This window comes from Patella vulgata, chromosome 4 (assembly GCF_932274485.2).
Source record: "Patella vulgata chromosome 4, xgPatVulg1.2, whole genome shotgun sequence".
Lineage (NCBI taxonomy): Eukaryota > Metazoa > Mollusca > Gastropoda > Patellidae > Patella > Patella vulgata.
The window spans coordinates 55247094-55498597 of NC_065882.2; the positions used below are offsets into that span (position 1 = coordinate 55247094).

The following is a 251504-nucleotide window of genomic DNA, read 5'->3' on the forward strand; positions in this document are numbered from 1 at the left end:
TCGCCATTTTCCTGTGCGACACCCCCCCCCACCCCTAGTCGGTGGTGTAGGAAGGGCGTGGGTGGCTTGGTCGGGGCACGGGTGTCGAATAGTAGAGACTTTTGGCAAGTGGAATTTTTCCCATCCGTATAACGTATCCGTATCGGGGGGATCACGTGGCTAAGTGGGTAAGACGCTGGCTCGCTAGCCTGGAGGTCGGGTGTTCGATCCCTGCATTGGCCGAGAAAGTTCATCCAGATTTTCCGGCGTGGTTCCCCCTTGTCAGTGATGCAGGACGGAGGGCCTCACAAGGACAGTTGTCTAGTCCTTCGGATGAGACGAAAAACCGAGGTCCCGTGTATACATTGGAATGCACGTAAAAGATCCCTTGGCGGTTGGAATTCGATATAAGAGTAGGCTGTATGGCGTATGCCCGTCTTCATTAGCCCAGCATAGGAGCAGAACAGTAGGACGTTAAACTCCATTTCATTTCATTTCATTTCGTATCCGTATCGTCACGTGATACGTTGCGCTAATTTAGTTTTAGAGTTTTGGCAAATTTTCGCGCCGTCTACGTATAGGTAGCTGAGCTGAGCGTAGTTCTATTACAGCATGATGACAGTTATCTACCAAGATCAACATCAGTACTGATCAAGTGCCTAGTCTACAAATTCCCGAAGGGAGTGAAGTCGTTCGACTTATTTAAAAAAAAAAAATTGTGTCGAATCTTATTAAAAATATACCCCTTTTACAGATTTGCAAGGTCACGCCTCCCTAAATTTAGCACGTAGATCAACAAGCGTGCAGACAGACAGGAAAAATATGAAAATTCCGCGAAAAGCTCATCGAAAGTAATGATTAAATTCCAGGCGTTGCCATGGTTAAAATCACATCAAATATACACCTTCGTGTTCTAGGAAACACATAGATTCATTAAAACGCTACGGTATAACAAAATACGATAAAAAAAAACGACGATGTTATACGGGCCTTTTCCGTATGAAAGCTGTTCGATACATGCTGCCGTGTCCGTGTGCCGTATCACGTATGAGAAATACACACGCATTGATGACGTCACACGCAAAATCGTTACGGATACGCAATACGGACTAGGAATTTACGCTTGCCAAAAGTCTCTTTTGGCGTGTACGTAAAATAAACCTGCACGACTGTTGGAATTCGATGAAGAAAAGGCGGAAGTGCAGCTATCTGGGCACAGTGTTACTAATACCACGCTGCATGGGCGTATGCCCGTCCTCATTAGCATGGAACGTTAAAGATACATTATGGGAGATTCGATAACAGGTTGGCAGTTCTCACTATAATAGTTCAAAACTAGATAATGTAAAGGCAATTTGCTGAAAATTTCATTCAAATTGATCCACTATGAACCGAGAACAAGGCGGTTGAATTTCCGCCTAGCCTTGATCTTCATTACTAAAGTCAGTACGATAAACAGCATAGTCTCGATTGTCCATTTAATCGTTAAATCATGAAGGAAAGTTATGGAGTAAATCGGCTCACAATCCACTAAAGATCGCAGACTAGCGATGCCATATTGAGTTGATTATGGTCTGGATAGGTTAATTAATGTCTAATTAATAATTTAGATAACATTTCAGGCATAAAGAAAGACCTGCACTAGACAGATTTAGCTCTTGCATAATGTATGTTTAAACCTTATTTCGTGTCATTTCTTGTAGAAAAAAAAATCGATAATACGACTTTTCCAAAACAACCACATATGTTTACGTTCTGTTTACAACAAACAAACGCTCCTGTCGGTGATTAGCAGGACCGCTGTATACTTGATTGCATATTTAGGATTTAATTTATATATTTCCTTTGATAATTTCAAGCAAACCATGTGCAAAAAAAAAACAAATATATAGTGTCTCTATTTAAAGACTTTGTTTTCTCAATCAGTAAGTACGAGTGTTTATGCAAGTAATTTATGACGAGTGTTTAATAATGTCTTAATTGATAGAATGAAGCCCATATGTACACAGATTAGGCTGATTGACTTTAATGGCTTGGACTCAAGTCATATAATATAGGACTCTAATCATATCAAAGACAATGACGCCCGTGACCCCTATTCCTACGTCATTATAATACGCTGTCAACTTAATGACAAGTTGTCAAGATTTACATCTATAATAGATACATACATGTATATATTCAAAGATACTTGCCGTCAACCAACTTCACTATACTGTGTAGGGGTGGTTGAGAGCTATATATAGTACTTTATAAACTGATATAGTTACATATTTACAATGCGGTAAGTATCATTAAATAGAAATCTTCTCTTTTTTAGGGCGAGTTCAAATTCATACATAGACGTTTCTGTGAGATTTTAAGACACCATTGTATTAAAAAAGGCAACTAATTACCTTATTTGAATTTAAACATTCATCAGAAATTGAAGATCAAATCGAAATAAACGACCGAAAAATAACGTTATGATTCATGTACCTTCAGATCGGTTTTGTGTAACGTGGCCTAGTTTTTGGCATTTTGAGTGCTGAAGAAGATCAGGGAGAGGGGTTGAATAAAAATATTGCTGAAGAAGACAGAATCAAAAAGTTGCTTTAATGCTTTACATAATGCGCTCTCACTGTCTTCATGTACATTTTATTTTCTTCTTTGACTTCTTTTATATGTATTTGAAACAATTTTAGAACACCTTGCGTTATTTTATTTGGCTTGTTTTAATATGTTTGTATTTTTCTGTAGCAGTTACAGGGCGGAAGAGCAAAGAATGACTATATCCAAAATAGAAGAAAGGTTATTTGGTGGGCATTCAGCTGTCAAACAAGAAGAAAAGGATTTAAGACGACAAAAGGGGTTCCTGGCGGTTTTTAATAAACTCTTTCGGCGTAATCGAAAAGAAACTTTAAGAAAGGAAATGTGTGGTTCAGTAGATACTGGGCTATGTTCCAACAAAGATTGCGGCAATATAGAAATACGTCAGAGATCTTTATCCGTGAATAATATTGATGTTATGAATATAACTAAACCTAAAAGTACTTGGTTATATGTTTCTGATGTCATTTTAACAAATGCTGATCGAACGGAGATTTTAGATGGAAAATGTCTCAATGATGATATCATACATGCCGCTCAACTCTTGCTTAAAAAACAGTTTCCAGGTATACATGGTCTACAGGATCCAAATCATGCTCCAGTAAAAACAGGAATGAATTTGACTAGTCCATTAAAATTCAACCCGGTGAAAGAGCCGTGTGCTCAGATACACCATAATGGTAGAAATCATTGGGTAACGTCCATTAAAGACTCTCCGTATTCTGATATTCTTCTTTTAGACAGTGCTCATTACAAAGACCCAATAACAGCGTCTTTGGAAATCCAATTCACACAAATATATAGAACAAGCATGCCCAAACTATCAGTTACAATTCCGCGGGTACCTAAACAATTGAATAAATATGATTGTGGTGTTTATGCTATTGCATTTTTAACTGAATATTGTTTTAGAACTTACCTTGGTGAATATAAAATCAATTTCAAAACAAAGCAGATGAGGCCCCATCTAGTCAAGTGCTTATCAAGAGGAAAAATGTCACCGTTTCCCAGACAATAGTGACATCCAGTGCAATTCCCGTGTCTTATTGTCTGCAGTAGATGTTACTCGTCATATTTCAGAAAAAGTGTCTTTCCATTTAAAGAGGGAAATATACAAATGAATAGACCTACGATACTGTTTTAAATTGTATATAGAAACCCCAACATTGTACAGTATATTGAATAATTGTTTATAATAAATGGTATTTATTGAATTAATATTATCATCATGTTGTTATTCTGTTAATATTGCCTGGAACTAATACTAACAAACCTACACTCTTACCCACAACCTGAAAAGTAATTCCAATAATATATGAAGGTTATTATACGTTATACATCCAGGAAAATGTATACCGCTAATAACCAGAGATTTATAATTAACTGTATTATTATTGCCGCTTGTCCCTGTAGTAATGAACTGTTTATTAAAATAAAAATTATCTGAAATCACTATTTTTTCCTATAAAAAGTCCGGTTTAGAGAACGGGACTAAATTTAATAAGTTTGAATTTAATTGAAATGGAATTGAAAAAAAACACTCACGAACAGTTTACCTGCAGCGCTGAAGGAAGTTAGATCATACATTGTCATTCATTGTCGTTCCATATTAAAATGTAATGAAGAATTTAATGGCACATGATGAAATATTAATTTGTGTGATAAACAACGGTAAATTATTCAATATTCAAGTATAATAAGGATATATAGGAGACAGCTTTCTCTCCCTCACCTCTCTCTTCTTCCACCCCCCCCCCCTCTCTCTCTCTCCCTCTATCTCTCTCTCATAGCAATTATATTCAATGGAATAATTTTTGGCGGTCTGTCTCCTATAACCAATCTATCAAAATTACCTCCCTTGATTAATGCTCTTATGTTGAAGGTATCAACAGACAGATTCCCAGAATGCCATTTTCGGAGATACTACCGAAGGTGATGTCATCTTCGTAATGTGTATGTGCCTGCGTTTTCATAGATTGTCAACAAAATACACAATTTTCAGACCCTGTCTCTGTTTATTCTTCAATTCCATACAAAAGTAGGCCACATTAAGATACAAGATACCGTTAATTTCGGTTTTGCCACCGCCTGGAGAGAAACCCCGAAAGTGACGTCACAGTCATGAATTCTGTGTAGTCTGCCAGTTTGGGAGACTATGAAAGCAAGCCAAGAACTGGTGTGCTGCTGTTAATTTACGTCTTAAAAAGAAGTTATTTAATAAATACCTTGCCATGGATAGCGACGAGGATTATTTGCCCGACGAATCTGAATCAGAGCCCTCTGATAATGACGATGAATTAACCATAGAAATGGGAAACGCAGAGCAATCTTCTGCAAATGAACGACAAGAGGACGAAGAATTTCAGCATAGAGTCCTGTCAGCAGATGAGATTGTCAAATTTATGGTAGATACCATCAAAGAAGTGAATGCAGTTGTACAGGTATCTTACCTAAGATTTGTATATTTAAAGAAAATGTAGCCTGGCAAGCAGGATATTGTCATTGATTGACAGTTTCGATGAGTTGTGGGTCACAACAGAAACTAAAAAAAGTTAACCATTTCCATTTGTTGCTTATTCGTTTTATCTTTTGTGCATGTCTAGATGAGCTACCGTGCAGAGATTTCATCAAATATGATGTCCAATTTTTTATTATAATGCAAGTTTGTGTACATACACTGGGCTGATCGTTATTTCACTATTTCAGTGACTAACTATTTGGTTGATACTCTTGTGTGATACTAAAAATAGATACACAGGCATACACACAGACATCCGACAGTGATTATTGAAATTTATAGTAGACCCACACTATAACCCTACAGTGGCTACAGTTATATTATTAAACAAACACAGAGCCGTTGCACCCTATACACTTAATTAAAGCATAATTACATATTCAGATTAATGGTCACTCATGGACTATGGAATAATGAACATTAAAGTAGACCACAATCAAGTACCATAACAATTGATAATAACAATTGTTTTAATTTACAAATTGATGACTTGCATTGTATATGTACTTTGTGAATAAACTTTCAATAATGTGCTTACAATGCGTTTTAGATTCCAGCTACAATAACAAGAATTCTACTAAACCATTTTAAATGGGACAAGGAAAAGTTAATGGAGAGGTATTTATATATATATATATATTATGACCTTAATTTATTGGCTAACTTAATGCCCTGCAAACTGTGACCATGGTTGATGCTGACTGGCTGCTGTTCAGTTTAGCAGTTTATCTTTACTTCGATGAGATAAAACACAAAGATTATCCTCTGGTTTGCGAGTGCACGTATATGAGCAATAATGAATCCTAAAAATGAAATGCCCAACATGTAGATAAACTTTGGGAGCAATTTAATCTCAGGAGAAATCCTCTTATTATTGATTCTTATACAAAGAAGGAAAGTACCGTACCGGATGCAGAAATGCAACAGTCTGGGCAAATTGATTCACATGTTCAACCTGATGTTGTATTGCCCATTGTCATTTAATAAAGAGAGAGAGAGAAATGGGGTTTAACGTCCACTCGACACAGACTAGGTCATTTCGGGACTAACATATGGTTCAATTTTATTTCAACAATTCTCTTGCGCTTAGGGGTCTTTAGCAGTGGAAGGAAACCGAAGGACCCGGAGAAAACCCACAAGGTTGGACAGGCGACCCTACTCCTTGCCACGTACAATGAAGGATTCGAAACCACGCCAGATGACTCAATGACAGACGTAATGATACAGCGCGCACGTGCTAACCATTCGGCCATCCAACAGTCATTTAATAAACAGCACTGGTAATGTAAACTAACCATATGTTAGTTTCAAAATGACCTTTATGGATATTCACTGTAACGTTGATATCGTTGACTAAGCAATAACAAATAACTGTTATAAATGAAAATATACAACACTAATAGATCAAAGTCATCAGTTTATATACATAATGTGTATTAGTTAGTTAAAATTGTTAGTAATCATTAAGTAGGTGTTTTGTCACGGTGTTAACTCCGTGACTATTGAATTATATACACCACTATTGGTTAGGTTTGTGTATTCAATAGTGATTGGTGTTATAAATAGTCACATTTTTTACAGCTAGATAATCTTGTCTACGATATCACCTTAGGTGGAAGTGGACGTAAAACCCCAGAAACGAACGAACAGCTAGTTACACACTTGCTAATTAATGACAACTGTACAATTTCTAACCACTTTCTATACATACTAAACATTAGTTTAGAATACTGACCACTTATATGATTTAATGACAAAAATTGTCATTACTAAAAGGCCTAGCTTCATTAGTCAACGGTATCAGCTTACATGTGATTCCTGTTCTTTTTTTGTTATTGTCCAGTTTTTGGCTGGACCTGAAAATAAGGAACTACATTTGGCTTAACATAACATAACCAACTATGTAAAGCTTGTGTTTTGAAAATATTAATAAAGACACCAGTGGAATTATGCCTGACGTTGTGGGTGATGCATGGCTTATTTCCATACTTGATGAACCACCCATCACTCTACATGTATTTCCTAATATTCAATATTTGTTTTATTTATAGATATTACGATGGTGATCAAGACAGATTGTTTAATGAAGCTCATGTTGTAAATCCACATAGAAGAGAACCTGCTAAATCCAGAGTAAGAATCCAGCAAATTTGAGATGTCTGATTAAATGTTCCTACATTGTACTTCAATTTCCATGTAACATTTTTGTTCCATTTTGTAGTCAGCATTGTTCTTCAATTTCCATACATGTATAACATTTTTGTTCAATTTTGTAGTCAGCATTTAAAACCTTACTACAGTAAACCCAAGGAGAGCTACAAAAAGCTCACTTGAACTTGGATCGGAATCAAGTAAAACACAAAATGCCCAGTCCAATATTCCTGAAGGAAAGAAAGCAAGTAACACCCTTAGTTCCGGTAGTAGAGTGGTAACCAGAGCGAATCAGTTGAATAATACTTTATTCACATATTTATTTTTGTATTCCAGCAAAGAGTAACTCGCTCAACTGCTGGTAGCGAGGAAATGGTCTGTGAAATTTGCTGCTTAGGAAAAACGATGGGAGTAAGTTCATTGAATGTTTTGAAGCATTTTCCCAGAACCTATCAGTGATTGAACCTCTTCTACATATAACTAACTTAAAGAGCCATATGCAATTGAAAATCTTGAATGCAAGAAAATAATTCTACATGTACTTGACATTTCTGTTTCTCCCTTGTGATTAATAATTTTGGACAAGGAATTACAATACTTAACCTGTCACTCATAAGGACTTACAGTGGTTATTGTTAATTGGGAAATACTATGCATAATGAATCTTTAGTATTTTCTGTAATAGCTTATTTATGATTTAGATCATTTAAAAAAAAAACTATACTATTAAACTGTATAAGCCTGTACAATTGGTATTTCTTTCATAGGCAATGACTGGGTTAGAGTGTGGTCATAGGTTTTGTGCAGAGTGTTGGACAGACTACCTCACAGCAAAAATAATGGATGAAGGCATGGGTCAGACAATATCATGTGCTGCCTTTAACTGTGATATACTAGTGGATGATGCTACTGTCATGTAAGTTACTCGGAAATCAATTATAATCATTTGCGTTGTTGACCATGAAAGAGTTAGAAATATTGATTATATTAGTATTAGGTTTAATAAAACAGTTTTGCAAAGATTGTTCAGCATTTTTAGTTTTTAGTCCATTACAGAATTGGACCTAAATTTTAGTTACTTTTTTTTTAGTATTATACAGTACTTAGCTGAATTAATCCAGAAGAGGTTTGATGTAAAAACTTGATAAAAGATATTGTTGTCTTTCTTCCATTACTTTACATGTATGCCTGCTGTAAACCTTTTTACTGCTAATGATAAATTTAAAATAGGAGTCCTACATGTTGGTGTCAAATTATTAGGACAGCAAATATACATTAGAAAAATTGCCTGTCTGCAAATTTCCTAGCCCATTCCTTAAATATTTATTATTTTTCAGGTCCCTTTTAAAAGATCCTAAAGTTAAATTGAAATATCAACAGATTATAACTAACAGTTTTGTAGAGGTCAGTATTTGGATGAAATTAAGTCTTTCTATCCCTCTGTCAAGCGCTTTGAAAGCAGTAAAGGTACTCAAACATGTACGCTATTCATGCACATTAAAAAGCCTACTGCATTTGATAGGTTGATCCTATTATATACTCGGTGAATGACTTTTGATAAGGCAGTGGTTAATTAATTGTCTGTTTCTCATGACCTGCCCGCATGTCTGTTTTCGTCCGTAATAATCACGCACTTCTCTAATTATTCGGTCAAATTTAGTAAGGAGAAAATTTGTTGATAATATTTGTAAAACCACATTTTTTTTTTGCCTCAGCGATGAACAATCTATTTATTTTATCCATAAATATGTAACTGAATATGGAACATATTACACTGTTCTATTAAACTGTTCTATTTATAACTCTACACGCGTCTACGGTGTATAATTAAATCGGCAAAAATACGAAGTCCTTCCGTAAAACCGGATGTTCTAATATGAAGCCAGCGCGATTACCCAGACACACTTTTAGTCAGTGATTTTGACATGACTGTTGTCTTGGAAGAAATTTTAATACATGGTGTCGTATATTATCGAATAAATTCCATAAACTCGGCTTTTAAACATTTTCCTTTAAGGATTTATGTTAATTTCTCATTTATCGCTGAGACGTATTTAAAAAGGAATGACAACAGTAATACAATGTAGATCCATAGAACTAGAATACTATGGCGTTTGTAGCGCCATCTAATTTCATAACACTCTATTAACCAGTCACGTTTTTCCATTGATTTACCCTTACTGGATAATCACATCTTTTGTAACTGTAAAGCAGACGGCATAAATTGATAAATTTCGTCTGCTCTGCGCAACAAAATGCTTGTTTGCATGTGTACTGTTGTCCTGACAAAAAATTCATTTATACTGTTAAAACCAACAGCAAAGATTTTCCCAGAGAATGAGTTGATAACAACCGTATGTGCCTCAGTCATAGAGAAATTCGAGACACTGACTCGCACATGTCGATAATGAAACTGAAAGTAGAAACAACGGTACGGGTGCCAATAATTTCGACTTCCTGCCGCCTCAAGATTCGCTCGAAGTTGACGAAGTTTTGGTCAGAAATGGACACCACTATTGACCAGACATCTTTTGATATAATTACTCTTAAATTGTTGGAAACTTTAAAATACTGTATTGATATTAATTGTGTTCAAAAATTAAAAAAAAATATAGACTATCGGTATCAACTCTGAAATTAATGTACTTTGAGAGAGAAAAATGACTTAATAAAAAGAATTATACTAACCCGGAGCCCTTTATAATATTAATAGCCAGTGTACATGTAGATGATAGATGTTCCCAGAGTTTTCTTTAAAAAGATCTCTTCCTGTGTACTCATCAATGGACTGAAGAGCTTTATATTATAAACCACAGCATGCCCATAGCTATAAGAGTTTATGTTGCTTTAGTTTTTTCGACAAGTTTTGGATTTCATCTCTGCATCTCAATAATTAATAATTAATAATTACCTCATGTAGCATGTTGTTTTCAAAAACTCAGGTTATGAGAAACATACAATTAATTAACCGCGGCCTAAATATACATTTATTATCAGTCAGTAGCCTAAGTTCGAACATCAAAGCATATTTAATTGACCTACAGATTCTGATTGGTTGATTGTTTGGATCACAATAACTTGAATTTGAACATCCAGGCAAATACTACTAATTCAAAGGAAGATATCCTATAGATTTTATAGTTTTGGTTCTTTGTTATAAACTCTACATCCTTTTGTCACATGTTTTGTTGGTCAACTTGGGGCTTCTGTTAGAAAATTTATACTGGGGTCTTTAGATCTTCCTCAAATTTTGTATACTGAGTGGATGAAAAAGCTACAAGTATGTTTAGTTGTCTCGTAACGTATGTTTTCTATTTTTAGTGTAATAGATTATTACGTTGGTGTCCAGCACCAGATTGTGGTCATGTTGTTAAAGTAAAATATTTTGATTGTAAACCTGTTCAGTGTTCCTGTAGCCATATATTCTGGTAAGTAAAGTACACATGTTTTTCAGCTGTAGTGACTCTGTGAGTAAGGCATTGGCTCACTAAGCTGGAGATCCCAGGTTCCATCTCAGTGTTGGACCTGAAAGTTCCCCAGGGTTTTCCAGTGTGGTATCCCCTTGTTAGTGGTGCAGGATGGAGGATAGTAGGGATGGAACAAAAAAAACGTGGCCTTGTGTACACCTTGCTATCCACAGAAAAAGAACCCTTGACGGTTGTAATTCAATGGTTGTAATTAAATGGTTGTCAGAGCCCACTGCTTGTCTTCATTAGCCCGGTTGGAGTAGAAAAGTAGAATGTTCAAGCCCATTTCCTTCATTCATTAGTTTTCTGTAAAATCTTCTTTTTGCAAAAATAAAAAATCGTATGAAAGGGTGTCGCTGCCAGTATTAAATGCTCTGCTAAAATGTCTTGTGGATTGATTATAATTATGTAAAAAGTACAAAGTCCTAATATCGCTAATGATAAAGTCAAAATACCCCGAAGGCCAAAGTTAAATACCAGTAATGATAAAGTCAAAATACCCCGAAGGCCAATGTAAAACTTAAAAAGTAATGTGCCAAATGACAAATTAATGTCTTATTGGAAACTGACGTGTCAACATCTTAACATTTATTTGCGCTCTGTTACATCTCATTTGTCCTTTACACTTCTCCATAGCATTCTTACGCACAGCGCTATCTTTGATATTATGCAAATCTAGGATATCACGTGACTTATTAACATGTACGGAAACGACTCAGAAATCAACCTGGCACACTATAAGTCAAGCTCTTATTTATTTCTGACAGGCCTGGTTGAACAGATTATGCATTGCAAAACTGGAAACAGTCTGAAAATAGTATTGATGAAAAGTCGTATCTCAATGAAATGACATAAAATAGGGTGTCAAATAGTCTTGTCTTGCTCAAATTGTCGTATCTTGAGATGACTGCGGAGACAAAATGTATCTCGGTACGCATTTCTCTCCTCCACTTCAATGCCATTGAATTTTTTTCATAAACTCATAGTAATTTCTCTTGTTTATACCTACAAGATGATTTCCCTAGACAAAATATTACTAAAATTATTTAGTTTTTGTGTCTACTCAAAACCTTAAAAATCTGAGATACAAGGTTTTAATTATTGGACTAGGTGGCGCCATCGGGCTCTGTGTGAAAATTATGTTGTCTGTCAGTTATGGATACAAAACTAAGATGTAAGACTTGCAACTTTGGAAAGGTAATTAATAAAGTAGATCAGGAATTAATAATATTAATAAAGCTGTATATAGAGAAATAAATGGCAGCCATTTTGTTTAACACAATGGTGACACAGTAATTGGACCACCATGTTCCTTACATGATTCTAAAACCTCAAGCATTTTTGATCATTTCTTTTTTTTTTCAGGTCTTCCTTTCTTTTTAGTGACAATTGCCTTCTGACTTTTGCTGTGGCAACAAAATCTTCTCTAGCTTTTTAACAGTCTTCACTGCATCTGAACATCTAGCCCACTTCCACTTATGTTGTTTCTCCTCGATTTCTAGATTCAAAAGCTCATTTGAAGAGACAATCATTTTTTTTTAATGAGTTTCTACACTAGTCATTCCACCCGACACTTTTATTTTAATTATCCAGACGTGCGAAATTAGACTCGCAGCCCAGATTTGTCTGTGCTGCTCACTCCAGTTTTACTATATCAATGTCAAAAGTACTTTCATCGTCAGATACAAATAACTCAATTTCGGATAATTGTCCCTTGATAATGTCCTTCACAGCGCCGATCAATTTTCCTTTTCCTGTAGTGATGTCCTTGAACTTTTCAGAAAGTTTTTTCAACTCGGGTATGGTTGTTGGATGGCTGAATGGTTAGCAGCTGCGCTGTATCATACGGTCTGTCATTGAGTCAACTGGCAGAGTTTGAATCCCCGGTTGTACGTGACAAGGAGTAGGGTCGCCTGTCCAACCTTGTGGGTTTTCTCCGGGTCCTTCGATGCCGAAAAAACATTGCACATTTTAATTTGTCAAAATACTTTGTTATTGTAACATCCCTATTAATACTATGTATATGAGTAGAATTGAACAGAGCTGCTGTATATTAAGATAAATTGAATATTGTCAGTATAGCAATGTCTGTTTTTAGTTTATATTTCAGGCTATTATTTGACAGTTACAGAATTGTCAAATAGATAGAATTATGTATGAGTATCTAAAAGTTTAATTGGTCTCTAGTAATTTGTAGTACTGATAACGGTGATATTTTTTTGATAGTAGCACTCCATTTTGCCAAACGCACAGAATATAGTCTGCTTTTCTTGTATTATTACAGTTTTGCATGTGGTGAAAACTGGCATGATCCTGTGCGCTGTTTCTGGTTAAGGAAATGGATTAAGAAATGTGATGATGATAGTGAAACTTCCAATTGGATTGCTGCAAATACAAAGGTAATATTTAATTATCTGTCCATATATTATGAAAAATTGAAATACTGTGCTATAGTTTTACCACTATTAAACCTACTATACCTATCTTTAGATGCATTGACGTAACTAACAAACCTCATAATTTGTTTAATAATAATGGTACACCACATGAATAATGAATTTTCAATCTATATACCTGGAAATAGTGAATTTTCAGATTATGTTTATTAAAACATGTACACATACATATAATTACAGTTTTACTTTATGTGCTTTCAGGAATGCCCAAAATGTAATGTAACCATTGAAAAAGATGGTGGTTGTAATCATATTGTATGTAAAAATCACAACTGTAAAGCTGATTTCTGCTGGGTTTGTTTGGGGCCTTGGGAACCACATGGTTCATCTTGGTAAGGTTTATTCTGCATATTTAGCTTAATGTCTTTGGAAATTGATCTTTTGGAAAATTTATAGGAAAAAATCTAGAAGACTGGTATTTAGTTCCACTAAACCATCCTACAAACTTCCAGTATAGATGTCTGATATGTGATTGTTAATCTAGGTGCAAGTTCAAACCATACAGATGACATAATTTCTGTGACACTATGAACAAATTCAAATCCTGTACATTCTGTTAATTCTAGAAATTGACCCATGCAGTAACCCCTCACCCTGACCATTTCATTTTCTATGGCTATAGTGTTTAAAAAATTGTGAGTTTGATATTAAATTGAATTACCACGTATATGATTTGTGATTTATTGTAGGCTACATGTATATAATTGTAGTCACATGTTGGGGTTTTGAGGTGGGGGTAAATTTTTTTGTTTATCTGGGTTTTTTTGTAAGAGGAATTAAGAAATGACTAAAATCATTTATATTTAGGTATAACTGTAATAGATATAATGAAGATGAAGCTAAAAAGGCTCGCGATAACCAAGAGGTAAATGAGTTATGAAATTTGATATCTATGGTGTTAGACCCGTCAGTAATTCAAGTGTATTATACACATAATTGCTTTAATATTTTAAATATATTAGAAGTATATAGTGATGAATTTATCATTGATTAAACTTTTTGATATCAACCTATAGGTTTGCACATTAAAAACCTTTACGGTTGAATTTCAAATTAAGAGAAGTCTTTTGTGCCATTGTCCTGGCAATATCTTCATTAGTCAGGATGGAGCTGAAAAGTAGGATGTTTAATCTCAGGTCAACACAAGATATTAAATGATTATTATTGGAAGCTTTATGTAATGGATAGAGTACGAAAAACGTCTATTAAGCCAGAGAATGGATTTTATTTTTTATTCAATAAATAAACAGCTATGAATGAAGGAGAGATAGTTACATCAGTTGAAAGTGATAAAAATGTCAGTAATTGTACCTGTTATTATGATGTACCTAATATTGCACATAACTATCCAGTTGAAATTAAAATAATCTTAATGAGAATTGGTTATTTTTGTTCAATTTAAAAAAAGAAACGCGTTTTACTTTTATTTCACCTTGTACCCAAGCATCATGGTAACAAACATAATCAATGTCTTGAAATTTATCGGTTATTTTTTTTTTTTTGTTTTTTTTTTTCAGAAATCCCGGTCTGCTCTGCAGCGATATCTGTTTTACTGCAATAGATATATGAATCATATGCAGAGTTTAAAATTTGAAAGTAAAGTAAGTAAAAATCAAAGTTTTGAGATTTTTCATGTGGACGCCCTTCCTGAAACACCTAATGAACTATTATCAAAAGCTTAATTATTAGCCTTTTCTAGGATGTGTCCCAGGAATTTCTATGACTTGTATGTTGGAAGTTGTGTCCAAAACAATAGCAACAATTGATATTGAAAGTCAGTGTAAAATTTAGAAATATCAATACGTTGTAGGTCTTGATTTGTTAACAGTTTTAGGTAAATATAACAATTAGTCGGAGAAAAGTTGGAGACAAATCATTGGAAAGGTAAATAATTCTACTTTTGATTGTATAGATATGTAACGGACAGAATAAGAATGACAAACTCAAAAACCTTCAGAAACTGACAGGGAAAAACCATCTTTTCTATCTGATTATCTACTGGACATAAACTCACAATAGCCATCAAAAGGACAGAAAAGACTCGGGCAGCTCTGACTACAGTAATGTGAAAATAATGGCATTGATGCCTGAATTTTAACAGTTCAGTTTACTCTTCTTTTTTTTACAGCTCTATGCATCTGTTCGTACCAAAATGGAAGAAATGCAACAGCACAACATGTCATGGATTGAAGTTCAATTTTTACGAAAAGCTGTAGATGTATTATGTCAATGTAGACAAACTTTAATGTACACATATGTATTTGCTTACTTTCTTAGAAAAAATAACCAATCAATTATTTTTGAGGTAATTACAATGTACAATATAATTATGTTGCAATTAAAAACTGATCACTCAGTTATGATTTGTAATAAAATTGCTGGTGATAAGTGAGTTTTTAATTTTATGATGCAAATTCTTTTATGGTAAGAAATAAGTCAAATAACATTAACAAGTCATTTTCTGTTGGTTCCAGTTGATCTGTTATATGTGTAACATTTCAATAACCTTTGACAAGAATTTCAAATCCAGGGTTGAATGACCTTGTTAATCCTTGAATTTTGTATGTAAAATGAAGTAGAGAAATATAAATTTACTCTATCATACTGTAATAATTTTTTAGAATGTTTCCTCAACTGTTCTGTCAAATATTTAGAAATTGCACTATCATGGTTTGTTTTTGTTACTTTTTAGGATAACCAAAAAGACTTAGAAATTGCCACTGAACAGTTATCAGAATATCTAGAAAGAGATATATCTTCTGAAATGCTGCATGACATCAAACAAAAAGTACAAGATAAATATAGGTAATTAAAGATTTAATGGTGTATTTTTTTTTATTTATTTATTTTTTGTCTACTTTTCATGATCTCACTTTTAATGTTGTCTTTTTTTTTTATCTATTATTACTGCTCGCTATTAATTCTAATTAATTTTGATTATTCCTGATAAGTACATCATGGGTTGTTGTTATTGATCAGTTTTTAGCTTCTTGTAAATGTTCCCAATTAAATAAATTTGTGACAACCTAGCTTTCCAAAATGTAGTTATCTCCCTTGCAAGATTATATTTTTTTTTTGGAGAAAAAAAAAATGGAGCCTACTGCAGTATTTTGGTGGGCATTCTTCTTCTTCTATTAGTGTTTAATGTCCACTTCCACCGAGGGTGATATTGCAGACAAATTGTCTTAGTGTTATGTTATTTACTTTTATACACCTGCATTTTATTGTATGTTGCCATCACCACTGTGTTTGTTAGTCTGCCTACAATGGTCCATTTATCTTTTTGAAATTGATATTAAATGATGATAAGGCTTATCTGTGTCAGTGAAACAAAGCCTGTTGATTTTCGTCTTTTCCATTTAACACTGCAAAGTTATGCCCCCATTTATGAAATCTTAGAACTTTGTAGGTAGCATTTATTAACCATCCTCTGCGAAATTTGTTATCCATCCTATTGAAACAAAGAACCAAATTGATTTTCAATGATTGTCAATAATAAATGCCTATGTTACATGTATTTCTCTTTGTTATGAAATCTTGTTGGCACATGGGCTTTAATTATTATTCAATCTTTTTAGCTCATAATTGCTTGGATGACAGATTCGGGTTGGAGTAGGTTTGATTGCCGTGCAACCTATATTCAGAGTAGTGCAACAAATATTAACTATGCAATCTTTTAAAATAAATGAGAAACGTATTGTGTTTTAGAGAGCATATCTGTGAAACCATCTTGAACTGCTATTCTATTTTATTTCAGGTATTGTGAAAGTCGCCGTAAAGTTCTGTTAGATCATGTTCATGAAGGATATGAAAAAGATCTTTGGGATCATTTTGAAACATAAAATGATCTTAAACTTATAGATATATTTTCACAAACTTTACAATTTATTCAATACAAAGACAGTTAAAAAAAATCAATACAATCTTATCAAAAGATTTTATTTATGGTACATTTATATCTTTAGAATTTTTTTGTTGAATTTATAAGGGGTAAATATTCTTTGTATTAACTCCTTTTGAAAGGACTAGCATCACATCATAACAATATTAAAAGGAGCTGCATAGAATGACTTTGACCCAGATAAATATCTCACTCCCTTCTCATTCCATACTTATTACCTGCAAAGGATTTGTTGATGTTCATTCAATAAATTATAAATTATACAGCATATTTATTATTGTAAAGCTTCACAAACTTCATTTAGATTTGATTATGATTATAAAAGTAAGTGCATTTAAAATGCAGTTTATTATATGGTATATACATGTTTTGAATTTATATTTAAAAACAAAAAAAATTACTGTATATATTATATTATTAAAACTTTTTAATTATTGTATAGATTATTGAAGTGTTTATCATATTTAAAGAATTCTGGAATTCACTACAACAAAGTATAATTCATGTGTATGAATGAAAACTATTATACACTTCTGTCTTTTTGGAAATGAGATGGAGTAAAGAAATCGGATTTTCATATTTATTATGTTAGTAGAGATATAATTTATTATAAGTACCGTAAATAGTTGAGTATTTCAATATGTTGAAAACCTTATGGCTTAGATTTTTTGACATTTCTAATGTCAAGCGTTACTAAACTGCCTTAATTAAACTTTACTTTGTTGTTAGATCGAAATTCACAGCCTTGCTTGTGTGTAATTTTATTTAATTAATGTTGTGAAATGGCTTTCTATAAGTATTTTGGAAAAATGGATAAAATGGTGTCAAATGCTCTTTTTTATGTACAGAAGTATCAAAATACATACCGGTAGTTAAAATATTTTGTTTGAATTTTATTAATTTATTATTAATATATGGGTATTTCACCAAAGAATTTACTTCAAAGGAAAGAAGTTACATGTTTTTACTTAATCTGGACATAATGGGTTATCTTTTAAGTGTTACTAGTATCTTTGTTTTAGGCTGCTGCTTGTCACTACTACTTTTACTTTCTGAATAAGAGTGAAGACAATGCAAAAAATCATAGATGTTTATTATGACATATTCAATTACATATTTGAACATATCATTAAGAATTTCATAAGTTGTATGATATGTTGGCAATTAAATAATCTTTGTAAATCAGTGTAATTTGTTACCATTACAATTCTAACAAACTTATTGATCTCTGTGTACAGTTTTTAAACCAATGAAATTATTATATGTCCTGAATAATTTACAAACCATATTCATTAAAGGCCTACTTCTCAACACTTTTAGAATAATATAGGAAATTAAGACAGACCTTTGATTATCTGGTGATTAATTTCATTTACAATTTCCTTACAATGAAATTTATATTTGTCTTGATAAAGCCCCATGTATTTTTTACTTTTACTGTTCATGTCAGAACAGAATTATGAATCGGGTAACATCCAAAAATTCACTTTCCTGCTAAATATAGCACAGAAGGTTTATTCAAGTCCAAAACTTTTTCACACAACACCTGTCTGATTTTTTATGGGAATTGTTGGTCTGGCAAAGGGAATGACACCATTTTATTGCTAAAAATTTGTTTATAGTTATAGCAAGAAATATAATATGCAATTATGACTAATGAGTACAACATGTTTGTCAGCCCAGTCAAAAAGTTTGTATAGTATAGGTTGAGTGAATAAGAACTCTTTTAAGGACATGGAAGTTGTTACCAATTTAGTATTTTCTATTCCATCAGTGTAATCATTACTAAAAATGAAAATGGTAAATGGCTGCTGCTTTTGTATGATAATAATAATAATAGTGAAAGTTTGTTACTTTGAATATACAGGTATCATGGTTATATCACATTATATAGGTAGTATCAGGCCTTGTGAAATTCTCTTATTTTAAGCTTGTTTTCTTTTATACCGATCCATAGATATTTTAAACCATCTTTCTTGAGTAAATATTGAGTTGTGAATACCATGTACATATATGTTCAAATAAAAATTTAAAAAATAAGAAGCCAATTTTTGCATACTTTTTTTTAGAAAAGTTCAACAATGGTACATAAAATTATTGTAAATTTATTTCCCCCACAGTTAAATTACAGCAATTTATGACATCAACAAGCAATCACATTGTGTACCTGATACCATTGATCAGTCGAGGAGCCACACTGGCTCACTAAACAGGAAGTCTGGGGTTCGATCCTGAAGTTGTCTGTGGTCCAGGGCAGTGCAAGTTACAGGGTCTAGTATTTTGGATGGAATGGAAAACCGGATAATTGAAAACTATCTTGAAAACGTTTGTACTTATGTAGACTCTTCTGGTTGTCTATCCTGGTTGTACAGAATAACAACCAGCTAGCCAAAGAGATATACTGTTATGTACATTTGTTTTTAGCTATGATTGGGTGCCTTTATTGGACGACTTTACATGATACAATGGGTCTAACTTCTATTCATTGTATGGCAACCTTTATTCCTTTTTAGTAACTCAATAATATGGCAGTAAGACCATACTTCTCATCCCCATCTCTGCGTAGTTTTGATGCCACTGGTTCCACAAAGTCCATTCTAATTCAGTCGCAGATAGATTAAGAACCAATTTTATAGGACATCAAAATACTCGAAGTGACAGAAGAAAGCATCTTTATTCAGGTTGCCAAGTCAGATATGACGTCATACACCATATGACGTCTAATACAACGCAATTTGATTGGCTATTGCATCAGTTGGTCGGATGAGAATAGAACTGATCCTATCCATGCAACAAGCTGTGCATCCGACCATTTGTCTGATGATTTGGTCGATGCGACCGTTGCATCCGACAGTAACTGTTGTATGGATTATCGTGTAAACGCCGCTTAAGTGTAGTTGGGTGTGGCAGACATGTAATAATCGTTGTTTTGGAGAAAAAATTGACAGTTTTGCTAATTGAAGAACTATCTGATTCGCGTCGTACTTTGCAAGGTGAAACTATATACCATCTCTTATCTCGAGACCCGCGGGGCCGAGAGATGCGGTTTCTTATCTAGTTGCAGCTGTCTTGGATCGTATACCCACTAAACCCAATAAGATATTTATTTGCAAAATTAAAGTTATAAAATATACTCTTAGAATCTAACAAACATTTAATAATAATATTGGTTATAACATATATACATTTATTATCAAATCTTCTTAAATTACATCACTCAGAGAATTGTCTGAAATGTTTTGGTTTCTCTTTCGGAAATGGGGTGAAGTGATGGTCATTAAGGCATTGGATTAGATGTGTCCTCATTAACGTTGTTTTAAACATCACGAAACAGCCACCACGATATCTGTTAATACAATATTCGACCAAAAACGCTAGAGTAAGGAGTCCACTGTCCTGGACCGTGGTCAGTTGTTGGGCGCTTGGTAGACTGACGTGTTGTCTTGTTCTTCCAAGATCGTAAAGTTGGTGAAGTTGAGATTTTAGAATGGATGGCACATCCCCACCTTCATCGCAACTGTCAAGTACCAAAACATCTTCTGAATAACTATCAACGATTGACAAAACCCAGTGATATCTTCTAATGCGGTGAATCTGGACAGCTGGTTCTGTGTAACGCTTAAATTGGGCTATTTCGTGGGATCTAAAATCCTGAAAACCATTTAATTTCGGGAATTGACTTTTTAAGATGAGTTGGGCGCAATGAATAATCTGATCATTTAGACAAAGACCCAGTCGGATGATTTCATGGTCATTCTTGCTCAAAATTAAGTCCGATACCTCAATCCATCTTTCACCTAAATTGACCTTGAAAACCTTAGATCTCACCCTAGATTTTGAACTAGAACAAGAAAGTGATTTACTTCTTTTAACTCTCTTTTCCGGTGTTACATTCTCTTCGCTGGAAGCATTTTGCAGAACTTCGCCATTCACAGCCTTCTCTAAATTGTATTCAGACTGACATCGTCTATGACCACCAAGAATACTAGAGACTCCTTTAATAAGGCTGGAAGAACGCCTTCTGAGTTTAGATTTTGTGTACATGTTATGATCCCGGGCCACAAAATCGTCCTCAAAGTTTAAATTATCTTCCAATAGTTTCTTATACTGACTCATTGTTTCATTTGACAATGAAGTGGAGACAGAATATAGTTTTTGTTCTGAAATTTAAAAATACAAATTATTTGGGTTTTATATTTAACTTTGATTCTTTTTATTTCAGAGTTCATATAATATTCGTGATGACAAATGTGACAGCTCCTGGTCTTCGAATTCTATTTGGTCTGGTCTGTTTAAAGTTTACCAAGAATGATAAATTAAGTACTTGCCATATCGCGGAAAATGAAATTAAAATGAACGTGTAAACACAAACCTTTAGTTCTGTCCGTCGTCGTTGGTGTGATCTCTGGGTTGGAAATGGGGACAGTTTTCAGAAATTCGCAATGTTCGTCATATGATCATTGATTACTGACCTCGGTTTTTTCAGTAACCATGATGTGAACACCAACTCTCTTTTGTTGTTTTACTGCTCACATGAACACGGATCTATGTGAGTTCTAGTAAGATTTACATAAAATTGTAAAACGAATCTAAATAACTTTTATGTCGGCAATGATTTGGCTGATTTCCCTCAGATTTTGCTAACACCCCAACCCCCACATTTCCGATGTAACTGTATCATAATAGTCAAATCGAGTTAAATCGAAAATTAGTTTTTACCCAATCGTTGAATATCCCAAAGATGCGCTTAGGGAATCTATGAATTGAACTTAAAAATAATGTTCTACTTGTAGTGATTTACTTGGCTATATACTTGTATACAATTATTTTGAACCAGTCTGAATTGCCCTTTTAAGACTTTTTAGTGACTATTGGATAGGTGCCGCCCCTCAAATTAACCATGAAAGAGGCTGAGGTTCGAAAGAGTCTTTTCGGGCTGATTTGGAACATGGATACAATAAATTTTTTATATTTATTTTCTGGTAGAAAGTGATTACATCGACTTTGCTGTTCTTGTGAAAATAATAGGGTCCGAATACATTCTTCATTACATATTAAAAAGCCCCCTTTATGCATTATGCAAGAGCTAATTTGCGGGTCTTTCTTTAGGCCTGTAATGCTATATAGATTATTAATTAGACATTAATTAACTTACCAAGACCATAATCAACCCTTGAGGCATCGAATGGTTCCGATATATTGTGAATTTTTTTTTTTGTAGTTGATGAAATAACTATAAAAATAGATAATCGAGACTGTGTCTATTATCTAACAACATAGTAATGCCAAAAATTGTATCGCAATTGGGGGTTGGCGGTCGAATGGTCTAACGGGTGTGCTTTAGCCAATAAGGTCTGCCATTGGGTCAAGGGGTGTGGTTTCCATCCCAAGTGTGTATGTGTCATGGATCAGCATAGCCTTCCCAACCGACGTGGGTCCCCCCCCCCCCCACACACACACACAGACACAACTACTAAATACCTGGCCTATGCACAATCGCAGTATTCATAGTTGTTAGGGCTATCAAATCATGGGCAAAATAAAGTGCCCGAAATGCGATGACTTTTGGGTTTTGAGCTACTATGCCTTGTGCGACATCTTTCGCGCATCTGTTATTGTTTATTTTATTAATTCTTCGTGAATTGACGTTTCTGTGTTAAATTGCCAATGAATGAAAAAAATAAAACATTTAAAATCAGTGTAATACCAAGCACCACTCTGAATCAGCACCCCTGCTCAATGGTACTCTCTCAATGTGCGGCATTCGTTTTCTTTTTGGGCTTAATCCATTATTTATTTCATCGACTTTTAGGGAAGATTAATTGTTTGATTGGAATTCAAGTGGACAAAACCATATAAATAAGGCTACATTGGACCAATTCCAAGTTGTAATAGAAGGAAAACCCGTTAGCGGCCATCTATAATATTCATAAAAAAGACCAAAATGAACTCTGGGCATAGTAGGATTTAGATTGTCAAGCCAAATAAAAGCAGGGCTGTCTGTGAGCCTCTCTTTCCTTTTCTAGGTTTTCCATATTATAATTTTTGGCGATGCCAGCTTTCCATACGAGGTTTGAAGCAATTTGGGAGTAATCATTATATCATACTTTACTTATTGTTTTGTGAATAGGCCGCTGAGTTATAGATCAATGGTGATGACTACTATATAGGTGTGCTATATTTAACAGATATTTGATATTCATGATTACTTATATTTACGCATTCATAGAGAATAAAGAATAAAGAATAATCAATTATGAATAGCAAAAGAACGCCCCTTTCAATAACAAGAGAAAATGGCGTCAAAAAATAAAAACGTGGTTTCAGATAAATTAGAAAATGAATCTGTTCTTCCCGAAAGAAGTTTATCGGATATTAAAAACAAAGATATAAGAAAACAGCTATATGCAAAAATGAGGAAGCAAAAGAAAAAGGTATTAAAGTTTTATTATTGTCTTCAACAGCCAATCTATAGTTTGCTCATGGAGTAGGCCTACTGATGGATAGATAGCATCATAGTTCCTTTAAAGGAACTGTCTCTGATCGAACGATGTCCGCTGACAGTTCCTATCGCTTTCTATATAGCTTCAATATGAAAATACGGTAAAATACCGCTCTTCCGCCACCCCTACCTTCTATTTTTCACCGTGAATGTTTATTTTTCGCAAAAGGAATCATATCTCGCCAAGGCAAGTTTGAACATTCTAGTTCAATTAGAAAGAGAGTTATTGTGTCCCAAAAAGTGTATTATTAAATACAGTAATAATTTGTTATTAAGCAATCTTAAATCATATGGTTATAGGTAAATTAGAATCAAAATTCACAATAAAATACACAAACGAAATAGTACAAATGAAATTACTGATTTCGATGAAACTTCATTGAGCATTGGTTGATCCCGAATGAAAAGGTTGGTGCCATGCTGAAGAACAGGAAACTACAAGAACATTGCCAAAAATGTTGTGTTAAATCTGTAATAGTATTTGTTTTTAATAGCTCCGAACGATTGGAGTCTTTAATTCCACCTTGCGAATTCTCTTACCTTAATTATTAAAGTGACATCTAAAAAAGGGATTACCAGAATAGTATTAGCTAACTAACCATGACTGCCTTCTTATACATCTGGGAGGGGGGCAGTGGTCTAGTGGCTTAACATGTACGCTTGAAATTATAATAAGGTCTGTCATTGAGTCCAATGGTGTGGTTTCGATTCCCCGCATGTACGTGACCAAGTTTGTGTTGAGTGGACGTTGAACCCCATCTCTCTCTATCAATACACCAGCTTATAGAAAGGTAATAACATTCGATGAATCATACAGTTCTATTGCACCTTTAAAATGTTTATTTACAGGATAAAATTGCCCTAAAAAAGAGAAAGAAGACAGAAGCAAAAATGTTAGGTGACAAGGTAAGTGCATTGTAAATTGTAAGTAGTTTGTACATAGAGCACCATATAAATCGAATGAAAATGTGAAATGATTTAATGTGTTTCATCACTGGTTGGATTATTCTAATTTTCATAACTATGACCAATAGACAATGAGTGGTAACTACACAATAAAAAACAGATATGACATAAAAACTACAAGAACATATGACAATTAGAATGACATTTCAAGACATGTATGTATATGTTACATGTACATGTATCTAGTAGAAACAGATGACCAAATTCGCAAATGAGGATGCAAATTTTGAAATTTTAAGAAATGGAACATTATAAAATCAGTAAATCAAAATTCCTGGGTTTGGTATACATGTATTGTTATTATTATGTCATTTGTCTAATGTTTGAAATACAAATAGTTTATGGTTACAGTAGAATCTGTATGAGCAGCCACTCCTATTCAGCAACATCTCCTTGTAAGCGGTCACGATAAATTCCCCCCGTAAAAATTCTGTTGTTTCATCTCTTTATTCAACGGTCACTCCTCTAACGCGGCCAGCGGTCACTATTTTACTAATAAATTCAACAAAAATGATACCCTCTTGTCGGTTTTCGTTCTTTGTAACACCCCGCTAATCTTGTGAGTAGTAGTTAATTAACTGGACCCCCACTGATCAGGTAAAAAGAAATGTAAAAAATAACAATCAACCCGGGATTATCTGTTAATTAATCTTTTGTTTTATTAAACGACTAACCTGATCATTGTTTTCATGCGTAACGACATATTATTTGATACTGATTGAATAAAATAAAAGTAACGAGTTTTGTCACGATCATCTAGTATCTCTTTTCCATTGCCACTTTGTTGTTAAACAGACGTTTTAGCGCCTCGTATAATATTACATACAGAGTTACACCCCCTGTAAATAGGTGATAAAATCAGCGATGGTTTTTTGTTCATGTGCTTTTTTGTTAAAATAAAATTAATTCATCAATTTTCTTCACAAAAATGGATAAATATTATCGAATGCATCACAATGGTAGACAGTAGCATCGAAGGTTGGTACAAAATGACAAGTTTACAGAAGTTATGTCCGAGATTTGAGTACAGAATTTTCGTTCGGCGCAAGATTCAGCGACGGTCAAATTTACCGATGCAAGTATTGATGTTCACTTCCAATGCATCCAAGCGTAATATTTAATTTATGTCAGCACAAAAAGCACCGAGATTTTATTAAGAGGCCACTCCCGTGTTAAGCGGTCAGTTGTGAAAATTCCCTTGGGTGGCTGCTTAATGCAGATTCTACTGTATGTGTTTTTTTCATCAGTTCTATGTGTTTTAAATGTTTGTGGTGTTTGTTTTTAACACAGGCCCCTCCAAAACAAGTTCCTAAGACTCTTGAGAACATGAGAATTAAAGATGAGACAATGGTTATCCCAGATGATGAAGAGGTAAGCTTACATCTATATATGTATACTTGATAAAATGTTAATATGAAATTATTTTCTGATTACTATACATGTAGGCCTTTAACCATACATGTAGTTCTGAAAATGGTTATGGATAACGAATTGATTATCTAACGTACATGTATTTGTTCAAGGAATTAGCAATGATGAAAATACTTTGGCAGTTTGGCATTCATGTATTTACCAAGCAAAATCTTGAATTTATTATTTTATTAGGTGATTAGAGATGAATCTCAAGATGAAATGGCTTCCTACTTCAACAGAGAATCAACGCCAAAAATACTTGTAACATCTGACGATAGAATTAATTCAGTAAGTACATGTACATGTATAAATGTAGCAGATCATGTGATGAGTTAGTATTGATCGTTACAGCCTAATCTGCTTTGACTGCAATGAAAATAGCTTGGAATTGTGTTGGTTGGCAATTTATCAGTTAAAGCGATAATTTCATATTTTTAAGTTATATTTTTAAAATGTATTAAAATAAAGCCTTAAAATAGATGGTATCTATAAACAGTCCTACCTCGTTTAAGAATAATCCTATTAATCCTATAATTCACTATTGTCAGTTGAGAAATTAGCAAAAATATCATTTTTAACTTCAAATTCAAACGTTTGAAGATAGCTATTCCATGTGGGGAATAGAAAAACAAGGGAGGTAATTGTGTTATTATTTCCGGGGTGAAGTTTTAGATGTAAATTTATGAAAACACTAGCAGAGGACCTGGCGCTGCATGGGTTGAAAGTAGTAAACTCTGAAACTGGAAGGCCAATGCCACCTAGCCTGTGTTACTCCCTGGTCTGCGGCTTCCCCTATACACCAAATTTCAGCCTCGCGACAGCCCTAGTGTAGCCGCCAACCCTGAACTGACAGGCAAACAGCATTCACAAATATTAGTATAGATACATGTATAGCAGAACAGTGTTCTTTTCTTATGGGATTTGTTTGTACATATATGTATATTGCAGAATATCTTTCCTTTCAGAAAACTAGAAAATTTTGCAAAGAGCTGGCAAGGATTATACCAAATGCCATGACAATGAAAAGGAGAGGTTTTGACTTAAAGAAAATAATACCACAAGCAATTGAAAAAGAATTTACAGATCTTATTGTTATCAATGAAGACAGAAAGATCCCAAGTATCCTTTCACATCAATATCAAATTAATTAAAACATACTGAAGGAATATTATCCATCCCTTTACTGGGAATTTATAGTTGTTTTGTTCAGCATACTCTTGGAAAACTATACTAAGCAGCAAAAGAAACGTCCGATTTGTATGTTACTCTGAATAGACGCATTGCATAAAACTTGCCAAATGTTTTTATTGTATATTTGTGACTACATCTCCAAATTTACCTGAGCAATAAGACTCCTTCCCAAACACAGAATTGAACCCAGGAAATGTTCTCAAAAATGCAACCTGACTTCTGAGATGGTAATGTGTTCTCCATGATTTTCATGTAACTCATGCTGCACATGCTGTTCACCGGGACCAGCCCTGTAAAATGCACCCCCATATTTGGTTGAATCATTTACACTACAACATCAGCAGCATGCCACGACTCACGGCAGCTCAGAGGAACCAGGCACTTGGAAGACTCGATGCTGGCCACACTGCCCAAAACGTTGCCAATCACTTCCAAGTCAATGTTCGGACCATCTACAGGCTTCAGCAACGCTTTCGAGCCACCAACAGCACGAATGATTGCCCCCGAACTGGTAGACCAAGGGTTACATGGCGACAAGACCGCCATGTTGTGCGACAGCATGTGCAGAATCCCTTCACACAGGCATCTGGGACAGCAGGTCAGACAGTGGGAATACACGGAAGACACATCAGTACCGATACAGTGCGCCGACGTCTCACCAGAGAGAATATACATTGCCGTAGACCTTACCGTGGACCGATCCTCACACCTCACCATCGAAGTGAACGTCTACAGTTTGCACAACAGCACCAGAACTGGCAATACAGGCAATGGAGAACTGTTCTGTTCACAGATGAGAGTCAGTATTGCGCATAACTGCAGATAGCTGGACTAGAATATGGCGTCGACATGGCCAGCGTTATTCTGACCAACGTGTCATGGAATGGGATTTATGGGGAAGTCCAATCTTAATTGTTGGGGGTGGAATCAGCCTGAACCAGAGAGTGGGTCCTGTGATGTTCCAAAATCTTGGTCCAGGGAGAGGAGGCGGCATCACAGCAGTGCGCTACATCGATCAAGCTTTCAGACCCCACGTCGTACCACATTTCGCACGTCATCGAAACAACGTTTTCCAGCATGACAACACCCGTGCCCACACCGCCAGAGTTACTCGGGACTTTCTACAGCAGAACGGTCCTAACATTATGTACTGGCTAGCCCTTAGTCTTTACTTAAACCCGATTGAACATCTTTGATATGAGGATCAGAGGAGACTTAATAGCGTCGTACCCAGACCAAACACAGCTGATGGATTGCGCAGGCGTTCATCAATCGTCTGGTCTACTCCATGTACAGACGCTGTGCTGCTGTTATTGACACTTGCAGTGGACACACCAGATACTGATGTATAGACTGTGTACAGACTCTAAACCTTCTCATAATGTCTTGGAATTGTGATGAATTAATCAATAATGTGTCTACAAACTGTTCACTGCTTTGATCCATTTCTTAAGTCGTTTTCTAGAATGATTTGATTAAAGTGCCTTTCTGATTTTGAAATCGTTCTGACATTTTTTTTAATGTTTAGTATATATTCAATAAAGATTACATCCATTGTACTGTCTGGTGGAATGTGGGTCAAATTTCGTTACAGACACAAATTTACATAATTATCTGAAATTAATTACATACATGTAGACATGTTCTTACTTTAAATACTTAAATTTTGTATTGATCATCTATACTCCTCCATGTTTCCCTTTGTTATCTTAACATTAAAACAGATGGTATGGTAATATGTCATTTACCAAATGGTCCAACAGCTCATTTCAAACTTTCTTCAGTGCAGTTATCAAAGGAAATTAAGGTAACCATTTACATTTTAGTACTACCAACTTGGAAAAAAGAAATGTGCCTGAAAGTCTTGTTGTATATTGTTTCAATGTAAATGTCAATTGAATCATAAATTAATAATAGTAAAATTGAACTTGTATATTGCCAAAATTCAGTTTGTTAATCTGCTCTGTGGTCATTTTAAAGACAGTATCAAAAATATAAAATATACATGTACATTAAAAGCAGCAAAATGCAGACAAAAGTATAAAAATATATTCAAATATATTTCAAAAATCAAAGACTTAAGGGAATCTGATGTGCAGTTAGATTCATTGCAATTGTTGTATTAGTAATGGTACGGTTGCTACTTTTTTTCTCTGATAATACATAATTTTTGTTTTATTATAGGGTGTAGGAGAATGGACTAGTCATAAACCAGAAGTAATCCTAAACAATTTCAACACAAGGTTGGGTCATTCTGTTGGTCGTATGTTTGCCTCTCTTTTCCCCTATGATCCAAATTTTCAGGGCAGGAGAGTGATGACCTTTCATAATCAGAGAGATTTTATTTTCTTCCGTCAACACAGGTATAGTAGTTGCTAGTCTTTATCATATTTCATAATCTGATAGTTTAATGTCTTTGCATATTGGCACAAATACTGGGTAATTTTCTGAAGGATCACACCAGGTCAATAGTACTCGGTAGTCATATCAACACAGTCATTACAACATTGATCTCATAGGCATAGTCACATGTAATAACTAGTTTTTCAGTAGTACTTCACAATACAGCCCCACATGCAGTCAGTACCCGACAGGTTATTAGGTTAATATTTTTATACGTCCATATTTTGCATATGGACGTATATTGTCGTCGCCTCTGTCACAATTTTTATTCGATTTTGACGAAACTTAAAATATAGCTCTACATGTATCTCCCAAAGATCTCGGTTCCTTTCAATATTGGCATATGTATCAGACCATAACTCCATGTATTATGTTTTTAGCTTGTGGGCACTCTAGAGGTTTATCTGGTTTTGATGAAACTTGAAGTGCATGTTTATAACCCAAAGATCTTGGTTCCTTTCGATATTTGCGCACATCAGATCATAACTTCCTGAATCATGGCCCTTGATTGTAGGAAAAATCGCGTTTTTAGCTTATGGTCCCTCTAGAGGTTTTTTAAAAAAAATGTTTGAATATATCAACTTACACCCTAATGACAGTAGAGTTTGACAAATATTGTATATATGGTATATCAAGGATGTGGACACTCTAGAGGCCACAATTTTGATCCGATTTTGATGGAACTTGAAATACATGTTTATAACCCAAAGATCTTGCTTCCTTTTGATATCGGATCTCATCTTCCTGAATTATGGCCCTTGATTGTTTTTAGCTTGTGGTCCCTCTAGAGGTCACAATTTTTATCTGATTCAAAAAAACGTTTGAATATATCACAGTTACACCCTAATGACAGCTGAGTTTGAATTCCATGAAAATCGGACCAAAACAAAATGTCCGCCCCTCATATGCAAATAGTGTAAATATAAGGTATATCAAGGTTGTGGACCTTCTAGAAGTCACAATTTTGATCTGATTTTGATGAAACTTGAAATATATCTTTATAACCCGAAGATCTTGGTTCCTGTCGATATTCACGCATATCAGATTGAAACTGCCTGAATTATGGCCCTTGATTGTAGAAAAAATGGCTTTTCGTTTAGCTTGTTCTCTATCCATCTCTTGCAAAATGTAGGTGTATCCTGTCTGGCAGCTGTTGCTTGATATTAGACACAAACTTTTAAAATAAAAGTATGGGTGTAGTAGAAGTCATTCTGGAACTTTCTGTGTATTTATGACTGTATGTGTCAACATGAAAATGTCAAGCACCATGGGGAGATCGTTGGTTTGAGTAAGAAATATAAATGTTGATGTAAATGGGTTTGTTGTGTTCATTTATATTTACATAGTTTCACAAATAGAGCCAATATTAAAATACATGTATGTCTGATTGTTTTCTACTTCTACTGTCAACAGTTCAAACCAAACACAAAAGTAAAATTATTTATATAGATAAAAAAAATTATTTCGAACAATTATTTTATTGATTTTGTCCATAATCGAAATAACACATTAGAGCAACCCACTTTATTTTGATTTAACGACTTTTTACATTTTAAAAGAGTTGTGAAACAAGTTATACATATTACTCTTCATTTTACAGATACATTTTTCGAAATTCAAAGCGTGTTGGTTTACATGAATTGGGTCCAAGATTTACACTGAAATTAAGATCATTACAAAAAGGAACATTCAATTCAAAATATGGAGAATATGAATGGGTTCATAAGGTAACATATTTCAGTAATTATTTTGATCATACTTAAATACATAGCATATACTTGATTTATAAGGCTTTTCGGTAATAATTATATTGTAACATATAGATTTCCTCCACCCATGCAAGAACTCTTCTAGATATTTTGGAAATCATTTTGAAGAGTTAATTTAATTCAAATCCAGTGGCAATCCATAAACTTTTGAGTAGAAATCAGAAAACTGGTTTAATCCTAGTTATTGGATTATGAATCATGCCTTGTGTTTGAATATTTTATAGATTAATATATCCAATTTAACAATCATAAGACATTTTGATATAAATCACAGATGAACATCAACAGTGTTTTTCTATATGTGATGATTCTAAAATTTTTTATTTTTTTTACAGCGTCATGAAATGGAAGCAAGCAGAAGAAAGTTTCACCTATAATTGTTATGAATAGTTAGTGGTTGTAACTTTGAAATAGTAAAACATATTACCCTATTCAGTGACTATTTATGTGATATCGAAAAGTGATTATTAAAGATAGACTAACACTTCTTTGGGAAGTGTTCACAGTGCTGAAGGAATTTATATTTCAAGGAACTACAGATATAGACTACTTGTATTAAATGTACATAACTTTGTTTGTAAATATATAAGATATCTAGTCTGAATAACTGTTTTGTGTTGTTCAGACATGCGTTTGCTATTCAGTGGTTAATATCTGGTTGTCTGAACACGTATGTATGGTGATCATAAAGTTGTCCTTCTTACCTTGTGTGTTAGTTTTGTAGAACAAACTGATACACTGGTTTTAGTTTTGGTGACCTGGCTTAACATTCCCTTTTCATTACTATTTGTCTTTCACCTGTCTGTCAAAGAGTCAAAACTGCAGTAATAATTCTAGGCAAAATAATTATACCACCCCAGTGCTAATTAAAGACATTCTGATTGGATCTTGAGCTGCTATTAGCTAGGGATGGAAATATTTTAAAGACATCTTTAAAGGGGTTATACATATTTCATTTGCACAAATGTAAAATATGTGGTTCACAAACACATAGAATATGATACTACATTTTTGCCCCCTGTCTTTCGAAGATAGTAGGAGACTATATGGGTTTGTCCATGTCACACTATTGGGGAGGGAGCCACGATGGCTCAGTGAGTAAGACACTAGCTCGCAAACCAGGAGGTGTGAGGTTCACTCTCTGTGTTAGCCTAGAAAATTCCTCTGGATTTTTCAGTGTAGATCCTTCTTGTCATAGCCTGACAAGGACAGCTGTCAAGTCATTCGGATGGGACAAAATACCAAGGTCCCAAGTCCACACTGGAGAGTTTGAATATGATAGGCCTATAAGAGTAGATCATACTGCATGCATATGCCTGTCTTGATTAAACCTCATTTTATTTTATTGGGGATACAATAACTCTGCTTCTAACAATGTAGAATGTACAGACTTGGTGTATATGTTCATTAGGTGAATTTCGGAGATAAGCAATCTGATTGGCCAAGACTTTGGGAAACACAATGTATGTTTGTTGGGTAAAGCAGCTATCCGACAATGTTTGGAACACAGCAACTCTGGTTCTAATAGAGGTAAAATGTTCAAACTTGGTGTAGATGCTTATGTAGATGCATAGGCTAAGCAGAGATCAGCAATTTTATTTATCGGTGCTTTGGAACATATCTTTAATTCTAATTAAGTGAGAATGATGTATAAGTTTCATTACATCATTCCCTTGAAAATAAAAATCATTTGAACAAATTTTATTCTGTAAACATTTAAATAATTAACATTGTAACAACTCTCACATGTATGGAAATTGAAAACAGTCAAAAACCATTTAAAAATGCCTGATTTAACAAGGACACCATGAATCTAACATACCGGTAATAAATACTGGTTTATAAATGAAATAAGATATTTCCAAGCATTAGATTAATCACAACATATGGAAATGATGACAATAAAATTATAAGATCTTTAAACTATTCGGTGTTGGAAAATATAAAATAAGTGAAATATTGAGGTGCATACCTCATTTGTATATTTTGTGTAAAAGAAAAGTCCCTTATTTCGGTACAAACAATTTCGTGCCATTCTTGAAATAAGATCATATGCCAAAAGTTTATGTTGACAATTAGATGGTCATATGCATCAGTTCATGTTGGCAAGATGGTCATTTTGAACTTTTCTTTTTTATGAGGAAACATCCTACTGGGCTAATGAAGACGGCCATATGCCATGCAGTGTGCTACAATGAGGTAAATGTTGCCTGGACAGTGGTACTCTTATTTCTCACACAGGACTTGGTTTTTTGTCCCATCTCAATGACTCGACATGGTTCCTTTCACCCACCCCCTTGTCTTGCACCACTGATTAGGAGAAACCATGCCAGAAAACCCAGATGAACTTTTTCTATTTTCTGGTTGGTGAGCAACGTCTTACTGAGCCACTGCAGCTCCCTTCATAATGAGAAGAATGGCTTAGGTTTCCTCATAGTTTACCCATCATATACTTATTACAGTAGTAATCAATAAGGTTTTTATCTAACATAATGATAACAAATGAATTAGTTAAATGATAAAACAGTCTGTCCACCCTTTCTGCCTGGTATAGGTTTGTATGATAGTTTACTGCGTTTTATATTAGACATACTGTTCTCTCCTGATACATGGTGTACTCTAGTCTCATCAACTGTAATATTAATAAACACAGTCTAGTCAAATAATAAAGAAATATTAAAGCTAGCAACATTTCCTGGGTAGTGTAGTTTAATGGTTGAGTGCGAGACATTAAGTAATATATTGATATTGCACGAGTGCATTTAGCACGAGGGTTATATCTATATATTACGCAATGTCTTGCATAATACTATTCAGCACGTGCATTTCAATGAAATACGTCACACTGCTCCAATATTTCAAGTAGTATAAATAACGTCCGCTTCGATATCACCTCGGTGGAAGCGGACGTAAAATACAACTAACACATAGCCCGTACGATTATGTGAAAAAATGGTATACGAACATCAAAGGATGACTTCACATCGTCTGTATTTTAATAATAATTAATACTTTTTATTCATGACGGAGTTACTGTATTGTGTGCATTAAAAATGTGCCAGTGATCAGGGGTTGTGTCTTTGCTTTGTGACTACACCTACCTGCATTAATTTCATAACTATTTTCATAATATATCCATTGAAAAGACTCAAACTTACCAGTGGGGATATTTGTCCTGGATCTGTGACTGTAATTCTGTTCTGAAAACATTCTTGACTGTAATAGAATAATTGAAAACTTTTTTATTAATCTAATACTTCTTGGAAATTCCTATTTTAATATTAACATTCTGGCAATAGATATTCATAGATAATAGATTAAATTTAATATTTTGCATAATATGGTGCCAATTTTTGTTTTGTATTTGAGCAGTGAAGACCATTTCACTCAATGTTTATCTTGATGCAAAATTTTGTTAGCACTATTGATATTTGTTGTTTATTTCTTGCAATGTCTGTGTAGTTTGTCTTTTCAGCATGTTTGTCTTATCGGATTGTTTTGCGTGTAGTGCACTTACTACTTGAGACAGCAATCATCATAAAACTATCAAGGGATAAACTACAAGCTAACAGTTCTCTTTCAGAACACTCAAGTCTTACCATTTGATCTTCTGTTGTTGGAGAAAAGCAGGCTAAGTCCATTGGCGGAGAGTAATCAGTTACATAACTTTTATTTGAAATATTTCTTTGGTGAATTGCAGAATACAGATCGTCTTTATCATTTGGTCCTTGCATGTCTCTGTTATACGGTAAATGTATATCTGTCCTGTTACTTGAAAACAAAGACATATTTCCATGGTTATTTGGTTTGTCCATAATTGTATCTTTTCTATTATTTAAAAATGGCACATCTGTTCTTTTTCGTTGGTTACTGTTTATTGTATCATTTTGTTTTCCATTTAATAATAAATTTTTGGTATCATTACTGGTCTCTGAAAAATATATTCCTATACATATAAATCCACAAATTTTTCTCCCAATTCAAAAGTAAACCAGCTTCTGCCAGGCAGGATACTCTCACATTTTGCAAGAGATGGATAAAGAACAGGCTAAAAACAAACACGATTTTTTGTACAATCAAGGCCAATAATACAGAAAGTTATGGTCTGAAATGCGCAAATATCAAAAGGGACCGAGATCTTTGGGATATAAAGATAGATTTAAAGTTGCATCAAAATCGGATAAAAATTGTGACCTCTAGAGGATCCACAACCTTCGTATTACATACTTTTACACAATTTTGTCGGGCAGTTTCATTTCAATTTTCCTGAAATTCAAATCCAACCTTCATTATGGTGGAATGGTGATATATTTAAACGTTTTTTAAAATCGGAAAAAAAATTGTTGTCTCTAGAGAATTCGCAAGCTAAAAATGTGATTTTTCGAACAATCAGGGGCCATAATCCAGGAACCAAGATCTTAGTGTGTAACGGTGATATATTCACATGGTTTTTTTTTAATTGGATAAAAATTGTGACCTACAGGGACCACAAGCTAAAAATTTATTTGTTGTACAATCAAGGGCCATAATTCAGGAAGTTATGATCCGATATGCACAAATTACGATATGCACAAATTACGAAAGGAACCAAGATCTTTGGGTTATAAACATGTATTTCAAGTTTCATCAAAATTGTGACCTCTAGATGGTCCACAACCTTGATATACCAGATGTTTACACTATTTGCGTATGAGGGGCAGCCATTTTGTCCGGCAGTTTGGGTTCAATTTTCACGATATTCAAACTCAACCAAAATTACGGTGATATATTCGAACGTTTGTTTAAATCAGATAATTGTGACCTCTAGGGACCACAAGCTAAAAACATGATTTTTCGTACAATCAGGGGCCATAATTCTGATATGCGGGAATATCGAAAGGAACCAAGATCTTTTGGTTTTAAAAATGCATTTCAAGTTTCATCAAAATCGGATCAAAATTGTGACCTGTAGAGTGTCCACAAACAAATTGTGGACGGACGGACGGACAGGGGCGACCGCATAATATGTCAACATGAAAATGTGGGTGTATAAAAACTTTAGTACACATGTATACTAACTCAAATATCTTACAATCCAATGTTACCACTATTTTAAATATTGTAAATTTTAAAATTACAATTCATTAAAAACACTGATGTTCATAAATTTATTATTACCTTGATTTTCAGTGACACGCCTGAGTGGTTGAGCTAGACCAACACTTACTCTCTGTACAGATGGATGAAGTAAATTATTTTGCAGTGTCTCATGTAAAACTGGCCGGCGTAGTAAATTACGAGTTGTTGATGTTAGGTCAGCACTAAATCTTGCAATCTTTCTTGAAGATGAAGCATTTGGGCTAAAGCAACAGGATTGTCGAGCACTATTTCTTTGGGATTTCAGTGATGGAGACACGCTATCATCAAATTGCCTATTGTCATTGTTTTCATAAACCTGTATTTTATCACGAATTGAGATGCCTGATATATCAATAGCATTTCTCTCTTGTAGTCTTTTTACAGTTTGATTTGATTCTATCGGTATACATGTTTTAGAGGGAAATGCCTTTTCTGGGCTTCTTTGACTTGTTTGTCTGTAGGTATTGATGGCTGAATGATAGTCTGATAAATTTGACCAGGCTTGAGATAAGTGTGGAAAATAAGGCTGTTTCCGTGAAGATATTTGTCTTTCCTGAAAACTGTGTGGTATCTTTGTGTAACTTGATGATTCCTCACTTTGATATTTATTAAAACCAATATCATGAGTATGAATGTTTTTATCCAGTTCTCTATCCAAATTTCTTAATTCTGGTTCTGAATAACTAGCATACGTTGTAGCATATTTGGATTGTGTATCATTTTTTAGGTAGTGGAATTTTTTTAATTTACAATTTTTCTCTGAAATTGGTATGTTACATTGAACAGTATACATATCACTTTTAGTGTTCAGCCATTCACTTGACTTTGAATTATTATCTGCTAGCTTATTATAAAATTCTCTTCCTTCTAGTTCAGCAACAACATATTGGTTTGGATTATCAGACATGTCCTGTGAGTCACTAACACTACTATTTTGAGATTCACTTGTTAAATCCACTAAAAAGTCTTCACTAAATGACCGTTTACTAATTAACTGACCACTGTAAACATTCTCACGATAATTTAGTTTAGGGGGCGAGTCACAATTATTTATCCGTTTTTGAGTGTTGTCAGTATTATGCATGGAGGTGAATCTACTTCCATTTTGTTCATCTCTGTTTTTTAATTGTGGTTCACTATACATATCAGGACTTTCTAGACCGTTGTGTATTATATGATATTCATCACTTTCTGAAAGTTGCTGTGATGAAGGAGTAGGTTGGAGTTGTAGACCATTATCATTGTTAAATACTTTATAAAAAGCCTAAAATAAGGTTTTAAAAATCAGTAATACATACATACATACATTCAAATCCTAAAAATACAGCCTTTATTATATATTACATGTAGAGCATCCCTTAACTTGAACGGAAAGTAAATGTACTGTAGCTCATGTTGTTTTACATAATCATCATATAATTTGCTTGATTTTTATATGCCCACATTGAAATGTGGTCATATATAGTCGTCTCCCCCGTCTGTCGGTCGGTCCGTCGCCCCCGTCTGTCTGTCGGTCAGTCCGGCACCACAATTGCTTGTGGATGCTCTAGAGGCTAAAGTTAATATCCGCATACACAGTGTTTAAGGTCATGAGATGAAGAAGCCTATTGATTTTTAGCAATTTCCGAAAATTACCGCCAGTGTTATGGCCCTTGATCACTTTCAAAAATCTTGTGGACGTTCTACAGGCCAAAGTTAACATCCGATTAACTTTAAATTCATACATAGTGTTTAAGGTCATCAGACAAAGAAGCCTATGATTTTCAGCGATTTCCGATAATTATGACCAGAGTTATGGCCCTTGATCACTTTGAAAAATATTGTGGAAGCTCTACAGGCTAAAGTTAACATCCAATTAACTTTAAATTTTACACAGTGTTTAAGGTCATCAGACAAAGAAGCCTATGATTTTCAGCGATTTTCCGATAACTACCGCCAGAGTTATGGCCCTTGATCACTTTGAAAAATCTTGTAGACGCTCTACAGGCTAAAGTTAACATCCAATTAACTTTAAATTTATACACTGTGTTTAAGGTCATCAGACAAAGAAGCCTATTGATTTTCAACAATTTCCAATAATTACTGCCAGAGTTATGACCCTTGATCACTTTGAAATAGCTTGTTGACTCTCTAGAGACTTAAAGTTAATATCCGATTGACTTTAATATAATTACTGCCAGAGGTATGGTCCTTGATCACTTTGAAATATCTTGTGGATGCTCTAGATGCTAAAGTTAATATTGACCCATACCCGCCAAGTACATAAAAAGTCTTAATTATTACAATATATTATTTTAGTACCTCAAGAACTTTATATGGAATTTCTGGAAACAAATGATGTAAATCTTCCAGTGACATGGTTATAATTTCTTTCAAACTGGCTTTTTTCAGTAATAGCTGGGAACTAAAGGAGTTTAAACAAGGTATACACAATAGCATCTTCTCTTCCTGTAAAGAAAATAGATGTTTTAAAAATATTAGATTTGAGAATTTTACTGATTTAACATCTATGTTTTCTGAAAGACTAACCAGGACATCCCAAGATCGATCCTGTGTGGTGGGTGAGAAAGTTCTGTAGAATTTTCAAGACTGGCTTCCCCATGTCTCAGTGGTACAGAACGGACAGTCTGGCCAGGAAGAGTGTTTAGTCTTTCGAATGGGAAGAAAGAGTGGCTGGAAACACCACTCCCTAGATAGATTTTTGATTCATTAGCCTTGTTGATCAAGAAAAGTAGGACTTTAAAACGAAGTCTGTCTAAATTTCACTTAAAAAGGTTAAGAATTAAAATAGGCCTGAATAATAAAGTAAATTTTGATCTTTTTTAAGATTCTTTTTAGATTAAATATCTCACCTTACTCATTGTTTGTGCTAACCATGGTCTTTCTAAATTTTCATGAAGAGTACTTTGACAAACCATATCACATATTTCTCTAACTATACAACATATATCTTCTTTCTGATGACACAGTAGTACCTTGTAATGTATACGTTATGATTAAGGTATGAAGTACAAAGGTGACACAAATTTACTGTCTTTCTGTCCATTTTATCTTGTAGAAATGATATAATCTATTGAAAGGATCATTTTGGTACTTCACTATCTACATGTTCTACTATATTGTCAATAAACATACTTTGAAAATATAAATCCTCTACCATAGATTTATAAACTCCCACATAATACTGTTTTGATGTATCATGTACAACTTGGACTGTCATTTCATATATTCAGAATACTGCACCTGAACCATAAATACTTTATTGCCCTCATCTAAATTTGATATGTACTGGTTAGATTCGCAAGATGAAGAATCCTATCAAACTTAAAAAATATCAGATAATTATGTGCCCCTTGCTTGTAGCCTATGGAATTTCAAATGTATCCAGATGTTTAAGGAGGCACAGTACAAAATTATGTTCGGCTTTCAATCAGGATTTATGGGTTTTTTTAATTTGTTTTACCTTGAATGCTACATCTTGCTGTCCTTTACGTGACATATTGGCTAATGCAGCTTCTAGCTTGAACAGGTTAGACAAAACTTGTGATGACAGGGGATAACTGGAAAGTAGAATATATGTAATAGTATGTAAAGAAACAAGTTTTTAATTTCGAAGCTCAAATATATCTATACAAATAATGGTATAATGTCTAGATTCTTGTGGTCCACTTTTTTAATTTAAAACTCACTTAGATTAATTTGCTAAAATTAGTACAGAATGTTTGTTGAAAGATATAATAAAATATGTAGGATTTTCCTAAAGACAGAGAAGAACATACCCTTTTGTATTATCAAACATAAAAAGTATGATCCAACATTTTTTGTATTTGAGAGCAAATGAAGCCAGTTGTCTTGTGACCAGTTCTATATTACTCTCCTCTGTTAAATGTAGTAAATCTTTAAGTAATATAGCTTGATTTTGATCTAAAACAATATCAGCAAATGATGTGCTCTTTAATTCTTGAATGACACTGTAATCTCGTTCTATCACTGATATATTATACCTGTATATAAAATAATATACAATGTCATTTACTATCATTTGTGACTAACATTAAAGTCTTAACAATTTTTTAATGTGACTATGAATACATTCTTTTCACTTACATGTGAGATATTAATTATAATACAGATATACGTGCTTTACAGAAAACTTGATTAACAAATGAGAATATACAATAATTTGTACAATTGTTTTAAAACAATATCATGAAAAGCTTCATGTAAGCTATATGTATATTTTTCATGTTATCATAAAAAGCTACATGTAAGCTATATGTATATTTTTCATATTATCAAGTGTCAAGATGTAACTTACTTTGATTCTAATATATGTAGAATATCTTCATGTTGTGTGAGACTTGTGGAACCAATAACAGTTATTGGTTGGAAGTGTTTGTAAACATCTCTAATATTATCTGGATCTTGTTTAGTTTTGGTCATATCATCTGAAATCAATGCTACAAGTGACAAAATTTGTAATTGTTGTTCTGAATGAAATACTTGGTAGAGAACCCCCAATGATATTTTATTTAATTAATATTATATCAAACCGATATTTAATTCTTTTGGCATCGTGTTAAAAAAAAAATTAGGAAGGAATGACTGTTATTTTGTCCTTAATATAAAAAAAAAACTTTTGGAAAAGTAATATTTTATTCAGAGCTGAAGACATGGCTGGTTGATACTGGATGTACCGGTAGTAAGCTTAAATATGTATCATATTACAAGCTTTTAAAGTGAAAATGTGAACAGAAAAATAACTCTGTGGCAAAAATTTTGAAATTCAGTAGGGTTCCTACATATTCCGAATGAACAATCTCACCAAGAGAACTTTATTTAAACTGCATCACTCATCACAAGATTTTATGAATTTGAAAGTAAATGAGGGAATAATTCTGAAATTTACCATCAAATTATTCTGAACTTAAATAGGGGTCCTTTTTACATCCCTATTAGTTATAGATATCCCACAAAGCTTTCCAAAAAAGCATTGAGAACTTTTTCCTGTATATAGTATTTACAGGCTTAAAATTCTTCCAAGAAATTAAATGAAATGAAACAGACTTTAGCGTCCTATTGTTCTGCTCCAACTGGGCTAATGAAGATAGGCATACACTGTACAGTGTGCCATGAGGAAAATTTTTGCCTGGACAGTGGCACTATGGCTTACTTTCAGATCGAATTCTAACTGCCAAGGCAAGGGATCTTTTACGTGCATGCCAATGTGTACATGGGACCTTGGTTTTTCATCCCATCCGAACGACTATACATTGTCCCTTGTCAGGCCCCCAGTCCTGCACCACTGATAAGTGGGAACCACGCCGGAAAGTCCTGATGAACTTTCTCAGCCAATGCAGGGATTGCACACGAGACCTCCCTCCAGGTTAGCGAGCCAACTTCTTACTCACTGAAGATTGTCCGGTATTGCGTTCCATAGGTATCTTTCTTAAGCCACAATGAGCAATCTCAATGAGTTTTCAATAATTCTTTGTGCATTGTGTTCAAAAGATTTCATGAATTTAAATGTAAATAGTCAAAAATAACTCCACAATTTGCAATTGAAAAATTCTAAATTTTGATAGGGTTTCTCTTAGGTCCAAATAAATAATACCAATTTTAAAGCATTCAACCAAGTACTTAGTCCACAACTTTGTCCTGTATCGGAATCACCAGCTTGAAAAGGCCATATCTGACGAGAAATATAAATTGGCAAAACTTTTTAGAAATTTACATTTTATACCCTAATAGTAATAGTAATTTAATTATAAATAATCCCACCAAGATTTGAAAAATTCTATACAGAACCTTGCATGTCCTGTATTGCTTTTAAAAGATTATAAGTATTGTAAATTGTGAATTTCAATCGTCCTACTTCCCTGCTCCAACCGGATTAATAAAGACATGTTACCAGGGAAATTTTGCTCAAACAGCAATTGAATTCCAACTGTCATGGTTTTTTTTAAGTGCATAATAGTTTTTCTCCCATCCGAACTTCTGGACGCTTTTCCTTGCCACTGGAATCCCCAAATCGACTAATGCTGTTAATTTGAAAAAAATCTAACAAGAACTGTAGTGTGTAGTACATTTACAAAAAAAAGATGGATGGACCAGCGATCATGTGCACAATAAAGGTGTGCATATAAAAATACTGACCTGTAGTGTTTACCAGATTTTAATGACAAAGAAAATATCCCTGTGAAAAATCAATATGCAAGCGAGGAAGTTATAACAAGTAGAACGTCTTTCTAGATAAAGCCCCCTAACCCTTACTCCTGTTGAGTGGTTAAAAGGTTTTGAAAGAAACAATAAGTCTATAAAAATAAATACAAAACTATGAATTTCGACATGCTTCTTTGTTAATACTAGTCCAACAATCCCAGCAAGTTTGAAATATTTGTTTCCATAACTCAGATCATATGAATATTTACAAGGCTTTGATGACAGGCAAAAAATGATTGCCAACTCTGCATTTCTTTACTGAAACTCTTCATAACAAGCCTAAAATCACTGCAGTATTTTGTCCAACATGAATCTTGAAGGACAATTATTCAACAAATTCCCCAGTGCATAATAGGGTTCCTGAGTCATGAAACTTCATACAGATGATAAAAATATGGGCATGTAAAAATGTAAATAAGATATAACTTACTAATTGGAGGAATATTATGGAAATTTTGAATAGTAAATCCTATAAAGTTGGTTTCTTGATTTTCACATATTGCTTTTAATATAGATTCATTTGAACTTTCATATTCAAATAAACATTCTACATCAGATAAATCTATATCTTGTAATTTCTTCTGGGAAGTTATCAAACAGTTATTAGTGCTGTTCCTAAAATAAAAACATCAACGCAAACATGAATTATATACACCTATACCTATAATGAAGTTTAAAATCAGTAAACAGAAACCTCACTAACATGTTGTCAGATCATATCTTGTAAAGTTGTGATCAGAAATATTAGCAATAATAATAATACCAAATGGTTTGCCAACAAAATATTCTAGAAATGTGCATTACATATGTGGTTCAACTCATACCATCCTAAATGAATTTTATTTATGTATTACATTTTCAAATGACAGCTCAAATCAACATATGAATTGTAAAATGTAAAATTTACATCTGTATGTTTTTGTAAAGAGGGAAGAAAAATAGAAATCCAGCTTACCGTAGACAGGTCCAATCATCATTGTCTGTAACTATATATGGTCTTATTGTACCATTAGCTGCTAAATTATCCTTCAATAATGTCATTAAACTTAATACTGGCCTTTTAACAATAACTAGTAGTACCTGAAAATATTGTTTTTATTATTAACGTGGTGGATTATCATTTGATTTTATCAGATAACTAAATTTTCACAGCTTAATCCTTCTTAAAATGTACACAAACTGATTATTTAACATCTAAATAAGAAAACAAAACCAAAATGGTAGATAATCTCAATTGGATTAAAAGATTTTAATCAATATCGATTGCAGAGGATGCGAAATGTTGTGAAATTTTCGATTCAACTTTCACAATATTTTAATATGCAAGGGATTCAGAATCAGATTGATTCAACATTCCTCAAATGATGATCAGTAACTTTAAAGATGTATATCTCTACCCTTACCTTATCATCTGTTTTAGTTTGTATTATACCATTAGCTTCACGACACACTGCCAATATCTTTGGATGGACTGTATTATTGTTTTGAAATCTGTATTGCTGATGAAACAATCTTTGTCTCAGGTCATTAAGACATGCTTGGAAATAAAAGGTAAGAAAAAAAAAAAACGATTTAAGTAAATAAATCCAATACAAAGCACTATGCACATAATATTTGAAATTTCAATTTATATTATTTTATAATTTATACATAAATAAATTTATGTGTCAAAAGTCAAGTAATATCTTAAATAATTACAGATTAAACTCAGAATTTAAGACTTCTAAATGTTTTCTTTAAAATGTCCATAAAATTAAAACCTCCATGTTTTACTTTAGTCAGTTTAAAATAATTTGTAATCTATTTCTCAGGTCACATTTGCTAATGAAACATTTGCACTGACTTCACAAAAAATATCAGTGCATGTTCAAGTAAGCCACTGTGTCATGTGACTTGAATTTTTACAATTGAATACATCATTGTTGTCTGCTGATTCAAGAGTTGTCATGTCAACAGACATTTTATATTCAAGTGTACAAGATTAAAAGATTTATAAGGAATTAGGAACAAAGTCGATGTGTCTGAAACATGTGATTTGATACAAGATAACTCTCCTTTTTTTTTACAAAACAATGTCCTTAAAGTTTAAAGTTTTCATTAGTAGCCCCCCAAAATCAATAGCCAGGGTAATATGACCTAAACAAAGATTTCTGATATTCGTCCAACAATAGCTATTTTCTTTCAATGCTCTCTTTGAAATATAGTTGCTGTTTAAGGGCAAATGAAATACAAAAATTGCTAAAATATTTTTACTTTACACTGGAAGAAGAATAAAATATAAAATATAATACCATTACAATACCATCAACAATAGGGTCTATTAAAAACTGACAAAAAATCATATTTTTGAGAAATGTTTGTTAATATAAATTAGCTCAAAATGATATGAAACAGGGTTTAAGACTATTTTTTTGGCATCAACTGGACTAATGAAGATGGGCATATGATATGCAGTGTGCTACGATTGAAGAACGTTTTGTTGCTATGGCCTACTTATATTTCAATTTTCAACTGTCAGCGGATCTTTAATGTTTTATTTCTTTTGTATCATCTGAAAAACTGGGCCATCTGTTCTGGGGGAAACCAGGCTGAAAAATCCCAAGAAACTTTTTTATCCAACACAGGGTTGAACTCGGGACCTCCTGCTTGGTGAGCCAGCACCTAATTAGTTCAAAGTCTATTCACCAGTAACTAACTTTAAGAACAGTAGCCCAAATTTACTGGTATGGTATAAAATGCAACTTCAAAGTACGATTTAAGAGTAAGGAACAAGTAAGGATGGTATTTAAAAATCAATGGATTTTAACTGCTCATTCTTCTAAGATGTTAATGTTTGATAGCTGATGAGAGAGAGAGAGAGAAATGGGGTTTAACGTCCACTCAACGCAAACTAGGTCATTTCGGGACTAACATGTGGGTTAATTTTATTTACATAATTCGCTTGCGCGTAGGGGTCTTTAGCAGTGGGAGGAAACCGGAGGACCCGGAGAAAACCCATGAGGTTGGACAGGCGACCCTACTCCTTGTCACGTACAACCGGGGATTTGAAACCACGCCAGTTGACTCACTGACAGACTTTATGATACAGCGCGCGCACGCTAACCATTCAGCCATCCAACCCCCCCCTTGATAGCTGATGATGCATAAATATATATATAACATGGAAGTTATTAATAAACAAACAATTAATTACACTTACATCCCAATATGATATTATTTTTATCTTGTATGAAACTAAGATGAGATATAGCTGATTCTAAACAAGCATGAAGAACATTATCACTTGCAATTTTAATGCAGTGAACAACTAACAGAGCTTTGTAGCTCTCATCTTCTGCAAAATACATTGATCAAAAATATAATTGTAAAAAATCAAGCAATGCAAGTATATATATATAATTATATATCTTCAATAAAATAAAAAGAAAAAACTCAGCTGGTGTCAGTAACCTCAAGCATGTGGCCAACACATTTTTTATTTGTCTCCAAGAATGACATGTAAACCTCCATGTAGTGACATGAGTAAGGAACTGATCAGTAAAAACTTATTGACGGCTTTGTCATTCTGCGTGGATAATGCAAATACGGTTACACCAAATACATACACATAAAGTGCATTCCATGAAACCTTTTGTCTCGTGTTCACTCACCGACTCTTGGTGCCTCATAGTGAAAAGGTTTATTCTTTGATATCTTGCTTGCTGAACATTCAAAATCATTGCTTTGTTCCATATTGAAAGTGTTAAATATAACTGCTTGTTCAACTTCTTTCTACATGCATATCAAAGCATTTATATTTCATTATATATACTTTAGGCTCAAGTGCAATTCGTCATCATATATATTGGAATTGAATAGACTAATAGACCTACTAATGTAACCGACAATGCAGGAGAACTGCACAACAGGATATAAACAAAACAAATCACACAAGAAAAAAATATACCAGTAATTTGATACAGAAAAATAATAACAAAAACATTGCTTTTTTGAGGGAAGCCTATGTGATAGCCACAATGCATACATTCAAACTGATTGGAAGATAGCACCTCTGGATTAACTATGGGGAACAGTGGGGCCCAGGCCCAAGAGTCCACCACAACAGGGGCCTCCTCTTTAGCAGCAATATTTTGGTGACAACTTGTTGTGGTACAGGGAGGTGGAATCAAGGTAACTTTACCCCATATATATTCGAGTTTTGAACACAGAATTGGTCAAAAATGTCATTGGTAATCTCTGAACATACTTGTAGCCAGATCATCCCAGCCTAATCTAGTGATGAGTGAAAAAGACCGACACATGTCTCGTGGTGCCCAGAAGTAACAGAGTGGCGCTCTGAAATGGAAGGCTTCTCTTGAAAAAGGAAAACGCCACCTAGCAATTGTAGGTAAAACATCAAAAATCTCATCGTTCTTTACGCAGGCCAAACATGATATCGCTGAAAAGCATGATTCTGAATCACATGGAGGAAGCAAAGAACCTGCAGGTGAGGAAGTATCGCCATTGGTCGAAGAAATTGACAGCCAGTATGCCATTGGTGAAGCAGTCCAGGCATCTTCTCTTGTACACAGGGTCCAGAAGATAATGGCACCATCCCTACCTACATACAATAAAAATCATGAAAATACCAGTGACCATTCTACAAATGACAACCACCATTTCATAGATGATGTAAAAGAAATGAGATGTTGGCCAGAGCTAATTTCGGGCTCAATGATTGATACATTCATAGTAAGTGACTTCGATTCAACTCTGGACATCAGCCATGTAGATCAATTTAAAGTGATTCTCCGATACATGGAGGGCAATTCTCCCATCGAGCGATTCATGACTTTTCTACTGAACACTGGCCACACATGGCAAGTGCAAGCTGACGGATTACTCCACCTGTTAGATAATCGTAGGATAATGCTAGCAATATGTCAAGCAAATATAATGGCATACAAGCCATCATCAAGTGGATGAATCCTCTCGCATTTATTGTGCCATGTGCCACACATTCCTTGAGTTTAGTTAGGCAGTCAGCCTTGCACCCATCAAATTCAGCTGCAGTGCTCAAACCAAAAAATCTGCGACTAAGCGATATCTAGGACTTGATACAAACTCATCCAATATATATGGATACCAGGACAAAAGGACAACTGTTTTTTTAAGCTTGTTTCTTGGTCATTACCATCACAAAAAGAGCTTGAATACAGCTTTGGTACTACTATACCATTTCCTCATTGACTATGTTCATTGAACATTGTTCAATCACTTTGGGAGGATTTTGATTCATTCTTGGAGGAGTCAATTGATTTTCAGGGTCTGATGTCTTTATGAACAGTCATAAGCGGCTACAGTCACTCGATTATGAACATTGCCTGGAGGCTGAGCTTGACTCAAAACAGGCTTTTCGTGTCGATGGTTTCTTGGTGGTGTTGGATAGTCTGTATTTAGAGTTACAGAGACGAGCGGCTGCTTACAATGAAATGGCTGGATTATTTGGTTTCATCTGCAAAATCGATACCATGGATCCGAGCGAAATTTCCATCTCATGTGACAGACTTGCACAGACATATGTTGATGATATTACTCCTGACATTAGCGACGAGATGATACAGTTTGATACAGTTTCGTCATATCTTGATGAACACTGATATGGATCAGCAGAAATCCAATTATGCATTCTACAAACTATTATTGAAAATGGGCATTCAAGATACATTATCAAACGTTGAAGTCATCTTAAAAATACATCTATCCATTCATTATATACTGGGAGAGAGAGAGAGAAATGGGGTTTAACGTGCACTCGATACAAACTAGGTCATTTCGGGACTAACATATGGTTTAATTTTATTTCAATAAATCGCTTAAAAATACATCTATCCATTCATTATATACTGGGAGAGAGAGAGAGAAATGGGGTTTAACGTACACTCGATACAAACTAGGTCATTTCGGGACTAACATATGTTTTAATTTTATTTCAATAAATCGCTTGCGCATAGGGGTCATTAGCAGTGGGAGGAAACCGGAGGACCCGGAGAAAACCCACAAGGTTGGACAGGCGACCCTACTCCTTGTCACGTACAACCAGGGATTCGAAGATTCGAAACCATTATCTTTACGATGGGTCAGGATAGGCTCATGTATTTGGTGTGGCTCTCCTCACCATATTTACTGCGCACCATACATGTCGAAGACACCATTGAAAATTTTGCCAGAGACAAGAAAAAAAGAGTATTTTTCAACTGATCATTGAAGTTTTATAGGGAACTATCGACGCTATAATATCAATGCTGAAAGACGGAGTGCTAGAGCGAATTTTGGCTTAGATTGACATACGTAATAGTTATAATACTTTGCTGTATAATTTTTCCATGCATACATATCATGATCATATGAAAAAATATGATTTCTCGATTGAATCTCGTATTATCGTAGCGTTACGGCCTTCACGGATATGACTCTCATATCAAGTTCTCCCTGTTATTTATCACTGACTGACTTCAAAATTAGGTCTGATGTAGTTACATTCATATGTGTGGAATAATATTGCCTAAGTTCTGTTCACCTGCGTTAGGTTGAGGGTCCCCCACTAGCTTACGGCCCCAGGGCCCCCATCATGGTTAATCCAGTGCTGTTGGAAGATAAAATGAATCAACATAAATCTAAAAAGTGATCAACTCCTATACCTCTGGAAGAAAATTCAATATAGTCTCCTTCTTTTTGGTCACTGGTCCTGTTATAATCAACAAATACAAAAGATAGAATAACTTGTCACTTGTCGAGAAAGCTTACACAGGATTCTACAAATTGATTATAGGTAATTTTATTTCTATTTTCTAAATGTATGTGTCTTAAGAGCATCAACAGGATTGTACCAACTTGTACAGAGTGCTCATGGGCAAAAACTTAAGAAGTAATTATTAGCAATCTCTTTTCTTTCTCACTAAGTTAAACAAGATCTCCATTTTATACAACAGAGAGTGAGAGTGATATCTGACCATCCACAATTCAAACATGAGTTATATCCCCTGAATGGCCTGTTTTCAAAACCTTCGAAACATTTAACAGGATTTAAGTAACAACGAAGAACCCCATTGATACGGGTAGACTGCTTAATTATCTTGTCAACATTTTAAAGCAAGGAGTCCAACAGCAATGAATGCTTAAATCCTTACTTTCAGAACTTGTGTCAAGAAGCTGTTTTTCCTTTTGTTTGAGTAAAAATCTTGTTGAATCCGATGTTGTTGTCTTCAATTCAAAGGATCTTGGCAAATCGCGTCGAAGTTTCAAAAGACTGATATAAGGTTTTGCAAATGTTTCCATCTCTTTGTAAATTTCCTCAAAAGGACCTGAAAATGGTAAAGAAACACACATTTTTTTAAAAAAAGAAATATAATCACTATTCCCAAGAGCCTATATAGCCATTTCTTCTACATACCGGGAATCCTCGTATTTAAGCCCTGCCGTTATTAAGCCAATGGGCTAAATAACGAGTTTAAATTTCGAATTTAAGCCCATGGGCTTAAATCTAAAATTTATTTTAGAGTGGTCTCAGTTTTAAATTTTAAAACCACATGTGAACTACAGGCTACAAGATATTCTCCAGTCACACTTCGGTCTTGTACTGCCAGGAGAGGACCAACTCAGTGACGACCCGTTTGAGGATTCCAGTTCAGACGAGGTCATTGATGGGTAACGGATGCTCAGCATACAAGTAAGGGCTAGCCGTGAGATCTGATTTGTTCAAAGAACTTTGAAATTTAAAGTTTATGGACAGTTTCTTTTTGTATTTCAGAACATTTATGTGACGGTGTATCACAGTTGTGTTTTAAAAGCCATTTTTGTTGATGAATTTGATTCTTCAATTTAAAATTATAAAAAGAACCCAAATGTTTGTCGCTTTTTCCTCTTTTCGAATTTAAGCCCTGCGCTTAATTTCAGAAGAAATGTTTCATCACTGACATGGTCAAATTTGAAATTAAGCCAAGGGCTTAAATACGAGAATTCCCAGTACTTACCAGAGATATCATAGTGCATTCATGGTAGTACTGATAGTAATACAAATAAGCAACATAATTCATTCAGTGTGTTATATATGTAACTCTTTTAAAGTGGCATTGGATAAGATTAGATAAAGAGCTGACAGTTCTCGCTATAACTATAATAGTTAACAAGTGGTTGCCATACAAATACGCCCACATTTTGCAAGAAATGGACAGAGAACAAGTTAAAAAAAAAAGATTTTTCAGGGGCCATAATCTAGAAAGTTATGATGCGCGAATATCGAAAGAAACCCCCCCAGATCTTTGGGATATTAACACAAATTTTAAGTTTCATCAAAATCAGATAGATATTGTGACCTCTAGCGTGCCCACAACCTTGGTATTACATACTTTTACACTATTTGCGTACAAAAAGTGTCCACAACCTTGGTATTACATACTTTACACTATTTGTGTAGCAGTGATATATTAAAACGGTTTTGAAAATCGGATAAAAATTGTGACCTTTTTAAAATACAGATTAATCTACATTTCATTTCATTTTTTTTTATACTTTCGATGGCCTACACTACATGAAGATCTGACCAGTTGTTTTGGCAGGTCGCGTCAGAGGTCATACAAGCAGCTTTGACCCTATGACATCAGGCATTTGATTAACCAATCAGCATTGATGTTTCTAGTGGAATATCCACAATTCCGTACACCTCATGCCAAAAGCTTGCCGTAACAGACCGTTTCATTGGCTAAATCCTCACATCATCCAGAACAACAAGTCAATGATAACAACTCTTTCAGATCCTAGTGTAGTAAAGAGAAGTAAAACGAAATTTTGAACTATAAAAAAAGAAACGAAACATGATCAGATTGCGGTTCAATACATGCCAATTTAATATCAAAAGGAACCAAAATCTTTTGGATATAAACCTATATTTCAAGTTTCATCAAAATCGGATAAAGATTGTGACCTGTAGAGACTCTCCAGAAACAAATTGTGAACAGACAGGGGTGACAACAATATATGTCCATATGAAAATGCGAGCGTATAAAAATGCAATTTTCGTACAATCATGGGCCATAATCAAGGAAGTTACGGTCCGATATGCACGAATGTCGAAATGAAACAATATCTTTGGGTTGTAAACATACATTTCAAGTTTCATCAAAATGGGATAAAAATTGTGACCTCTGGAGTGTCCACAAGCTAAAAACGTGATTTTTCGTACAATCAGGGGCCAGAATCCATGAAGTTATGGTCCGATACATGCCAATATCCACTAACACAAACTAGGTCATTTCGGGGCTAACATTGTTCAATTTTTATTTTAATAATTCAATTGCGCGTAGGGTTTCTTTAGCAGTGGGAGGAAACCAGAGGACCCAGAGAAAACCCACGAGGTTGGACAGGCAACCCTACTCCTTGTCATGTACACGTACAACCGAGGAATCAAAACCAGCCAGCAATAGGTAGATTTAGCTCTTGCATAATGCCTTTTTAAGAAATTAGCTAACACTTCTGAAAGGCTAAATATTTAATTTCAATGGAAATTTCCAGCAAAACTATTTGAGCTTTCTCATTACAATTTTACTTTAATCAACAGATAAATCTAGGACTATATACTCCCTTAACTGGGCAAAACAATGGATTGAACCTATTAAACCTACACTGTCTCATATTGGTGCATACTGTGATTTTGACCAAGTCGCTGTGTGCCCAATCTTCACCGCTGCCCACCCCCTGTGACTACACTGACTTTACTATAGGCGGTGTGAATACTGCATGATCCACTCACATTAATATCTTATCATACATGTACTTTGAATTGAAACAACAGTAATTTGAGATGACATCACAGAAAGATGTAGTGGAATATTAAAGACTGACCTGATAATTGTACAGATACCAATCTATTTTGTTTAACGGTAGTCATTTTATTACAGGTAGGTTGTTTTGGTTGTTCTAATGTTGGTCTACAGGATACCTGCTTCATTTTTTCTTCTTTAACAGACTTACTAAATACTACAATACAATATAAAACATAATCATTTGGTATCAGTTAATTGCCAGTTACTGAGATACAATCCAAATAATACAACACAGATTCTTGTTTCTTAAAATTCAATGCATGTAAAATCCCAAAATTGTCACCACAAACTCCTGTCAGAAATAAACTGTATAAATAATTTTACAACCTAATTCTAAAATTTTATATAATCAATATAGAACCATTAATAAGGGAGTACCTACCATTAACTTGATTTGCTGGTTCAGTAACACCTGAGGACAGCATTGCTAGAAACATATCTAATGAATCATTTGTTTCCATGGTAATGCTTTCTATATCAATGGAAATTATATAAACTGCTCATTAGAATCTTGGATTCAAATTCAGTGCTCATATGTATAGTCTATACAGACACAAGATACCAAATAGAATAAGATATCAAATGCAATATGTCAAATTGTTAATGGAAGATCTCATCTAATTAGCAGTGGTATTTATGACATTATGGATATTTAATAACTTATTTTAGTCCATGCACATTCAATTAACATGGTCTCTATGAAGATGAACATATAATTAATGATCTTTAAATTAGTTAGTAGGTACTGTATGCTTATTGTTCTGGAGTAAGTGACATTTTATGTGATAAAATGAATCATCAGGGACAGCATAGAATCAACCTCCTGTTATACACTTTAAGTAGTATCTTTATCTAGATTTAGTATTAGTATAATGCCACCTACCATAGAAAATAATTTATAAACCATATGAATATCAACCTATCAATTTTAAAAATATTCATGACAGTTTGGCAGAAACACAAAGTATAACAGTTGTTGCCAGCCAGCAAATATATGCCCATCAACAGCTTTGTTAAGACCGCCACTGTAATTCTGACTAGAAATAATTTCAAAAAACTTTGATTTTTAGATTGTTTACAAGGTTTCAGTTTCAAGGGCAGAAACTCTGGATTTCTATGGTGTTCCCCCTTAAGATCAGCCAAAGAATTTCAGACAGTTTAAAAAGTAAAGTCTCAAAAACTCTGAACTGCAGAGCTTAAAATTGATCCATGGCTCTGAAATTCGATAGGATTCCTAGTTCATTTTTAAAGCTAGGCCAAGTTTGATAAACAATGTAAAAAAATCTCTATCATGTACCGGTAGATTGTTTACATCTCTGAATTACAATAAAGCTCCTCCTTATGTTTTGCCAAACATTCCAAGATAGTTTGAACAAAATTCTGACCTGTAGAGAGTTTACAAAAACAGTCATTTTAGGAGAAACCTATGGTAATTATATTTTCTGTGGTTATGTGTGCAATGCAATGTAGGTTTCTTTCACACGCACGCCAGTCGCGTAAGCACGATCTCTGAGAGGTTAAAGTCAGACTTGAAAACTCCTGGAGGTTCTCCTCTGCATATGCCAGGATACAAACTCATGACAGTCTTGTTGTGAATCTAGTTCCGTTACCATTCAGGCTACTACAGCCCACTGTGATGAACAACCAAGGGACAAGGATGACGGTAAAACACTGTAGTTGCATAAAAAATGATTTCTGTTAAAATTTAGACAGTACCTGGAATAAACGATGGGTTAAACATTTCTGGCAGGACTGGTAGTGTGTTACTATTTTTTACAGGAAGTGTTCCAGAAATGGACTTTGAAACTGTGTTGCCTATTGACTTTGTGTTACCATTTTCATTTATAGCCAATGGTTTGATATTATTTTCTAATGTATTAATAGTAAATGATGTTGGTATGGTATACAATGTACATGTAGATACAGATGGTGAGTTGTTTGTTGGTACTTCAATGGGAGATAAAAGCTGTGATGTGGAGGTTATTGGATCTCCCAGCTGTACAATTGTATTGATGGGTTCTAATGCTGGTGTGGATATCAATGGTGTTCTTGCAACCTTTAATGATGCAGAGTGTGTGTTGATTAAAGATGAAGTTGTTGATGCTGATGATGATGATGACGTGTGTCTGACTAATGATGACAGTTTTTGACTGGATGAATTAGGAATTAAAGGTGGAATCGTAACAGGTGCTATGCTATTTCTAACTGTAGTCAATACTTTCTCTACTGTACAAGTATTTTTCAATGATGAGTATTGTACTTGAGGTGATGTTCCAGAATATAAGGGTTGTATCTGTGTGACCAATGGCTGTAAAATTGTAGAACAAACATTTGATTCTGCTACTGGGTGATGCACACCAACTGATGTTACTTTTGTATTAAGTGCTTCTTTCGAAGTTGAATCAAAGTTCTCAGAATACTGTCCTTGACAGAAAATAGGTGAAGTCAATAACTGCATTGTGTTCAAGTAGTCTTCATCTGTAGTGTCTTGTCTTACATTGTTTTTTTCTGAAATTATAAAGGATATATTTTAAGCTTAGAAAACACTAACAAACTTATTTAGCTTTAGATGGGTTTATGAACCATTTATAGTTTTTTTTTATCTGGCTAAGAAATAGCCAAATGCAACAAGATATAGATTCAGTGTAATTTTATCAGATAAAAAAAGCAAAAGTCACTTGATCCTTTCTAAAATACCTTTATAATCTTCCATGGACTTCACTGGAATCATGCTTGTTTTTCTTGGATTTAATGTCAGCTTGTCCCCATCAAATGTACTGGTGCAACATACATTTTTGGGAAAAGGATCCCATGACAATTTTAATTCAGCTGCTCCTAAGTTTGTTTCTTTGGTTATTTGTATGCTCGTCTTCATTTCCATCATCGCATTATAGACATTCAACTTGCCATTTGATACATCTGGAACTAGATAAGAAATATAACAAAGCTATTATAAAAACTTAGTAAATCTTTGTTTGGGGTACAAATATCTTATAAACATGAAGTGTGTAGGTAATATCTTGCTTGTGTAAGCCATTGATTAGCTATATCAAAATCGTTATGTTAATAAAAGTTGTTGATGTAGATGGATGTTATCTGATTGAAAGCTCTAGCAAAGTTACTAGGATGACCAAGAAAGACTTTTGTAATACAAACTTAAAAATTAACTAATTGTACAGTATAACACTACTGTAACATCAATGATTACCCTGAAGTCGAATACATGCATCTTCATCATGGTATTTCTCTTGCTGCCAAAATTTCTTTAATAAGAACTTTTCCTCTGTATCTCTCAAAAGTAACCTGAGGAAAAACAAATATTGATACATTACTGAACTAGAAGAGTAACAGCTTATCTTTTATGGCTATTCAGGCAAGTTGGGTAAGTGGGTAAGACACTGGCTCGCTAGCCTAGGGGTCGGGTTTTTGGCTGTTCCATCCTTGCACTGGCCGACAAAGTTCATCCAGATTTTCCGACGTGGCCCCCCCTTGTCAGTGATACAGGACGGAGGACCTGACAAGGACAGCTGTCTAGTCATTCAGATGGGACAAAAAAACAAGGTCCCATGTACACAGTGGCGTGCACGTAAAAGATCCCTTGACAGTTGGAATTCGATATAAGAGTAGGTAGTAGTGCCGTTTCCGAGCAAAATTTCCCTCATAGCACACTGTATGGCGTATGCCCGTCTTCATTAGCCCAGTTTGGAGCAGAACAGTAGGACGTTAGCCCATTTCATTTCATTTCACTTCTGTTCAGGCAAGCAGTAGGTATAAGTTCACATAACAGTACCTACTTTATAGTTTTAAGTGATGGCATTGCAAAAGAGTGAATATGGTCAAAATTACACAGTTGTGTTTTTGTGTAACTTTGTATATCCATGCTTTCTGTGACAAATAATGGTGATTCTATCAGGGCATCCTCTAAACAGATAGACTGAACTTTACCTGAAATATTAATAATTAATATAAACTGAGATATATATATTATCAGTTCAGATGATTAGCATTAATCTAGTATACATTTGGAGATTAAGTTCACCACTAATTCATTTTTCTATTGGGGTCAAACATAAGATGTTCATCTTAAACATTAGGCGGCATGTTCCTAACGGTAACAAAATCTGTCTTTTTCCAAACTTTTCTTGATATATTGTGATTAAATGAAGAAAAGGGACAAATAAAAATATTTCAAATTAATCAATTGTATAATGACTACTGAAAATCAACAACTTTACATTACAGTGAAATGTAGACATTGTTTCATGCAAGCAAAAAACAAACACCTTCTTCATTAATTTCCCTAAATTCTTTTTCTTGGATAATTTCTTTGGAACCCCCAAAACCATTTTCTATACATTCTGTAGCTGTTACCAATTTTTCTTTCATTTCTTCTGCAAAAGCAAATATATATTCAATTTAAATGGGTGGATTAAAACTCATTTTCTACATAATGTAAAGTCCTAGCCACACCTTTCCGGTATTTGGCCCCAGGGGAGCCACTGTGAGTAAACCGGAGCCAACCATGGGGATCCGTAGTGGAAACTGTAGTGAAACAGGTGTGAACCGTGTTGAACCATAATCAGTGGTTTTAAAATATTTACATCTAGTGGGACAAACCATGACAAAGAAGCAATCCATCATGGCATCTTATCATCACCGGGGATCACCTTAACATTTCTGGAGCCAGTGTCTGTCACGGCAGCCCTCCTGTAACTCACAGCAATACATATCACTATACGGTCACCAAGGACTGTTTACGACAGGGACAATTTACCATAGTAAGTGTACAATGTGACGCTTTGTCTTGACAGGGACAAGTTTGTTCATGTTTTTTCACGGTTTGCTGTCCAGGAGATATGATATAGGACCAAGTCAGTACTACAGTCTTAGGAGTCACATCATATAGTTATCAACTACCACAGCTAATAAACTGGCAACTTCAACTGCAAACAACATGGTGATGCACCAAGTTATTCAGTCTAAAGAAGAAAGGAGAGAGGACCAAATGACAGATAACTCTGTGGGTTTGGCCTTGGTTTGAAAGGCGACTTGCTCTACTGCAGTACACAAGTCTGGTGGGGGAATTGTGTGTATGTGTGATCCTTCGAGAATGCTTTAGGTATGGATTCAAAGATGCTTCAAGAACTTCTCCTGAGGTTGGAGTACAGACTCACAAAGCAAGATATATTCTATTGCAAGTCTCTACAAGCTGGGTTGAAGTAGGCCATAACACTGAAGTACCTAGCCTTGAATGATAACTACCACTCACTCATGCCCCCGTCAGATCAGGGTGGAGTTCTTACTGCGCTGCTGCGACAGTACAGCGACCAGAGAATGCACAATTAGGTCACCAGCAAACATTAACAAAAGGCGAGAAAATGTCAAAAAAAATTACAAACTTGAAAAAAAGTCACGTTCTCGCAGCTTTCCAGGTCAAATCACAGAATCTTGGCGTCTGTTTTGAACCTACTCAAGACAAAAAGCAATGACTCGGCGATCATTTGTGACCATGGAGACCACAGCAGGATATCTGGCGTTTCCACTACGCTTTTACAAGGCTTATAACGATCTTGACGCGTTCTGAGCCCATTTTCCGCCGTCTTAGCAGCGCAGTAAGGTTGCCGCCGCTGTCTGATGGGGGTATCATGTATGGTTTATAGGTAGCAGCTCACAACATCATCTCACTTGGCTAATTATCTGCACTTTGATTGTGTTAATGTTCACTAGGAATAAAGCTATTGTATTTCAATCAGATTTCAGTACAGTAATTAAATATGCCTGGATAGCATTTTCAAATTTAGGCAAGTGACCCTGTGATAATGATACGCCCACATTTTGCAAAAGATAGATAGAGAGCAAGCTAAAAAAAAAAAGCCGCAATTTTTCGTACAATCAGGGACAATAATCCAGGAAGTTATGGTCTGAAATGTGCGAATATCAAAATGGACGGAGATATTTGGGATATAAAGATATTCGAACTCAAACGTCAGTTCGGTGTAACGGTGATACATTTAAATGTTTTATTAAAAATCAGATGGAAATTGTGACCTCTAGAGTGTCCACAAGCTAAAAACGTGATTTTTTGTACAATCAGAGGCAATAATCCATGCCAATATCGAAAGAAACCAAGATCTTTTGGAGATAAACCTTTATTTCAAGTTTCGTCAAAATCCAATAAGAATTGTGACCTGTAAACTCTAGACAGTGTAGAGTGTCCACAAACAAACTGTGGACAGACCAACAGACGGACAGGGGCCACGATACGTCCACATGAAAATGTGGGCGTATAAAAACATATATAGTTAGTGATGTTAGCAATGTGTATAATGTATACCACATATTTGGAGATTAGACTTTATTGGACTCCGTGAATCTGATTGACTGTTCTCTAATAAAACCTGTATACTGGAATTCATATAATTGTCTTCTTTACAACTTATCCGAGAAATAAGTTCTTCTAAATCATTCTAAAAAGAAAATGTTTAAAGATTTAAAGCTTTCATAGGCTTAAACATTATGTTTGTTCTAAAGACAATATTCTGATTTCAATGTTGGCTAATCCTACATACTTACATGAGTGTTTCTACTACTCATCAAAAACAGGAACATCTGAGAAGAGAATGCCCAATTTTGACAAATTTTACCAAATATGCTAACAATTCCTCCATGTGATGTGTTGGCAAGAACTTCTAAAAGAACTAATACAAGTCACACAATATAAGACTCCCATTAAATGTGGGCATAGCAAATTAAATGACCAGTGTAAAAGTGTATGTAGCCAAATTTAATTTATACTCATCTATTATTACCTCTCCATCTTCTAGTTTTAGTTTATTAAATGTTTCCTTATGTTCACAGATATCTGCTTTGATGGACAGATTTTCAGCATAGTTATTTAGCTTGAGCTCATACCTAAAAATACACAAATGCTTCAGTTTTTTATAACTGATTGATATAGAACTGGCAGAACACTGTTTTGATAGAAAGTTGGTTAGATTACAATACTTCAATATAGAATGTAAAAAATGAAAAAATAATAACAGAACTGTATTGTAGGCTAATTTAATTTATATTAGATGGCAGCTTAATTGAGATCTTCTAGTGGAAGAAAATCCCCATGGTTTATCTGCAGTATTTCTCTTAGGAACTGTTTTGAATGATAAATGGCCACCATTCCACTGCAGTTTTCTCATAAAAATTTTAATGTAAAAATTATATGACAGATAAAGAGAAATTAATACCAACTCAAATATCATTTGTTCTATATACTGCTGGCCTTGGCTATTACATAGTGGATCTTTAATACTCTTTGGTTGAAGTCTACCAGCAAGCTGATGTAAATGGGGTAATTTAACTTTATAATTACTTTCGATACATAACACCTCTTCAAGAATATCTTTATCTGGAAAAAATATGATTTCAAATTTTCATTAGTAATTAATTCCATATAAAACCATTTCTTATCTTATCATGGTCCCAGCATTTTCTTTCATGGTTTTTTGCTGATTCAGTGATGTAAAATTAGAAAAAAAGAATCTTTCTTAGAGAAAATGTCAGTATGGTGTGCTGTCACTTAGCTTAATCTGTCATATTATCAGGTTCCCTGAAAAATAATCTGACAAATTACCTTTAAACATCGCATCAAATATTTCTAAGTCCTCTCTTTGAAATGTTTCATGTTCTTTATCAATTTCTTTATTTTCTAAAGCATCTTTATAGGAATCCCATTGTGTAGATTTCTGTGATTCTGGGTTGGAACTAGGAATAATTTCGATTTCGTCTTCATCATAAATGCAGTTTGTTCTTTAACAAAAAACACCAAAAATATGCTTCATGATCAAGTATATTACAAGTATCTGTCTGGCCATTTATATGTTATGAAAAAAAAGAAGGTCCTCTTTGGGCATGATTCATTTTACAAGGAAATAGCTAAGTCTCTAAATGACCTAGACAAGATTAAAAATCAATTCCATTCTATAAGTTTTGAAATACAAGAAATATTTCGGAAGTTAAATTTTTCAAAAGAAACAATACATGTAACTCTATATTATAGCCTAACCCTGTGTCCTTGAAAGATTCAATTTTGTCATATTTTTCAGAACATGGGATCTTCACAAAACTTCTAAACTTATCATCATCATCATAATCTTCAAAAATGTTCAAACCTTTTATACCTGGAGGAAAATTACAAATCTAATGTTATGTTATGGAAAAGAACTGTTAATGCTTGTGATTGCTAATGACAAAATTCCCAATGTAATGCTGATTTAAAATTTGGGGAGGTAGTTCAATGGAGCAAAAAAAGCAACACTAACGGGTGCCGAGTTAAAAAAGATAGTGTCACATTTAAGAATTTTCGGATGGTAAACCACAGTGTTATCTCCATGATTATGTTTTGAAGGTGATACTGGACAGAGTGATTATTGGAAAAATTATTAAAACCTAGTTAGAATTTTTAAAAACTTGCTCACTTGTTGACTACTTTTCTGTAGGGGGGTGTATTAGCGGGCCTGATAAGCCCATGTCTATGTTCAGATTTGAATTCAATTCTAAATTTATTATAGGCCTATAATATACTTAATAAGAAAAGGCTAATTTTATAAGCTGACTTGACTTGAAATCTGGGGTGATATCGCAGACAAGTATTTTATAAACCTGTTATTCCTTGTGTTTTTATAAGGTAATTTCTTTGAAGTTAGAAAAGATACTAACTTTGATTATCATAAAAACCATTCAGGGTGCCCTGATGAACGTACAAATCAATTTGTTCCAAATAGTGAGGAATGGTCAATAACGATCGGTTGTAGAATTCTCTTCTTTGATCAATTGCCTTAAAGTTAAAGTAGTAAAATAAATAAAAAGTATTATTAGTCAGTATTACACAGCACCTGGAACATGTAAATATTGACTACCGTACCCCGTTTCTAAAAGAAATAGAGAAAAGTGTATGGTCTTTTGTACTTTGAGTTTGTAGCTCATTTTCGAAACCGTCCGATACTACGGTTCCCAATTCCGCATCAAACCACCGGAGTTGCTAGAGTGAGCAGTAGTTTCAGCTGTTACTGTGCTGTGAATGTGATAAGTGTCATACTGTTACTCATCACCTACTGGTACAATCAAGTTACAAGAGCTGCATCTTGAAATAGTACAGTTATTTATGAAGTGCGGGGAGGTTTGTAGGGTTTATATAATAAATAGTTCTAGTAATATACATCTTTCTTTAAGTTTTAACAGTGTATTATTAATTATTTGTAATGCACAAAACTATTTTGCATGCAAATTTTCTCCAACATTTATTAATTTGTAAGTTTATTCATCCCTTATTTTTTTAATGATACTGATAGAGTAAGACATGGTAATGCCCGAAAAAAGGGAGGGCTATATGTATATAGAGATCTGTCATCTGTGAACGTTTTTTGCCCTTACCCAAACAGACACACAGTTCTAAATCACAGATTACATCAGCTCCAAACAGTCTAGTGCTTATACAACAACTTCATGAAATATAAGTAAATATATTCTAATTAATATATCATGGGGGCTCAGTGAGTATGGTGCTGGCTCACTAACCGGTAGGTGGTAGGTCCCCGTGGGTTCGATCCCAGTGTTGACCGAGAAAGTTCCTCAGGATTCTCCAGCCTAGTTTCCCCTTGTAAGTGGTGCAGGGTGGAGGGACCTGGTAAAGAAAAGTGTCTAGTTATTCAGATGACACAGAAACATGCACATAAAAGAACCCTTGGCAGATTGAATCTGAAGAAGGTGGAAATGTTTCTGCCCAGGCAAAATACATGGTATATATATGCCCATCTCCATTTGCATGTTGGTGCAGAAAAGTAGGACACTAAACTTGGTTTCATTTTATTTCAATTATTACCTGTTGCCAATAATTGATTCCCAGGTAACGTGGCATTTTCTGTTCAGCGAGTAGAGTATAATAATACCAATACCATAATATTTTTTTACAACCATACTATATTAAAATATGGAACTCCAGGCTGTAGTCTGGTGCATTAATTGAACTTCTGTCAGAAGTTAGTCATCACTTCCTCTTACCTATGAAGAAATGGCAAAGTAGGAAAATACATATCTTTTCACTTCAGAAGTAACAGGGAATGGATATCAAAGCAATGTCATTGTGTTTTAGCAATGTAACAAGATCTTCAGAGTAGTCCAGAAATAATTTGGCTCATTTAAATATTACCAGAGACCATGGTGTTGATGTGAGATCTAACACAATGGGATAACAATCACTGGTTTATAAATAATAAACCAGTAATTGTTATCCCATATATAAGTTAACTGTTTTAGTTCTGTAATGTTTCCAATCACTAAATGCCACTAAAAGTAAAGGATTATGTCTTGATGTGAGTTTTGCCGCGTACACCTTGTTAAAAAATTCACCGGATGTCTATGTAAGGTAAGTGTAATTTGGACTCATGCAGGGTGGGCAGTAATTTATAAGCAACCAAATGTTATGTTTGTTTTCAGATTATTAGGCGAAAAAAATAGCAATAAAATTGTTTTAATAATTTTATCAGAATATTGGTGCTTTTTCGCAACTGAATCTGAACTGAAGCCATTCAACCTAAAAAGTAAACCGTGTTGCAACATCGAATTGCCTTGATTGAAGTGCATGCTTACATTACTTATTATTATTGAAATGAATTGAAGATATATAATTCAATTCATGCAATGTGCCATATTTCAATATTATATTACATAATTTTAATTTAGGCCAAGAATAGGTCCCCTTAACCATAGATAATACAAATTGGTCTAACTAAGCTTGGGAAAATACAAGATTTTTCGCAATGATTGGCATGATCTAGACTAGAAATATAAATTTTGTCTTTCTTTGAATTTAAAAAAAGAAAAATGTTCGCACTGAAGAATCAGTGAATGTCATAATAATATTGTCATTCCTTAATTAATTTCTGGTGAGAATGTTTCTTCAATTACCAGTAAAAGTTTGAAAGGTTCGTCCCTTATAATTTCAAGTATCGATATATCATCTGTTCATTTTATTATGTATATATCAATCATAGGCATTAACAGGCACAACATATAACAGAATCATCACCAAAATGGAAAATTTCGTCTGCTACTGAAATACCTTATTGACCTTCTTATCCAAAGAGCTGTTTTAAACGGAGTTGTCCCCCTGTAATTGTTAACACCTTGATGCCATACAAGAAGTTGCTTTCTCTAATTCATTACCGTATGGAAAAGACTAACTTCTGATGAATTCTCTGTATTATGATTATTTTCCAGTCCTATTATTCTTTTACGATTTTTATTTTAAAATTGTCTGAGTTACTGGATTTTCTGCAAACCTGATTTCTGTCTAGGAGAGAAAGTGGTTCAACTATTATCACCCTTAAGTGACCAAAATCTTCAAATTTGTTTGCAAGAAGTTGTTAAAATTGCTTTATATGTAAGAGCTAAATCTACCTAATGCAGATCTTTCGTTTGGTTTCAAATATTATATAAATCATTAATCAGACATTTATTCACACCAAAGCCACAATAATAAACAATCTACATTACATTTTGTCAAAACTTGTCACTTCGCATAGAATAAAGTGAGAGAGAGAGAAATGGGGTTTAAGGTTTAAGTCCACTCTACACAAACTAGGTCATTTCGGGACTAACATATGGTTAATTTTATTTCATTAATTCACTTGCGCCTAGGGGCCTTTAGCAGTGGGAGGAAACCGGAAGACCCGGAGAAAACCCACGAGGTTGGACAGGCGACCCTACTCCTTGTCACGTACAACCGGGGATTCAAAACCACGCCAGTTGACTCAATGACAGGCCGTATGATGCAGCACGCATGTGCTAAACATTCGGCCATCCAACCCCCCTATAGAATAAAGTAATCTGACTGAAATTTTCAATAATATATTCATTTTTCATTACCTAATTTTGAACTGTTTTTAACAAGAACGACCAGCACTTTATCTACTTCTTACATAATGCATCTTTAATCAACTTTTAGAAAGAGTACTTCCAATGTATAGGGAAAACATAACGCTAACGCTACAATATACGTCCACATTCCAATTCTGCCGAAAAGTGCAAACTGCGAATGATGTACAATAAGGAAAGTGTCATTTGATGACTGAGATTCCTTGGTTTCACGCACGTTTTGTATTCCGCTTAAAATTAGAAGTATCGGGTACCGGACGTTTCGCCGAAACGAAATGAATAGACTTAACCTTGCCAAAGTCATGAAAAAATAGTTGGAGTCTACACATGTCAAATGCATTTGCATTTCTCAAAATACTGTAAACTGTGGTAATTTGATCTAGTCTAAACTTTTCAATTTCTACTGTCCGTTGGGGTTTGCTATTTTTATTATTAATCAATTATTAATAATAAATTTGGGACTAAATTTTAATGACGAATGACACCCAAACAAATAACCGGTATAAATGCTTGTAACACTTTTATTAATTTTCTCTGGTTACAAAGCGTTCTGAAACGTCAACAAATAACCGGCATAAATGCTTCTAACACTTATTAATTTTCTCTGGTTACAAAGCGTTCTGAAAAATAAGTTTAACAAAGGCTATCAGAAAACACTCACAAAAACCCGAATTTTACATGGGAGACAACTCTTTAAAGCATATCACGCCGAATTTTACATGGGAGACAACTCTTTAAAGCATATCACGCCAGTTTGACATTGTTAGACGGAGTTATCTCCTCCGAACCAAGTGAAACCGAAGTCTGAAATTAAATCCCAATCTGACAAAAGTACTTAATATTCTTAAAAGACAAATTATTAATAATAAATTTGGTACTAAATTATAATAACGAATGACACCCAAACATAAGACTTTTTAAAAATGTACATCCTGAAAACGCACATGTACTTGCAGTTACATGAATTTATAATTTATTTAGTGTGAGAGAGAGAGAGAGAGAGAGAGAGACATTGTCATTGCAGTACCAAAAGGTCTTTAGCAGTGGGAGGAAAGGGGGAGAAAACGGTGGTTTGAAACGTCAACAAATAACCGGTATAAATACTTCTAACACTTACAAAGCGTTCTGAAAAATAAGTTGAACAAAGGCTCTCAGAAACCACTCACAAAAACCCGAATGTTACATGGGTGACAACTATTTAAAGCATATCACGTCAGTTTGACATTGTTAAATGGAGTTTGACATTGTTAAATGGAGTTATCTCCCCAAAATCGGGCATGCACCCAAAAGAAAAGGGACCAACCTCAGGGTATAAGGAATATGTATTTTAAGTTTCAAGATGATCGATTTAGAATTGTGGCCTGTAGGCGACACACAAAAAGAAAATTGGCATGGCTCTGCCCCTGGGGGTTGGGCATGTAGGGCCTACTCCAAATGATAAGGATGTTCCAAATGATAGGAATGTTCCTTAGGGTACAAAGAATAAGTATATAAAGTGTGGCTCTGCCCCTGGGGGTTGGGCATGTACCCCAAACGATAGGGATGTTCCTTAGGGTACAAAGAATGTGTATGCAAGATTATAAGTTAAGAAATGTGGCCTGTAGACGACAAACAAACAAATACTAGAAATGGGCGTGGCTCTGCCCCTGGGGGTCGGGCATGCACCAAAAACAATAGGGATCTTCCTTGGGGTATAAGGAATAAGTATACCAAGTTTGAAGAAAATCCAGTAAGAATTGCGCCCTGTAGGCGACACAAAGACACACGAAAAGAAAATGGGAAATGGGCGTGGCTCTGCCCCTGGGGGTTGGGCATGTACCCCAAACGATAGGGATGTTCCTTAGGGTACAAAGAATGTGTATGCAAGATTATAAGTTAAGAAATGTGGCCTGTAGACGACAAACAAACAAATACTAGAAATGGGCGTGGCTCTGCCCCTGGGGGTCGGGCATGCACCAAAAACAATAGGGATCTTCCTTGGGGTATAAGGAATAAGTATACCAAGTTTGAAGAAAATCCAGTAAGAATTGCGCCCTGTAGGCGACACAAAGACACACGAAAAGAAAATGGGAAATGGGCGTGGCTCTGCCCCTGGGGGTTGGGCATGTACCCCAAACGATAGGGATGTTCCTTAGGGTACAAAGAATGTGTATGCAAGATTATAAGTTAAGAAATGTGGCCTGTAGACGACAAACAAACAAATACTAGAAATGGGCGTGGCTCTGCCCCTGGGGGTCGGGCATGCACCAAAAACAATAGGGATCTTCCTTGGGGTATAAGGAATAAGTATACCAAGTTTGAAGAAAATCCAGTAAGAATTGCGCCCTGTAGGCGACACAAAGACACACGAAAAGAAAATGGGCGTGGCTCTGCCCCTGGGGGTTGGGCATGCACCCCAAACGATAGGGATGTTCCTTAGGGTACAAAGAATGTGTATGCAAAGTTTCAAGATTATTAGTTAAGAAATGTGGCCTGTAGACGACAAACAAACAAATACTAGAAATGGGCGTGGCTCTGCCCCGGGGGGTCGGGCATGCACCAAAAACAATAGGGATCTTCCTTGGGGTATAAGGAATAAGTATACCAAGTTTGAAGAAAATCCATGAAGAATTGCGCCCTGTAGGCGAACCACAGACACACACACACACACACACACACACACACATACATACATACATACACACACACACACACACAGACAGGGGCGACGGCATAATACGTTCACATTATGAATGTGGACGTATAAAAAAGCAATATGAAGAAAATTATTTTTTATTAATTCCATAATATACTGTAGACAACATTTTAACATTTTTAATCTTTTACAAATTTTAGCGTAAAATATATACAACTATCACAGTTGAATAAATGATTAAAATACCTTTCACAGAGTTTAATGGCAACAAATATTTAATAAGAGATACAAACAATAACGAAAGATAAACATGATACTAGTAATATATATCAATCTACATGTAGTAGTTCAGTAATTTATACACACACTTAATAAATAAATGGACAGAATAGTATGAGTAACGATTTCTGTATCACAGACATATCTTTGAAACTATAATATAAAGTTTAAATCTTTAAAAGTAAAATTATATAAGAGAAAGTTTATAACTACAAGCTAGAAATATAAATATATCTAATGGTAAATGAAAACATATATCATAAAAAGTAAAAATAAAATAACAAATACATTTCATTTGGAAGACAATAAGCAAATAATGCTGTCAACCTTATGCTATAAAGCACAACAGATTTAATACATGTTATACTAAAACTTTGTCTTTCATTTTCCCAGAAAAAGATTCTAGAATTAGTTGAGCAAGGGAATCACATGAATTTTAGAATCTGTGTAAAAAGTTATCGACACTTACTCAGAAGGAAAAAAATAATAATACATGTATAGATTTAAACTAAAGATTAACTAAAGTACACTTGTTTATCAGTACTGACTAGGATATACAACTCTACAATATTTATAGCTTAAATTCATACAATTGAACAATAATTATAAGAATAATTCAACTGAATTTCTGGCAATGTTGATTTTAACAAATTAAAAATTTTGTGTGGCGATTTAACAATGTCAACCATATAATAAATCAAACAGTATGCTTAATTAAATAATATTCATAAGGAGAAAATTACAATCTACAATGATAACAAAATATGATATAGTAATGAAAACAAAATTTTGGAAAGCTTAGTTTAAATTAAATTTAATTTCAAACACCATCTTTACATATATTTTACCAGTCTCGGTTTCCGAGTTTGGTCAAGAAATAATGAATATTGACTTTTCCACTTTGCGATGCTTCACCCAAAGCCTTGGATATCACATAGTCTGGTATATTTAAGTTACAAGCTTCATTATGTAAACGGGTCCAATTCCAAACATCATCATATGGCAGTAAACCTGTATAATATAACAAAAATTAAAATTCAGGTATTACGAATAAATCAATTATATTCACATTTCGACACTTTTTCAGTACTACTGTTTAATTCTTAAATGACATAAACTATCTTCTGCATTATCACCGACTTTAGTTGCGCTTGAAACTTTGTTCACATTATCATTAGTGCTTGAATGAGTGGTTGCTCTTTGAAAAAAAAATCTGACTAGGATTGTAGTACAGTAAACCTCGCATAAGTCGGATTCGTATAAGTCGGATCTTCACTCAACTCGAATAAGATCGTTTGGACCCTTTGATACTGCACGTTTTTCTTATTAAATTTCTGCGCATAAGTCAGATTTCCTAAGTCATATCTTCGCTCTACTCAGATCAAAATGTTTGGTCCATTTGATCTAATTCCGGCTTTTTTCCTTCGTCTAAGTCAGAACGGCAGCAATCCTAGTATGTTCAGAATTTCACTCTCAGTTTCGTTCCAATGGTCTAAAACGTGGTAAGGTATTTCATGCACAGAGCCCCAAAATACTTTCCTCTATCATATCGACTCAAATCAGCATATTTGACGCGACGCAATAATATAATTTTCCTGGAAAATTTGAAATTTGCTGTCTGCTGTATGAGATACTTTCCAGGAAATTTTAGGACATTTTTCAAAGATGGCTACAAAACGGAAGTTATCTACTCGCACCAAAACAGAAGCCATCTACTTGCACATATGAATAAAGCTTGAAATGTGCCTTTGAATCAATTATTATCCGGCTCTTGCAGTTTATTTCTAATCTTGCTGAGATTGAATTTCGGTCTTCGTCTAACTCGGATAAAATTGGTCAGTCCACTTCGACCCGACTTATGCGAAGTTTACTGTATGTAGAACGTTCACAAGGGACTGACAGATGCAGGTGCCAAAAACCTACGTCCACATTAAATATAGGCCTTTTATAAGCAGACATATATATCAATTAACAAAAGTACAAACCAGAATTAGAGACATCTTGTCCATACAAAGCATTTGCTAACTCCATAAATCTTTTAAACCACGGTGAGGAATCATCTGCCTTCAAATTTCTTTTCATAACCTATTATTATAAAATATTCTAATTTATAATATATGTCAGGCTTAAATATATACTAAAAAATATAACTTGTATAATGATTTTGAAATATCATACCTCATAATTTTTCTCTAGTTCTTTAAGTTCTCTATCCATTCTATCTATGTCCATTCTGCTACCTTGTACTTCACCTCTATCTGATTGAGGACCGTGTAGTTGTATTCTTTCTGGTGTTTTACTTTTAACTACCTGAAGATTTTAAAAAAAACTGCTTATACTTGCATAAGTTGCATAACATCTTATATCCTTCCTCCCAAAAACAAATATGGTACTATATAACAACAAATTATGTGCCAGCAGAAGTTAAGAGACATTATAAATATGTATTGAAATTAATGTTACCTACTGCATTGCCTTTTCTAAACTTAGGACTGAATAGCAGCTTTTAAGTTAAACAAAGAAGTAACAGATCAATTTAAATAGCAGATAATTGTAACAGTATTCTGTCATCAATAACAATGATTAGTCTGTCAACTAATTAATCATCTTTAAAATTAGTTTATTGTTTGACAAAATATATTAATTTGTTATGTTAAATAATTGAAAATAATGTTGAAATTAATACGACTGGTCACTAGTGGTAGGTATACAGATTCTTGTTCACTCTGTGTTTCAATCCAGGTAACACATGTAAGAATCCGGATACAAATTAAAATGTTCCATGTGCCTACACTTATTTCTGATTTATAATGTCTTGACTTACCTCTTCTCTTCTCCACAATGGAGGTTGTAAACCAGGGCTTTTAGGTTTTGGCCATTCTGTAGTTGGTTGAGGAACATGTTTAGCATAATCTAATGGTCTCTTACCACGGGGAATATATAAACCAGTTTTGGAAGGCTGTACTCTCTCAAGGAAATATACAAACTTGATCCAACTAAAAGTGATAAAAACAGTTGGCCTAAATAGGAATATTCTCAGGGTTGATTAATCTGAATCAAGCTTTCATTGCATTGCACAAAACCAAAAGCACCCACACCTATACTTTTTTCAACGATATTATACTCAAAATATATTTTGTCAATATGGTTCAACATGAACAAGCCAACAGTGAGGCTGATGTCGCCCGCCGCAATCCCAAAATAAATAGATGACACATAGGCTATTAACTGATTGCACATTTATCATTTTGAAAAGTATTGTGCAATCAAACTGATTATCATACCTAGTTCATGATCGAACTTAGTCAAGGTTTTGAAGTAATTGTTTTAGTAGTGAAAATATACACTAAGTTTTATCACTCTCCATCAGAATCAATATCTTGTTCCAAAGTATCGAACAATCATGAAATTGCTTAGCTCTGCTTAGCGGAAAATGTTAATCATTGAACTCATTTAAAGTTACAATTTCATATTTTCTAAGAAAGTCAAAACATAATTATTTCTGTGTCTTTCGCTCAATAGGTTGTCAACTCACTATTATACGATCATAGGTGTCATTCTCACACTTAAAACTCATTTACACCGGAAATAATAACAGAATTACCTGTTTTATATTCTCCACCAAGGAGTAGCGATTTTCAAACGTTTGAATTTGAAGAGGAAAATGATATTTTTGCCAATTTCTCAACTGGCAATAGTGAATTATAGGATTAATAGGATTATTCTTGAACAAGGTAGGACTGTTTATAGATACCATCTATTTTAAGGCTTTATTTTAATAAATGTTAAAAATATAACGTAAAAATATGAAATTGCAACTTTAAAACATTCACCTAATGTATATCAACACCAAGTTTAAACAGTCTTACCTCAATAAAAGCAGAGCTGTTATGTTCTAATGTCTGGACCAATCAAATTGCTTATCGCAATTTAGACTAGACAGAAAGTTCTCACCATCGAACTTAGTCAACATATTGATGTAATGAATCTATACTCTTGAGTTTCATCGCTGCACCCAATTAGAAACAATGTCATCGTTCCAAAGTCTCAATCAATCAAATTGCTTGTTTCTGCTGAGCCTTAGTGGAAAATGTGGATGATCGAACACTGTCAAGACATTCAGCTAATAAACACCTACACCAAGTTTGAACATTCTACCTCAATTAGAAGGAGAGCTATCGTGTCACAAAAAGACAGACAAAAGGACAGACGGAAGTACGGACAGGCCCATTTTAATAGACCCCTGCATTCTTCGTAAGTAAGAGGGACAACAAATTTAATTTTCAAATTAAACAATTTTGCTCTGAATTGTTAAGGAAATATCATTAATGGACAAAAATGATATATACATCTGTAGTTAGAGTTGTTATTTGAAAATGCTCACTTACTTATATTGTCCATCCTTGTTAAGATCTTGACATCTATGTAATATATGTTTCATTAAAGATTCTGTAAGGGGAAGATGACATGCATAGCATATTTCTTTGATCTGAAACAGATATTAAAGCAAGTCTGAATATGAAAAGGGTTTTTAATTATTTGACTACTTATATAGGCTACATATTTATATTATTATGTTCTCTTTTATTATTGTCATAATCATGAAATAAATTGGTATAAAATATCAAATCAGAATCTTGTAATGTGCAATTACCTGATGCTCTGATAAAGTTTCTCTGAATTCTCTGTCGGCTAATTGGAAATCTGCTATTAATTTCTCAAAATCAATTCTGAATCCTTGGTTATTTAATTGCATTTCTGTCATTCGTAGCAGTTTTGTAACTTCTCTATCATTAAAGATATGTTCCATACTTTGTGCCCGGCTGAAATAAAAAAGGAAACTATCACATTGTGAAGGGTTTGCCACTCACTTGTCTGTGCTGGACAGTTATGCTGCACTGTCTTATACAAAGGATCGTAGACAGCTAAAGAAGACAGAGGCAGTGGGGGTGGGAGCGGTTGCACAGATTTAGGAATGTAATATTGCCCAGGTACATGTAATTGCAAATTGTAAGTCATGAGAAAGGGTGGCTTGGGGTCTTATAAATAAGAGTTCAGGTGGCTAACTCCCCTCAAATTTTTTTTTTCTTCACAAATGTAATGCTAAAGCAGCTTAAAATTGGATCGAATACAGATTACAGGCAAGTACAAGCTCCCCACCCCCTCCTCCATACACACACTGTCTATAGGCCAGCTTATATACATCAGAAAATTTTATTACACGGCTAAAGTACATAAATTTTTAACAGTTCATTAAATGAGAAAAATTACAAATACAATACCCTGCTCAGTTAACTATTTTTATGTTTTGCCAGTCCCACAAAATTGAAAATTCTAGATACCGTTATTGTCAAAATTATTATTCTTAAATGTTAAATGTTTTCTGGGGTTCTTAAAATATGATGTCTTAATTATTAGTTACATATATACATTTAGATTAGTTTAAAATTGTGAATTCAAATAGAATTTAATCATATTTGATTCAAATAAAAAAAATAAAATAAAATAAAACTTACGGTGATATGCTCTTTACATCAAAATACTCGGGTCTGTCATCTTCTATCAAAGTAAAATCATTTGGACTATATCTTCCTGCTCTCGGACTTGGAAATAAAAAATACATGGAGGCTTACTCAGTGGCAAAGGCTGGTTCCATATATATATTCCCTAATCCCCATATTAAAAAAAAACAACTAAAAACACTGATTAACCCTAAACAGAATATGACCCTCCTCATGGGCTGTATTAGTTTGAAGGGAAAGCTAATAGAAACATTTTGTTACGATTGCAAAAGCCAGAGAATTGAGGAGAAGAAATAACAATTTGTAGATCAGGGTTCATATACCACAATCTGATCTTCAACAATATATTTATAATACATCTACATATACCATAATCTGATCATCTACAATATATTTATAATACATCTACATAAAGCTTACTATTAACAATTCTCGTTACCTTTTGCCAAAATTTTTTAATGCTGCTCCAACAAATGAGAGAAATTTTTCATAGTTGACATTTTGTGGTTCTCTATCCGGATCTATAAATAAACCAGCTGTTATTCTTAAAATATCAGATGATATATTCACCTGAAATATAAAATACTCTGAATAAACTGGTTGTTCCATCTTTATTTCACAATTTTAAGAAAATATAAGAAATGAGACTACAGTCTGACATTAAAGCAGCCAATACTGGGAGCATAGGTTTTATGTTTCCACATCATAGAGCCATAAAATCCTTACATAAATTAAAGATAGATTATCGGAGATTAGATAAAGAGCTGGCAGTTCTCACTACAGAAGCGGATCCAAGGGGAGCACGAGGGGTGTGCCCCCCAAAAAAAATTTTCGACAGTGCCCTTTTTTACTGCTGAAAGTGCCTTTTCTCAGACCCAAATATGTCCGTTCCCAACCCGTTGCAGGGATCCCAAATAACTCAAGCCATCGACTCAAACACACCAGCCTGGTGTAATTAATGCTTCCACTTTCAAACGAATTCTTGTTGTTTAGCTGACGGTGCCCTAATACTATAGAGTGACTATAGACAGACATCAATGATAGCATCTTGTGAAATCGGCGGCGTATACTACTATACACTCATGCCCATCACAGACGTGCATTAGTGCAACTTGATGAAGCATTGTTTCATGTGTGAACAGTACAAGTTAAAGGCTTAAATAGTGAAGTGGCTAGGGAATAGATTCGTCTTTTTTCCCATCATAATGCCTCACTCGCCTTGACCATTTTCGAGTAGCGTGTTCAACTGGCTTTTTTGCTCGATTTTAAGGCTCTTTTTCAACGATTTCTGAACGAAAATATCAGCCAAATAGCTCTTAGAATGGCTACAGATGCAGGAAATGACAGATAATTTTCTTGGGGCCCCCCCCCCCTCCCAGCGGCGTGCCACGTCTCCTCGGTCAGTGCCCTTATTTTGTGGCGCCCCCCCCCCCCTTTTCAAAATTCTTAGATCCACCTCTGCACTATAATGGTTAAAAATTAGATAATGTAAAGGGTATTTGCTGAAAATTTCAGTCAAATTGATCCACTCTGAACCGAGAATTTAGCAGTTGGATTTTCGACCTAGACTCGATCATCATTACTAAAGTCGGGACAATAAAAAGCACAGTCTCGATTATCCATTTCATGATTTAATTATGGATGAAAGTTGAGCAGCAAACCAGATCCTAATCCAGTAAATTTCACAGGCTACCGATGACATCAAGAGTTGATTATGGTCTGGATAAGTCAGTTAATGTCTAATTAATAATTTTGATAACATTTCAGGCCTAAAGAAAGAACTGCAATAGGCAGATTTAGCTCTTGCATAATGTATGTTTAAGGAGGCAGTAAGTCTATGCAAGGCTATATGATTCATCAATATTTATCAGTCTTTAATCATACTAAATTTTAAATATGCATGAAATTTTCATGAAAAATGCTAACTGGTAATTAACATGAGCTGTTCAATCAGAAAGTCTGTCATTGAGTCAAGTGGGGTGGTTTTGATTTCCGTGCTTGTATATGACAAGAAGTAGGGTCACCTGTACAACCTCGTGGGATTTCTCCGGTTTCCCCTCACGGGTAAAGACCCCAGCGTGCAAGAGAATTATTGAAATAATATTGAACCATGTTGGTCCAAAAATGACCTAGTTTGTGTCCAGTGGATGTTAAACTCTCTCTCTCTTCCTCTCATCTCTCTCTCTCTATCATATAAAGTAATAACAATATCGCTACTTTAAAGAAAGCCCTTCAAAATCATGTATGCTTTAATGATAGTATACACAATTTTAGCTTAGTTTATTTACCTTATAGTCCTGTAATGCATAAACTAGGGATTTATAGGAACACCAGCCACATAACTGCTTATCTCCATTTTTAGTAATGCTAATATATACATGTCGTAATTTGAGTGGATCTTCACCCTCCAGTTCTTGTCCTAAAATTTTTAATAACTCCCATTCATCATCATCGTTCAATCGAATTGTTTTTTCTGGCAGAAACTCATTTCTCGGTAAATATTTCAATAATTCCTCTCTAATATTTCTATGTACAGTGGCAGGTGCAGGGGGTGGGGATGGTGAATGGTGCTCGAGACTTTTGCGTTGATCAGATCTGATTTCGTAAGCATTACGAGGTGATATTAAACTAGGAGCCTGTTGAAGACTGGCTTTATTTCTAGGGTCATAAAATAGAGGTTTATCTTCTTTTTGATCCACTTCATCCATCTTAGAGTTTGTATTTTTTTCACTGCCTTTGGATGACAATAATCCATCGTTATATTTATATTTTTTTGTCCAGGGTTCGGGCTCAAAAACTGTGGACATGTCCATGTTGCGGACTCGGTTGGCATTGATGGGAGGTAGTGTTGGATATTTGCGGTTGATATCTTTTGAATCTGGCCTCTTGGAATAAGTGGTTGGTAAGCCAAAGAAACTTTGTTCTGGATACTGAAAGAAAAATAGATATTATATATAATAAAGATAGGGAACAAAATCCCTAATACTTGTGGTACAAGTCTTGAACGTATGAACTTGAATTTTTGCATAATCTAATCCATTCGAATTTGGTTTCTGATTTACCGATTTCCTTCTATAATTAATGGACACGCTATTATAAACTATAATGACATCACAACAGGGGACTAATAATTACCTTTATTCCAACATTTCTGTTTGGGAATCAGAAAATTTGACATTCCAAGATTAAAATCACTTTCTTAAAATATCACTGAAAAAATTATACTCACTGCTCTATTGGTTGGAAATTTTTTTGAATATTCTCTTAACACTTTAGGATCAATATAGTTTGGTTTTTCTGCCAGTGGATACAGTGGCTCTGTATGAGATGAACGATTTATATCACCAGCACTAAAAAATTAGTTTGAAAGTAAGTTTTAATAGCAATTCTGGTTCAGAAAATCATGTTATTACGTACAAGCTATATGCATAAATGCTTTTATTAAAGGGAGAGTATGATTAGAAAATTCTGCTCTCTAGTTGTATTTTGGATATCTGAACGAACATTACAAAGAAAGATGACCAAGAAAAAATCATTTTCATTCTCTCTTGCAGTGTTTCACAGCTCATTATGTTTCAGATTCACGATTGACAAATGTTTTGTTTGTGTGTTTAAAATTTCATGATGAAAACATTGCAAATTGTTCAATGCTTATAGATCTTCATTAATTAATTAGAGAATAAAATTAAATATTTTTGTTAATAGTGATCGTCATTAGAAAATGGAGAGCAACAGTGGTTCAGTGAGTAAGATTCTGGCTCGCTTACTATTAAGAGGTCTAGGGTTTGATTCCAGTGTTGGCAGAGAAGTTCCTCTTGATTTTCTATAGCAGTTTCCCCTTGTCAGTGGTGCAGAACAGTACAAAAAAAGAGGTGTGGTGTACACATTGGTGCGCAAGTAAAAGGACCCTTTACAGCTGGAATTTGAAAAAAAGAGTAGTGTCCAGGCAACATTTCCCAGTTATAGCTACAGACAGACAGAAATAGAAATATGTTTAAAATCCACTCAACACAAACTGGTCATTTCGGGAATAACATATGGTTCAATTTTATTTCAATAATTCGCTTGTACATAGGGGTCTTTAGAAGTGGGAGGAAACCAAAGGACCCGGAGAAAACCCACAAGGTTGGACAGGTCATCCTGATCCTTGTCACATACAAGCAGGGAATTGAAACCAAGTCACTTGACTCAGTAACAGACCATATGATCCAATGCCCACACGCTAACCATTTGGCAACCTAAGTAGAAAGTTAAACCCAATTTCATTAAAAAAAATATTTTCCATCACCTGAACGAAACAGTTTTACTCATACTAACTCCTTAAATTTTAGTGCTGTTATCAAACAATGTTATGGCATATGACTGGGTTTAAAAGTTTTGCTGTCTATAAATATAGGTGAAAAATGTAGAAAGGGTATTAACCAATTTGAAAGCAGTTATATGTAATAAGATTATCAATGTAATGTATTTAGTCATAATATACTTTAAGCATTACGATTAACAAACTAGCCTTGTTCATGTTTCAGCTTGTCCTTACTGAGATTATTTATTACGTCCTACTTGTCTTAATTACCAATATATAATGATTGATAATATATAATAATTCACCCACATATTTTACCAAAGCACCGTTCAACAGTTTATGCGTGTAACTGCACCTTCATAATTTGTATAATCAATACAACTTTACTAGTTATACCAAAAATTATAGTCCATCATATTTCTGATAATATAAACACCTTATTTTCCATTAAATGAAAGTAAATATTAGGGAAACATAGACTGTAGATAAGAAGCTTTATCTCTTGAACCTGCTGTATCTTGTTCACACAGTACTTCAATAAAATAAGCGTACTTCAATAAGCAAAACTGTCATATTTTTTTTTCAAAATAATGATTGATTACATTTCTGCCATGTCCAACAACAATTAAGCATATAATCCTACGGGACACAGGTACAAATCACCTCATTTAAATCGAAGCGTTAAAATATGGCTTTGCCCGATATTTTGAAACAGAATAGGTTTGACGTTCGTTGGTCAAGAAACCGGAGTTAAATATATTCAAGAATGAATGTATGGAGTTTGTGCTATAGCAGTCGTTGTTGTTCGTATTTTAGAGGAGAGCCAAAAAAAGCTCCCCTGAATCAGCGAATTGAAAACATTGCTCCCCTCAAAAAACTCTCCCAGTTTTGATAAGAAGAGTGATTTAGAAATTAAGGAGAGTGATCTGTTATTAAGGAGAGTGGTTAGTTACGGTATGTGCATAGGAAATGGTTCTAAGATCAATAACTGCATGTAATGGGGTCATTCCTGGTTTCATAAATGATGATGAACCCCCTATGACTATGTAAAGGAGAGCGATTTTCAGTTTTAAGAGGATGGGAAAAAAAACTCACCTTGGTCGACATTCAGGTGAGCGGTGGGTGCTCGAGAGCGATCGCTCGGCTTAAAAAACAATGACTGCTATAATACTAATAATTTAGACCTGTGTCACAAAGTCATACTGTATAAAAATTGATCAAATGCGAATAAATTTGTTAATGAAATTTGTTAACATAACCGATATACCAATTTGTGTAACCAGGAAATCGGTTGCATGTTTTTGAGCTGGCGTGACTGCACGTAACCGATTGGTATCGTTCGCGTGAAATTTCGTGGCCTGTATATGTTGTGTACAACAATTTCCAATCAAAATACACGAAAGTAGAGAACGTTTATGGGTTGCGCATGACAAATGTACAATCCGTAATTAGGGACTGCTAGTCCAATTTTCTTAACAACACTGCTTGATTAACTTTACTGACAATATTTGCAGATAAACGAAAGTTGTTTCATTACATTAAACCGGCAGTGGCGGCGCCAGCTGCCTGTGGTAGGAGGGCCAAAGCTGGGGTAAAGTCCAAGGTTAAGGGGGCAAAGGTGCAAGCTTGAACTAGGGGTATGGCGGGCCTTCCCCAGAAATTTATGAAAAATTGACTGCCGGAAATGCAGTCTGGTAGTATTTCAGGCACTGATCGTCAAGATAAATTCCACCTGTCGCCTGACCACTAGTTTATCCGACCAGAGTGGAAAGTGTCAAATGAACGGACTTGCAACCTCGACGAAGCCCCGTCATGAGCGCTAAAGTATGGGGGAGGGTATGGGGGACCTCTCCCAGAATTTTTTAAAAATAGACAGCCGGAAATGCAGTCTGACAGTATTCAGGCAGTATTCAATTAGTCCTAATAGTATAAAATTAACTTATTAAACTAAGTATGCCAGGTGAAACTAAAGGCATCCAATCATAGCTGAAAACAAACACATCACGTCATCAGTATATCGCAACGTATTTAGCTATGTTCTTGTAGCTAGCCTAGATATTAAAGCTCTTTTGCATTGAAAAGGATATGTAGTAATTTTAACAATGATGTACGATAATAAAGTTACAAATTAAAGGAGCTAAACCTCTTTGATTTAGATCAAAATAAAGTACAGAATTGAGTTGATCTTTATTACTGTAGTGGTGGGATAAACTGCATGATTAAATATTTTTTTTCAGTAAGTCAACATCTTTACTAATGTATTACTATTAGTTTCAAGATTGGCTTGCTAGCAGTGTCTACATTGAATTTAGCTATAAAAGTAACACTGTTATCCTACATAACAAACCAACACGTAAAATCCAATCCAATCAAACATTTTATTTTGGGCTCAATCAAAAAGGTCTGGTCACTTTAATTATTAACATTAAGTTGTCTTACACTTTATACGGTTTTTCCAATACCGGTACATGTACCCCTCCAACAATACGGGAAGCAAATACAGGTGTATAATCTGTACCAAACGGTCCATCTTGTGGCGGCAAAGATAAAGGAACTTGGATTAATTCAAATCCCGAACGTTCACTCTGAAAATATAAATAAAAGAAAGTTAATCAACGGAGCTTGTATAATCAGTTAATCATTGATTCATCCATTCCATGGTAAAAACTGACCAATTCATTAACCCCTTTTCTAAGTCTCCTATGAGGAGGTTGTGGAGAGCTGGGCCAGACCCACGCCATTTGCTTAATGTTGTCTTTATAATAACACCATGGAGAGGTGTGAGACTCTAACAGGGAGGTAATTCTATCCTAAAACCACTCAGTAATCCCTGACATTAGTACTTAAGTATTGCTGGGAAATGAATAATTATTGTATGGTAGGGGTCTACCTTATCTGTTCTATATTTACACAGTAATTTGATATGATGTTTTTAACACTGGCTAATCCCTATTGTATATATAACTTATAAGCATACAATTATTAAACACAGATCATAATTTATATAACAATTGGAAGATTAAGGGTGTAGAAGGTAGTAGCTCTATGTTATAATTTAGTTTGTAGTCTATTATTAATATTACACTTTAGTTTATTCAAATAAATCACACATTAAAATAATTCAGAAATAAGTGTCAATGACAAAATTTTCAAGATTTTTTTGTTCAAAACAGCTGACAAGCTGATTTCCAATCAAAGTATCACTATATCTATACGCAAAATTGGATTTAAAAAACTCTCAGTTTCCTGTCAGAGAGTAGGCGAATTCAAACAAAATTTGTTGAATTTTCAGAATTAATGCTCATATATAATCCAAAGTTTGATGCCAAGGAATTTTGGTTACATCTCAAAATAATTTCTCGTCAATGTTACATCCAAATTTAATATCAAAAATCTCAAGTTTAGATATGAGATAAATATTGAATTGTATTGTGTAATGTTCTGTTTAAGATTGTGTTATTAATAACGTTTTTTTTTGTCTGATTTCTAGTTTTTGGGTACAAAATTTTTTTTTGAGATGTAACCAAATTTCCTTGACATCAAATTTTGGATAATATTAATATACATAGTCAAATCTGTTTTTAAACAAATAAAGAGGACACGCCACTGAAAAGCAAAATTCAATGTGTTGTCTTAGTAATAATAGTTTATGCTGATCTAAAGAAAAATTAAGGGGCTTGTAGAAGTGATATGAGCAAGAGGGTTATAAACTGGGTGAGGATCCCCACTAATTTCTTGATTGTAATGCAAAATGGTTCAATCTCAGAAGCTTTAGATTTATTTATTTTTTAGATTTTTTTTCTGAATATTTAGTAGTACAGATTGGAGAAGAGGTACGAACTATCTGAACTCACATCCCAATTCTTTTGATTAATTTTATGTGCTAATAATAATACTTCTTGAACTATATTGATAAGACCAGATTTTGAAATTAGCATTACTAGTCGGAGGCCAAAAACATTTTTGACTGTGTTTAGCAGCAGACTGACAGCCTAATACTTTTTAAGTATTTTCCAATAACTTATAACATAAGTATCATATCCCAACATCGTAGATCTTTTCCAAGACTTTGTAACTTTTGAATATTGATGTTAAATACAGACATAGATCACTTAAATTGTTTTTTGATTGCCTGCACTTATAAAGCTATAACGGTAAATCTCTTTGATCTTTGGGGTATATTCTATGCCCGGAATAATTTGCAGCCTGAAAGTCAGGGCGGCTTTGAATATACACAGGGGAATTTGGGGTTATTCTTCTGAAAGTTGTTCTTTAAACCTGTAGCGGGTTATACTTCCAGGGCTGGGGGGGGTGGGGTTCCATAAGAAATCATGATATAAGGTTTTTCTTACCGGAATTCTGGGATATTCTCATTTTAAGTACATTTAAACATAGAGGGTTTATAAGCAAGGTAAAGTCTTCGACTTTGGTTATGCTGGGGAAGAAAGACTTCAGAATAAACCTCGGTTTTTCTTTTTCCCAAGTTATTTTCTTCAGTCTTTTTTTCCCCAGCATAACCTTAGTCTTGTGCTTTATCCCACACATAATTTCAAAGTAATGTTTTCTGTTGTGGACCCATGAAAATATTACTTTTTTACTATTAGTCTGCAGGACTTACTCTAAAAAATATTAATTTTGAACTCTGTATAAGAACAATTATAGATTTTATGAATACCATTTGTGGTTACCATAGTATTGTGATCATAAAGTGAGTATTTTGAAATGAATATGGCAGGATAATTTATTGATTTACCAATCTTGATGCTACTTATAATCAGATTGATCTTTATTCAATGATTGATAGGTTATTTTTCTAAACAATAAAATTTTCAGACCCTTATTACAAATTTCTTACTCTTAGAATAGTTGTTCTGTTCCCTTAAACCCGGTGAAATGTTGATCTAAAACAGATCCATCTAATTTGATCTAGGAATTAATTTTGATCCTACTTTTTCATAGACCATTCAAATCTTTGAAAGACTGAATAACTGCCAAAAATATCAGGGGCAGACTAAAAAGGAGCATGCCAGATAGTTTGGGCGTTTATTTTAGTCTTGAATTTACATGTTTTTGATGAATTGATAAGCTTACCTCTTGAATTTACATCATTTTTGAGGAATGGATAAGTTATAAGCTAAAAGATAAGGATACACTCTAGAAAGCACTATTGAGAAATATAAAGTATACCACTTTGTTGAATTCTATGTCAAAAGGTGGAAAATCTTTATGCTATTTGATATCTTAACACCCCCCATCCATAGAAACCTACAACCCAAATATATCTGTTACTACTCTTATGGTATTTGGTTCAAATAAACTATTAAAACTGTACAGATAAAATTATGTGTTACATTTAATCCAACCATGAACCAATGTAACAGTACAGTAGATAAGTAAATATACGTTTTTCCCCTAGCAATTAAGTAGTCTTGACAATAACCTAAACAAAAGGAATCTCGAACAATCATACAAACAATTAGTTTTACACTCCTTAAAGATAAATGTTTTCAAATAGTATACAATAAAACTCTATCTAAAACAAACAAAAATGTTACAAAATACTAACACACTGAATTTAATTAGCTATGATAAAGTACTTCTGAATTGTTTGTCTAGATAATACATTCACTAGGCAACTGTAAGTGGTACCTAGGCTAATAATACTATGGTTAATAAGGGGACAAAACTATTGTTGATATGTTATTGAAAGCCAAGCGTAAACCTTTTTATATTGAATACAATAGACAAAATAGATAATAAAAACCAACACTCTGCTTTATTGAAAAATGTTTGATTTATCGTTGAAAGAAATGATTAGGGCAAGAATGGAGCCATTGAATGAATGTGAAAGAGAAACATGTAATAACGTGAAGAACTAAGTGAGGTTTACTATGGAAGTTCACCTTTAATATTATTCTACTTTCATATGATTAACTTTTAAGTTATGATTAAAGGCAGGATTATCTAATAAACCTGTAAACATTTCTCTGGTTATTTATCAAAACATGTAGTTCACTCCTTTTAATTGACTTTAACTCCCTTTAATCTAGATAAATCAGTACTTTTTTGCACTCAGCATTTGTATTTGAGTTGGGGTTTTTTTTTCAACTGTACCAGAGCTAATGCCTGAAACTGTCAATCATATATTAAATTACATCCACTATTTCATACTGAAGTTACATATATTTAGACAGTTGAGTAGTTCTTACTTCAGGGGAACATCAGCACAGTACGAAGCTGTCTGAAATTTTTTCACTTGATTCCATTATATTATCATGCTTCCACTTCTGATCTGTGGTCTTACTCTCTCATCACTATCGTATTCATGGTTGGAGAGAATCGCCCACTTAGTTAGTAGTAGCACTAGTCAGTGGGCCGTGGGGCGACAGACTGTACAAATGTTCTGTCAACTTTCACAAAACAGGCGGAATTAACATGCAGGCCTCGAGATTCTCTCCCAGCTCTTATCCTCTCGTTCACAAGAATTTGCTTCCACCAATGAACTCAAATACCAGGAAATTTAGGCCCAGCCCCCAAAAATGAAATGCTTTTATTATACATTGCTATCTGAAGGTTGTTCGCGTGTACAGCGCTCTATTCCATTATAGCATCATTCTTCCTCCACTCCTCTGTGGTCTTATACTATCTCATCACTATCTTATTCATAGTTATAGCTAACCACCCAGTTAGTAATACCACTGTGGGGTGACAGGCTGTACACATTTTCTGTTAACTCTTACAAAACAGTCTGACAGGCAGATCTCAAGATTTTGTCCCATTGACTCCCATTTCTGATCCTCTCGTTCACAAGAATTTGCTCCCAGTAATGACCTCAAAAGCCAAGATATTGACTTAGATTTTCCAATCTTATGGCACAAACTTTATGTCATCGTGAATAAAACTGCTTTTTGGCAAGATAAGATTGGTAACTATAAAGGCAATACAATCTATGTTCTACCAGGGCACTCAGACAGTGTTCAAGTCAGTATTTTGTTGACATTCATTGTTGAGTGGGGTTGTGGATGGTGCCCTTGATTTGGACCCCCCCCCCCCCCAACTCCAACCCTATTCACAGCTTCTTTTTTCGCTACTGTGCACCTATTTTGGGGTCTTTCTGGTATAAATTCAAATGAATAGTATGTTTGTGGGTTTCCTATGAAAATTATTTCATATTTCTTAGTGTTCAAAAGACTAAAAAGTGATACATCAATATATTTCATGACAAAGTTTTACAAAAAAAGCATACCATATTTGCTATCTGATGAGTTTCAACGAGGGGAAACTTGCAACACCGCTGTTCTTTATTTATTGGAATATTATAGCATTTTAACACCACAGTGCTTTTGGAGATAAAATGTGTCATATACCTGCTCATTAATCTAGCCTACTGTTGAGATAAAATGACCTGGCAGTTTTTTCATCGATTTCAGCCCCCTCAAATAATATTTTTCCTGGTGTTCTCACCAACTTACTATATTCTCTACTTTATATTGTCTGTATCAATTTAAAAAAAACAACATAGATATGCACCTGATGATTGATGCGAGGTGTTTTGGGAGGGAAAAACCTCTGAAATGTCTGAAAACTAATTAAAAAAACATCTATCTGACTTTACCATGGCCATCAGACCTTATAAAAGCCATACAACAAAGACCAGGGTAAGACTCCTGCATTTTGGACTATGCAATGAAATCATTTATATTTTCATTTTTTTTAATCCCAACATTGTTATGATAATGCTCCCCTTTTGGCAGATTTGGAATTAATTGTGGAATTACCTTTCTGGAAATACCCATTTCAGCTATTTTGACCAATTGGTTACTGAGCTCTAGTCATTAGAATATTACCGACCAAGTTTGTTTTGGCTGAAAGTGCCAACATTCAATGGCTATGGATCATATCGCGGTGAACCATTAGTTTAATCGAGCTAAAATTCAGAATATCAGCTTTTTCAGCCCAAATAATCATAAAATAGGTTGCAAGGCAACGAAACATACGCCAACAGCAGCTAAATCATCTGAGTGATTAACAAGGGTTGTCGCATATTTAATCTTTTCAAGGTAACGGGGGGAATTTACAAGACAATTTCATACAGATCAGATTATAATTTTCTTCCTTTGAGGGATCACAATCACAAGGTGTTACAAACTGAAACAAGGGCCATAACTCTGTAAGTAATATACAAAAATTGTTGAAATTCGACAGCCTTTTTTCATTTTACTAATTTAAATAATGCACACAATGTATAAATTTCATACAAATCGGCAGATACAAGAAAGTGTGGACAACTGACCGACCATCGAACGGACAAAGGCGACAGCAATATACGACCACATTTCCATGTGGGAATATAAAAACAATAAATGGAGATACAGTTTACTTTTTTCATTATTGAAGGGTGACTTGACACTGCAATCCAATGATGTTATAAATTCCTACTATAGTGCTGAACAACAATTGTGTCTTGTAGAAAGTGGCCAAGGCAATAAGTTGACAACGCTTTGCTGCAACAACAATTACAGCGGTAGTAGAAGGCATGTTTAATTTGACATATTTTCTCCCTAATACTGCTGTGATGTCTTGTTGTCCAGGAAGATTTTACATTGCCACTCTCAGTCAACCAATAATTCAGTCCCAGTTATTAAATTTCCACTTTAGAAACTAAAACTGGTTTAATCACTAAAGTGGCATAATTTCACTGTTTGTCAAAATTGTCCCCGAATATTGGGGAGTTTTGTTTAGGATACTATAGCATAGGCTGGAGCAAAGGTACCGTGTATGCTGTGATGGCTAGTTGCAGTGGGGGCAGGTGAACATCCTGCAAGCTATACACTAATATAAGTTTCATCACTCTCCATCAGTTAGAATCAAAGTTATCTTGTCCCAAAGTATCGACCAATGAAATTGCTTAGCTCTGCTTAGCTTGAGTGGGAAATGTTAATCATTGAACTCAGTCAATGCTCATTATCGAACTTAGTCCAGGTATTGATGTAATGAAACTATACACCAAAATTCATCACTCTCACTTTAACTGAGCTAAACTTATTGTGTCCCAAAGCACCAACCAATCAAATTGCTTATCTCTGCTTACCTTAAGCAGAAAATGTTCATCCTCGAACTTGATTAAGACATTTACCTAATGAACGCCTACACTAAAATTATCGTGTCCCAAAGCACCAACCAATCAAATTGCTTATCCCTGCTTACCCTAAGCAGAAAATGCTCATCCTCGAACTCCATTACGGCATTCACCTAATGAACGCCTACACAAAGTTTGAACATTCTACATGTATCTCAACTAGAAGGAGAGTTATTGTGTTCCAAAGTCTTGACCAATCAAATTGCTTGTCGCCCTGCTTACCCTCAGTAGAAAATGCTCATTATCGAACTTAGTCAAGGTACTGATGTAATGAATCTATACACCAAAGTTCATCACTCTCTCTTAATTAGAACTAAAGTTATCATGTCCCAAAGCATCAACCAATCAAATTCCTTATCTCTGCTTTCCCTTAGCAGAAAATGCTCATCTAATAAACACCTACACCAAGTTTGAACATTCTAGCTTAATTAGAAGGAGAGTTATTGTGTCCCAAAAAGTGTGACAGACGGATTTAAAAATCTGTCTGTCGACATAAATTAATTATTGATTCGATGAACTGGGGATAGTCAAAATTAAACTTAAACATACATTATGCAAGAGCAAAATCTGCCTATTGCAGGTCTTTCTTTAGGCCTGAAATGTTATATAAACTATTATAATTAGATATAATATTAACAAAACAAAACCATAACCAACTCTCAATGGCATTGGATACTCGAGATTTGAACTAGATTAGAAAAGTTCGCCATTTAAAAATTTAATTTAAAAATGGGAAAGCGAGGCTAAGTCTCGAATATACCAGTGCCCTTGTTACCACTATGCACACATCTTGTCAAACCTACAAACAGTGATAATTTGGCTCAGAATGAAGTAATCTGAATGAAATTTTCAATATTCTCTTTTAATTTTTATCATCTATTTTTGAATTATTCAATTATTATAGCAAGAATGACCAACTCTTTATTAAAATATTAACTAATTTATCTTTAAATAAATAGTCTACCTATTATTGACTGGATCTTGACTAGTCCTAACAGGGCCTGTGAGAGAGGAGATGTGGGCGGGGACAACTTGGACCCTTGTCCGGGAGCCTAGAGGGGCCAAGTAATATTTTTTAAAAAATTTGTTGGTATAAATTAACAAAAAGAATACACTGTTACCTGATCATAATGTAGAAAAAAAATGGTGACTTTTTTGAATGTGGGTAGGCTACCAGTGCCGTGGGAAGGATTATATTTGGATTCTGTCTGTCCAATTTTTTCAGAGAAATTGGTCAATTAAAAACTATAATAAGCCACCTGCTCATCCTCGTTCCGTTTCAGGCTCTCGTCACCGTCAATTAAGGTATCTGGACTACGGCAGGTAATTTGGGCCTATAAGTCCGGGTAGGTCACTATAACAGTAGGCCTACATGTGAGCACACCAGAATCGTTGCTCTGCTGCCAGTGATCATGCATGCGTTTTCGCTCTCTTGATATTTTGAATAGATTATGTGATGGCTTTTATTTTTCCAAATGTTGCTTCCTTGCTTAAAATTTCCTGTCAAAATCGTGTACATAATCTGATTATTATATAATTAAATCAGTAAAACTAAAATGTACATCTAGGCTTACATTAATTTGGCAGTTTCTGTGATCTCCAGTTACCGAAGATATACGTCAAAATGACGCTAGAGTCCATGTTTATGTCGCGGGCCCTGAGCCCTAAACCAAAAAGAATAAATATAAATAAAATAATGATCGGTTTCATCTTACCCGTCTCCCAAGTTTCGGCATGACTGCACTAAAACTTTAATCTATATCAGCCATAGTTATATCAATATCCTGAAATACTATCTAGGAACTAAAGCTATGAATGTGTTGCTAACACGCTATCAAGTAGTTCTGAATATAGAGATAATTTACATTTGAAAGATCGCGTACTTAATATATTATTCTCATGCTTTATCTATTTGACAGCTCGTTGCTGTAGTAGTGTTTACAACAGAAATGTTTTGTCCAGAAATATAGCCGCACTTTCGTAGGCTTCGCGTGAGCCACTTTATTCATCAATGCAGCAAACTATCCAAAACGATTTTTCAAAGGAAAGTTAATTTTTACAATATATTTTTAAAAAATCTAATCCATACATTTTGTTCATAAAAATCAAACAGCTTGACAAAAAAAGACAAAATGAAAATAAATATATAAATTTTATTTTCGTATATTAGCAGACGAAATGTCTAAGGCCAAGGTGCAAAGAAGTGTTACAGTTGGTGTTACTAACACTGTTACTGTTAGCTTTAACATTACGAAAATTTATGCGTAGGCTTCAGTGCCTACAGATCTTAAAATTAATCAAACTAAAGTAAGACTAAGAGAAGTGCCCAGACAAAGAATGGTGTGCTCTAGACTAGAGTCAGAACCCACAATGAAGTGTGCATATATAATAGATCACTAATAGATGACCAATTTATAAATGCCGATGTAAGCTTATAAAAAAACCAAAAACAAACACTCATTGATTGTGTAACTATTTTAACTATGCCATTAAATTGTGATCAAATAATACAGACATAATATACTATTATGCTACTATGGTAATGGTAGCTTTATATAATGAGTAGACTAGGGTAAGTACACTAGGCCTACATTAAATATGAATTATATTTCAATAATTTCATACAAAATTCCTGTAATAATGAAGATGCCAATTGCATTCATGTATAATGAAGACACCAACTGCATATCAACATTTCCTGTGTATTTTAATTTAAATATGAAAAGACTTAAAGTTAATGTCATATCCATCATAATATACTATACCTATATTAATGACGAAGTCAATCTATATAAGGAATAACATCATTAAATATCAAAATGGTTCAATCATGCATTGATAATTGATTTGTAAAACCAAAGTAATTTCCATACTAAAATAATCAAAACTTGATTTGTAAGGAATCAATTAAATAGATTTATTATATATATATATATATATATATATATATATATATATATATATATATATATATATATAGGCCTATATATATATATATATATATATATATATATATATAGGCCTATAATAATACTGTAACAAAAAATACATTATAAATGCCTAAATTTATTCTGAAGAAAATAGTTCATCAATAGTAAATTCTTCAATACCAATAATAAAAGAAAGGCACACTTTGTAGAGGCATTTAATTAAATTTCATAGGATCATACATTCATAATTATATTTATTAAATTTTGGGCAAAATTATTGAGGTTCGGAGGGACAATTTTTAAAGAGACACTTTTTATGAAGATAGACTGCCAGACAACCAACATGCCCACAGCAGCCAAGTCCAAGCAGTCCATAAAGGTTGTCACTTTTGATAAAATCTTTATACTTTAAATATCACTGGAGCGCTGACAAGATTCTATGCAATCTGATTAAAATACAGATTTATATTTCGTTTTGTTTTTTCATACTTTCGATGGCCTACACTACATGAAGATCGGACTGGTTTTAGTGGAATGTCGCGCCAGGGGTCGTACAAGCAGTTTTTTACCCTATGACGTCAGACATTGATTAATCAATCAGTGTTGACGTTTCTAGTGGTTTACCCACAGTTCCGTGCATTGCACGCCAAGAAGTCACCGTAACAGATGGTTTCATTGGCTAATCCCTCACTTCAACCAGAACGTGGGTTATATAGCAACTCTTCCAGATCCTAGTGTTGTGAAAAAAAGTAAAACGAAATTTTGAACTATAAAAAAAGAAACGAAATAGGATCTGTGTTTTATTCAGATTGGATTCTATGATGTTATCAATATAACTCTTGAAGCAATTATCAGAAATAGTAGTAAATTGAAACATTTTTTATCCCAATAAAGAAAACAAAAAAATGTGATAAACTTTGTTGAACTAAAGCATATACAAGATTCTATAACAGGTTTATCATTCCAGAATTATAATATTATCAGAAATTGCTGAGATTTGATATGCTACTTTGTTTTAGTAATTTAAATAACGCATAAATTTTAGAGCAGACGGTTTTAGTTCTAAGAGCATTCCCAACATTCTACAGTGTGATCAAGCATTATTCATCTGGAAGTTATTACTAGAGATCACTGAAATTTCATGGGCTTTTTCATCTCACTAATGTAAACAACATATATTTTAAATGGATTGAATGACAAAATTTGCTGTAGTCTTATATATAGTGTTCACTGTGGGCATATAAAAAAATGTCCCTGAGAGTTTTTGGGAAAAAACACAAAATGCACATTAATTTATAGCTTTAATTACACAATCACCATTGAATAGACAAGATCATTTACAATATAACAATTTATAAGATAATGAAATGTAAGTAACCAATGCTAAAAATTGTAAGTGTATGCCAATAACAAAAATAAAACTATGATTGATTTTTACATCAATATAAATTAAACCATAACCAACAAAATGAATGAATATTTTGGAGGGATGAGTTAACTGGTGTACCCTTGAGAATTCTTTGATTATCAATGTATTATTACTTTATATTCGTAAACACGTCTTTAAAGCATACACATCTTTACTATAACCCACAATAATGAAAGATTTAAATGTTTCTATATTTATCTTCATACCACCTAACAAGTTATATTTAAATGGTGATGCTGTCATAGTTTATGAATAATTAAAATACTAATCAACAAATCAGAAAAACAAAATCAACATTTTAAGAAATAGACAAGACAACATACCGTATACAAAAAGATGATCATATATCAATTAATCAAACTAAATAATTAAATGTTTTATCCCCATCTCAATGGTACTATTCAAAAATTTGACAAGATTGATTTGTATCATACTTCACATACCATTTCATAAAATACAATGTTAACTTTGAATTTTTTTGTTAATTTGTATTAAGAACAATAGCAGCTGTAGATGAGACTCCACTGGTATTAAGAGGAATTCCTCTTTTAGGTACATACTCAACTTCTCTTTTAACCATGGTTATGCAATCAATGATTGGACATACAGACACACAAAGTGTACAACCTAAAAAATACATCAAATATTTACAATATTACTGTTTGTTAGACCAAATGTAGTGGTATTATCTATCACAAGATGATGTTAAGGTTGGATTGAATAGTTATCTTTCATAATCTAATAATGCAAGTGGTTTTTAAAATCTACCACACTTTGAAGACATTAAAAATGTAAACTGTTTAGCTCATATGGGACATAGATCCTAACCACATAATATGTTAAAATATAAAGGAAGAAATTTAGATCTGTGTTTTAATTGCATTGAATATATTTAAGAAAACTCTTATCTTTTTCTTCTTTAAATTAAAACATCACATTTACATGTATACACAGTTAATCTCTAATTGTATATGTGAAGGAAACACTAACCAGTACAATCTTGATTTACTCGAGGTAAATGTGTCGATTGATCAAATACAATGGCTTGATATCCACTATCATTACATGTCATATAACATTTTCCACAATTAATACACATATCCTGAAACACAAATAAAAAATTTACCAAAATTAATACAAATACAACATTACCAACAATTATACAAGATACTATAACACCATTAATACACATATCATGTAACACAAATAAAACATTTACCAAAATTAAAGATACATTGTGTAAGATTTAGATAAAGAGCTGGCAGTTCTTGCTATAATAGTTCCAAAATAGATAATTCAAAATTAATATATTGAAAATTTCATTCAAATTACTACATTCTGAGACACATTATCATTGTTTGAAGTTTTGACATAGATTGTTTATGAATGGAGCAACGTGCTTCTACTGCTTCTCCATTTTTAAATTTAATCATTAAGGAAATTGTATTTTAATCCATTTACATCTGTGCCATCAGATGTCAAGAGAGTTTATAGGCTTGTCATATAAATAAATGTCTAAATAATAATTTATATAACATTTGATGCCAAAATAAAAACCTGTAATAGGCTGAAACTTACATCATCAATCAAGGCTACAACCTGTTGTTTATTATCTAGATCACCATAACTACCAATCATAGGTAAGGCGTTTCCTATCAGATCCTGAAGAATGCAAAAATGTAAACAAATACCATGTGCTTGTAACAATAGAAAACTGAATTGCATTTTGAAGCTATCACACTTTCAAATATAGAAAAACTATATCTACCTATCAATAGAAAGGTAAAAGAAATAAAATCGATTAATGCGAATTGAAAACAATCCACAAGAGTTTTAAATTTTAATTTCTTGTCATTCATGATGTCATTTGTCAAACATCAGAAATATTCTCTGAGGGAAAACTTTATAAAATACCTTAATTTTAGGTACTGGTACTTTAGGTTGATTAGCTGGTCTAACTGGTTCTGGTTTATAGATATCATCTAACAGATCTATTTTAACCTTAGTATTAGCAATAGCTTCTTTACGTTTCTTTTTGTACTCTCCAAAAAATGGTAAACTCTGAAAATAATATGAATTGAATAATTCATTTTTTATGAGAGGAGTTGATTATTGATGTTATGTTTCAATATTATCATGTATCACTGAAATTAAAAATTTTGATTTGAAAAAGGACCAAATTAACTCTTTCACTACCCAGACCGTTTCAAAAAATTTGATGTAAATTTCCAAGGTTTTTTCACCTTCTGTATTGACATTCACATTCACTCTCATTACCTGACAGAAAATAGTCTTCCATGCTATCTGAAACAACTAATAAATCAGCTACTTCTTTGCGTTTCGTAGCCATCTTCACAGAACAAGAGAACTTGTAAACAATGTATAATTAAAAATCCTCAGTGAAATTGATGTTAGACTAATAGCAGACTAATACTAGCAGACAAACCAAGTTGTCTGAAGAATGAACTACGACACTGGTGGAGCAGCTACGGCATGTACATTGAGCTTGGGGAATTAGGTCGTACATGTACGATCTTGGCAATTTTCGACTAATAAATTTAGATTGTACATGTATGATCTTGGCATTGAAAGAGTTAATTTATCTTATCTTAAACCACAAAATTAGATTTTGCTTCAGAATCATGATAGTGATTATAAATCTTATTGTCCGAAATGTACTAATAATATAATAAAATAACAACCTCTCCAATAATATCTTTTATTTTAGGTATGGGCTTTCCTAACTGATGTTTTGGTGTTGGGGGACTCTGGCCATCCCAATCATGAAGTTCTTTGATGGACTTCAGGTAAAGAAGAGTTTGTAAGCCTGATTTATAGTCTTCAACTATGGTAAAATCTTGATTTTGTATTGCACTACAGACCTGTAAAAGTAGAGTGGTATTCTTGCAATCTGAATAAAAGATTCAAAATGATAATGTGCATTTGCATAATACCTTAATAATGATCAAGAAAAAATTGACCAATATAATTAAAAGAGACTAATTGTCAAAGAATATTCCATACCTGTAGAGCACTGGCACCAGCTTGTAAAAACTGAATACCAGCCTCTGCTGAATCTATGCCACCAGTTGCTAAAATAGGGAAGCCTGGTATAGCATTAGCTATGGCTGATACTGCCCTCAATGCTATAGGTCTTATAGCATTACCAGAAACACCACCATAAGTTGTTTTATGTTCTTTTCCAATACTTGGCCATGCTGTTGCATTAGATTTTAAACCCATTAAACCAGAAACAGTATTTGTAGCTGTTACACCATCTGCTTTACCTGAATGAAAAACAGTCATTTGAGAATTATCTCCCTTTAGTCTCCTGCATTTTGTTTTAGCATTGGTGGTATGCCATGGACGAATGAAGTACAGGCAATTTTTTCAGACCAACTTTTAAAATGGCTGAAGTTACAAAAAAGAAATTGGTAAATGATGTCATTCTCCAAAGCCATGATCTAGTAGGGCTCCCAAACTGGTTTGGTTATACAAAAGAATAGTGATACTAGATTGCTCAAAAGTTGATTGCAGGTCTATCATAGATGTTCAATGGAAATGGCCACAGGTTTATCAAGGACTCTTCACGGAAATGACCAAAGTTTTATCAGGGAAGCTGCAAGCAAACTAACCATCAAAGCATTATTCTAATTTCCAATTGTGTCAAAAATCCTGGGGTTATCTTGGACACATATAAAATTACGATTCTTCACCACCACCCTAAAAAGCTCCAATCACAATACAATAGTACAAGCATGCTATTTTAAGAATCATTAAGTTTTATTTCAAGTAAAATTACACATTTCAATTAAGTTGGCCTTTGAAGCAGAGAGGTCAAAAGTTGTAATTGTTAACGCAATTTAAATTTAAAGCCATATCTTGTACTAGTAGCTGTTTTGAGTTTGTAAATATACCTTCATAAGCAGCTTGTGCTATAACAACAATATTTGTAACATTTGGTGTTAATTTAGCAAAGAAAGGTATCTTGACAGCTTGCCTCACCCATCTACAAATATTCCTCACTAATTCCGGGTCCTGAAAATATTGGAATGAATTGCCTGTAAATAAAATCTGTGAAAGACAAATGCCCTTATAGTCAACTGGTAGTGATCTAACTACAGTTCTTTAGTTCAGACATTGTACACTGCAGAAGAAAAGTTGTCAGGCAACGAAAAACACACACAGGGCAGTTATGTTGTCCGAGTGGTACATAAAGGTTGCCCTACCCAGATTCTATAATATGATCAAGGACAATAACACTTATATCAGAAGCTAATGGAAATCAATGTTGCTTTGTCTCATGAACATGAACATTGCATACAATGTTAGAACCAATCGAATGTTTAACATAAACACTAGACTCCAAAAGATTTTGTCAATAAGATCAAGGATAATAACACTGTAAGTAGTAATTAGAAATTATTGAAAATCACACTTAAAGGAATAATGCAAGGCTTCATGAATATAAACACTGTGAAAATATCTAAGGTAAATTTGATGACAGATGATAAATTTAGCTGCTAGTGATAATATATGATCATGTTCTGTGTGGGTATATAAAAAAATAATCCAATTTATCAGTAGCTTGAGCAACAAAGCATTAAAGTTTGAAATAATCACATTCATTCTATAATTTTTTTGTCAAAAAACCCTTTATAATATCTATAAAGAAGAGTTTATGTTTATAGTTACGTAAAGCCCATATTTATTTACCTGGCCACAAGCTAAACCCATTCCTCTTTCTCCCATACCATGTGGACATGATAAATTCAACTCCAAGGCATCTGCTCCAGCAGCCTGTACACAAACAATATTCACATTTGTCACATTTGTTTACTTAAGTTAATATGAAGTAAGTCAAACAAATACAAGTAGTGACCACAATGAAAATAAAATAGGAAGTAACACCAAAGCTCTATTCAACAAAACATAAAAAAAAAATATTTATCAACTAAAGAGTAACATATTTCTTTCCATGCTACTGTCTGAATATTTGGGCGAGTCAAGTAAATTCAAAGCACAGATCCAATCCCCATAATTTATTTTTTTCAATTAAATCAGAATTAGTAAGTATTTTGTCTTTGTTTGGGGATAGATAGATGATATTATTCTACACCCGGCTGGATTTAAAATGGCACTTTGGATCATGTATTTTATACCTCAGACATCTGTGCTAGCACGGTCCAATCTTCTTGACTGTAACCACACATAATACTGGCAATTAAAATCTGAAAATAATAGACACACTTAAATCCATGTTGAACAAGCAGTTGCCACGCAAGACATGTCCACATTTTGCAAGAGATGGACAGAAAATAAGCTAAAAAGGGATTATTCATACAATCAGGGGCCTTAATCCAGAAAGTAAAGCAGTGGACACATTAGCCGAATCGTTCGGCCGAATCAATCAGCGCCAAATTTTATTCGGCTGAATGGGTGGACACACTAGCCGAATGCTTCGCCCGATTCAACCTGTCGATTGCATCACCTTTCACGTCACATGATTAAACATGGCGGCGTCTATGCCTTCAATCTATCACGTGACTTCTCGATATGAGTGGTGATTGGCTAATAAATTCTATATTCGGCCGAATGCTTCGGCGAAGCAGACACACCAGATGAATATATCAAACCTGTTTGATTCGGGCGAATCATTCGGCCGAATGACAGTGGACACACTAGGCGAATTTCGACGTCGATTGATTCGGCCGAATCTTTCGGCTAGTGTGTCCACCACATTAGGGTCCCATCCGCGCAAGTATTGAAAGGAACCCAGACCTTTGGGATATAAACATATATTTTAAGTTTCAACAAAATCGGATCAAAATTGTGACCTCTAGAGGGTTAACAATTATGGTATTACAAACTTTTACACTATTTGCGTAATGGGAGGGGCCATCTTGTCTGGCAGTTTTGGTCCAATTTTTACGAACTTCAAACTCAACTGTCATTATGGTGTAATGGCGACATATTTAAATGTTTTTTTAAATCGGATAAAAATTGTGTTCTCTAGGGAGTTCCACAGGCTAAAATGCAATTTTTCGTACAATCAGGGGTCATAATCCAAGAAGTTACAATCAGATATTTATGAATACTGGAAGGAACCAAGATCTTTGCGATATAAACATATATTTTAAGTTTCAGCAAAATCAGACTAAATTGTGACCTCTAGAGGGTCCACAACCTTAGCATTACATACTTTTACACTTTTTGAGTACATGGAGCTGCGATTTTTTGTACAATCAGAGGCCATAATCCAGGACACGGTCTGATATGCACATATATCGAAAGAAACCAGGACCTTTGGGATATACACATATATATTAAGTTTTATCGAAATCAGATCAAAACTATGACCTCTAAAGGGTCCACAATCATGGTATTACATACTTTTACACTATTTGCGTACAAGGAGCGACCATTTTGTTGGACAGTTTCCGTTCGATTTTCAAGCAATTCTAACTCAACTGTCAATGGGGTATAACGGTTATACATTTAAAAGGTTTTTTCAAATCAGATAAAAATTGTGACTTCTAGAGGGTCCACAAGCTAAAATCACATTTTTTTTGGTACAATAATCCAGGAAGTCACAGTCCAATATGCGCAAATATCGAAAAGAACCAAGATCTTTGGGATATAAATGTATATTTTAAGTTTCATCAAAGTCATATCAAAAGTGTGATCTGTAGAGACTATCCAAAAACAAATTAAAACGTTTTTTAAAATCAGATAAAAATTGTGACCTCTAGAGTGTCCACAGGCTAAAAACACAATCAGGGGCCATAATCCATGAAGTTATAGTCCGATACATGCCAACATCTGAAGGAACCAAGATCATTTGGAGATAAACCTAGATTTCAAGTTTTTTCAAAATCGGATAAAAATTGTGACCTGTAGACTGTCCATAAACAAATTGTGGACAAACGGATGTACGTTTGTACTGGGGCGAAAAACAATATACATCTACATGAAAATGTGGGCATATAAAAATACAAAATCATATTATGAAACATCTTATTCAAACAAAATCGAAATAAAGCCAAAACTTGGATTGGAAAATCAATTAAAACTGGAATAAGCAATAAACATTGAGTTTGATAAACATACTTTTGGTTTGATTATGAATTTAAAATGAGAAGCCTTCATGAGAATGGCTTGGAATAATAAATAGCATTTTCATTAATTCACTTATTCAAATATTCTATGGCTATGACATTTTAAAATCCACCTTATCTGGAAAATCTTTCTTCAGTTCTGTTACACTCTGACACCAATAAGCTGCTGTTTTCTCACTGATAAGTTCAATATTTAGGAAAGATCCTTGCCCTGGTCCATACAAATGACCTGAGGTGGTACCTTTGACAATTCTTGGAGACACATTTGTAACAATGTTCTGAGAAAAATGAGTAAAATCCACGATTAAATATTTTATGACAGTGATATATGTAACCAAATTATTGGACATGGGCTGCATGGTTAAATCATCCCTGACAAAAAGGGCTCTAATTTTTCAAAGCTTTGTTGGTCAAACTTAATACAGTTATATGGAATAATAGAACAATCATTTAGCAATTTTGAAATAAAAATCGAATGATTAGGCAAATAATACTAGCAAGTTGAAAACATAGTAGTTAAAGCATTATAAGGTTTGGGTGACAAGGGCAATAACTTTGCAAATAATTGATGGATGAATTTATATTTCGATAGAGTTCGTCAGGTTTTTTTTTATCAAACTACCTAAGTTTGAAATTCTTTCCCAATCTCTGACCTTTGGAGTTAGTTCACAAACTCAGTCACTCAGTGATTACTAGATTTTAACGGCACCGACAATAACTCTGTAAAAAATTGATACATTATCATACATGTATCTGTGTTTTGATAGGGTCCAGGTCTATGATGAGTAGTTAACTAGGCCAGTATGCGTTTAAAAAGGTATCTCCAGAACTCTGACCTATTGAGTCGTTAAAAGAATTTGGATGGAAGTAGTAAGTACTGCCCATAATCTTTAAAAAATTGATCAAGTTTATTTTTACAATTTGTGAAAATCCATAGTCAAGAACTGTGCTCTCTGGAGTGCATACAAGTATGGTAATATATGACAATATATGTTATCGACAAATATGTATCAGGTGAAATAACTATCAAACTATTTTTGTGCAAATGTTCAAAATTGACAGGAATCCTCTCTACCCATTCATTACTAACTATTCAGTACCTTAATATACTTTGATTTACATTTAATCAGTCAGAGGCCATAACTCTGAAATTACTTTTTCCATAGACCTCCAAACCTGTATATATATATACTTTAATTTACATTTAATCAGTCAGAGGCCATAACTCCGAAATTAATTTTTTCCATAGACCTCCAAACCTGTAGAGATCTTCTGTAACTGCATACTAATTATCATTGAAAATCTGTCAACAACCTTAAGTCTGTAGAGAGAGTACAAACAATGTGGAAGGTTGATGAGCATAAAAACGTCAATAGGAAGATTCACCTACTGTTAATTAAAAAAAAAAACATTTTCACTTACCTTATCTAAAGCGTATGTTTTGGTAAGAGCAAAACCCCAACCTTGTTCAAATGCTCTACGTATCATGGCACTAGTAGTTGTTGGAGGAGCACTTGCTAATCCAAATGGATTAGAAAATTTAAGGCCACAAATTTCCACACTGATATCAACTTGATCAATAGGAGTGTAAAAGTTTGGTAAACTAGGTTCACTTGGAATATTCACATTATCTAAACTCTAATAAAACATAATTAAATGAATACAAGTATATACAAATAGCATCATTTTGTGCCCCAAGTCAAAACTTCCACACCAATTGATTTAGCTACTGTAAAGCAAGAAAACTTTGCAAATAAAATAAATGTGACATGAAATTATTGCGAATATTAAATGTATATGGGCAGATAATTACTTTAGCCTCTGTGAGAGATAATGAGATTATATAATTACCGTTTAACACACACTTTTTCCCCCTGTACTGTCCACCCTGAACTAGGGGTCCGTGATATTTAGGGGAATGAAAATTTTTAACTTTTTCCATCACTTTCAATGCACAAAAGATCGATGTCCTTTTTAAAACATCACCCATACACGTATGACCAATTTCAGAATTGCCTTTCGCTGACAGTTTGACATAAGTACAGCTCATATAATGATCCAAACTACGAAGCTATGCAAATATATTTATCATAATTTATAAAAATATCACTTATACAGTCTTAAATCCAAATTTGAAGATCCACAGTGATTAATATCCATTTTGAACACGTGTGAAAAAACTCTATTGACATTGTTTTGTTAACAGTGGTTACGGATTGCACATGCGTACTGATTTCAAACATTCAGCATATGTTTGAAGACAACGTTTTATTGAGATATCTTGATTACCATACGCCATACAGTGTGCTATGAAGGAAATTTTGCCCAGACATCAGTGCCATGGCCTACTCTTATTTCAAATTCCAATTGTCATGGGTTCTTTTACGTACACACCAAAGAATATCAGAGTGGGTGCATGTTCTGGCGGCGTGCTATACGTGGGTGTTTACGGTAATAGTGGTTTTTTTAACTTTGAAGCTATATTTTGTTTGTTCAAGATAAATATGCAAGAAAATGAGTGATACAGTGATCAATATAGTTTATTTGTTTATCAAATTACCACTGTATACTACAGCTATGTACCTTCATTTTCCTGGTAATTTGATATGCCACAAGGGATGTTACTCTACTTAAGCAGACAACCAACTATATATAGTTTTTACAAGTGGCATAAAATAAAATGAGGTATTGTAAATAAAAAATGTTCTTTTCTTTTCATGCACTCATGTACACAGTTTTCTAGTTTTACAGTAAGAATATATACCTGATTTGGTTCTCATTTAGGATCCCACATTTCATTGTAATTTTGTAATGTTGATAAACAACTTTAATTGGTTAAATTATTTACCTGTAAATATCGATGAATATACCAAGATGCACATTTACCATCATTTACACTTTCTACAGTTGTTTGTGCTACACCTGCAATATCACCACCACAAAATACCCAGGATTCACTTGTTTCCATTGTGTTAGTGTTCACTTCTGGTAGCTGCCATTTGTTCAATTTAATCGGTTCTAAAGCTTTAATAACTGAAAAATATGAATATAATGTTTAATATGAGTGTCTGATGCCAACATACTTAATATACACTAACAGGAGACAAAATTTGTATGTATCACCAAAAAGGTGTAACCATTTTATGGAAATTTATAAAATAACAGTAATCATTTGAAATCATTTAACCAGAGATATGAAGAAATGTAACAAGCGGTTGCCATGCAATTTTTTGTACAATCAGGGGCCATAATCAAGGAAGTTCTTGTCTGAAGGGCGCGAATATCGAAAGGAACCGAGATCTTTGGGATATAAAGATATGTTTTAAGTTTCATCAGAATCAGACAAAAGTTGTGACCTCTAGAGGGTCCACAACCTTTGTATTACATACTTTTACACTATTTGCATACTAGAAGCGGGTACTTTGTCGGGCAATTTCGTTTCGATTTTCCCGAAATTTGAACTTAACTTTCATTAGAGTATAAGGGTGATATATTTAAAGGTTTTTTTAAAATCGGTTAAAAGTTGTGACCTAGAGGGAGCACGAGCTAAAAACCTGATTTTTCATACAATCAGGGGCCATAATCCCAGCTAAACAAAAAAGCGATTTTTCGTACAATAAGGGATCATAATCGGAAGTTAGTGTTCAATTAGATCTTCGGGATATAAACAAGTTTCAACAAAAATTATGACCTCTAGAGGGTCCACATCCTTATCCTTAGTATTAAATACTTTTACACTATATTGCATGAAACCGAGATCTTTGGGTTATAAACATATATTTTAAGTTTCATCAAAATCAGATAAAAATCCTGACTTCTAGCGTGTCCACCTGATACCTGCCAATATCGAAAGGTACCAAGATCTTTGGGAGATAAACTTATAATTCAAGTATCGTCAAAATCAGGTAAAAATTGAGACCTTGAGAGTGTCCACAAACAAATTGTGGATGGACAGACAGACAGGGGCAACGATAATATACATCCACATGAAAATGTGGGTGTATAAAAAAATTAATAAATAATTCATATATATTGCTATAGTGATTAATCAGACTGACAAGGTACAGTAAACTTTACTGATGATGGACATATACAGGTACCTGTCACCGGTTTCATCAATACAATATTTACAAGGCAATGACAACATGAATAAGAACAATGTCATACCATCTTTGTCAACAAGGCCAGAGCCAAAAGCAGAAATAACAAAGTTGGCTTTAATTCTAATAATTTGTTCTTCGTCTTCAACCCAGTTTCCCTCCTCATCCTGTTCCGTGCGTGCGAATTCCATTGCATTTATTCTACCATTAGAACACAAAACTTTTTGCGGTGACATAAATGGCAGAAATTCACATTTTTCCTCCCGTGCAAGCTCCATCTGCAAAAACAGAATTCAAAAATAAAATTTACAGTCCTTATCAAATTCAACCAAGTTACGGTACCATACGCGCGAATATCGAAAGGAACCAAAATCTTTGGGTTATAAACATACATTTCAAGTTTCATCAAAATCAGATAAAAATTGTGACCTCTCGAGTGTCCACAAGCTTAAAACGTGATTTTTCGTACAATCACAGGCTATAATCCATGAAGTTACAGTCCGATACATGCCAATATTGAAAGGAACCGAGATCTTTTGGAGATAAACTTAAATCTTAAGTTTCGTCAAAATGACCTGTAGGCTGTCCACAAACTGTGGATGGACAGACAAAGGTGACGACAATATACGTCCACAGTGAGACTAATGTCCCCCGCCGCAGTGTACATGTATCTTTTTGGAAAGTATCGAGCCATCAAATGATGGAACTCAGTCAAGGTTTTAAAGTATACCTGGTAGTGAAGCTCTACACTAAGTTTCATCACTCTCCATAAGTTAGAATCAAAGTTATCTTGCCCCAAAGCATTGACCAATGAAATTGCTTAGCTATGCTTAACTTTAGCGGAAAATGTTCATCACTGAACTTAGTTAAGACATTCACCTAATGAACATCAACACCAACATTCTACCTCAATTAGAAAGCATCAGACATTGTCAAGGTATTGATATAATGAAACTATACACAAAGTTTCACCACTCTCACTTAATTGCAACCAAAGCTAGCGTGTACTAAAGCATCAACTAATTAAATTGCTTAGCTCTGCTTAGCCTAAGTAGAAAATGCTAAACTTGAACTCCGTCAAGGCATTCAGATAATACACACCTACACCAAGTTTGAACATTCTACCTCAATTAGAAGAAGGAGAGTTATTGTGGCCCAAAAAGTATGATGAACAGACAAACAGACAGACGGACGGACTCATTTTAACAGTCCCCTGTTTTCTTTGAAAGGCAGTGGACAAAAATGTGCTATCTTCAGTTTCCCCCCATTGCAAAATATCCCAAGAATTAAGAATTCACAGCAAGTTCTTCAATACATATTTGGAATAAATCAAAACTTTGTATAAAATTCCTTTTTTACAATGACTTACCTCTTCTGGTACAGCTCTAATATTTGTAAAACCTTTTCTGAACACAACAAAAACTCTTTTGGCTCCACACCGTAAAGCAGATGTTGCACAATCAAAGGCTGTGTCTCCAGCTCCCAACACAATCACATTTCCATTTAGACGAGGTAATACAGATTTACAGCTACACATACCTGAACATAGAAACTAGTTTATGAATCATTGACACATTGAAAATATTTGGACATAAATTGTTATTTTGCATTAAATTACGACTTATTTAATATCTTATCAAATCATTTTTCCCTAAACATAAAATTGCTTTAAAAAGTATGCCTACTAACCAGCCTTACTAGCCTGAGATACAACTGGTAAAAATGTCTTTGAGGTATAAAATCCTTGTTCAACTGTAAGTCCTTCAAAAATAGGAATTCTTTTGGAGTCTGGCAGACCTAAAAACACAAATATGAATATAAAATATAACTGTACTATACCATAATTAAATTCTGTATCATTTAGGATAATTAGCCAATCATTTGTAATTTTTCTTTACATATTGTAGTACCATGGGTCATCTGTCAGACGTGGAAAGCAGCCCACATACTAATACCGGTCGCACCATCCGGCGTATAACCCATGTATCTTTTCTTACTACATATCTTAGTAGCCTTGTCTGACGAATGCCCCAAAATATGATGGTCTTGTAGCTTTATATTTTGGACCTTAAATTATCTAATTGGTCAAACATGACGTAATTAAGTATAGTGATTGGTTACTCATGCCAAATGAAGCAATTAATAAATTTCCAATCACGTGTTAAACATATTCTCATTCCCATGGAACCAGCTTATGTTTACCAAATTATAACTCTTTTTATGTATCAACTATCAGGCATTCATTTGAGTGCATTAGATCTGACTTCTATAGAATGTGTGAATCTAATAATTAGCCCAAGATATTAATTAATACAATACTACTAATTTAGAGAGCAAAAATTCTACCAATCTTGCTATATTATATATTTTTAAAGCTACAATTCAAAACATGTGATCTACATTACTGATTTGTTTGCCTGTTTTCTTAGAAAAATAATACAAAATAACAAAAAGTATATTTGACAACGGAGCAAAATCTTATAGTCATATACACCTATCCAAATTACCTTTCCAACTCTACCAGCTAAATCATTTTTAATTTAATGCTTAATTTCATACAGACTTACCTATACCTATAAATGCAGCTTTATAACCATCTGCTTTTAATGATGATAATGTAATGTCTTTGCTACTCAATGACCTACCGCATACAATCTGAAATAATTAATAAATGTAAAATCTTTGCTAGCTATATCATGCTATCAGACTAACAAACTAACAGTGAGGCTGTTAATCCCAATATAGCTAGATGACACTCATTAAAAACTTGCATATTTATCTTTCTACTTAAGCAACTTATCAGTTATCACTCTGCTTAACTTGAGCAGATACTGCTCATTATCAAACTCAGTTAAGGTATTTATATGATGAATTTATATATCAAATTTTACCATTCTCACTTAATTTGAAACAAAGTTACTTATCTCTGCCTGACCTAAGCAGGAAATCATGATCATTTAACTCAGTCACATATGATATTCACCTAATGAACATCTACATGCTTAAAAGTCACGACCGATCAAATTTCTTATTTCTGCTTAGATTCATCATCAATCCTAGTCAAGCCATCCGCCTGGATTTTGAACATTCTAACCCAATTAGAAGCAGAGTTAATAGGTAGCAAAAAATGTAACAGATGGACTGACAGACAAATGGACAGACGATCCCAAAGGCAGTGGATTGGACAATTAATAAAGTGTACGGATTGTGAATATGGTAGGGAAGGTGCCAGTATAGAAGGCTTTAACACAACCAAGTCAGTAATAAGGACTTCTTCACTGTGACCCTGGTATAATTTAATCTTGTGTATCTAGCACTAATTTCTTTCACATTCGTTTAATATGAAATCTTTGTTTAAAAATTTGTAAAAATCATTTAAAATCATGCAAAATAATCTAATTTGTACTTAATTTTGATAACGAGTGTCCAATTTACAAGTATTTAATTTCCTGACCACTGTTCGAAAATTAATCATTATTCATCAATAATCAATTGGGTTGTTCATTTTGTAACATTGATCGAGAAATTAAACGCTTGTAAATTGGACGCTCATTATCAAAATTGAATGGTCAGCTTTAAAGTGGACACAAGTACAAATTAGATGATTTTAGATAAATTTTGGTGATTTTAAACGATTTTTATGACTTTTTAAAGAAAGATTTGATAATGAATGAATGTGAAAGAAATTAGTGCTAAATACACAAGATTAAATGATACCCGGGTTACAATGAATTACTGCCCAAGTCAGTATTTCTGTTTATTTAAATTCTGATATTGAACTTATAAAACGATACAAACCTTCACTCCTAAATCTTTCATCAATGCCACCTCAAAATCTACAACACTGTATGGAAGACGGAACTGAGGGATTTCAGAGGAACTGAAAAACCAAATATCCAGACATAATCGATATCGATCCCTTGTCACAATTTCAGTTTTCATATCTGTGCATTAATGGGAGATAACTCTTTCAAAACTATATTTCTATGTATATGTATGTTTAGAAGTATTTTTTACTCTGTAAAAAAATGCAGTTGATAGAATGCAAAATCCTAATACCTCAATCCTCCATTATATTCATTCTTTTCAAAAACTGTGATATCTGAATATCCTAAACGTGCCAGAAAAGTGGCGCAACTGATGGTGGCAGGACCACATCCTAATAAGGCAATCTTTGACCCATAGCTTTTAGGTAACTGATCTCTAGGAGTAAGGTTTGGATCTCGTATTTGTGGAATTTTCATAGCTTTAAATATCTATAAAAGAAAGGAAAGTACATCATTATGACACATTGTTAATTAAATCATCTTATCAATTATACACTACATGCGATGCAATTTAATACTTTGAGTGCATGCAAGAGTGACATGTTTTGAATCCTCTAAAATATGTATAAACAATTTTTAGCCAAGACAGGACTGTGAATTGGTGGCTCTTACAAGATTAATCGCTGGAATGAGCTCTGAACACAATGGTTTCTTGTATAATAATACTTTCAGTTACAATATTTTTCAAATAAAGGTGGAACAACAAGATATACAACACATCACGTGAATGATAGACTGACCAACAGTTGCCGCAACATTTACTCCCATTAAATTGTAAGCATATAAAAAATCTTAAGGTAAGTTACAAACCTCAGTTGCAAATTGCTGTAAACCTCCAATATTTATAGGACCTTCCTCTGATGCATATAGATTACATCCTCCTACACAAAGATCACTTGTAGGGCAAACCATTCCACATGTTAATCCTAATGGATTATCAGAAAGGATGGATTTGGCAGCACCATAGAAATTCTGAAAAGATAAAACATTAACAAACTTTTAGACTACATAATAATTCAAATATTTCACATATAGATTGTATCCAGGGACAATTTTCAATAGGCAGTGAAACTGACCAGCCACATCCCATCAGTGATTGAGAAAATACATCAGACAAACTTAGTAAGACGTTATTTTGACATAAATCCTACTTTAAAGAATACATTTAAGGATTTTGATGGTCATTGAAAGGGCGACAGTAAGTTCCATTACTCTATAAATAGCCATTGCACCTGAAATTTCCTACACACTATCAAATAATAAAGCCCTAAAAAATCTATTTTTAACGATTCTGAATTACAGCAACTGTTTAGCTCTGTTTGGTTGTTACAGACGATTTAGAAAATTACATTCATTTTTTTTTTTATTTGTTTTATTATTAAGTTTCTATACCATTAGGAGCAGCATCTTTTTGTTTAGTACAATTAATATCTCCGAAGCATGCAGGATAGGCAAGAATAGAAAACTAGTAGTATTTTCCTTTTGCTTTTATAAGGTTCTCAAAACAATCGTTGAGTTGCCTATTTTCTATTGCAATTACATTAAATGTTTATAAGCAGTGTGTCTTTTCACCACCGATGACCACCACAGACCGCCGATTCTTTTAAATTGACTGCCGATGACCGCCAATTGTTCTCAAATACAAGATATTATTAACACAATTCAGAATAGGGACCATTACATTTGCACAAACATAACATCTTCAACCATTATGATTATATTTTCCATATAATATTAAACAGCTGGTGTTCGATAAATATAAAAAATATTGGCATTGACTCGTGCACACGGCATTGGTTATGTTATGGATATGGATATTATTCAATTAAATGTACTGAATGATGTTCTATCGTCGTATCCGCATGTTTGTCATAGTGTTTGATATAATGTTTATCACTGTGTCTTTGTACGGCTTCCGTCTTTTAATTTTTTAATTAGTTTATTGTTACCCGTTTGTATATAACCTTCTGTAACATTGTATCATTGCTTGATAACGGTGAGGAGTACCCTCATTGAAAAGTTGCAGTTAATAAACCTAGTTAATGTTATCAATAAAGCTATCTGTTATTATAGATCACTTCACTAAATGCCCTTTAAAGATATGTTTGATATGACAATAATTTTCATGATGTCAACTATCGTCATTCAGAAGAGGCAACACGTTCCGAACGACGTAAGTCAAGGGGGTTCGAGGGTCCTCTCAAAGAAAATTTTGAAAATTAGAGTAGTTTCATGTCGATTTAGATACAAACTGAAACCGATGATTTCGTTCCCCATATCTAGCGAAAACCAAATGAAATTGGGTTTAACATTTTGCTCCTCTGAAACAACTGGATAAATGAAAATGGGTAATGTGATATATGACCGGCCTTTTGCCCGAACAGAATTGTTTCCGCTAACTCGTCTTCGAGAACACGATGTTGGGTAGATGAGATTTAGCATACTTTCATGTCGATTTAGATACAAACTGGAACCGATGATTTTGTTACCCATATCTAACAAAAAACAAATGAAACTGGGTTTAACATTCTGCTCTTCTGAAACAACTGGATTAATGAAGATGGGTAATGTGCTTTATGATGGGTCCTTTTACCCGAACAGCATTGTTTCCGCCAACTCGTCTTCGAGATCATGATGTTTGGCTTGGAAGTTCCTAAGATTTTTCTGGGGAGTTTTCGAGTTGGCAGTGGTGCAGGACGGAGGGCCTGGTAAGCGTCTAGTTGTTTGGTTTAAATGAAAAACTGAGGCGTGCACATGGAATTGGTCGTAGAGCCACTGCCAGGGCAAAATTTTCCGTATCATGCACATTTCATTAACAATGTTGGTAGAGAAAAGTAGGACATTAACCTCCATGTTATGGACATCTTGATAGTACTACAAGCATCTGACATTTCTGTGTGGCAAAGCAGAGATGAAACTCACATTTTAAAAAGAATATAGGAAGCTTATTGAAGTTATTCAAACCATACATTTAATTGTCACAGCTTCCTGAACTCATTACTGATACATCACCCAGTTCACAGAAACAAAATTTACAAAGTGCTAAGTTAATTCAATTGTAAATGCTGAATTAAAGTATCTGGAGAAATTTGTTTGAAAGAAATGTATAAATTTTGATAATAATTATCGAAAATACTACCTGCAGCCCAGGAGCTGATAAAATATTAATCCGGATCTGATAGTGGAAAACAATGAAAAAAATGACATGAGGTTTAACATCCTACTGAGCTAATGAAGACGAGGCATGTGCCATACAGTGTGTTATGAGGACAAATTTGCCTGAGTTGCACGCCAATGTGTATACGGGGCCTCGGTTTTTCGTCCCTGTGATCTTTCTCCTCCATCACATTGTCCATTGCCAGGCCGTCCACTCTGCAACACCAGTGGTAGCCACGACGGTACAAAATCCTGATGATCTTTTCCGACCAACAAAGGGATTGAACACAGGACATCCAGCAGGTTATGGAGACAATGCCTTAATAACAGAGCCACCGCGGCTCCCCAGTGGAATGCAAGTGATGCATGATTCGCACTAGAGTGGAGAAAGAATGCTACCCAGAGATAATAGTAAGTGCACCAAACATAAACAAACCCCAATAAAACAAACCTGCCCCTTTTCTTGGACTTGGAGGCCCTTTTATTGTACAGGGGGCCCCTTCTCTGGACTTGTGGGCCCTGCCTCAGGTGGTTCATATCAATTGTTTTCCCTGGATTTGGTGCTTTCTTTCAGTTTTATTGTTTGAGATTTTCAAACAGAAATCTCGGGCCTGAAGCTGGTGCCTCTGCTATAGTTTGCTACTGGCCTTCCTATTTTATATGGAAAATATAATTATAAATGTTGGGAGATTTTATGTGTGTGCAAATGTAATAGTCCCTACTCTGAATTGTGTTCATATGTTGTTTTTTGAGAACAATCGATGGTCATAGGCAGGAAATTGAAAGGAATCAGCGGTCTTATATTTTATAGATTTTATATTTATGTAAATGTAATAGTGCCTTTTTTGAATCGTGTTAATAATATCTTCTATTTTGAGAACAATCGGCGGTCATTCACATTGGCAACCAATTAGAAGATAATTGAGAGAGAGAGAGAGAAATGAGGTTTAACGTCCACTCGACACAAACTAGGTCATTTCAGGACTAACATATGGTTTAATTTTATTTACATAATTTGCTTGCGCGTAGGGGTCTTTAGCAGTGGGAGGAAACCGGAGGACCCGGAGAAAACCCACGAGGTTGGACAGGCGACCCTACTCCTTGCCACGTACAACCGGGGATTCGAAACCACGCCGGTCGACTCAATGACAGACTTTATGATACAGCGCGCACGCTAACCATTCAGCCATCCAACCCTCCAGAAGATAATTGAGCTAATGACACATACCAACTACAGACACACAAAAACTATTATTTCCTAATACTCAACCTTATTAGAAATGCATCCGATAAAATATTTGACATCAAGTTGTGTTGGGCAACTTTTCTGACATGGTGCATCGGCACATTTCAAACATCTTGCAGCCTCTTTTAAAGCAGCTCTCTCACTAAGTGTAGTGTGCTTAATGTCATCAAAATTTTGAGTTAATGGTTCACATTTCTGAAAATAATTAAAAACATTTTATTTATACAAATAAAACAGAAGAGCAAAATTAACTGTATGAATACTTAAGCAGGCACTCGAACAACCAAAAGATAACACAACAGTAAAAGTTTTAAATTACATTAACATAATCATTCTCCCAAGCATCCAGAGACTTGCATTGGATTTTGGATAATGTAACATGGGCCTCATTTATCCACAATCTTCCCCTCCCTGTGTTGTCTAAAACCATGGAATTGTTTAACCACAATGTCTTGGAGAACAGGCAAGTAAAATTTGTTGATACTGGAGAAAAATAAACAGAAACAGGCATGGTTTAGAACTTTTGTTTCTGGCCATTAGTATTTATTGACTAGATTGAAAAAAGGTAGGTTATTTGCCCTTCAATTTATTAAAACAAAGGTCTTGAAACATCAATTCCTTAGTAAGCAGCTTCATAAGAATGTATATAAATAATATTTATGTAACTATAACATATACTCTACTTAAGTTAACCTACAAACAAACCAACACAGTTTAATCTACCAGATGTGACCTTACTGTGGAGCAAGCATTGACCTACAAACACAGTTCTTGTGTTATAAAATATTGGGTAAATCTTCAAGTCCCCTAGACCAAGCCTATGTTTTGCATAGAAATTATATGTGATTTCATTACATAATTCAGGTACATGCATTAATAACTTGCAAATTAAATTTTATATTGATCAACATTGTATAAAATGTCTCACAATGAAAAGCCAATTGCTATTGTTTAAAATTTCAGCATAATCTATAACTTAAATACTTTAATTTGATGTCAAGATTAGTGCACCATCTAACTGATTCATTGATTGAATACTAATTAGTACTAATCTACAACAGTGTAATATAACCACATAGCTCTTTTTGATTAGAAGGATATTTTAATACTGGATAACATATTTACAGGTACAATTTGAGTGCAATTGCTTTTTTCTTTCCACAGTTATATAGCCCTTTAATTAGAGTCATTTTGCTTGTCCGCTTGCTATAGAGGCCCCAATTTCTTACAAATCTATTTGATGGGTAGACGGCAATTAGGATTGAATTTAAACGTTTTTGTTTGTTGCTCCAGAGTTATGGCTCTTTTAATTAACATAATTTTGCTTTTCCTCTCTCTACAGGCCACGTTTTTGGACAAATCTTTTTCAAAACTTAGGATAATGATTCATATGAGTAGATGACATTTGGAACTGAAATTTTGGTTCTAGTACTATTATGGCCCTTTACATAGCATAATTTTGCTTGTCCACTCTCCAGAGTCAACAATTTTTCCTTTAGGATAAGCTTGAATGCTGTCTATAACTATCTTTTTTTGAGACAAAGCAACTGTGTAAAGTGTGAGCGTATTTCTACTCTTTCTTGTGCTATTTTTTACTTTAAGGAAAGTTCAAGTTTATCTTGACTATCTTGATATTACTGAAGATATTCAGATGTAAAGATTTACAGTTATCGTACTTACGGAGCAAGATTTGTCTGTATTCCGTTTCCAATGCCTTTTATTTTGTTTTGTTTGTGCACTTGGTACAAGTTTTGCATGATGTCTGACTTTAGGATTTAAGTTCAGGATATTCTGCAATAACAAAAGAATTGAAGAAATTAAGGATCAGCTCAAAATTGATCAAACTTTGACAAAACATTAAATTAAACACCAAACCAAATCTTCAAGCCGGAAAACACACTAAATACCGGAAAACACCCTAAATAGATACCCTGACAATCTGGTTAAAACACAGATCCTATTTCGTTTCGTTTTTATAGTTTAAAATTTCGTTTTACTTGTCTTTACTACAATTGGATCTGGAAGAGTTGTTATTTAACTGGTGTTCTGAATGGTGTCAGGTATAAGCCAATGAAACAGTGTGTTACGGCGAGCTTTAGTCGTGTTTTTCACGGAACTGTGGGTAATCCACTAGTAACATCAATGCTGATTGGTTAATCAAATGTCTGATGTCATAGGGTCATAAGTTGGTCTTTTGACCCCTGAAGTGACCTATCGCTATAACTTGTCAGATCTTCATGTAGTGTAGGCCATCGAAAGTATAAAAATACGAAACGAAATATAGATCTGTATTTTAATCAGATTGGGTAACCTGGAGAAGGGCTATACTATAAACCGGAAACTAACCCTAACCCTAACCCAGGCACAGAGGACCAGGCTCCAGGTTACCTATTTAGGGTGCCAGTCTCCGGGTTACCTATTTAGTGTGTTTTCCGGTATTTAATGTTTTTCCAGTGTTTTCCGGTATTCAGTATAACATGGTGTTTTCCGGTGTTTTCGTATATATTAGTATTGTCGAAAAAAATAATTTCCTATTTGTCTTATATCTACAACAGCTTATTAAAAGTTTGTTATTTTATTCAAAGACAGTCTTATGTTACCAGTATTATTCTCAACAGCTAGCAATCTTGTAATCTCATAAATAAATAAACAATACTGTCAGGAAATCGACCCCTCAATGAATCACTGCAATGTAGGTTACAACATATAAGTTATAAACCTGTCGGTTATCACTTCTATTGCAAAACTATGTCAAGCAGAATATAAAAATCATAGTTTGTAAATTTCATATCGGCGATGATCTCCAAGACGCCAAGCCATCATTAAAGTTATTTGAACAGCAAAAGTGTCACTTTAAACTTTACGAGAAACCTTCCAGGCGCCCTGGTTGGTACTGATTCTGAAACTTTCTGCAAAACAACACTCCACAACCGATCTGTTAATTGAACTGCTCAGTCTTTGCACATAATACATTAAAATAGTGTACCTCTATATCAGGAACATCTTTACTCAGGTTATGCGTCATGTTAAGTGGACTGCCTTTACAGTGGAATTATTGTGAAGTCTATTCCTCTGCCGAGCTTATTTATTTACCATCCACTTCTTGGTGTCCTACTTTCGCTGTGATTATCATCTTTTACGGTTTTGTGTCTTGTTGTTCACGAACATTGATCAGTAGTCATTTTTAACCAGACTATTGCAGTATCGCTGATAGTAAATTAACTCAGTTCTTCTTGCTGAACAAGGCAGATTTTCTCTCTTAATGTGAAATATATACTGAGCGCCACGGAAAACGCATCACTTTCTTTCAAACATTGGTAAATTCCATGCGACGTCGCTGCACAGCGTGCGTAAGAGCCCGTGGAGGACACACCCGCTACTGACATCTGTGTCGTACTTTTGGTTTTGACCCCTCTGACTTTGCACCGTTGATTACAGATTAAACATCCATAAGTGTACAAATGTGTTGTTATTGATGTGTTCCCATTTGAATATTGTTCACAATAAGAAGCAAAATAAATAGGATATGTTTACAGGATCATTTTGTTATACGAAAAACTAAGTGATGCGTTTTCCATGGCGCTCAGTATATATTAATCAATAATGAAGAGTGTATATAGAGAATTTTGGAAGTTTTGTATTGAATGTCTTTAAGAAAAGAGGAATATAATGTTATTTTGTAAGATATGTAGTTAGATATTGTTATGCATCACAATGTGAAATGTTTGTTATAACTTCCATACTCATGCTTGTACATGTAGTTGAGTTAAACTATTATCGGTAATGGAAATGAAATGAAATGGAGTTTAACGTCCTGCTGTTCTGTTCCGAACTGGGCTAATGAAGACGGGCAAACGCCATACACGATACTATGAGAGAAATTTTGCCCGGATAGCCTACTATATCGAATTCCATCTGTCAAGGGATCTTTTACGTGCACGCCAATGTGTACACTGGACCTCGGTTTTTCGTACCATTCTGCATCACTGACAAGGGGGAAGGAACCACGCCGGGTAATCTGGATGAAATTTCTCGGCAGGGATCGAACACCCGACCTTCATCGAGCCAGCATCGTACCCACTTAGCCACCGTGACCCCCCCCCCCTTTCTACTGGTAATGGAATGGTAGGGTACGGTGGCCCATACGACTTTTTTTTATTAAATATTTTGGTTTTAGGTTTGTTTTTTTAGTTCTCAAACTTTTCGCCTAGGTGGAAACATTTTCACCTAACTCACGCTTAACTAACTGGTCTCGTTCGATCTTTCTGGAGCTTAAGAGGTATATCTGACTGGAGCTTAAGGTTGCACCCAACCGCTGCATTAGTTGCGACGAATAAATTCGAGTTAAGGGCAAATGTTAGCTTAAAGTGAACATAGCTCCAAAAGATAAGCTTCAGGTGATAGACGATGTCCAGTCGGTTTTTAAACTGTTTTTAAAAAATTTTGCGATTTTTCTTCAAGAAGTTATTATCGATTACTCATATATCTAGGCACAAAATTATGATGTCACAGCACTACCAAATAAGATGTAGAAGAATAGGGATTTGATCTGATATAGATAAGAAACCTCCTCAACCCTCCGAAACAAGTAGGGCATCATTATATCTCAACGTTTTTAGCTACGTTCTCGTAGCTATAGATCTGAATATCTGATACTGCTATTTTTCAGGCCAATGTTACATTATATATTTTTAACAAAAACCTAATGTATATATAAAACAATCTCTCCATGTAGCAGACATGAAATTTAATGGTGCGTGGACGTGACCATTTCGACAATCGGTCTGCGAGAAATTTATTAGCTCCTTGTGGAAAAATCGCAAAAAATAGTCAAAACCAGATTTGGAACCGGAAGGCCATCGTCTTTCAACTGAAGCATAGTTTATTTTAGCTTATGGTCACTTTAAATATAAAGTATGCTTCATACGAAAGACGATATCTTCTTCAAATTGTTTTTATTCCGATATTTCCACATGGATTCATGAGCGTCAAAAGGATGACGTCGCAACAGAAAAGTCATTATTTAACATAGGCAACAATTTTCATTCTAAAAACCCAATATCAGAAATCATACAACTAGAAATGGTTCCACTACTGATGTCTTCGGTGGTGTAAATGGGGGGGGGGGGGGCGAAAAAAAATAGTCGGTCGCAAAATAAGTGCAGTCGGTCGCAAAATTATTCATCGGAGACTAAATGAATTAATGACTTAAACAATGACAAAACTGTAGTATAAAATAAACTTGTCAACTTGTCATGTCTTATTCTGTTGTGCGTATGTTGCCATGTTGGTCTATAAAATGTTTTCCGCCGAGGGAATAAAAACAGTCGGTGTCAAAATAAGTGCTCACTGAAGTCGGTCTCAGACTAAATGAATTAATGGGGTAAACAAACAGTGCCAAAATAGAAGGTAAAATTTCAAATACGTATTTGTGTGAATCCGTGCACTAAATTGCATACGTCACGCTACTCACGCAAAACTATAGTATAAAATAACCTTGTCATCTTATCATGTTTGAATAAATGTTTTCACTCTTATTCTGTTGTGAGTAATATGTTGCTCTAAGAAAATGTTTTCCCCCAGGGAGAAAAATAGTTTGTCTCAAAATAAGTGCATTCACTGCCGTCGGTCTCAAAATTAATGATGTTATTTGAGTGAAGTCTGTGTCACTACTACGTAACAGACCCGGGACTGTACAGTGCAGTGGACGCTTACGACGAGCCCCCGGATCCATTCACCCTTTTTGAATTGTTTGCTTGTTTGTGCTTTTCTGAGTATGATGTATTGTCCGCGTATTTGTTTTTGTGTAAATTTTGTATGGTGCAGTCCCCCCGCACTTACTATTAGGTGGCTTACCTGAATCCCAAACAAGCAATCGATCGTCACGGGGATATGGGCGCCTCATGAAATTTTGACCGCCGCATGCATGCGTTTTCCTGCTATTCTAGCCCATGAGTTAAGCAACTTCAAAGTTTCCAAAGGCACCCTATGCCGACCTGAATTCCAACCATCCAATCACACTGTTGCAGCTGCTTTCACAAATAATAATCGATGCAGGAAAAATGTGGCACAAAGTAAAGTGGCTCTAGACAAAATGTTTTAATCCATAGTCAATTCAGTACAAATTCGTGGTATTCAATTAAAAGAAAAGTAAAATTAGCGTTTTATTAGATTTCGGGCGCTTTATTTTGCCAACTAGATGAAATAATAATTTTTGTTTTCACTTTACCCGTCTGCCCGAAGAGTCAAATTGCCCTAAAATTAGGGAGGACAGCCTGGCGCGTACGCCTATATGGTGCCCCCTCCCCCACCCCTCAAGAAAATTTTGGAAAATAGGGTTTGCACCTGAAAATGGCGCCTCTTATATAACGACATAATTGGTGGGCGCCCAACCAATGTCACTCGGCTTTATGTGGCACCCATGGTGATATGGGCACGTTGGTCGTTGGCCTCGTATTGCGTCCAATGGAAAAGGCCGGTAGAACGAAATTAATAATGTAGCCTATTATTAATAAAATTTTAATAAAACTCTAAAAAATGTTGATACTCTAGTTGTCATATATGGTCATATAAAATGTATCTTATCTATGTGGGTCTAAGGGCACATTTCCGATGTCCACAGAACTAAATTTTTAGAAAATATTTCTTTAGTTTTGGTTGTTTGTTTTAATAACTAGAAGCTTGGATTTTTATTAGTTGATTACTAGACCGACTCGTAATTCGTGCAATGAATAAAGGGTCCTGCTGTGGATTAATGGAAACGTACCCTTCTTCACACTGCATGATCAGCAGTGAATATTTGCTAGGCCGCGACAATCACTGATAAGGATGACATCGATGCGACTTGATGAGCCACAAATATTAACTTTTTTCCTCCGACAAATTAAATTTTAAAACATTTTTTTATGGATTAGAAAAATAAATAAAAACGTTTGACGTATTTGTAGGTAAAAAATTATTTCCTATTTAGTGTAAATGGGTATTTAAAATGGGTAAAAGACTCCATTCTGCCCGAATCAACATGGTCTTATGTAAACAATGCACATGCCATTGAGCCGATGATTGGATTGAAGCCGCGTGATATAACGTCATGTGTTGAAGGCAGTCATCTTTTACAGAGATATTAGAAGACTTTCGTAATCCTCTGTGAAACTGTTTGACCCTTAAAGGACAATATTGGTGCCAGTCATTATCACATATGTGATAGAACTGGTTAAACACGTTCCAAATATTATTTTATCACAGAGATCATTGCTACGATAGAGGCGTAATCAATGCTTCAACAATCGGAAATGACGAACGCAAAAGGAAAACACGAGTTACTCCTCTATATAACTGACTGAAATGACGAGTGGTAACAGACACATGGGCGAATTTCTGCCCACTAATAATTCCTTCGAGGACCAAAAGTTGTTATATGAGACTGTAAGAGTACATCTGACAATTCAAAAAAGTAATTGAATGTCATTAGATAAGAGAACACGAATAAAATAGAAACAGTCCGTACATTCACGCCTGTTTATTCATTCTATCCTTATAAAAACATTGTAATGCACAGACTTTTTCTATTTTTCTTTCATGTTCTCTTATCTATAGTGACAGTCAATTTTTTTATGAATTGTCAGATATCCTTTCACTGTCTCACACAACAACTTTTGGTCTTCGAAGGAATTATTAGTGGGCAGAAATTCGCCCATGTACCTGATATCACCCGTCACTTCAATCAGTTATATAGAGGGATAACTCGTGTTTTCCTTTTGCGTTCGTCACTTCCGATTGTTGAAACATTGATTCCACATCTATCGTAGCAATGAACTCTGTGATAAAATAATATTTGGAACGTGTTTAACCAGTTCTATCACATATATGATAATGACTGGCACCAATATTGTCCTTTAAAGAAAATCAATGAATAATAAATAGTGTCTGGTTAAGCAGGGCTTACTTTCGGTCAGAGTAATTATCTCCCTTTTATAACCTTTGTTGTTGAAGTATAGAAAATTGTTTGCTAAAAGTAAAGAAATTAGAAATATGATGTCTAGATCTAATTGAAACATTATTAATTTTCTTTTGTTGCAATGTCTAAACAAACTGTTGCATATTTTTATGATCAGGATGTTGGAAACTTTCATTATGGTAAGTCGATAGAAAGATTAGCTTCGAGAAATCGCTAAAAACGTTGACGTTTGGGTTTTTGTTGGACTTTTTTATTATTATTTTTATGCCTATGAATTAAATATAAATCCTATAGGCTAGATAGTATAATCAATTAGTCCAGCTCTGAACGTAGGTCTCATTACACTCGCCCTGTACGTTCAGGAACCGCCCTATTGAATACTCGTCGAAAATATTTATAACCCCAGTCAATTTTACTGGGGAACTTTTTACTGCTAAATGGTCGCGCGTCAGTCCCTGTGTAAACGCCTGTACATTGTAAAGTAAAGGAACATTTTTTTTAGTGAGAGAAAAAAAGACCTTGCCTGTTAACGTTTTGGGCTCCCCATCATTCAAGTTGCACATGGTGTTGATGGTGTGTTTTATTATGAGGCGCCTCACCATTTGGGGTGCGCCTCATATATAATGATACATGTATGTGGCCATCAAACCAATTGACATTCAGCTTTATGGGGCGATCATATACTGATATGGGCATGTTGGTCATTGGTTTAGCATTGTGTCCAATGGAAAGGACGCCAAAGGCGCTACTGGAGGGAGCTGATTTTTCCCCCAATGGGCAAAGGGCCCCCAACAGACGCATTCAGCAATGGGGGGCACCGATTTTTTCCAGGGTGGAAGGCTGATTTTGACGAAAATTGAAATGTATGTTTATCTCCAGAAGATCTTGGTTCCTTTCGATATTGGCATGTATTGGATCGAAACTTCATGGATTATGACCCCTAAGTACGAAAAATTACGGTTTTAGCTTGTGGAGACTCTAGAGGTCACAATATTCATCTGATTTTGATGAAACTTGAAATGCATGTTTATAACCCAAAGATCTTGGTCCCTTTTGATATTTGCACATATGGGATCGTAACTTCCTCTAGAGGTCACAATTATTATCCGATTTAAAAAAATGTTCGAATATATCCCCGTTACACCATAATGAAAGTTGAGTTCAAATTTCGTGGAAATCGAACAAAAACTGCCAGACAAAATGGCCGCCCCTTGTACGCATAGAAATATAATGGTATATCAAGGTTGTTTACAATTTTTATCCGATTTTGATGAAACTTGAAATGTATGATTATAATCCAAAGATCTTTGTTCTGTTTGATATTTGTGCATATATTATACTGGATTATAGCCCCTGATTGTATGAAAAATGTTGTTTTTTAGCTTGTGGATTCTCTAGAGGTCACAATTTTTATCCAGTTTTAAAAAATGTTTAAATATATCACCATTCCACCGTAATTAAGGTTGAATTCGAATTTCGGGAAAATTGAAACAAAACTGCCTGACAAAATTCCCACTCTTTGTACGCAAATTGTGTAAAAGTATATAACACGAAGGTTGTGGACCCTCTAGACGTCACAATTTTTATTTGATTTTGATGAAAGTTAAAACATATCTTTATATTCCAAAGATCTCAGTCCCTTTTGATATTGGCTCATTTCAGACCATTACTTTCTGGATTATAGCCCCAGATTGTACGAAAAATCGCTTTTGTTTTTAGCTTGTTCTCTATCCATCTATTGCAAAATGTGAGCATATCTTGCCTGCCAACTGCTGGTTATATTTCAGGCCAAGGTCATCCAATGAAACCTTACAGAATAACATTAACCCATGGACTAGTTTTGCATTATGGTTTATATAAGAAAATGAAGGTAACACTATTTTACACTTTGCTTATTTAAAGGCTTAGATTTCATCCTTGGTTATATGCGCTTGAAAGAACTTTGTTGCATCCTTAACCTCAGATCATTTTCTGATACAATATTACAGTGTTTTCTAAAATATAAACTAAAATATTCATTATCAGTTGTTCATGGTGCAAACATCTGGGATGATCTGGAAAAATGAAACATTCACTGTATAATTCTTAGAAATGACTTTGGGAAATATTGTAGCGCAATGACAATCTGTTTTTATTATTCCAATCCATAGGAAGACAAATCAGCAAATGCCTTAGCTCGTTTGTTAGAATGTGTGTTCAGAGAATAATAGTATTTATATTATCTTTTCTGCTATTTATATATATAATATTGAGCGCTGTATCATAAGGTCTGTTATTGAGTCAACTGGTGTGGTTTTGATTCCCCGGTTATACGTGACAAGGAGTAAGGTTCTCCAGTTTCTTCCCACTGCTAAAGACACCTATGCCCAAGCAAATTATTGACATAAAATTGAACCGTATGTTAGTCCCCTAATGACCTAGTTTGTGTGGAGTCAACGTTAAACAAACCCCATTTCTCTCTCTCTCTCCCTCTCTGTATAATATTGTGTTAAAAAGATAAAATTTCCTTTAGTTGTTTTGAATTTAGAATTATGTTTTCTAGGTTTACAGACCATACAGGGCAACTTTTCATGATATGTGTCGATTCCATTCAGAAGAATATGTTGATTTTTTACGAAGAATTACTCCTCAAAATGTTCAAGAATTTACAAAATGTCTGAGTATGTTTAATGTTGGAGAAGACTGGTAATTATTTCTTCTGCTCCTTATCTTCAAACTCACAAGGTTAACAGTTCAATGAAATTTACGCTTACATATCATATGCGTTTTCTTAAACAAAGGGTTTTCAGAAGTATATACACACAATATCCTGAAACTTTCTAAATTTTTGCCCTTTAAAAATTTACATACATGTATAGACTATTAATAAATTACTAATAAACATGCTTGTTTCTCATTTTACTATTTCTAATAAAAAGTTTTATTGTGATATTCAGTCCTGTATTTGATGGTATGTTTGATTTCTGTTCAATGTATACTGGAGCATCTTTAGAGGGAGCTGTCAAGTTAAACAATGAAGTAAGTTTATGTGTTGGAAATTATACAATATCTTCCTGAATTACATTGTGGACAGATTATTTTATAGTTGTTTTGAAGGCATGGATAGTAAAACTTCGATATTGGGTATATAAGTAGTGAATAGTAATATATTCTGTGTCAAATGTCAAATTGATAGGGTGCCCCATGTGCCAAAATTTTTCCTTACTAAAAGTGGTACTCAACACGGTGAATGCACATGCTTCAGTGGCTAGTCTCAAACTCTCTTTGAGTCTATAAATAGCCATTGCACGTGAAATTCTCAACACATCTATCAACCATTACAGCCGTAAAAAATCTATTGTTGACGATTCTGAATAGCAGTAATATTTAACTTTTTGGTTATTACAGCAGCTTTAGAAATTACGTTTGTTTTATTTTTTAAATTGCTTTATCATTAACTATACTGTTAGGAGCAGCATCTTTTGGTTTAGTACAAATAATATGTGTGAAAAACTTGGGTTAGACAGGAACATGATACTAGCAGTAGTCTCATTTAACTTTTATAAGGTTCTTAAAACATTTGTTGAGTTGCCTACCGTGCGTGTTTCTAAATTCAATTTCTTGTTCCAGCTTTCTGTCATGTTTCGTATAAAAGTAGTCTTGGTTATCCCGGCCTGTCAATCAGACGGAGAATGGTCGGTAGACTAGTTAAGCAAGACTAATTTCAAAACAAGGGCACATAACCTATTTTTTTTCTCAAAAGTGCCTGGTTGTTATGGATGATACTCGGAACCATCTTTCAGTGTATTATTATATTTATGGATGGTTAAATGGTCATAGCTTATTAAGTACAACATGACCTTTTATTTAGTGACTATAAATGTGCCAAACAGATTTAAGGATTGGTATATATATATAAATATTGTGGTGTAATTGTCAAACTATTTGGAGATATTTATTTATGGTGGGGCACCCTAACATTAATTTATACATTCTGTGTATAGATTCCTACTTTTGGTTCAATATATATTTTTATATGGTCACTTTATGTCAATCCATCTTTCAATTTCTTGTACAAATTATAGCCAAGGAGACTGTCACATTCTGTCATGTAGTAAGCTAAATAATAAAAATAAGAGCTGCATTAACGCACATAAATATTTTCTTCAGGTTAGGTACTAACTCTTTAAAAAGAAGTGGAAATGTACATAGGCTCAATTATCAAAAATGCAACCCTGATAGATGTTGGTGAATTCAACAATGTGATGAGATAAATGTAGTGCCTTGAAACCTGAAGTTTATATGAGATGTCATTTAGCACAGTTATGATCATTCTTTGACAAATTCAAAACACAAAAACAAAAACCTCCAACCGGCATCAGATATTTAGGAATGATTGTCTGAGAATCAGAATATTTTTTGCGTGGCCTAATGTTGAACTAAGAATAAAAAAAAAGGGTGTAGTTTAGCATTCAATTTAATTTAAAATGGAACCGGCAATACATATCTAAAAAACAGAAATATTCCATATCAACTTTTATATTGTATGTTTTTGTATATGATAATGATTGACATATCATTTTTCTGTTAAAAGCATTGTGACATAGCAGTTAACTGGTCTGGAGGATTGCATCATGCCAAAAAATATGAGGTAATATTACTTATCATTTATTAAAGAGATCAGTTGAACTTTGTTGACCATTTCAATTATAAGCAAAGTGCAGTTGTTTTTATTATTCAAACTAGAATATATTATACTGATACTTGAGTGTCTTTTTATATTAATCCTTTTGCCATTATAATTGTACATATATATTGAATTTCAAATATTTTTTCCATGCATTCTAGGAAGTTTGTTATTGTTTTTCAGGCATCTGGTTTTTGTTATGTCAACGATATTGTTATAGCTATTTTAGAATTGTTAAAGTAAGTATTTAAACTCCAAAATATTCATTAAAAATGTTCAGGAATAAGCAGGCGCGCTGAGACTTTAAATGTTACGTCATCTAGACTATGCAAGGACTGAGTACCACCCCAAGTTGAATTGCATATCATTTACTTGGATTCAGTTTCTTTGTTATTATTTTTTACTTCAAACAATTAAATTTGTTTCTGCTATGAAGCATTTGCATATATTTTTCACTTAGTTTAAGTCTCTATGGAAATTAAATAATCTGTAGTGGAGTAAATATACATGTAAGAAGTAATCAAGTTCATAATATTCAAAATCATGATATAACTACAAAATGGAGGTCAATATTTGTTTATTAAGAGGTTGATAATATCAAGATTTTAATATAGCTTTGGTATTGCGCATTGACCTCATAAATAAGCTGTGTGAAATGTTTTGGTACAACCTTTTGTACTGAGATGTGTCAATAATCTGATAACAGATGGTAGAACAATTGATTTTTTTTACAACTGTTTGATGAAAAATCCAATAAGTTGCTTAGAAAAATAGGTGGTTAGTTATAAAGTATTGTAATGTTTACTTGTTCATATCTTACAGAACATTTATTGGCATATGTATATTTGAAAATAAAACAAACATAATTATTTATAATAAGATTTTTACAACTAATAGCATTAATGAACATTTAAAGCCCCCGAGTGTGATATGAGCAATATAGGAATCCCTTGCAAACTACAGTGCTAATAAAAGTTGAATCTCTAATATGAATATCAGTTGAAAAGTGTTAAATTCTGTTCAGTATTTACAAAGATATGATGAATTGAAAGTCCCTCGATATATGCTGCTCTCTATGTAAATGGCACAAAGTCTAATTTATAGGGTTGGAAATTATCTAACGTTTATATTTAGATTTTGTTTTCTTAATTTAAATTATCAATCTGAGAACATCACATTAGAATGACAGTTTTTGTTTAATTTGATGAATTAAATGAAAAAATGTAATTGATGACCTCTGTGAAGTGGATGAATAAAATTTAATTCATAATTTATTATTTCTAGATACCATCCTAGAGTTTTATATATAGATATTGATATACATCATGGGGATGGCGTACAGGAAGCATTTTACTTAACAGATCGAGTCATGACAGTTTCCTTTCATAAATATGGAAATTTTTTCTTCCCTGGCACAGGTATGAAGACATCATTTTCTAAAAGTATTGACAAAGTGTTATGGTGTCATTTTTGTTTGTTCGTCCAGTATAAACAATTAGTCATTTTTAACTTCTTATCCTAAACTGCTTTATGATGGTGTTTATTCAGATTTACTCAAATGAAGAAGTCAGCCCTTGTAGTAACTTGGCAGTGGCCACTTTGAGTAACAGATTTAGGTTATTTTAAAAATCTTTGTTACCAGTTTGTTCAAATAGAAGTGCTGCTGCTGGACACCATACGGTTGTAGCAGGTCAATGTTACCACAGAGAAGCAAATTGAAAGATATTTGGACCTCTGAAGGAGCTTGGCAGATTTTTGATGATGTTAATGTGTGATGCACACAGTGTACAACTTTTCATAGATTTATTCATGTTATTTGTAGGTGATATGTATGAATGGGGATCAGAAAGTGGTAGATATTATTCTGTTAATGTTCCATTGAAGGAAGGTATAGATGATCAGAGTGAGTACATTTGTTTTTATGTTGGCTATCTATAAGTGATAAGCCCAGCTCTAGATAGATCTGCAAATAATTCATCTAACAAAAGTTAAAATAATATTGCAGGAATGTAGAGTTAATTACGTAACATCTTGTTAAATAAATACTTTGTTTCAGCATAGATGAAAATAATCCTGCTGGTTTAAAAAGTATTTACAATATTTTTTTTTAGTTTCTTGTTACAATAAAATGCTATTTTCTAGAGTGTTTTTTTTTTTGTATTTGAACTGAAAATAATCTGTGATATGTGTTACAGCATACATGCAGATTTTTAAACCGGTTATACAAACAGTTGTAGAATTCTATCAACCTACTTGTGTCGTTCTACAGGTTAGTTATTTTATATTTTTATTAAATAATTTATCTTTCATTTTCATTGTATATATTAATTTATTATCCACATGTTTTATTTTATGATTGGAGCAAGATCGGAATAACTTTGCCAATATTATTTCAATATTCACAATGCAAACTGTCAGCAGTTCAAAATATGTATTTTAGTTTTACAATGTGCAATGTTCATCGCTCCACAATACCAATGTCACACTGTTGAGATCAAGCTGGCATACAATAAGTCACCATACAAAAAGTCGACTTACCATTTAATAAGGGCGAATCGAGCTAGCATGCATACCCCACATAATCCACCCCCACCCCTACCTCGCTTCAACTTTAATCTTTTTATCTTTTTTTTCAAAGTAGGGAGCCACAGTGGCTAAGTGAGAGGTTGCATGTTCGTTTCCTGCTTTGGCCGGGAAAGTACATCAGGATTTTCTGACGTGGTTCCACAGTTTCAGTGGTGCAGGACAGAGGGCCTTGCAAGGGACAAGGTCTAATTGTTTGGATAGGACAAAAAAAACAAGATTGTGTGTACACATTGGCATGCACGTAAAAGATCCCTTGGCAGTTGGAATTCGATATAAGAGTAGACCATAGTGCTACTGTCTGGCCAAAATTTCTTCTGGCTGGCCAAAGTTGATGATAGAAATTAAAAAATAGTAAATTTGTGTATTAATATTAAGATGTTAAACCTTGTTTCTTCTCATTGGTACCCTGTTTCTGCCCTATCTATATTCACACACAATGAACATAAAGCAATATGTTATAATTTTCAGTGTGGAGCAGATTCATTAGGAAGTGATAGATTGGGTTGTTTTAATCTCAGTATAAAAGGTCATGGGTATGTATTTTTAAAAGTGATGAATCTCCTAAGAATTAAATTGTTATTTTTATATGCCCACATAAATCCGTGGATTATGGCCCCAGATTAAAACCGCTTTTTTTTTAGCTTGTTTTCTGTCCATCTCTTGCAAAATGTGGGTGTATCTTGCGAGTAACCATGGATTTGTATTTTCCAGTGTATCACATCAGCCTGATCTAATGATCAGAATAGGTGGTGCTGGGTTTTTCTGCCCTGCAATTCTGATAAAGATGAATGTTGCAATCGCTGATTGTGTGTAACAGCTGTAATTGCAAAGAGAATTCATTATGATTGGGCTTGGTCGAACAGTGATAAGCTTAATGAAGCAAATTTTTCCACTGAAATATTTTTCATAGCATCCAGAGCTTTGTGATATTATAAAACAATTAACAAAGATTGTAATGGAACTTGTCCTAGTTATTATTCTTGTCAATTTTATTATATATCTGTTATTATTTCAGTGAATGTGTAAAGTTTGTAAAAGATTTAGGTATACCTATGTTAGTGCTAGGGGGTGGTGGATATACTAAGAAAAATGTTGCTCGGTGCTGGACTCATGAAACAGCAGTACTTTTAGATGAACAAATCAGTAGTGAATTACCTTTCTGTGGTAGGTTTGTTTGTTAATATTTTACTGCAATGGCCAATTCAGTGGGTCGCCATTTCATGCCTATAGTCATGAACAGTGATGTGGATGTATATACATGTATATCTAAGTAGTCTGTAAAAATTATTTTCTTTTTGGGGAGCCATGGTAGCTGAGGGAGTAAGACACTGGCCTGCAAGCCTGTTGGTCTTTGATTCTGTGTACACATTGTCGTGCACATAAAAGAAATTTTGAATTTGATATAAGAGTAGGCCGTAGCTTGTTTGTCCGGGAAAGATTTCGCTCATAGCACACTATCACTATATGGCGTATGCCCATCTTCATTAGCTCAGTCGCTTCAGAAAAGTAGAATGTTAAACACCATTTCATTTCATTCATTCTTATACAGTGTAGTTTAACAAGCTTATTATGAGCCTATTTAAGAACATATCAATGATATGCCATTAACAGAAATCCAGAAAGAATGTTAAATATGCTTTAGTAAATGAATACAACAAGTAATCCTTTTATTTTTCAGAATATTTAGAATATTTTGCTCCTGATTTTTCTTTGCATCCAGACATATCAACAAAGCAGGAGAATCTCAATACAAAACAGGTATCATTAAATTATCTTAGATAGTAATTTCTTTTAACTATTGTCATAGTTTTTTTTTTCTTACCTGACTCAAAACCTTAAGATTAAAAAAACTGTATAGTATTATTAATGAAGATAATTGGGTCATATATATGACTCCCTAAAAAATAATTTAAACGGCAAGTGTGACATTTCAAAAATAGAATATGAAAATGATTACAACTCAAAAGCGATTAAAAAGGTTACATTAAATAGAAGACTGACGATATCCTATTCTTTCAACCACATTTTTGGCATAATGGCATTATTTTTAAATTGGAAATAGAATAGAATTTCCTGGTCATAACCCTGCATGAAATAGTTTTCCCGGTAGTTTACAAATAGGTCCAATCGATGGTTATACAAGTACCGGTAGAAATGAGAATATATCTTCAACAGTCAAATTGTGGATAAATGTAGCTATAACTTAATGTACAGTAGAATCTATATGAGCAGCCACTCCTATTCAGCGATAAATTCCCCCCGTAGAAATTCTGATGTTACATCTCTTTAATCAACCGTCACTCCTCTAACACAGCCAGCGGTCACGATTGTACTAAAAGATTTAACAAAACATTGCCCATTCAACGGCCATTGTTGAATGACACCATATTGTCGTACTTTGTAGCACCTACGTTAATCCGGTGATTAATAGTTATTATCTGGACCCCCACTCATCCGGTAAAAAGAACTGAAAATAACAATAAACACAGGATTATCTGTTAATTAATCTTTTCTTTTCTTAAATGACAAACCCTGATCATTGTTTTCACATGTAACAAAACATTATTTGATACTGATTGAATAAACTAAAAGTACAGTCAAAGGCGAGTTATGTCACGATCATCTAGTATATATTTTCTATTGCTACTTAATTGCTAAACTTACATTTTAGCGCATCCTATATTACATACAGAGTTAAACCCCTGAAAATGTTTTATTTTTTGGACATGTGCTTTATTGATAAAATAAAATTAATTCATGGATTTTCTTCACAAAAATAAATATTATCGAATACATCACAATGGTAGACAGTAGTATTAATGTTGGTACAAACTGACAAGTTTACAGAAGTTATATCAGAGATTTGAGTCAAAGAATTTTTGTCCCAAGCAAGTTAGCATTAGCAAACACTGAGATTTTATTAAGAGGCCACTCCTGTTAGGCGGTCAGTCATGAAAATTCTATTGAATATTTAGTTTCTCCTTGAGTGTTTTTTTTTAATGATTGCAAAATTTTATTTTATTTCAGTATTTAGATAGTATCAGAATGACAGTTCATGACACATTAAAAAATCTAAGTCATGCTCCTAGTGTTCAAATACAGGATGTCCCCCCAGATCTCCTCAGTCTAGAAAATACAGAAGAAACCGATCCAGACGTACGCAATCATCAGGATGAAGTAGACAAACGGTATTATTTACTTATTTGTATTATACTAGACACATGGGTGTGTGGGGGATGGCTGATGGAGGCATGATATTGCACTGCATATGTCTCACATCTATGCTAGCTGTCAGTTTCGTCCCATGATTGAATGTGGCAAGGAGTGAGGTCAGCTGCCTAACCTCTTGGCTTTTGTTATGATTTTCTGTTGTCTTCTCACTATACTGAAGGGCCCTGTGTGCATGTATATTAAACAGACATTATGCAAGAGCTAAATCTTCATATTGCATGTCTTTCTTTAGACCTTAAAGGCTATATAAACTATTAATTAGGCATTTATTAACATGACAAGACGATAATCAACTATCGGTGTCATCGGATGGATCCGATTTTAAGTAGATTAGAAGGGTTCGGGCGATTTAGTTTAAAAATAGTGAAGCAAGGCTAAGCCTCCAACAACCAGTACAGTGGTTACAGTCAGTGCACAAATCTTGTCAAGCCTTCAAAGGCTAATATATTCGCCCAGAATAAAGTCATTTTAATGAAATTTTCAATATATTCATTCTGCATTATATATTTTTGAACTATTATAGCAAGTATGACAAACTCTTTATCTAAATCTTACATAATGCTTTTTTTAATGAAATAAAGATACACGAGATATAAGTCCCAGTGGACATTAAATTCCATTTCTCACTCCCTCTATTACATTTTGTTTTCAAATGTGCAGGTGATATTGCTGATTTTTTATACACCAACATTGAAATGTGGTTGTATATTCTCGTCCGTCCAGCACCACAAGCTACACTCTGAAGGCTACAGTTAATATCAGATTGACTTAAATTTATCTTTATATCACAAAGATCTTGGTTGCTGTCGATAATTGTGCATATCCGAACGTAACTTCCTGAATTATGGCCCCTGATTGTTCGAAAAATCACATTTTTTGCTTTTGGCCCTGCTAGAAGTCATAATTTGTATTCAATTTTAAAAAAAAGTTTAAATATATCACCGTTACTTGTCAATGAAGGTTGAGTTTGAATTTTGTAAAAATCCGACCAAAACTGCCAGACAAAATGGACGCTCCTTGTACGCAAATAGTTCGAATTTCGTAAAAATCTGGCCCAAACTGCCAGGCCAAATGGCTGCTCCTTCGTATGCAAATAATGTAAAAGTATGTAATACCAAGGTTGTGGACACGCTAGAAGGCACAATTTTTATCCAATTTTGATGGAACTGGAAATTTATAATCCAAAGATCGTGGTTCCTTTTGATATTTGTGCATATCGGACAGTAACTTCCTGGATTATGGTCCCAGATGGTACGAAAAATTATGTTTTTAGCTTGTGGACCCCCAAGAGTTCACATTTTTTATCCAATTTTAAAAAATGTTTAAATTTATCACTATTACACCCTAATGACCATTGAGTTCCAATTTCGTGAAAATCGAACCAAATTGCCTGACAAAATGAGGGCTCCTTGTATGCAAATAAGGTAAAAATATGTCATACCAAGGTTATGGACTTTCTAGATTTTGATGAAACTTAAAATATATGTTTATGTCCCAAAGATCTCAATTCCTTTCGCTATTTGCGCATATAACTTCCTGGCCCCTGATTATATGAAAATCGTGGAGGTTTTTTAGCTTGTGGATTCACTAGAGATCACTATTTTTTATCCAATTTTAAAAACCGTTTAAATAAATCACCATTCCACCATAATGAAGGCTGGAGTCGAATTTCGGGAAAATCGAAACGAAATTGAGTGACAAAATGGCCGCTCCTTGTACACACACACAAATTGTGTAAAAGTATGTAATATGAAGGTTGTGGAGTCTCTAGAGGTCACAATTTTTATCCGATTTTGATGAAACTTAAAATATATTTTTATATCCCAAATATCTCAGTCCCTTTCGATATTTGTGCATTTCAGGCCATAACTTTCTGGATTATGGCCCCTGATTGTGTGAAAAATCTCTTTTGTTTTTAGCTTGTTCTCTATCAATCTCTTGCAAAATGTGGGCGTATCTTGCCTGGCAAGCACTGGTTATTTCATTGATTTACATGTGCGTAGGGGTCTTTACCAGTGTGAAAAAAACAAATCGAGGACCCGGAGAAAACCCATGAGGTTGGACAGACCTTATGATACAGCACATGGTTGCTATGTGATTCTGTTTTGGAACATACTGACATCTTTAACTTGCTTTTTCTCAATACTTACTTTCCTGACACAGCTCAGTCAATTTTTGCTCAATTCAAACCAATCATACACCATTTTCAAGGTATTTTGATGGAGAATATGAAAATAACAATAACTCAATTTTCAAAATTTCCTTATTGCGACTCATTTTGCCATCATGGGTCACACATGTTTTCATTACCCACAAAAGAAATAACATGTGACAATCCTGGTTGATTGCTTGGACCACTTACCTGCTGTGGGCGTATGGTTTGTATCCTGACAATCTATCTTTAATGCATTTTATTTAATCCTGGTCTTTTAGTCAATTTTATTTTATCTATATTTCAGGGTTGAACCAGCTAATGAATTCTATGATGGAGAGAAGGATAATGATAAAGAAAGTGATGGATTTATCGATGTTTAATCAAAATAATGTTTGTCTTTAATGGCAGCTTATATCATTTCATGAAAAATATAATTAACATTGTAAATATATCATCATCCAGTCACATATTTAATGTTCATATATATTTCAGTTTTCATACATTCATTGTTAAAATTGTTGTCACTATCCCATACTTTCATTCCCGCATTTATTCATAATTACTAGTACGAAGGTACATCGAACAGCAAAATTTCTAATTACATATTACCATTTTATTTATTTGGACTTTTTCTTGTTGATAATCTAAAAAATTAGGTAAGATTACGCAATCCCAATGTGGAACACATGCAAGACTAAATATCTGATCATCATTTGCAGGATTTTTCAGCCCATGTAAACTACAATATTTTGAAAGTTGATTCTCTAAAAGAAATATTGGTCCACAAATGGTTCAATTCTGTTCTGTATTTCTACATATGAATTGAAAATAGTAAAAAAACAGCCAGAACCACTTATAATTTTTGCTGAAATTGTTTGAAGGGTTTTCTTTTAATCCAGTTGAATCAAGGGCGGGAGATCATCTACCGTTAATCTGAGCACATATTAGCCAGGGATAAAAAGGAAAAAAATAGATATTGTCCAAGAAATGCTAATGACGATCACCGGCTTTAAACCTTTTACAACAGTTTGTATTTTATCTACTGGTTACGAACGATTGGTCTTGACTTTGATACAAAAGTTTTTATCTATTTAATAGGTACTATATACTGACACATGAAAACATTTGGTATTTCTAAGTGATAATTACCTGTTTGGTAAATATATCATATACTAATCTATATGGTGTCTGCATGAAAAAGAAATTTCATGTTGTAAAAGGTTTTAATTGTCTTGTTTGTATGTATGTTTACAAATTGTAGTTGAAAAACATTCTGTATATCACATGTAATGAAGATTTTTAAATAATCTTTGGTAAGAAAAAATCATGTAAAACATTAATGTAGTAAAATCAATGTACAAATTTTATCATTTTTATTCTTGAAAGGAAAACGGGGGGGAAATCATTGAAAAGTGGAAGGGTCTGTTTTGATTAGAATAGATATTCTGTCTATATCTGTTGATTCAGCTGATTACAGAGAAAGGTTAAAATTGGGTTCAATGTCCACTAGCTCATTTCGGGATTGGCATATTGTACTATTTTATTTCTATAAATTTTTTGCTCTTAGACGATTAGACTCCTCAGCCAATTACAGGCAATAACTGTTTTCAATTATTTCGTCCAGTTGAGTTTATGAAAACACAAACCAATGTAAACCTATCACTATTCAATGAAATGGATATTTTTTTTTAATAAAATCAAAGAGATCCACTCCCATACCACTTACATTTCAATATTGGACACTGGCTTTTCCCATCAACTCACACTTTTCTACACATACTCCCTGGGATTTGAAACTGGACATTATAGTCTAGTTTCCGTAATCAGCTGTCCCTCATGATGACTAGTGACCTTCCAAGTAGTAGTAGCACACATATTAAACACAGTCTGATCTTACATCACCTTTGGTTCACACATGGAAAGCACAAGTTTGTGAAATAATCACTAAGTCCCCAGTCATTGGAAAATGGCAGTATTTTCAATCTAATTATTTTAAAATTTTGTCGAGTCTAGGCACAAGTAAACAGAAACAACCACTATATTCCTCATAGCATAATGAAAATATCGAGACGCCACGAATATCACACTCAGAATTCTAAAATGGCAGTTCCTTGGTTAGTTCTTATTAGCAAATTTCAAGGAATGGCTGGAATGCCAAGGCCATTGAAATACCTTTGAACACATGTGCAAAAACCAGCGGCTGCCAGGCAGGATATGCCCACATTTTCGAGAGATGGATAGAAAACAAGCTAAAACTAAAGTGATTTTTCCTACAATCAAGGGCCATAATTCAGGAAATTACAATTCGATATGCGCAAATATCGAAAGGAACCAAGATCTTTGAGTTATAAACTTACATTTCAAGTTTCAACAAAATCGGATAAAAATTGTGACCTCTATAGGGTCCACAACCTTGATATACCATATTTTTACGCAATTTGAGAACGAGGGACGGCCATTTTGTCTGTCAGTTTTGGGCCGATTTTCACGAAATTTGAACTCAGTCGTCCTTAGGGTGTAACGGTAATATAATAATACGTTTTTTTAAATCAGATAAAAATTATGACCTCTATAGGGTCCACAAGCTAAAAACGCAATTTTTCGTACAATCAAGGGCCATAATTCAGTAAGTTACCGTCCGATATGCGCGATTAACGAAATGAACCAAGAACTTTGGGTTATAAACTTACATTTCAAGTTTCAACAAAATCGGATAAAAATTGTAACCTCTGATATACCATATTTTTACGCTATATGAGAACAAAGGGCGGCCATTTTATCTGTCAGTTTTTGGCCGATTTTCCCGAATTTCGAACTCAGTCGTACTTAGGGTGTAACGGTGATATAATAATATGATTTTTTAAATCGGATAATAATTATGATCTCTATAGGGTCCACAAGCTAAAAACGTGATTTTTCGTACAATCAGGGGCCATAATTCAGGAAGTCACGGTCCCATATGCGCGAATATCGAAAGGAACCGAGATCTTTGGGTTATAAACTTACATTTCAAGTTTCAACAAAATCGGATAAAAATTGTGACCTCTATAGGGTCCACAACCTTGATATACCTTATTTTTACGCTATTTGATAACGAACGGTGGCCATTTTGTCTGTCAGTTTTGGGTCGATTTTCACGAAATTCGAACTCAGCCGTCCTTATGGTGTAACGGTGATATATTAACACGGTTTTTTAAATCGGATAAAAATTATGACCTCTATAGGGTTCACAAGCCAAAAAACGCGTTTTTGCGTACAATCAGGGGCCATAATTCATGAAGTTACAGTCCGATATGTGCGAATATCGAAAGGAACCAAGATCTTTGTGTTATAAACTTACATTTCAACTTTCAACAAAATCGGATAAAAATTGTGACCTCTATAGGGTCCACAACATTGATATTCCATATTTTTACGCTATTTGATAACGAACGGTGGCCATTTTGTCTGTCAGTTTTGGGCCGATTTTCACGAAATTCGAACTCAGCCGTCCTTATGGTGTAACGGTGATATATTAACACGGTTTTTTAAATCGGATAAAAATTATGACCTCTATAGGGTCCACAAGCCAAAAAACGCGTTTTTGCGTACAATCAGGGGCCATAATTCATGAAGTTACGGTCCGATATGCACGAATATTGAAAGGAACCAAGATCTTTGTGTTATAAACTTACATTTCAAGTTTCAACAAAATCGGATAAAAATTGTGACCTCTACAGTGTTCACAAGCCAAAAACGTGATTTTTCGTACAATCGGGGGCCATAATCCATGAAGTTACGGTCCGATAGATGCCAATATCGAAAGGAACCGAGATCTTAGGGTGATAAACCTATATTCCAAGTTTCATTGAAATCGGATAAAAATTGTGACCTGTAGACTGTTCACAAACAATTGTGGACGGACGGACAGGGGCGACGACAATATACGTCCACATGAAAATGTGGGCGTATAACAACTACCCTGGTAAATTATTTCAATTCTCCCAAATCAAATCAACAGCAAGAAAATAAGGGTTACTTGTGAACTTATATCACATAATATTAAACAATGCATAATAAATAAATAAATGTGTATTTCCTTATTTACATATAATACAATAGATGTGTGTATATATTCAGTCATAAAAAAAATACAAGCGACATGTAAATAAATTAACAAACATAAATACATTAACACCATTTTACATGGATAATTTATGACAATGCCCAGATCTCCAGAAGCTAGTTTGTAATCGGATGCAAATGAATAGGCCTACTAGACAGAATGATAATTACAAAATGGAATGGGAATGGGAATGAATGAATTACAACTGGCCTATCACTACTTCATTCATTTTTTTTTACCAAAGATTGGCCAGAAATTTAGTTAGCCAAATTCTTTGAACGAGGCACAATAATTTTACTGGACTCTTAAAACATTCAGACAAATATCTGTTTCATTTCAAAATTATGAAAGCAAGTTACGATACAACAATGGTAATAAAATAACCTGAGTACAACTAAATGGGATAGTTCATGTAAACTTTGATAAAGGCAGTATTTTTAATATGTATCCCTGAGGTTTTGTATCTGATTAATCATCATCATCACTCCAAGTATCTGTTGTAGCAGCAATTCTTTTAGTAAAACTATGTTTATCTTTTGTTTTACTGTCCGTTTTAAGGAAATCATCGTATGCATGATCAGTTTGTGGAAGCCAAACCAGTACATTCCTATCATTACCTCCACTGTATAGTTCTTGTCTATCTTGATGAAAAACACAACAGTTCACTTGATTATAATGTCCTCTTAGTGTTTTGATTTGAGTACCTCCATGAAGATCTAACATAGTTAAATTACTGTCATCAGGTACAAAAATTACATCTGGACATCCCCCAGATGATAACGAAAATTTGATTGATTTACGTCCATCATTTTCAATATTTCCATAATTTACTAATGAATTTTTTCCTGTAGTAGTGTTCCATAATCTTAATCTACTATCTGTACCAAATGTAACTAAATGGAGACCATCTGCTGTAAATGACAAACCATTCACCCGACCGTTATGGGCTGTTTTAACTGCAAATAATAAAAGTAATAAAATTAAGTTCTACAATGGATATACCATAAGTACCATACAGAAGTTCTGTTCCTAAATATGTGTATCTACACAAAATATTGTCTACTCATATGGTAAATGATTACGGGTAATTTTGAGTTCTATCGGTCTTGTAGCAGATGGTGAGTGAGTTGCATGATTTCCTTATAATTACCGGTACATGGTGTACCACTACTCCTGGTATTGAGATCATTCAACTGAAGACAGCGCAATAAAACACAGGCCTTGTTATTAAACGTAAAAAAACACATTTACAAGAAAACGTTTAAACAAATTTGTTTTACTTTTATTTGCAGCAGATGCAGCTTCACCATTGTGCTGATCAAGCGACATCAAACATCCTTTAGCAGTTCTGATATCCCATAATAAAACTCCATTATCTGAACTGAAAAAAATATCATTCATGATAATGTTTTTAATTTATCAACACTGTCCTAGTACACGTGAGGTTGTTTATTTAGTCATTGCCTAATTTAGTCATATGCTAATACTAAATAGAGAAACATATTCTTTGTACATAATATTTCTAGAAAAGTATTCAGATGTACACGTTAAGATTTGTGCTTATGACTGCAAATACATCTCTAGTGGAAATCTGTTTGCTGGGTGTTTCCTAAATAGCATTATTGACTGGACTTGAAGTCTTCAAAGTTAAAATTACATTTTAGTGTTATTTATAATACATGCCTTCCAGATGCTAAAATAAATTCATCCCTTGTTGACCATTGGACACATAATACTGCTGCTTTGTGACCTTTTAACATTTGTGTAGATGATCCAGCTCTTAAATCAACAAGTTTTATAGTGGACTTATCACAACCAGTAGCTATAAGACTATGTTTTGTGGCTATTGGTGACATATGATGACTGTAAACAATACCATCAAAACTATATGTATCTGCTGGCTGAAATATAAAATTAACTTCTGTTATAAACGATGCAATCGGTGCATCTACATGTATGAATGAACAAATTACCACAATTTAAGAGCCCACATTTATCATGGCCTAATATGGCTGTCAGAAAAGTGATGAATGAATGTTTTTCAAACTTAAAATAGGATAAGTTATAATCTTAAAGATTAACCATAATATAAATCAACTTGGCCTTGTTGCTGCTTAGAAAACCATGATGGGTGTCTTATACTAGTTGCTGCTCTTGTTTTGAAATACACATAAACAATAAAAAGAACACATGGGTAAATGTTTTTATAAACCTTGGTGGTTTGAATGTATTTGGAGAAAGATGAATCAGCTTCTTTCTATAATTTATCCATAATAAATGTGTTTAAAAATTAAAAGAGAATATATCAATACATGGACTGTACTACTTACAACAAGTGTATTTGTGTCCCATATTTTTAGCTGTTTATCAGTACCACTTGTTGTAAATAAACCAGTATCTAATGGATACCACTGAACTGTCTCTATGCTTTTTCGATGAGCATTGTTGTCAGAATTGGGTATGTGGCAAATCTGACGACAGGTAAACTTTGTTTCTCCTTGAAAATTGTCTAAATCATGAATAGCTATGCCACCATTTGATCCACCAGATAAAAGACTGCAAATAAAATGTTACAAAATACAATTTGATTATGTTGAGACTTCAACCTTAGAAATAAAATTTTTGCTTATATGTGATTAGCAGATTTATCGATAAATAGATTCTGCATGTGCTAAACAGGCCAGTAATTTAAAAAGAAAGAGCCATACTTCTGAAATTCTAATTTCATTGTATGACAGTTTAGATTAATACTTCTATTACAGTGCACTGTTTAATATTTATTGAATTCTTTATAATAGTCTTCACATAATATTAATTTGTAGGCATATACTATATATGTAGACATATTATACATAGACCAGTACTGGTCAGCTCATTTGTGGAATTCACTACCCCTTCATATAAATAAATCAAAGTCTGTCTGTATTTTCAAAACATGACTGAAATATCATGAGTTTATACAACACTGGAACCAAAATGTATAACTTTGCAAGCACATTTGGTACTCCTAATACACAAGTATTTATTGCGCTATACAAATTTGGATGTTATGTTATCTGTCCATCACTGACACTACCTGTATTCCTGCACTCTTTGTAGAAGTCTTACTAAAGGAAAGGTGATTTGAGGTATTTTTTTTTCTCAGTATTTATAATTATCATATTTGACGATGAAATAAATTAGCTACAAGAACATAGCTAAAAACGTTAAGATATTACTGATGTGCTTGTTTTTAGCTACGATTGGGTGCCTTTAGTTTCACCTGGCAAACTTAATTTTATTATTAATGCATGTATTTTATACTATTAGAACTTATTAAACATACGCACCCCACTCTAGTAAAACAACTTTGGTTTATCTACAAATATTGTCAATAAATTTAATCAAGTGTTGTTTTTATCAAAATTGATACAACATTCATAATTACGGTGTATTATTCCTGCGCAACTCATATTAGAATACTGGTTAGTACTTTGATTGGCTGTTGTACACGCCGACCCGCCTTCATGACGTCAAAGATGTCAAATTTAAAATACCGGAGGGCCAGGCTATTTTCGCTTTGATTTGTACCTGTGTCAGGTAGGATTATATGCTTAATTGTAGTTGAATGTGGCAAAAATGTTATGAATAACAATAATCAATCGTTGTTTTGATGAAAAATGTTGTGAATTTTGCTTACTGGGGCCCAATGTGATCCCCATTGGGGTTTGCCAGGTGGAACTATATAGCACCATCTCTTATCTCGAAACACGGAGGGTTGAGAGATGAAGTTTCTTAATTTATCTAGTAATAAATAAGAGTAAGACTTCTCTGAAGTGGTATCACGTCATTTGAGAATCACGTCATTTGGGACTCAACATAAACGACATTTGGGACTCAGTTGACGACGTTTGGGACTTGATTGCCGTCAATTGGGACTCAACACAAACGACATTTGGGACTCAATATAAACGACAGTTGGGACTATTTATTTATGAGATATATAGTAACAGCTGTCTTAGTTGTCTTTCGTTTTATTTAGTTGATCGGCGATTGTTGAGACCGCGATAAACACTGCTAGTTCTCCTTTGTTTTGTTTTATCTGCGAGTATAAAACTTGACAATAATATATTGTTGAAAATTTGTGTTTTTCTTTTATCAAATAGTAAACGAGCTTGATTGACCGACCACTGCTAATGTTTTTTCGTGAAACGGTATAACTGCAATCAACACACGGCCGCCATTCTCGATGATTGACAACTCACGTTTTTCCTCATCCACCAAAGAACCGTTAGGTTTCTTTGAACATACTGTAATAACATTGGGATTATCAGTTAATCAGCTTTAATTATCCAGCTTTGATCGTTGCCATTTCTTATATTTTCCACAAAAAAAACTTTGCCTTGTACGCACTAATTTATCAACGTGTCAACGTGCAGCTCACGGATTATCGTTAACAATTTCTAGGGGCTTGTAAAAAAAGATTGCATGTCGTGTAAATATTTATTTTGTTTTTTGTGTAGGTCATTTTCAAATAAATTCATCAGCATATTATTCGTTTTAAATAAATATATAACTTTTATGAGAAACGATGATTATCAAAGAACCGTAAGTGCAACTAATGTTTTATCATTTGGTTGAGCCTTTTACTAACCACGTGTTTCATTTATTTTGTTTTTTGTGTAGGTCATTTTCAAATAAATTCATCAGCATATTATTCGTTTTAAATAAATATATAACTTATATGAGAATTGATGATTATCAAAGAACCGTAAGTGCAACTACCGGTAATGTTTTATCGTTTGGTTGAGCCTTTTACTAACCACGTGTTTCATGTTAATAAATATTTTCTTTTGTGCTTTGAATTGGCCTATTTCTAATAAATTATCCCGAGTCCCAAACGACGTATACCAAAGTCCCAAACGTCGTATACCCGAGTCCCAAATGTCGTGGTCATATTTTTTTGAGTCCCAAATGACGCGAGTCCCAAATGACGTGTAATCTCTGAAGTACATATCATTTATGTAATTTAATAACAAAACGTGCTGATCAATCACTGTTATCAATTAAAGTTTACTAAACATACTATCTGTTTTCAATGGTATCAATGTTTAATGAATTTATTCCACCCAGTGAGTCAATCCGTTCTACATCTCTGTGTTTACTCAGATCTAAACTGAATATTCTTCTTGTTATTTCAGCTCGCCTCAAGAGAAAGGGGTTAGTAGAACCCGATTCACGGCCAGCTAAAAAGCTTAACATTTCATTACTATGAGATATTAATCTTCACAGACGGAAATCTATTTAAAGTATGAATTCATTGGTGGTGGATTATTACAAATGATTACAAAATATTGGTTTTACTCTTTGATATAAAGGAAGGAAAGGTATGGAATCGTGCAAATTTGTGTCAATGATTACTAACAAATCGAGACGATTTAACAGATTTATATTTACAAATCGAAAGACTGATATTTTCATATTAATTTTATTGATATTTTGCATGTAGGAAAGCATAAAAGAAAAACTGATTTTCGTTCTGAATTATTTGTGCGTTCTTTAAATATATTACCCCTGGATCGTTTCGGTTATTATTTCCACAATTTTTATTCGCCGCTCAAGGGGAAACTACTCTAAACCAAAAATCTAAAACACGTGAAAATAAAATGTCAACAAACTCTCTGAATTACGAAGGATGCAATTTCTTGCGACAAAGATTAATTCTAGCGACATTAAGCGGTAGAACTGTTAAGATAAAGAAAATAAGGTCCAAAGAGGATGACCCAGGGCTTAAAGGTAATATATAAATTAAGGCCCACCTGTACAGTGTAGGCCTACCCTACACTATTTTATGCAAATAATATAGATCATAGATGATCACCACCCAAAGAAATAAAATGTTCTTTTCTTCGTAAAATTAAAGATTATGTTTATCTCAAAATAACCAAATTGTTTTGACATAATATTTATTCTCAATTGCGGCATTCATGTTTGATGTGACTCCCATTTTTATGTCTCAATATTTCATTGTTGTTGAAGATTTTGTCTTTCTCATTGGTTTTAATCTTAAACCCCTAACCCCGAATTTATAGGTTTTAATCTTAAATACCTGACCCTAACCCTAAAATGTAAAAGTGATGGAAATAGAAAAGGGAGTCAGTTCAAACATAATGCATATTGCCTCTGGGTTAATGTAATTTACTGCTTGCTAATAATACTAATAAGGAATATGAATGAGCATATATAGTCATAGTGATGTTACACTCTTACAGAATCATAGAATGAAAATAGTCATGATGTATGTGTATATATTTATTATTGATCAGTGAGGATATTATTACACATGGTTTAAATTATATCTTTCCATTCAGTCAATAATAGGCCTACTGTCGTACTGATTCATTTTCTTTTATTTACAGATTTTGAAGCAAGTTTTATTAGACTTTTAGATACATTGACAAATGGATCCAAAATAGTTGTTAGTGAAACAGGTATCTGAGTACAATTGTCTTTATAATGTATATAGCATAGGCTACAGAACTCATAATTCTAGATTTGCCTTGGCCTTTGATTTGACGTGTCGTATCCAGATCAATTATTCAATTTTATTTTTTTTAACCTGATGTAAAAATGATTTGCTTTTCTTTTTGAAAGGAAATTAAAAGATTTCAGTCTGTTTCCAGGTACTAATCTTTTATATCAGCCAGGAATTCTAATTGGTGGAAATTTCGAACATGAATGTAATCCTCAAAGGTCCATTGGCTATTTTCTAGAAGCAATAATAGCATTAGCACCATTTACTAAGAAACCAATTAAAGCCATACTACGAGGTGTTACGAATGACCAAATTGATCCCACTGTAAGTTATCATGTCATTTAAATACTTATTACAATACAGTTGATCAATGCAGTAGGTACAGCTTTTTATGATTTTGATGCTTGAGGAGATTTATGTCATTAATAATATTCTGAGAAAGCTATGCTACATGTACTTTTGATATGTTATTTAGATGTACATTCAATTATTAATCTCTCATCTTCCTGCTATTTTCATCAGCTAATTTACAAATCACAAATTTGCATTATTTATGCTTTACACTAAGTAGGTCAGTGCTTTAATTTTCGATAATCAGGTGAATTTAGGTTTATTTTGAATTGGTATTTATTTTATTAGTGAAAGTACAAGACAAAAATATACAGGTATTTATTTTTACAGGTAGATCTGATTCGGTTAACAACACTGCCAACATTAAAAAAATTTCTAGGTACAGACGAAGGAGTTGATATCAAGGTATATATTTATTTCAATCTACTTGGTACAGTTTGTTATATATCTATGTTGTGCATCATCTGGCAGTCAAGGTAACACAGTCGTACATTTCAATGCAAGATACATGTATGTATAACCTTGACTGATGTCATCTATGGGCTGCAGTCTGTTGAAGTTATCCAATGAAACTAATCATGTTCCTGAAGCAACGACTGCAAGTTTTACAACATCTGGACATTGCTAGATTACTTCACAATTCCCAAACTTATAGCTACGCTATCTACAGACAGTAGCGTCCAATCAGAGGTTGTGACATAGCGACCTCCACAGAAACCTTGACATTGAACGAACCTTGAACTTTCCAGCTTGATTATCACAGGTAGACATTTTAGCTTGAAAGCGCGAGACTTGGTATTCACGACGATCAAGGAATCTGATAGGCTCACTAGCTGGGCTTAACCCAATCGAAATTAGTGCCGAAATATGCAGAGTATTATGTGAAGGCCGTACGTAGTTAAAGCAAGATCAAGCCTTCTATTGAAGATGCACACTAAAAGGCTTTCAAAAATGTTAGAAATTTCTGTTTAGTTTGAACTAACATGATTCTGAAACCAATGATTTAAATTAAACCGTTGTCCATGAAATCAAGGTGGTAGTTGGCTGGAGAAATTTATTTAGCAGGGGCAGTATTACATAGTAACAGCGTGAAGTGTTAATAGTACCCTGCAATAAGGGGATGTATCCCGTAATACCTATTGATATAAGGCAAATATACATGGATTATTTCTTGGGTTTTATTTTAGATCAATAAACGTGGAGCAGCTCCTGATGGTGGGGGAGAAGTTCTCTTTACATGTCCATGCAGACAGAAATTACGACCTATACAATTCATAGATCCTGGAAAAATAAAACGAATCAGAGGAATAGCGTATCCTTTGATTTTAAGTCTTACTGACTTGGCTTAGTAATACAGGTATTACTTAGTCTTGAAGGAGTTGTGAATAGCAATAACATGTAACACGTGTCCACCTATCTAGTAAAAAGTTGCATGATGTATACCATATCCAGAATTAATTATGAGTTCTTTAGCCCTGAAATGTTATATAAACTATTAATTAGACATTTATTAACATTAACAGGAATAGACCATAATCAACTCTCAGTGCCATTTTATGTGTCCGGTTTTCTTTGGATTTGAATCAGATCTGCTGTTCAACGTCTGTTGATGATTAAATGCAAAAATTTGTTAGTTATCATGACAGTGGCAACAATGACAATCGAGGCTACAGTGTTTTTCAAATAAGATTTTCTCGGCTTAGAGTGAAGCAATTTTCAGCATATTCCATTTACATCACCTATTATAGTGAGAACTGCCCTCTCTTTATCTAATCTTCCATAATGTATCTTTAAATAATGATTTTATATAAACTTGTTTATGATTTACTTAACGTGACCAAGTTGGGCAGCTCGTGTATCTCCAGCTGTAACCAATAGAATGGTAGATTCTGCTAGAAGTATACTGAACAAATTTTTAACAGACATATATATTTATACAGACCATGTTAAAGGCAGTCAATCAGGAAAGTAAGTTATATTTTACGTAGATATTAAAGTATTTTGTCAACAAAATTCCCTTTGTGTTGTATTCTTACATTTGATAGTGCAGTCTATTGTATACTGATCAAAAATACCCTTTATGAAACTAAAAACAACCATAAAAGAATAATTATGGAATGCTCATGTGTTTCCTGTATGTATATTCATCCTTTTGTTTTTATTTAATAGATCGCCGGGATTTGGATTAACGTTGGTAGCAGAAACAACAAATGGGGCTTTTTTAGGGGCTGAAAGGTCATCAAGCGCAAGAGGATCAGGGGATCAACCATCTGTTCCTGAGGATTTAGGGAAAGAAACAGCTAAAAATTTATTAGAAGAAATATATAGGGTTAGTGGTTCATTATTGTTGATATTTCATTTACTTATAAACTGTCATTCAGGGGAAATTTTAACAGAGCCTGGTATGAAAACCGATTGTTATTGTTACACTTTGCTTTGTATTGTCTGATTGCCAACCAATAGTCGTTGCCCCCAATATGCCAACAAGTTACATAACCTTTTATTGCATATATACTCTCCAATATCCTATGTGAAAGCAAATAGACTATAATTTTACCAAGACTTCCAAAGAATTTTATTTTATCATAGAGATTCTCGAAGAGCCAGCTGTTTATCATTCCTTTTACATTAAACATGCATTGTGCAAGAGCTAAATCTGCCTATTGCAGGTCTTTCTTTAGGCCTGAAATGTTATTTAAATTATTAATCAGACATTAATTAACTTATCCAGACCATAATCAACTCTCGATGTCATCGCTAACCTGAGATATTTACTGGATAGGATCTGATTTGCTGCTTAACTTTCATTCATGATGGGGACCATGGTGGCTAGGTGTATAAGCCGCTGGCTCGCTAGCCTGGAGGTCGGGTGTTCGATCCCTGCATTGGCCGAGAAAGTTCATCGGGATTTTCCGACGTGGTTTCCCCATGTCAGTGGTGCAGAACAGAGGGCCTGACAAGGACAGCTGTCTAGTCCTTCGGATAAGACGAAAAACCGAGGTCCCGTGTATACATTGGAATGCACGTAAAAGATCCCTTGGCAGTTGGAATTCGATATAAGAGTAGGCGATAGTGCCGCTGCTAGGGCAAAATTTCCGTCATAGCACACTGTATGGCATATGCCCGTCTTCAATAGCCCAGTATAGGAGCAGAACAGTAGGATGTTAAACCCCATTTCATTTCATTTCATTCATGATTAAATCATAAAATGGATAATCGAGACTATGTTTTTTATCGTACTGACTTTAGTAATGATGATCGAGGCTAGGCCGAAAATTCAATCGCTAAATTCTCTGTTCAGAGTGGATCAATTTGACTGAAATTTTCAGCAAATTCTCTTTACATTATCTAGTTTTTAACTATTATAGTGAGAACTGCCGGCTCTTTATCTAATCTTCCATAATGTATCTATAAACTTTGTTATATCTGGCAAATTATGTCCACACCTAGATATTTTACTACATTGTACAATGTTGTTATTTTAGGGAGGTTGTGTAGATTCAACTAATCAAAGTACAACAGCGTTATTTATGGCATTAGGGCAGCAAGATGTATCAAAAATTTTAATAGGAGAACTGACACCTTACACGTAAGTTTATAAGTTGAATTCTTGTCAAACACAAAACAATAGTGAATCTTTCTCTCACAGGCTTACATTCGTAACCAAAAGAATATAATTTTCCTACAGTTATTTTAAAATACTGAAAGCCCAGACTGTTTAATGTTAATTGTAGGCAATCCAAAGATATAATTTTACAATTTCTGTATGTGTACATCAAGAAAGTGATTGGACTGGAGGTAGATTTTTGGGGCGTATTTTGGCATTTTTAAATATTTGCTCAATAATTTGTGAGTGTTTACTGGCGAGGGATCATTTCATATTTAATACCTTCTTACTTGACTCCCATTCATTTCCAAATGGCTGTACCTCGACATTTAATTTAATCATTCTCAAAGCTGCATACTTTATCATTTGTAAAGACTGAACATAATAAACTGGATTATAGCCAAATGGAATTTCCATACGGTTCCTTTAGTCACATCACAGATTATGTTTGATAGAGCTGTAAATCATGTTTGATTGAGCTGTAAAACAGTTGCTATTGATCACACAAACTATAAATGAATTCATGAAGATCACACAAACTATAAATGAATTCATGAAGTTGACTTGTCTGATGTGATGTTTACTGTTTTGGGTTGGGTTTTTTTTTTACAGAATTCAATTTTTACGACATGTACAAGATTTTTTTCAACTGATGTTTAAAGTTGATCCTGTGCCAGTCACTGAGGAAGAAGAAGAATTAAATACAGGAGGAGAGAAATTATTATTAACATGTGTTGGTGTAGGATATTCTAATGTTAGTAAAGCTATTTTATAGTCAAATTCTCTTGTTTGTTATAATTCTTACAGCAAACTGATCACAAGATTGGGAACATCATTTCTCAGATAAAGGACTTTTAACAAAACTGTAATCGGTTCGAGCCCTGTCTTCATTATTTAAGGTTACAACAGAGCTATCAAAAAAATATGCTTACTTATTTAAAGATACATTATGGGAGATTTTTATAGAGAGTTGGCCATTCTTGCTATAACAGTTCAAAAGTAGATGATGAAAGAAGAATATATTGAAAAATTCAGTCAAATTACTTTATTCTGAACATAGTTATCATCGTTGTAATATTTGCCTAGAAATGGTAGCGAATTGTGTCTTCACCTTCGCTGATCGTTTGATTGACAGGCGTTAACTCCACCTACATATCTCGATTATCAAGTAAAGTTTTCAATGGCATACGGAAACGCTTTACAGCGGCCTCGCTAAGTACACTCTATCATTTAGCCTCGATCTAACTGACGTATTTTCATCAGGTCACCCCTTATTTGATTTAATCAATTAGTGAAATCCTATTTAAATTTGAGCTGTAGCCGGCCATCCGTGGGTCTACAGAGTTGATTTTGGTCTTGTTGTTTAAATAAAGATCTAATTTATAATTTCTATAACATCTGAAGCCTAAATTAAGACTTGCAATAATCAGATTTAGCTCTTGCATAATGCATGTTTAACTAGGACTAAAATCCAAAGTCCATGCATGTACACATTGGCATGTGTGAAAACAAACCACTTACGTAGGTATAAATACCACTTCAGTTCTAATTTTCCTCCTTTGCATTGCACATGCATGCAAGCATAGAATTAAAAATGACCATACATTAGTACCAAAATGCTGATGAAGACAGTATTCCATAGACTAACATTTATTACCCCCAACAGTACAATTTATTGTGAATCATAACAATTGTCTGGGACTTGCTTTGATGGTTATTTAACTTAATTAAATCTGCAATATTTACTCATTATAAGCCTCCTACATAGTTGCAAAACGTATGCCTACCAGCAGGTTTGTTGTCCTGTGTAACTAAGACCATTAGAGTGTTATATTGTATGGAAGTCTTTTCTCTTAGACAATGATAACAAATTCTAAGACAATTAGTAATTCTAATCTCAATGAATCAATTCTAACTTGATATATTACTGTATTAAATTTACACCACCATCTTTACGCATCCGAGGTTTATTAAGTAATAATAATCCTGATAACAAGTCAGCTAATTTTGGAGGTTCTTTTATCATGTCACAATTCTTCTCAACTCGCATCACATCTGCTTATAATTTATACTGAGTCACTTGATAATATTCATTTGGAACAGAAAAAATTAATTACAATTAAAATAATTTATTGCTAATTATCCATAAAATTGCATCCAAGTCAAGAATTAATAAATGCATAAGGTAAAACAACTAGTGTTTTCTTGAATTGATCAATGTCTATTATAAATGTTCTATCTGGTTCACCTTGACCTTTAAATACCAGATTATCACATGATGTAACCATACCATCTATATTATCTATATCATCATCATCAGTACACATCTTTTTATCTGTATCATCCTTGTTACCTTCAATCTAAAAAACCCAATAAACTGATCATCAGTATATGCATCCAGTGTTGCTAAACTTGATCCTAGTCTGGATCGATGATGTTTTGCACAGGGATTGGTGTTCAGAAAAAGCTGATGAAAAACTATTTATTTTTTTAAATGAAATAGGGTTGTGTATGGGGTAGTGGACTAAGTGGAGGCAAGTGTGCCAACATTCTGCCAAATAAATCCATACAAAATAATCTCAAGCAAAACTCTTTGTAGCTAAAAAAGTTAATATGATCAAGGGCAAGAACATCTGAATCATTCTGTACATAAATCTTATTTGTCTACAAGAGTCTTCTCTACTTTGTTGTTAGAAATAGTTTTATAATGGTTCATCCCTACAAATATCAATGAGATCAAGACTACGAAATATGTAACCATGTTTCTTCTTGCCAGTCTGTTGAGGCCAGAATGCCTCCTTATTTCTTTTTTTTTTGGCATTAATCATTTTGAATATCAGACCTCTGTCAATATAATAACACTATAACAATAACATAAGATAAAAAGTATTTAACTTACTTGTATACTGAGTTTCCTCTGTGTGTTATTAATATATTGTTGATACCAGTCTATGACTTCCTTTTGAGTTAACTTTTCCAACAGAGCAATCTAGAAAATCAAATTGATAACAGATAACCAAATTCTATGTTTAAGGGGGAAAAAACCAGAACAAAAGCCAACTTTATTGATGCGATGGTTATAAAATCAAAGGACTTTAAAGTTTACCTCTTTCTCTCTTCTATCAAAAACATAATTTTCTCGACTAATTTCTCTCCATAGACGTCCTGTTTCCTCTTCCAAACTAACTTCTGCTAGTTGTTTAGAAGTTATAACAGATTTCACCTACAAATGAAGATAGAATACATGAACATTTTCCTTGGCATTAGACCAAATAAATGATTTTTGAGTCTGGGATACATATTTTTATTTAGAGCCGACTTGAATTCAAATAAGAGAAAACAATTTATTTTAGGTTTAAGATTTTTATCCCTATATGTTAAACAAAATAAAAAAATCTCTGTAATATTGTGTTTGAGAAAGACTCACCAGACTAGAGAACTCTTCATTTGTCATATTTGTTAATGTATGTTGAAACTCTTGAAGGAATGATGTTATGTGGTCATCAATCGTTGTTAAACTACAATAGAAATCATTTGTTCATTTATTCAAATACCTACATAAACTGCTTCAGAACCAAGATTGTTACAGATTATTAATATTTTTTTTTTATTATCTTGTACTAAAATAATTCCAACAATGCTCAAATATTGACACATGCTATAATAATAGTCTTCTATCAAAGAACTTCCTGTGTTTTCACTTACAGACTCAACCATATGTAGAGTAGTTAGCACGTGTTTGTTTATTTAAAGCAATGGATTATATATAGACCGAGCAATTTGTACTAGATAATTAATAAAATATAATGTATTCTCTTAAAGACAATACATTTACTGCAGATTTAACCACAATTATATGAACTATTATAGATGGACCAAGCTACTTATTAATCACAGCACCTGCAATAATAAGCAGGTTTTGATGGACAATAAATTACCTGAATTTAGTTGCCTGACTTTGAACATAAACTTGTAAACCCAATATACCATTATTAGTTCTTGAATTAGCACCAACACTATAACCTAACTGGTGCTTAGTTCTTAATATATCAAAACATGGCTCCTTCATCCGTGTCTGTAAACAGAAAGTATTTAATAAACACATTAATGTCAAATGGCTGCAAGGATATCTTGATTCTTTTATTTGAAACAAAACAAGAAGATGCACAGAAAGAAAACATCCCCTCACCTTTTCCAACAAAAATACTACAAAACCAGAACAATTATTTGAGACGACAATCACTGGTTTATTATACACAGGTATGATTTAATACATGTTGTGTATAATAAATGAATTTGTGCTTAATAGAAATAAGATTATACTTTACGAAATGTTGTGACTGTGTATAATGAACCTGTGATTTGATTATAAATTTAAATACTAACCACTAATACTTCATTAAGAACACTATTATATATAGTTCCAGGTACAGACTGATAGTAATTCATAACACATGAATTACTGTCTTCTCTATTTACTCCATTTACTCGACAATATGTCTGACTTTCTGGTATTTTATAGTAACATCTCTACAAAATAAAATACACAAATGAAATGAACTATTTGGTGATCTTAAGACCAACATTTTACGTTAGAGAAATTGATAACTGGCGTCTTCATTGTTTAAAATCCATGTACTATTAATAATTGTAAGTGCAGGACAGAATAAGACTTTACAAAAAATAAAAACATTTCCACACTTCTTGACAATGGAAGTCAAGTGGCCATTAGTGCTGTCACAACAGGGTTTGAAAAGTTGTTTTTTTTACTTATCTTTGGTTTCCAATATTCTCTTTGTGTTGTTCAACATAAGCCCTGCTTTAGCTTTAAATCATTGATTAATGTGTATGGAAAATAAACCTTAGTCAAAAAAATCATGGTTCCATGCAGTATACGTTACACTTACTTTTGGTTTAAGATCTATTGAAGGTTTTGATAACCTTAGTTTAGACATGATCATCACAGCCATATCTGTAACATCCTGTAACAGAGAGAAATGGGGTTTAACGTCCACTCGACACAAACTAGGTGATTTCATACTAACATATGGTTTAATTTCTTTTTACATAATTCGCTTGCGCGTAGGGGTCTTTAGCAGTGGGAGGACCCGGAGAAAACCCACGAGGTTTGACAGGCGACCCTACTCCTTGCCACGTACAACCGGGGATTCAAAACCACACCAGTCGACTCAATGACAGACTTTATGATACAGCACGCGCACGCTAACCATTCAGCCATCCACCCCCACCCCCCATCCTGTAACAACAGATGTATTACTAAATTAGAAAACATAAGCAACTAAGTGATCCAAAATATTAAACATTTCAACTTGAAACAGGGTGCCAAATTCTTGCATCGTTGAATAAGAAACAATATCTGTTTTCTAACTATATATAAGAAAAAAAGTAGGTCCTAACAGTCAAACACAACATCATACAGACAATTTTGATCAAATTTAGCAATAAACAATAAAAATATTTTAATGTCGACTTTAATCAGGCTGGAATATATCCCTGACTTAGTAATTTTAAAAGTTCAAATTACAAGTATACAAGGAGCAGTGGTGGCTCAGTGAGTGATGGCACTGTTTCGCTGACCAGGAAGTCCTGTTTTGGATCCCAGAGCAAGCCAATAAAGTTCATCACGATTTTCATACGGGATTCCCTCTTCCTTGTCAGTAGTACAGAATGAAGAGCCTGGCAAGGACAGGGTCTAGTCGTACAGAAATTGGACAAAAAACCTAAGGTCCTGTGTACACTTTGTCAAAGAACCCTTGATAATTGGAATTCATAATACCCATATTCATTAGCTTAGATGGTGCAGAAAAGTAGGACATTAACCCCCAATTCAACTCATTTCTTTTCAAACTATAAAATTTGATATGTAAAACGAACCTGTTTAATAAAATTACCATGTGTAAAACAGTCTATAAATAGACTATTTCTTAGTTGAAGTAGAAATGTCTGTAACATTGTATCTGTTATAGACATAATATGTTTATATTTGTCTGGTAATGGATAATAATGAGGATCTAATATTGCCATATCTAATATACTGTAAATATAAAACAAAACAAATAAATAACACTTAATTTCCAATATAATCAAAACTATAGCAGGAATAGACTAACACAGTGTGCACATCATTTGATAAGGACATGCCAAATGTTATCACATTCCAGTCAAATCACAAAAAAATAATTATATGTACTTACTTGGCTAATTCCTTTGGTCTGATCATGTCATTATAATATGCTTTCTTTAGTTGTATTTGTACAGCTTTAAACATATCACTATCAATCTTAAAATCTCTTATATGTTCTAATATGGTGTCTAGAAATAACTGAAAATAAATTTATTTTTTTAACATCTCCCCTTTATTTACAAATAATTCACACAGAATAATCACTTCAATTGACAGTCTATAATAACCATCAAATGCCTCAATTTTTTCTAAAAAGTTATATTCCATTTATTGCTCTGTATTTGTAAATAATTAGCAAAAATTTTCATATGGCCACATTTCAGTGTGTGTGTATTGTGCTGTCACCCTGTATTTCTTTTCCGGATTCGCCTGCCAGCGTTAACTAGCGGCTGCCATCAAGATATGCCCACATTTTGCAAGAGATGCACAGAGAACAGGCTAATAACCAAAGCAATTTTTTGTACAATCAGGGACCATAATCCAGAAGGTTATGGTCATAAATGCGCAAATATCAAAAGGGACTGAGATCATTGGGATATAAAGATATGTTTTAAGTTTCATCAAAATCGGATAAAAATTGTGACCTGTAGTGTGTCCACAAACAAATTGTGGACAGACAGGGGCGATGGCATAATACGTCCACATGAAAATGTGGGCGAATAAAAACCTTTTGAATGCAATAGAGGCTACAGTTTGTAAAATTTTTTTTTTTTCAAATTTTGAGTGAAGCATTATATTCATGAAATGACAAACCCTATCGATATTCAACGTTCTGCAACCTTCGGTATTGGGACGAACTCTTTGATATACCGTAAAAAAATAAGCAGGATAGTTACATTTTGTACTTGTGTAAAATTGAGCAAAAAATCAGCAGGATAGCTATTTTTTGTATCTGTGTAAAATTGCCCTACCAAACAAATTATAGATGAAATGTCTGTACTTACAGATAATTTATGATTAAAACCGGTCACTGTTAAAATAATACCAGTTGCAAAACTGTCTATAGAATATCTATAATAAAATAACAAGAGTTAATTACTGCTCATTATGAAATATATTCTAACCGATGTGTATGATCATTTGGCTTATTCACAAAAATCCTGTTACAGTCAATATGAGATTTAAATACTAAAAGACCTCCGGTAGTTATACTCGGACCAATAATGATTAGAGGTTGTGATCTTAGGAAAATTAAACTGGTTATGACCAATTAACAGATATCAACGAACAATTTTAAGTTAAGTTGATCACAATCAAATAAAATTAGGCAAAATATAATGGTTAATAACCTACTCATAGCCTGCTAAAACACCAGGATAAACAGATTCTGTTATATTCTGTAGTAATAAATTGATGAACAGGTCATTCATTATAGAACTAGAAAGAGAAAAACAACACAAATAGACAAATAACATTTTGAGAGACAATGACCTTCTTAGTAATAGTAGACAGCATAAGGAAACAAAATTTGATTATGAAAATGGTTTGAACAGACTTACTTCGAGAGATTTTCAATTACAACAGGGCTTGTAAGTCTAATGTAAACAGAACCTGAAAAAGTGAAATGAAATGAAATGGGGGTTTAAAGTCCTACTGTTCTGCTCCGACTGGGCTAATGAAGATGGGTAAACGCCATACTGTGTGCAATGAGAGAAATTTTGCTCGGGCAGCTGCACTATGGCCTACTCATATATTAATTCCAAAGGCCAAGGGATCTTTTACGTGCATGCCAATGTATTCACAGGACCATGGTTTTATTTCCTTCCGAACGACTAGACAGCTGTCTTTGTCAGGTCCCCCTTCCTGGACCACTGACAAGGGTAAACCACATCGGAAAATCCCATGAACATTCTCGGCCAATGCAGTGATCAAACACCTGAAAAAGTGAATTACAATTTCTAGATGTTAAAATCACACATTTTGTGACCTATTAGAATCCACAAAAAGAAATACATATATATATACACCCATTCTGAAATTATTTTTGTCTCTAAACTGAATGACAGGTTGCTAGGCAATGAAACATACACCCACAGCAGCTCAATCATCCAGGCAGTCAACATATTTTTACTTTTGTCGGTAATGAAACATATATAATACACTTAAATCTGATTACGAGTAAGTAATTATCAGAAAGTAATTATTCATTAGAATTTGTTTGTCCCATGCTAACGTTTAGTATACAAAACATTTAATATCATAGATTAAGCTGTTTAAGTTCATTCTCCATACAAGTCTCACTATCCAGCATTTGACTCTGTCCTCCGCTCGCGCACTACACCAGTTGACCTAGATGTCATTGGTCATGTGATTAACCACATGTTGAAAATGGCATCTGTCAATTTTAGGGGAAAATGTCATCAATTACTATCCCTCCAAAAGAAAAGAGTCTAAATTTGAATGTTTCGTGGGTAAATGTATTGGGCCTTATGATCGCGTTATAAAGGTAAACAGATCCACGTGCATTATATTCTAAAATTAGTATGGGGACATGTGCAGTTCATATTTACGACGATTTTACCCCGTAATCTTACACGAAAGATTTCAATGTGGGTGTATAAAAATGTTAGCATTTGAGATCGCAGTACATGTTTCTTACCTTTAGGAACATTAAATTTGTTATCTTTTTTAAACCAGAACTGAGAACCATTTTCTTCTAAAATTATCTGGGGATGCTGAAAAGATCGACAATTGCCATTGTACAAGATAAATCTCTGGTAATCTTATTGTCAGTTGACAATATGTTATTAAAACACAGTTCATTATGAGGTATCTCAATTTTTAGTCTGTAGTGTTCCCAATTGAAAGTGAGTGGTTTGAAATCTATTTACCAACTGATAACATATGTATTGCAAGTAGAATTGTGACATATTCAAATAAGGCAGTCATATTTCAATATAATAGTAGAGATCCTTATAAATTTGATACAGGAAATGTATTTATTTATAAATGAGCACATAATATATATATTGGTGTTATAATACAAATATATACATAATTTATCATTTAGAAAATTATTACTATGAGTTTAGTTATTTCTTTGTTATATTATAGACAAATTATCATCAGCATAAATTCAAAATAAGTGCAAATAAAATAAATCGCTTACATACCTCTGTAACATTTGAATCTAATATTTCAAAGTTTGTAGCTGAAAAATAAAATTATATGAAAGTATTAATATGCCCAAAAGCCCATACTACACATTGATGCAGTAAGCATTGATATGCACTACTTCATATTTGATCTGAGGCTATATATTTACTTGAGTTGTAATTTACGAAAATATACATAATATAATTTATTTTAACTTACAGATAAATTTATTTGGTTCTGGAAGGTATAATTCATCATTTGGAAGTACATCTGCAATAAAATTATTGTGTTCTTATCAATGGGTTTTCTTTAAAATAGAAAAAAAAGGCAGACATCAGAAGCTGAAATAAATCACATGGTCATTTGGTAGTAGTTTGTTATTGATGGATAAAAAAATCTTTGCATAGGGAAAACAAACTATATGTAACATCAATCTACAGTTTACTGCATACTTCTAATCAAAAACATAATTTCTTAAATTAGTTGACCGCCAAAAGGCTTTTTGTTTACATTGAGTTAAAAGTTTTAGAGTGATGAACAGAAGAGGGTTGCATTTAAAAGAGCTGAAGCTGTTGTAATTTCTAAATTAATAATTATTACAAATTAATATGACTACAAGTAATTCCACCACATCAATGCTAGTACTATCAGAATATAGAGATGGTCAATATATAACTAAGGAGGTTAATAGCTAGTTATCCCGTGCACATATAATGTTGTTATTACTGGTATGCAATAACGGAATTCAGGCACAATAGAAATGTCCAAATAAAGTAAGTCATGATTTTCTTTAAAATCTGCGGTACTAATATTATTTCCTATAAAACATTCAATTAACACAAATAGCAAAACAAAAATCAAAACATACTTCTCCACTTCTCCACCCATTCTGGATCAATATCTACAAAAACAAATAAATAAACAATGATAAATATATGGTAAACCCGATATAATATTGTGTTCATGAATGATGGATATAATCAAAAATATTTGTCATATATCTGCCTTTACTTTGTTCCTAATCGTTATGTATAGTCTAATTTATGACAAGCTGTTTCACATGATAGGATGTTGTACTTGTGAATTTCAACAATTTGAACCAGAAGATGTACCTACCTTGCACATTATATTTTGTACTATACCACTTTTCTTCTTTATCTAAGATACCTTGACTGTCAAATGATTTTGAACGTAGAACTATATTAGCTGTGTCTGGTTTCAATACATCGGCACATTCTTTAATTAACTGAAAAAAGTACAGCAATGAAGCTGAACCTGGGTTCTTAATCCATTTTGAAATGAACCGGCCAGAATTGGGTCAAATGAGGTCCCGGTAGGATATGGATTTTAAAATGATAATATTCCATTCCCTTTAATATAACCAGACTTCAACAAAAATAATTCTGGGTAATTTTTGTTATGAGGAATATCGTATTCTAATGTACATGGAGTACATGTATGTAATTACCACAAAAATAACGTCAAATAGGTACATCGTTCAGAAAATTTTCCAGATTTAATTCATGTACCCGCTTGAAATTCATGTCAGTAATATCTCCTGAATAATTTATTGTCCTTTCGATGGATATAATCTGATATGGAACCTTGGTATTTCATCATAACACAATTTGTAGTTTTTGTCTATCATGTAACTTGCAAATGTTTTTATTCATTCATCCATGATTGATCACGTGACAACCATAATTGACATTGCTTTAAAATAAAATTCTGTGCGACTATACCATATAGCTTTCAATAATAATAACGACAATATTTTTTAAACTAAGCCTCTTTCAGCATGTGTATAAAATAAACCAGCGGCTGCCAGGCAGGATAAGCCCACATTTTCGAGAGATGGATAGAGAACAAGCTAAAAAGAAAGTGATTTTTCCTACAATCAAGGGCCATAATTCAGGAAATTACAATTCGATATGGGCAAATATCGAAAGGAACCGAGATCTTTGTGTTATAAACTTACATTTCAAGTTTCAACAAAATCGGATAAAAATTGTGACCTCTATAGGGTCCACAACCTTGATATACCATATTTTTACGTTATTTGAGAACGAACAGCGGCCATTTGGTCTGTCAATTTTGGGCTGATTTACACGAAATTCGAACTCAGCCATCCTTAAGGTGTAACGGTGATATAATAATACGTTTTTTTAAATCGGATAAAAATTATGACCTCTATAGGGTCCACAAGCTAAAAACGTGATTTTTCGTACAATCAGGGGCCATAATTCAGAAAGTTACGGTCCGATATGCGCGAATATCGAAAGGAACCGAGACCTTTGGGTTATAAACTTACATTTCAAGTTTCAACAAAATCGGTTTAAAATTGTGATCTCTATAGGGTCCACAACCTTGATATACCATATTTTTACGCTATTTGAGAACGAACGGCGGCCATTTTGTCTGTCAGTTTTCGGTTGATTTTCACAAAATTTGAACCCAACCGTCCTTAGGGTGTAACGGTGATATAAAAATAGGAAAATAATTAGAGGACACATATAAATTTATCACAAATTATCTTTTACAAAGTATTGAACAATCAAACAGTATATCTTTACTTATAGTCTAACAATCAAAGTAGGAGAGTTATTGTTTTCCAAAGTCTCGACCAATCAAATTGCGTATCGCTCTGCTTACCCTGAGCAGAAAATGCTCATTATCAAACTTAGTCAAGGTATTACTGTAATGAAACTATACACCAAGTTTCATCAATCTCACTTAATTAGAACTAAAGTTATCGTGTCCCAAAGCATCAACCAATCAAATTGCGTATCTCTGCTTACCCTAAGCGGAAAATGCTCATCTTCAAACTTCATCAAGGCATTGACCTAATCAACACATACACCACGTTTGAACATTCTAGCTCAATTAGGAAGAGAGTTATCGTGCCCCAAAGTATCAACCAATCAAATTGCTTATCTCTGCTTACCCTAAGCGGAAAATGCTCATCTTCGAACTCCATCAAGGCATTGACCTAATAAACACATACACCAAGTTTGAACATTCTAGCTCAATTAAAAGTTATCGTGTCCCAAAGCATCAACCAATCAAATTGCTTATCTCTGCTTACCCTAAGCGGAAAATGCTCATCTTCGAACTCCATCAAGGCATTGACCTAATCAACACATACACCAAGTTTGAACATTCTAGCCCAATTAGGAAGAGAGTTATCGTGTCCCAAAGCATCAACCAATCAAATTGCTTATCTCTGCTTACCCTAAGCGGAAAATGCTCATCTTCGAACTCCATCAAGGCATTGACCTGATAAACACATACACCAAGTTTGAACATTCTAGCTCAATTAGGAAGAGAGTTATTGTGTCCCAAAAAGTGTGACGGACAGACAGACGGACAGACAGACGGACGAACCCATTTTAATAGTCCCCTGCTTTCTTCGAAAGGCGGGGGACAATAATATGTTTTTTTAAATCGGATAAAAATTATGTCCTCTATAGGGTCCACAAGCTAAAAAATGCGATTTTTCGTACAATCAGGGGACATAATTCAGGAAGTTATGTTCCGATATGCACAAATATCGAAAGGAACCGAGATCTATGGGTTATAAGCATACATTTCAAGTTTAAACCAAATCGGATAAAAATTGTGACCTCTACAGTGTTCGCAAGCTAAAAACGTGATTTTTCGTACAATCAGGGGCCATAATCCATGAAGTTACAGTCCGATAAATGCCAATATCGAAAGGAACCGAGATCTTAGGGTGATAAACCTATATTTCAAGTTTCATTGAAATCGGATAAAAATTGTGACCTGTACGGACAGGGGCGACGACAATATAAGTCCACATGAAAATGTGGGCGTATAAAAATCATAGCAGTAAACGCTATCTAAAACTAAAACTAGCATCACTGGTTTATTGACCTAATTCTAACCGATGTGACATGTCATCGGGGGATTCAGCAATGGAGATTCTGTCATAAAAATAGATTATTTAAAATGACTGTTTCTTGGTGTATTCGTTGTGTTCTATCTGAAGGTTATTTAAATTTAACTAAGAACTGGTCAGCGACACCTTTGAATGTATGATCTAATTATTATTTTAATATCTACTGGTTCCTGGAATTCATACAGTTCATCGAAGACGCACGGTTCATCATCTTCCTAAGTTCCTTTGATCGCCACATGGCAATCCACAAAGGCAACTTACTCGACCTATTATAAATAATCAGCAAGCTTGTTTTGGTTTTTTTAACCGAATTATCAAAATTACCTACATGTGTGCTAATTACTCGGATCATGAACCAATGGCCAATTCTCACTAAGGCATGACTGTTGTTGTAGCCGACCTGACAAACTACTTAATTAATCAACAAGTAATAATTAACCCGTTCTAATTTAACCGAAAGTAGATTGATTTATGATACCATAGTGGCCGGTTCATAGTTTTACCAATCGGCTTGACTGGACTTCAAGCAGCTAAAGCCGACAAAAAACAGCTAATTAATATTCCTGAGCTGAATGTACATTCAACACAAGTACTACAATTGTTGATCTAAATACCATTAGAGATTTGTGTGTGTGTGTGTTGCATATCATTTATAGAGTAAAAGGTTAAAAGTTAATATAATCTTGTTAATCTGCTTAATTTGCTGAAGCAATACTCTTAGTCCATCCTTTTTGGATAAAAATAAATTAAATATCAATTAAAATTAAGTCCTTCAGCCAATATTCCGAAAGTTTTCCAAAAACAGAACTGACCTTTTCATTATAGTCATATATCAAATGTCTTCCTGTTAGGTAATGTTCTACTGGAAATATCTGCATATTTTCACTTAATTCTTCCACATAATCAACAGCTTCTCCCTTAAACATAAATATGCAATAACGATTTCATGACTGTCGGAAAATATATAATTTGCCACAACTTAATCACCGCTATATGTTCTCTAATTCATTATTCAACATTTTCCAAGAAACTGAAACCAAAATATCTATGTTACATAATTTTTGTTTTGACATCGACAATTATTTCTGCTTTGCAATATTTGGACAGGTTATCTTACTTTTTCTCTCCATCTGAATTTATTGTCTTCTATTATCTTTTGTTCGTCAAAGATGTGTTTCTGTGGACCAACAGTTCGTAGTAGATGAAGATATTCAAATATAACAGTAAGAATCTAAAAATAATACAAGGCAAATATTATTATATATTACAGGGTGCTGTATTTCCTGAAATAATATTAATAACAGACTCTAGTTTAGTTGATTTAAACAATATTTGTTCAAATAAGATTGATATGAAAAGATACATACATTGTCAAAGGTAAGAATTCAAAAACAAGCCAAAGGCTTATAATTAATTTGTCTCCTATCAATAAATATACTACTACTACAACCAGTGGTTGCCAGGCAAGATACGACCACATTTTGCAAGAGATGGATAGAAAACAAGCTAAAATAAAAAAAAGCGTTTTTTTGTACAATCAAGGGCCATAATTCAGGAAGGGTCTGAAATGCGTGAATATCGAAAGGGAATGGGATATAAACATAAATTTCAAGTTTCATCAAAATCGGATAGAAATTGTGACTTCTACTAGAGGGTACACACTCTACAACCTGGGTATTACATAATTTTACAATATTTGCATACAAGAAGCGGCTATTTTGTCCGGTAGTTTGGGTCAGATTTTTACGAAATTCGAACTCAACCTTCATTAATGTGTAACGGTGATATATTAAAACGTTTTTCAAAATTGAATAGAATTTGACTTTTAGCGGGGCCACAAGCTAAAAATGCGATTTTTCAAAAAATCTGGGGCCATAATCCAAAAAGTTACGTTTGGATATATACAATTATCAAAAGGAACCAAGATCTTTGTGATATAAACATAATAATTGTGACCTCTCGAGGGGGCCATAATCCAAAAAGTTACGTTTGGATATATACAATTATCAAAAGGAACCAAGATCTTTGTGATATAAACATAATAATTGTGACCTCTCGAGGGACCACAAGCTAAAAATGTGATTTTTCGTACAATCATGGGTCATAATTCAGGAAGTTACAATCCGATATGTGCAAATATCGAAAGAAACCAAGATCTTTGGTTTATAAACATACTTTTCAAATTTCATCAAAATCAGATGAAAATTGTTATCTCTAGAGTGTCCAAAAGCTAAAATCGTAATTTTACGAACAATCAGGGGCCATAATCCATGAAGTTATGGTCCAATACATGCCAATATCGAAAGGAACCAAGATCTTTGGGAGATAGACCTGTATTTCAAGTTGCGTCAAAATCAGATAAAAGCCAACAGTGAGGCTGATGTCCCCCACCGAAATCCCCAAATAAATAGATGACACATATTAATTAATCGCACATCTATTTTTTTCAAAAGTATCGAGCAATCAAACTGATTATCAACTATACACTAAGTTTCATCACTCTCTCTATCAGATAGAATCAAAGTTATCTTGTCCCAAAGCATCGACCAAGGAAATTGCTAATCTCTGCTTAGCTTTAGCTCGATATGTAAATCATTGAACTAAGTCAAGACGAACATCTACATCAAGTTTAAACATTCTACCTCAATTAGAAGCAGAGTTGTTATGTTCCAAAGTCTTGACCAATCAAAATGCTTATTGCTCCTTAGCCTAAGCAGACAATTGTCATCATCGAACCTAGTCAAGGTATTGATGTAATGAAACTATACACCAAGTTTCATCACTCTCACTTAATTAGAACTAAAGTTATCGTGTCCCAAAGCATCAACCAATCAAATTGCTTATCTCTACTTACCATAACCAGAAAATGCTCATCCTCACACTCTATTAAGGCATTGACCTCATAAACACCTACACCAAGTTTGAACATTCTAGCTTAATTAGAAGGAGAGTTATTGTGTCCCAAAAAGTATGACGGACAGACATACAGACAAGCGGCCGAACCCATTTTAATAGTCCCCTTCTTTCTTCGAAAGGCGGGGGACAAAAAAATAAATAATCTGTCAAAAGGCTTAGGAGTTGAAGCACATTACTAACATGTGCTAAATTTCACTATCCTGTTCTGGGCTCAAAAGTTGTTGATAATCACTTGACTTTTAATGTGGCCATTTGAAGTGGTCCCAGGCACTGTGATAATTTTCACTAGTCCACACAGTATGCAAATATTATTGTTAACAACATAATTAATATAATATATGGCTACAAACAAAACGAAATGGAAATATGAACATTTAAAAGCAGAATATGATTTAATATTGTATTCTGAGATGAAATAAATAGGGCTGTATTTCATTTAAAAGGTGTCAGGGGTCATAGCAACAAGGAAAAGTGTGTCATCTGTGCTTTCAATGTATTCAGTAGTAAGCATAAAATGATAGTGATTTCAAGTGGTGCCTTAGTTAACTATTTTAGACCTAGTTTTAGGCCCTTTTGGGGTGCCCCCTCCCATGCCTACACTCAACAGGGGGTTCTTCTGGCCCTTACCCACACAAACACCTAGTTAAACTGCCCCAAAGGCCCTGGGCATCAGGTTGGAATTTACAGCAACCAAGCTACTGGTACTTGAAATTTTTTCTATTTGTCCCAGCATTATATTTCATTATCATAGAATCAGTCATTTTAAAAATCAGATGAGAGGCCCTGTGCTATTCTACTTATGAGGTCCCTCCCAAACCCCCATTCCCACGACTAGAGGAAGATGAAAGTGTGATTTAATTGACGAAAGCCGAGGATGATGACAGATGCACATACTGTATTGATGTAATGAAACTATACAACAAGTTTTATCACTCTCACTTAATTGGAACTAAAGTTATTGTGTCCCAAAGCATCAACCAATCAAATTGCTTATCTCTACTTACCATGAGCAGAAAATCCTCATCTTCACACCCCATTAAGGCATTGACCTTATAAACACATACACCAAGTTTGAACATTTTAGCTCAATTAGAAGGAGAGTTATTGTGTTCCAAAGTCTCGGCCAATCAAATTGCTTATCGCTCTGCTTACGCTGAGCAGAAAATGCTCAATATCGAACTTAGTCAAGGTATTGATGTAATGAAACTATACAACAAGTTTTATCACTCTCACTGAATTGGAACTAAAGTTATTGTGTCCCAAAGCATCAACCAATCAAATTGCTTATCTATACTTACCATGAGCAGAAAATCCTCATCTTCACACCCCTTTAAGGCATTGACCTTATAAACACATACACCAAGTTTGAACATTTTAGCTCAATTAGAAGGAGAGTTATTGTGTTCCAAAGTCTCGGCCAATCAAATTGCTTATCGCTCTGCTTACCCTGAGCAGAAAATGCTCATTATCAAACTTAATCAAGGTATTGATGTAATGAAACTATACACCAAGTTTCATCACTCTCGCTTAATTAGAACTAAAGTTGTCGTGTCCAAAAGCATCAACCAATCAAATTGCTTATCTCCAATCAAATTGCTTATCTCTGCTTACCCTAAGCAGAAAATGCTCATCTTCGTACTACATCATGGCATTGACCTAACAAGCCAACAGTGAGGCTGATGTCCCCCGCCGAAATAGGAAAATAATTAGAGAGTTATTGTGTTCCAAAGTCTCAGCAAATCAAATTGCTTATCGCTCTGCTTAATCTGAGCAGAAAATGCTCATTATCAATCTTAGTCAAGGTATTACTGTAATGAAACTATACACCAAGTTTCATCACTCTCACTTAATTAGAACTAAAGTTATAGTGTCCCAAAGCATCAACCTTCGAAAGGCGGGGGACAATCAAAGTAGGAGAGTTATTGTTTTCCAAAGTCTCGACCAATCAAATTGCGTATCGCTCTGCTTACCCTGAGCAGAAAATGCTCATTATCAAACTTAGTCAAGGTATTACTGTAATGAAACTATACACCAAGTTTCATCAATCTCACTTAATTAGAACTAAAGTTATCGTGTCCCAAAGCATCAACCAATCAAATTGCTTATCTCTGCTTACCCTAAGCTGAAAATGCTCATCTTCGAACTCCATCAAGGCATTGACCTAATCAACACATACACCAAGTTTGAACATTCTAGCTCAATTAGGAAGAGAGTTATCGTGCCCCAAAGTATAAACCAATCAAATTGCTTATCTCTGCTTACCCTAAGCGGAAAATGCTCATCTTCGAACTCCATCAAGGCATTGACCTAATAAACACACACACCAAGTTTGAACATTCTAGCTCAATTAAAAGTTATCGTGTCCCAAAGCATCAACCAATCAAATTGCTTATCTCTGCTTACCCTAAGCAGAAAATGCTCATCTTCGAACTCCATCAAGGCATTGACCTAATCAACACATACACCAAGTTTGGACATTCTAGCCCAATTAGGAAGAGAGTTATCGTGTCCCAAAGCATCAACCAATCAAATTGCTTATCTCTGCTTACCCTAAGCGGAAAATGCTCATCTTCGAACTCCATCAAGGCATTGACCTAATAAACACATACACCAAGTTTGAACATTCTAGCTCAATTAGGAAGAGAGTTATTGTGTCCCAAAAAGTGTGACGGACAGACAGACGGACAGACAGACAGACAGACAGACAGACAGACAGACAGACAGACAGACAGACAGACAGACAGACAGACAGACAGACAGACAGACAGACAGACAGACAGACAGACAGACAGACAGACAGACAGACAGACAGACAGACAGACGGACGAACCCATTTTAATAGTCCCCTGCTTTCTTCGAAAGGCGGGGGACAATAAACACCTACACCAAGTTTGAACATTCTAGGTCCATTAGAAGGAGAGTTATTGTGTCCCAAAAAGTGTGACGGACAGACAGACAGACGGACTGACGGACGGACGGACGGACGGACGGACGGACGGACGGACGGACAGACGGACGTACCCATTTTAATAGTCCCCTGCTTTCTTCGAAAGGCGGGGGACAATTAACAAAATAACAGAATGTAATTGTAGCATCTTTTGAATAAAACAATAAATAGTTTAAGTTGAATCAGACAACATACGCACACTGCAATAAGACACAAAATATCATAGTGTGGAATACGGTGTGATGAATAATTGTAAACTATAACCATGCTTTATGGTAGTTAAAGTTTAATTGTTATAGAACTATTACCTGATAAACTTGTTGTAGACCATCATCAGTCAAAGTTATATTGACGTAGAATGTAGAACATGTAGAATTATTTTCTGTACCAGTAAAATTATTGCCACCTGACAAAGACAGTGCCAGTGTTCTAAAAAACATAAATAACATAAAATAAGAATTATGAAGTCTGGTATCAAATTTTATATAAAAATAGTTTCTAGTATTGTTATTCTAGTAGTTTTTAGCATTTTGCATCTGATCATTTAGACAGATATAGTATTGATTTGTTGTCTAATAGTATATGGATTGGGAAAGAAGTTTAGAAATTAAATTTAATTACCTCTTCTTTAGATAAGATAAAATGCTACCTTTTCCTTCATGAGTTATCAAAGTTGATAAATAATCCAATGGTTTAACTCTGTAATTAAATCAAATTGGTTTTAAAAGCATGTCAAAGCACAATCCTTTCTGTCTATATGTTTATTCTTTAGTAACTGGGATAGTATCTGTCACATGTTCATGGTTTTATAATGAAATGAGTTTAAATTAAGAATTGAAGGTATTTAATGAGTGCATCTTTCCCTCAATAAATTCAAGGTTTTAGGATGCCTAACAGAAAGGATGGGAGAAGGGTACTGTGTATCCAGTGATTGAAATAACTTTCAAACTTAACCTGCCAGTCGGGCAGGTGACCCATAAAAGTTGCCTGCCCATCTAGAATGTTGCCTGCCCATATTTTGTAACATATTTTACAAAAAACAAACTAGAATAATGCAGGAATGTTTGCTTGGGATATGCCTAGTGGCCCGTAACATGATATGCATATCCGACAAAACAGAGATTCTTTGTCGGTAATCAGCCACGGAAATTCGATCTGCCACTTAATCTGATACTTCCTATTTCTTTTATTGTTTTCATATTCTTTATTCTTTTCTCAATGTCTTTTTCAACTTGTGTCTTTCTTTCAACTTTTGAGTTTGATAAAAAAAAAACAACGTCAAAATCTTTAATTGTGACATTCTAATAACCTGAATACGTATTTATGACGCCATTTTGTTTGATAACCTAAATGTGATTGTAACACTAGCTTTGATTGGTCTTTATTGGTCCATGTTACTAAGTATGGCCAATCACGGCAAAGATAACTTAAATTTAGGCAGATACACTAGAGTAATTTCTGAAGATCAGTCACTGTTATAAATAGAAAACATCGGTAACAAACTCGCATCTCGCTTTCATAAACTTTATTATCAAAACAAGTCATGGCAAAGGCAAAGTAGTAAACTTCAGTGAGTGATAGATTAGAATGAGTGAGTTAGTAGATTATATCTGTCAATTTTATCAACCGGGCTGGTGGGGAATTTTTTCAGGCAGCCCGACGTGAAATTTACCAGCTACGGGCAGGTCGTTATTTCGATCACTGTGTGTATCACACAAGAAAAGCCCATGAATTCAACTGGATTCACACTTTAGAACTTTCGTAAACAGTATTTCTATTCAGGATTTCGAATGGGAATGTAAAACCCCTGTCCCTAGACATAATGGCCTTAGATAAGAAAGACCTAAATGTTTGGTTAAAACGAGAATAAATTTAAGTCAAAACAACAAATGATTGGTCAGAACAGTTCATGTCTGTTTTGACCATATCCAATTTTTATTGTCTGCAGAGCTTGCCAAATGTTGCAAGATTTTCAATTCATCATATCGTTGTAAATACTGAATGAAATTGAAACATTACTGGGCCGATATTCCCTTTAGAAAGTAAACTATCCCAAGATTGTAGTCTGTGAGGGATAAACAATCCCTCAAATGACTTTCTAAGACTTAAAGACTTGTTAGAATTCAGAAACATCCACTCTATATTACATACCTGTACTCATGTAGTAAAGATGGAAATGACCACAATATTTCAAGACTGTGTGTATTTTCAACAGAACTAACTACAACAAAAATAAAATATTCTCTGAAGAATACAATAACTTTACTTTACATTATTATATTAAATGGAATGACTAAATGCACTTAGTAATTGTTCCAAAAGTGTCATTCATACTAAATCCTTCCTTTAAATATTACATCATTTATAAGTTACAAGATGTGTTACACTGGTAGCGATTATCTACATTTCGTAATATCCATAATATCTCAAAATATCACCATTATATTCCTGATAAAATTGGTCTCAATGTTGTAAACATTATGTGCAAGGTGGACACTACCCACCACATTATATTACAACATTAAATTTATTGTAAAAACGACTCTGGTTATTATGAGGTTATCTTAAAATCTATAAATTTAACAGTTTGGTTTTCTACATACTTTCTCTTCTATATACAGATATTGTTACCTCTATAGAATTTGTGGAATTCTTGTGTATTGAAAGGTTCCTAGAACAGAAGATAATAAGGAAAATACAACACATACATGTAAAATATTTAGCACTATAGTAAAATATAGTTATCAAACCATTAATATAAAAGCAAGTATAAGCTTATAAGTCAATAAACAAATTGAACAAAAACAGGCCTTATGCGAGAGCTAAATCTGCCTATTGCAAGTCTTTATTTAGGCTTCAGATGTTATAGAAATTGTTAATTAGACCTTTATTTACATGACATGCTCAAAATCAACTCTGTAGACCCTCGGATGGCTTGGATACAGCTTGGATTTAAACAGTCGTCCATTTAAAATTAATCAAGAAATGGCCGACCAAGCTAACGTTTACCGTTAGTCACTGATGAAAGGCCTACCAAGCGAGGGTACAATAACCATTGAGAATGTTACTTGAAACTTGATAGTCGAGAATACGTGGGTGGAGTTATATCATCTGTTAATCAAACGATCGTCAATTTTCGTAGACGGTGTGGACACAGCTGATGTCTATTTCTAGTCCAAACTTCCAACAGTGACAACTCCGTTCAGAATAAAGTAATTTGACTGAAATTTTTAATATTTTCTTTTTTTAATCATCTATTTTTGAATTATTATAGCAAGAATGGCCAACTCTTTATTAAACTCTTAACTAATGTATCGTTAAATGTTAATCAATTACTAACCTTCATAAGTTTAAAACTTGGCTGCGTTTTCTGGCTATGAAAATAATTTTAAAAATCTAGTTAAAAATACATTATTTAAACATCAAAATAACCATCATTCAATAATTTCAACAATTGTTTATAGTGTTTTGAATTTTTCTCTTTTTTCACAAAACAAAGACACTTACTTATTTGGAATTTTAGAGAATATTTCTCTCACATATTTTTCCAAGGTATCTAGACCCTCTGAAAAATAAAATAGAAGTCAGCATAATGGAATAATAACCATACTATGTGTACTTGAATGTATTTTTCATAACAGCAATATCATAGCAGTTTTATCTTTGTATTCATTGGATTATTATTTATGATTTCATTAATTATTGTTTCTTGGGGAGTACACATTGTATATCTTTAAAGACAAAGACAAGAAAACAAATAGTTTATTTTTTGTCATTTTTAAACATTATAAATTGATGGCACATCTCAAAGAAGATAGGTTGCCAGACAACGAAACAAGGACCATTTAACTCAAGAAGTAATTAAAGGAAATTCCGTCATTTGTTTTGATTCTTGAATTTTGTCATTTTTAAACAATATAAATAAATTGATGGCACATCTCAAAGATAGGTTGCCAGACAACGAAACAAGGACCATTTAACTCAAGAAGTAATTAAAGGAAATTCCATCATTTGTTTTGTTTCTTGAATTCAAATGATGTATATCAATTTCATACCGGTCGGAAGATAACTTTTGTCGTTTGAGCGTTCACAGGAGTTCAACAAAGTGAAACAAGAGCCATAACTCTAGAAGTAATTAACGAATATTTCTGAACTTCAATGCATATCTTCGGTTCACTAATCTAATGATGCATATGAATTTCATACAGATTGGATGATAACTTTTGTTGTTCGAGCATTCACAAGGTCTAACAAAGTAGAACAAGGGACAAAACTCTAGAAATAATTGCTGAAATTCATATGCCCACAGCAGCTAAATCATTAGAGTGGTCGACAAGGATTGTCACATATCTATTCTTTTGTAGGTAATGGGGGACATCTACAAGACAATTTGAAACAGATCAGATTATAATTTTCATCCTTTGAGGATTTACAAGGCTTTACAAACTGAAACAAGAGCCTTAACTCTGTAAGTAATTTACAGAAATTGTTAAAATTCAATAAGCTTTTTTGTTTCACTAATTTATATGATGATTATAAATTTCATAAAGTCAGATGATAACTTTTGCCATTAGAGTATTCACAAGGTCCAACAAAGTGAAACAAGGGCCATAACTCTAAATGTAATAAACAGAAATTGCTGAAATTAAAGACTTCTTCATTTCACTAATTTAAATGATGCATATAAATTGCACGCAAATCGGATGATAAGTTTTGTCGTGGAGTGTTCACAAGGTGCAACAAAGTAAAACGAGACTAAATCTAGAAAAAAATTAGCAGAAATTACTGCAATTTAATGGGCTTCTTCATCTCACTAATGTAAACAACATATATCAACTTCAAAACAATCAGATGATAAATGTAGTCTGTAGAGTGTTCACAAGAAATTGTGCACAACAGACATGAGGACAGGGGCAACGGCAATATACGACCACATTTCCATGTGTATCAAAAAAAAGAAAGGTTAAAAAATATTTACCCTTAGACTCTATAGCTAGAGTCATATAATGAGCTGAATACATATTATTATAAAATTCCCTCAAATGGTCATAAATATTAACACCTCTTTCTTCTGGTAAAGATTTCAATGTCTTTAAATTGCCTAAAAATAAGACAGAAGATTTTTAATAAAAAATAACAAATAATAATAATTATCAACAAAAACATGATCCAAATAATAACAAATAAACAATGATTGAATTTTAGGCTGTTAATCACTGTCATTGACAAAATAAAATTGGGTTTAAAATTAAGTCTGGCATACACTGGTATTCAATTAAGCTTCAGACTGTCAGGCAACAAAACATACGCTCACAGCAGCTAAGTCTCTGAGCTGTTATTGTTAACAAGGTATGTCGCATAGTTAATTGGAGCAATCAAAAATCATTAAAAACAGATCAAGAGTAATAACAACCCATTATGTAATTATCAGAAATAATTAAAATTTGAATGGCTTCTAGTTGTGCCTAGTGCTAACATTTAATATATACTCTTCAAAACAACAGAACCACTGAGCTGCATGTGCGACACACAACAGCGCCATACACGTGGGAGGGGTTCATTGTCAGATTTGACACTTTAAGGAAGGGTTGATGAAAACTGCCGCTTGCTGGTTTATCCTATCCATTTTTGCTTTCGTATCAGTTCTTGCATAAGATTTACTGTTTCGCGTATCTTTGCTTTAGTGTGTTACGTTTAATTTGATCGGGAGACGTGTTCATCGATGTCAACGTCAACACTGCAAGAATTGGCCCTGGCACTGCAAAGGGAGTGGGTCAGATTGCCCCAAATTGGACGGTTGATTAGGAGCATGCCACGACGAATTGCTGAGTTTCTGAGGATTGGTGGAGCAATTACTCATTATTAAGACAAAAATCAAAAACGTTCTTTTTCACATTTGACAGTGTATCTCTTTGCGAGTGAAATGGGGCCGTCAGATAAGCTGCCCATATGAACTGTTTATGTTCATGTGTAGGCAATTGGCCTGTTATTAACATACACTGGTTACCTCTAATAAAAACAGCAGTGCATTTCCGCAGTTTTGTATTGTTTCTGAATATTCCCTACATTTTTTGAAGAGTATACAAAACATGTACCGGTAATCAGATGATAATGTTTTCTCCCACTGCTAAAGACTCCTACGCGCAAATGACCTAGTTTGTGTCGAGTGGACGTTAAACCCCATCTCTCCCTCTCTCTCTTTCTAACTCTCAGAAATCATTGAAAATTATCCAGACTTCATCTCATTACCTTAAACACTCAGTATGACGGACTGGGGATACAACGGACAGTGATGGCGACAATATACAAACGCATTTGAAAGTGAGCATGTAGAAAAGGCCCTTGATACAAAATCAAATTTTATAAAATATTTGCATTTTGTATACAATACTTACAATGATCATGTCATTGCCATGTTAATAAATAATTCATATTTACACATTCAATATGTTAATAAATAATTCAAGTTATTCAGATTCCACCTTGAATATTTACAAAGCAAATGAACAGAAAAATGTATAAATATATTTACCACACATAAACTTCCTCATTGGATGGCCTTCTCTCGCAAGGGAACTTATTAATTGATTGACACGATCACCATCATTTGGTACTGACATCTGAAACTCTAAACAATATTATATAACAATATAGTATCTTTTTTTTATACTTTCTGCATTTCAAAGGTGTTTTTTAAAAACTTTTTTTTAAAACACAGCATTGCCAGGCATTTGGAACTGAAGCAACAATGCCACAGTATGTTGTTGATGCAATTCCAAAGAGAAATAATTTCAAATTACTGATTTTGTATCCGTTTTTCCAAATTACGGTTGACAGGCGTAATTACTCCAAGGAATATCAATTCAGAGGTCAAATGTTAACCGTAAAATATATGATACATGTATACTGACCACTATCGACTGCTTTCACTTCTCTATCAACACAATCTTGTCTTAATAATGGGGAGATGAAGAAATGAGCAAACATATCTAGAGCTTTGAAGAAATTCTTTTTCTGTATCTCAAAATAGAAAACAGTCTGAAAAAAAATAAAACTATACATTGATATTCAAAATCCTGTAACTATTTTCTATTTACCGGTAACTATAAAAGAAAACAAGCCAACAGTGAGGCTGATGTCCACCGCCGAAATCTCGAAATAAATAGATGACACATATTAATTAATTGCGCATTTACCTTTTTCAAAAGTATCGAGCAATCAAATTGATTATCAACTATACACTAAGTTTCATTACTCCTGTCAGATAGAATCAAAGTCAAAGGAATTTTGTAGCTCTGCTTAGCTTTAGTGGGAAATGTTAATCACTGAACTCAGTCAAGACATTAACGAACATGTACATCAAGTTTAAACATTCACTCTCAATTAAAATCAGAGTTGTTATGTTACAAATTGTGCTCAGTAATACGAGAAACTCACTATTATGGACTACGACCATCAAATTCAGTCCCATTCAGCCAATTTCATTGTTTTTGTGACTCGCAATAACAACCATTTATTAGGAGTAGTATTAGTCAATCTAACGATCGAGATCAAAGCTATCAAACAGTCGATGTTGATTGATTTCATCGCAGCCATTTCACGAACCGCTAATCTTTCTTTCTTGGTTTCATTTTTTAAACAATGGAATTTCTCATTGTGTGTTAATTTAAACAAAGAAATTAATAATGATTAAATAGAGCTGGGTAATATTTTGGTTTTTGTTTAATGATGAATAAATACTGTTATAAACTCCCAGATGTTCATTCCATGTTGTCATGTAGCTTTGTTTACATCACATGACTTCTCGCTCAATTTTCCAACCAACCGGTACTGTCAGAATTATCCCTGCTTTTGTTCAATTTCTATTTTTCTTGGCGAATAGTTTATATCGATACTTTGATTTTCCAAAGGAATCACTGATTTTTAATTGAAATAAATTTTAATAAAGCAGAAATGATAATAATGCGAACTATATTCACAGTACCGCCATGTGATTATCAATGTGTCATGGCAGTCCGTGATCCAAAAAATCGCTATCTGACTTTATTAATGGACACTTTTTGAGACAGTACTGATGTTTTATAGTTTAAATTAGTATTCGGGAATTGTAAAATTCGTTTTCAAGAATGCATATGCTTGAATGAGAAAAACGAGTTTACAAGGGTAAATTATTGCCCCCTTTTTTGATCTTCATTTTTGATTTACAACTGGTATTATTATTAATAAATCTGTTTTGATCAACTTATTCATAATAAGCTAGTCCCTGTGATTTGGAATCTAAATTCTTTATTTGGCTACAGATCTTTCAAGTGATTACCTACCTTTTCACAATCAGTCCAGGCATTTGAATAGCCACCATGTTTACCCAGATAATCATCTAACTCATTTTCTTTGGGAAATTTATCACTACCCATAAAAACCACTTAAAAAATAGCAATAAAAAATAATGTTAGTCTTAAACCGAATTTCTTTAAAAAAGAACTTTTAAGGGAACTGAGAGTCATAATGGCAAAAATCATCAGAGATATCAACTTTTAGAGTCTATGTTGTGTTAGGAATATAATTTTTCAAGAAATTTCCTCTATAATTTATAATATATTTGTAAAATAATGAGATTTAAATTAAGTTTAATGAACATTATATAAATTAAAAAATAATGGTTTTTCTTCTCTATCCATAAAATCATCATTTGACGTCAACCATTTGTTGACAATATCAAGTTCAAACATGGTTTCCCTGTACAGCACCAAAATTACATGATCTAGACACGTTTATATTACGCCTCAAGTTACACTCATAATCAAACCTATTTTATACAGGTACACTAAATTAAAGTAATAATCTTACTATGTTCTAGAAAATGAGCCAATCATAATCAAACCTATTTTATACAGGTACACTAAATTAAAGTAATAATCTTACTATGTTCTAGAAAGTGAGCAAATCCTGGAATATCGTCTGGATCAGAAAAACTTCCAACTCCTATACATAAAGCTGCTGCAGACTGAAAACAGTAGAAGTAATTTAATTGTTGGGTACTGGGACAAGATGAAAAAATAACAGAAATTTAGATTCCATTAGACTATAGCGAAAAGAAATCAAGCTGATACCAGTACTAGTACAGCATTTAAAAATATATATCTATCAAGCAGGGAATCATCTAGTTTGTATATCAAACATTAAATTTTGGCAAAAGAGACTATTTAGCAAGTCTGATATGTGCACATCAAAATGCTGAAGTATTCGAAAATAATCGCCAGATTTTCGGTATTATAGATCATTTTAGGAATAACATGACAATCATGACAATCACTTAAAACTATAATTTCTGTAATTATATAGACATGGTTATCCAGGCACTTACACACCCACACAAGAGGAAAAAGTATCACATAGCTGCAGAAAGTTGCACAGGGCTAAGATAAAGGTTTCCAAGATGGACACTTTTACTGATCTTTATTGTATACTGTTTAAGGTTGTTCAATATGAAAATGTAACTGAGGTTCTTGTACAGACTGGCAAATAAATATATAAATATCAACGTAAGTAATATCTTTAAAGAGAGGTCCCAGATATATTTTTGGGGAATATTGTTACTTAAGAGAACTTGATCTACCTTCATTCACGTTGACAAATCATTCACAAAATTTATTATTAAAATAGATCTTTTAAATGCTGACAAATCATTCACAAAATTCACCATTAAAAATGATTTTCTTTAAAGAAAAGACTTCTTTTTTTAACCTGTCTTTCAGCATTTTTCTTTTTTTCTTCTTTTTCTCCATCTTCATTTTCTTCCATGTCTTCCTCATCATCACTTGCATCTCCTTCACTCCCCTCTTCACTTTCTGATTCTACTTCAGCAGATGACTGATATCCATCAGCATCTGGAGGATTTGATACCAATAAAGCTTTAAGTCCATTCTCTAGCTGGATAACTCTTTAAAAATATAGAACAAAATGAATAAATCTACAAATTGTAATGTTCAATTTTGGCCTTAAAGGGCCAATCTCAATTATATTTTGGAGAAAAAACTGCTTAAACATACATTATGCAAGAGCTAAATCTGTCTATTGCAGATCTTTCTTTAGGCCTGAAATGTTATCTAAATTATTAATTAGACATTAATTAACTTATCCAGACCATAATTAACTATAGATGGCATCGCTAGCCTGCGATCTCAAGTGGATTGTGAGCCGATTTACTACATAACTTTCCTTCTCGATTAAACGAGGCTAGGCAGAAATTTCATTCGCTTAGTTCTCGGTTCATAGTGGATCTATCTGAATGAAATTTTCAGCAAATTGCCTTTACGTTATCTAGTTTTTAATCATTATAGTGAGAACTGCCAACTCGTTATCGAATCTCCCATAATGTATCTTTAATTTTGTTTTAAAAGTCCTTAAAATCTTCTACCTTAGGGCCGAGCAACTAACTCAATATACGTGATACATTTTCAAACAACTTAAACTTTAAACCTGTCATTCCAAGCTGTATTATATGGTGTCTGGATGAAACCAGATTTTTATTTTATAAAAAAAAACCTGTCGGTGGAATTTATCTTTCATTATCAAGTACAGCATGTGGGTAATGCACTGTATAGACCTCTAATAGATTTAATCTTTCATTATCAAGTACAGCATGTGGGTAATGCACTGTATAGACCTCTAATGGAATGACAATAGGTTATCAGGTCACACAAAGAAAAAAACAGACCCAAGATTTTTAACGGGTTAGGTGTCCAGATAAGCAGTTTTGATATTCACGTCCAAATGGCTCAATATTTTGAAATGACATTTTGAGACAAGGTAAATACACCATTCCTCTATACTTAGGCGCTTAAATTTCATACATACATGGATTTTTATTTTTTCTGGGACTCTGTTAAATTGGGATGGTCCCTTTAACTTATCATTAAAACCTCTACAGATATGAAGTTAGTGAAGATAAACTTATTTCAAAAAAATAAAAACAAACAGTAAGGCTGGTGTCCCCTGGTGGAAGAATACTTATTGTTAAAGTATGGTACTGTACCTGTATTCTCGTTTGTCATTGGCTGATTTTATAACTTCCATATTGAAGGATTATGTTTTACAATAACTAGCTTCCTACTACTACATGCATCTAAATATTATAACCTGGTTTCAACAATCTAAAATAAAAAGAGAGAAAAGATTAGTATGCAAATGATGGAGGACTGGGAGGGGGTCAAGTGGTCTACAGCTAGCTGCAATTTTTAGCAAAGATAATTCTTATCTACGGCTGCAATTGATACACTATTTGACTCTTTACGCAAGTAAAATTAGGTTCAGTTGCAAAATTTGCAACATAATATCATCATAGTTTGCATGGAAATAAGCGATTATGTTACAAATAGTGAAGAGTGGAACACAGAAATCTTAATTTCATCATATCGAATAGTAGGCTATTTCTGTATTTTCAAGTGATATAATATCACGTAATTTTGGTACGGCGGCCATTTTAACTGAACAAAAATTTCACATAGCAGTTTGGTTAAATCAAATCATATAATTATGAGGTAAGGTTTCACCTTTATTTCAATGAGAATTGGTTTATTATATGTTAAGCAACATAATATCATCATAGTTTGCATGGAAATAAGCGATTATGTTACAAATAGTGAAGAGTGAAACACAGAAATCTTAATTTCATCATACCGAATAGTAGGCTATTTCTGTATTTTCAAGTGATATAATATCACGTAATTTTGGTATGGCGGCCATTTTAACTGAACAAAAATTTCACATAGCAGTTTGGTTAAATCAAATCATATAATTATGAGGTAAGGTTTCACCTTTATTTCAATGAGAATTGGTTTATTATATGTTAAGCTATGTACAGTACAGTTTGGGGTCAGTGTAATCGGAAATTAAGGGAGTTACAGGCCAGTAACTTTTTTGTAATCAAATGACTACAAAACTTGTGCAAAGAAGGCCTTAGGACGGTCCACTGTGGCTGGAGTAAGACGTAAGACATTAGCTACGAAAACGTAGCTAAAAACGTTGAGATATACTGATGTGTTTGTTTTTAGCTACGATTGGATGCCTTTAGTTCCAAGTGGCAAACTCAATTTCTTTATTATGTAACATCTTTAAAATAGATAAGTTTATGATATTATGATTAATTAAACTTACAGAGGCCAATGTAGTGGCACAACTGTCGCCTAACTCCAAATATTCACGTTTAAATTAATGAAGCGTTGTTTTTGTCTGACATTTCACCGCCATCGAAATCCATTCATAGTTTCTGTGCTTTCGATTGTCCTTTTGATTGGCTGTTATAAAAGCCTTATATTTAGCCCCGGCTTCACGATGACAGCGTATCGTGTAAAAAGATGGCGGTCTTAGTAACGGCTGAACGCCTCGATTTTAAAAACGACGATTTGTACCCGTTTCAGGTAGGATTACATGCTTAATTGTAGTTGGGTGTTGTAGAAATATTATAAATAACAATAATCAATCGTTGTTTTGATTAAAACTATTGTCAATTTTGTTTAAAAATGCCGGGTGTGAATCGCTCCGGCAGCTGCAACGTTATAGGTCATGGCCTCAGTTCTTAACTCGAAACACGGAGGGTTGAGAGATTAAGGTAATTGTTATCTAGTAAGACATCAGTAGTGAACCATTTCTAGTCTACAGCAAGACACTTTGATTTGAATCTAATTTGGCCTGTCATTGGGTCATACGTGTCATGGTTTCAATCCCAGGCTTGTATGTCGCAAAGAGTAGAGTTGCCTGACAAACCTTGTGGCTTTTCTGGGGGTTCTTCTGTTTCCTCCCACAGCTAAAAAAACCTGGCACATAAGAAACTTTTATAAATATGCTATTGCTAATTCAGATGATGATGAAAGTTTATATTAAATTTAACAACAATCACATCAACTTCGCTCTACTCTGGCAATGCCTGTTACATATTATAGCTTTGAATGTAAATCGTAGACTGTAAATGGTGTACAACGCTTAATTCAAAAAAAGCTGTTTCACTGTCAACCTGACTGTTTTCTTTGCGTCTCTTCCGTCGACTTGTCCGTTATCCATGTGGCGGAAGTTACCACACTGATCCGCAGTGAATTTTCGCTTGGCCGCTACAAAGACGGATGTCGCATTAGGTCTGTAAAACAGATTGGGAAGTTACTTGTTCTACTACCACCGCATAGATTCTCGATTAACAGGTCATTTTATGAATACAGCACGCCTATTCGCAGCCTCCACTCGCTCGTCGAAAATATAATGGATTTTAGGTTCTCATCAACCTATACTATTATTTCAGTTATTTTAATGTGTACAACGAGAGGAATATTGTCGAAATAGCAACGTTTCAGAATACAGAGTACTCTTCTTCAATGCCATAGTTTTTTTTTTAAATCATGGTTTCCAAAGCATTTGAGTATTTCTATTTTTCTGTCTATGTAAGCGAGACTACGAAAGCTCAATTATCGTGACGTCACTGTAGTAATGGCGGAAATTTGTTTATTTGACAGAAATCCGTCTATACAATAAATGGTAATTTGTAGAATATACCTGTGATGACAGAAATTAAATTCATAGCAGTTTTTCCAGTGTTAAATTTTCGTGCAATTAACAGTCAGATGCATAGGTATCATAAAGTCATTCATTCGTTTTGCTCGGAAAGCGTTGAAAAACGTCAATTGACTTGATTAATCCATTAATTAATCATATAAATAAATGGACATTCATTTGAGACAGCACTGCTATTTTATAGTTGATATTTCTGTGAAAAATATCACATTCACATTTAAAGGACCTAAGTCCGTAACTCAAAATCTTCGACATCGAAAACACAAATTATTGGTCAATTTAAATCAACATTGATGATGTAAACTTACCGGGAAAAGATGAGCTTCTGATATCCGATATTTAAGATAAAATAATTTTTTTAACATTGGTACACAAATCGTGTACCATAATGCGCTTCAGCCCCAGTTGTATTGAGAGACTCGAGGGACGAGGCTAGACACATTGCACCAAATCAAATGGAGTTATGTAGACTAGAATAACTAGACGCTAGAAATTTGCACTCGATTGAGATTGCTGACTTATTTCGCCGAACATAACTGATTTGAAATTGGAGTAAAAACGGAAACCATTAAATGTAAATCAGTTTATATACATTCATATAACAGTATTATATGCATTGCGACCCACTTTTGTGAATTTCTAGGTCCCAAATGTTAGCGATTTAGCTCCTTTAAATGATTTATGTACTATGTACTTATTTGAACAGGACTGTTTTATTTTTAATACGCCGACATTGAAATGTGGTCATATACACAGTGTTTAAGGTCATGAGATGAAGAATCCTATTGATTTTCAGCGATTTCCGATAATTACTGCCAGAGTTATAGCCCTTGATCACTTTAAAAAATCTTGTGGACGCTCTAGAGGCCAAAGTTAATATCCGATTGACTTTAAATTTATACACAGTGTTTAAAGATGGGTTCCCACGTACAAACTGGGTGATTTAATGGTTCAAACTAATTAATTTGTCATAATTATGCTTCAAATCCTTCTCAAACATTGTAATTGCGAAGGAATGCCCTGCTATTAAAATTCGATCAAACCAGGTCATGTTTACATCACGTCTTGGGAGTCAGAGGAGAATTCATTGCATACATAAGACGATGTTGTCTTTAATCGCTTACTATTTATTACAAATATCGAATCCTAATTAAATTCTCGGATTATCCACAACCCGCGTCTTTTTCCGTCATTTTTATCTCAGAAAGTATTGTACGTCTAACTCTTCATAAAGTTTATCAACTTGTACATCAAGCGCTCAATGTTCGCTTGTGACCTTTGACATCACGCGTGCAGAAGTTCCTAATCGTCGGGCTGTTGATTAGGGGAACCCTTACATTTTTGTCCTGTATACGCTCCATGAATGTTTTTCGGGGAATCCAGTATTTTTCTAGTAAGATTGGATATCTCTACTTTCCATATATACCAAAATTGCCATACTTTTATTGGAAATAACCACCCGATAAATACTTTTCTGGGAACCCATCTTTAAGGTCATGAGACGAAGAAGTCTATTGATTTTCAGCGATTTCCGATAATTACTGCCAAAGTTATGGCCCATGAACACTTTGAAAAATCTTGTTGGAGCTCTAGAGGCTAAAGTTAATATCCGATTGAGTTTAAATTTATACACGGTGTTTAAGGTCATGAGAAGAAGAAGCCTATTGATTTCCGATAATTACTGCCAAAGTTATGGCCCTTGATCACTTTGAAAAATCTTGTGGACACTCTAGAGGCTAAAGTTAATATCCGATTGAGTTTAAATTTATACACAGTGTTTAAGGTCATGAGACAAAGAAGTCTATTCACAGTGTTTAAGGTCATGAGATGAAGAAGCCTATTGATTTTCAGCGATTTCCGATAATTACTGCCAGAGTAAAGGCCCTTGATCACTTCAAAAAATCTTGTAAAGACTCTAGAGGCTAAAATTAATATCCGATTGACTTTAAATTGATACACAATGTTTGAGGTCATGAGACGAAGAATCATAATGATTTTCAACAATTTCCGATAATGTCTTCCAAAGTTATGGTCCTTGATCACTTTGAAAAATCTTGTGACACTCTAGAGGCTAAAGTTATCATCCGATTGACTTCAGATTGATACACAGAGTTTAAGGTCTTGAGATTTTCAATGAATTTTTATGACTTGAACAGCTAAATCCATGATGTTAAAAGTTTCGTATACTAAACGTTAGCATGGGGCAGAACTTTATAAAAACCAAACAAATTCTAATGGTTTTCTGATAATTACTTAATGAGTTGTTACTCTTAATCAGATTTTAATGTATTATAAATTTTTTATTACCAAAAAAAGTAAAAATATGTGACAACTCGTGTTGACTGCCCGGACGATTTAGCTGCTGTAGGCGTATGTTTCATTGCCTGGCAACCTATCTTTTTCGTTATTGTTCGTAATCAACTTGTTATGTAAAAGCAAATTTTCATACAAACTAATTTTCAATCTTTCAGATGGATAAAAAAGATGATCATAGACCTAATGAGGTACCGAAATTTGGATTATTAGATAGTATCGGGGCTGTATTTGCTCAAAGAAATCAAGAAAGAGAAGAAAGGGTATTTTTTTTTATCAAAACATTTTGATACAGTGTCAGTATTTTATGAAAGTGTATGTCTAAGCTAGCAACATCTAGATATTGAGGCTGCAGTGTGATCAACATGTAATTAGTTAAAGACTATATAAACACAATTTTCAGATGACCTTGCAAATTATGTTAAGCTACAAATGTATTCGACAATAACATCTCTTGGAAATTACAGCATCAACCTCAATGGGTTTTTTTTTATATAAACAATATTTATTTCATTTGCTATATGTATATCATATTATTTATAAGCTTCATAATTAATACTTGTATAAGGATCTTACATCCATGTTTTATTGAAATTGAAATAAAAACAGCGACAGTACATTTATTCTAATTAAAGAATGTTGTTTTGTTTCTGGAACTTTTGCCAATAGTATTAATTGAAGCTTACTTTATTTTCAATTTTTTTGTGCCATGAATAAAAGTTTTCTTATTTTGAGGGCCTATTACATGTACATTACTACATAAATGTAGCTAGTTCTTACAATAAAAACCCAAGATTTTTTTATTGTTGAGAGATGTACCCAATTAAAGATAATTATAAACATTTAATTGATTCCTTTTAGAGACGTATTGCCAGAGTAAAAGATGAAGTAGCAAGAGCACATGGTCAATATCTACGTCAAAATGTTGTATCTAAAGATGAATATGATAGAGCTGGATCTGTTGTTTCACAATGGGCAAAGAAAAACGGTAAAGAGAATTATCTTTAAGCTTATCATAGCCAGTGTCAGATTTACCTATAGGCTTAGCCTGAAACCTAGGGCCTTAAGATCTAGAGCTGCGAGGGTCTCCAACGAAGATGTATAATAATTCTGGCACATACAGTATGTGCATCTGTCATCATCCTCGGCTTTCGTCAATTAAATCACACTTTCATCTTCCTCTAGTCGTGGGAATGGGGGTTTGGGAGGGACCTCATAAGTAGAATAGCACAGGGCCTCTCATCTGATTTTTAAAATGACTGATTCTATGATAATGAAATATAATGCTGGGACAAATAGAAAAAATTTCAAGTACCAGTAGCTTGGTTGCTGTAAATTCCAACCTGATACCCAGGGCCTTTGGAGCAGTTCAACTAGGTGTTTGTGTGGGTAAGGGCCAGAAGAACCCCCTGTTGAGTGTAGGCATGGGGGGGGGGGCACCCCAAAAGGGCCTAAAACTAGGTCTAAAATAGTTAACTAAGGCACCACTTGAAATCACAATCATTTTATGCTTACTACTGAATACATTGAAAGCACAGATGACACACTTTTCCTTGTTGCTATGACCCCTGACACCTTTTAAATGAAATACAGCCCTATTTATTTCATCTCAGAATACAATATTATATCATATTCTGCTTTTAAATGTTCATATTTCCATTTCGTTTTGTTTGTAGCCATATATTATATTAATTATGTTGTTAACAATAATATTTGCATACTGTGTGGACTAGTGAAAATTATCACAGTGCCTGGGACCACTTCAAATGGCCACATTAAAAGTCAAGTGATTATCAACAACTTTTGAGCCCAGAACAGGATAGTGAAATTTAGCACATGTTAGTAATGTGCTTCAACTCCTAAGCCTTTCGAAGAAAGAAGGGGACTATTAAAATGGGTTCGGCCGCTTGTCTGTACGTCTGTCCGTCATACTTTTTGGGACACAATAACTCTCCTTCTAATTGAGCTAGGATGTTCAAACTTGGTGTAGGTGTTTATTAGGTCAATGCCTTGATGGAGTTCTAATTAAGTCAGCGTGATCAAACTTGGTGTATAGTTTCATTACATCAATACCGTGACTAAATTCAATAATGAGCATTTTCTGCTAAGGCTAATCAGAGATAAGCAATTTGATTGGTTGATGCTTTGGGACACGATAACTTTAGTTCTAATTAAGTGAGAGTGATGAAACTTGGTGTATAGTTTCATCACATCTTTACGTTGACTAAGTTCAATAATGAACATTTTCTGATGAGGGTAAGCAGAGCGATAAGCAATATTTGATTGGTCAAGACTTTGAAACACAATAACACTCCTTCTAACTGAGGAAGAATGTTCAAACTTGGTGTAGGCGTTCATTTGGTGAATGCATTGATGGAGTTTGATGATGAAATTTGTCTGCTTATGGTAAGCAGAGATAAGCAATTTGATTGGTTGATGCTTTTGGACACGATGACTTTGGTTATAATTAAGTGAGAGCTATGAAACTCTGAGTATAGATTCATTATATCATTACCTTGACTATGTTTGATGAGAATTTTCTGCTTAGGCTGAGGAGCAATAAACAATTTGATTGGTCAAGACTTTGGAACATAAAAACTCTGGTTTTAATTGAGGTAGAATGTTTAAATTTGATGTTGATGTTCATTAGGTGAATGTCTTGACTAAGTTCAATGATTAACATTTCCTGCTAAAGCTAAGCCATTCCTTTGACTTTGATTCTATCTGATAGAGAGGGATGAAACTTAGTGTATAGTTGATAATCAGTTTGATTCCTCGATACTTTTGAAAAAGATAAAGGTGCAATTAATTAATATGTGTCATCTATTTATTTGAGGATTTCGGCAGGGGACATCAGCCTCACTGTTGACTGTTCCTTCCTAAAATCCTAAATGAAAAATTGAAATATTTTCAGGAATCGGCCAGGAAACTCAGAGGCTGCTTAATAGAAAAAATAAGGCAATACCCGGAAGAGAAAGATCCATGAAAAGAAAGAGAACAAACCCTGAAAGTGAAACCCCTCCAAAGACAACCCCAAGACGTCCATTGTCCTGTGATGCCATTAATAGAGATTTACAAAATACTGTTATTCTAGACCAAAATAAGCGTTATAAAGCAAAGGCATCAGCTACATGTACCACAAGTTCTAGTTTTAATAGTGTTATTAGGATAAACTCAGATTTAGAGATATCTAGTGCTTCAGTAACAAATGAAAATGATATAGTAGATTTAACTAATTCACCGCTTACAATCCATGATAGTATACCTTCAGACACATTCTATAAATGTAATGTAATAAATTGTGATTTAGTGTTTGATTCACAACCTTTATGGAAAAATCATGAAGTCCAAGGAGTCCATTCCACATGTAATCCTTTCTTAAATTTGATAAATGGTGCTCTGTCTGACAGACCGATTCAATACTGCTGTCCTAAATGTGAGGAAATATTTCAGGTAAATATACTATTAAGTGACTACACACCTTTAAAAAAATACAGGTGTACGGTAAAATAAAAATGCCAACAATGTAGCATTTTTAAAGCCCACATTGAAATGTAGTCGTACATTGTCGTCGTCCTGTCTGTCCTTCTCCCATGCTCTAGAGGCTGATACAAATACAATTACAGATAGTGGTTGTTATAAATCTATAACACATTAAAATGTCGCGAATGGATTGAGAATCTAGACTATATAGATATTGGTCATTGTTAGTCGAGGAAACGCACAGTACTTTTTTACCGCGGGAATCGAACACAAACACAGTGTTTTTGAAGTAATAATTTGGTCACGCTACCCTCCGCAATGAAAAATACACACCATATATTATGAACTTATTATTTGTTGTGGGGGGTTGGATGGCTGAATGGTTAGCGTGCGCGTGCTGTATCATAAAGTCTGTCATTGAGTCGACTGGCGTGGTTTCGAATCCCCGGTTGTACGTGACAAGGAGTAGGGTCGCCTGTCCAACCTCGTGGGTTTTCTTCGGTTCCTCTGGTTTCCTCCAACTGCTAAAGACCCCTACGCGCAAGCGAATTATTGAAATAAAATTAAACCATATGTTAGTTCCGAAATGACCTAGTTTGTGTCGAGTGGACGTTAAACCCCATTTCTCTCTCTCTCTATTATTTGTTGTATCATTAATTAATAAAGTCTAGATTATCATATTTTAAGTGTTGATTACGATATAATTCCCTAAAGTGATCGTCACCTGTATGTCTATATAGATGTCAGAATGGTTTATGCTGTAATGAATGATACATCAAGGCGATAGCTTCCTGACCTGTCTGTCAACAGTGGCAATTATGTGACAAACGAAGGAAAAAAAATGCTGCGTAGATTTGGAACTATTTCACGATAAGCGACAGTGATCAAAGTAAGGCCAAATTTAAGACTTGCGACACTTCATACCAGCACGGTATGCAATGATGAGCCATTGTTGACATCTTCTTTAGTTTTATTATCGTGAATCGTGATAGACATATAACTATTGTGAGGACTATTTTTTTACCGCGGGAATCGAACACAAACACAGTGTTTTTGAAGTAATAATTTGGTCACGCTACCCTCCGCAATGAAAAATACACACCATATATTATGAACTTATTATTTGTTGTGGGGGGTTGGATGGCTGAATGGTTAGCGTGCGCGTGCTGTATCATAAAGTCTGTCATTGAGTCGACTGGCGTGGTTTCGAATCCCCGGTTGTACGTGACAAGGAGTAGGGTCGCCTGTCCAACCTCGTGGGTTTTCTTCGGTTCCTCTGGTTTCCTCCAACTGCTAAAGACCCCTACGCGCAAGCGAATTATTGAAATAAAATTAAACCATATGTTAGTTCCGAAATGACCTAGTTTGTGTCGAGTGGACGTTAAACCCCATTTCTCTCTCTCTCTATTATTTGTTGTATCATTAATTAATAAAGTCTAGATTATCATATTTTAAGTGTTGATTACGATATAATTCCCTAAAGTGATCGTCACCTGTATGTCTATATAGATGTCAGAATGGTTTATGCTGTAATGAATGATACATCAAGGCGATAGCTTCCTGACCTGTCTGTCAACAGTGGCAATTATGTGACAAACGAAGGAAAAAAAATGCTGCGTAGATTTGGAACTATTTCACGATAAGCGACAGTGATCAAAGTAAGGCCAAATTTAAGACTTGCGACACTTCATACCAGCACGGTATGCAATGATGAGCCATTGTTGACATCTTCTTTAGTTTTATTATCGTGAATCGTGATAGACATATAACTATTGTGAGGACTATTTTTTTATTTCATAGTTAATAAATTTGTGATTACTTATTAGAAACAATTTAAATAAAAATTCAATAGCTTAATTAGGTATTGTTCTATAGTCTGTGATTTTGTGATGTCAGTATGCATTGAAAACAACGTACTGACTGTGTTCTCCAATTCTATGACTTTGATCATCATGCAATTGGTTTTCCCTATTCCAATCAAAAGTTTTATTGGGTGAACTGTTGTACGATAATGTACATGCGCCGAAATGGTGTTCTCAAAAATCGCATCCAGAGACCCGAAATGTCAAACATTTAAAAGGATTTTAAAAAATAACGGAGACCTTTAAGGATTTTGTACTGTTTATTCTTTACTTTTATGAGAGTCTTATATTACCTGTACATTTAAATGGCAATGCGCACGGTAACCAAATAAAACTTATTTTGGTTGCCGTGCGTGTGGCAATTTAGATAACGGAGACTGGTAAGGATTTTTTACTGTTTTTATTCTTTGCTTATTACGACCTCTAAGAGAGTCTTGTATTATCGGTATGTCTAAATAGCAACAAGCACGGCAACCAAATAAAACTTTTATATCGGTCGCCGTGTGTGTGGCTATTTAGATGTACCTTGTGTCAAGAAAAATAATGATTTGTTGACAACTCGGATAATATTTTAAAGGTGTTTACCGAGTTGCTTTAAACAGATATTGGCAACTCCAGTATCGGCAAAATGGCCATGTATCAGCCGATACCAATTTCTCCCGATAGGCCTCTTATCGACCAATTACCGATGTTGAAATCGATCATCAGACCATCACTATTTTAAATTCATACACAATGCTTATTTTTTCATGATACCAAGAAGCATACAATGTATTGTGCACACTCTGGATTGTTGATAATTACATTCTGAGTTGTTGCCTTTGATCACTCTTAACATTTTTGGGGACACCGTGGTGGATAAAGTTATTATCCGATTGATATGAAATTTATACACCTTGACAGTGTTCAATCATGTACATGTAATGTTCCATTAAGGCTAAGCAGAGATAAGCAATATGATTGGTTGACACTTTAAAACACGATAACTTTGGTTCTAATTGTATAGATTCATTATATCAATACCGTACCTTGACTAAGTTCAATGATGAGAATTTTCTGCGTAGGCAATGTAGCGATAAACAATGTGATTGGTCAAGTCTTTGGAACATTTACTCTGCTTTTAATTGTGACAGAATCTTTAAACTTGATTAACGTTTTCCACTAAAGCTAAGCAGAGCTAAGCAATTTCATAGGTCAATGCTTTAGAACAAGATAACTTTGATATTCTACCTGATGGAGAGTGATGAAACTTAAGGGTATAGTTTCACTACCAGGTACCGTATTTCAAAACCATGACTGAGTTCGATCGTGAACATTTTCAGTTTCTAAAGACTAAGCATAGATAATCAGTTTGATTGCTCGATACTTTTCAAAAAGATAAATGTGCATGAAATGAAATGAAATGGGGTTTAACGTCCTACTGTTCTGCTCTTATGCTGGGCTAATGAAGACAGGCATACGCCATACAGTGTGCTATGAGGGAAATTTTGCCAGTGCAGCGGCACTATCGCCTACTCTTATATCGAATTCCAACTGCCAAGGGATCTTTTACGTGCATACAATTTTAATAATGTGTTCTATAAATTCCAGTGCCTATGTTTTACAAAATATATATATTTGCAATGTCAGTGGCTGCTTAATTAAATAGTCTGTCTTGAAACTAGTTTTCATTAAGCAATCAGTTTCAGATGAACATACAAATTTGGTCATTTATCCCATATAATATATTTACTGAATACAATAAATTTTTATGTTATGGGTTTGTTTTGTTTTTTTCAGAGAAAGATAGAATGTCAAGAACATATGATTTTTGACAATCATCTGCCAATATTATTGCCAATATCCTTATGTGGGTATATGTGTCCCCAGTGCTGTATGATCTTCAGTAGCATTGTTTATTGCCATACTCATATGTCCAAGAATAACCATTTTCAAACTACTTATCAATTTTCTGGAGGTAAGTTGTATACATTTGTATAATATTAATAACAATTTTATCAATTTTATGGAGGTAATCTGCATAAGTGTGTATAATAATAAATTTATTTATTTCTTGAGATTAAAAAAAATAATGTGTTAATGATGCAAATTCTAGCATTAATTTTCCTGTAGAACTGCTGATGAATCTTTGCTCTTTTATTTTATGTTGGTAGATTTTCAAGGTATTGAGTCCAGATCTGTACCCATGCCATCTTATCTTGCTGAGCAGTTTTATCAAAAATGTTCAAATGTTGGTTGTGAAGTAAAATGTATTGAATGTAATGTGGAATTAAAAACCAAGGATGAGATAATTTCCCATGACTTAGACCAAACTAGAACTCATCAATTAATTACAACATCGTTGTCCACACCTGTAAGTTCAAAATTAATTGGGTGGGCCTTTTATCTATGCAGTAATGGTGGTACCCATGAAAACGGTCAAAAAACTTTAAAAAATAAGCTTATAAATTATTTAAATGAATTTTGATTGTGAATAGCTCCCCTTTAATGTAAACACTGCAGATCACAAGGTTTGGTTTGATACCCAGTTAGTACATTTCTAACCTTGTGGTTATTCTCCTGGATGAAAAACAAGGGCCATAAGTTTAGAAGTTGCACCTTGTGTCCCGTTAGACAATTTAGCTGCTGTGGGCGTATGTTTTATTGCCTGGCAACCTAACTTTATACTTTGTTTTGAAAATATGAATTTTGAGATTATGCAGGCCAATTTTCCTTTGTTGTTGTGTCGAATTTCGCTTCAATAGGGGGCAGCTTTTTATTAATATGGTGGGCTGATTTGATTTTCTAATAATGATTTTTTGATGATGCACCCCCCTTAGGAAAATATGTTTGTGCACCCCTGATGGTACATCCTACCTATGTAGTCAATATTTACATGTACCAAATGCTAATGGATTAATAATATTTTTTTTATCGCTTTAGGAGGAGGTATTTGCAGAATTCTTGACTGACAAGTGTTGTAGTACATGTAGTAAAATTGTATGGAATATTGATGCAGGAAACGGTTTTCATCAATGTGATGATAATAATTTAGGATGGTTAATAGACCACGATTGTAAAACATTCATAGAATTTGTACGAAGATGTGGTATAAAAGAACATTTTAATGTTATCTCAGTTAAAGAATCAGATGCCCAGAAGGAAGGTATGAGTATCTAAATATCTACCATGGTTCTGTTTTTGTAATTTATTAGTATATGAATTAACATAATGTTATAACTTCTGCTAACTGGATTAATTTTACAAATTCTTTTGCCATCTTTTTTCTTTTAGATACTTAGTTTTCAACATTCATCCAATGTATGTATATTCAGTACGCGGTAGTTCTCTGTTTCATTGAAGGTTTCCTCTAACTCTTTCATTCCTACTTTTCTGATTTTGGTATCTTGTATACATTTGTATTTTTATCTATCTTTTAATCCTTTTATCTATCTGGTTTCTTTGTTTCTATATTTTGGTTTCAGTTTACCATATAAATGCACCTTCCAAATATACACATGAAGCAACTATCTCTATACACCATGATTTTAGCAATAAGACATCTACAACATATCCTTATTTCTGTATCCTTACTTACATTGCCAATCTGAATCAATACAGTAATATTACTGTCTGTATACAGTATTTTCACTATCTTAACAGGAATTCAAATGCTAACAGTGATTCTAATAACAAAGCGACATATCCAATACAGCTTCCTAATCAGTGTGATTGTAATATTCTTTTGTTGTCTATATCTAATTCTAATGTTGTAAAACGAAGTGTAGAAATGATAGACTCAGTTTTAAATGTAACAGCTTATTATAAAACTAATACACAAGGAAGCGAATCTAGTCCTTCTCATGTCAATAATAAATATCTCATGATAGGTGATGAATTTCATGATGTGTTAGATTCTCAGTCTCATTCATCAAGTATGGATTCTTTTCTATCTTGTTCAAGTTTACTAGATTCGTGTCATAGTATTGCTCCAAATATTTCAAAACCAGATAGAAAGAGAAAAAGAGATTCTAGTACAGATGGTATTGATGGTAAGTGTATATGCATGTACTTTAACTGTACATGTCCTAGAGCAATATGTTGCACTTAATTTAAATATCTGTACCAGTATTGATTTTTGAGTTATTTTATGACACTGCATAGTTTGAATTGCATTGTATAGTATTAAAATATACATATACAGTATATTTATCAATATCATTGATATTTATGAGGTGGCAGATTGATACATAATTCAGATTGGGTAATGATTTGTGTATGATCATTTGATTTTGATTTGAATATATGAAACGAAACCGGTTATCACTTCTAGATTATAAAACACACATGATTTTCATGATATCAATGATGTATCTGTGTATATTGTTTCAGATAGCCAGCCATCAGTTTCTACATGGGTATTTAACTCCAGTAACCAGAAAGTTGAATCCTTGCCAAATTTAAACTGTTTGTCTCAAGCGGGTCCCACTACAAGATCTTCAGATAAAAATTCCCCTTCTAAAAGATATCTGAAATTATCTGAATCACCCACAGAGAAAGTATCTGAGACTAGAAATCAGAGTAGTGGGGAAAGCAGCCAATCAAACAACTCTGCACAGGAATCATTTAATTTTAGTTACCCTTTAAAACCTCCACAGAATGAACTCTCAAACCAGAATATGCCGAAAGATCAACACTTGACAGCTAAACTTTCTAAAAATGCTCGAAAGAAACTTCGACAGAGATTACAATATGAAGCTGAAAAAAAGGAACTAGCTTTGAATAAACCAAGTACTTCCTCTTTAAAACTAACATGTCTTGATTCTCCAGATACTGATGGTGATATATCAACCAAAAACCTTAGCCGAATGCATCTTTTGATATTTCTTGACCTAGATAACTGGCATGGCTTTTTTAAAAAATTGCCCCACTGTTTACCTGATAAAACTTTTGTTTGGACTTTTTATGGAGGCAATACAATCTGGAAACCACCAAAGTAAGTGAATATTTCTTAATTCTTTTACTTAATTAAAATCAATGAAAATTATGTTTTCCGAAATTATTTTAGGTTCAATATTTGATTGAAATTTAGTACTCAGTTTTATACCAGTTCCATGAATATTCAGTTTTACAGAATTTATCTCATACATTTTTATAGGCCCGCATTTTCACGTGGACGTATATTGTTGTCGTCGCACCTGTCCCTCCTTCCACAATTTATTTGTGGACCCTCTACAGTTCACAATTTTTATCCGATTTTGACGAAATCTGAAATATAGGTTTATCTCCAAAAGATCCCGGTTCCTGCCAATATTGGCATGTATCAAACCCTAACTTCATGGATTATGACCCCTGATTGTATGAAAAATCACGTTTTTAGCTTGTGGACCCTGCAGAGGTCACAAATTTTATCCAATTTTAAAAAAACATTTAAATATATCAGTGTTACAACCTAATGCGGTTGAGTTCGAATTATTATGAAAATCAGACAAAAACTTCCAGACAAATTGAACGCTCCTTGTATACAAATAGTGTAAAAGTATGTATTACCAAGGTCAGAATTTTTATCTGATTTTGATTAAACTTAAAATATATGTATATATCCTAAAGATTTCGATTCCTGTTGATATTCGCGCCAACCGGACCATAACTTCCTGGATTATTTCCCCTGATTGTACAAAAAAACAGCTTTTCTGTCAATCTCATGCAAAATGTTGGCGTATCATGCATGATAACCGCTTGTTGGATTATATTCACAGAAATGTAATCGCAGTATCAGTCACTTTTAAATGCATGTTTTATAAAATTGTAACGGCCAGTATAGGACATGTACATGCATGCTTGTTATTAATATGGTTGATTATATATATCTTATGAACGGTTGTAGGTCACTTCCATTTTTAAAGTTGAAAAAAGCCAAATGCTTCCACCTACACAGTCAGTGTGGTAAAACTAAGGATGCTTCAGATTTTGCTATCTGTTTTACTGTAAGTATATCTTCCCAGTTTGAACAAATTTATAATGGCTATCCCATGGCCAGTTAAAGAAATTATTAACTGATCCTTGACATATTTAACTGGCCCTTTAATTTGCTATTATTTATAGATACAAAAATTATTTATTATTATTTTTTAAATTAATTAATTCTATATTGCACTGCATTTTTATACGGACGCATTATGCCTATTATGCCGTCGCCCCTCTCTGAGGTTGTGTGTGTGATTATCTGTGGGTCGCCTACAGGATGCATTTGCAATTCTAAATGGATTCTCTTGAATCTTTGCATAATTATACCCTAAGGATGATCCCTATTGTTTTTGGTGCATGTCCGACACCCAGGGGCAGTGCCCCGCCTATTTTTTGTATTTTTATACGCCCACATTGAAATGTGGTCGTATATTGTCGTCGCCCCCGTCCGTCCGTCGGTCCTGCGTCCACAATTGCTTGTGGACGCTCTAGAGACTTAAGTTAATGTCCGATTGACTTTAAATTTATACACAGTGTTTAAGGTCATGAGACGAAGAAGTCTATTGATTTTCAGCGATTTCCGATAATTACTGCCAGAGTTATGGCCCTTGATCACTTCAAAAAATCTTGTGGACACTCTACAGGCCAAAGTTAATATCCGATTGACTTTAAATTTATACACAGTGTTTAAGGTCATGAGACGAAGAAGCCTATTGATTTTCAGCGATTTCCGATTATTACTGCCAGAGTTATGGCCCTTGATCACTTAAAAAAATCTTTTGGACGCTCTACAGGTCAAAGTTAAAATCCGATTGACTCTAAATTTATACACAGTGTTTAAGGTCATAAGACGATAAATCCTATTGATTTTCAGCGATTTCAGATAACTACTGCCAGAGTTATGGCCCTTGATCACTTTGAAAAATCTTGTAAATTCTCTAGAGGCTAAAGTTAATATCCGATTGAGTTTAAATTTATACACAGTGTTTAAGGTCATGAGACGAAGAAGTTTATTCATTTTCAGCGATTTTCGATAATTACTGCCAGAGTTATGGCCCTTGTAAGTAAAAATATGCGACAACACTTGTTGACTGCCTGGACGATTAAGCTGCTGTGGGCGTATGTTTCGTTGCCTGGCAACCTATCTTTTTGTGTTGCATGCCCAACCCCCAGGGGCAGAGCCACGCCCATTTTGTCTATGTGTGTCACCTACAGGCTGCAATTCTTAATGTATCGTCTTGAAAACTTTTCATACTTATTCCTTATACCCTAAGGATGACCTCTATTATTTTTAGGTGCAGGGGGGTTGGATGGCTGAATGGTTAGCGTGCGCGCGCTGTATCATAAAGTCAGTCATTGAGTCGACTGGCGTGGTTTCGAATCCCCGGTTGTATGTGGCAAGGAGTAGGGTCGCCTGTCCAACCTCGTGGGTTTTCTCCGGGTCCTCCGGTTCCTCCCACTGCTAAAGACCCCTACGCGCAAGCGGATTATGTAAATAAAATTAAACCATATGTTAGTCCCAAAATGACCTAGTTTGTGTCGAGTGGACGTTAAACCCCATTTCTCTCTCTCTCTTTTAGGTGCATGCCTGACCCCCTGGGATCAGAGCCAAGCCTAATTTTTGTGTCTGTGTGTCGCCTACAGACTGCAGTTCTTGACAGATCTGTTTGAAACTTTGCATACCTATTCTTTATACCCTAAGGATAATCTCTATTGTTTTTGGTGAATGCCCAACTCGCAGGGACAGAGCCAGACCCATTTTTATACGTCCACATTCATAATGTGAACGTATTATGCCGTCGCCCCTGTCTGTGTGTGTGTGTGTGTGTATGTATGTATGTGTGTGTGTGTGTGTGTGTGTGTGTGTGTGTGTGTGTCTGTGGTTCGCCTACAGGGCGCAATTCTTCATGGATTTTCTTCAAACTTGGTATACTTATTCCTTATACCCCAAGGAAGATCCCTATTGTTTTTGGTGCATGCCCGACCCCCCGGGGCAGAGCCACGCCCATTTCTAGTATTTGTTTGTTTGTCGTCTACAGGCCACATTTCTTAACTAATAATCTTGAAACTTTGCATACACATTCTTTGTACCCTAAGGAACATCCCTATCGTTTGGGGTGCATGCCCAACCCCCAGGGGCAGAGCCACGCCCATTTTCTTTTCGTGTGTCTTTGTGTCGCCTACAGGGCGCAATTCTTACTGGATTTTCTTCAAACTTGGTATACTTATTCCTTATACCCCAAGGAAGATCCCTATTGTTTTTGGTGCATGCCCGACCCCCAGGGGCAGAGCCACGCCCATTTCTAGTATTTGTTTGTTTGTCGTCTACAGGCCACATTTCTTAACTTATAATCTTGCATACACATTCTTTGTACCCTAAGGAACATCCCTATCGTTTGGGGTACATGCCCAACCCCCAGGGGCAGAGCCACGCCCATTTCCCATATGCCGTCGCCCCTGTCTGTGTGTGTGTGTGTGTATGTATGTGTGTGTGTGTGTGTGTGTGTGTGTGTGTGTGTGTGTCTGTGGTTCGCCTACAGGGCGCAATTCTTCATGGATTTTCTTCAAACTTGGTATACTTATTCCTTATACCCCAAGGAAGATCCCTATTGTTTTTGGTGCATGCCCGACCCCCCGGGGCAGAGCCACGCCCATTTCTAGTATTTGTTTGTTTGTCGTCTACAGGCCACATTTCTTAACTAATAATCTTGAAACTTTGCATACACATTCTTTGTACCCTAAGGAACATCCCTATCGTTTGGGGTGCATGCCCAACCCCCAGGGGCAGAGCCACGCCCATTTTCTTTTCGTGTGTCTTTGTGTCGCCTACAGGGCGCAATTCTTACTGGATTTTCTTCAAACTTGGTATACTTATTCCTTATACCCCAAGGAAGATCCCTATTGTTTTTGGTGCATGCCCGACCCCCAGGGGCAGAGCCACGCCCATTTCTAGTATTTGTTTGTTTGTCGTCTACAGGCCACATTTCTTAACTTATAATCTTGCATACACATTCTTTGTACCCTAAGGAACATCCCTATCGTTTGGGGTACATGCCCAACCCCCAGGGGCAGAGCCACGCCCATTTCCCATTTTCTTTTCGTGTGTCTTTGTGTCGCCTACAGGGCGCAATTCTTACTGGATTTTCTTCAAACTTGGTATACTTATTCCTTATACCCCAAGGAAGATCCCTATTGTTTTTGGTGCATGCCCGACCCCCAGGGGCAGAGCCACGCCCATTTCTAGTATTTGTTTGTTTGTCGTCTACAGGCCACATTTCTTAACTTATAATCTTGCATACACATTCTTTGTACCCTAAGGAACATCCCTATCGTTTGGGGTACATGCCCAACCCCCAGGGGCAGAGCCACACTTTATATACTTATTCTTTGTACCCTAAGGAACATTCCTATCATTTGGAACATCCTTATCATTTGGAGTAGGCCCTACATGCCCAACCCCCAGGGGCAGAGCCATGCCAATTTTCTTTTTGTGTGTCGCCTACAGGCCACAATTCTAAATCGATCATCTTGAAACTTAAAATACATATTCCTTATACCCTGAGGTTGGTCCCTTTTCTTTTGGGTGCATGCCCGATTTTGGGGAGATAACTCCATTTAACAATGTCAAACTCCATTTAACAATGTCAAACTGACGTGATATGCTTTAAATAGTTGTCACCCATGTAACATTCGGGTTTTTGTGAGTGGTTTCTGAGAGCCTTTGTTCAACTTATTTTTCAGAACGCTTTGTAAGTGTTAGAAGTATTTATACCGGTTATTTGTTGACGTTTCAAACCACCGTTTTCTCCCCCTTTCCTCCCACTGCTAAAGACCTTTTGGTACTGCAATGACAATGTCTCTCTCTCTCTCTCTCTCTCTCTCTCTCACACTAAATAAATTATAAATTCATGTAACTGCAAGTACATGTGCGTTTTCAGGATGTACATTTTTAAAAAGTCTTATGTTTGGGTGTCATTCGTTATTATAATTTAGTACCAAATTTATTATTAATAATTTGTCTTTTAAGAATATTAAGTACTTTTGTCAGATTGGGATTTAATTTCAGACTATTGATGTTGATGCACGACCCTCAACGCTAAACAAACCAAAAGCCTAGCCTTCTTGACAAAGTACCTTGTCAATCAAAGCAGAATTGGAATGTGGACGTATATTGTAGCGTTAGCGTTATGTTTTCTTTGTGTGTCTGTGTGTTTCCTACAGGCCACAATTCTTAATGGATCGTCTTGGAACTTGGCAACTATTGATTTTGGTGAATGTTCCGACCGCCAGGGACAGCGCCATGCCTAATTTTTGTGTTTATTGTATACAGGCCGCAATTCTGAAATGATCATCTTGGAACTTGGCATATGTATTCCTTATATCTTCTATAAATTTTGGTTAAGGCTAACTGCTTACTTAGTTAGTTGTATTTTACGTCCGCTTCCACCGAGGTAATATCACAGACAAAAGGCTAACTGTTTACCTGTGTCTTTAAATACAATGTACCGTAATAAAACAAAAATAGCAACAACAAAAAATTAATTATTGCTAATGGTATTTAAAATCTGTGTACTGTTAGGTAAAAAGGACACTTTACTTTGTTGACAAATTACAAACTTTAGCAAGCATAGAATTGAAATAGATTAGTGTACTGTGTACTGTCAGAGATAAAACTATTAAATTATGGTCATATCATATATTGTTAATTTATTGATGTTGGTGACCTAGACAGAAAAAGATATTTAAAAAATTAAGATTTACAAAACAAGCTGTCTGACATCAAATCAAAATAAAACAAGTAGAGCTATATTTCAATTATATTTAGTTAACACTATACATGTATAATATTTTATTTTTTTCTTTAATGTGGCATGTCATTGAGTTTACCGGTACATGTATGGATGTTACCTGAGGTTATTTGGTCATTACTGTTCTGAAATGGTAGTTTAGCCAACTACTTTTGTCAGATGTTTTGTTTGCAAAACTTTCCATAAATGTAGCAAATATTTTCTTCAATTTCTTATAAATTACATAAAAAAAAATCTTGGGAATTTTCATAAAATGGGCTGTCAGAGGTAAAAAGAAAACATGGGTGGAATGATCTTTGTTATTTTTGGTTGTTATCGTTGCAATGCTTCTACAGTAATTTTCTCAAAATGAAATGCTGGACAGCGACACTACGGTTTACTCTTACATCAAATTCTAACTGTCAAGTGTTGTTGTTATTGTTGTTACTACAGTAATTTTCTCATTTTCACAAAATGAAATACAGCACTACACCCTAATCTTACATCAACTGTCAAGCGTTCGTTTACGTGCATGCCAATGGGTACATCCAAACGACCATACCTGGTCCCTTGCCAGGCCTTCTCTTCTGCACCACTTTTAAGGAGGAACCACGCCTGTCAATCCTGATGAACTTTCTTGGTCAACACAGGGATTAAACTTGCGGACCGCCAGGTTAGCAAGCCAAAGTCTTACTCACTTAGTCACTGTGGCTCCTTCCTCAAAATAAAATGAAATGGGGTTTAACGTCCTACTGTTCTGCTCCAACTGGGTTAATGAAGACGGTTTTTCAAAATGACTGCTATTGTCACACAATGTGTATACCAAATTCAAAGCTAAATATTTCGGTAATTTTTTAAGATAAATGCATATATGAAAACTAGATTTGCAGAAGAGGTTGAAGAAATATTCATGACTTTAATATATTGTGGAATGTTCTGTTACACCCCACCCACCCCTGCCCCTGGAAATGAAATCATACAGAGACCGTGATATACATTTTCTGCAGGTTTTATCTTTGTAGGTTAAACTTTAAATTAAACCTAACCTTTTTTTTATTGTTTAACAGATTGGAAAAATGGATGATCGATTACCAAAGTCAGTTCCCTTTGCAATTTTGTCTGGTGATCGTGGTTTCTGTGAAATTGAAAGACAGATGAAGAATTCTTCCAGACGGGCGGTTGTAATTGATCCTCATGAAGCACATAAACATAGTGATTATATGATTTATACAATGATACTTAGTGTCATGCAGTCATAAACAGTTAGAATCACCTAAAATGTTTTTAACTGGTGATGTTTGTTATGTATAATTACTTTCCATTTGTGCCTTGCCTTTATCAAATTAAGGTGTAATTATGTCACAACCAATTTTATATTCAAATGTGATTGTATATTGTAGTTGTCAGTCCGCCGTTAACGATTTCTTGTGAACACTTTTTATTTATCATCTGATCGTTTTGAAATTAAATTCAATAATTTCCATTAATTACTTCTAGATTTATAGCCCTTGTTTCGATTTCCTAGAACTTTGTGAACACTCAATAGTTATCATCCGATCTTTATTGAATTGATATGCATTTTTTGAATGAGTACAACGAAGAAGCCTATCGCATTTCAATAATTTCAGTTAATTACTTCTATAGAGTTCTGGCCCTTGTTTCACTTTGTAGAACCTTGTGATCGCTCAAACGACAAAGCTTTTCATCCAGTCTGTATAAAGTTGATATCAGTGTTTGGCAGGTGCTCTCATTATCTACAAAAGATAAAATATGTGACAACCCTTGTAGACTGCCTGGAAAATTTAGCTGGCAACCTATCTTTCCTTTCATTATAAAAAATTGCTGTCAAAGTTAACCATTAATTATATTTATGAGAAATCCTGTTTCCTGTTACTGTCTTATGATTTTGTTTTTTGTGTTAATATTGTCCACGAATTCTTGGTATCAAAATTCTCAAAATGTCTTTGTATCTCTTTAACTATTATTACAGATGGCATGTTAATTGAAAAAGAACTGTAAAGTAGGTCTAATAATTCGCTGGAATACATGTAGAATATATTGCTTTATAATAGCTCTAATTTATAGAGACTCATAGTAATGTTGTCCTTTGTCGGTTAAATCAGATTTATAGGTGTGAGCTTAATTAATTATAATTCTTGTTCATTGTATTCAAGTGTGAAATAGCTTTATTTAAGGTCCACCAAAGTAACCTTTAAGTGTATGCATGCCATTTATACATTTGTTAACTGTAAAACAAGAAATTAATGATTGGACAACATTAATGCTGTCACCAGTTTCATTTATTGTAATACACATTTCTATTTAGTAGCATAATAAAATAAAGTATGTGTCATTCTATGAGTAAACAGCAACCTTGTCAAACATGACACCCCTCAAACCAATTAAATGATTAATTAGTTGTTAAGCATCAGTGTCATTAATGGCACAAAATATTGCCCAAGAACGTATTTATATTTACTCTCCTCGAGTCGCAATAATTTAATAACATAAATTTCTTGTTTTACAGTACCTATTTAGGAATCGAACTGATATCATTCCTTTATGAAAATATACTGTTAATGATGCCATTTTATTAGTCACAATATTACTTTATCACATCAAACCTAACCAAGGATTAATGACTAAATTTACAGGTAGCTATTTACGTGATGACCTAAGCTCTCAGATTTAGCTGAAAAATGTTCAGGTTTTTACATCTTTGACAGAATGTATTACCACTATGAATTCATCATTTGTGGGAGTTGAATGCCTTGCAAACTACAATATTCTGAATCAATTATCAGTCTGAAAATGTTTCAATTCCATTCAGTATTGATATTTTTTTCAATTAAATATTAAATAATCAATTTGAGTACATTTTAGAATGAATAAAAAAAGATATTGCCTGAAAAATGCAAACAACAGCATTAAATTACTGCTTGTATCATTTCAATGCGACTGCAATGTGTTTTGTTCTGTGCTAATCTGTGAAAAGCTATATGGAATTGGTTATGGTGATATTTGTAAAATGTTTTTGCAAATTACATTTACAAAAAAAAAATATCCACAAATCCTGACATACTCACAAGAAATGCAAAAGAAATATATTCCTTTCATTCAGTTATGTAAACAAATGGAATGAACAAAATCAAGGCCTGAGAGTCTGATCTTCTCATTACCATACCTTACCAACTATAAGTTTAAAGCCTTTTCAAGATGGGTACCCTGTCACCTCAAATTCTACGAGACATGAAATTCAATTAATTATTTTTAGAGGGGAAACTTTCACCTAGTATGCCATTACCATGATGTCTGTCTCCTGTTTTGAAATTTAATGTTTTTTCGATTACTGTGTTATGATGTGTTTCATATGACCATGTGGTATTGTACAATATCCATATACATTTGTATTAAGAGTCTTTGACACTACACAAGCTGGCAAATACATGTTCAAGGGATGTAGAATTTATATTTTATGTCTTATTTTGTCTTTCTTCTTTTCTAATAGTCGAGTTATAACTAATAACTAAACTGACTAGAATGACATGGAAGTAATATTATAACCTTTTATTCACTTACTTTATATGTAAACAAATAAGCTCTTGTTTCAGTATTTATTAAACATAATATATTTTGTTAAATAAACACATTTTTAAATTTTAAGTTATTTTTGTGCTTTTTAAAATGTTACATGTACGCCCTTCTCATTATATTGTCATTGTTATCACCTCCATGCCTGTGTGCGGATATAAAAACTGGAGAAATTCAATTTCTTATCTGACAACAGTGGCAGAAATTTATGTATACATGTACTATTAAATCAGCAGATTAATTTCTGAAATAAAATGTACTGGTATATCTAGAAATTTCCAAAAATGATGGTGGATGGGGGCAAAAATTTGGAAGTTGATGTACATGTAATTCTTACATTGGATATTCTGTACAACTAATGTCAATGGTGTTCTTTCCTTTGTTGTTGACAAGGGCGGACTGGGTAGCTCTGGGCCTACAAATTGTTTACTTGGGCCATCCTTTGCCAAAATTACCAGAGTATACACATTCTCTCTAACTATAGACAACAACATAAGTCCCTCTAGCTGCAATATTTATAGCTGTGATAATTGTGGTATTCGCAGCTACTATTTGCTCAAGTAAAAATAGCTTAAATTGCAAATATCATCACAGTTTGAATGGAAACAAGTAATTATGTTACAAATAGTGAAGAGTAGAACACTAAAATCTTAATCTTGTCTTACCGAACAGTTTTTGTATATTTTCAAGGTGACGTGAAATCACGTGCATGTTCAAATTCTTGTTCGATGGCCATTTTAAAAGGGATAGAAATATCGCTTAGCCGCTAGATTTTATTAAGTTTATGAATTTATGTGTTAAGTTTCACCTTTAATTCATTAGAAATCGATTTATTATATGTTAAGATATGTGCAGAACAGTTTGCTGTCACTTTAATTGAAAATTAAGGGAGTTATGATGACAAAACATGCACTCATGGGAAGTCCTTAGAACGACCCACTCCTGTGGCTGGTGCAAGACGAAAGACATCAGCAGTGGAATCATTTCTAGCCTCCCCTACTTTCTTTATTGTGTAGGACAATAAAATATCCGTATTAAATATGATCAATAAAAAGGCTCCAGCCACAGTAGTAGACCGTCCTAAGGCCTTCCTTTGAGCAAGTTTTGTAGTCATTTGACTACCAATTCCCATTGAAATAAAGGTGAAACCTTACCGCATAATTATATGATTTGATTTAACCCAACTGCTATGCGACATTTTTGTTAAGTTAAAATGACTGCCGTACCAGAATCAAGCGATATTATATCACTCGAAAATACAGAAAAACTGTTCGGTATGATTAAATTAAGATTTCTGTGTTCCACTCTTCACTTTTTGTAACATAATCATTTATTTCCATGCAAACTATGATGATATGTGTTGAAAAATTTGTAAATGAACCTAATTTTACTTGCGTAAAGAGTCGAATAGTGTATCAATTGTAGCTATAAAAAGGCAAGTAAGGTGTAAGTTATATATTACTAGAGGTACCAATGTGCCTACCTATATGTGGAGCCCAAGTATTGTGGCACCAATCTGAACAACAGACACACGCTACCTGCAGAGAAATGAAATGAAATGAAATGAAATAGGGTTTAACGTCCTACTGTTCTGCTCCGAATTGGGCTAATGAAGACGGGCGTACGCCATTAAGTGTGCTATGAGTTAAATTTTGCCTGGACAGCGGCACTATGGCCTACTCTTATATCGAATTCCAACTGTCAAGGGATCTTTTACGTGCACGCCAATATGTACACGGGACCTCGGTTCTTCGTACCATCCTAACAACTAGACAGCTGTCCTTGTTAGGTCCTGCATCACTGACAAGGGGAATCCACGCCGGAAAATCTGGATGAACTTTCTCGGCCAATGCTGGGATCGAACACCGAACCTCCAGGCTAGCGAGCCAGCGTCTTACCACTTAGCCACGTGATCCCCCTGCAGAGAAATGAAAAGTTGAATAGAATTAAGTTTTCGAACGTTAGTAACGCACGACCGTTGCCTATGGTTGCTACGCTTTGCCTGGATGTATTAATGAACATTTCCCGTAATTTAGGTGAATCTATCAGCCAAATTCTGTTGCTATCTTATCACTTAGAATTGAATTTATTGCTACTGAATAACAGGATTCCCCCTTTTTAATTACCTATAAGGGTTTCCACCAGGGGCTGAAAAAAATATTTGGTCTCAAAATAAGGGTTGTCGTTCTCAAAATTATGCATCAACGACTAAATGAATAAATGGGTAAACTAACAATGCCAAAATAGAAAGGAATGTATGAATATATCTGTGCATACGTTTGATAGCTTTGATTGGATATTACCATAGGCGCCATTTTTTCAAAACTCAAATTTACGAAAGCCCAGAAGGCTCATTCCAAATTCCAAAATTCAAAATTCATGTCTTACCAATAAAATAGCAAATTGGCGGCAGCCCCCCCCCCTTCAATTAAACAAATTAGAATTTAAATAAATTGTAATTTTACAAAACTAATTAGTGCTAGTTTACCTATCTGATGTCTGGGCCGGATAAACATTCGAAATTCGAAATTCAAAATGCGAAATCCCAAATTGGCAGCCCCCCTCAATTAAAGGACAATATTAGTCTTCGAAGGAATTATTAGTGAGCAGAAATTCGCCCGTATATCCGTTATCACTCGTCACATCAGTCAGTTATATAGAGAGATGACTCGTGTTTTCCTTTGACGTTCGTCACTTCCGATTCAGGAAACCTGTATTACTCAGCTATCGTAGCAATGATCTCTGTGTTAAAATTATATTTGGAATGTGTTTAACCAGCTCTATCACATATGTGATAATGACTGGCAATCCGCATCAATATTGTCCTTTAAACACTTATATTCTCTGCAGCTGTCATGATGATTGTAATGTCACGCGATTATGTCGCATTTGGAATTTGGAATATATTTAAGATAGGTCCAATGTAAAAGATGTAATTGCCGCTTTCATAATTTGTCACAGATTCATAGTACTTTGTACGTTCTTGCAAAATTCTTAATAAATAACATGAAATCCCATGCGTAGTAGGCCTATACGCAATTTTACTCATGTTATAAGTTTTTTCTGACCATCAGAATTCTGCAAAATCCAGGAAATGGCATTTCAGGGACTCTAGATTCAAATATTTCTCAGAAGGAACATGATTCCCGCCCCCTAGAAAGCTCGCACCCCTGGTGCTATTAGTTGCCCGTGCATCAGTCGGTCTCATTTTTGCTAAACACCCACTGTGTTCGTTTAGTTGCAAATAAATCAAGGGTGTTCAGTTTTAATTGTATTTGATTGTTATTTTTGTTTCACAGGGAGAGGGGTTTTACATAGGCAAAGCCTGTTCCCCAATCCCATTCAGACATCCTGAATAAAAATATTGTTTATAAAAAAAAATATATAATTTGTCCACTATTCACATATTTGCATCATTTGCTTGATAAAGACGAGAGTAAACTCGTCGAATAGTCACAGTATTAAACTTAGTAATTGTGTATACATAAAAGTGTGTTAATGTTAACCTAGTTTGCGTAAGTCATTTATCACTAAGTGTTTCTTAAAGAATCTTGTTTTACCACTCTCAGGGGCGGATCTAGGAATTTTGAAAAGGGGGGCGCCGCAAAATGAGGGCACTGACCGCGGAGACGGGGCACGCCGCTGAGGGGGGGGGGGGTCCCCCAAGAAAATTATCCGTCATTTCCTTGAATCTATAGCCATTCCAAGAGCTATTTGGCTGATATTTTCGTCTAAGTAAACGTTCGGAAATCGTTAAAAAAGAGCCTTAAAATCGAGCAAAAAAGCCAGTTGAACATGCGACTCGAAAATTGTCAAGGCGAGCGAGGCATTATGATGGGAAAAAAGACGAATCTGTTCCCTGGCCACTTCACTATTTAAGCCTTGTAACTTGTACTTTGTACTGTCCACACATGAAACAATGCTACATCCAGTAGACGTGGTACAAGGGTTAATCAGCGAACTGGATGTATGAGATGTGTTGTTGACGTTTGGGAAAGTAGGACGAGGGGAAATGTGTAGGGAGTGAAGTGCTGTAAAGGGATAGTTAGATGAATGGTTAGAGTGGCTGTGGTGTTACGGTGAAATACTATGCCGCCATCGTAACACCACAGCTTTATGATTTGTTAGACAGGAGTGATGTAATGGGTGTCAACAACTGGGTATGCTGGTACCGTCACAACGTAGCCGTGAAATATATATTTTTGAGTGATCATGTATGAACTGTCTTCACACATTCGGTTTATAATTAGCGATACACAGGTACAGTGGCAAGTGTTGTACTTCACAGACTGTTTACCTCCGAACTACCTCGGCACGAAATCCCCGATTTGGGTACTTGTTAAAAGAAAAAGAAATAGTACCTGTGCGTATGCCAGTAAAAAAAACCTAAGAGTTCGCGCATAAAAATGCCCGAACGTACCAGGCGCCAGGTCATCAAGTTGCACTCATGCGCGTCGGTGATGGGCATGAGTGTACGCCGCCGATTCCACAAGATGTTTGTCTATAGTCGCTCTATAGGATTAGGGCACCGTCGCAGCTAAACAACAAGAATTCGTTTGCAAGTGGAAGCATTAATTAGACCAGACTGGTGTGTTTGAATCGATGGTTTGAGTCATTTGGGATCCCTGCAACGGGTTGGGAACGGACATATTTGGGTCTGAGAAAGGGCACTTTCAGCAGTAAAAAAGGGCACTGTCAAAAATTAGGGGGGGGGGGGGGGGCGCCCCTCGCGCCCCCCCCCCCTTAAATCCACCTCTGACTCTTGCTCTCTCTCTCTATCTATCATGCGTCTTCAACATAAATTAGTAATGAATGAATAATTTAGTACCCAATTCCTCTCAAATCTCGTTTAACTGCAAATTTCATGTCAATCCAGAAGCCCTGGCTCTTTTAAACAAATCAATTGCAAAAGTCAAGAGTAATCATAGACTGAATAATCTTGCTAGCGACATACGAAAATCACGAACATCAAATCAAAACTCGAGCAAAAAAAAATAGGTTAATTCTATCACTGTAAATATAGAAATCTCGAATGTGACCTAAAACTGTCGTTAATGCATATGATCCGAATCGGTCCTATGGAAATGCTATTATAGATATAGAGGCCTGTGGGCACTTTTTCTTTCATTGCCCTAGATTTCAACATCCAATCAAAAATAAAAAACAGCCAATCCTTACTTTTTGGACAAGAAACAGTCTCGTGTGGACGTATATTGTCGCCGTCCCGTCCGTCCGTCCAGAATTTATTTGCACTCTACAGGTCACAATTATTGTCCGATTTTGACGAAACTTGAAATATAAGTTTATCCCAAGATATATCGGTTACTTTCGATATTGGCATATATCGGATCAAAACTTCATGGATTATGGCCCCTGACTGTACGAAAAATCACGTTTTTAGCTTGTGGACACTCTCGAGATCACAATTTTCATCCGATTTAAAAAAAAAAACTAAAAAAAAACCTTCGAATATATCACCGTTACACCGTAATATTGGTTGAGTTCGAATTTCGTGAAATTGTACTCAAACAGTGTAAAAATATGGTATATCAAGGTTGTGGAACCTCTGTTGAGGTCACAATTTTGGTCCAATTTTGATGAAACTTGAAATACATGTTTATAACCTATAGATCTTGGTTCCTTTCGATATTCGCGCATATCGGATCGTAACTTCCTGAATTATGGCCCTTGATTATACGAAATATCGCGTTTCTAGCTTGTGGTCCCTCTAGAGGTCACAATTTGTATCTGATTTAAAAAAAACCCAAAAACCTTTGAATATATCACCGTCACATAACGATTGTTGAGTTCGAATTTTGTGAAAATCGGCACAAAACTGACGGACAGAATGGCCGCTCCTAGTATAACGCAAATAGTGTGAATATATGGTATATCAAGGTTGTAGACCCTCTAGGGGCCACAATTTTTTCCGATTTTGATGCAACTTTAAATTTATGCATATATCACAAAGATCTTGGTTCCTTTCGGTAATTGCGCATATCGGAACGTAACTTCCAGGAATATGGCCCCCAATTTTTCGAAAAATCGCATTTTTAGCTCGTGGACCAATTAGAAGTCACACTTTGTATTCAATTTTAAAAAAAAACGTTTAAATATATCAGCGCTACACATCAGTGAAGGTTGAGTTTGAATTTTGTAAAAATCGCACCGAAACTGCCCGACAAAATGGCGGCTCCCTGTACGCAAATAGTATAAAAGTATGTAATACCAAGGTTGTGAACTGTCTAGAAGTCACAATTTTTATCCGATTTTGATGAAACGTAAAATATATCTTTATATCCCAAATATCTCAGTCCATTTCGATATTCGCGCATTTCAGACCATAACTTCCTGGATTATGGCCCCTGATTGTACGAAAAAATCTTGTTATCTATCCATCTCTTGCAAAATGTCGGCGTACGCTGGTTTTTATAAGCGTCGGTTTCTGAAAGGCACTTCAACGTACCTAAACGTTGTTCGCTTTCTTTTATAAACTTGTTTATTTTCCTCTTGCCTGAAAGAAAGAAATAGGCCTAATTTTGATTTATTTAAAGGTCAGGTTTCAATAAATAAGCAGTTACCATGCAAGACACACACACATTTTGCAAGAGATGGACGGAGAACATTAGAGTCTAATTGTCCCAATTCTTCACATCGAATTTGAAAAAAAGAAAATTCTTTAAAAACTATAAGATCTATATCGAGTTCTCAACGTTTTCGGAAAATGTGTCCACTTAGGACCGGAAGGTGATAAAAATCTGAATATTGATAGGATCTGTCCTCTCAAGACCCAAATGCTTCGCACCGAATTTGACAGTTGGAATTAGGTCAATACAGTGATTCAAGAGTTACCGTTATAATTTATGTCATATAAATGCTGACAAGGGTTCAGTTATAAAAAAAATGGTGTCCTTATTGGTCAAGGCTATTGCACACATGTATGGAAACTGAACGAATACGGCATGATTACAGATTAGTACAAGATTAATTAACTCTCAAAATCATTGTAAACATCTTTTTCAATCAATGAATAAAGAATTTGGACATTCTGCGATGGGTGTCGCTATAGATGGATTCTATATACACAGTAGAACATTCCCTGAATAGCCTCTTAAGAAATTGTAATTAAATATCCTATGCAACCCATACACCAGCATTCTACTTAGTAATAAATCATTAAATATCCATATATTTATATATAGATATTTAAGCCATCCAAATATAGATTGTTTAAATATGTTGATAATTAATTACATCAATATTGCCCTGTCGACTGTGTATTATAAGTGTATACTTAAATAACTTACACTGAATATAAATGATGTAATTCTCATTTAGTAGATACAATATTTCAATCGTGTTTTAAAATTGTTAAAGATCCCTATTTACGAAACAAAATTGCAGAATATATTTGTCCTGATAAACTCCATTTCAGCTAAAGCTCAGATTTCATACATTGGCAATTTAAGTCTTGGCATGTAGAGTTAGTAATATTATAAAATGTCCAGTAAATTGACTTCTGACCACAATACCTGCACATTTACGTCACGTATTTGATTAGTCCTTTCCAAAACGATTACTACTCCAAAAAGTCGTCATTTGAATGGTTTACACGGAGCTCTAACATACAAATTACTAAGTCAAATCAATTCACAGACATGATTTTATTTTGAACAGCTAATTTCACACAAAATATGGAAACCTGGTTCACACTAATTTATAGAAGTGTGAAGTGTCTACACATTTAAATTTAGGTGACCTTATATTCTACTAATGCCTTGTCGGTGAATGTGGTGCGAGGAAGTAATGTTTTGATGTTCAAATTATTACGTGCATATTTCCAAATCTAAACCCTCCAAATTTCCTATCGGCGAAGTCATTGGCCTTCATATTTAATTAAAAACAGGATTTCTGTAAATTGTTGAAACTTTGTGGAATTTTCGAGTCGCTGACCCAGAGCAGATACGGGGGTCCGTAATAATGATAATGGCCCGCTTTCACGTGGGCTACGAATCCCATGAAACTTCCCGAAGCTTTTTCCGAATCGTAGACGGTTCTTGAAGTTAGTATAATTGATTTTTGAAACAAAAACTTTCGTGACTCGCTTCAAAATGGGCTACGAATGCAACGAATCGTCCTGAATCAAAACTTTTCCTATTCGTAGATAAATCGTAGACGGTTTTGAAGTTCGTACACATTTCGGAATTTTTAGATAATCCGTAAACGCGTCGTAGCCAAATATCGTAAACTTTTCGAAGCCTTATTTTCAGTAAGCACTCTGAAATTGTTCTATCAACGCAAGCTGTTAATTGGTGAGTAATGTTATTTCAACAGATCTTGAATATAAAACTAAGTACTGTCTTTATGACGACATACGGGTTGCCACTCCAGGCGACCAGACGATATCCCATTTCGGTGCGACCCCCGCCCACCCCACCAACTCTCAATCTGCTTAATCTTAACACCATGAAATTATCGAAAAACAAGGACCATTGTACAATCATTATTATTCTGTGGATACAATTGCGTCATGTTCAATTACATCCGTGTCTTGTTTTGGTGAACTTAAATTACGAATGTTGACACTGCACCTCACTTGGTGTTTACAAATACACCAAGAAGGTGTGTTATTTTAACCCGGTTAATGTATACTTAATTGCTTAGATACGGAGAAATAATCGCTGTATCTTTTTTACTACTGGTGTGTTTCTAGATTTCATTTTATTGAACTCATCCTTCACTAAAGTTAAAAAAAAGTCTTTAGTTTGTCTTAAATCACCGACAAGAAGATCGCTGTTTGTCAACAGCGCCAAGATTATTGCAAAAAAAGTATACCTAAGGTATACTATTCAAAAAAAGTAGGGGATATTTGATTTTGGGGGCATAATACTAAAATATGCAAATGACTACGAAAATAGTCACTATAGAACCTAACAGAAGAAACATTTCCAGTTACATGTGACGCCCAAACGCACCAATAGCTACCGCATGGAATGCAGGTGATGCTTGGGATCATCATGGGGGTCCAACCCAAGATTTGCACGACTCTGACTTTGAATGTTACAGTCATTGTGGCATTGAATTCCAGGGTGGAAACATCAGTTTAATTGTTAATTTAGTGACCAGAAAACAAATTTTGATATGCGTCGGCTTACCCAAAATGAAAGGTTACGTGCCCTTGGCATGCTACAGATCGGCACAACACAGGCGGTTGTGGCGCGGACGATGAATGTTTCTCAGTCTGTCATAAGCAGGCTATGGTCCAGATACCGTGATACACAATCTGTACAGGACAGACCACGCTCAGGTCGACCAAGGGCGACAACTCAAGCCCAGGATCGATTTATCCGTGGCCTTGAGAAATCGTGTTATCACAACAAATCAGATCAGCGCTCGTCTTCAAACAGACACTGGTGTGAGAGTGAGTGGCCAGACGATTCGGAATCGACTGCATAGGGGTCACCTTCGCGCCCGACGTCCTCGCGTGATCCCTTGTTTGAGAGATCATCACATTCAGGCAAGACGTCGTTGGTGTAGGGATCGTCAACACTGGGATAATCGACGCTGGAGCAATGTGATGTTTTCAGATGAGTCAGGTTCACTGTTGATTTTTTGGACAGACGTAGGAGGGTGTGGCGTCGTCGAAACGAGCGCTTCCAAGACGTTAACGTCATCAGACATGATCGATTTGGGGGTGGTTCTGTTATGGTGTGGGGAGGCATCACTGTTGCTGGAAGAACGGCTTTACATGTTGTTGCAGGGCGTGTTACAGGCCAGTACTACCGGGACAACATCTTGGCAGTCCATGCTGTGCCGTTCGCACGACGTCATGGCCGCCGTTTCATCTTCCAGGATGACAACGCAAGATGTCACAGGGCCAGGATCGTTACAGGTTACCTCCAACAACAGAACATCACCACATTACCTTGGCCAGCACTGAGTCCCGACCTCTCCCCCATCGAGCATGTCTGGGACATGCTTGGACAGAGGTTACGTCAACGTCAACAACGTCCTGCCAATGTCCAAGAACTTGCTGCTGCGTTGCAACAGGAATGGGACAATCTGGACCAAAATGACCTTAGACGTCTCATTAGGAGTATGCCACGTCGGATCAATGCTTGTTTGGCAAACAGAGGAGGATTTACCCGTTACTGACTTGGTTGTGATGCTGTGGTAACTTTGCTGTTTGACCCTGGGTATCATTTTACCCTTATAATGGTCAGTCTGTGCCTTACTTAGTCTAACGATCATTTGGAATAAATCGATGAATGTGAACTTCATTTCATTTTGTCATTTGTTTCTTCGTCAGTTTCATTAGGTGACTTTAATAACACTTAAAAATCAAATATCCCCTACTTTTTTTGAATAGTATAGATAGGTTGTAACGCATATCTACACATCATAAATATCCAAAATTGAAATTACATCATAAAAAAAATTAAAACTATATTGAAATGTTAGCGGTGTCATACCGATAAGGAGGAACGATATCGTACACTGGATAAATTAATTATAAACCATAGCCAAACCGCTGACAAGAATAGAATTTAATGTGTGATTTTTTATAGATATCTCATGGAAATTTAGATCAGTTGAACGAAATTAAGGGATCAGTTGAACGAAATTAAGGAAGATAGTGTTTGACAAAACTCATTTCGTACCAATGAGACACAAACATGAACCAATATATACTGAATAAAAAGACGTGAAGCAATAATATGATAGAAATATACTGCTTATCCAAAAATGGTTACGTTTGGATAAATTTTTAGGAAGACATTTCATAAATAAAAACTACTTCCATATATTGAAATACCGGGTTCCAGGGAGAAAATACACCGCTTGTTGGCAGGGCTTAACCCCCGCTTCCACCGAGGGTATTATCGTCGAGGCAGCAGCTTGTATATTTTATCTGTATAAAACATAGATACATTGCATAGATACACATATAATACACACATGACCGGTATACCTGTAATGCGCGTAAACCAGAGAACTGTATATTACACTTGCAATACACACACACGCGGATCAGTAGTATACTTGTAATACACATAGAAAAGGTGGGCTGTATATTTACCCTACAATTTATGGACCAGTAGATTGTAGGTGTAATACATAAAGGCCAATATTGTTCTGGTAATACATTTGCATCAGGGGAGTGTACTTTATCATCAGTCTATCGGGCATAGTTATGGTTTCTTCTGTGTTTTGTTCAATATTTTTTTTAATTAAGTACAGTATACAAGTCACTTCATATTAGATAAGAAAATCTATGATTAAAATGTTATGCAGCATGTAGCTTTCATTTTAAAATATCTCCATCAACCTTATCCAAAAGTAATCATTTTTTTAATATGACAAGTAGCATATTATTATAGATTCCAACTTCTATTGCTTCATATCGATAAGATTTCAAGGTATTTCGGCCGTTGTTTCTGAATGATGGTTTGGCTGACATACATGGTAAGGAATGGCGTCTAGTCGTTTAGATGGAACGAAAAACATAGTCCCTGCAGTGTTAGATGAGACTTGACGAAGCAGGCGGAAACGCGATTGCCGGATGGGGTGGGGGTGGGGATCTTCACCCATAGCATACTGCATGGCCTTTGCCAGTCTTTATTTGGTGCAGAAAAGTAGGGTGTTTTTATCATTTTGTAAAAAAATATTGTCACCGCGTTTTTTTAGGCGTTCTGCGACCCACTCAGCTACATAAATTTTTTTGTGAAAATCAGTACTTTTTATGAGCACTCAAAGCACGAGATAATGATACAGACAGTATGTGATATCACAATTAATGCTTTGCATCCATGAAATTGAATAACAAAGTCATATTTTATTAATTCATAATAAAAATTGACATCAAACGAGGTGTTGAATTTCTCTGTTTAAAAAGCTTAATGTGTAGGCCTATGTATATACGCCAAAATGACCATAGAGAGCATGCGGGAGGAGGGAGGGGGAGATACATTGTCTCAGGAACCTGGCAAACCCCCTCCTGCAAAAATTCCTGGATCTGCCCCTGGTTTCCTCCCACAGGAAAGACCCTGGGCGTGCTCTAAGATAATAAAAATAAGACAACTTGTCTGCGATATCAATCTCGGTGGAAGCGGACGAACAACAATTAATTTAATAAATACTGAAAGCTACGGGATATCCAAAAATGTGTCGTGGCGTAAAATGAATCGTATCCTCGGTGGTAGGCCGGTTTGGATTTTGTTAATGACATTGACAATCATGATTAAAATTTCTGTAAAATATTTTGTACTCCTGCATCAAAATATCCTAATTTAATGGGTATACGTCGCTCTTTTCTAAAATGAATATTGTTCACTGTGTAAGAAGTGTCATGCTAAGGACAAGGAACCAAAACAAAGCCTTCGGATAGTCGTGATTGTTGAATGAAATATCAACAAAAGCACGTGTCGCTGCAAAATCGGAAGGGCGCGTCATTCCATAATATTACATGTGTTAATATTTTAGACTTGTCGTGGATGATATGCTCACTCTAGCTAAAGGTTTATTCTAGCTGAATACCTTAAAGTCTAAATTTCGAGCAAATGGATTGTGTTTTGAATGCTAAATGGAATTTTATAAAGTACTGTCGTCGAGTAAACATACATTTCCTTTAGATACTCCCCATTGAATATTCATCAAATTCCGAATATGGCCAGCAAGACCATCCTTGGAATACCAAAAGAGGCGCGAACAGTAACACGAGTTTTGTTTGGCCAATGAAAGGTCAAAGTGCTTTGAGCTTCACTGTCAAGGCCATTTGGCTGAACAATATTATTTGTGTTCACGTTGATCATACTACAAAGTAGACTTTCGCGTGAAATAATATCAATGCTGAAGTAAATTGTCACGCTATTTAAAATGAAGCGCGCCAGCAATCATATATTATCGAAAATAACACGGTTATCATTTTCTGCCGTGCACCTGCCAATTTGTCAGCCAATTAATTTGCCTAAACCCCGTTTTTTGTCTTCGAATCATAATGCGTTACAAACAATTTTTTCTAAGCATGACACTTTCCAAGAGCGACATATTGGTCCAAGTCAACTCGAGAAGAAGTCGATGCTGGAATTTCTTGGATTGAAGGTAGGTAGATCTATAATATTCTATAATATTATACCATTATTGGACATTATATTAAACTAGTTTTTACCAGTTGTTTTGTTTAACCACTCAACCCACATGCAATTTTAGATTATAATTGAGCACTTAACCTGGGCTTGCTGCCATCATTTAAAATATATTTCTTATAAACTTAAAAAAACCCAACATATTCTGAATGCCCCAAATAAATAAGATATCCTAACCTTTCAACCAATAAATTTAAATAGACTGTGTGATAGGTCATAGAATAAGTACTGAAATTAGTCCAAAATATTTTTGATAGGCCTCTTTTTAATCCTATTTAGTCCATGCCCGAAAATCATTGATTATATTCGATTTATTGTTGATAATGAAATGTTAAATTATAAATTTGAGTAGGCTTACGTTTTAGTCTGTCTGGATTAATCAGTGAAAAATTAGACAACTTTCATGTGAAAATTCTATTTCCAGGAGCTTATTTAAACTGAAATTAAATAAATATATCATTAAGTAAGTCCTGTCCATGTTTTTGTCATTTTGCCAACTCCATGTGACATAAAGAATATACTTATCTAGATAAGGTAAGATAAGATTAGATTTTATTCTAATCTTAGAGGCAGCATACAGATCCTTTCGACAATATTCACATGACATGGATTCCATCGGGGACACACCTTAAACTACACATTAAAGGAGGCAATATCATCCAGTCTTCGACATTGCAAACACGACTTATTGAAGTGGTTATCTTGCTGTAAAAAGAGGGGCTTCTGATATCCAATATGTAAAACAAAATGAAAATTTTAAACTTGGCACATGAATCGTGTGCCAGAATGGTTTCGAGCGCCATTTGTAATATAACAACTCGATGAGCGAGACTAAGCATACCCCATAGAATACTACCGGTGTAGACTGGAATAACCAAACGCCAAAGACTGACATTCAATTTGGACTCTTTGTGTATTTCACCAAACATAACTGTTTAGAAATTACAGTAAAAATGGAAACGATTGAATGTAAATCAGTTCATATACATTCATATTACATTATAATATGCGTTGCGAGTCTTGCGACCCATTTGTGTCCAGTTCTAGGTGCCAAAGAATAGCGATTTAGTTCCTTTATAATTTAGTCATTATGACCAACTTATTAAGATTATGCGATTTCAGATAACTATTTATTACAGGTTTCGGAGAGATGGTGATCAGTGGCACTCATTGTGCACATATTCATGGGCCCCCAAGGTTTAGGGGCTGCTTAGAAATTTAGATACACAAAAGATTTTAACTATTATTTAAATCAAAAAACTAAATTGATTTCAGTTTATTGGACAACAATTTGAAAAACATTGCTAACAATTGGGCATGCAATGATTTAAGACTGTGCTTTTCTGTTTAATCTACATTGTGGCAAATCAATAAATAAATCAATAGATTTTATATATACGCAGTAAAATTTCAATAGAAGCTTAACCTTCACAGAGGAGGAAAGGTGGGGGGCTGGACAGGGAGTTGGGATCCACAATTAAGCATTTCAGGGCACCCATGCTTCTGAATATGCCACTGGTAGTAATGTGTTGGGTGGGAGGGAAGATGCCCCTGCAAAATTTTTGTCAGGGGTGCCAAATGTGCCTATGTGTTCTTAACTTTATATTTCAGCTTTACTTACTACATTGAGAAATATTTGGTTCTTTAAAAAGCATTGAAAGTGTCACCAATAGAGCAAAATATGAGTTGTTGACGGGATGTTAATTACAAATGTACTTTACAAATGATAAAATAGAAGAGATAGGACATATGATAAAACAGAAAAAATGTATGGAACAGATGATAAAGCCAATAATAAAACAGAAGGAATAATAGAACAGATAATAAAGCAAATAATAAAACAGGAGAAACAAAAGAACAGATTATAATACAAATAATAGAAGAAATAATAGAACATATGATACAAATAATAGACCAGATTTTGGAACAAATATTTTAGAACAGATTTTAGAACAGATAATAAAACAACAGAAATATATATAGTCGAACAGACAGTAGAACAAATAAAGAAACAGAAAAAATGAACAGAACAGATAATAAAACAAATAATAAAAGGAAACCAATATTAGATTCTAACATGCTGCACATGTATCTTTTGTTTTACCATAGCTATGATGATGGCTCAGTGACTAAGACTTGCGCTCGCTAACCTGGACGTCCCATGTTCGATGCCTGCGTTGGCAGAGAAAGTTCACCAGGATTTTCTGACGCGGTTCCCCCGCCTCAGTAGTGCAGGACAGAGGACCTGGCAAGAGACAACTTATTGTTGATTGGATGGGACATAAAAAAAGAGATCATGGCAGTTTGAACCCAATATAAGAGTAGGCTGTACTGCCGCTGTCCGGGCAAAATTTCCCTCATAGCATACCGTATGGTTTATGCCCGACTTCATTAGCCCAGTCTAGGACATTAAACCCCATTTCATTTCATTAGTTATCAAGCCAACAATTCAAAGTATTTATGCTTTTTTTCCTCACTAAACTTCATATTTTATAGATTTCTCTGAGAAATTAATCCACAATCTTCTATACTAATACTTGTGACTGTCGTTTGTCTGTCTGTTTGTCTGTCTGTCTGTCTGTTCAAGGTTGGCGGCTACACTAGGTCTGCCCCGGGTCTGAAATTTGGGGTATAGGGTTAGCTCGGACCGGGGAGTAACATAGGCCAGGTAGCGTTAGTCTACCACTTCCGGTTTCGAAGTTATGACCCCCGAGCGAAGCCGGTCTGTTCGGGGTTGGTGGCTACACTAGGTCTGCCCCGAGTCTGAAATTTGGGGTATAGGGGTAGCTCAGACCGGGGAGTAACATAGGTCAGGTGGCGTTAGTCTACCACTTCCGGTTTCACATAGGCCAGGTGGCGTTAGTCTACCACTTCCGGTTTCGGAGTTATGACCCCCGAGCGAAGCCGGGTATTCTGCTAGTTACTTATATTTCCAAAAAAACAAGGCTTCGGCAATCAATAAGTATAAGACTTATTTAAGTATATTATTTAAATATGATGATGTCCTTAATCTTGAAATTCAATAGGCTTTGTTCTAAAACATTATCCATGGATACTGAATTTCAAGTAAATGAGGTGTATAGAATATTAATGGCCTTGAAAGGATTTCTTTCAATTAACTTTTTTGACTTTGTTATATCTGGAAATACAAAATGTGGTTGTTTTAGGAGATAAAACCAACATTAACCTATGTCATGACAAATATGTAATAATATATTGATAAAGACGTTTAGTTATTCAAGTAGGCCTAACTTGTATTTCATATAATTGTGTCATATGTTAATAAATTGATATTTGAACTCATGTTAAATATATTATATATTCAAGTTGTTTTGTAACCAAATACATATGTATAGTTTCCTTTAGTTATTTGTTGAAGTATACTCCTAAAAAAAAGTAGGGGATATTGAAATGCAAAATGCAGGTTGTGATTATGATAAATAGTCATGGACACTTGACATGTTTTAAGAGTATGTTCACAGATGAAGAACTTATCGCCCCAACAGAACCACTGAGCAGCACATGCGACACGCAATAGCGCCATACACATGGGAGGGGTTCATTGTCAAATTTGACACTTCAAGGAAGGGTTGATGAAAACTGCCACGTGCTGGTTTATCTATCCATGTTTGCTTTCCTATCGGTTCTTGCATAAGATTTACTGTTTAGTATATCTTTGCTTTAGTGTGTTACGTTTAATTTGATTGGGATACGTGTTCGTCAATGTCAACGGACAACACTGCAAGAGGAGTGGGTCAAATTGCACGAAATTGTGTTTGGACGGTTGATTAGGAGCATGCCACGACGAATTGCTGAATGTCTGAGGATTGGTGGAGCAATTACTCATTATTAAGACAAAAATCAAAAACGTCCATTTTCATTTTTGACAGTGTATTTCTTTGCGAGTGAAATGGGGCCGTCAGATAAGATGCCCATATGAACTGTTTATGTTCATGTGTGGGCAGTTGGCCTGTTATTAACATACACTGGTTACCTCTAATAAAAACAGCAGTTCATTTCTGCAGTTTTGTATTGTTTCTGAATATCCCCTACTTTTTTTGAAGAGTATACAATTTTAATACCACAGGAAACTTCTTTTTTTTTTCAATTGAATAACATAGTTTAGAATTATGTATGACCACTTTGGTTCATGTTTCAAGGGAATGAGCATATGATTATATAGGTTATCTCTAAAGAAAGCTTATAAATAAATCATGGTTGACATAATTTATTTCTTAAGTTGTGTTGGCTAAAAGGTATTCAGGTATATGTAATGATAATATACTTGTATGATATATGCTCCACTTGTTTTGTTTGTATCATGTTTTTGGCACACACATACATTCATATACTGGGCATGTCAAGTAATCCGTAAGCTCTTGTGACATACCAAGGATTTGATACAAACACAAAACTTTATGCAAAACAACTTTGCCTGGATAAATGTTTAGTATAGGATTAAGTTTGACAACAGCACAAATTTATCATTGTTTAATTCTTTCAGGATATTACTGAGTTAGTCAATAAAGCAGTACCAGCTGATATTCTTTTGGATAGGAATCTTGATATTGAAGAACCTCTAGGTAAGTTAGTTAATAATGTTCATGAACTAGATTAGAGAAGTAGCCAGCCACCAATCTGATTAAAACACAGATCCAATTTCGTTTCATTTTTATATACTATTCAAAAAAAGTAGGGGATATTTGATTTTTAAGTGTTATTAAAGTCACCTAATGAAACTGACGAAGAAACAAATGACAAAATGAAATGAAGTTCACATTCATCGATTTATTCCAAATGATCTTTAGACTAAGTAAGGCACAGACTGACCATTTCGGTAGAGTTGAGTAGATTTTGGTAGATAAGGATGTGTTTTGAAATGATATACTATTCAAAAAAAGTAGGGGATATTTGATTTTTAAGTGTTATTAAAGTCACCTAATGAAACTGACAAAGAAACAAATGACAAAATGAAATGAAGTTCACATTCATCGATTTATTCCAAATGATCGTTAGACTAAGTAAGGCACAGACTGACCATTATAAGGGTAAAATGATACCCGGGGTCAAACAGCAAAGTTACCACAGCATCACAACCAAGTCAGCAACGGGTAAATCCTCCTCTGTTTGCCAAACAAGCATTGATCCGACGTGGCATACTCCTAATGAGACGTCTAAGGTCATTTTGGTCCAGATTGTCCCATTCCTGTTGCAACGCAGCAGCAAGTTCTTGGACATTGGCAGGACGTTGTTGACGTTGACGTAACCTCTGTCCAAGCATGTCCCAGACATGCTCGATGGGGGAGAGGTCGGGACTCAGTGCTGGCCAAGGTAATGTGGTGATGTTCTGTTGTTGGAGGTAACCTGTAACGATCCTGGCCCTGTGACATCTTGCGTTGTCATTCTGGAAGATGAAACGGCGGCCATGACGTCGTGCGAACGGCACAACATGGACTGCCAAGATGTGGTCCCGGTAGTACTGGCCTGTAACACGCCCTGCAACAACATGTAAAGCCGTTCTTCCAGCAATAGTGATGCCTCCCCACACCATAACAGAACCACCCCCAAATCGATCATGTCTGGTGACGTTAACGTCTTGGAAGCGCTCGTTTCGACGACGCCACACCCTCCTACGTCTGTCCAAAAAATCAACAGTGAACCTTGACTCATCTGAAAACATCACATTGCTCCAGCGTCGATTATCCCAGTGTTGACGATCCCTACACCAACGACGTCTTGCCTGAATGTGATGATCTCTCAAACAAGGGATCATGCGAGGACGTCGGGCGCGAAGGTGACCTCTATGCAGTCGATTCCGAATCGTCTGGCCACTCACTCTCACACCAGTGTCTGTTTGAAGACGAGCGCTGATCTGATTTGCTGTGATGACACGATTTCTCAAGGCCAAGTTACGGATAAATCGATCCTGGGCTTGAGTTGTCGCCCTTGGTCGACCTGAGCGTGGTCTGTCCTGTACAGATTGTGTATCACGGTATCTGGACCATAGCCTGCTTATGACAGACTGAGAAACATTCATCGTCCGCGCCACAACCGCCTGTGTTGTGCCGATCTGTAGCATGCCAAGGGCACGTAACCTTTCATTTTGGGTAAGCCGACGCATATCAAAATTTGTTTTCTGGTCACTAAAACAATTAAACTGATGTTTCCACCCTGGAATTCAATGCCACAATGACTGTAACATTCAAAGTCAGAGTCGTGCAAATCTTGGGTTGGACCCCCATGATGATCCCAAGCATCACCTGCATTCCATGCGGTAGCTATTGGTGCGTTTGGGCGTCACATGTAACTGGAAATGTTTCTTCTGTTAGGTTCTATAGTGACTTTTTTCGTAGTCATTTGCATATTTTAGTATTATGCCCCCAAAATCAAATATCCCCTACTTTTTTTGAATAGTATAGTTCAAAATTTCGATTTTACTTGTCTTTACTACACTTGGATCTGGAAGTGTTGTTATTTAACTCGTGTTCTGCTGGAAATGAGGGGTCAGCCAATCAAATGGTCTGTCGAATTGAGCGTTTGACCTTTTTTGCGCGGATTTGTGGGTAGACATTAGCGGCAATAGAAATCAAAACAAAGCAAAAGTAGATAAAAAATACATGGCGGTCGCTAAATGGTTAATTGAATGACTGACATAATCGGGTCAAATGTCGCTTGCTTGGTACCTGACGTCATAGAACGTGAACTCCCACTATAACTTGTTAGATCTACATGTAGTGTAGGCCATCGAAAGTATAAAAAACGAAACGAAATATAGATCTATATTTTAATTAGATTGAGCCAGCCACTTATTAATTCTATCATTTTATCCTTACAAGTGTGTCTGGTTTTTTTCGGTAACAAAAAAGTGAATTCATAACTTTAATAATTAATATTAAAGTATATTGTCATCAACCCCTGTCTGTCCATTTACAAATATTGTAAATGTCCTACAGGTCAGAATGTTTGAGACTTTTTTTAAAAACTTACCGTATTTTTCGGTGTATTAGGCGCACTTTTATAACCAAATATTTTATTTTCTAGAAGGGGTGGGCCTAATACATAATGTTAAGCGAATCCAGGCTTTTCCCGTGTATACACCGAAGTCGGGAGTTCAACAAATAACTGCCCTATAATTAACACATGTCGACCGGGTGACGCTACCTCAAAAGTTTATGATAAATTACCACACAAATTAAACACAATACTGTTTCCTTTCGTGTCCATTTATATTTGTCAGTAATATTTTAGATAGTTTAAAATTCGTCAATAATTATCGCCCGTATTTCTGTTATTTCGTGCATAAAAGTTAAAAAAGATGTCAACATTTTAGGCTATCCCGTGTACAGTATAGTGTTTGTCATAACCGGCAATGCAAACACCATCGGCTGATAGCCGTTCAACGTTAACGATGTTTTAAAAAATAGGATACGCATGTCAAGTTGACGAATAGGGCGGGATATGCATTCATACAAGCATTTTCATTGGCTCAATATAAGTCATTGGTAGTAAGGGTGGGATTAGAGTTAAACTGACATATATTGAAGTTGTTCTTTTGTCTACGATATCACCCCTGGTGGAAGTGGGCGGCAAACTCCAGAAACGACGACAACGAAGTTGTTCTGTCTAACCGGTTCTCGAAACAGCAAATCTTCACGGCGTCTATGATTGACGGTTAACCCATTCTTTCTCAATGTGTGGATAACATGCGGCGCTCTATCTATTTGCTTTATCTATTACCGCACTCTTTAGCGGTTCGTCTCGTAGTCATTCTGAATAAATTTATTTACTATACATTGCTGTAACTTATATATTTAGCCGTTTCAAGTTACCGATAGTTTTCATGCAACGAAGATTCACTGATTAACCTATTGTTATAATTTACCGGTATCGTTAATTATCTACCGGTGAGTTGTCATCGTATGGTTTATGAAGTTGTTTGTTGTTCACAAAATCATTGTTTCTTTGATTGGTATTAAAAATGCTATTGTCTTATGATACTGATAGATATAAATGGCCTCAATCTAGGTATTGTCATGCTGCGTGTAGTGGGCGAGACAATTGACACAATCGTTTGATTGTCAGTTGTTTGGATAGTATAAAATAAACTAGAATTATTGTTTCTCTTTTTACCGGTAGTCAGGATTTAAGCCGTGAGTAACTGATCATGATAAATTATTTCTACAGTTTTTATTTCATTTGTTTATCATCAATACCTATTCATTTATCACAGCCAATTGCTCGTGAATTTAACAGGATGTAATAGACAGCCATTTGTGTTGTGGGCGGGACTCTAACGACAATTTGACTACCGTACAAGCGCCAGAATTACCACTTAAGTTATGAAACAATTCAATTGAAAGTTGTAATTAATATAAAGTCTTATGCAATTCAAAAAATGTATATAGAGGTTAATTTCATAAAGAAATATATATAAAGCTTGATACAGCTAAATATCGGTAATTATTATAACTGTAAACAGTAAAGTTTGGCCCAGTTACTGGAGATCGCAGGTGTATTTGAATCACGTATGGTAACTATGGTATGGCACCTGTTTCACAAGGCGCTGGAGAAGGGTGTGCCTAAACCATGCATTTTTATTTTTTCCTGAAACACCTCTGCCAAACTCGCCCTGCGCCTTATCTACGCATGCGCCTAATACACCGAAAAATACGGTACTGGGATCATTCAACTATTGTCAAGGAGAAACCCTCGAAGCATCATTTCTAAATGGCTTTATTGCCTGCCACAGTCACTAAAATTTTATAGGCCTAAATTTGACTGAGATTGTTCTTATCAAAGGGAACTTCTTGAGATTCTTTTGTTTAAACCAAGGTGTGCTCAGCTAATCATGGGGGTTAGCACCCCCCCCCCCCCCAATTCAATGTTGCCCATCAAAACACTGGTATCAGTATCTTAATTTCTACAAGCGATGAGAAAACTGAAATAAAATGTGAAACAAATCCTAAAAAGTATCTGAATTTCTTTACAACAAAAAAAACATATTAAGATTTGGGGAGTCACAGATCATTTTGATGCCACTGCCCAAATACAGCATACCTTATAAAGAAAATTGTTAGTGATAAAATATAACCCTTGAAAGTTTATTGAATGCATTAGATTTGTGGTTCCGATATAAGTCACAAACAATCCAATATCAAGTTCAACCTTCTTTGCTTGTAAGTTGATTTGAGGTCTTTTGGCTCATTTAGGGACTAAAACCATATTAATATTATTAATTGAATTAACTTGTATAAACCAACCAAACATTGTTAAACTATGTATTATGCAAGAGCTAAGTCTGCTTATTGCAGGTCTTTGTATGTACTTATAGCCAGTGTTTACTATATGCACTTTATGGCAAGTTCACACCAATGTGATTGAAATTAATTCAGCTATCTTCACTCAAGTTGCAAATATAGACCTTCCGTAAAAACGACATTGCCAATTATCAATAACACTTTTAATCACCTCACTCCAATGACGTCACAGTGCCAAAATGCATATTAGAAACATTTATTCCTTAATTACCTATATATAGCTGGGGTGTGTTTTAATCAGATTGAATTTGTTGTTGCTGACTGACGATTTACCATAAATATTGAAACCCATGTAAATTCTTGAATTATCATCTGCCAACTTCTTTTTCCAACAAAATCTACATTATGTTAAGTCTCTCTCTGTTTTCACAACCTCTAGCCATTCGATCAATAAAACCAAGCATTCCATATGTCATTCAAACAGACAATGATCACTTTAGATTTTTGTCTTCTGAGGCATGGGTGTTTTTCAGGGAATCCAGTATTTTTCGAGTAAGATTGGGTTTCCCAACTTTCCAGATATACCAAATTTGCTATAGGTCTACTTTATTAGAAATAATTATCCTATAAATACTTTCGTTGGAATGTAGAATAACAATTCCATAAAATGACTTTATTTGTTTGTTGGCCATATTTATATATTTTATCAAGTATGCTCTTTGTTATCTTGTTTTATTATGTAAATGTTGATTATGATTCTAAACCATAGCATGGTTGACTGAGCTGGCCATTGACCTGGAATATAAAAAATCTCTGTCTTCTTTAGGGTTTTTGAGAAAAGGTGGCCATGATATTGAATGTATCGTATACTAAACGTTACCATGGGACAGAACTTTATAAAAACCAAACAAATTCTAATAATTTTCTCATAATTACTTAATTATTTTAGTGTATTATAAATGTTTGATTACCGAAAAAAGTAAAAATAAGATACAACTCATGTTGACTGCCCGAACGATTTAGCTGCTGTGGGCTTATCTTTCGTTGCCTGGCAACCTATCTTTACAATTTCTTTATGCATGTTATTCACAAATTCTAGGGCATTCATGAAAATGTTTAAGGCTTTCTAGCGTCACTTTAAAATGTGCACATCATATTTCATGGCTGTTACTTTAAACATGCATTATGCAAGAGTTAAATCTGCCTATCGCAGTTCTTTCTTAAGGCCTTAAATGTTATATAAACTATTAATTAGACATTTATAAACTTGACAAGACCATAATCAACTCTTGATGCCATCTGATGGGTCCGATTTTAAAAAGATTTGAATCCGATCTGGGGTCCAGCGGCAGTTAGTGATTAACCGTAAAAATAGATAATCGAGACTTTGTTTATTATCCTAACAACCGTAATAATGACAATGATCGAGGCTACAGTATTATTGAAATGAAAATTTCTGGGCTCAGAGTGAAGTAATTTGACTGAAATTCAACTTTACATTATCTTTTTTTTTAACTATTATAGCTAGAACTGTCAGCTCTTTATCTAATCTTCCATAATACCGCTTTAATTATTACATTACTTACATACATCACACTATGAGAACCTTACCCCTGGCCTTTCACAAAGCTCCTGGTATTTAGTGTATTCTTGTTGCTCAATAACACAGTAAAACAAAAAATTGTATGTTTGTATGTCTGAACACTGTGTTATATTATCATTTATATTAGGTGAGCATCAGCTTATACAATACTTGAAACAGCTATCCAACAAGAACCAAATATGGAGAAGTTATATTGGTATGGGATACCACAATACATATGTACCACATACCATTATGAGAAACATATTCGAGAACCCTGGATGGTAAGACTTTTGATGATATTAACAATTTTTACATGCTTATACCCTCACATTTTCATGTGGACGTATTATGTCATCGCCCTTCTGTGTGTCCGTTCACATTTTGTTTGTGTGACCTCTACAGGTCATGTTGAGATCATATGATACTGGATATGTAACTGTTTTTGCCTGAGAGTAGATGTAGGTTTTCAATCGTACATGTAACTGCTTAAATATCTGAGAGTGCATGAAGAGTTCCTACTGTCTGAACCCTTGTAAATTTTGAACAGATTTCTTCGATTATCAACTAACTAGTTAACTTTGGTTATTGTAAACTTACCTGTGTGTTTGAAATTACCTCCCATTAAAAAAATCCATTGTACAAATAAATATCCCAGCAAATAGAAAAGTTCTCTCTTGGGTCATTCCATGTCAAGTGGGTCAATTTTCAGAAATTTGGGAAATCGACCCCCTCAAAAAAGTCTGCAAAAAATATATGTTTTTGTACATGTAAAAACTAAAAACTGTGCAAATTTGTGGTCTGTAGCTTGAAAATTGACTGAGATACCGGCATTGAATAGGTATATAACGTTATTTTTTTTATAAATACCATAAATGATTATCAACAAAACATACCGCCCGTCGGTTGAATTATCGACAGATAGTTCCATGTCATTCTATTTCTCTTCATATATTATTTCCGTTGTACAAAAACTGTTCAGAATTTTATAATCGTGCATCTCGGTAACACAATTAATTTCTGAAATTCCCGGCTTCGTTTTGAAATTCACAGGGCAATGTATCCATACGATTGTACTCTCAGTTATTAACAATATATTAATCACAAGTACAACTCCATTTTGAAATCCATTGAGAATGGAATTTTCTGATGGCATTTCGTAGATCGTGATCATGCCTCAGCCAATCAACGCTCTGAATTCTATTACCGTAAAAGGTACCATGCCGTATGAGTTATTGTATACTACACAGATGCAGTTAAATGGTCTGAAGAATGACAGACCTTATGATACAGCACGCACGCACTAAACATTCGGCCATCCCCCCACCCCCAATAATTGACGGGGATGTAATATAATTTATAAAAATATATATAATATACAGGGTGTTTACAATTATGGGGTGATGATGATGTAAAAAGCAATATTATATTTACGAGTATTTGTGTAAACGGTGATATATTCATTGTGAATAAAATTTAGTAGACTGACAATCAATTGTTTGCGAATTAATGTTATTGTTTTCAAGTGCTATTTTTGTTGCCTAAACTCAAACGATCGAAAAGGTCGTGCACTGTTTTGATTGCAACACACGTGATTGTCAAAATTTGTCAACATTTACCCCCTGTCAACATTATTACGATGGTTTAGCTCATCACGTGACATGTGCAATGTTGTGATGAACTCATTCGAAAATACAAACAAAAACATTGACTTTTCAAGAGGGAATGTTTTTTTTCGTTGCGATATTTAATTGTACAATGGATTTTATTTAATGGGAGGTGATTTCAAACACATAGGCAAGTTTTTAATAACGAAGAAATCCGTTTACAATTTACGATGGTTCAGATAGTAGCATACATGTAACTGCTTTTATCTGAAAGTTCCAATCATACATGTAACTGTTTTTATCTGAGAATACCAGTACATGTAGAGTTCAGACATGTAGCATACATATAATGGCTCTTATCTGAGAGTACATGAAGAGTTCCTATCATACATGTAACTGTTTTTATCTAATATTACGTGTAGAGTTCATAGCATACAAGTAACTGCTTGTACATGTGGATTCCCTATCATATATATAACTGCTTTTAAAAACTGCAAAGTGTTTTATCATTAACAGTGGATGAATTAAACCACTTGATTGGGTAGTCCATGAAGGCTTTCCTGTTCATTCAGTAGATGACGCAGATCAGATCATGAAGTTCTTGTGATTCACGAAAGCTTTAGACCGTTACCGAAACTGGGTTTTATATAATTTTCCAATGAGTTAAATAGAAGGAGTGAGCTGGTTAAGTGAGTTTTTATATAGTCTCAAACCACTGGTGGTAAAAGTCAGCCGTGACAGCAACCAAAAACCTAACTCCATATTTGGAAGACAAAAATAATGGTTCTATTTCTAGTACTATTAAGTGGCATGTACCTGTAGTATGTATTGCAAGGATAGGTTTATTAATTATTTGATATTTACATCATATTGCCAAGATTATGATGTAGATCAGTTATAATTTTGAAACACTCCACACTTTCTGTTGTTTATTTTTCAGGGTAACCCAATATACACCTTATCAGGCAGAATTAGCACAGGGAAGATTGGAGAGCTTGCTAAACTATCAGACCATGATGTGCGACTTAACCGGTTTAGATATTTCTAATGCTTCTCTATTAGATGAAGCTACTGCAGCAGCTGAAGCAATGGGTTTGTGTTTCAGGTAGTTAACCACCAATTCAGACATTCATACAAATATGCAAATTGTGGAAAATATCCTCTGTAAAATTGAATGGCTAATGTGACATTCACCTATGACTTTGCATGAACACTAATCACGATCTGGACACAGACAATAAAAACTTTCAAATAATTTGAGCCCTATTACTATATAATACCCCAGCACCATTTAAGGAATTGCATACTACAAAAGACGTAGTTAAAAGTTTAATTTTGGCGTAAAAATTGCACGGTACCTGAATATACAAAGCCTATTATATGGAGGTAATCATTAATCAGAGGATAATATCCTACACAACAAATTATTCTTTTTGAAGCCTGTCAAGAGAATGAAAGCTTATTGTAGCTATTTCTTGACTTCAAGGGACCAAATTCTGGCAAGTTTGTTTCAAATATTTTTTAAGAACCCTGATTATATAAAGAGGAAATTTTTCAACTTCAATATGAATATGTCTAGTTTCCAAGTTTTTTTGGTGTCTGTATTCAAAAAGATTTGTTTTAAGATGAAAGCATCGTTTTTTATTACAGACACAGTAAAAGAAGAAGATTTTATGTGGACAGTAATTGTCATCCACAAAACATAGCTGTAGTAAAAACTAGAGCAGAGTAAGTAAATCATTCAATATCCATCTGTATCGATAGAAAGTAGTAAACATATATTTAAGATTGTTCTTGATGGCACAAGAGAGACCAATGACCAGCACTTACCAGTCCTAGTAATCACTGACAAGAACCAATGTCAGTATCATGCTGCTTTCTCAAAATTTAAATTATCTATAGTTTTGATCATATTTATGATAGAGATGAGTAGAATATGCATATCGATAATAAATTTACAGAAATTGATACTTAAACAATGGCTGTTCTTGTTTTGATACAGTGCCCTTGGTATTGAGGTGGTAATTTGTGATTGGAAGCAAATGGAGTTCGACACACATGATTTTTGTGGAGTTTTACTGCAATACCCAAATACAGAAGGAAATATCTTAGATTATTCTTTATTAATAGAATCAGCTCATACACATGGGGTTTGTAGTTTTTAATACAATATTGCTTTGTAATTATTCCTGAAATAGTTCATTTATTTTCTTATCTAATCCTGAACAGAAGGACATTAAACCCCATTACATTTCATTTCTTATCTAATCTTTGATATAATGGAATTGTGGTGGAGCTTTTCTAATCTTTTAGACACAAACTTATTGCAAAGTCATGTGAAACTGTGAATAAGCTATTAAGATAACATTTTATTTATGTACCATATAGTAAGAATATATGATAAGAAGTCACAATTTTCTGTATCACAGACATGCTGATCAAGATGATCAAAGATTCTAAAAGTTAGGACCAAAACATAGCCCTATGAAATTTACACTTTAAATACTATATTTACAAAAACAAATAGATACCCCACTGTATTCAGTTAAATACATTTTGTAGCCCCCCCACCTTTCGAAGAAAGCAGGGGACTATTAAAATGGGTCTGTCTGTCTGTTTGTCACACTTTTTGGGACACAATAACCCACCTTCTAATTGAGCTAGAATGTTCAAACTTGGTGTAGGTGTTTATTAGGTCAGTGCCTTGATGGAGTTCGAAGATGAGCATTTTCTGCTACGGGTAAGCAGAGATGAGCAATTTGATTGGTTGATGCTTTGGGGCACGATAACTTTAGTTCTAATTAAGTGAGAGTGATCAAACTTGGTGTATAGTTTCATTACATTAATACCATAAATATGTTTGATAATGGGCATTTTCTGCTCAGGGTAATCAGAGCAATAATCAATTTGAATGGTCGGAACTTTGGAGCTCGATAACTTTGATTCTAATTGAGTGAGAGTGGTGAAACTTTGTGTAGATGTTCATTAAATAAATGTCTTGACTGAGTTCAAGATTAACATTATCCGCTAAAACTAAGCTGTGCTAATCAATTTCATTGGTCGATGCTTTGGGACAAGATAACCTACCAGGTACTTAAAAACCATGACTGAGTTTGATTGTTAACATTTTCTGCTTAAACTAAGAATAAGATATGATAATCAGTTTGATTGTTCGATACTTTTCAAAAAGATAAATGTGCAAATAATTAGTACGGCATGTGTCATCTATTTATTTTGGGATGTCGGCAGGGGACATCATCTTTACAGTGGCTTGTTATTTTTGTGATGGAATTCTGTTATATATTTCTTTCTTTTTATAATTTCAAAAGACTTTGGTTGTAGCAGCAACTGATCCACTTGCATTAGCCATTATGAAGCCCCCAGGAGAAATTGGATTTGATATAGCACTTGGTACCACACAAAGATTTGGTATACCTTTAGGCTATGGTGGACCTCATGCTGCATTTTTTGCTTGTAAAAATAAATTTCTAAGATTGATGCCTGGTCGTATGATAGGTGTAACAAAGTGAGAACTTTGACATTTTTCTTCTGATTATTCATTATTTAATAAGAACTAAACATAGAACCTGTTGCCATACATCAACCGATGAACCAAACTCATGTCACATCATGTAGAAGTTAATGCATATCAGCAGAATCAAATTCAAGCAAAAACACAAAACAAAAGAAATACATGTATCTCAAAATTTATTCATCAAAATAATTCATTTACAAATTTTTTCAGATAAATAGATAATATTTAGCTGAAAATTTAAGCTTTGTCAGTGCACATCGAGCTAGTAATAATATGGTTTATTTATTATGAATTTAATCATAATCTACTATTATAAATCTCCATAGGATTACTCTTATTTTATTCTCAAATTCTGAAAAACTATTGCTGAATCAGAATTTTAAACAATAGCAAATAAATCTATATTAACCAATTTTGAAATTCATATTATAGGGATGCCAATGGTAACGAAGCTTTAAGATTAGCATTACAGACAAGAGAACAACATATTCGTAGAGATAAAGCAACAAGTAATATTTGTACAGCTCAGGTGACCATACTTTAATTTAACCTTATCTTTCATAATTATTAATGTAGGTTACCGACCTCTTAATGTGCAATATAAGACACATATGTCTCATTTACATACTTTGAAGTTGTGAATTTGATCTCTAGGATGAGAAAAACCCCAAAGAAATTGAATTCTAAGATTTTGTTACTATCCTTTAAAATCTGAAGTGGGGTTTGGTTGTGACATGGTATAGTTACAGACAAGAGAACAACATATTCGTAGAGAAAAAGCAACAAGTAACATATGTACAGCTCAAGTGACCATACTTTAATTTAACCTTATCTTTCATAATTATTAATGTAGGTTACTGACCTCTTGGTTAGCACCATATGACACATATAATGTCTCATTTACATACTTTGAAGTTGTGAATTTTATCTTTTGGATAAGAAAAACCCCAAAGAAATTGAATTTTAAGATTTTGCTACTATCCTTTAAAAGCTGATGTTAGTGTGAAGTGGTGGGGGTGGGGGGTGGTCACATATACGTTCAAAAGTTGGCTTTACAAAATGAAATGGCATAATTATATCAACAGATAACAGTTCAACTTCAATATATAAATCATATACTGTATTTCAAATTATATACTATAGCGATTTATTTTATTTTTATTTATATCCGGCGGTCCGGAGTCCACAATTGCTTGTGGACGCTCTAGAGGCCAAAGTTAATATCCGAATGACTTTCAATTTATACACAGTGTTTATGGTCATGAGACGAGGAAGCCTATTGATTTTCAGCGATTTCCGATAATTACTGCCAGAGTTATGGCCCTTGATCACTTCAAAAAATCTTGTGGATGCTCTTGAGGCTCAAGTTATTATCCGATTGAGTTTAAATTTATACACAGTGTTTGAGGTCATAAGACGAAGATTCCTATTGATTTTCAACGATTTCCGATAATTACTGCCAAAGTTATGGCCCTTAAGTTATCATCCGATTGACTTCAGATTGATACACAGAGTTTAAGATCTTGAGACGAACAAGTATATTGATTTTCAATGAATTTTTATGACTTGAACAGTTAAATCTATGATATTAAAAGCTTTGCATACAAAACGTTAGCATGGGGCAGAACTTTATAAAAACCAAACAAATTCTAATAGTTTTCTGATAATTACTTCGTGAGTTGTTGCTCTTAATCAGATTTTAGTGTATTATAAATGTTTCATTACTGAAAAAAGTAAAATTTGCGACAACCCTTGTTGACTGCCCGGACGATTTAGTTGCTGTGGGCGTATGTTTCGTTGCCTGGCAACCTATCTTTTAGCATACTAGATTGTTCTAATCAATAGGGCATTTTGATATTAAAAGACATTTTAACAAAACAGTTATAGATAATTTTCTTCCTTGAAAAGTAACTATGGTACTTTCAGTAGACTGGAGCTAGGTGGTGTACTCTCTCCATTGCTAATTGCCTATCCACCACAAACCACTCCTATGTCCTTCTGCATCTTTTCATTTAAGGACAGTCAACACAGTACATTGTAAAGTTAAGGGTTGTCAAACCTCAAATATCATGTCAATGATCTTATATGACATCACTAACAAATATATTTGCTTTAATTGTAGGCATTGCTTGCTAATATGTCTGCCATGTTTGCATGTTATCATGGACCTGAAGGATTACGACACATAGCTGACAGAATTCACAATGCTACCAGAATACTAGCCGAAGGTAAAAAAACGTCATTTTGAAGCACTGTATGTAAAAAAAAAAGAATGTTGAAATATTTGATGAATTAAGATTTTATTTTGTCTCAAACACATTTAACAAACATTCTTTTTCTTTCTGGTATAGGTGTGCGGAATGCTGGCCATACTGTGATAAATGAAATGTTTTTTGATACAATTACATTTTTACCAGTAAATGGAAAAGATGAAATTATAAACAGGTCAGATTCTAAAAAAGTTAACTTGAGGCAGTTTTCTAATGGCTATGTAAGTAAATGTAATGCTAATTTATTAATGCATCCATTGCACTTAATTCACTTCACTTAAAATTCATAAGTTCAATTTAATTAATAGAGGGTGGTTGGGTTGCGGAATGGTGAGCGTGTGCGTGTTTCATCATGAGGTCTGTCATTGAGTCAAGTGGCGTGGTTTCAATTATCCGCTTGTACGTGAATAGGGTCATCTGTCCAACCTTGTGTGTTTTCTCCATGTCCTTCGGTTTCCTCCCACTGCTGAAGACCCCTATGCGGAAGCGAATTATTGAAATAAAATTCAACCATTTTTAGTCCCAAATTGACCTAGTTTGTGTCGAGTGGACGTTAAACCCCATTTCTCTCTCTCTCTCTAATTCATAGAAGTCATATTTTAGGAAGAGTTACCTCCCTTAGCACATCTCACCCATCTAACGCATTAGGTCCACTTGATTGTTGGTCCTGGATGTCACAGAAGGTAGGAACATCAATTAAGTATACATAGGCACACTGATCAAAACTCATGTGTCATTAATAATGAGCTCTAATTTGTTGCCCTGAACACCAAAATCTTACAGCATTCAATGGGTAAAAGTTTTTGAGATAGAGAGCAGCCCTATTGAAAGTCAGAGTTGTATGTTAATTTCATATGTAGTTATTGATCCTGATGCTAAAAGTTTTGAAAGCCACCATTCAAAATGCTGGTTGTTAGAGTGTATAGAATGTCCCCATTTTACATTGCAGTTTGATTGATAACTGTTTTAGAACTTTTCAAATTAAAAAAAAAATGATCAATAAAATGTTAATGGTCTTTTGTCAGTAATAAATTTAAAATTAATTTCAGATGGGAATATCTTTGGATGAAACAACAGAAGAAATTGATCTGAAGGATTTATTAGAGATTGTTGGTTCTCCTAAAACAGCTGTGAGTTAAACAAATATTCTGAATATTCAATTGTATCATATTTTTTTCAGCTCTGATGTATAATAAAATGTAATTTGATATTAGAGAATAAATGAGATGAATTAGCTTTCATGTATATTGCATGTTAATGCCAGACAATAAATGAATGTTACATAAGTAAATTAAACTAACTTTATGAAGATTTAAGGTGGGGTTTTTTTGTATGTAGACTAAACATTTGAATGGACATATATAAATTTCAGGAAGAAATATCCCAGGTATTGTTGGCTTCTCCTGATACTAGTTTGAACAGTACACCATTTGCAAGAAAAAGCCTCTACTTAAATCATTCTGTATTTCACAGGTTTGTACTAAGTGGGAGTTTGAACCAAACCCTTTAACCCCAAAGTTGACCAAAACAACCGATTTATAGCTTTTATTAAAATATCTTGCATAGTTTGTTTTTTCATTATCCTACCTATGTTCCTTAATGCAAAATTTGTCACTGTTTACTTTTGATATAGGATGTGGAAGTATGTACACCAACATTTTGAGTGGCTATTTGACATTAATGTTTATTTATAATATAAGTGTAATTACATTTTTACTTTAAAACATGAAATTGGCATGGAAATTAATGTGATTGGTGATATGTTATTTAACACATTAATTTCTTGATCTCATAATAATTATTTTCTAGTTTACAGCATGTTGGAATTTGGACTTATATTTATTTACAGATATCAGTCAGAGACAAATATTGTTAGATATATGAAACAGTTGGAAAATAAAGATTTATCTTTAGTACATTCTATGATTCCTCTTGGTTCCTGTACCATGAAATTGAACAGTACAACAGAAATGATGGTAAGACTTATTTTATCATTATACCAGTTTAATATACAGGTCAAATCTTGTGTTTGGCACAGTCTTCCTAATATAATAGGTGTGCATAACTTTCAAGTGAGTTGATATATGAAAAATTCTTTATACATTCAATGTGAATGATTCAAAGTTTTAAAAGGATGAGTAAAACAATTTCTCTGTTGATGCCAAGTACAGGAGTTAGATAAATCTATTAAATGTTTATTTTTCAAGAAAAGAGAAAAATGTATGGCAGTTACAGTTGATTTGTTTTGATATATTTTTATTTTCATTTATAGCCTTGTACATGGAACGAGTTTGCCAATATTCATCCTTTTGTACCTAAAGATCAAGTCAAAGGTTATATGGAAATGTTTACCGAGTTAGAGAAGGACTTGTGTGAAATTACTGGTTATGATCAATTTTCTTTACAACCGAACAGGTACTGCACATCTTTTCAGTCGAATCAACAGCCAAAGGGTTTATGCCATCCCCCTGGGTGATATCATTCATATGCCATTTTGCACTTGCTATCTGTTCTCTGTTTGTTACATATTTGGCTTCCCTTTGTCTCTATGAAATTTGGGTTTTCAAATGTATTCTAGCTGGGACGTCAGCCACGGTGACTAAGTGAGTAAGGCACTGGCTCGCTAGCTTGGAGGTTGCAGGTTCGATCCCTGTGTTTGCTGAGAAAGTTCATCAGGATTTTCCGGCATGGTTTCCCCTTGTCAGTGGTGTAGGATGGAGGGCCTGACAAGGACAGCTGTTTAGTCGTTCAGATGAAACGAAAAACCAAGGTCCCATGTGCACATTGGCTTGCACGTAAAAGATCCCTTGACAGTTGGAATTCGATATAAGAATAGGCTGTAATGCCATTGTCCTGGCAAAATTTTTCTCATGGCACACTGTATGACGTATGTCCATCTTCATTAGTAGAACAGTGGGACGTTAAATCCCATTTCATTTCACTTCATTTCTAGCTGGGACAATTAAAGAGAAAAAACAGAATTTTCAAAGAAGGTTGTTTGACCCTATGAGACAGAATCTAAGTGGAGGAAGAGAAGAAATTAGTATTATTATTCTGTTAACTTAAACTTTCTAGCTACCATATTAATTAGTTCATAATAATTTGTTTTCTATTCTTTTGATAGTGGTGCCCAGGGAGAATATGCAGGACTGAGAGCAATCATGTCATATTTAAGTAGCAAGGGCGAGACACAGAGAAATGTAAATGTTTACTATATATACAGTTGACACAAAATAAATTACAGCAATTTGGAAAATAAATAGTAGATATGAGGCTTATCTAACTGAGTTCAAAAGTTATTTTTAGAAGTTTTTTCCTCCCACTGTTAAAGAGCCCTACACGCAAGCGAATTATTGAAATAAAATTTACCCATATGTTAGTCCCGAAATGACCTAGTTTGTGTTGAGTGGACTTAAACCCCATCTCTCCCTCTTTCTCTCTCTCTCTAGAGAGAGATCACAAGTCAATTATTAACGAATGACAGGGGTGCATAACGAAATTTGGGCTTATATTTTTAAATGTTCTTAAATTAAAGAATTATGTGTTAAAAGAATTTTCATCTTGCAAGTTCAAGCTATCTAATAAAGCATACTGTGTTTGTTATTTGTATTTAGATGTGTCTGATTCCTGTCTCAGCTCATGGTACTAATCCTGCTAGTGCACAAATGGCCGGAATGAAAATTCAACCAATTAATGTTGATAGAAATGGAGCAGTCGATATGCAACATCTTGAGAATATGGTAATTATTTGTTTCACTTTTTAAACATATATTGCTGCATATTTCTGTCTAATTGTCTGTCCATTAGATACTAACTACAGTTCGTCAGATATTTCTATATTCAGTGCACAAGACATTAGTGTGTGCTTTCGGAGTATTACTATTTGACCTAGTCACTAATGACATTAAACCTACAGTCAAATGACTTCTATGCATTTTCATTGAAGTACAAATTGGATGTTAGAATTTAGGATATTTTCTTATGGGGGAATTTACTTTATTTTATTGACTTTCGATTGTGAGCATTAAAGATTGATCTTTATGGGAGTGGAAGTGACGCTGGTAAAGATTAAAAACTTTCTATGATTATTTCTAATTAAGAAGGGGACGCTAAGTACACAATAGATCCTTATTTATTTCAGATAGAGAAATACAAAGACACATTAGCCTGTTTGATGATAACATATCCGTCAACACATGGAGTATTTGAAAAGGGAATCAGGTAATAGTGTTTATAAAATTGTTTACTGTCTGATTCATCGTAAATTTTGAACGGATTTCTTCGATTATGAACAAACTACTTAACGTTGGTTATTATAAACTTACCTGTGTGTTTGTAATGAACTCCCGTTCGATAAAATCCATTGCACAACTAATTATCACAACGATGAAAACAAGTTCTCTCTTGAAAAATTGAAATATCACAAACTTTTCCCAGAGAAAAATACCAATATGGAAGATGGTTACGTCACTCTGCGGAAGATATCATTTCGTATTAGGGGTGACAGCATAGGAAATTCAAGTACAATTACGACAAGAATCCATGACCACTCGGACCAAAGACCACTCGGTTCAAGACCAGTCGGACCAACTGATAGACCACTCAGCCCAAACAAATAGACTACTCGGACCATACAAAAAGACTATTCGGACCCAACAGAAAGACGACTCGGACCAATAATAAAATGTTGTTTTAATAAATTGATAATTGCGTTTGTTTTAATATAATTACTCGAACCAATAATAAAGTGTTATTTTAATAAATTGATAATTGTGTTTATTTTAATATGACTACTCGAACCAATAATAAAGTGTTATTTGAATAAATTGATAATTGTGTGTGTTTTAATATGACTACTCGAACTAATAATAACGTGTTGTTTGAATAAATTGATAATTGTATTCCAAATCGCAAAATATCGAGAACCACACTTGTAGTCACGTTTAAAAAGGGGCATATAACCGTCCGGTCTTCGTATTATTATGTGCTGTTTATATTAACGCATCAAGGGCGGATAACTTGAAAACGTGTCTCCCCCCCCCCCCCATATATAGTAACCCAGGGGTTAGTGGGGTAGAACGGAATGAAACCACTGGGGATACCGCGAATGTGGAAAAAGTAAAATTAGGCTATCAGACAAGAACAGTATACCCGTATATGTAGAAACTGTCAAAAGTCTGGACATACCGAGTCTCATTGCAAGAGTAAAGAAAAATTAGATTGATATTTTTGTTTGGCACCATTATTAATTAATTTTAAAACTAATCGTTGATTTATTTTCCGTACACAAAATTGAACCAAACAACTCTAAATATAAGAATTCCGTATAAGAATTATTTGCTTCTTTGTATTGTGATTTAATAATAAATAAATAGCATATTGTCTAGCCTTATAATATAATTTAATTGGTCCGACTGGTCTTGTTTTGGTCCGACTGGTCTTAGTCCGAGTAGTCTTTGGTCCGAGTGGTCTGGATACCTACGACAATTGGCATTGAGTTTGAGCGTTCGCACACATAACTACCCGCATTCCTGTATTTAGTTACCGTCTTTTACATTCTAGTAAAATCTCTGCAAATTTTATAGCTTTACTTTTTGAAATATTTTGTTCTAATTATTTGATTAGCGACTCGGATGGGATTATTTACTTTTGAACACGCATGCCGCACAAACACAACTATACATTCGTTTTACGGGCTTTATCACACTTCGGTCAAAACTGTCGAATCCAGAATTAATGTTCCGCTTCTTACGGGGTCATACGGGCTTAGTAGCATTATATACCCACCCGGGCACCCAATACGGCAATAGACACGCTGAGGGCTGCCACAACACGCTTAAAGATGTTACTGAAGCGGTTATTATTCGATCGAAAGAATGCGTATAAAATTAAAAATACACTCAGAGATATCGGAGGTAAGCTTCATGATCCTTGTTAAATTATTTATAACATAAAGAAGATAGGATATTTATAGTTTATTCATGACTTTATTTTTACGAGTATCCGTGCAATCAGTGATATTTTAATTGTGAAGAAAATTTGATAGACTGGCGATCAATGGTTTCCATATAAATCTCCTATGTAATTGCCTTCAATTGATATTTTTCGTCGCCCAAACCCATATACGATCAAAATGATCGCGCTGTCAAACTATCTTTCAATGTTAACCAACCCCCGCAACAGGTATATTGGATTCAACCATTACGTCACGAAGATATTGTTGACATCGACTCGGTCGAAATTACAAGTAAATTTTCAAATTTTTCAAGAGAGAAATTGTTTTCATCGTTGTGATAATTAGTTGTGCAATGGATTTTATCGAACGGGAGTTCATTACAAACACACAGGTAAGTTTATAATAACCAAAGTTAAGTAGTTTGTTCATAATCGAAGAAATCCGTTTAAACTTTACCATGAATTAGACAGTAGATAATTTTTTGATGTTATTGATACTAATTTGATCAGGGTTCTTTCTTCTATAAGAAGTATAATATTAGTTTAATGCGGTCAAATAAAATTCAAATAAACATGATTTGAAAGATGCACACTTTCTAGAAATGTGTGAAAAAGGCCTATCAATAAATTAATCTTTTGAACTGATTATTTGAATATTCAATCAGCATTTGAAAGATAACTTGGAATATTCAAATAGTAAAATCAGAATTCGACATGACCACTGTCCTGTAAAATAACACTATACCTATAACACCAAACAGACATTTAGAAAGCTCAGTATTATCAAGAAAACGTAAATGATATATAATAGTGAGAAAATATAGGACTTAAATAGCATTGGGTCTGGATAGATTTGTGATAATATGGTGAACTTTATTTCTTCTCTATTAAAGGACTATTTGTGATATGATTCACGATTCAGGAGGTCAAGTTTATTTGGATGGGGCAAATATGAATGCTCAGGTAACTAAAGAAATATAATAATTTATATTTAGATATTTTCTAAATGTTGTAAGTTGAAGTACTGAAAAGTCTCGATTTATAGTTAGGATAAAAAAGTACCAGAATGAACAGAAGTGGTTGTACTTGTATTTTAAAAGTACAGAAAAGTTTATCATTTATAAAGGGAATAGCATTCTGGTGATTCGAAGCTACAATATAAAAATACTTCCGGTTTTCGAAGGGCGCTATTGCACTTTCGTACCTCTACCAGTTCCCGTGGTCGTAGGCACTTGAAATTTTCAGAGGATGTTAAGGGGGGCTAGCAATGACCACGCACCAAATTTCAGCCGAATCGATAAATAACTTTTTATTTTACCGACCTTTTAATTTCTAACGAGAGAGAACTTCATCCGTTTGACGCCATTTGCTTTGTTTACTAATTAGACTTGAATAACAAGACACTAAGACGGAAACCGACTCGAATAACAAGACACTTAGACGGAAACCGACACACTGCACTAGCTGCCTAACACTGCATTATCAAAGTTAATGCTTGAGGTGAAAGCAGAGACAACGTCCTTCAGAAAAGTTAAAAGGTCAAAGTCGTAGGTCAAGGTCATGTTACAGAAAACTAAACTCAAACTTTCAAAGTCAGTTTTGGGACATTTGACCTTGACTTACGAGCTTGACCCGTAACCATTTTCAAAGCCCATCATCTTGGCTTGAACCATCGACGTTTACCCTGGCCCTGTCCCAAAAATGAAATAAGGTCACGGCACGCATAAACGCAAAGGGTCCGAGATGGATGGGAAGTTCGGACTCTAGGTCAGGGTCAAGGTCACGGATGGTTAACGGTGACTAGTGGAGGTCACTACGACCTTTCACATTGACCACGCCCATTGACTTCCTTTCGGACACGGGCCCCTCTCCGTTTGACCCTTTTCTGACCGAGCAGTGTGTGACAGAACCAAGGTAAACGTCCATGATTCAAGCCATGGTGATAGCTTTCGAAAATGGTTACGGGGTCAAGGTCGTAAGTCAAGGTCAAATGTCCAAAAAATGACTTTGAAAAGTTTGAGTTTAGTTTTCTGTAACATGACCTTGACCTACGACTTTGACCCAATCATCTTTTCCGAAGGACGTCGTCTCTGCTTTCACCTCGAACATTAACTTTGAAAATACAGTAAGAAATAAGGCCACGGCAAGCATAAACGCAAAGGGCCCGAGATGGATGGGACGTTTGGACTCAAGGTCAGAGTCAAGGTCACGGCAATATTCACACCTAAAGGCCAATCCACTGATCAACACCAAATAGTATTTTATAGAACATGGTGGCTTCGCGCAAAAATTAAAGTACACGAAAATTATATTAATTTTTATGAACTCCAGAGATAGGCAGCTAGTGCAGTGTGTCGGTTTCCGTCTTAGTGTCTTGTTATTCGAGTCTAAATAGTAAACAAAGCAAATGGCGTCAAACAGATAAAGTTCTCTCTCGTTAGAAATTAAAAGGTCGGTAAAATAAAAAGTTATTGATCGATTCGGCTGAAATTTGATGTGTGGTCATTGCTAGTCCCCCGTAACATCCTCTAATAATTTCAAGTTCCTACGACCACAGGAACTGGTAGAGGTACGAAAGTGCAATAGCGCCTTTCGAAGTTACAGTATTTCCGGTTTTGGAGAAAGCTCGGTATTCCGAAACGCTGTGTGATCCGAATTATTGTAACGATCCCGTACGATGTCGGATGTGACAGAGTCCACTGTATATGAAATTTTAATATTCAGAGGAACAGGCATTTGATATTTTTTTTTAAATTAAAAGAGCCACGGTGGCTAAGTGAGTAAGACGCTGGCTCTCTGATCTAGCCTGGAGGTCGCGGGTTCGTTCCCGACGTTGAATGAGAAATTTCATCAGGATTTTTTGGCATTGTTTTAGTGGTGCAGGACAGAGGGCCTGACAAGGACAGCTGTTTAGCCATTCAAATGGAACAAAAAAAAAACGAGGTCATGCATACACATTGGCGTAAATGTAAAAGATCCCTTGGCAGTTGGAATTCGATATAAGAGTAGGCCATAGTGCCACTGCCTGGGCAAAACTACCCTCATAGCACACTGTATGGTGTATGCCCGTCTTCATTAGCCCAGCCGGAGTAGGACATTAAACCCTGTTTTATTTCATTTAAATTGAAGGTTGGATTGTGTCGACCGGGGGATTATGGATCTGATGTATCTCATTTGAATCTACATAAAACATTTTGTATACCACATGGAGGAGGTGGACCTGGTATGGGACCAATAGGAGTGTAAGTACCAACATCCTGACTTGTGTATAAGCAATATCAAAATTTTATAATAGCCAAAATTGATCTCATGTTAGTTTGATATCTAATTTGGAAGTCCTACGCTAGTGATGTCCCTTGGTTTACGACTTTCAAACTTGCTTGGAAACCATATTTTGATTGGGATTTTGAAACAAAACTGCTACGATTTTAAATTGAAAATGACAATTTGGCATAAGGAACGATATTTTACCAAATATCGATATGAATTATTGTGGTATGAGTTATGGTTTGATAATGGTTGATTTCGGTAGAGTTGAGTAGATTTTGGTAGATAAGGATGTGTTTTGAAATGATATACTATTCAAAAAAAGTAGGGGATATTTGATTTTTAAGTGTTATTAAAGTCACCTAATGAAACTGACGAAGAAACAAATGACAAAATGAAATGAAGTTCACATTCATCGATTTATTCCAAATGATCGTTAGACTAAGTAAGGCACAGACTGACCATTATAAGGGTAAAATGATACCCGGGGTCAAACAGCAAAGTTACCACAGCATCACAACCAAGTCAGTAACGGGTAAATCCTCCTCTGTTTGCCAAACAAGCATTGATCCGACGTGGCATACTCCTAATGAGACGTCTAAGGTCATTTAGGTCCAGATTGTCCCATTCCTGTTGCAACGCAGCAGCAAGTTCTTGGACATTGGCAGGATGTTGTTGACGTTGACGTAACCTCTGTCCAAGCATGTCCCAGACATGCTCGATGGGGGAGAGGTCGGGACTCAGTGCTGGCCAAGGTAATGTGGTGATGTTCTGTTGTTGGAGGTAACCTGTAACGATCCTGGCCCTGTGACATCTTGCGTTGTCATCCTGGAAGATGAAACGGCGGCCATGACGTCGTGCGAACAGCACAACATGGACTGCCAAGATGTTGTCCCGGTAGTACTGGCCTGTAACACGCCCTGCAACAACATGTAAAGCCGTTCTTCCAGCAACAGTGATGCCTCCCCACACCATAACAGAACCACCCCCAAATCGATCATGTCTGATGACGTTAACGTCTTGGAAGCCCTCGTTTCGACGACGCCACACCCTCCTACGTCTGTCCAAAAAATCAACAGTGAACCTTGACTCATCTGAAAACATCACATTGCTCCAGCGTCGATTATCCCAGTGTTGACGATCCCTACACCAACGACGTCTTGCCTGAATGTGATGATCTCTCAAACAAGGGATCACGCGAGGACGTCAGGCGCGAAGGTGACCCCTATGCAGTCGATTCCGAATCGTCTGGCCACTCACTCTCACACCAGTGTCTGAAGACGAGCGCTGATCTGATTTGCTGTAATGACACGATTTCTCAAGGCCAAGGTACGGATAAATCGATCCTGGGCTTGAGTTGTCGCCCTTGGTCGACCTGAGCGTGGTCTGTCCTGTACAGATTGTGTATCACGGTATCTGGACCATAGCCTGCTTATGACAGACTGAGAAACATTCATCGTCCGTGCCACAACCGCCTGTGTTGTGCCGATCTGTAGCATGCCAAGGGCACGTAACCTTTCATTTTGGGTAAGCCGACGCATATCAAAATTTGTTTTCTGGTCACTAAAACAATTAAACTGATGTTTCCACCCTGGAATTCAATGCCACAATGACTGTAACAATCAAAGTCAGAGTCGTGCAAATCTTGGGTTGGACCCCCATGATGATCCCAAGCATCACCTGCATTCCATGCGGTAGCTATTGGTGCGTTTGGGCGTCACATGTAACTGGAAATGTTTCTTCTGTTAGGTTCTATAGTGACTTTTTTCGTAGTCATTTGCATATTTTAGTATTATGCCCCCAAAATCAAATATCCCCTACTTTTTTTGAATAGTATATAAGGATGTTAAACCTCATTTCAGACCATTTCTGTAATGTTATGCTAGCTTTATTTGTTTTAATTAAAATTGGATGTGTAATTGCTTTGCAAAGAAATTATTTTGAATTATAGTTCACCTGACAATTTCTTCTCACAGAAGCTTTTAAATATTTGGGAGATGATTTGGTCAAAAAAACATTTGAACTATCTACAGCACAATATAAGAAAAGTAGCAATATTGCGTTTAATTGTTATTTACTGATCGTCATTATGTTTGATTTATAATAATTTTTTTTTTTAATTATTTTTACAGAAAGAAACATTTGGCACCTTACCTACCAACCCACCCTGTAGTCAGTCCTATAAATGGAGCTGATGAAGAGTCTTTTGGAGTTGTTTCAGCGGCACCATATGGTTCAAGTTCTATTTTACCTATTTCATGGGCTTATATTAAAATGATGGGTGCTGAAGGTTTACGACATGCATCTGAAATAGCCATATTGAATGCTAATTACATGAGCAAACGGCTTAATGGCTATTATAAAACCCTGTATTTTAATGAACAAGGTATGTATTTTGCACTAATTGATGCATCACATCTATACTAATATTTGTGACTGTCGTTTGTCTGTCTGTTCGGGGTTGGCGGCTACACTAGGTCTGCCCCGAGTCTGAAATTTGGGGTATAGGGGGCGTTAGTCTACCACTTCCGGTTTCGGAGTTATGACCCCCGAGCGAAGCCGGGCATTCTTCTAGTTGTTCATATTGTTGTCTTTGTACGTTTGTTGTTTGCGTGGTCTAGTCTATGTGTTTAGATCATAAGGTCTGTCATGGAGTAAAGTGACAAGGAATAGGGACGTCGGCCCAACCTCCAGTTTCCTCCCACTACTAAAGACCCCTACACACAAGTGGTAGGCTTTGAGAGACCATCACTGAGTGGTAAAACAATAATGTTCAATTTAATGTGATTTTATTACACATTCATATTGGAAGTTTTCAGTTTTGATTATATTCAAAATTTGGTACAAGTGGGTCAATTCATTGCTAAGATTTAAGCCATTTGTAGGAGATTAACAAACTTTCACTCAAAATACCTTATTCTATGTGGGTGAGAACTTGGATTTATGTTAATTAATGGTAGATGAGACAAAATAATTTTAAATCAGATATATTCAGAATAACATGGCATGTATTTATTATCTTGATGAGAGTGATAATGCCTCTTTAAATATAAATATCTAAAATTTGTGTCATATTTCCTGTCTTATTGGTAGTGCACTATTAATTAATTCCCCAGTATTTGTTATTTTGATGGATAAGATCTATACCAAATTGTGATGCTTTTAGTTGCATGTATTTGAACTTATAAAAAAGATGGGTTTTGTTTCATATTTCAATCTTAACAGGTTATGTTGCTCATGAATTTATAATCGATTGTCGAGAATTCAAGAAAAGTGCCAACGTAGAAGTTGTGGATATATCTAAAAGATTGCAAGATTATGGTAAAGATGAATATTTTTATTTTAATTTTAGGGTTAAACTCAAGTCTTGTTCAACAGCTCTAAGTTATTGGTTTCATTCAGAAGTAATTTTAAAATTGAAATTATCTGCATAAACAGTACAACTATACATCAATATACCATACATTTGTAATGTTCTAGGTTTCCATTCACCAACCATGTCATGGCCTGTTGCTGGTACTTTAATGGTTGAACCAACAGAATCAGAGAATAAGGAGGAATTGGATAGATTCTGTGATGCAATGATTGGTACATTTAATATTTCATTCTGTTCTATTTTTCAAATTTAATCTATATATTTCTTACTGTTGCAGAACCTAAAATGTTTCCTTAGGTTTTCAGGTCCACAATTCTGTTAAACCTGTAAAGTGGTGGACACACTAGTTGAATGAGTCACTCGAATCATTCAGCCGAATCAATCGATTGTAGAATTCATCAGCCAATCACCACTCATCATCCACTCATATTGAGAAGTCACGTGATTGTTTGAAGACATGGTCGCTGCCATGTTTAATCATGTGACATGAAAGGTGATGCAATCGACTGGTGAATCGGCCTGTGTGTCCACACATTCGTCCGATTAAAATTTGGCGCCGATTTATTCGGCTAATGTGTCCACTGTTACTGCAAATGAGGATAAATTTTATTGTTGATTTAAGTCTGAAGCATATTAGCAAATAAAATTGCAAATTGATATCTCGAGGCAATTATATCAATTCGTAACATTGTCGCATTGGACAACTTTATCATATGATGATATCTAACCAGAAACACTATTTTAATATAGTGATTTTAGCAATAGTTAATGATGTGATAATGATAGTACCAGTATTAATTGCTTGCGGAATACAAGTGAAAAGATAAATGTTAAATATAATAGCAAAAAATAAAGATCTAAATGCCTATTTATCTATATATTAAATTATGAAATCTTTATTTTCAGCAATAAGACAAGAAATTCAAGACATAGAGGAGGGAAAAATGGATCCAAAAATAAATCCTTTGAAGGTTGTTTTTATACGCCCACATTTTCATGTGGATGTATTTTGTCGTCGCCCCTGTCCGTCCGGACGTCCGTCCACAATTGTTTGTGAACAGTCTACAGGTCACAATTTTTATACGCCCACATTTTCATGTGGACGTATATTGTCGTCGCCCCTGTCTGTCCGGACGTCCGTATGTCTGGACGTCCGGACGCCCGTCCGTCCGTCCACAATTTGTTTGTGGACACTCTACAGGTCACAATTCTTATCCGATTTTGACGAAACTTGAAATATAGGTTTATCGCCAAAAGATCTTGGTTGCTTTTGATATTGGCATGTATCGGATCAAAACTTCATGGATTATGGCCCCTGTTTGTACAAAAAATCACGTTTTTAGCTTGTGGACCCTATAGAGGTCACAATTTTTATCCGATTTTGTTGAAACTTGAAAAGTTAGTTTATAACCCAAAGATCTCAGTTCCTTTCGATATTCGCGCATATCGGACTGTAACTTCCTGAATTATGGCCCCTGATTGTTTACGAAAAATCACGTTTTTAGCGTGTGGACCCTATAGAGGTCGTAATTTTTATCCGATTTAAAAAAACGTATTATTATATCACCGTTACACCCTAAGGATGGCTCAGTTTGAATTTCGTGAAAATCGGCCCAAAATTGACAGACAAAATGGCCGCCATTCATTCTCAACTAGCGTAAAAATATGGTATATCAAGGTTGTGGACCCTATAGAGGTCACAATTTTTATCCGATTTTGTTGTAAGTTTATAACCCAAAGATCTCGGTTCCTTTCGATATTCGCGCATATCGGACTGTAACTTCCTGAATTATGGCCCCTGATTGTATGCAAAAACGCGTTTTGGCTTGTGGACCCTATAGCGGTCATAATTTTTATCCGATTTAAAAAAACGTATTATTATATCACCGTTAAACCCTAAGGACGGTTGAGTTCGAATTTCGTGAAAATCGGCCCAAAACTGACAGACAAAATGGCCGCTGTTCGTTCTCAAATAGCGTAAAAATATGGTATATCAAGGTTGTGGACCCTATAGAGGTCACAATTTTTATCCGATTTTGTTGAAACTTGAAATGTAAGTTTATAACACAAAGATCTGGGTTCCTTTCAATATTCGCGCATATCGGACCGTAACTTCCTGAATTATGTCCCCTGATTGTACGAAAAATCGCATTTTTAGCTTGTGGACCCTATAGAGGTCATAATTTTTATCCGATTTAAAAAAAATTATTATTATATCACCGTTACACCCTAAGGACGACTGTGTTCCAATTTCGTGAAAATCAGCCCAGAACTGACAGACAAAATGGCCGCCCCTCGTTCTCAAATAAGGTAAAAAATATGGTATATCAAGGTTGTGGACCCTATAGAGGTCACAATTTTTATCCGATTTTGTTGAAACTTGAAATGTAAGTTTATAACACAAAGATCTGGGTTCCTTTCAATATTCGCGCATATCGGACCGTAACTTCCTGAATTATGTCCCCTGATTGTACGAAAAATCGCATTTTTAGCTTGTGGACCCTATAGAGGTTATAATTTTTATCCGATTTAAAAAAACTTATTATTATATCACCGTTACACCCTAAGGACGACTGTGTTCCAATTTCGTGAAAATCAGCCCAGAACTGACAGACAAAATGGCCGCCCCTCGTTCTCAAATAAGGTAAAAAATATGGTATATCAAGGTTGTGGACCCTATAGAGGTCACAATTTTTATCCGATTTTGTTGAAACTTGAAATGTAAGTTTATAACACAAAGATCTGGGTTCCTTTCAATATTCGCGCATATCGGACCGTAACTTCCTGAATTATGTCCCCTGATTGTACAAAAAATCGCATTTTTAGCTTGTGGACCCTATAGAGGTCATAATTTTTATCCGATTTAAAAAAACGTATTATTATATCACCGTTACACCCTACGGACGACTGTGTTCCAATTTCGTGAAAATCAGCCCAGAACTGACAGACAAAATGGCCGCCCCTCGTTCTCAAATAAGGTAAAAAATATGGTATATCAAGGTTGTGGACCCTATAGAGGTCACAATTTTTATCCGATTTTGTTGAAACTTGAAATGTAAGTTAATAACCCAAAGATCTGGGTTCCTTTCCATATTTGCGCATATCGAATTGTAATTTTCTGAATTATGGCCCTTGATTGTAGGAAAAATCACTTTCTTTTTTGCTTGTTCTCTATCCATCTCTCGAAAATGTGGGCGTATCCTGCCTGGCTGCCGCTGGTTTTATGTCCACATTATAATGTGTTTGGTTATTACTGTGATATGCCTTTCTACCTATTTCTCATTCATGTATAATTCTGTGTAAACATTCTATAGTATAGACTATCTTGTTATTACCTGCATCTGCCAGTCCATCATCTGTCCACAATGTCATGTGAACACTCTACCAATCAGATATTTTTGATCATGAAAGCTGAAGACAAGAATGCTAGTAGTAGGGAAATATTTTGTTGCCTGGCAGCTTGCCGTATTTTTTATTGTAATAAACCAATAAGTTATAGCAATTGCTTGTCATAAAAATCATAACCCTAATTAGTTATCAAAGACATTGAGATTTGACTACAATAATTTCTACCCTTATTTTGTTAGATGTCTCCACACACACAAGCTGATGTGATGTCGTCAAATTGGGATCGACCGTACAGTAGGGAGGTAGCTGCTTTCCCGTTGGTAAGTTGGATATGATGAGATCGTATTTTGTTTACTTGATGTCTGTATATCAAACTTATTGTAATTGCTGTACAGCTCAGAGATTCAGAGATTTTTTTAAAAAAAAAACAAACTTACTGAGCTACTTCTATCTTATATAATCCTTGAGTGGTATATACCAATTGAGCAGAATAAAATACACAACACAATTTATATGGAGAACAATCACTGGTTTGTACACATACAGTGTGACGTTTCTATCGACATTTATTGTACGATTGTTATTAATTACCTATGATTGTATTCAGTCCAGTTTCAAAAAGAGCCCCCCCCCTCCCTACTTACACTAATGGTTATTATTGCTATCAATACATTTAGAGGCAAATACCGGAGACTCATTAAATTTTAATTAATGATCTTTTGCATACCTGTTTTTATTTTTTCTAGACATTTGTAAAACCAGATACAAAATTTTGGCCATCTGTTGGAAGAATTGATGATAAATTTGGTGACCAGAATATTATGTGCACATGTCCACCTATGTCAGCATACGAATCTCCCTTCGTAGAAAAAGTTCGACCAGGCAAACAACCAGTAGTAAAAATAAGAGCAAGTTTGTAGAGCCTAGGCAGTCATATACATGGTCTGCCTAATTGAATCTTGCAGAAATGCTATCCAGATCTATAAACATAAATAGTGTTCTTTAGTTTTTCTTGAACCACATGATCTTTCTCTGCTAGACCCATTGAAAACACACCATTTTTATAAATGATCGACTGAATGATTGTATATCTTGTTTCATAAGCTTAGACTTTAGTCTTGCAATTTTGAATGTTACAACATCAGATCACAACAATAACATGTGAGATCGCCATGTTTGCATCATAAAATCATGATTTTAACACACCCATTCTGTTGAATTCAATTTTTGTGTTTGAGAGAATTGATCTGCGTTTACAGTTTACACGATTGTGCAACCATCATTCTCATGTGTTATCATTGTGGTCTGATATACATGTGCTTACTTTCAGAATTGCAGGGTGGTTGGGGTGGATGTCCAAATGGTTAGCATGTGCGCGTTGTATCATAAGGTCTGTCATTGAGTCAACTGGCGCGGTTTCGATTCCCCGGTTGTATGTGACAATCAGTAGGGTTGCCTGTCCAACCTTGTGGTTTTTCTCCCACTGCTAAAGATCCCTATGCTCAAGCAAATTATTGAAATAAAATTGAACCATGTTAGTCCCAAAATGAACTAGTTGGTGACAAGTGGACCTTAAACACCATTTCTCTCTCTTCAGAATTGCAAGATTAAGTTGTATCTCTCAAATAAGATTTACAATCATCTATTTCTTATTTTGGTTTGTTTCCATTGTATCTCATTATATATAAAATTTATTTAAATCTCTATAAGACCCAGTTTATATTTACATGTATGTATATTTATGTATATAATTCTTGTTAAAATTGCTCAAACTAGTCTTGGAACATATATTTATAATATAAAACTGTTAACCAATTATTCTAGAATTTTTTAACTACATGTATTACTTATTTACTTAAACAGACATTATGCAAGAGCTAAATCTACCTATTGCAGGTCTTTCTTTAGGTCATAATTATTATATAAACTATTAATTAGACATTTATTAACAAAACAAGACCATAATCAACTCTCAATGGCATCGGATACTCCAGATTTTAACTAGATTAGAACAGTTCACCATTTCAAAATTTAATTTAAAAATGGGAAAGCGAGGCTAAGTTTCGAATATACCAGCGCCCTGGTTACCACAATGCACACATCTTGTCAAAACTACAAACAGTGATAACTTGGCTACGAATGAAGTAATTTGAATGATATTTTCATTTTACATTATCTATTTTTGAGCTATTATAGCAAGAATGGTCAGCTCTTTATCTGAATCTTACATAATGTATCTTTAAAGAATGTTCCAATAACTTGGAAAAGACAGTTAATTTATATCTCTTAGAGAATATTATTGATATGGAATTTTAGCTTTGCCTTTATTATATATAACTGTAAACATATGTATACATTTGTTATTACCGGTACATATAGTATCGATACCTGACATTGATTGTATAAAAGTTTTTGTACATGAACACTATAGTATTTCTTTATAAATTATATTTTATAGGAAGAGAAAAATATGCCTTTCTAATATAAATGTTAAAATACCTGGTATCTTTTTTAATACACCCACATAATAATGTGGTCATGTATTGTCCTCACCCCTTTCAGATTCATTGTGCAAAGGTTTTTGTACATGAACACTATACAGTATTTCTTTATAAATGATATTTAATAGAAAAAAAATATGCCTTTCTAATGTAATTGTTAATTACATGTATATATATATTATAAACCGCTTTGAAATGTGGCTGTATAGTAGTGTCGTCAAATTTATTATTAAGTGCTATATTAATGTCTCAATAGGCATTTTCAACGATTTCCGACTGTCAAAGTTATGGCCCTTGATCAGTTTAAAAAATCTTGTGGATGATCTAGATACTAAAGTTATCCAATTGATCTGAAATTTATAAACAGTTTTTATTTTCGTCAGATGAATATTATCTGATTACCGGTTCATGTTTTGTATGATAAATGTTAACACTAGGAAGAACTAGAAGCCAATCAAATTTGAATTATTTCTGATAATTAGTCCATAAGTTGTTACTCTTATTCAGTTTTTGATGTCTTGTCGTCAACACTCACATTTTACCTACAATATGCGACCTTTGTTGACTGCTGTTAGTATATGTTTCTTCCCTAGCAACCTGCATTTATAAAATAAGCATCTATAGCAAGGATGTTAGCAATTATATACTTAACAGAAATTACATAAATTCATCCCAGCTTTACTATAATTTTACTTTATAATATTTGACATTCTATTAAATTGTTGAAAATACTTGAAAAGTTATTGCCCTACATAACTGTCATCCTGCATAAAATCCACTACATTTGTTACTCATTTTCACCATCATGTACCAGAATATTTGTTATTTGTTCTTTATTTTACTACTAATATTCCAAAATCAGGTCAGTGTAAAATATATATTTTGTTTGTTGTATTATTGATTAATACTGAGGACAGATCAGCTAATTATACCGGTAAAAAAAAATTTGCGGTGTTATTTTATTATTGTTAATATTTAATGAAATTTTATAAGCTTTCTGTTAAATATTGTGTGTAGTCTACAAGTTTTTAAGAATTGATTCTAGTTGGTGTACTACAGTAAATATTTATCTAGTTGTTAAACTTATTATACTATACTGAATACAAAACAATTGTAATTATATGGAATGGAATTAATAAATACTAAAATATTCTTAAACTATACTTTTGTTTTGATTTTACATGTTAATATCAAGGGTTAGGGTAGAGGGATAATCACTCTGACCAAGGAAATAAATGTAAAATATTTTGAATATTATATATTATATTTAAAATAAATTTAGTCTCACATTTTTACTGAAAATCCAAGCCAAGCATTGAGTATATTATGCAGCAGTTTGTACACTTTTAGCATGACAGTTTACAACATCCACCAACTAAATAATCAAATACTGTTCAATTTTGTTTCCAAGGAGTGGGTGATTTATTATCCCCAGAAGTCATTTCAGGACGACTGTCCACACAAAAATATTTATAACTCTGTGACCGTGATGAGTTCAGACAAGCATTGTCAGAAACCCCATCCCTTTTTCATTGGAAATCTTTTTTTTGGCAGTTCTCATAATACTATACACTTGCCCAACTATTCTGGACTGTCGGAACAGTAGGGTTTAGTTTTCTTTCAGGTGTGACTCAAAAAGGCTCAGTGAGTGGGTCGATCATTTGGAAGATTAAAATGTAAGAAGATTGTTCTGCACTGATGAACTCGGCAGTGTCCTTTACACATATAAACATAAAATGCACATGTC

The 251504-nt window shown here is 34.5% G+C and overlaps 13 protein-coding genes across 22 annotated transcripts; 6 read left to right on the top strand and 7 right to left on the bottom strand.

The window, feature by feature from the left end:
- Positions 1–4475: 4475 nt before the first annotated feature.
- LOC126819675 (E3 ubiquitin-protein ligase arih1) lies at positions 4476–18650 on the top strand. The gene is made up of 14 exons (XM_050547843.2): positions 4476–5009; positions 5637–5704; positions 7138–7219; positions 7574–7648; positions 8005–8153; positions 8575–8641; positions 10559–10665; positions 12989–13103; positions 13362–13492; positions 13968–14025; positions 14678–14761; positions 15289–15465; positions 15853–15965; positions 16918–18650. The coding sequence occupies exons 1-14, from the start codon at positions 4800–4802 to the stop codon at positions 17000–17002; spliced, it is 1521 nt and encodes a 506-aa protein (XP_050403800.1). The 5' UTR covers positions 4476–4799; the 3' UTR covers positions 17003–18650.
- Positions 18651–20197: 1547 nt separating this feature from the next.
- On the bottom strand, positions 20198–21578 carry LOC126819676 (uncharacterized). The gene is made up of 2 exons (XM_050547844.2): positions 21434–21578; positions 20198–21221 (listed from the first exon to the last, which is right to left on the bottom strand). The coding sequence occupies exon 2, from the start codon at positions 21175–21177 to the stop codon at positions 20275–20277; it is 903 nt and encodes a 300-aa protein (XP_050403801.2). The 5' UTR covers positions 21178–21221; positions 21434–21578; the 3' UTR covers positions 20198–20274.
- Positions 21579–23328: 1750 nt separating this feature from the next.
- On the top strand, positions 23329–31912 carry LOC126819678 (ribosome production factor 1). The gene is made up of 9 exons (XM_050547853.2): positions 23329–23495; positions 24413–24469; positions 25820–25900; positions 26135–26230; positions 26908–27061; positions 28858–28940; positions 29318–29496; positions 31137–31263; positions 31641–31912. Exons 1-9 carry the CDS (start codon positions 23358–23360, stop codon positions 31680–31682), a joined length of 957 nt encoding a protein of 318 aa, XP_050403810.1. The 5' UTR covers positions 23329–23357; the 3' UTR covers positions 31683–31912.
- A 106-nt stretch (positions 31913–32018) lies between these two features.
- Positions 32019–52957, bottom strand: LOC126819677 (protein shortage in chiasmata 1 ortholog). 6 transcript variants are annotated; one of them, XM_050547845.2, is made up of 16 exons: positions 52888–52957; positions 52525–52659; positions 49815–49988; positions 45845–45979; positions 44049–44182; positions 43601–43725; positions 43076–43260; positions 40742–40871; positions 40203–40427; positions 39887–39983; positions 39276–39398; positions 38725–38871; positions 36463–37687; positions 34905–35236; positions 34464–34521; positions 32019–33937 (listed from the first exon to the last, which is right to left on the bottom strand). In XM_050547845.2, exons 1-16 carry the CDS (start codon positions 52940–52942, stop codon positions 33813–33815), a joined length of 3405 nt encoding a protein of 1134 aa, XP_050403802.2. In that variant the 5' UTR covers positions 52943–52957; the 3' UTR covers positions 32019–33812. The 6 variants fall into 6 exon arrangements, with proteins under 6 accessions (XP_050403802.2, XP_050403809.2, XP_050403806.2 ...); XM_050547852.2 differs by having other exon boundaries at positions 39276–39983; XM_050547849.2 differs by lacking the exons at positions 45845–45979; positions 49815–49988; positions 52525–52659; positions 52888–52957 and adding an exon at positions 44406–44563.
- A 734-nt stretch (positions 52958–53691) lies between these two features.
- LOC126817629 (uncharacterized) lies at positions 53692–59419 on the bottom strand. The gene is made up of 7 exons (XM_050544719.2): positions 59315–59419; positions 58840–58972; positions 56789–56896; positions 56300–56450; positions 55714–55808; positions 55203–55430; positions 53692–55013 (listed from the first exon to the last, which is right to left on the bottom strand). Exons 2-7 carry the CDS (start codon positions 58919–58921, stop codon positions 54211–54213), a joined length of 1467 nt encoding a protein of 488 aa, XP_050400676.2. The 5' UTR covers positions 58922–58972; positions 59315–59419; the 3' UTR covers positions 53692–54210.
- A 7770-nt stretch (positions 59420–67189) lies between these two features.
- Positions 67190–88247, bottom strand: LOC126818369 (uncharacterized). Its single transcript, XM_050545757.2, has 12 exons — positions 88027–88247; positions 79612–79757; positions 76099–76219; positions 75158–75799; positions 73309–73439; positions 72864–72950; positions 72002–72170; positions 71736–71836; positions 70172–70343; positions 69526–69657; positions 69333–69432; positions 67190–68358 (listed from the first exon to the last, which is right to left on the bottom strand). Exons 1-12 carry the CDS (start codon positions 88045–88047, stop codon positions 68192–68194), a joined length of 1989 nt encoding a protein of 662 aa, XP_050401714.1. The 5' UTR covers positions 88048–88247; the 3' UTR covers positions 67190–68191.
- A 1071-nt stretch (positions 88248–89318) lies between these two features.
- LOC126817545 (dihydropyrimidine dehydrogenase [NADP(+)]) lies at positions 89319–113251 on the bottom strand. Its single transcript, XM_050544606.2, has 22 exons — positions 113104–113251; positions 111798–111908; positions 110142–110312; positions 106526–106687; positions 105948–106144; positions 105687–105768; positions 104456–104543; positions 103578–103685; positions 103258–103427; positions 101956–102166; positions 100637–100821; positions 99211–99426; positions 97902–98066; positions 95833–95901; positions 95387–95470; positions 94588–94708; positions 93695–93957; positions 93373–93552; positions 92585–92731; positions 92249–92332; positions 91661–91772; positions 89319–91297 (listed from the first exon to the last, which is right to left on the bottom strand). The coding sequence occupies exons 1-22, from the start codon at positions 113140–113142 to the stop codon at positions 91152–91154; spliced, it is 3111 nt and encodes a 1036-aa protein (XP_050400563.2). The 5' UTR covers positions 113143–113251; the 3' UTR covers positions 89319–91151.
- A 4850-nt stretch (positions 113252–118101) lies between these two features.
- Positions 118102–132278, top strand: LOC126817575 (histone deacetylase 3). The gene is made up of 14 exons (XM_050544637.2): positions 118102–118253; positions 119862–119944; positions 120617–120759; positions 121011–121092; positions 122648–122704; positions 122924–122979; positions 124025–124158; positions 124563–124643; positions 124936–125009; positions 125795–125859; positions 126342–126490; positions 127005–127084; positions 128354–128514; positions 131017–132278. The coding sequence occupies exons 1-14, from the start codon at positions 118196–118198 to the stop codon at positions 131090–131092; spliced, it is 1299 nt and encodes a 432-aa protein (XP_050400594.1). The 5' UTR covers positions 118102–118195; the 3' UTR covers positions 131093–132278.
- Positions 132279–134770: 2492 nt separating this feature from the next.
- On the bottom strand, positions 134771–140160 carry LOC126817576 (DNA excision repair protein ERCC-8). The gene is made up of 5 exons (XM_050544639.2): positions 139883–140160; positions 137148–137373; positions 136501–136718; positions 136098–136198; positions 134771–135773 (listed from the first exon to the last, which is right to left on the bottom strand). The coding sequence occupies exons 1-5, from the start codon at positions 140056–140058 to the stop codon at positions 135286–135288; spliced, it is 1209 nt and encodes a 402-aa protein (XP_050400596.2). The 5' UTR covers positions 140059–140160; the 3' UTR covers positions 134771–135285.
- Positions 140161–140413: 253 nt separating this feature from the next.
- LOC126817574 (RNA 3'-terminal phosphate cyclase-like protein) lies at positions 140414–146069 on the top strand. The gene is made up of 9 exons (XM_050544636.2): positions 140414–140592; positions 141216–141287; positions 141480–141655; positions 142013–142087; positions 142870–142994; positions 143525–143650; positions 143852–144011; positions 145168–145271; positions 145902–146069. Exons 1-9 carry the CDS (start codon positions 140463–140465, stop codon positions 146062–146064), a joined length of 1131 nt encoding a protein of 376 aa, XP_050400593.2. The 5' UTR covers positions 140414–140462; the 3' UTR covers positions 146065–146069.
- Positions 146070–146923: 854 nt separating this feature from the next.
- LOC126817573 (nardilysin) lies at positions 146924–177550 on the bottom strand. 3 transcript variants are annotated; one of them, XM_050544633.2, is made up of 33 exons: positions 177385–177550; positions 175408–175525; positions 174117–174312; positions 173295–173376; positions 172694–172794; positions 171284–171410; positions 170905–171000; positions 169351–169473; positions 167880–167937; positions 167713–167746; positions 167004–167043; positions 166524–166593; positions 164994–165071; positions 164681–164801; positions 159627–159740; positions 159322–159426; positions 155707–155836; positions 155459–155491; positions 154810–154860; positions 154608–154645; positions 154094–154169; positions 152994–153045; positions 152788–152871; positions 152439–152505; positions 151505–151632; positions 151185–151344; positions 150197–150271; positions 149676–149819; positions 149228–149364; positions 148717–148807; positions 148396–148512; positions 148189–148278; positions 146924–147649 (listed from the first exon to the last, which is right to left on the bottom strand). In XM_050544633.2, exons 2-33 carry the CDS (start codon positions 175446–175448, stop codon positions 147452–147454), a joined length of 3057 nt encoding a protein of 1018 aa, XP_050400590.2. In that variant the 5' UTR covers positions 175449–175525; positions 177385–177550; the 3' UTR covers positions 146924–147451. The 3 variants fall into 3 exon arrangements, with proteins under 3 accessions (XP_050400590.2, XP_050400591.2, XP_050400592.2); XM_050544634.2 differs by having other exon boundaries at positions 177138–177550; XM_050544635.2 differs by lacking the exon at positions 177385–177550 and adding an exon at positions 176529–176636.
- A 285-nt stretch (positions 177551–177835) lies between these two features.
- On the top strand, positions 177836–199919 carry LOC126818986 (E3 SUMO-protein ligase ZNF451). 3 transcript variants are annotated; one of them, XM_050546726.2, is made up of 11 exons: positions 177836–177896; positions 180404–180508; positions 181107–181233; positions 183160–183698; positions 187370–187547; positions 187744–187943; positions 188513–188735; positions 189055–189621; positions 189962–190565; positions 191457–191556; positions 197391–199919. In XM_050546726.2, the coding sequence occupies exons 1-11, from the start codon at positions 177894–177896 to the stop codon at positions 197580–197582; spliced, it is 2838 nt and encodes a 945-aa protein (XP_050402683.2). In that variant the 5' UTR covers positions 177836–177893; the 3' UTR covers positions 197583–199919. The 3 variants fall into 3 exon arrangements, with proteins under 3 accessions (XP_050402683.2, XP_050402685.2, XP_050402684.2); XM_050546727.2 differs by having other exon boundaries at positions 177853–177990; XM_050546728.2 differs by lacking the exon at positions 189055–189621.
- A 12766-nt stretch (positions 199920–212685) lies between these two features.
- On the top strand, positions 212686–232449 carry LOC126818985 (glycine dehydrogenase (decarboxylating), mitochondrial). Its single transcript, XM_050546725.2, has 11 exons — positions 212686–213015; positions 217564–217642; positions 224047–224182; positions 226446–226610; positions 227156–227233; positions 227508–227655; positions 228835–229031; positions 229473–229569; positions 231163–231268; positions 231392–231531; positions 232360–232449. The coding sequence occupies exons 1-11, from the start codon at positions 212791–212793 to the stop codon at positions 232447–232449; spliced, it is 1461 nt and encodes a 486-aa protein (XP_050402682.2). The 5' UTR covers positions 212686–212790.
- The last annotated feature ends 19055 nt before the right edge of the window (positions 232450–251504 follow it).

Bases quoted from the DNA above. Each gene is read 5' to 3' on its own strand.
- LOC126818985 (XM_050546725.2), top strand. From the start codon at position 212,791: ATGAAGCGCGCCAGCAATCATATATTATCGAAAATAACACGGTTATCA. The intron at 226,611-227,155 runs GTAGTTAACCAC...TTTTTATTACAG, and splicing joins GCAATGGGTTTGTGTTTCAG to ACACAGTAAAAGAAGAAGAT. The intron at 227,234-227,507 runs GTAAGTAAATCA...GTTTTGATACAG, and splicing joins GTAGTAAAAACTAGAGCAGA to TGCCCTTGGTATTGAGGTGG.
- LOC126819677 (XM_050547845.2), bottom strand. From the start codon at position 52,942: ATGTTTCTAGCAATGCTGTCCTCAGGTGTTACTGAACCAGCAAATCAA. The intron at 43,726-44,048 runs GTAAGGGTAGAG...CAATATTTTCAG, and splicing joins AAACTAAAACAGATGATAAG to GTACTACTAGTTATTGTTAA. The intron at 34,522-34,904 runs GTAAGACTTGAG...ATTCTATTACAG, and splicing joins CAACAACAGAAGATCAAATG to TCAAGAATGTTTTCAGAACA.
- LOC126817574 (XM_050544636.2), top strand. From the start codon at position 140,463: ATGTCAACAAACTCTCTGAATTACGAAGGATGCAATTTCTTGCGACAA. The intron at 140,593-141,215 runs GTAATATATAAA...TTTTATTTACAG, and splicing joins GGATGACCCAGGGCTTAAAG to ATTTTGAAGCAAGTTTTATT. The intron at 145,272-145,901 runs GTAAGTTTATAA...TTTTTTTTACAG, and splicing joins GGAGAACTGACACCTTACAC to AATTCAATTTTTACGACATG.
- LOC126817629 (XM_050544719.2), bottom strand. From the start codon at position 58,921: ATGAATTCCAGTATACAGGTTTTATTAGAGAACAGTCAATCAGATTCA. The intron at 56,897-58,839 runs GTATACATTATA...TTGCTTTTGCAG, and splicing joins GTCTAATCTCCAAATATGTG to AAGAAATGAAAGAAAAATTG. The intron at 56,451-56,788 runs GTGTTTGTTTTT...TTAATATTTCAG, and splicing joins TAGGGAAATTAATGAAGAAG to GTAAAGTTCAGTCTATCTGT.
- LOC126817573 (XM_050544633.2), bottom strand. From the start codon at position 175,448: ATGGAAGTTATAAAATCAGCCAATGACAAACGAGAATACAG. The intron at 167,044-167,712 runs GTTAGTAATTGA...CTTCTGTTCTAG, and splicing joins CAAGTTTTAAACTTATGAAG to GAACCTTTCAATACACAAGA. The intron at 149,365-149,675 runs GTTAGTATTTAA...TTCTGTTTACAG, and splicing joins TTCTTAATGAAGTATTAGTG to ACACGGATGAAGGAGCCATG.
- LOC126819678 (XM_050547853.2), top strand. From the start codon at position 23,358: ATGGCGTCAAAAAATAAAAACGTGGTTTCAGATAAATTAGAAAATGAA. The intron at 23,496-24,412 runs GTATTAAAGTTT...GTTTATTTACAG, and splicing joins TGAGGAAGCAAAAGAAAAAG to GATAAAATTGCCCTAAAAAA. The intron at 28,941-29,317 runs GTAACCATTTAC...GTTTTATTATAG, and splicing joins AGTTATCAAAGGAAATTAAG to GGTGTAGGAGAATGGACTAG.
- LOC126817576 (XM_050544639.2), bottom strand. From the start codon at position 140,058: ATGTTAAGCTTTTTAGCTGGCCGTGAATCGGGTTCTACTAACCCCTTT. The intron at 136,719-137,147 runs GTAAGTAGTACA...TTTATATTTCAG, and splicing joins GGGACACAAATACACTTGTT to CCAGCAGATACATATAGTTT. The intron at 135,774-136,097 runs GTAAAACAAATT...TATTATTTGCAG, and splicing joins TGCATCTGCTGCAAATAAAA to TTAAAACAGCCCATAACGGT.
- LOC126817575 (XM_050544637.2), top strand. From the start codon at position 118,196: ATGTCTAAACAAACTGTTGCATATTTTTATGATCAGGATGTTGGAAAC. The intron at 119,945-120,616 runs GTAACACTATTT...TATGTTTTCTAG, and splicing joins GTTTATATAAGAAAATGAAG to GTTTACAGACCATACAGGGC. The intron at 125,010-125,794 runs GTTAGTTATTTT...TATAATTTTCAG, and splicing joins CTACTTGTGTCGTTCTACAG to TGTGGAGCAGATTCATTAGG.
- LOC126818986 (XM_050546726.2), top strand. The intron at 180,509-181,106 runs GTATTTTTTTTT...GATTCCTTTTAG, and splicing joins ATCAAGAAAGAGAAGAAAGG to AGACGTATTGCCAGAGTAAA. The intron at 189,622-189,961 runs GTAAGTGTATAT...ATATTGTTTCAG, and splicing joins TAGTACAGATGGTATTGATG to ATAGCCAGCCATCAGTTTCT.
- LOC126817545 (XM_050544606.2), bottom strand. From the start codon at position 113,142: ATGACGCATAACCTGAGTAAAGATGTTCCTGATATAGAG. The intron at 106,688-110,141 runs GTTGAGTATTAG...TTATCTTTTCAG, and splicing joins TCGGATGCATTTCTAATAAG to AATTTCTATGGTGCTGCCAA. The intron at 102,167-103,257 runs GTAAGTCATTGT...CTGTTTTTGCAG, and splicing joins TTAGAGCTGTACCAGAAGAG to ATGGAGCTTGCACGGGAGGA.
- LOC126819676 (XM_050547844.2), bottom strand. From the start codon at position 21,177: ATGAGTCAGTATAAGAAACTATTGGAAGATAATTTAAACTTTGAGGAC.
- LOC126819675 (XM_050547843.2), top strand. From the start codon at position 4,800: ATGGATAGCGACGAGGATTATTTGCCCGACGAATCTGAATCAGAGCCC. The intron at 7,649-8,004 runs GTAAGTTCATTG...TTTCTTTCATAG, and splicing joins GCTTAGGAAAAACGATGGGA to GCAATGACTGGGTTAGAGTG. The intron at 14,026-14,677 runs GTAAATGAGTTA...TTTTTTTTTCAG, and splicing joins AGGCTCGCGATAACCAAGAG to AAATCCCGGTCTGCTCTGCA.
- LOC126818369 (XM_050545757.2), bottom strand. From the start codon at position 88,047: ATGCCGAAACTTGGGAGACGG. The intron at 72,951-73,308 runs GTAACGAGAATT...TTTATTTCCAAG, and splicing joins TTAAAAAATTTTGGCAAAAG to TCCGAGAGCAGGAAGATATA. The intron at 69,433-69,525 runs GTATGATATTTC...TTATAATAATAG, and splicing joins AACTAGAGAAAAATTATGAG to GTTATGAAAAGAAATTTGAA.